The sequence below is a fragment of the Mytilus trossulus genome, chromosome 1 (genome assembly GCF_036588685.1).
Source record: "Mytilus trossulus isolate FHL-02 chromosome 1, PNRI_Mtr1.1.1.hap1, whole genome shotgun sequence".
Lineage (NCBI taxonomy): Eukaryota > Metazoa > Mollusca > Bivalvia > Mytilida > Mytilidae > Mytilus > Mytilus trossulus.
The window spans coordinates 99,345,257-99,633,614 of NC_086373.1; the positions used below are offsets into that span (position 1 = coordinate 99,345,257).

Below are 288,358 nucleotides of genomic sequence, written 5' to 3' on the forward strand. Positions count from 1 at the left end.
TCCTGTAGACCGCCTAGGGGATCCTGTTGAACGCCCTATAGTATATACACTTGAGAAACAATTAACAGGGGATCCTATATAACGTCTTATAGTAGATAAATAATGTTGAGAAAACCGGGGATCCTGCAGACCGCCCAGGGGATACTGTAGAACGCCCTAGAGTATAAACCTGAACAACACACAACAGGGGATCATATAGAACGTCTTATAGTAGATATATAATGTTGAGAAAACAAGGGAACCTGCAGACCGCCCAGGGGGTACTGTAGAACGCCCTTTAGTATAAACATGAACAACAAACACCAGGGGGCCCTATAGAACGTCATATAGTAGATATATAATGTTGAGAAAACAGGGGATCCTGTGGAACGCCCTATAGTATACACTTGAAAAACAATTAACAGGGGATCCTATATAACGTCTTACAGTAGATAAATAATGTTGAGAAAACAGGGGATCCTGCAGACCGCCCAGGGGATACTGTAGAACGCCCTATAGTATAAACCTAAACAACAAACAACAGCGGATCATATATAACGTCTTATAGTAGATAAATAATGTTGAGAAAACAGGGGATCCTGCAGACCGCCCAGGGGATCCTGTGGAACGCCCTATAGTATACACTTGAAAAACAATTAACAGGGGATCCTATATAACGTCTTACAGTAGATAAATAATGTTGAGAAAACAGGGGATCCTGCAGACCGCCCAGGGGATACTGTAGAACGCCCTATAGGATAAACCTAAACAACAAACAACAGAGGATCATATAGCACGTCTAATAGTAGATATATAAAATTGAGAAAAAAGGGGATCCTGCAGACCGCCCAAGGGATACTGTAGAACGCCCTTTAGTATAAACATGAACAACAAACACCAGGGGGCCTATAGAACGTCATATAGTAGATATATAATGTTGAGAAAACAGGGGATCCTGTAGACCGCCTAGGGGATCCTGTTGAACGCCCTATAGTATATACACTTGAGAAACAATTAACAGGGGATCCTATATAACGTCTTATAGTAGATAAATAATGTTGAGAAAACCGGGGATCCTGCAGACCGCCCAGGGGATACTGTAGAACGCCCTAGAGTATAAACCTGAACACCACACAACAGGGGATCATATAGAACGTCTTATAGTAGATATATAATGTTGAGACAACAGGGTATCCTGTAGACCGCCCAAGGGACCCTGTAGAACGCCCTATAGTATACACTTGAAAAACACACAACAGGGGATCCTAAAGAACGTCTTATAGCAGATAAATAATTTTGAGAAAACAAGGACCCTGTAGACCGTCCAGGGGATCGTGTAGAACGCCCTATAGTATAGACTTGAAAAACAATCAACTGGGGGTCTTATGAACGTCCTATAATAGATATATGATGTTAAGACAACAGAGAATCCTGTAGAACGCCCCATAGTATATACTTGAAAAATAAACAACAGGGGATCCTATAGAACGTCATATAGTAGATATATAATGTTGAGACAACAGGGTATCCTGTAGACCGCCCAAGGGACCCTGTAGAACGCCCTATAGTATACACTTGAAAAACACACAACAGGGGATCCTAAAGAACGTCTTATAGCAGATAAATAATTTTGAGAAAACAAGGACCCTGTAGACCGTCCAGGGGATCGTGTAGAACGCCCTATAGTATAGACTTGAAAAACAATCAACTGGGGGTCTTATGAACGTCCTATAATAGATATATGATGTTAAGACAACAGGGGATCCTGTAGAACGCCCCATAGTATATACTTGAAAAATAAACAACAGGGGATCCTATAGAACGTCATATAGTAGTAAAATAATGTTGAGAAAACAGGGGATCATGTAGACCGCCCAGGGGATACTGTAGAACGCCCTATAGTATAAACCTAAACAACAAACAACAGAGGATCATATAGAACGTCTAATAGTAGATATATAAAGTTGAGAAAACAGGGGATCCTGCAGACCGCCCAAGGGATACTGTAGAACGCCCTTTAGTATAAACATGAACAACAAACACCAGGGGGCCTATAGAACGTCATATAGTAGATATATAATGTTGAGAAAACAGGGGATCCTGTAGACCGCCTAGGGGATCCTGTTGAACGCCCTATAGTATATACACTTGAGAAACAATTAACAGGGGATCCTATATAACGTCTTATAGTAGATAAATAATGTTGAGAAAACCGGGGATCCTGCAGACCGCCCAGGGGATACTGTAGAACGCCCTAGAGTATAAACCTGAACAACACACAACAGGGGATCATATAGAACGTCTTATAGTAGATATATAATGTTGAGAAAACAGGGGATCCTGTAGACCGCCTAGGGGATCCTGTTGAACGCCCTATAGTATATGCACTTGAAAAACAATTAACAGGGGATCCTATATAACGTCTTACAGTAGATAAATAATGTTGAGAAAACAGGGGATCCTGCAGACCGCCCAGGGGATACTGTAGAACGCCCTATAGTATAAACCTGAACAACAAACAACAGGGGATCATATAGAACGTCCTATAGTAGATATAAAATGTTGAGAAAACAGGGGATCCTGCAGGCCAACCAAGTGATCCTATAGAAAGCCTTATAGTATATACATGATAAATAAACAACACGGGAACCTTTAAAAGGTTCTATCTTTAATGCATAATTTTTATAAACATGAGACCCTGTAGACCGTCCAAGGGATAGTGTAGAATGCCCTTTAGTATAGACTTGAAAAACAATCAACTTTGGGTCTCATGAACGTCCTATATAGATAAATGATGTAAAGACGACAGGGGATCCTGCAGACCGCCCAGGGGATACTGTAGAACGCCCTTTAGTATAAACATGAACAACAAACACCAGGGGGCCCTATAGAACGTCATATAGTAGATATATAATGTTGAGAAAACAGGGGATCCTGTAGACCGCCTAGGGGATCCTGTGGAACGCCCTATAGTATACACTTGAAAAACAATTAACAGGGGATCCTATATAACGTCTTATAGTAGATAAATAATGTTGAGAAAACAGGGGATCCTGCAGACCGCCCAGGGGATACTGTAGAACGCCCTAGAGTATAAACCTGAACAACAAACAACAGGGGATCATATAGAACGTTTTATAGTAGATATATAATGTTGAGACAACAGGGTATCCTGTAGACCGCCTATGGGACCCTGTAGAACGCCCTATAGTATACACTTGAAAAACAAACAACATGGGATCCTGTAGAACGTTCTCTTAGACTAGTAGATACATCAAAAACAAACAATAGGGTATCCTATAGAACGTTCTATCGTTTATATATAAAACAGGTGATCCCACAGACCAAGCAAGGGATGCAGTAGAGAGTCCTCTAGTATAAACATGATAAAAAAAACAGCAGGGGATTCTACAGAACGTTCTCTTAGCCTAGTATATACATAAAAAAACAAACAATAGGGTATCCTATAGAACGTTCTATAGTTTATATATTATGTTCAGACAACAGGGGATCTGAAGAACACGTCCTTTAGTATATACATGATAAACAAACAATATTAGATCCTATATATATGTTTCCCCAAAATTACAGGTCCCATAAAGGGCATAGAATCAGATACAATTGATTTACACAATTGGTAACAACAACAATAATAGAGGCATATACATATATATTTGGAATATAATCATTTTTTTGGTCAGAATCAAGCCAAAAACCACATATATATTGTGAATAAAATAATAATGAAATTACATTATATATCTATTTATTCTCAAATTGTTTACTTGACTTAGTGTCAGTGTTCATACCTGATCTCCTTAATTCAAAACAGTCACCAATATAACAGCCCAGTTTTTCCATAAGAGTAACATTTTCTTGGGTCAAGAGCCATAAAAATTTAGAAGATTTATTTAAATTTATAAAATTATAACAATTGTTAGAAATGTCTTGGAAAAAATCGTCCCTTTGAATATCATAAAGAGGGCATTCTTATAAAAAATGAAGCTCATCTTCAACTTTACCGAGTGAGCAATTAGAACAAAGACGCTCAGATCTTTCTGCATGTTTTTTTGAATATCTGTTTGTCTCAATTTTTAAAGAGTGATCGCGTATTCTTAATTTACAAATTGACTGTCTTTTTTTTTTTAAGTCCTGTAATTCTAAATAATTTCCTTTTTAAAACAATTTTTTCCCTTTTTCGGAGTTAATTGTTTGATACTTCCGTTTATTCCAAAATGGGAAATAACTTTTACATAGTTATTTTTAACATAAAGAACCAATTGATTGGTCAAAATTTGGTAATTCAATCTCTCTCTGAATATAATCTATATACTAGAATACCATGTATTTACATTAGAACTACGAGAATGTAACTGTACGTTTACAACATATACATGCATCAAATAATAATCCTTCTTTCAAACGTTCCAGTCTATGACAATATTTTAACATTGATAAAATTATAGTAAAATACATATAGGAAATGTACCAATCTCTGACATTACAGCTATATTACTTGACTTTCTGTTTACACCAAGAATATATTTCATAAATTTGGTATGAGCTTTTTCAGAAGAATCCTGACAAAAAACTTGTTCCTATAGAACGTTCTATACTATAGTTGATATATATATATAGTATTCAGACAACAAGAGATCCTGTAGAATGCCCAGGGGGATCCTATAGAACGTCCTTTAGTGTATACATGATAAACAAACAATATAGGAGATCATATAGAACGTTTTGTAGTAGATATATAAGGTTCAGACAACAGGGGGTCATGTAGAACGACCAGGGGATCCTGTAGAACGCCCTAACAATAGCTTTATTGTAAACAAGTAACAATGGTTCTTATAGAACGTCCAGCTATAGTAGAATGTTCAGACAACAGGGGGTCAGATTACAGATTCGTTTCTTTAAACGCAGACAATACTTTTAACAATATAACTATGTTGTAAAGACCTGCAAATGTCACATGCTCGAGGTCCCATGGCTTTGTTTATACTATGGAGTTAATAATATTTTTATTATCCGTTTAAAAGAGTATCTTTATGTAGGCAAATTGAAAAAAGATGTAGCTTACACATTTTAAACATGTTACACGTACTAACAGACCAAATAACACAGAAATCATCAGATAAAAGTAACCGTGCGTCCTTCAACAATGAGCGTTACTCATACACTATAATCAGATATAAAAGCACTGAAATGACAAATAAAAAAAATTTAAACGAGAAAACTAACGGCATAATTTTGGAACAAAATAATGAAGGAAAAAGAAAAATGTTACATAACAACAAAAGACAACCACTGAGTTTCAGGCTCCTGAATGTGGCGGGATTGAACAAGATGGCTTTACAGGAGTGTGAGAGGGTGTTTAAACTAAAAGTATTGTCTGCGTTTAAAGAAACGAATCTGTAATCTGACCCCCTGTTGTCTGAACATTCTACTATAGCTGGACGTTCTATAAGAACCATTGTTACTTGTTTACAATAAAGCTATTGTTAGGGCGTTCTACAGGATCCCCTGGTCGTTCTACATGACCCCCTGTTGTCTGAACCTTATATATCTACTACAAAACGTTCTATATGATCTCCTATATTGTTTGTTTATCATGTATACACTAAAGGACGTTCTATAGGATCCCCCTGGGCATTCTACAGGATCTCTTGTTGTCTGAATACTATATATATATATCAACTATAGTATAGAACGTTCTATAGGAACAAGTTTTTTGTCAGGATTCTTCTGAAAAAGCTCATACCAAATTTATGAAATATATTCTTGGTGTAAACAGAAAGTCAAGTAATATAGCTGTAATGTCAGAGATTGGTACATTTCCTATATGTATTTTACTATAATTTTATCAATGTTAAAATATTGTCATAGACTGGAACGTTTGAAAGAAGGATTATTATTTGATGCATGTATATGTTGTAAACGTACAGTTACATTCTCGTAGTTCTAATGTAAATACATGGTATTCTAGTATATAGATTATATTCAGAGAGAGATTGAATTACCAAATTTTGACCAATCAATTGGTTCTTTATGTTAAAAATAACTATGTAAAAGTTATTTCCCATTTTGGAATAAACGGAAGTATCAAACAATTAACTCCGAAAAAGGGAAAAAATTGTTTTAAAAAGGAAATTATTTAGAATTACAGGACTTAAAAAAAAAAAGACAGTCAATTTGTAAATTAAGAATACGCGATCACTCTTTAAAAATTGAGACAAACAGATATTCAAAAAAACATGCAGAAAGATCTGAGCGTCTTTGTTCTAATTGCTCACTCGGTAAAGTTGAAGATGAGCTTCATTTTTTATAAGAATGCCCTCTTTATGATATTCAAAGGGACGATTTTTTCCAAGACATTTCTAACAATTGTTATAATTTTATAAATTTAAATAAATCTTCTAAATTTTTATGGCTCTTGACCCAAGAAAATGTTACTCTTATGGAAAAACTGGGCTGTTATATTGGTGACTGTTTTGAATTAAGGAGATCAGGTATGAACACTGACACTAAGTCAAGTAAACAATTTGAGAATAAATAGATATATAATGTAATTTCATTATTATTTTATTCACAATATATATGTGGTTTTTGGCTTGATTCTGACCAAAAAAATGATTATATTCCAAATATATATGTATATGCCTCTATTATTGTTGTTGTTACCAATTGTGTAAATCAATTGTATCTGATTCTATGCCCTTTATGGGACCTGTAATTTTGGGGAAACATATATATAGGATCTAATATTGTTTGTTTATCATGTATATACTAAAGGACGTGTTCTTCAGATCCCCTGTTGTCTGAACATAATATATAAACTATAGAACGTTCTATAGGATACCCTATTGTTTGTTTTTTTATGTATATACTAGGCTAAGAGAACGTTCTGTAGAATCCCCTGCTGTTTTTTTTATCATGTTTATACTAGAGGACTCTCTACTGCATCCCTTGCTTGGTCTGTGGGATCACCTGTTTTATATATAAACGATAGAACGTTCTATAGGATACCCTATTGTTTGTTTTTGATGTATCTACTAGTCTAAGAGAACGTTCTACAGGATCCCATGTTGTTTGTTTTTCAAGTGTATACTATAGGGCGTTCTACAGGGTCCCATAGGCGGTCTACAGGATACCCTGTTGTCTCAACATTATATATCTACTATAAAACGTTCTATATGATCCCCTGTTGTTTGTTGTTCAGGTTTATACTCTAGGGCGTTCTACAGTATCCCCTGGGCGGTCTGCAGGATCCCCTGTTTTCTCAACATTATTTATCTACTATAAGACGTTATATAGGATCCCCTGTTAATTGTTTTTCAAGTGTATACTATAGGGCGTTCCACAGGATCCCCTAGGCGGTCTACAGGATCCCCTGTTTTCTCAACATTATATATCTACTATATGACGTTCTATAGGGCCCCCTGGTGTTTGTTGTTCATGTTTATACTAAAGGGCGTTCTACAGTATCCCCTGGGCGGTCTGCAGGATCCCCTGTCGTCTTTACATCATTTATCTATATAGGACGTTCATGAGACCCAAAGTTGATTGTTTTTCAAGTCTATACTAAAGGGCATTCTACACTATCCCTTGGACGGTCTACAGGGTCTCATGTTTATAAAAATTATGCATTAAAGATAGAACCTTTTAAAGGTTCCCGTGTTGTTTATTTATCATGTATATACTATAAGGCTTTCTATAGGATCACTTGGTTGGCCTGCAGGATCCCCTGTTTTCTCAACATTTTATATCTACTATAGGACGTTCTATATGATCCCCTGTTGTTTGTTGTTCAGGTTTATACTATAGGGCGTTCTACAGTATCCCCTGGGCGGTCTGCAGGATCCCCTGTTTTCTCAACATTATTTATCTACTGTAAGACGTTATATAGGATCCCCTGTTAATTGTTTTTCAAGTGCATATACTATAGGGCGTTCAACAGGATCCCCTAGGCGGTCTACAGGATCCCCTGTTTTCTCAACATTATATATCTACTATAAGACGTTCTATATGATCCCCTGTTGTGTGTTGTTCAGGTTTATACTCTAGGGCGTTCTACAGTATCCCCTGGGCGGTCTGCAGGATCCCCGGTTTTCTCAACATTATTTATCTACTATAAGACGTTATATAGGATCCCCTGTTAATTGTTTCTCAAGTGTATATACTATAGGGCGTTCAACAGGATCCCCTAGGCGGTCTACAGGATCCCCTGTTTTCTCAACATTATATATCTACTATATGACGTTCTATAGGCCCCCTGGTGTTTGTTGTTCATGTTTATACTAAAGGGCGTTCTACAGTATCCCTTGGGCGGTCTGCAGGATCCCCTGTTTTCTCAACTTTATATATCTACTATTAGACGTTCTATATGATCCTCTGTTGTTTGTTGTTTAGGTTTATACTATAGGGCGTTCTACAGTATCCCCTGGGCGGTCTACATGATCCCCTGTTTTCTCAACATTATTTTACTACTATATGACGTTCTATAGGATCCCCTGTTGTTTATTTTTCAAGTATATACTATGGGGCGTTCTACAGGATCCCCTGTTGTCTTAACATCATATATCTATTATAGGACGTTCATAAGACCCCCAGTTGATTGTTTTTCAAGTCTATACTATAGGGCGTTCTACACGATCCCCTGGACGGTCTACAGGGTCCTTGTTTTCTCAAAATTATTTATCTGCTATAAGACGTTCTTTAGGATCCCCTGTTGTGTGTTTTTCAAGTGTATACTATAGGGCGTTCTACAGGGTCCCTTGGGCGGTCTACAGGATACCCTGTTGTCTCAACATTATATATCTACTATATGACGTTCTATAGGATCCCCTGTTGTTTATTTTTCAAGTATATACTATGGGGCGTTCTACAGGATTCTCTGTTGTCTTAACATCATATATCTATTATAGGACGTTCATAAGACCCCCAGTTGATTGTTTTTCAAGTCTATACTATAGGGCGTTCTACACGATCCCCTGGACGGTCTACAGGGTCCTTGTTTTCTCAAAATTATTTATCTGCTATAAGACGTTCTTTAGGATCCCCTGTTGTGTGTTTTTCAAGTGTATACTATAGGGCGTTCTACAGGGTCCCTTGGGCGGTCTACAGGATACCCTGTTGTCTCAACATTATATATCTACTATAAGACGTTCTATATGATCCCCTGTTGTGTGGTGTTCAGGTTTATACTCTAGGGCGTTCTACAGTATCCCCTGGGCGGTCTGCAGGATCCCCGGTTTTCTCAACATTATTTATCTACTATAAGACGTTATATAGGATCCCCTGTTAATTGTTTCTCAAGTGTATATACTATAGGGCGTTCAACAGGATCCCCTAGGCGGTCTACAGGATCCCCTGTTTTCTCAACATTATATATCTACTATATGACGTTCTATAGGCCCCCTGGTGTTTGTTGTTCATGTTTATACTAAAGGGCGTTCTACAGTATCCCTTGGGCGGTCTGCAGGATCCCCTTTTTTCTCAATTTTATATATCTACTATTAGACGTGCTATATGATCCTCTGTTGTTTGTTGTTTAGGTTTATCCTATAGGGCGTTCTACAGTATCCCCTGGGCGGTCTGCAGGATCCCCTGTTTTCTCAACATTATTTATCTACTGTAAGACGTTATATAGGATCCCCTGTTAATTGTTTTTCAAGTGTATACTATAGGGCGTTCCACAGGATCCCCTGGGCGGTCTGCAGGATCCCCTGTTTTCTCAACATTATTTATCTACTATAAGACGTTATATATGATCCGCTGTTGTTTGTTGTTTAGGTTTATACTATAGGGCGTTCTACAGTATCCCCTGGGCGGTCTGCAGGATCCCCTGTTTTCTCAACATTATTTATCTACTGTAAGACGTTATATAGGATCCCCTGTTAATTGTTTTTCAAGTGTATACTATAGGGCGTTCCACAGGATCCCCTGTTTTCTCAACATTATATATCTACTATATGACGTTCTATAGGGCCCCCTGGTGTTTGTTGTTCATGTTTATACTAAAGGGCGTTCTACAGTACCCCCTGGGCGGTCTGCAGGTTCCCTTGTTTTCTCAACATTATATATCTACTATAAGACGTTCTATATGATCCCCTGTTGTGTGTTGTTCAGGTTTATACTCTAGGGCGTTCTACAGTATCCCCTGGGCGGTCTGCAGGATCCCCGGTTTTCTCAACATTATTTATCTACTATAAGACGTTATATAGGATCCCCTGTTAATTGTTTCTCAAGTGTATATACTATAGGGCGTTCAACAGGATCCCCTAGGCGGTCTACAGGATCCCCTGTTTTCTCAACATTATATATCTACTATATGACGTTCTATAGGCCCCCTGGTGTTTGTTGTTCATGTTTATACTAAAGGGCGTTCTACAGTATCCCTTGGGCGGTCTGCAGGATCCCCTGTTTTCTCAACTTTATATATCTACTATTAGACATTCTATATGATCCTCTGTTGTTTGTTGTTTAGGTTTATACTATAGGGCGTTCTACAGTATCCCCTGGGTGGCCTACATGATCCCCTGTTTTCTCAACATTATTTTACTACTATATGACGTTCTATAGGATCCCCTGTTGTTTATTTTTCAAGTATATACTATAGGGCGTTCTACAGGATCCCCTGTTTTCTCAACATTATATATCTACTATATGAGGTTCTATAGGCCCCCCTGGTGTTTGTTGTTCATGTTTATACTAAAGGGCGTTCTACAGTATCCCCTGGGCGGTCTGCAGGATCCCCTGTTTTCTCAACTTTATATATCTACTATTAGACGTTCTATATGATCCTCTTTTGTTTGTTGTTTAGGTTTATACTATAGGGCGTTCTACAGTATTCCCTGGGCGGTCTACAGGATCCCCTGTTTTCTCAACATTATGTATCTACTATATGACGTTCTATAGGATCCCCTGTTGTTTATTTTTCAAGTATATACTATGGGGCGTTCTACAGGATTCTCTGTTGTCTTAACATCATATATCTATTATAGGACGTTCATAAGACCCCCAGTTGATTGTTTTTCAAGTCTATACTATAGGGCGTTCTACACATCCCCTGGACGGTCTACAGGGTCCTTGTTTTCTCAAAATTATTTATCTGCTATAAGACGTTCTTTAGGATCCCCTGTTGTGTGTTTTTCAAGTGTATACTATAGGGCGTTCTACAGGGTCCCTTGGGCGGTCTACAGGATACCCTGTTGTCTCAACATTATATATCTACTATAAGACGTTCTATATGATCCCATGTTGTGTGTTGTTCAGGTTTATACTCTAGGGCGTTCTACAGTATCCCCTGGGCGGTCTGCAGGATCCCCGGTTTTCTCAACATTATTTATCTACTATAAGACGTTATATAGGATCCCCTGTTAATTGTTTCTCAAGTGTATATACTATAGGGCGTTCAACAGGATCCCCTAGGCGGTCTACAGGATCCCCTGTTTTCTCAACATTATATATCTACTATATGACGTTCTATAGGCCCCCTGGTGTTTGTTGTTCATGTTTATACTAAAGGGCGTTCTACAGTATCCCTTGGGCGGTCTGCAGGATCCCCTGTTTTCTCAACTTTATATATCTACTATTAGACGTTCTATATGATCCTCTGTTGTTTGTTGTTTAGGTTTATACTATAGGGCGTTCTACAGTATCCCCTGGGTTGTCTACATGATCCCCTGTTTTCTCAACATTATTTATCTTCTATAAGATGTTCTATAGGATCCCCTGTTGTTTATTTTGCAAGTATATACTAAAGGGCGTTCTACAGGATCCCCTCTTGTCTTAACATCATTTATCTATATAGGACGTTCATGAGACCCAAAGTTGATTGTTTTTCAAGTCTATACTAAAGGGCATTCTACACGATCCCTTGGACGGTCTACAGGGTCTCATGTTTATTAAAATTATGCATTAAAGATAGAACCTTTTAAAGGTTCCCGTGTTGTTTATTTATCATGTATATACTATAAGGCTTTCTATAGGATCACTTGGTTGGTCTGCAGGATCCCCTATTTTCTCAACATTATATATCTACTATCGGACGTTCTATATGATCCCCTGTTGTTTGTTGTTCAGGTTTATACTATAGGGCGTTCTACAGTATCCCCTGTTTTCTCAACATTATTTATCTACTGTAAGACGTTATATAGGATCCCCTGTTAATTGTTTTTCAAGTGTATATACTATAGGGCGTTCAACAGGATCCCCTACGCGGTCTACAGGATCTCCTGTTTTCTCAACATTATATATCTACTATGTAACGTTCTTTAGGGCCCCCTGGTGTTTGTTGTTCATGTTTACACTAAAGGGCGTTCTACAGTATCCCCTGGGCGGTCTGCAGGATCCCTTGTTTTCTCAACATTATATATCTACTATTAGACGTTCTATATGATCCTCTGTTGTTTGTTGTTTAGGTTTATACTATAGGGCGTTCTACAGTATCCCCTGGGCGGTCTGCAGGATCCCCTGTTTTCTCAACATTATTTATCTTCTATAAGATGTTCTATAGGATCCCCTGTTGTTTATTTTGCAAGTATATACTAAAGGGCGTTCTACAGGATCCCCTGTTGTCTTAACATCATTTATCTATATAGGACGTTCATGAGACCCAAAGCTGATTGTTTTTCAAGTCTATACTAAAGGGCATTCTACACGATCCCTTGGACGGTCTACAGGGTCTCATGTTTATAAAAATTATGCATTAAAGATAGAACTTTTTAAAGGTTCCCGTGTTGTTTATTTATCATGTATATACTATAAGGCTTTCTATAGGATCACTTGGTTGGTCTGCAGGATCCCCTGTTTTCTCAACATTATATATCTACTATAAGACGTTCTATATGATCCCCTGTTGTTTGTTGTTCAGGTTTATACTATAAGGCGTTCTACAGTATCCCCTGGGCGGTCTGCAGGATCCCCTGTTTTCTCAACATTATTTATCTACTATAAGGCGTTCTATGTGCTCCCCTGTTGTTTGTTTTTGAAGTGTAAACTATAGGGCGTTTTACAGGATCCCCTAGGCGGTCTACATGATCCCCTGTTTTCTCAACATTATATATCTCCTTTACGACGTTCTATAGGGCCCCTTGTTGTTTGTTGTTCATGTTTATACTATAGGGCGTTCTACAGGATCCCCTAGGCGGTCTGCAGGATCCCCTGTTTTCTCAACATTATTTATTTACTATAAGACGTTCTACAGGATCCCCTGTTGTTTGTTTTTCAAGTGTATACTATAGGGCGTTCTACAGTATCCCCTAGGCGGTCTACAGGATCCCCTGTTTCTCAACATTATATATCTACTTTATGACGTTCTATAGGGCCCCCCTTATTGTTTGTTGTTCATGTTTATACTAAAGGTTGTTCTACAGTATCCCCTGGACGGTCTGCAGGATCCCAAGTTTTCTCAACATTTTTTATTTACTATAAGACGTTCTACAGGATCCCCTGCTGTTTGTTTTTCAAGTGTATACTATAAGGCGTTCTACAGGATCCCCTGTTGATTGTTTTTCAAGTGTATACTGTAGGGCGTTCTGCAGGATCCCCTAGGCGGTCTACAGGATCCCTGTTTTCTCAACATTATTTATCTATAACTATAAAACGTTCTATAGGATCCACTGTTGTTTATTTTTCAAGTATATACTATAGGGCGCTCTACATGATCCCCTGTTGTCTTAACATTAATATCTATTATAAGACGTTAATAAGACCCCCCTGTTGATTGTTTTGCAAGTGTATAGTATAGGGCGTTCTGCAGGATCCCCTAGGTGGTCTACAGGATCCCCTGTTTTCTCAACATTATATATCTGCTATAAGACGTTCTACAGGATCCCATATATTGTTTATATATTATGTATACACTAAAGGGCGTTCTAAAGGATCCACTGTTGTCGGAACATTATATATCTACTATAGAACATTCTTTATGATCCCCTATTGTTTGTTTATCGTGTATATACTAAGGGGCGTTCTACAGGATCCCCTGTTGTCTGACCATTATATGTCTACTAAAGGACACTGTACAGGATCCCCTGTTGTTTAAATATTATCTACTATCGAACGTTCTATAGGTTAGACTGTTGTTTGTTTTTCATGTATATATAAGAGGGCGTTATATATTTGCCACCCATGGGCGGTCGATATGATCCCCTGTGGTTTAATAGTTGTGTATCTGTAAAGGGCGTTCTATAGGATCCCCGAGGCGTTCTATAGGATCCCATTGCTTGGTTATCATGTATTCACTAGATTAATATACCAAAGAGCGTTCTATGGGATCCCCTGTTGGGTCTATAGGATCACCTGTTGTGTAATAATCGTGTATCTGCTATAGTGCGTTCTATAGGACCCCCACAGGTGTCTTTATGATCCTCGATTGTTTAATAACCGTGCATCTGCTATAGGGTGTTCTATGTTATCCTTTCAAAGGTCGAGGGGGCATTTTGATATTGGTTGGGTTTTTTTCTTTTTCTTTTCTTTTTCCCCATAATTTAATTGTCCCGACAAGTTCTCGGAAAAGGATAGCCACATTCATCTTTATAGAATTATGGCATAATGTAAACCATTATATAAAGTTGTGCTTTTAATAAGGGGATGGTCCAAGATGGTCTCGATTAATATAAACACTGGTCGACAGTAATTTTTTTTATGTTTTTTGTATATAATTCTTGTATTCCAGAGCATAGAACCATGATATTCAATATACAAAGTAGGTGTCAGCAATTTGTATGATCCTCAGAACTACCTAGCAGTAGTTAGTTGTGTTTTTTTTAGTATAAATTTTATTTCAAAATTGCTGACGGTAACCTAGCAATGGCATGGTCGTCTGGAAACTTGACAACAGTATGACATCCGCCTTTGCTCGCAATGCCAATTATATTTGTTTTCGTATTCTTATGAATTTGTACAGACAGGAGAAAAGAAATTGACCAGTCTTTTAATATCCCTTTCCGATATATTGATAATGTACTGTCTATTAATGATAATAGATTCAATGAGTATATATCGCAAGCCGTTTTACAATTTATTCTAACTTCAAGATAGCTCATATAATATATCAGATATTTCAAATGATATATAAAATCTCTCTCTCTCATATATAATTGAGATATCTAATATTATATACAAATAAGATATCTCATATAATATATAATATACAAGATATTTTATATAATTTACTCTTTATAAAATATCTTATCAACTTAAAAAGATAGCTTATATACTTTATAAGATATCTTATTAATTCAATAAGATATATTATGCACTTAAGAAGATATATTATAAACGAAATGAAAAAAAAACCCGAACATTAACAATGTGTCCCCTTTGAAAGGGATAACAAAGAACGTCCTTTAGCAGATGCACGATTATCAAACAAGAGGGGATCCTAAGACCGACCCGGGGATCCTTTAAACCGCCCAGGGTATCGTATAGAACACCCTATTATAGATACATGAACCACGAACAGGGGATCCTATAGACCGCCCTATAGCAGATACACGAATATTGCACAAAAGGTGATCCTATAGACCCAACAGGGGATCCCATAGAACGCTCCCTAGTAGATACGTGATTACCAAACAACGGGATCCTATAGAACACCCTATAGCAGATACACAAATTTTAAACCACAGGGAATCCTATATAGACCGCCCAGGGGATCCTGTAGAACGCCCTCTAATAGATACATTATGAACAAACAACAGGGCTTCTATAGACCGACCTAGAGATTTTATGGACCGACCCGGGGATCTTAAAGAACGGCCTATAGCAGATGTACGATTATTAAACAATACGGGATCATTTAGACCGCCCAGGGAATCCTATAGAACGCCCTATAGCAGATACACGATTATTCAACAATAGGGGATCCTAAATAGAACACCTTCAAGTGGATACATCTAGCAGATACACAAATATTAAACAATAGGGGATCCTATAGACCACTTAGGGGATCATAAAACACTCCCTGTTATGGCTACATGATGCACAACGAACAGGGGAACTTATAAACGGTCAAGAGAATCTTATAGAACGCATTATACTGGAAACATAATGAAAAAAATAACCAGGGGTCCTAAAGACCGCCCCGGGATCCTATATAAAACCGTATAGCAGCTACACGATTATTAAACAAGAAGTGATACTATAGACCCAACAGGGGATCATATAGAACGTTTTGTAGTAGATACATGATTAACAAACAACGGGATCCTATAGACAGTCCCGGGGATCCTATAGAATGCCCTCTAATAGATAAATGATGAACAAACAAAAGGGGCTCCCTTAGATCGACCTTTGGACTATATCGAACACCCTCTAGAACATACATGGTGAACAAACAACAGGGGGTCCTTTAAAACGACCCAAGGATCCTATAGAACGCGGTATAGCAGATTAACGATTATAAAACAATAGGGGATCTTATAGGCCGATCGGGGATCCTATAGAAAGCCCTATAGCAGATGTACAATTATCAAACAACAAGGGATCTTATAGAACGCCCTGTTATTGATGCATGATGAACAACCAACAGGGGAACATATAGACGGCCCAGAGGATCTTAAAGAACGTCTTATACTAAAAAAAAATAATGAACAAACAGCAGCTGATTCTATAGACCGCCCCGAAGATCCTATAGCACGCCCTAGAGCATGCAGATACACGACTTCTAAACAACAGGGGATCATATAAAACGCCCTCTAGTATATACGTAAAGTAGATACATGTTTAAAAAAACAGGGGAACCTATAGCAGGTCCTATCCTAGATGCATACAAATCAAACAGGGGATCCTGAAGAATATATAATGCTCAGACAACAGGAGATCCTGTAGAACGCCCTATAGTATGAACATGAAAAACAATCAACAGGGGATCCTATATGTAGAACGCCCAATAGAATAAATATGAAAAACAAAGAACAGGGGAACCCAAAGAATTTCCTATCTAAGATGCATATTTTTTTTAACAAAAGTGGATTATGTAGACCGCCCAGGGTATCATGTAGAACGCCCGACAGTATAAACATAAAAAACAATCAACAGAACGTCCTATATTTCATATATTATGTTGAAAAACAAAGATTCCTGTAGACCACCCAAATTTCCTGCAGACAGCCCAAGGGATCATATAGAAAGCCCTATAGTATAAACATGAAAAACAATCAACAGGGGGTCTTATAGAACTCCATTTAGTACATATATAATGTAAAGACAACAGGGTATCCTGTAGACCGCCCAAGGGATCCTGTAGAACGCCCGACATTATAAACATAAAAAACAATCAACAGAACGTCCTACAGTACATATATTATGTTGAAAAATAGAGATTCCTGCAGACCACTCAAAGATTCACGCAGACCGCCCAAAGGATCATATAGAAAGTCCTATAGTATAAACATGAAAAACAATCAACAGGGGGTCTTATGAACGTCCTATAGTAGATATATAATGTAAAGACAACAGGGCATCCTGTAGACCGCCCAAGGGATCCTGTAGAACGCCGTTTAGTATATACATGATTAACAAACAATAGGGGATCCTATAGAACGTCTTATAGTAGATATATATTTTTAAACAAACGGGGATCCTGTAGACCGCCTAGTGGATCCTGTAGAACGCCCTATAGTATGAACATAAAAACAATCAACAGAGCATCCTGTTGTAGACCGCCCAGGGGATCCGGTAGAACGCCCTTCAGTATATAAATAATAAACAAACAATATAGGGGATCCTATAGAACGTCCTATAAGATATAAGATATATAATGTAAAGACAACAGGGGATCCTGTAGACCGCCCAGGGGATCCTATAGAACGCCCAATAGAATAAACATGAACAATAATCAACAGGGGGTCTTATAGAACGTCCTTTAGTAGATATATAATGTTCAGACAACATGGTATCCTGGAGACCGCCCAGGGGATCATGTAGAACGCCCTTTAGTGTATAAATAATAAACAAACAATAGAGGGGATTCTATAAAACATCCTATAATAGATATATAATGTTCAGACAACAAGGGATCCTGAAGACCGCCCAGGGCATCCTGTAGAACGCCCTTTAGTATATAGATAATAAACAAACAATATACGGGATCGTATAGAACGTTCTATAGTAGATATATAATGTTCAGACAACAAGGGATCCTGAAGACCGCTCAGGGGATCCTGTAGAACGCTCTTTAGTATATAGATAATAAACAAACAATATACGGGATCGTATAGAACGTTCTATAGTAGATATATAATGTTCAGACAACAAGGGATCATGAAGACCGCCCAGGGGATCCTGTAGAACGCCCTTTAGTATATAAATATCAAACAAACAATATAGGGGATCATATAGAACGTCTTATAGTAGATATATAATGTTCACACAAGGGATCTTAAAGACCGCCCAGGGGATCCGGTAGAACGCCCTATAGTATAAACATAAAAAACAATCAACAGGGCATCCTGTAATCCGCCCAGGGGATCCGGTAGAACGCCCTTTAGTATATAAATAATAAACAAACAATATAGGGGATCCTATAGAACGTCCTATAGTAGATATATAATGTAAAGACAACAGGGGATCCTGTAGACAGCCCAGGGGATCCTGTAAAACGCCCTTTAGTATAAACATTAAAAACAATCAACAGGGGGTCTTATAGAACGCCATTTAGTACATATATAATGTAAAGACAACATGATATCCAGAAGACCGCACAAGGGATCATGTAGAACACCATTTAGTATATAAATGAAAAACAAACAACAGGGATACTTTAGAACGTCTTATAGAAGATATATTATGTTGAAAAAAAAGGGGATCCTGTAGACCGCCCAGGGGATCCTGTAGTACGCCCTTCAGTATATAAATGAAAAACAAACAACAGGGGATACTTTAGAATGTCTTATAGTAGATATATAGTTTTAAACAATGGGAATCTTGTAGACTGCCAAGTGAATCCTGTAGAACGCCCTATAGTATAAACATAAAAAAACAATCAACAGGACATCCGGTAGACCGCACAGGGGATGCGGTAGAACGCCCTTTAGTATATAAATAATAAACAAACAATATAGGGGATCCTATAGAACGTCCTTTAGTAGATATATAATAAAACGACAACAGGGGATCCTGTAGACCGCCCAGGGGATCCTGTAAAACGCCCTATAGCATAAACATGAAAAACAATCAACAGGGGGTCTTATAGAACGCCATTTAGTACATATATAATGTAAAGACAACAAGGGATCATGAAGACCGCCCAGGGGATCCTGTAGTATATTTACATGATTAACAAACAATAAGGGATCCTATAGAACGTCTTATAGTAGATATATTATGTTGAGAAAATAGGGGATCCTGTAGACCGCCCAGGGGATCCTGTAGTACGCCCTTTAGTATATAAATGAAAAACTAACAAGATGGGATACTTTAAAACGTCTTATAGTAGATATATATTTTTAAGCAAACGGAGATCATGTAGACCGCCCAGTGGATCCTGTAGAACGCCCTATAGTATAAACATAAAAACAATCAACAGGGCATCCTGAAGATTGTCCAGGGGATCCAGTATAACGCCCTTTAGTATATAAATAATAAACAGACAATAGAACGTCCTATAGTTGAAATATAAGATTCAGACAACAGGGGATCATGTAGACCGCCCAGAAGATCATGTAGAACGCCCTAATAGAACATGTAGCTTCATTATAAACAATTAACAGGGGAAACGAAGACCAGAACAACCACACCTCCCTCACTACCACCACCTCCTCACACCCCGTAAAGGAAATGTATCGTGTCTAAGAACGTGTAAGCTACATGTTTTTTTTTCTCAATTTGCCTACATCAAAGTATCTATATCATATATATCTTCAAAAGGAATATGTATTTGCTTAATGAGGGCATTATGATATATGCTACTGTAATGCGGAACATTTTCCTATTTAAGACACCGTTTCACGTTGAACGTGAAATAATTTCTGTCATGAACGTTGCACGAAAAAAAAGACTTTAAGGTGAACCTTTTTTTACTGAGTCACTGTCCTCTTGTATATGTGAACTCTCTGTTTTACTTAATATTCCCTATTTAGTGTGTACACATTTATGATATAAATAATTTACAGCTTTTAAAAAAGTATATAAAGATATTATTAACTTTTAAAATGTAAATAAAGGAGCAACATCATTGGCCTTACCGCCTTTTCATTTCTTATCACGGAAACAAAATTAAATCAATTTAGTTCTTGACCATGTTGACGATCCCTGTCTAGTGTTATTTTTATTTTTTTTGAAAAATACTGAGAACGCAAAATAAGCATTTTAAGCCTTTAAAATTTGCAACTGATTTTTATAGTTCGTTCTTATGTTGTACTGTTATACCACTGTCCCAGGTTAGGGGGAGGGTTGGGATACCGCTAACATGTTTAACCCCGCCACATTATTTATGTAGATTCAGATTCAATATTTTATTATAGTCTCACCACATACAAACATAAAATGAGATTCACATACATAGATTTAAAACATTAAAACATTTGCATTGCATGTACCAATCTTAAAAAGATTTATGAGAGACTTTTAAGATATACTATATACATATAAACTTATTTTTACACATTTAGAATTAAAAATTCTGACACAATATACATATGTATGTGCCTGTCCCAAAACAGGAGCCTGTAATTCAGTGGTTGTCGTTTGTTTATGTGTTTCATATTTGTTTTTCGTTCATTTTTTTACATAAATAAGGCCGTTAGTTTTCTCGTTTGAATTGTTTTACATTGTCTTATCGGGGCCTTTTGTAGCTGACTATGCGGTATGGGCTTTGCTCATTGTTGAAGGCCGTGTGGTGACCTATAATTGTTAATTTTAGTGTCATTTTGGTCTTTTGTGGATAGTTGTCTCATTGGCAATCATACCGCATCTTCTTTTTTTATATTTGAACCACAAAGCACGTATAAAAATTACATAAGCAGAACATGTTGAACACCTAGCTGTTTTGCACGACTGAACGTAAAATAAAAAAGTAAAAACACGTTGAACGTGAAATAAAAAAACGCAATCACGTTCCACGAAAATAACCCTTTATCACTCTCCATGAAACATTATTATTTTGCATCGTTTGTTTTAAGATAGTTTTACATGTTAAGAAAATTCTAATTTTAGCATTAGTATTTTCCGAATCGTTTAAAAATAGCCTATAAATAGAATATGCATAATTCATGATTCGTGACGTAGGGCGGTCTACGGGATCCCTTCTTCCGCTTACCTCGAATAACTTCCTGGTTTTTCAATGTTAGAATATTATTATCAATATTCAGTTTTCCAAAAAGATTTTTAATTTTACTAAAGAAGTCATCGAAAAAATGACATTTCAGAAACATATGATCATAATCTTCAGTGGTATTGCAAAAATTACAATTTGAAGTATTGCAGATATTTCACTGTTTTAATAAAGTTTTACAAGGTAGAATAAAGTGTAACAATTTCCAACGAAACACTTTATACTTATTTTCTTTCAAATAATGGTGAACAAATTTCAATATATTACATGCTGAACTCTTAATATACTCAATATTTAACACTGTTTTCCATCGGTAGAAACCAACAGGAATTTGAATCTCATTCTGAATGATAGATAGATAGTTTATTCTCATAAAACCATGCAAGTACAAAGGTTACAGAGAAGTTGAAAAATAATATACATAAAAAAAACAAATTATGCATTTAAAATGCATAAAATTAAAAAATTTTCGGATGAGATAACATATTAAAGAATATATATATAGATTTTGATAGTCAAGTGTAATAGTTAAAATTGTATAAAGAAATACTTCCTATAAGTATAGGTATGGTATATAAATTATGGTTGTTAAGAAGGAGTGAGCTTACTAATAATACATCTTATAAAATTGCTGAGATTTCTAAGTGTCTTTGGTTTTTTTGAATTAAACAGTTTGTTGAATGCAATAGTGTTATGTCTTGGTATTAGTTCATTTGGGATAAATCTTCTTCTTTCATCTTGTAAAGCCGGGCAAACAAAAATATAGTGGTATTCGTCTCCGATTTCACTTTTCGTACATATTGAACATTTTCTATCGCTTCTATCAATGTTATACCATCTCCCCTTTTCTATTGGCAGTGAATGATTCGATGTTCGGAATTTACAAAGTGTATATATATCTCGGTCATTTATGATGTTGAAATAATTCTCAAATTCAAAATGTTCCTTAAAGAGCCTATAAGTAATGCATTTTGATGTGCTCTGGATAGCTGAATTCCAACTTTGTTTAAACTGGTCAATTAATCTAAGTTTGATACTTTTTGGTAACCATTTGGTGAGGTCTGTATTTTGCACATAAAATATGAATGAATATGTTATAATTTTTTTTTGTTTCCAAGTTTTGTAATGTTTCTGTATAATTACAATTTCTCTTCATAAATAAAACATAATCTGTTTTAACTTGAGTTTTCTTTGAATTTTCTTGTCTTAAAATGTTTAGCCATTCCTTTGGCAAAGCTTTCTTCAATTGAGAAAATTCTGACAACCAATTACATTTAATATTGAGTTTTTGTAGAATATATTTCTCTGATATGTTACCATTTTCATCTATGATGTCATTTACATATATGATTTTGCTATTTATCCAATTTTGAAATATAAGGCTTTTTTTTTTAATCTTGATAAATTGATTTCCCCAGATTACTTGTTGCCGAATAGTTCTAAAGTTTTCTGGTTGCTCTATTTTTTTGTTTTTTACCCATGCTTTTAATACATTCAAATAAAATTCTGGCAGCTTATTTAAACCAGGAATTGAGTTAATACCATCAATGTTCATATGAAAGATAAGGAAATTCTTGCCAAATTTATAAAAATAGAATAATGGTATTACTTTCCAGTTGGCAAATTCTCCATATATTAATCTTTTAATCCACCCAATTTTTAAAGATTCTATGTATTTATCTATGTCAATCATTTCTAAACCACCATCTAGCAATTCATAGCTTAATACATTACGTTTAATCTTTTCAGTTTTGCTTTTCCATAAGAATTGAAATATAAGTTTTTTAAATTTATCAATATATTCTTTTTCTATGTGGGAAACAGATGCTAAAAAAGTAATATTGGGTAGAATCAGTGATTTAATAACTGTTATTTTTCCCAATAAGGTTAGATTTCTTTTCTCCCAGTTTTTAATTATCTTTTCAGATTTTTCTAATTGTTTTTCAGCATTGAGCTTTTGACAATCATTTTTATTACAACCAAAAAAAACTCATAAACATTTTACTGGTTTGTTTGTAAAGTTGATATTTTCATATTTTTCTTTACAATGTTTGTGTTTTCCTAACCATATGCCTTCTGTTTTTGATCTGTTTAATTTAAGTCCTGATAATGTGCCAAAGATTTCAATCATATTTAAAACTTTTGAAATGTCTTTTTGTGATTTTAGAAAAAGTGTTGTATCGTCTGCAAGTTGGCTGATTTTTAATGAATGTGTTTTCCCATCTATCTTAATTTCAAAGCTTTAATGTTATGGTCTTGCCTTATGTTACAGGCTAATATCTCTACTGCAATAACAAAAATTAATGCGCTGCACGGACATCCTTGTCGTATTCCGCATTGAATGTTTATGGGTTCAGATATCCATCCATTATTTATTACTGAGCTTTTTATATCTGTATATAAAGTTTTAATCCATTTAAGCATAGAGTTTTGGAATCCCATTTTTTTTAAAGCTGAAAACATAAAATCCCATTCTAAAGAGTCGAATGCTTTAGAGAAATCTAAAAATAGTAGTGCCCCTTCTATGTTAAATCTTTCTGATATCAATTATATCTTGGATTTGTCTAATATTATAACCTATATATCTATTTTTAACATAACCATTTTGATTCTTATGTATAATATTTGGTAGTATATTTTTAATGCGTTGAGCCAATGAATATGCAATAAATTTTGTATCAATATTTAATAAAGTTATGGGTCTATAATTATTTAAGCAAAGTGGATCATTCTTTTTATGTATAAGAGAAATAACCCCTAGTTTTTGAGAACTTGTTAACTCCCCTTTTTTATAAGAATAATTAAATGTAGATACAGCAATTTTTTTTAAATCGTCCCAAAAAGTCCTATAGAACTCAACACTAAGTCCATCAATTCCAGGTGATTTGTTAAGTTTCATCTTGAATAATGAAGTAGTACATTCTTCAATGGTTAAAGTACCTTCCATTATCTCACTCTCTTGTTTATTTAATTTATGATCAATATTTATATCATTAATATATTTATCTATGGATTTTACATTTGGACGTGTACTATTATAAATATTTTGATAGAATTCTTTTTCTATTTGTAAAATTTTAGAAGATTCTGTATGTATAACTCCTTTTTCATCTTTTAAAGCAGTTATAGTTTTTCTAGTCTGTCTAGCTTTTTCTTATCCCAAAAAATTTTAGTATTTTTCTCTCCTTCTTCTACCCATTTAATCCTTGACCTTATTTGAGCTCCTTTACTTTTTATTTCATAAATTTTTCTTAGTTTACATTCATTATAAATTAATTCTTCTTGCAAATGTTTAATAACATCATCTTTACAGTTTCTGTTTATATTTTCATTTAATTTTTTAATCTTATTTTCCAATATGTGTATTTCACTTTTATTTTTATTTGCATTTCTTTTACTGTATGCAACAGTATGTTCTCGAACTTCAATTTTGAACAGATCCCATTGATGGCCTATTTTATCAGTAAGTTTTGTTTTATTTTTATATTTCATGATAAGACCTTTTATTATATTTTTATACTCTGTATTATCTAAGATACTATTATCAATTTTAAAATAACCTTTCCCTTTTGTTTGTGATCTCCCTTTTACCTTTAAAGATATAGCTTGGTGATCTGTATGTGAAATAAGTGCAGGTATTATATCTGTTGAATAAATATGTGACATTATTTCTGGACAAACAAGAAAGTAGTCTATGCGTGAAGCTTCATTTATCTTATTTTTCCGTCTCCATGTAAATTGTATATTGTTTCTATGTATATCTCTCCAAATATCTATCAGTTTATGTGTTTTGATTAACCCTTTTAAACGGTTGACTGGTTTTTGTTTTCTTTTATTATTTCTGTTGGTTTTTTTGTTGTCAATATTAGATAATGTATCATTCATATCTCCCCCAACTATGACCATACCTAAACTGTTTTTCTGTATCATGTCATTTACTTTTTTGAAGAAAACATTCCTATTTTTAGGCAGATTTGGTGCATAAATATTAACTAGAGTATATATACTTTCTGAAATTTCTATGTTAATCAAAATTATTCGCCCCTCCTCATCTTGAAATTTATCAATTAATTGATAATCAGTGCGATCACTAATAAAAATTGATACCCCTCTAGATTGTGAATTTACATAACTGTGGTATGTATCACCTTTGAATTCATTTTTAATTTTTTCCTCTAAAGTAGAGGTAAAATGACTCTCTTGTACAAATAAAATATTACAATCCTGATACTTCATCCACATATGAAGCCTTTGTCTTTTATCTTTTGAACCAAGACCTTGACAGTTTAATGAACATATATGTATTGTTTCACTCATTGTTTACCATAGATTTCTAGTTAAAAAAAGTAAAGTTTTCTTATATATAATATTACCATAATTTGTTTACAACATGGTATATACAGTTAGTATTAATATTAATATACACATTGTACATAACATTGTCAATAGTGTTTACAACAGTTTTGTAAATAATCATTTTAACATTTATAGTATGATAACTACATTGTTTACTTTTTATTTCATTGTCTATTTTCAGACCGCATATGGCCTTCACATTACTCAGACACTGACCCAGATTCTGATTAGCAAATTGAAGTGGTATGTCTGAGGTCCGTGTAACACTTATCAATTCAAAGTTTTAAAAAGTTTTGAAATTTTAGATTTTTGGAATATTGATCAAAGTTTTAAAATATCAAAATTTCAAATTGTGTTAAAGTTTTGAAATTTTGAAATTTTAACCAAATTATTAAAATATGAAAGTTCTAAATATCGTTTATAAATTTGATAGTTTAGAAATTTGATCAAACTTTTCAAATACTAAACCTAACGCGCAATTTTGATTATTTCACTTTTTGAAAGTTTGATTTTTTAAATGTTTGCTTAAAATATCAAAATAGAAAAGGGGCAATAAGAGGGATATTCTGGTATCCATCTATGATGAGTTTTTGTAGATACCTTGTAACAGTATCTTGGTTCCAATTTGCTGATATTGGATCTTAGTACCGTCTTAATTTCAGCGTAAATAAGATTAAATTAAAAACCTCCCACACTGTGGACTAGCACAACCTTAATTAGGACACCATGCATTCAGTATCATAAAACCAGCAGGTAAAATGGTCAATATCAGAGCCGTACGCGAAACGAAACGAAACAATATGAATTAAAAACATACTGATACTTAAAAGTTTATGTATGAAATAAAACGGACATTTGTAAGCGGTGAAAAATTGGATGACAAAATTAATATTTCTTAAAAGAAGATAATCTATTTAAAAACCAGACGTCCAAGGTTGGTATTGATTTTGGTCCCAACATTTTAGGAATTAGGGGCCAAAAAGGGCCCAAATTAGCATTTTCTTGGTTTTCGCACTATAACTGTAGTTAAAGTTAATAGAAATCTATAAAATTTTGACACAAGGTTTATGACGACAAAAGAAAGGTTGGGATTGATTTTGGGAGTTTTGGTTTCAACATTTTAGGAATACGGGGCCAAAAAAGGGCCCAAATAAGCATTATTCTTGGTTTTCGCACAATAACTTTAGTTTAAGTAAATAGAAATCAATGAAATTTAAACACAATGTTTATGACCACAAAAGGAAGGTTGGTATTGATTTTGGGAGTAAAGGTCCCAACAGTTTAGGAATTCGGGGCCAAAAAGGGACCCAAAAAAGCATTTTTCTTGGTTTTCGAACCATAACGTTAGTATAAGTAAATAGAAATCTATGAAATTTAAACACAAGGTTTATGACCATAAAAGGAAGGTTGGTATTGATTTTTTGGAGTTTTGGTCCAAACAATTTAGGAATAAGGGGCCCAAAGGGTCCAAAATTAAACTTTGTTTGATTTCATCAAAATTGAATAATTGGGGTTCTTTGATATGCCGAATCTAACTGTGTATGTAGATTCTTAACTTTTGGTCCCGTTTTCAAATTGGTCTACATTAAGGTCCAAAGGGTCCAAAATTAAACTTAGTTTGATTTTGACAAAAAATGAATCGGTTGGGTTCTTTGATATGCTGAATCTAACAATGTACTTAGATTCTTGATTATTGGCCCAGTTTTCAAGTTGGTCCAAATCGGGGTCCAAAATTAAACTTTGTTTGATTTCATCAAAAATTGAATAAATGGGGTTCTTTTATATGCCAGATCTAACTGTGTATGTAGATTCTTCATTTTTGGTCTTGTTTTCAAATTGGTTTACATTAAAGTCCAAAGGGTCCAAAATTAAACTTAGTTTGATTTTAACAAAAATTGAAATCTTGGGGTTCTTTGATATGCTGAATCCAAACATGTACTTAGATTTTTGATTATGGGCCCAGTTTTCAAGTTGGTCCAAATCAGGATCTAAAATTATTATATTAAGTATTGTGCAATAGCAAGTCTTTTCAATTGCACAGTATTGCGCAATGGCAAGAAATATCTAATTACACAATATTGTGAAATAGCATTTTTTTTTAATTAGAGTTATCTTTCTTTGTCCAGAATAGTAAGCAAGAAATATCTAATTGCAAGCATTTTTTTAATTGGAGTTATCTTTCTTTGTCCAGAATCAACTTAAATCTTTGTTATGTACAATATACAATGTATATTCACTTTTTACTACCAACTGATAAATTAAAATAATCTTTACCATTCAGTGATAACAAGCAGTTTTTTACATCTTAATATTTTATGATGTATTTAAATGAGTAGTTATTATTGCAAACTCCATTAGAAATTTTAATTGAGATTAGTTTTGGAATAAGGGAAAGGGGGATGTGATTAAAAAAATTGGGTTCAATTTTCTCATTTGAAATTTCACACTAAATAAAAAGAAAATTTCTTCAAACATTTTTTTGAGAGGATTAATATTCAACAGCATAGTGAATTGCTGTAAGAGAAAACCAAAATTTTAAGTTCATTAGAACACATTCATTCTGTGTCAGAAACCTATGCTGTGTCAACTATTTAATCACAATCCAAATTTAGAGCTGAATCCAGCTTGAATGTTGTGTCCATACTTGCCCCAACCATTCAGGGTTCAACCTCTGCGGTCGTATAAAGCTACGCCCTGTGGAGCATCTGGTTTACACGTACTCTCAGGTAAGTTGGTCTTTCATTAACTATTATCCTTGGGTGTCTACTGTAAACCTGGATATATTTATTCCGAATTGTTATGCCAGATGTAATGAGGGATTCTCTATCGATCTCAGAATCAAAATAGATTCTCCATAACCCTCGAACACGCTGCAACCCTTTGAGATGACTGGCTGGGCATATTGTAGCGTCAATGGTTTTGTACAGTTCTATGTGTGTTAGAAACTGGTCTCTGCTTGGTTTAGTGTTGCCAAACAAGTCAGTTTCTAATATGAAAACTGGTTTTACATCTTCAACATCATAATTGTTTTTGGTGTTTTGTTTTTGCAATATTGAAGAGTAAGTCTCGATGGTGTCCGCCATATTGTTTTTGTCATTGGTTTGGTTTACCTCTGAATTTTCAATTGTATTATTTGTATTATTTGCTGAATTTGACATCTTACGACTGTAAAAGTTTCCAACTTCGTCTGATCAAAAATTAATTATCAAATCACATCTGATACACATTAAATCATACTTTTTGTGGGAGCCGTGACATAAAACCGCCTTAGCAATCAAGCCCCAGATGTCCAGATATCTTAGAAGAAAGTCTTACTGATTAAAATACTACAATAGGGAACAATTTGACAATGATTGAATTAAGTAGTGTCAACCCTGTGATTATGACCCGTGTATATAGCAAAATACTGAATACACCGTTAAACTGTTGTGGTGCGCCTGTCAGATGCGGAACGTAAAGAGAAGCGAAGCTCCTGCTAGAGGAGGAAGATAAAGACTAGGTAACAGGTAACAGATAAGAAAATATACTATTGATATCGGTATCGGATTCGACCCGGAACTTGTTAATTATTGGCAATATTAATTATGTGGAAAACAAAAGGGTCTGGAGTGGTGTAATTTTTAATCTACACCATTGTCATATATTAGCTATATATAAAGTTGAATTCTTTGATTTGTCGTTTTTACCCGATGACGGCTGACAAATTGGACCTCGTTATTTTAGTATTATAGATAAAATAGCCTAAAATTATTTCACTTACATTTATCCTATCAAACATTTGTGTATAATTAAGAACGACGTGTGATTCTTCTTGATTTATGCTAATCTCTTCCACCGGAATTCCAAAAACTTGTCGTAAAGATGGGGGATCCACGATACCAATTGCACTCACATCACCTAGGCAGTCTGGCACTGGTGGACTCGGTTCATCGAAATGACAATTAGGAAAACATTCCTGATTACAAAGTTTACAAAAGGAATTCTTGTACGGAAATATGATGTCTGACTGTGACATCGGCAAATCATAGCACACGCTTGCAAGTGATGTGTTACCATAAGCGGCACTGCATGTTTGAATTGTGTCATTTAAAGATTTCCTTCTGTCATAGTTATCGCAAATATAACAAATCTCATTCTTATACTGTGCATATGGATACAGATTTTCATCCGACAATGTATGACAGACTTCAAATAATTCTATGGGTACATCAGGCGATAAATCACAACGTTGGCGATGATACTGTACACATCCTCTTGGAGTATCGTCTTTTGTATCGAATGTAAATTTACACCTCGAATTTCGTGCATGTGTTAATATATCATCGAATGTGACGCTATACGACAAAGGAATAGTTTTGGCACATGTGATAATCGTATCTCTGATGTAATAGCCGGAAGGAACAACAAGTGTATCATTCACAACTTTATAATCGCTGTTACAAATATAACAGAAAATATTCTTGTAGTCTATCCCATCAAAGACTACTGGAAGAGATCCGTAAACGGTATTTGATTCACAGAGAAACTTAATAGTAGAAAAATACGGTTTGCCAATGTGTTTATCACCATAACATCCATTTGTTACTACAAATAATGACGTCAAGCACTCTAATGGGTATGATATTGAAACATCCACACAGCAGGTGCACTTATTGGTAAAAAGACATTTCGGATCACAGTCACAGTTCTGTGTGGTTAAGTTACGAATATTACGAGGAAGAAGATTTTTATTGCAAATATTTGTTAGAGATGATAACACTTTTGTCAGTAGCAGAGAAGACAGATTGTAATGAACACCATTCAAAACCAACGAAGTTTTGTCATAGAAAACAGGCAACTCTAAAGAAACATCAGCGCGTTTTTTTACAACATGATCCAAATTGTTCAGCCGAATATTTTTATAAGTGTAAACGACGGACTTTCCCAACAGAAACTCGTTGTCTGTCGCAGAAAAAGGTTTGTGAAGTAGGTCATCTTTCATTACCAAGTGACAGAGGTAGCAAAATACATTTTTGTAAGGAAAAGTTATAGATGACAATTCTTGTTTGTTACACAAAGTGATCAGATCACTCCCATACATTGTATTCAATATGTTTGAATTGCAAGAAGATATGAGCGGAATGTGTTGTCTACTAGGTGGATTACACATAAAACAAAATATATTACTGTATAATCGAAAAGATGGACCATAGCCTGAGCGGCAAGCATGATATATGTCAACGTTAAAAGCTGTCCAAGTTCCTGTTATATTGCAATCGTTATATATGATTTTATCTTTACTAGAACATTGGGGAACTACATTGTAAGATTTAGGTATATACCATGTATCACAAAACGTATGAAGTCTATGATCGGCTAACTCGGAAAAGGAGAACGAAGATTCAATGTTATACACTTCTGGTTCACAGCTGCTATTGCTGATGTATATATCCCATTTGTCTAAATCTGCTGGATCTTCTGCATGACATAAGGCACAGAAAATGTTCTTATAAGACAGTTGTGTTCGATTGGAATTCACCGGTATATGCCTGTATTGATATGTGGACGCAGTGATACGATTATCTGGGTCATAACATGACAGCGTATCCTCATGTAAAGCATTTACAGGGCATTTGCCTATCAAAGGATACTTGACTAGATAAGTTTCATATAGACTATTAATTGAGGTAGATTCACATGCTGTCCATGGTCGAGTAAACAGTTTATCAGGACAACACTCATTTCTAGAAAAGCAGTCATTATCACATGAACAAGATGGACAAGGTCCTAGATTCCTGGGAACATTCAAACCAGTCGAATTTTCCAAACCATTGTTGCAAAGATATCCAAATCCACAGGCCGTCACATATTGCCCAAAGAAATTATCGGGATTGGTCACTTCTCCACTGCATTGATTAAAACGATAGGATTCATCATGTATTCCAAATAAGTAAGTAAAAGCGAAAAGCATTTTGTAGTTCATCTAACAAAAATAAAAATAAAGCATTGTTAACTTATATGGATAAAAATAAAATGGTATCAATTTTTTCTATAGTTTTTGCATTGATAGATAAGTTTGTATTCTGTCACAATTTCATTTTTTCCATTGCTCTGTAGGTGTAACACCACTAATTCCGAACTCTTAAGAATGTATATTAAACAAAATAGTTCCTGCAGATGGGTTTAACTATCAAAATATGTAGAAAATTTGATTAATTGGGGTATCAAATAAAAGTTAAAAGGCTGGTGTTCATTCCAGAACATATAAACTAGCAATCTGGAATAATAATACAAATGCATGAATTTAAAAAAAGTAAGGTACATTTTGCCAGTTTTAGATCTTTGGACTTCTGAAAAAAAGAGCTATGAACGTTTGAAATTTAATATTTTAAAATTGAAAACAAAGGGACCAAGAATAGATACTGACCATCCTTGTAAAAGTACTGGTATCAGCAAACAACAATGTTGCAACAGGTCGTAAGATAAGAATATCATAAAACTGGGTGTTTGATTCAATTCAGAGATCGTATATTAAAACTTGTTTATATTCAATTAAAAATGAAAAAGATACATTTTGAATTTCGATTTTCCAATTAACAATAGTGAGTTATGTTACTTGCTAAATATTGAAATGGATTTATGCCATCAATAGTAAAACTGTACAATGCCTTAAAAAAATCTAAAATAAATGCTTAATTAAGAAATGCCGCACAAAATTTATAAATGAAACTCCTTCGTCCGTATAATTTTAAACCTTTCATTAATCAGTATAAATCATCCAGGACCAAACTCAACTTGATCTTCTTACAATTTACCTAAAGTTATAAGAATTTCTTCATCTTTTACTCACAATAAGAAAGATAAAAGAGTTATGTATATACAACAGTCTGAGACAACAGTACATGACACCACCTCTATACACTACAAAAGGGTGGTAATCTAACCGATGGTACATATATTATATATACCAAATTACAATTCAAGGCCAATGATAAGGAACATATGAGTAAAACGGTTCGCCTATTTTTTTAAGTTCAAAGAAATTAGTCTGTAAAAAATTATCAACTACGATGAAACCTTCGTAAATAAAAGTTCGAAATATATCTATTTACATCACACACAATTGATATAATCAAACCAAGACTTCTGAGGTCCGTAGCAAGTGTCTTGAAATATTCATTTGTAAAATCATTTTTTGAATCGATCTCTGTTGACAGGAAGCTTTTCAGATGTGCAGAAACTAGCAAATATTATACCAGTCTATAAAATAAAGATGGCAAAGACATTTTACTGAATTATAGACAAATATCTTTGCTATTAAATACTGTGAAGACAATGGTGAGGCTAATTTTCAAATACTACCTTTTTATCTTCATTATCCCAAATTCTCTATTACTATTAGCAAAATCACTCAATTCCAGTCTTGTTTTATCCATGGTGATTCGACAATAAACCGATAATTTTGGAAAATCATCGGATGCAGGAAAAGAGGTAGGATAATCTTATTCGACATAAGTCGAGCATTTGACCGAGTTTGGCACAAAGGCTTACATTGTAAGCTAAATGAATGGGAATTAATGGAGCATTGATACTTTGGTTTTAGATTTATTTGAACTCAAGATGGCAACAAATTGACATTGGTCGAAAATCGCCCAACAGCTAGGGTATCTCAAGGGTCCATCTTGATTACCATTCTATTTCTTATATATCATAATCATAAATGAGTCAGACAGTTAATGACATATAATGTGTAATTACATTATGTGCTGACTTCTCGTCAATTTATATAGTTGTTGGTAACTAATATGAAGCAACAGAAAGATTTACTAAATATATTAAGAAGATACATAGTTAGTCTAATCAATGGATTGTTAATTTCAAACCATAACGAAATATAAATAATGACAATCTAAAATATTAGCACCACAAACATTAACACCCACTATTTTTTATAATAATATTATCACAGAAGTAGAGTCACTTGAACACTGTACAGAATATAAATATTTGGGTATACTGTTTAAACCATCTGGTAGTTTTACAGAGGCAGTGAGACTTCTTTGTAAAAAAGCCTCAAAAGCTATATTTTGTATTAGAAAACTGTTATTTTCTGAAAATATCAATGTATTACCTCACTTAAAGCTTTTTGATGCTTGTGTTAAACCTATACTTCTTTATTGTAGCGAAGTTTGGTCTCTGTATATGATAAAAGATATTACAAATCTAGAGTCAAAATATTGGTCATTGGATACCATCAAAGTCCAAATTAAATTTGCAAAAACTTTAATTGGAGTAAATAAATCAGCTGTCAATTTAGCAGTACTAGCTGAACTTGGTATGTATCCAGTTTTTATAGAAGCTTTAAAACTGTCAATTGGATTCTGGTTGCATGTCATAAAATCTGATAACAATTGTTTACTAAAAGATGTATATTGTTCCAACCTGCAATTAACCAATGGATTTGCTAAAAAGATTGAACAGTTACTTGCTACATTAAATTTTTCACATGTTTGGAAAAATCATGATACTATTTCAAAAAAGCGTTTATTATATGCAATTCATACCAAACTTAATAATAGATATCTTAATTATTGGAAAGAAAATATATTTTGATATAATAAATCAGTACATGGTAATAAGCTGAGAACATATAGACAGCTTAAAGAAAATTATAAATTGGAAACCTATTTATTGTTAAATATAGACAGAAAAGTAATAGGGCATTTTGCTAAAATTCGTATTAGTAATAGTGTTCTTAGAATTGAACAAGGGCGTCACACTAAAACCCCTGTAGAAGAAATAATTTGTCCTTTGTGTCTCTTAGAAGTAGAAGATGAATTTCATTTCACTTTAAAATGTTCAAAATTAAATATAATTAGAGACCAACTGTTTTCCAGAATTAGTGAAATAGTTCCCTCTTTTTTCAATATGACTAATGAAGCAAGATTTAAATTTTTGTATACGTGTGTTGAGACTGATATAATTAGAATTATTGTTAAATTTATAAGCGACATGTACATTTCTAGAAATGCTCTATTAAGCACTAAATAACTTTGTGGTACCACCTCCTCATATAATGTTTATAAATTTGGTATGATATATATATATGTTTGTATGTTTGTGTATAACAAATTTGTATTGTCTTGGTATCAATCCTGTAATTTTGGATTTTAAACCAATAAAAATTACTTACTTACTTACTTACTTACTTGAACATTAAGGTTTTATTATAAATAAGGACGAAATTTGGAATAATCATGTAAAAATGATTATTGGTAAGGCTCTTCAACGAGTAGCCTTCTCGGAAAGCTGAAGTTCAATTTAAAAGGAAAAGGAGAATTTAAAACCATTTACCCTTTTTTTACACCATTTTGGAATACAGTGATATTGTCTGGGACAATATCCTTGATTTTATAAGTACACTTTGCAATAAGGAGCAATAAGAATCGTCACATATGGAACCAAGATAATATAACTGGGAGTTTTCCGTGTTGTAGTAGGTCAAAGACGGAATACCAATACTTTAAACTTTATTAGCAAGGTCCGGACAGTACCAGACCTAAGACCTAAACTGACCACAAAATAACATACCAAATAAAATTGAGAATGGAAATGGGGAATGTCTCAAAGAGACAACAACCCGACCAAATAAAAAAACAACAGTAGAAGGTCACTAACAAGTCTTCAATGTAGCGAGAAATTCCCGCACCCGGAGGCGTCCTTCAGCTGGCCCCTAAACAAATATATACTAGTTCAGTGATAATGAACGCCATAGTAATTTCCAAATTGTACACAAGAAACTAAAATTAAAATAATACAAGACTAACAAAGGCCAGAGGCTCCTGACTTGGGACAGGCGCAAAAATGCGGCGGGGTTAAACATGTTTGTGAGATCTCAACCCTCCCCCTATACCTCTAACCAATGTAGAAAAGTAAACGCATAACATTACGCACATTAAAATTCAGTTCAAGACAAGTCCGAGTCTGATGTCAGAAGATGTAACCAAAGAAAATAAACAAAATGACAATAATACATAAATAACAACAGACTACTAGCAGTTAACTGACATGCCAGCTCCAGACTTCAATTAAACTGACTGAAAGATTATGATATCAGCATATGAACATCAGGCACAATCCTTCCCGTTAGGGGTTTAGTATCATACCATCATAACATATATGAGAAGAACATAACCCGTGTCATGCCAACAACTGTTTTTTAGAATAAATGTGTTTAGTTCCGACGCAAAGACCTTATCAGTGACTCAATATTAACGCCAAAATATGCAATCTTTAATGACTTGACAACAGTATCGTAATTATATCCCTTCTTAATAAGTCTATTCAAAGGTTTTGTAAGTTTCTGAGGTGAATACTGACACCTTTGTGCTTTATAAAGAATATTTCCATAAAAAATTGGATGTGAAATACCTGAACGTATAATAAGTCTGCATGTTGAGCTATATTTACGAATGATGTCTTTATACCGATGATAAAATTTAGTAAATGTTTTGACTAGTTTGTGATATCGAAAACCCTGGTGTAATAATTTTTCAGTAATACATAAATTTCTCTCGTTAAATTCTTAAACATTGTTACATACACGAGCGAATCGTACAAGTTGAGATATATAAACACCGTAAGATGGTGACAAGGGAACGTCACCATCTAAAAACGGATAATTAACGATAGGAAATGAAAAATCATCCCTTTTATCATAAATGTTAGTATTCAGCTTTCCGTTAGTGATATAGATATCAAGATCGAGGAAAGGGCAGTGGTCATTGTTAGTATTAGCTTTATTTAAAGTAAGTTCAGCAGGATAAATTTCATTAATATACATACTGAAGTCGTCATTATTGAGAGCCAAAATATCATCCAAATATCTAAAAGTAGTATTAAATTTGTTTATCAGATGTTGTTTTGATGGGTCTTTGCTTATTTTTGTCATAAATTGTAACTCATAACAATACAAAAAGAGGTCCGCAATAAGTGGTGCACAGTTAGTCCCCATTGGAATTCCGATAATCTGACGATATACGGAATCCCCAAAGCGAACACAAATGTTATCTAGTAAAAATTCAAGAGCATATATAGTATCAAAGCATGTCCAATTAACATAGTTTTTTTGTTTATTGCTACTTAAAAATGACCTAAAAGAGTTTGAACATATATATTCACATTCTGATTTTTTGAATGCCCATTTAATTAGGTTTGTGAATTTTTTCTTAATGAGAATGTGAGGCAATGTGGTATACAGGGTAGAAAAATCAAAACTTTGAACAGATTCAAAATCACCAATATAAGCATGCAATTTATCAAGTACTTCCAACGAGTTCTTGACACTCCAAAAGTAATTTATTCCACTATTTTCGAAGGCCTTATTTGAACAATTTATTATAAGGTTTTTAATTGTACCAAGTGTGCTGGTAAGAAGAATAGACAATTTAGGAGTTGAACAATGGCTTGAAGACGAAATAAATCTATATTTGTAAGGGGTTTTGTGTAGCTTCGGAAGCCAATACATAGTTGGGACTTTCATTGTATTTGGCTCTGCTTGTAAAGCGGTGGCTAAAAGTTTATGTTTGTTACAGATTTCGTTTTCTGAAAATGGAGTCAGTTGGAATGTTGGTGAATTGGTGATTTCCTTTTTCAGAACCTCAATGTAAAATTTACGTCAAACAATAATAATATTATTAGCAGCTTTATCGGCCGGGACAAAAACAAATTCCTTGGCTAGTTCTTTTAGTTTATGTTTGATACGAGAAATAGGTTTATTGTGGTTATTGTTAATAGTAAAATGTTCTTTAAAATGTTGAATACGTATATCAACTATCTTCATTACTGAATTAAAAAAAGAGTCCAAAGATTTTTTGTCAGCTTTTTCCCGTTTTATCCATTTCATACAGTAAGTATGGAGTGAGTCGTGGATGATATTACGACACTCATTCCAATTAATAATTGACGGGGGACGATATTTAGGTCCTTTACTGAGGAATGATTTTAACTCTCGGTCTTGAACGATGTTAAGATCTCCTGTTATAACATGGAAAATGGGTCCATAAATATATTCGGAATTACTGCAATTACATGAAGTAGGTGTATTTTCACTGATATTAACATCTTTACACAATTGACTATAATTAAACACAAATTTCCGGGTAGATTTCTTGTAAATATAACAAATAAGAGGTAGCTCAGTATTGTCAAAATATCCAGGAATTTGTTCTTTAACAGAATGGTCGTTAAATATACCGGCAATATTTACAAAATCAAAGCCTTTATTGACATACTTAATTTTAATAAAATGTTTTTTATGATCTTCAGGGCGATCAATTTTGGGAAATAATTTAGAATAACAATATGCCATAATAATTTGAACAATTTCATACTTAGGACTGCTATATGAAATTGTGTTGCAATCCTCCAAAATTTTATTTAACTTATTAACCGGTAACGAACAGAGTTTTGTTAACAGATAATGTCTGCCGTTGTTTTTTGAAATAGAAATAAGTTCCGAAATATTGGTATGATTGGCCCGAAATTTTCTTTGATTGCGATTTGTTCTACGACCGTGAGAACGGTTTTTACGAACAGTTTTAGAAACTATATCCAAAATGTTAACGGAATTGGTTCTAGATATATTACCAATTCCCATGATATCATCATTTAGACCGAGAGGGTAAACTGTCTGTAATTTTTTAATCCAATTTAATTCAATTATTTTCCGTGATCGTACAAACTTTGAATGCGATTCACCAGGCTGCTTATTTACTACTTCTAAAGGTTGAACTGCTAAATATTTAAAAGAATGGTTGTGCTTCTTAAGGTGTTGGTAAATGATACTTTTGAATTTATTTGGTCTTTTAAAACGATACAGATGTTCTTGAGTGTGTTTAGATAAATATCGTCCAGTTTCTCCTACGTACTGAATACCACACCCCGGTTTGTTTCATGTGAGTAAATAAATAATACTGTTTGTTTTTCAAGTTATATCAGTTTCAAAATTTAAAGAAAATGTGCGACCATTAAACGTGGACCTTATCGTATTGTTGGTGGAAAGACGGGGACATGTAAGTCATTTTTTGGCATGACACTTATCGATAGAAGGGTAACCACGATTTTTATTGTTAAAAATGTTAGCGATGGTAGTATTTTTAGATAACCGATTTTGAAGATTTAGACGTGTAGATACCCTTTGAACAAGTTTAGTATTTAGTATTTTTCCATTTCTAAGCTTCATAATTGTTTTGTTAGTGAATTACATAATAAAGGAGCAAAGATTGGCGTCCAGAATATGAACCAGCATACAATAATTTAAGTTATGTAAAATTGATAAATTTGTTCGGCTGAAAATGTCAAACGCTATCAGTATAAATTACCCGAAAAAGATAGTGTATATCAGGGTAGGACTGATGGCTGACTAAATAGTAGAATGGGGCTGAATATTGAAATACTACTTTTTGATAAATATTCCTAAAGTAATGAACAAGAGCAGTTCTCGCTCGGACACACACTCCATAATCTAGTATATTATAAGCATATATAAAAACAGTTTCTATAGGTAAGGATTAGTGTCCAACGGATTAACTTGTCATCGTCAGAGTTATCTCCATTACGACAAACATATATATAACAATAGAATTAATTAAACACAAAGAAATATAAAATGTTAGATAGACGGATAAACAAATTGTCACTTTAGCACTTAAATTATATTGTCTCAATTTGATTTATTTGTAAGTCCCAATTTTCCAAATCTTCCTGGTTATAATAACACAACGCCAAATAAAGAGAATGGTAAACTTTGTGAAGTTCAATTTCTCACCCTATCTGAAGCCTAAGCCTAAGCCTTAACTAGGCTGTGGTACAGAAGTAAATCCTATTTAAAGTTGAATACAGGAATAACATAGTTGCAATAATTTATATGAAACAACTTTTTGAAATATGCCAGGATACAACGAGGCATTATCTAAGAAGTATATTCAATGATAATACTCAGACACACCAAGCATTATAATTCTTTAATCGCATATGTTATCTGTTTTCATATCTTATTTGTTTTTGAGGAATGTCTGAGGTTTGAATCCCAATTCGATGATTTATTTAATCAGATATCAGTCTACACATTAAATTGTTTACCTCTAATGTCAACATTTCCGTGCTTAGCTGTAAAATGTAAATGCATTATACATTAACAATTCAATTTACATGCAGTCTTACGGGATTATTTTGTTCACCTTTTTTATATACTTTTCCGACTTGATGTTACTGCAATATTCCGAAAGTGATTTTATGTAATTAAAAGCTGCATAATATGACAGGCTTTATTTTTCCCAAAACACTTCATTGTCAACATAGAATATTCTGCGATTTATTAATCTAAATGTCTTCATTGAGTCACGTATTACAAATTTTCTGTTGTAAAAAAAAGAAGTTGAAAATTCGAAGAAAAAGTTAAATTGTTTTTTGACACAATACAAAGGCATGCCAAAACAGAGAGTTATTACTAGAATATTTGTTCATCGCTGGAACATTTGAAAGTGTTGATATCATTAGTCAAAATGCAGCAATGCAATCAGAAGGAATTACCGACTTTTTATTGATCTTAGGTCAGCAGCATGTAATATTTCCATAAAAAAAGTGGAAAATATTTATACTAGATAAACACCAAACTCAAAGAATACAAAGGAGCATGGAAAATGAATCTATTACAAGTTTTGAAAATGAAGAGTAGTTACAAACTGGATATAACCTGCTTATAAACATCAATACTTAGGCTAAAATCAACTTATCATTATGAATGTAAATCTGTACCATAATGTTCAGTGGGTTTTCTCCGGGCACTCCGGCTTCCTCCACCAATAAAAACTGGCCGCCACGAAATAGCCTAAATGCGGTGCTATAAAGTGGCGTTAAAACACCAAAATCAAAATCAAATCAAATCAGGTTTAGTGTTCTTATTATAGCAAACGAAAGTGCCGTAAATCCAAACCCAGAACCAACACAATGATGGCACCAAATACCCCTGCGGAATATTTGATTTGCATGTGAGCTGGGATGACAGAGCCATTTACTGCGGTACTTCAGATTAATGAGTTCATATCAACTGACAACTGTTCGCTTCCCTTCTAGATGATGGAAACATCTGTATGATTTGTGAAAACTCTTTTAAGTTAAAACTACAATTCCTCGTGGTAAGGGTCGACAGACAACTATTCCAATCAATAGTTTTACATAACTACAAGAAGGCACACCTGAAATCAGTAAAGCACCAAAAGAAGAAAATGTAAGACGAAGACCACACAATTCTTACTTCAAGGGTATATCAATAAGGATCTTAAATGTTTTAAACTCCAGTTGTTATCTGTTAGTCCATAAATAATTTAAAAAAAAAACAAGTCAAAATCTTTAATGTATATAACAAATCCAGTTGTAATGTTATAAAAGAAACACTGCTAGAATAATTACTTACAGACAACCAAAAATTGCTACCAGATAATTGCATTGATCGAAAGGATAGAAAGGGAAATAAAACGTGGAGTGGGGTAGTCAAAGCCAAAAATTGACTAAGCTCTGAAAAATCATTACCCCACACGAACTGTGAAATAATATTATCACGATTCCAACAGTTACAGATCTCCAAGTAATCTATTATACCGGTACTATATATAATCCTAAAAATCTAAAACTATGCCTCTCCGATTCCGACTCACGACAGAAATACGAAAACAATGTTTAGACAGCCGAAATATTATCATATTTAATAATGGAGTGGTAAACAACTTAAAAAGCCCATCCCTTACATGAATGTTGTGCTAGACAAAATCAAATTAATGATACTTAAGGAGATATATATATATAGTTATCAAAATTACTCTGATCATAACCATCATTCACAATGGATAATAAGACCGGATAAATAACCGATGACTGGAGAACTGCAAATGTCAAACCGGCATACACGAAAGGTGAGAAATACATACCATATGCTATTATCCGTTACATCTTTCGTAAAATGATAGAAGATATAATAACCAGTAACATCAAGAAATATGCAGAAGTAAAAAAAACCCTCATTCAACCTCTTCAGCATGGTACAAGGATAAAAAAAATAATCAAGAAATACACAACCACTTGAATGAATTGACGATATCACAAACAATCTTGAAGCCAGCGGATCACAAAAATTCATACGACTTGTATTTAACCCCAAAACGATCTGCACAAAATTGAAAAACGAAGTCACATAAAAGAAAACATAATCAAGTGGAATTAAAAGCATAACAATCATACTCTGGAGCATGAAAGCATAAAATATAAATACATGAGCTGCACCATCGCAAATGATCTAATCCAATATCATCACAAGTCAATTCGTAGCCTTGGTTTCTTACGCCAAAACCTCCACATCAGCATAAAATTCAAAAAAGAAAATCATAAAAAGCTTATAAGACATTACTTAGACCACAAGATACGGGATAATAACGCTCCTATGTAGTCCAAAGAGAGATTGATGCCCACGATTTCATTCGTAGCACTATATAAAAACAAAAAAAGTAATCGTTAAAAGTTAAAATCACAAAATACTGAACTCCAAGAAAAATTCGAAACGGAAAATCCCTAATCAAATGGCACAAACTTAAGTCTCACGGACACCTACTCAGAACTTTGATAAACTGTCAGCTTGTTCGATGATATATTTATCAAATAGGTTTCCTTAACACACAGTGACAACGATGTTTTATGATTAAAAGGCGTATACATTTAATAGATGCAGACTTAACCAAAATGTGTATGTATCTGGGAAGGGTGGGATGTCAAAAAAAGTTATCAAAAGTAAAAAGGAAAATCAAAAAAGGAAAATAAGCATGACATGTAAGTAAAAATGGTGAAACACTTAATTCGAAAGGTAAAGACAAATTCCTTCAATTCGTTTACACATGTAGCAGTTGTTAAGTTACTTGTAGTAAAATCACAACCAGGGAGGAACAAACGAATAAAATCATTGATGCATGGTTTAAATTCAGTAAAATTGGAAACACATTAAGAGGCTGGAAGATGATATCAGTTGCTTAAGTTAAATTTCTCTAAATTATTCTAATACACGAGACCATCAACATAATCATGAAAAAATAAAAAAATCATAAAGTAAATAATAAAATGAAAACTTACATTACAGAACCTCAAACGCACAAGACTGTCAATCTTTCTTGCACTTATATTGTATTAATTCTATGAAATGATATTTGAGTTCCACCAATGAATTATTCAATGATGATAGTCAATGAGCCGTCATGTAGGTATCCAATTGGTTCTTCTGTCCGGATGATATTAATTATAATTAATATGTTATAAGTATTCATTTTACCAAAGTAGACTCATCTTTTACGCGTTATGATACTTTATAAATCGATGATGATCTGTTAACATGCAATATAAGATTTAATTTTAATGTGAATAACTTAAATAGATAATATTTTGTAAATTCAAACTGAGACTAGTAGTCTCAGATTCAAACGTAGACAAACCTGATTTCTCTTTCAGTTATGGGAAACTACTTACCTGTTGAGTTTTTCAGACTATTTGTAAGAAATGCAATTCTTTTTGATTCCTAGCTTAAAGTTACAATACTATGTATACTTAGTTAAATATAAGGGATGCTGTAAATTATAAAGTCGAAGGTATGTTATCGATGTTCAAATCTCACCAATCATTGAGAAAAGACAAATAAAGGCCATTATAAATTAAGAGTAAAAAGACATAAAATGAAGGATAGTGCTTTTTTGCAACAATTTTTATTTGTATGTATGGTCTTTTAATATATTTCATTGCGATGTTTTCATGACCAAAGATTTTAAGCTTCATAAGAGGGAAAGAAGAACTCTTAATATGTCATCAATAAAGTAAAAATCTGACGACACGAAAAGTAACGTCACTTGGTGTGTCGTCAGTGTTGAAAAGAAGTGTTCATTGTACAACAAAAATAACCAATATACAAAAAAATAAACTGTTCTAGGTGTGTTCAGATTTGACACGCACGTTATATTAAGTAATATATATGGGAAAAAACCCCATAAAAGACATTTATGAGAGCCGCAGTCGCTCACTTTAATTTTTGCCTAAAGATCTTTCATCAATGATTTTTTGGGGTATCGAGTGGCTTTTGTTTAAAGGACAATAACTCTTTAAGGGGTCAATTGCCATTTTTGGTCATTAAAATCATTTGTAGAGATTACTTTACTTAACTGTTTTGCTGTTTACATTTTTTTTCTATTCTAATATTTAAGAAAATAAGATTTCCTTAAAATATAATTTCAGAGGACTAAAATTCAGATACCTGATTGAACATTATAATTTCAGGTCATATAAAACTGGACCTATTGCATGCTTTTACTTCTTGTATGATTTGCTATAAATGCTTTAGTTTTTGAGATATAAGTCAAAACTGTATTTTCCCTATGTTCTATTTTAGCCATGGCGGCAATGTTTTCCGAGAAAACAGAAAAAAGAAACAAATTTTATAAAAAGAAACAAATTTTATTCTGGATAACTTAACTATTATTCAGCATAAGTTTGGTTTAATATGGTACAGTAGTTTCAGCGCTTGGCCTAATGAACAGTTTTACCTCCGTCAGATTTGCTTTAAATGCTTCAGTTTTTGAAATATAAGTCAAACACTGCATTTTATTCAATGTTCTATTCTTAGACATGGAGGCCCATTTTTTTTACAAACAGAAAAGAAAACACAAGCTTTATTTTAGATGCCATCAGGATCATTCAGTGTTAGTTTAGTTGGAATTGGTTCATTACTTTCAGAGAAGATCTTTGAAATAGTTGACATCGGACGGATGCCGGACGACAAGGGACGCCAAGTAAAAGCTCATATTCTATTTCATTAAGAAAGGTGAGCCAAAAAGCACTAATGTTGAGAAATAAATACCCTGCTTTATCAAATTCAATTAAATGGATTTATAGATTCACAATTCATTTATATATGAATTATGGTTAGATATAACACGGTTATGGAACTTTGACAGTCAGGTTGATTATAGACCAAGTATTCTTGCGTCATTTTACTGCAATCTTTACATTTAATGTTGGTTGTGGTGAATCAAGACTTTATTTGAATTTTGAAACTTTACGGTTTGTTGTGAGACTTATGGGACTTTTAACATTCATTGTTTACACAATATTCCTTTGCATATGAATATCCTCATTCATGCCTTCCTGTACAGACATTTAATACTAACTTGTTATAAGATGATTCTTTTGGATATCCGTGACAGTTCTAACAACAATTGTAATGCAGGGTAGTATGTGATGTGCCCTTGGCATGGCTGTTTTTTGTATATTCTTTGGATTTAGGATCATTAGCAGTAATATGTATTTCAAGTATGTGCATACATAGTCAGATGAAGTCTCAGAAACTTGTTCATATTTGTCCCTGCACTTATCAATATGAATGTGACCAGACATCATATATAATATGGTAAATCAATAAAAGCAAAATTATTCAAAATCGCGAATCGAGTCTTGAATATTCATACTTTTTTCGTATATTCAATATCTCCTCTGTCAAGGAGATGTTATAAATTCTATAACTCATTCTATTCAAAAGGATCTTTATCACATCCAAAAATGACATTTGTAATGTAATAATGGCGTGAATATTGTATGAAACTAATAGCTTCGCAACACGATACTTTTAAGACGTGGCAAGATTATTGGTGTCGAATTTTTCACTTTTCATTTTTCCATCACTGAGACTCAATGTGAACGAATGTTCTTTGATTTCCGTTCACAACGTGTTTTTTTTTATCATAGCAAGATTTTGCTAAGCTTTTACCTTTTAAGCTTGAGTTACAAGAACCTGATGTAGTCATATAACCAGTGGACTTGTGCAGCAAATGATAATACCAACACCAAAGGTGTATGGTCATGGAAAAGTCGGATCACCATATAATAATAGTGGATTATTCAGATATTGCATTTTAAATGATAAATTGCAATATGTATGTGCAGGTGAAAGATACCGAGGATCACCATACAAATCAGTCGAACAAAAACTGTTTTTATATAATCATTGTTTTTCTTTGTTTGAATTGTTTCTCATTTGTAATGCCAAGGCCTATTGTAGCTTCCAATGCAGTATTTGTTTTGTTCATTGTTGAGGGCTGTATTTCTACGTCATTTGGTCTCTGATGCAAAGTTGTCTCATTGGCAAGCATACCATATCTTCACATTTAATACAAATTGTTCGTAGTTCTGAAGTTTTTTTGTTTCTGTTTTGTTTTTGTTTGTTTTATTTGCCTGGAAGAGAACGGCAAATAAGTATAAAGATTCTGAAAGTTAATTAGAAATAGAAGTTATATAAATATTAGGGCAAACGCAATTATGTCAGTTATAAGTCAAGTTATAAATCACAAGACTCACACTGTAATAACTCGTTGCTTGAATTTATTTATTTTTTGGAACAACTGTCTTTTTTAATTATCGTTCAGTTAGTTTAATACTCTTCTCCTTCTTCCTCTCCTTCACCTTCTACTGAATCTACACCGACTTCTTCGTAATCCTTCTCCAGAGCAGCCAAATCTTCACGGGCTTCTGAGAATTCTCCTTCTTCCATACCTTCTCCGACGTACCAATGGACGAAAGCACGTTTGGCGTACATCAAGTCGAATTTGTGGTCAAGACGGGCCCATGCCTCAGCAATGGCGGTTGTGTTGCTCAACATGCAGACGGCTCTCTGTACTTTAGCCAAATCACCTCCTGGTACAACAGTTGGTGGTTGGTAGTTGATTCCGACCTTGAAACCAGTTGGACACCAGTCGACGAACTGGATGGTTCTCTTTGTCTTGATGGTAGCAATGGCGGCGTTGACATCCTTAGGGACAACATCTCCTCTGTACAACATACAGCAAGCCATATATTTACCGTGACGTGGGTCGCATTTTACCAATTGATTTGCTGGCTCAAATGTTGCGTTGGTGATCTCAGCAACAGAGAGCTGTTCGTGGTAGGCTTTCTCGGCAGAGATGACTGGTGCATATGTAGCCAATGGGAAATGGATACGTGGGTAAGGAACCAAGTTGGTCTGGAACTCAGTCAAATCGACGTTCAAAGCACCATCGAATCTCAGGGAGGCAGTAATTGAACTGACGATCTGTGCAATCAAACGGTTAAGATTTGTGTATGTTGGTCTCTCAATGTCTAAGTTACGTCTGCAGATATCGTAGATGGCTTCGTTGTCTACCATGAATGCGCAATCGGAGTGCTCAAGAGTTGTGTGAGTGGTCAAGATGGAGTTGTATGGTTCTACGACGGCAGTGGAGACTTGTGGGGCTGGGTAGATGGCGAATTCCAGTTTTGATTTCTTTCCGTAATCAACACTGAGACGTTCCATGAGGAGTGATGTGAATCCTGATCCGGTACCACCACCAAAGCTGTGGAAGATGAGGAATCCCTGGAGACCGGTACATTGATCAGCTAATTTACGGATTCTGTCCAAAACCAGATCAACAATTTCTTTTCCAATGGTGTAGTGACCTCTTGCGTAATTATTGGCAGCATCCTCCTTTCCGGTGATAAGTTGTTCTGGATGGAAGAGTTGACGGTATGTACCAGTTCTGACCTCATCTGAAATGCAAATTTAACTGTCGATTAATTAAATGTGTTAAAAAGTTTTATAGGAAAAACCAACATATTAATCAAAATTCTATAAAAACGAGGGCTCGAGATAATGAATTAAAAATGTGTTGGTATAAACAAAAGATTTCTTCTCGACTTAAACTTATTTCGAAGTGGTACGATAAATATGTACAATAAAAAAAAAATGAATAATTTAGATATAAGTTATAACAACATTCTCGGGTCACAGCATATGTCATTAACGTATATATACAAAAGAAAATTATTTATCAATCTTAAACAAATTGTCCTTAGTTAAATGCATTTCTTTGTGAATAAACATGTAAAAATTGCAAAGTAAACATTTTATTTCGATAGCTCACAATGCAAAACTCAATACAGTTTTTGAGGACAGACATGTGTAAATAAACGCAAACCTATGTCAATAGGACTAAAGTTTGTCTATTCAAAAGTATTTCAAAAACGGAAAAGTAGGTCGAAACATTTAAGTATGTAAATGTTCTATTGATTTACATTATGCAATCGTGTATCCAATAAAAAGATATAAATGGTAATCGTTTATAACAGAAGGGTTTTCAATCCAAGATTTATGATTTCGTACAGAGAACTATTATCCATATTTATTAAATTTCTTTCTTGTCATAAACGAGGGTTTAGGTAGGGGCCAGGGGGTCTTCATTTCTGTAATTTTCTTGAATTTTAAAGACCACTTTTATCGTTTCTTTATGTGAATGTATTCTGCTAAACAAAAAGGAAGGGACAAGGTGCATTACTTTTCGACTATAACGATGAGTATCCTACATGCACTTCGTCTCGACAAAAACTAAAAAGAATCCAAAAAGCAAAGGAACAGCGTTTTTTCACTGCTGCCCGTCATCTCTTTGTTATTGCGAGTCGAGGCTTCCGGCTCAAAATCTTAACACTTCACTGCAGTTCAGAATACCTATTCTATCAGATATGAACAGTTTACACTTACCAATTTCATGAACAAACATATTTCACATTACTTAAAATCATTAGTTTTTGTTTTATTTTTTGTAATAAACCAAACCAATGTATACTCTTTTTTTAACTTACCGACTACAGTTGGTTCCAGATCAACAAAGACAGCCCTTGGTACGTGTTTGCCAGCTCCAGTCTCACTGAAGAAGGTGTTGAAAGAGTCATCACCGCCTCCAATGGTCTTGTCTGAGGGCATCTGACCATCAGGTTGGATACCGTGCTCCAAACAGTACAGTTCCCAGCAGGCATTACCGCACTGTACTCCGGCCTGTCCGACGTGGATAGAAATACATTCCCTCTGAAAAATACAAATGCAATATAAGATGATGAATCTCTTCAATGACGATCGAAATTCAAATGTGTATTGAAGGTCATTAAAGGACAGAGCAGTTCGTTTTTATTTCCGAAAAAAAAATGCAGTCTTCCAGCAGTTGTTAGTATGATATTTACGTGTGCAAGATATAAGAGAAGAAAATAAACAAAATATCAGTTCAGTTATTATTTTATACATCAAATCGATCAGCAAACAAAAAATAAGAAGACAAATATCATTTAAAGACTTCACAGTAATCTTTATATTTGACTGTGGTATTTGAATAAACTGGCATAATTTATAATCTATAAAAAATAATAAAATCGATTAAAGACTGAAGTGTACAAAAGTTACTTACCATGTTTAAAATTAAATAGACTAGTATCCAAGATCAACCAAGAAAACTCACTTTAGACAGCAATGCGTCACTTGTGAGAGGTACCTTGTGAAATGCCAAAATCGGTCCGCCAGTCGGTTTTATATTCCGGAAAACTCTTGTTCATTCGTGTTTGACATCTCCATAGTACCAAAAGAACCAAAACTCGTCTCTGTATTAATCATACTCTTATCAAACATATCGTAATGGACGGGTGACAAATTCTGCATTGGTTTTAAATCGTTTTGACCCTTCTATTGATCAAAGTCTACTGAAGTTAAATTAATCATTGTTAATAAGATAAATTAAAAGATTTTGGACGTCGCAGAGAAGTCTATCGTAAGCCAACATCTAACTAACCATTGTAACTGTTTTAAAGTTGTTCTAGCAACAAATAGGTCAAATGGAGCTGAAAGATTAATACATTGATTATGAGGGACAAAACTTATAGGAAACTACTGGAAATAATTACTGCCGATAACAGGTGTCTTATGTGTCATTTTTACAATTTTTAAAATGTAGAAATAAAAAAAAAATGATAAAAAATAAAGAAATAATTTTGTCTTGAATTGAGGTTTTAGTCTGCACTCGTCATTAGAATGAACATCAAGTAATCTCTATTTAGAAATTGCATATGCAATTCAGTAGGAGTCATATAGGTGACATCGGGAACTCATAGAAATAAAACAATAAGTATAAGCATCGTATAAAGGTAATATATATTTTTGTATTGTATTTCGAAAATGACGTTAAATTATTTTTACCAGCCGCGGATCCGGGATCCAAGGAAATGGTGCACGTAATCGCCTAAGATAGGGGGAACATTTGCGAGAGTAGCGAGGCGTTTTTTAAACGATTCTTTGAAAAATATAAAGAATATTATTTAGTCGAACAAAGAGGAGGGGTGCCCCCTCTGAATCCACCACTGAGCACATTTGCGATTAATTATTCTATTTCATTTGAAAGCATCATAATCACATCTCTAAAGGTATCACATTTATTTTCAAGTTAAAAGGGTGAAAAATAATTCCTTTTCTGTGTATCCATGGCAACATTCTGCATTTATTGACCATAAAATATTGCAAAAAGGGGGGTAATCACAAATTCGATTCAAAATCTCATAATTGATTTATCATATATACGGTACTAAAACTTCTACCCAAATTACAAAATTTCCCAAATAAAATATTTAAAAAGCATGAACTTGTTATAATGTATCAATATTTCGTGCATATTTTAGACTAACCACTCTCTACATTTTTAATTTAACACGGAGAAGAATTCCGAAGGTCATATAAACATGAATATAAATATAAATTGGATTTTTTGAGAAACAATTTTAGTGCAGTAATTGTTTCTTACATTTTTGTCTTTCGCAATGAAAGAAGAAACGAAAGGCTATCTTCGAATTCACTGATGATAGGGCAAAACATTACATGGTGTAAGATTTTGAGGTTGATTTATTCAAGTTTAACAGATTATGATCACATATTTTGTCATAAGTTTACGAAATTCAAAGTTACTTATAAAGTTCTTTATTAAACGAAGGAATACAAAGTTCACCAAACACCAAATATTATATATAATTCCAGATCCGTGTACAAGGGAGATGGATAAATAAAACTATCCGAACTTTGTAAATTATTATGATATCCGTGCTCTGATGCGATTCGGTTTTTGGAAGTTTAGTCAGGACTGAATTATTTATGAATTTTTCAGTCATATTAGTATGACATTTACTCCATAACACAAAACCATAAAAAAACAAACATTAAGAGGTCTTGGGCCATTTTTCTTTTTTAAAAGTCATCACTCCATCAACCTACTGAATCAAAATTTTCTGTAGATATGCACATCTTCATAGTATGTCCTTCTTATCGACAAAGTTTATCAAATCATGAAGTGAGGTTTCAGAAGAATTGCATGGACATACCGTCACCGTCACAGTAGTATATGTAGGCAAAAAAATATAAGGTCAAAGGGACATAACTCCTATAGAAGAAAAATATATCCGAAGTTCCAGTAGATATGCAAATCGACAAATAGTTTGTCTTTATTACTTACAAAGTTTCACTAAATTCTGTTGTGTGGTTTAACAAAATATACGATAACAAAAACATCACCGACAGACGGACGGATAGACTGGTTAAAACATTAAACCGTAATTTGTCTTCCCTTCAGAATCCTTTGACATGAAATTGTGAGAATTTGTCTGGAATCTTTGAATGAAATATTATTCTTGAAAATTATGTGCATTATTATGCAATACTGGATCAAATCATTCTTATATGCAGTACAAAATTATGAAGCATGCACATTTTTATATTTATAACTGAAAATACTTTATCAGGCAAATATTATTCCAAACAAACATATTTTAAATTTTATGTTAATTAGACCAAGTCATAATGTTTGAATATAATTAAAGTATTAGTAACCACTGACAAAATATCTACTCGATTTTATCGATAAGATAAACAAAAATTAAATCAAATCATTGTCCAATATTTTAACACTCCTTTTTATGAAACATCTTTCCATGAATACATAAATATAACTTTGGATAGCCTCCCTTTAACAAGACATTATCTAACTATATCCCCATTTATGAAATGTTGTCCAATATCTCTGAGTTCAATATAGACAAAAATCCTTCTCTAGATATTTTGCGTAGATGGGAACAAATTGAAATGAAAACAATGCACTTGCACAACAATATTTATTACTAATATACACAACAATATTTATTACTAATATGTAAAATAGCCTTTTTTATAACAATGTGAGTATAGAGTGTAGAACCCGATATTGGCCATTTTATTCATAAATAAAATCATCGATTTCAGAGTATTGTAACGATACCAGTTAGTCCTTTGCTGTTGGGGTGTTGTCTTCAGTCTTATTTTTGAGCCAATCTATCAGAAATAACCAACCGAACATAACGCTCAGAGAAAAACCTAACATTGTGTCTAACATTTTCTCATGAAGATTACACACATAATTAAAAATACGGTCACTTTAAATATATTATTTTATCATTTCTATTGACATATTGAAAAGGTATTTTAAAATGCATTTTGAAAAAATTGGGACTCGAAAGTTTTTTATGATAAATTTATAAAGGGGGTGGTTATAAATCTAAAAGAGAACTACACATTTTCATATTCCTAAAATTTCTATTTCTGTTGACTTTGTGAATTATATATAGCTTGCAAATAAAATTATGTTTACAAATACAGATTGTTAACGTGATTTCTTGACATAAAGTATCATTATAATAGCTTTATTGGAAATTTTATGAAAATTTTATTATCCTAAAGGACTTTCGAATATCAAAACGAGTTTTGCTTTTACAGAATATATATACGTTTCACGTAGTGTCAACACTTATATACCTATATATAAATAACGAGAGATGTTTTATTTCAATCTGTTGGTCCATGTGGAAGGGGGAATGTAAGGGTTTGCATCCTTTATGTTTGATAATTTTGATCAATCTAAAAAAATCTACGAAAATTCGGCTGGAACACACACATTTTTTTCAGGAATAAACACCACCCTTTTTAACTAGCGGCTAAACTATAATAACACAATGTTTCAAACCGGCCATTCGCATTGACTAAAATAGATACAACTTTCCCTAATGTGAAACAATTGAAGCAATTTTCCTTTATCCTCTTTAGTACAGAACAAACAAAATTTAACCTTTATTATTTCGACTTGACAAACAACTGGATAACTTCATGTTTCTGAAGAAAGCGATCTCTACGACATCATAGGGTAGTAAAAAAAGTTGAATTAAAAACCAGATTCTGATTGCTTGTTTGGTTTAGTTTAAACATATGTATTTATAGTTGATTGGAAAACAAGTTATTGCAACTTATATTGATCTCTTTCCACTTTGCGGGTAGGAGTGCTGCCTTGTAGCAGCATTAGCCTGCTCTTTTTCGAAATCTACAAGGGTGTCTTTTACGTGCAAGATATTTGGCTCTCTCTTAATAGGTGTCAGCCGATTATCGTCCCCTTCCGACGGACTATCATCGTTTCCTCAAGACCATACTCGCAAATGGTGTCAAGGAAGAACTAAAAATTCAGTCCCTGAAATTTTCTCCCTGGAGCGGGGATCGAACCAGGAACCTTTGTGCTTGTTTGGTATAAAGTGGAAATATTTCAATCGCACAAAGGATAAGGACATTTCAAATAAAATTAAAGTATATGCTCTGCAAAGCTGAGCAATAAAAACGAGGATATGAAAGTTTGGACTGCAGCTAAAGAAATAAAGATTGATTTTGCCAAGCCTTAAGTAACCGACGATTTCTGATTAGAGTAATTGCAAGGAATATATGGAAACAATCTCATGTAAATTGCGAATGATGACTTTTGTGCTGATACGAGAAACAACTTCTTTAACATGCGTTGTATTCCCTCCCCCATACGACATTCAACAATAAGCAAAACTGAGAATTAGAACAACAGTCTGATTTAAGCTTATAATATCAACTGAACTACGAGTTTAAAATGTTCAGCCCTTTTTCTAAACTTGGGCAGTAGAGTAACAGTGTAACATTGAAACAAACTCGATTCGAGTAAGTTAAAAATCACTGGACTTCTTATATTGGATTATAGAGCAAATATTAACCAACAAAATGAAAAAAAGACACAAAAGCTATATATAAGAGAATTTTTTTTTTTTTTAAAAGCCAATCCAAAATCTAATTTCCCCTTATAAAATAGTCTATATTCTCTAAGACTTAAATAGCGAGCAGTACATTTCGTACGAACTTAAGAGTTCAGAGGTTATAAGTATAGCCAGACTATTTGCTGGGTAATAAAATGAAGATTCAAGTCGGTATAAAATTTAACAATTTACAGCGGATTCCATTGAGTGTGTAGGGAAAGGTAATACCTTTGGTTAGCTTGCTTGTTAGCTGAACCGTGAAGTCATTATCAAGTCAGGTATACTACCCTCCTTTCAAGGTAGCATAGTCCAACAGACAGATCGAATGGGTTTCTGTTTATCTAGTTTTTCTTAAAGTAGGGTAGTTTACCTAACCTAACAATGACTTCACGGTTCAGCTAACAAGCAAGCTAACCAAAAATAGTTACATGTGGCTACACACTCAATTAAATCTGCTGTAATAAACGACCCAAACAAGAATATAAACGATGTTACAATATTGAGTCTGGTGTTTACGGTTTAAGAACCTATCCAAAACTGAATATAAGTTATTTTAAGAAATATATAACAGAATAATATAGAAAAACATGTAACAACGGATTAGGCAATTATTGTCCATTGTTCAGATAATCTGCTAAAACTATCTTTGACACGTAGATACGAAGTCAAATATCGGATTAGTAGAACCATACATTTTTAACCATAAGATAATTGTGTGTGAATATTTGAACTCATAATGACAATTAAAAGATATAATAATTAAAGTCAGAACTATCATAGTCCCAATAATTAACATGCTTTTTGTCCAGTCATATAAGCATTCTTGAAATATCTTGACCTTTTTCAAAATAAGCCCGGGATATATCAAACAATTTAATAAAAACTCAACTCTAGCTTTTCTTTGTATTTTTTAGTATACAACTTGAAAGAAAACAATGTTCTTAGATTTGTACATGTATTACCGTACCTAGAATAGTATGGCTTTGTTATCCATAGGAACACATACATGGATACTGGTATTCAAATAAGTAAACATAAATTTGGAACAATGTACAATAAATAATTGAGTCAAGAGCCCATGGTATGCCTTTTTTTGCATATTGAAATTGTTGCAAGAATAGAATGGGATATTTTTCGAAAGCATTTATTCATATGTTCACCAATTTCAACAATTATGTTCCACTAAATCAATCAAGACAAACTCAAGTTGTTATATATATTTATATATATGAAAATTTATATATTTATTAAAGGCCCACAAAACTGGAGCGACACATATGGAAAAAAGGAGCTTTATCTCATCGATCCAAACTATAAAGTAAAGTTAGGGGGAATTAGTTCAGGAATAATAAAGTTAGTGCGCAATTTGTGAAAGATTGCCTAAAGTTTCTTTACTCCAAAGTTAAAAAAAATCGAAAGGAGGCTTTCTTCCGCCAATACTATTGCTGTGTTTAAGTGTTGTGAGAATTGGAATAAAGCAAATTTATCTTGTTATCGTACGAAGATTCGCGGAAGGATAGACAGAGACAGACGGACATTGGTATACCATGATAAAATATTTCTTTGCCACCCGTTTTCAATTAATACTGAAGACTATTTTGTTTGAATTATTTGCCACATCTTTTGGCCAAAATGGTTTTAGTAAAAAATATGTATCTATTAATCTTGATGCAAGTCGGAAAAGAACTTACAATTAGATGGCATAAAAAAAGAAAAATAACGATGAAGCTCCAGAAGAATAAAAAGATCCTATTTCAAATCAGGCATCTAACGTGTTGTTCATGTAAGTACAAACTCAGCATTGATAAATCTAATTCATTCAACAAAAACAGAGGACGGTGTTATGGTTACGACAATTAGAACATATACATTGTCTTCTGTGAAACAGATATTCCATAACGACAAACACTCGTGATAGCGTCCTTAAAATTTAGAAGGGATCACTTAACTATTACCACTTAACTTGGAACTTATGGTTTGATAGCTTCTTATTAAGAAGCATTGCAACACTCTATAGAGTAAATCCTGATAGGAAAGCAATTAATGGGCTGTTGACACGCAGGTGCCGGTGAACATGCACTCAGTGTTTTCCAAAAGGATATAGTTTTTAAATTGTGTCCTTTTTCAGTAACAAGTCTGACACATGCTCCATTTAATACTCCCTCTTTCATTTTACTATATGTTACTTAAACAGTGGACCATTGCATCATCTTTTATCACCATCAGTCGAAATAGCTTAGAATATAGAACTTTTGAATGTTAAATTCTGAAAGTGAAAATAGTCGTAACATTTTCTATAATGTACTGCATGTAGTCTATATCATAAGGATTCTTCAAAATATTTGAACGACATGTCAACTTCTAAAGATTTGTCGGCTTAAACTTTTTGACATGTATGGGTCGTAATTATATTTGTAGTGTATATCGCATTTGAAGCATGGACACTAGACATTCAAGTTTTGCATAGTTTAATAACGCTAGCAAGAAAACGTATTTGTTCTATCACGAATTGGTTGCCATATATACAAAATGTATGATTTCGCGGTATTTACACACCAAAATAGTCTTCAGGTAATAATTTTCATATGGAGTCTAACTCCTTTTCTTGATATTCTTTGACGGGTTTGGTTTAGCATGGCGGGAGTTTCATGCATGTCAAGAGATGCTCGTAAATTAAGGAGATGTGGTATGAGTGGAATATCCACCGAAGTTCAAAAGAAATGAATGTCATAGAAAAACAAAGGTTATGAAGGTAATGGAGTATCTATCCATGACACAAAATCAATACATGCACAGCAACAACAACAACAAACTCACAAAAAGAAAAGGAACAGTGCTTTTATTGCTGATCTTCATTTCAAAATCATAGTGAGGCGATCAACATAGAGCTACAAAAATGTCCATCTTACTGCAAGTTTAAGACGTCCCCAAGCACCGGCTTGTGTAGTATTCTTTTAAAAAATACCATCTAAACGGGCCCAGTAAAAAAAGAACATACTGGAAAGTAGAACATATTTAAAACAAAATTGTTCCTACGCATAGTTGTAAATCGTAAACTATGTAGCATAAATTCTAGTAATTAAGGTATCAAATGAAATGTGAAAGCTGGTGATCATTATAGTATGACGATTTTGTATAATACGAAAAGAATGAATGAATGCTAAAACAAGCAAATATAGGCAACCGTACGGCTTTCGACAATGAGGAAAACCGGCCATACCGTATAATCGGCTTTAAAATGTCCCGACACGTAAATATGAAACACGTTCCTAAACGTTTCCAGTTTATTCGTGTTTTTTTTTGTTGGTTGGTATAGGCACTGAGTCTATCCCTAATGGATTTGCGATTTTGAATATAGATGAAATAGATTAATTACTTTTTATTTACTTTCTTCGTAGGGAAGACAAACATTACAAACAAAGTTGAGTACAAACATGTGACAAACTAGTATCCTTGGATAAAATCGTTGCGTAATATGTAAAAATCGAAATTAAAAAAAGGTTCACTTGTTAGTTGTCAATGCACAAGGTTTATTTAAACTACTTGAATTTATTTGTTTGTAAGAAAGTATAGGGTGCACAGTCATGTATAGATATTATTTAATCAATACTGGTGAGATTATCAATCAATATAAAATACTACAGATAATGGTGTGAGGGAAGAAAAGGCAAAGCATATTACATCTGATGAATATGGCTTAGTTACGCCGCCTGGATTTACAAGGATAGTTCATAGTTAAGGGCGTTGCTGAATCCTATGTTATATACATTCAGTTAAATAACTGTAAAGAATGTGTATCTCAATTTGAAGTTTTACTGTCATCGTCTTTTATATATTTACAAGGCAGTTCAGTATTTGATGTCCTAAACTATGCAAATATACATCGATAGTATGTATGATCATGTATTTGTGACCATTTAAATTTTACGATAGAATTTGATAAAACGCCATAAATTTTATTTTTGTATTACAGATGAAGAACAGATATTCATTTCTTTTAATTGAACAAAAACACATGCATGATTTGACATATTATTCGTAATCAATATATTTTTTAAAAACCAAAGTAATCAAAATATAAGTCAAATTGGTCACTCCTTTTTCAGTTGACTTCTTATCCACAAATCTGTTTAACGAATGTGGTGTTACAGTTGTCCTTATATTTATCTTAAATACCTTGGGACCAATTTAGGTTTTTAAACTTGTCAGAAAATAATTTATGCTATCTAAATGTAAAGGTCTTGGTTGAGGCACTAGGGAAGGCCAAAGAACAACACTGTTTTATTTGATAATATGATTTAATTTTTCATTAAAAAGTGATTAATAGCATTTCAAAAACATAGAATTTAAAAATGTGATAAAATATCTGAAACATTCAAAAGCGTTTATGCTAGCTGTAGAAAATGGAAAATTTCTTCAGCTGCACGTATCTTTGATCTTTAGAAATTATGTCAAAGGAACAAAGTAAGATTAAATTTTGTAAGGAATTTTCTCTTTTATCACAATCTTGCCATATATGTATGTTTATATTATTTTACTCAATAAGGTAGTGTAAGACATATCTGTCTTGACCTGGTACCTCACCAGTGCGCGCCGCAGGACCACAATTGAACATAAGTCTCTAGCTTAAATAAATTTCATACATGAAATTATAACAGTAATACATTACTATAGATACTAGTTTCCCTGTGCATGTCCAGTGTTTCTGAAAATAAATATATCGTTACTCTCGAGACAAAACTTTGAAAGGCCAAAAAAAAAGTATGTGAAAGGAATATTATAAGTGAGAAAACTCTATATAGTTGAGCTAGAACAGGAATCTACTAAATAAATAGTAAAGGGAAAGTTCGTGCAATGTCAATTTCTTCAATTTCTTAATAAATTTTGGTTCGTTTAGGGAAGAAAAACAAGTATATCCTTTATAAGTCAATCCCCAGTTTCTAATCCCCATACGAAAAAGTTAACATTTTTCTAAAATTGACCTAATGTATTGTACCAGAGACATATGTATTATATGTCTCTGATTGTACATATTGCCCGTTAATAAGAATCAGATTTTTTTTTAATATGACTGTACTTAATCTGTTAATATAATACCAAAAATATATGTACTTGAAATATGCTAAAGTTATATTTTTTTCTTTGTTATTCGTTGTTTCTTTAATGTTAAATAACCTTCAATTAAAATACTGAATTACATTTTAGTAATGAACAACCAAGACTGATTCGCGAAGAGAATACCAACGAAGAGGACCGTTATTATTTCTTGGTTGCTAGTTAGCGGAGTTTGACAATTTGTCAATAAAATTTCAAATGAAACAATATAAGCCAGTCAGGCTGAGGAATTCACACGCGAATACATAGTTACACGACAAAAATGTTTTTGTTTATTGTTGGTAAATATAAAGTATAGATTTTGCACAGATATTTAAAGTTTTACAATGTAAAATATGGGATTGTCTTATTTTAAAGTTTGGAAGGATATAATCAACTACACGTTTAAATGTAAAGCTTTGGGAGGATATAATCAAACTACGCATTTAAATGTAAAGCTTTGAATAGTATCAATGCTACATTTAAAATGTAAACCTCCAGCTTTGAATCGCATTAATATAAAATTGTATGTAATCTGACAATTTAACTTCAACAAGTCAATAAACCTTCAATAGATCTTATGGATTTTTACAAATATTGTTTGCATTGTTATACGTGAGACAAATATTTTGCAAGAACAAAGGTGGACACATTTTGAATATATCTTGTAATTTAGGGGAAAAAATCCAATAGGCCAAGTTGTAGAAAATGTATATTTGCTTACATTTTTCTCGAATAAATTGTATATGCTTCAGGTTGTATGGTTAATTCGAGTCATGTCGATTGGATAAGATTTTTAAAGAACTTGTTCAAAACTTTTGTGATATGTAATGCATTTTTGTCTGTCCTTCTGTGGTATTTGGGTTTAATGTAAGATCTATGATATGCTCTCCGTTCTAATCTAAAGTTGTGGTGACAAAGAACTTGACATATTTTAGTCACATATATCTACTTATGAACTCTCATGTCTTTTGATTATTTTATTGGGTTGTTATCTCATTGACGTATACACCACACCTCGTTTTATTAACATACATTTAATAAAATGTATCTACATGTATATTTGTTGTTTTTATTTGACTTTAAATCTTACTTTGTTAAAATAATAATGAATCGATAATATGAAAACGTGTCAAAACAAATAGTTTTCACAACTGTTTAAAAAGCTGAAAAAATATACAGCAAATTGAACAAACAGCCGTTGTACCTAATCATAACTATATTAACTTCGTTTGGCCTTCCCGAAAGGAAAAAATAACTGATCGATAGACCTTTAAATCTATGCTACCATAACGACCCCCTGATACATATATGACATATATAAACAACTGTATCCGACATTCAGTCAGATGTCAGTTATTGCTCAACGTGACGCATCATACTCACCCTGAGCTGTATCTTTGTTTTTATTTACTTGGTAACATATATACTCTAGAAAAATGGTAAGTTCTCATTTTATATTTAAATTCAAATATTTCAAAGTGTTAAAGATACATTTTGAATACATTGTTTATCGAATTGATCAATTTTAAAGACCGAAGAAGAAAAAGAGAATAATCATGCGGCTTCAGTTACTGAAATCAATTGTATAAATTGTTGCCGACATTTTCCGTACTTTGACTGGAATTAACAACATATGTTTTAACTTTCAGAGGGAATGTATTTCTATCCATGTCGGACAGGCCGGAGTCCAGATTGGTAATGCCTGTTGGGAATTGTACTGTTTGGAGCACGGTATCCAACCTGATGGTCAGATGCCCTCAGACAAGACCATTGGAGGCGGTGATGACTCTTTCAACACCTTCTTCAGTGAGACTGGAGCTGGCAAACACGTACCCAGGGCTGTCTTTGTTGATCTGGAACCAACTGTTGTCGGTATGTATTCTTATCAATGGAGTATTATGTTCAGTCTACTTTTTTATAAAGTTATTTGTGTATTTTTCAAGACATTTAAGCGATTTTATGTATTCTATACGCGATAATACTCAGGCAATAGGGACAATTTACGTGAATATAGTGTTTCGTTGATCTTGTAGGTTTAGATACGTATCACCCGTTCACGTTTTTCTATTCTATCGACTTCTGAGTCGGATATTATAACACATTTAAGATATAACACATTTAAGATTTATCGCCCATCTGTAGGCCTGTGTTTAACCAAATAAAGTGAGAAAATAATAATGAATAAAAGAGACTTGCTATTTTGTGCATGTACCAAAAGAAAACGTCGTTCCCAGTAATTTTATTGTTTGGATTTCATCTTATAGAAAATAGGAATTTTGTGCTTTTAATAAAGGCAATATTTTTATGGGCCTGAAGTTTACCGGACTTTTGATATTTAAGTGATTTCCGCTATAACATTATACCTTGTATTACTCATTTGTTTGTCATGCTTTGCTAGCGTTTTTAAATGTTTAGAAAAAGTCAGAAAACTACCTTTACAATCACAAAACCTCGTGCTGACCTACTAAGTTGAGCGAAACCTAAAAGTTGTACTTGAATAGGTAAAAACTTGTTTTCGGAAAAACATTGCTAACATAACATGTAGATATATTAAATAAGAATTTAAAGATATATACGAGGGGGAAAGGGCTTTTCTATAATTATTCTCACATGTATCCCATAACAGCAAACGGGTACATAATCCTTTAAGTGGTTGTAAAACTATTTCAAATTTATATCCCTATATAGAATAATGTGGCTTATGATCTTTAGATTATGTTTATTATAATCATATTTAATTATGATAGTCAAAAATATTTGTGTCTCTCTATTAAAAAAAACCATTCTAATATATTGCATTGCTCTTCATCATGGCCCAATTAAACTATCTGATGTGTTCTTGTCTTGAGTTGCCATAAAATAATAAAAGTTAAAAAGTTTAATAACAAGCCCAAACGCATATACAGTCGATTCATTTTATAATTAACAATTGAATACTAGTATAATCAAGTTCACAAGATTACAAGTTCAAATATTCAACTTAATTCTAAACGTTTCCAAGGATTTTTCTAAACGGGATGTGGCAAGTTAACCTGAACCGAATTGTTCCTCCGATTATAATCCGGGGATTAATAATTAACATTTATATAGAAAGATAAAAGAATTTAAGTCTGCTTAGGACGGAAATTATAATTAAAAACAAATTAAACATATCAAGTGGGCTATAGTTAAATTACCATTCCAGTATGTGCTTTCATGGTTAAATCTTCTTTCGCTCTGCCCTGTTCAAAACACAGAAAACGGAAACATAAAGAAAAAATATATTTGACTGAATAAGTAACAGAACAAAATCGTACAGGATGAATAAAAAATCAGATTAAACCACAAATTGATGAACAAGTGGTATCCATTTGTTTGTCGGGGACTACAAACAAATGGATATAGGAATGACAATGTCTGTAGGTCTTGTCATAAAAGTTTTATACCTTTCGTGGTATTATTGTAAGGCATGATCACAACAGCTCATAAATTATACCCCTCAAGATAAAGCACAGCGACATATAGCTGTACCTATAATATATTATTACATTCAAGTGTTCATTTATATCGATGTCCGATGTACATCACTTTACAGTTTTATCCACTAAACTGTTAATCAAATTGTATTTTGGTCAAATGTAGTTTTAAATTAGTTACTCAGTTATTCAATTCAGTTGTGTTTACATTCAAATAAATCATGAAAACCTATTTCGTGTCTTTTGATTTCATACTAATGGGTTTAGATTTCATTTCTTGATCACATGTATTTATTCATTGCAGATGAGGTAAGAACTGGTACATACCGTCAACTGTTCCACCCAGAGCAACTGGTTACAGGAAAGGAGGATGCTGCCAACAATTACGCAAGAGGTCACTACACAATTGGAAAGGAAATCGTCGATCTGGTTTTGGACAGAATCCGTAAATTAGCTGATCAATGTACTGGTCTCCAGGGATTCCTCATCTTCCACAGCTTTGGTGGTGGTACCGGATCAGGATTCACATCACTCCTCATGGAACGTCTCAGTGTTGATTACGGAAAGAAATCAAAACTGGAATTCGCCATCTACCCAGCACCTCAAATCTCAACTGCCGTCGTAGAACCATACAACTCCATCTTGACCACTCACACAACTCTTGAGCACTCCGACTGCGCATTTATGGTAGACAACGAAGCCATCTACGATATCTGCAGACGTAATTTGGACATTGAAAGACCAACATACACAAATCTTAATCGTTTGATTGCACAAATCGTCAGTTCAATTACTGCCTCCCTGAGATTCGATGGTGCTTTGAACGTCGATTTGACTGAGTTCCAGACCAACTTGGTACCATACCCACGTATCCATTTCCCTCTTGCAACTTACGCACCAGTCATCTCTGCTGAAAAAGCTTATCACGAACAATTATCTGTAGCTGAAATTACAAACGCAGTGTTCGAACCAGCAAACCAGATGGTCAAATGTGACCCACGTCACGGCAAATATATGGCTTGCTGTATGTTGTACAGAGGAGATGTTGTCCCTAAGGATGTCAACGCCGCCATTGCTACCATCAAGACAAAGAGAACCATCCAGTTCGTCGACTGGTGTCCAACTGGTTTCAAAGTCGGAATCAATTACCAACCACCAACTGTTGTACCAGGAGGTGACTTGGCTAAAGTACAAAGAGCATTATGTATGTTGAGCAACACAACTGCCATTGCTGAGGCATGGGCCCGTCTTGACCACAAATTCGACTTGATGTACGCCAAACGTGCTTTCGTCCATTGGTACGTCGGAGAAGGTATGGAGGAAGGAGAATTCTCAGAAGCCCGAGAAGATTTGGCTGCTCTGGAGAAGGATTACGAAGAAGTCGGTGTAGATTCAGTAGAAGGTGAAGGAGAGGAAGAAGGAGAAGAGTATTAAACAATGAACAGTTTTAATAACAGCAATGAACAGTTTTAATAACAGCAATGAACAGTTTTAATAACAGCAACGAACAGTTTTAATAACAACAATGAACAGTTTTAATAACAGCAATGAACAGTTTAAATAACAGCAATGAACAGTTTTAATAACAGCAATGAACATTTGTTACCAAATAGTAACTATTAAAAACATTAAACAAATTACTGCTTGTTATTGAGTTGAGAATACCAATCTAAACTTTACAACTAACTCTGACAATTGCATTTTTAACACTATTATTTAAATTTTCAACTAAAACATTGCCCAATTTAAATTTGAGATTTACTTAGGATTTAAATTACTCCTCAACTCCGCATACACACTTGTTAGTCAAAGACTCCGTGTGGTTTTTGATTTTAAGAGTCTATAAATTGTTATGAAACTACTTCTGAATTTGTTTGTGTGCTTTTGTTCGCTATGAAGGACGAGGGGTGTGAGCTGATTCTTCTAAAAAGAAATAAAGGGAAACCACAGTCTCCCAGCCAGTTGATATAAGTTAAACCCGATAAAATTGTCAAAACCAGGAACAAGTTTCTTCATCTGGTAATCTATAAAATTCAGAATAGAAATGGGGAATGTGTCAAAGTGACAACAATCTGACCAGAGAACAGCCGAATGCCACCAATGGACGTCTTGCTAAACTCCGAAATTATATAAAAGAAACTTGAATCAAAAAGCATACAAGTCTAACAAAACGCTCCTGACTTGCGGGGTCCCCCCCCCCTATACCTCTAGCCAATGTAGAAAAAATAAACAAACAGCAAACCGCACTGTAAAAATCAGTTTAAAAGAGATCCGAATCCAATGTCAGAAAAGGTAACAAAAGAAACTTAATAAAATGACAATGATACATCAATTAACAAAGGACTACTAAAGCAGTTATTGACATGCCAGCTCCAGACCTCAATTAAACTGATTGAAACATTATGTCTTCAATGTACGAATAGTAAGCACACTCCCTCCCGCTAGGAGTTTGGTATCATACCATCATAACATATATGATAAGAACATACCCATATCGTGCCAACAACTGGTTTTAAAATAAATGTATTATTTCTGATGCAAAGACCGTATACGTGAATCAATATTAAACAGTTATAGCTTTAATGACCTGACAAGAGTATCTTGACTATATCTCTTCTTTATAAGTCTGTTTAAAGGTTTTGTTAGCTTTTAAGGTGAATGCCAACATTTTGTCCTTTGTAGAAAATATTACCATAACATGCATTGGATATGAAATACTTGAACGTATAAGATGTCTGCATGTTGATTTATATTTATGAGTGATGTCCTTCTACTGTTGATAAAATTTAGTAAATGGTTTGACTAGTTTGTGATATTGAAATAACTTTTCAAAAATACATAGATTTCTTTCATTAAAATCTAATATGTTGTTACATACACGAGCGAAATTTAAAAGTTGAGACATAAAAATTTAAGATGGTTACAAGTGAACATGTTAAAACTCATAACAGTACAGAAACAGGTCCGCAATAAATGGTGCACAGTTAGACCCCATTGGAAATCCGATAATTTGACGATATATAGAATCTCCAAAGCGAACAAAATGTTGTCTAGTATTAAAATGCAAGGGCAGTTATAGTATCAAAGCATGTTCAATTGACATAGTTCTTTTGTTTGGTGTTACTTAAAAAGTGACATAAAAGAGTTTGAACATATATATTCGCATTTTAAATGTCCATTTAATTAGATGTGGTATTTTTCCTAATAAGAATATAAGGCAAAGTGATATAAAGTGTAGAAAAAATCAAAACTTGAAACCTTTTCAAAATCACAAACATAAGCATGCAATTTATCAAGTACTTCCAACAAATTTTTGACACTCCATACGTAATTAATTCTCCTTTACTCAAAGTGAGGTGGATATCTTTCTTGCATATAAATCAACTGTCTATTAATGTTGATAGCTCTGAATTTAAAAACATAAAATATCTTTTATCTTATCGAACGGTCATCCCATCATTCACCGGATTTCAACTTTGTAGTCATGTGAAAAAATATTAAATTATAGATATCATTCAAATTTAACAGGTATTAAACGAAACTGAACGACTACCTTATTGTCATTTGTTATTGCAAAAACCTTTCTCTTAAACCCCTAACCGTTTCAAGGAGTGATCTTATAATTGATGTTGTGTTGAATGATATTTTTTCATTTATAGTATGATTTCATGTTACAGTATGATATGCCCATGTAAACCCAATTTTAACGGACAGATACCCTTGAAGATCTTGATTAGAGTCTGTTATATATATGTTTTAAAAATTTTCTGTGACTGAGAGCAATCAGAGCTTGTCTTAATGTACAACTACTTTGTATTTGTTGACCTCTATAGATTTCGTTTGATTTTGTTGTTGTTTCATTGCCGCAATAACCAACTGTTTTTATTCCAACTTTCTACGTATAACGATCTCCTATTGTAACTATGTAATCAAACGCATTTATTGGTTAAGAGGGAGGTTAAGAGCCAGATGAAAGCCACCTCTGGGTGCGGGATTTTCTCGCTGTGTTGAAGATCGATTGGAGCACTTTGGCTGTTTTCTGATCTTTGATCTGGTTGTTGTCTCTGACATATTCCCCGTCTACATTATTAATTGTATTATTCAGTACACTTGCCTTTTTTTTAGTGGTTGTAAATAGTTTATATGTGGAAAGATATATTGGCATATGAACAGAGACACATCGCTATAAACCATTTTAAAGAGAGAATTAGACATCTGAAATATTTAGATTGCAACCAAGTTATAGTTGGTATCATAGCTACATGGGACAAATCATTCGAATATTTAACAAGTACCTGCCAATTAAAAGAACGATCTTTTAATATTCTGTACATGATCATTTGCATACATAGCATTGTTGTTGCTATGAAAAAAATCAAGAAACAATAAATAAATTATATAAACATATGCATGCTCACAATTAACTTGTTTTTTTTCAAATTGATTTAGGACATGCTTAAATATGTATCATATAGAATGTAATCATCACGGTCAACTTCCCATAGCAAGAATATTAATGTAAGCTCAAAGTGGTTTTTTTCAATTTTAACCCATTAAACTAACTACTTATATGTACAGCAGATGTGAATTGTGCTTATTTATAAACAACTAGAACACACCCGTGATATCGCGGGTCCGTGACTGAATTAAGGTATATAACTATGCGCAAGCCTTATTTTAGTATTAGTATTGTCATCTGATAAAGTCATGCCGATTATAAGATACACAGTTTTTCTCTGCTTTCAAATCTTTCTGTTTGAACCCGTCGAACTGGAACTTATCAATTATCGGTAATATTAATTATTTGGAAAACAAAAGGTCCTGGAATGGAGTATTTTTTAATCAACAACATTGTCCTATATTAGTTATAAATAAAGATGAATTCTTCGATTCGCTGTTTTACGTCATGTATGCCCACTAACAATTTGAAAAGTGTTCCTCATTTTTAGTCTTGTTATCTTAGAAAGTCTTACTGATTAAAATACTACAATAGGTAGCTATTTGACAATTTAGTAGTGTCAACCCTGTGATTATGACCCGTGTATATAGCATATTAACCCTGAATACACCGTTTGGTGGTGCGCCTGTCAAATGCGGAACGTACAGATTAGGTAATAGGTAACAGGTGAATATACTATTGGTATCGGTATCGGACTCCACCCGGAACTTCTTAATTATTGGCAATATTAATTACGTGGAAAATAAAAGGGCCTAGAGTGGTGTAATTTTTCAATCTACACCTTTGTACTATATTAGTGATATATAAAGTTGAATTCTTTGATTCGTCGTTTTTACGTGATGACGGCTGAAAAATTAGACTTCGTAATTTTAGTATTATAGATTATTTGCAAGAAATAGATATAATTCAAAAGTAAACACAACCGATACAAATAAACTGCATATGTTCTATTATTTCATTGAATGAACCTCGTTTGAATTATACTGTTTACATGCTATTTTATCATCCGTACAAGGGCATCATTCGTAGATTTAACTCAACATGCCGACATCTTATACGTCCAAGTATTTCACATCCAATCTTTTATGGTAATATTTTTTACAAACCACAAAAATGTCAGTATTCATTTCAAAAGCTAACAAAATCTTTGAACAGACTATTTAAGAAGGGATATAGTTAAGATACTGTTGTCAGGTCAATAAAGATTGCATATTTTGGCTTTAATATTGATACACTTATAGGGTCTTTGCATCGGAATTAAACACATTTAATTTAAAACCAGTTGTTGGCATGACACGGATTATGTTCTTCTCATGTATTTCATGATGGTGTTATTTATATCTTATTGTCATTTTTTTTATTTTTTGTTGTTACCTCTATGACATCGGACTCGGACTACTCTTAAGTTTTACTGTGCGTGTTGTCGTGCGTTTGTTTTTCTACATTGGCTATAGGGGAGAAATATCAAAAACATGTTTAACCCTGCCGCATTTTTTCGCCTGTTCCAAGTCAGGAGCCTCTGGCCTTTGTTAGTCTTGTATGATTTTTAATTTTAGTTTCTTGTGTATAATTCGGAGTTCAGTTTAGGGGTAGCTGAAGGACGCCTCAGGGTGCGGAAGTTTCTCGCTGCATTGAAGACCCATTGGTGACCTTCGGCTGTTGTCTGCTATATGGTCGGGTTGTTGTCTCTTTGACACATTCCCTATTTCCATTCTCAATTTCATTTACTATATAAAGTAAAGGCTTTTGATATATTTTGATTGTTTTTTTGAAAGAATGGACATTGCAATCTAAGAACAAAATTTTCTATGCAGAAGCGATGTTGTTCTGTTCAATAATTCAACGAAAAGACCATTTCAATATGATCGTGTATCCTTGTCTGAAAAATGCAACATTACGTTTAAAGTAATACTTATACGTGTGATAACACTGGGATTAGTTCAATTTCAAGTATCACTTTAAACTCTTTTTTATATTCTTATATGAGTAGGAGTTATGTGAAAGCCTTAGTAAATCAAGTGTTTGCAACATTAATTTAATATATTAATAAACAAATACCAATTTAAAAATAAACAAAAACTAAAATAAAATTAATTAGGTTCTGGTGAGTGCAATAATGCAGACGGCAAATGAGTAACAACAACATTTCAAAATCCTCCGGGGAAAAAGTCCGTTCTGTGTGATTTTTAATATTTCTCATGAAGTCCGCCAAATTGTTTGTTGTAAAGAGTCCATGGTTTAAAACGGAATGAGGTATGCCATTGGAAAACAGATTGACAGTGGGGATAAACAGATGTGGTAGAAATCCTGTCTCTATATGTTTTCGTAGACGTTCCAATGACAACTTGAATCTTAGAGCAAGGTTCTAGTTTTCCCAGGCTTCTTTGTTCGGGTTGTCTATTGCCTCGTGCAATAATAAGATTTTCAGATGATATGATTTGAATATTACTGTACAATGTCTGCTTTGTGGTGAAAAATAAAGCTTTCTTAACGTTTTCCAAATAACCAAGAGCTTTCCAAATATTGGGAATACAGAAGTTGCATTTGAAACTAGCTCTGTTTCAGCATGGAAAAACGACAAACGCCAATTATTCCCACCATCTCTAGATGACTTTGAAACTAGCTCGGTACCCCTTTCAATTATAGCAGCGCGTATGTTTCTTGGAGGCCACTGCCTAGTCTCGTCTTCTATCCAATGTGGAATTGTTCTCAATGGTTTGCATCTAACTGCAGGAACTAAATCAACAGAAAAATCGAACTTTTCATGACAACAGTTTAGAGTTGCTGCAACTGTGCCCTTTCCTTCTAATTCAATCTTACCGTCTGGTTAAATCTTTTCTAAACAATAGTTTACCAAATCATAAAATTTATCATAAAATTTACTTGAGCTTAAGTATTCATTATCACTGAGAATTTTCACACAGCGGTTCAGTAATTTAAATTTCACATATTCCGGATCTTTAGTCGCTTCAATTATTCCTTCAATATAGATAGGAAATAATACGTCACTTTCGTCATCAAACATTGCTGATACATTAGAAGCTGAACTTCCAACTTTTACCACTTCGCCTTTAAACATTTCACTTGTTTCTTGTATTTTTTGTAAAACAGCAAAAGCCGTTTTTACCACTTCAGGCAAAACTTTTGATTTGGTGAGATGTCCGTATGAAGTATAAAACACATTCAAACTTTTCTGTAATTCTATCTCTGGAACATAAGTAAAACCTCAGCCATTCTGAAAGTATACAAAAGAAATACATTATTCATAGTGAAAGGGGTACACCGAGAATATATTATACTTCTATGTTTATGAGTACGGATATTACTAACATCCAGGGGTGGTGTTCTCGAAGCTATCTTAGGGTTAGGACGTGTCCTAAGTCTATCTTATGACAAGTCTTTGTCCTAAGTCGTGTTCTCGAAGCTCTCTTAATTTATGATATATCTCATTTTTCGTCCTAACTTTAGGACACCCAACAAGGTGTCTTAAGAGCATCCTATCTTCATCCTAGTGTAATAAAGTTTGGATTTCGCTTTTTGCTCATTATTTTACGTGAAAATGAACATGAAATGAAACGCACCATCGGTTATTAACTCGTATATAAAGAAAAGGTGAATGATTTTAAACTCTGAACTTCGTGTTTCACGATACGATTATACTTAAAATTTAATTCTCTTTTCAAAACAAATTGTTTTCCAGTTTAAATAACAATCTTTTTTATATAATTACATTGGTAATTATGCAATTTATTCTGTACATGTTATTATAAAATTCGTAAATAATTGTATTCAATATTTTCGTCATTTAAAAATGTTTTATCAACAAATATCTGTATTTCGATTTAGGATATGTTTAGGACGTCCTAACATAAGATTCGTCTGAGATAGCTTCGAGACACAACTTAAGAGTGTCCTAAGTTGATCTTAAGTCCGTCCTAAAATTGGTCTTATCTATGACTTAGGACGAATCTTAGGAGACTTTCGAGAACACCACCCCTGCATTCAATTGTGAACTTTGACAGGAATCCCTCTTATATTCAACATATCTTATTGTCAATTAAATAACATTATTTTTTTCTCAGCCTATCCCTTTGAAAGACATTGACATTGCATGTGATAAAATCAACAGATAACTCAATCGTATACACCTATACTAAATAGGAACAATTTAAATGCAACTAATTTTATAGTATAGCAGGTTTTAACACGAAAGACAAACATAACAAAGTAATAACCGAAGTTTTTTTTCAATGAAAACTTTTGTTTCAGTATCCGCTTTTTGTCTAATCAACTATACATTAGAAGAATATACATACCTTTACGTCACAATCAAACGATGACTAGCACTCTTTATACAAAACTTTAAAAAGTCATACTCAGTGGACCAAGTTTGTTTAAAAACCAACCTTACAATTATATTTTACAAATAAGTGTTTTTGTGTATGAAATCTTTAAAAGCTTGGTGTATCTCGTTAACTGTAAAACTTCTATTTTTTTTTGGAAACAACATTGAGATTGTAAGACATTTTTAAATGCACAACTAATGCTAAAAATACTGACCGACTTTAAAAACAAAACATTCATTTTGTTGATTATTTTTTTGTACCAAATCTTGTTTGATCCTTGTACAGCATCTATTCGTGCTTACCATATGTCTGTTCCCATCTGACTTATCTGTGCTTTTTGAACATACCGGTTGGTTAACATGTTAGGGGGATCCCAACCCTCCCACTAACCTGGGACAGGGGTTGGGGGGGGGGGGGTTAACATGTTAGGGGGATCCCAACCCTCCCACTAACCTGGGACAGGGGTATAACAGTACAACATAAGAACGAACTATAAAAATCAGTAGAAAAAGGCTTAACTCATCAGACAGACAAAAAATACAAGTGGACGTGGCAGGGTGTTTATACATCCCGACACAAACAGACACAATGTACAGATCTGAGAGTACTCTAGTTCAAAGCCATTAACAACTAATAAAAAAAAATCATGCCTCTAAGACTAAGCAATCAATCCGTACACATCCAACCGCATACAGTGGATTTAGTGTAAAGATGTCATAAACATGACCTTGTGCAATTGCCAATGCCAAGTTACAGGTATCATAAGAATATTACAAGCAGGAAAAGGTGAACGTGCTGCAACCAAACAATTTGTCGTCAGAAACTCGTCTTACTGTGATTCCGACTGAGATACAAGCATGCAGACGGGATGTGTTGAATACCATCAGTGACCAAATCAACATGTAGTGACAATGCAACGTCAATATAATTGATACTGTTAATCAAATTGCCAAATGATATGACACACAGATTAGTGCCATACATACTTCATATAAACTAAAATGAAAAAAAAATCGACTGCAGAAAAACATTTACATGTAAAGCCCTAAAGTGTCACCGCTATAATTGCCAAAACACAATGCTATGGGTTGAACAAAGAAAACATAAAAGGTGCAAAACATAAAAAAAAATAATGCTGTACAGAATTGGTGGACCTTTCTGGCAATCATTTGGTGTTTGTTAAAGGCAGTCGTTGCTTTCGACGGTGACACATCCATCGGTGTGAAGCAAATCAGGGTTTCAGTGTATATATACCAAATGATTTGAACATTAAAAATGACGTTTATCAATTCAAATTTCGAACTGCAATTTTTTTTAAACAATAAAGTAATAAAAGAAATGTCTGTTCACACATTTGTTTGACCAAAATTTCATATTTGAAATGGGAATTAAAAAGAAAAATCTAGTGTTGCGTTTCAATAGTCGGTCGGCATAGAAAGTTGGGTTGAAAGTCTAAAGATTGTGGAAACTCGGGTGACTTCAGTTGTGAACTTTCCAAGTTTATTCATTAAGTCTTTCGTGTTTGCTCTCCTATCATTACAACAAACTACCACTTTGATAAAACAATAGCAAAGTTGTAGTGTTTCCTTAAAAAAATACGGACACCATATTCAAGATTGGCCGTTATCGGAATATCTGTTTACTGAATAACCTTGAATATATTTCTACTTGTCTGTGACACATTCCGGTTTTCATTTATTCCTTGAAAAAAAATCCCCATATGTAAAATTATCCCGGGTTGTTTACATCAATGATAGTTATAAACACGAAGGTGTCAATAGTGTGATAGGAACTGCTTACCCGCTCGAGGTATTTGCTGTTGATCTCAACTTTGGCTTAATCGTATTTTTTATGCCCCACCTACGGCAGTAGAGGGGCATTATTTGTTTGGTCTGTGCGTCCGTCCGTCTGTCCCACTTCAGATAAGTTTTTGTTCAAGGAAGTTTTTGATGAAGTTGAACTCCAATCCACTTGAAACTTAGTACACATGTTTTTTTTATGGTGATCTTTCTAATTTTAATGCAAAATTAAAGTTTTGACCCAAATTTCACAGTACACTGATCATATAAAATGAAAGTGAGAGTAGGGTATCTGTGACACATTCTTAATGTTTTAAGTGTCTATCTATCTATCATAATTTTCCACATGTGTAACTAAACATGAAAAAAATCATATAATTTGATGTAAGAACTCCAATTAAAAGTCGTCTGATGTCAAAATATATTGTGTTGATCTCATGATTATGAACATGTTTGTCCCATCAAACGATGCATGAAAAGTGATCACAAAAACTCACCTTGGTAAAGGGAGCTCTATCTAAATTATATTAGAGATGTTTTACAATTCCATATATGAAAGGGGTGAGGCTTTATCTCCATGGCATTTCTATTCGGTGCACTAAGAAGATCTTGCCATTTCAAACATGAAAATATGTTTATAGTTTTGGGTGTTGATATACAAGATGTCTCCTTTGAGTGAAATTAGCAAATGGAAGGGAGATAATTTAACTATGAAATTAATAATATAAAACCATTATGTTAAACCACAACAAGGTTATCTCCCTTTCAAATCATGTATTCATCATTTTGCATAGTTTTTACTTGTCTGACAATTTGTTTTTTCAGCTGTCTTTTAGAACATATAACAATGATTTAATAGCCAAAATTAGTTTTAAACTCCTTATGAAACAGATAAACAACAACTGGATATGGATGTTATGAGTATCATCATTACATTGCATTTGTTTCATATTAACAACCTTCCTTTAGCAATAAAGCAAAGACTCTTTGCTAAAGCACAGTAGCTATGTCAAAATGATAAACACCTTCTGTCTTGCATATGAATGCATTCATTACAGTATTCTGAAGTCTCACCAAACACTGAGGCTAAACATGTTATAAACTGAAACAATACACTAAATAAAATATCAGTTAATCTTCACTTTTAATATGAAATTACAAAACAAATTATCACAGTCTGAAAACATTGCACAAAATATCAATCTAGTTTGACATTTTAAATTATTAACATTAAATTTGTGATAATGTTTGATTTTATCAAAGATACAGAGTTTTTGAGAGGAGCTCATACATTATTCATATATAATACCTATACATTGAATTGAAAAATAAAATCAATTTGTACAATACTTAAAAACAGGTAGATTGTTAGGCATTGACAAGCATTTTAATCCTGTTTTGAGTACAAAAATCTATACTTTGAGACAATGTTTGATGACTCTATTTATACACATATCCTTACTTCTGTAAAAACTGAAATATATTTGGTTAAAACAATCAATTTTAAAATTGAAGTAGTGGATGAGAAAAAATTCTATGAAATTGTATTCTTTATTGACATCATGAATAAAACTCTAAAGAAACTCACGGTCAACCTCATAATCCAGTGGCGGATCCAGAGGGGGGGTTCCGGGTGTGCGCACCCCCCCTTTATTTTTGCCGATCAATGCATTTGTATCGGGACATATGTTTTGCACCCCCCCTTTGCCCTGGGTTAGCACCCCCCCTTTCGAAAATTCCTGCATCCGCCCCTGTAATCAAGGCAATATACAGGCAGAGACTATAGCAAAAAAATCAATGTAATTTGACTGTGCACAGTAGCTAGATAATCAAAACAGGATAAAGATGAAAAAATATTATTTTGACAATAATCTCTTATGGGTTTGAACAATCATCTAATGTGATACAGAAATGTATGTAGAGCAGATAAAATTTTCAGCTATAAACTCAAATTAAAGATCTGACATAAAAATTATTTACCACTACAGCAAAAATCAAAATATAATTCACTTTAAGTAAAAAAAAGGAAAGCTGTTATAATTATCCGTTATAATGCAACTATCTCACAACTTTGAAAACAAGAATGTGTCCAAAGTACACGGATGCCCCACTCGCACTATAATTTTCCATGTTCAATGGACCGTAAAATTGGGGTCAAAAGTCTAATTTGGCTTTTAAATTAGAAAGATCATATCAAAAGGAACATGTGTTCTCAGTTTCAGATGATTGGACTTCAGCTTCATCAAAAACTACCTTGACCAAAAACTTTAACCTGAAGCGGGACAGACAAACGAAAGGACGGACGGACGGACGAAAGAATGGACGGACGAATGGACACACAGACCAGAAAACATAATGCCCCTCTACTATCGTAGGTGGGGCATAAAAATACCATGGTTGGGGAGTGCTTGAATTAATTATTTTCAGAACATTATATGCATTATATGGATTGTCCAAAAGTTCTTGTTACACATTTGAAAGAAAACACATGATACAGATAGAAAACACATGATACAGATAGAAAACACATGATACAGATAGAAAACACATGATACAGATAGAAAACACATGATACAGATATTAGTTTTTATATCAACTATAAACTAGCCAAACCCAAGTGCTACTTTTGAATCTGAAACAAAAAATAAAATCACTGTAAACAATTCAGTGCTAGTCTTCTGTCTTTTTTAATTGATATACTTATGTGCCAACTCTTTCATACAGAACTAGAGGCTCTCAAGAGCCTGTGTCGCTCACCTGTTACTGTATTTACTGATGTCGATCATCTTGGTTAGTAGGTGGGGTCATTAGACACTTTTTTTAAATAGATACCATAGTAATGATTGTGGCCACATTTAGTTTAATATGGCCCATAGTTTTAGAAAAGAAGATTTCAAGTTACAAAAATGACAAAAAGTTGTTCAAAATTTACTATAAAGGGCAATAACTCCTTAAGGGGTACTCTTACAATTTTTATCATGTCGACTTATTTGTAGATCTTACTTTGCTGAACAAAATTGCTGTTTACAGTTTATCTCTATCTATAATAGTATTCAAGATAATAACCAAAAACTGCAAAATTTCCTTACCATTACCAATTTTAGGGCAGCAACCCAACAACGAGTTGTCAGATTCATCTGAAAATTTGCGAGGGGGTAGATCTTATTCTGATTGACATTTAAATCTTGAAAGATTTGCCCTAAATGTCTTAGTTTTAACCCTTTCCTCCATAATGACGCCTTTTGACGCCACCCCCTTTACTCCATAATGACACCTTTTGACGCCTGTGTAGTACCTCAGTTGAAACACTTCGACTACAAAGTGTCTGCAGTTGACTTTTATAAAATAAAGATTGTATCCAATATGAAAAGGAATATCATAGGAATATCTGACTTAAATTTATTTGATGAAATGGTTGTTTTTCACAATGCTTTAATACTTCAAATCATAAGTTCAGCATTTTATCAAAAAAATCCTATGCGAATCAAGTATTCAAAAAAAAAAAATCAATGGAGGAAAGGGTTAAAGATATAAATCAAAAACTGCATTTTACCACTATGTTCTAATTTTAGCCATGTCGGCCATTTTGTTTGGAAGGCGGTGTCATCGGACACATTTTTAAAACTATATACCACAATGATAATTATGGCCAAGTTTGGTTTAATTTGGCCATGTAGTTTCAGAGAAGAAGATTTTTGTACAAGTTTCAAAAACTGATGAAAATTTGTTAAAAATTGACTATAAAGGGCAATAACTCCTTAAGGGGTTAACTGACAATTTTGGTCATGTTGACTTATTTGTAGGTTTTACTTTGCTGAACATTATTGCTGTTTACAGTTTATCTCTATCTATAATAGTATTCAAGATAATAACCAAAAACTGCAAAATTTCCTTAAAATAACCAATTCAGTGGCAGCAACCTAACAACGGGTAGTCAGATTCATCTGAAAATTTCAGGGCAGATAGATCTTGACCTGATTAACAATTCAACCCCAGTCAGATTTGCTCTAAATGCTTTGGTTTTTGAGTTATAAGCCAAAAACTGCATTTTACCCCTATGTTCTATTTTTAGCCATGGCAGCCATCTTGGTTGGTTGGCCGGTTCACCGGACACATTTTTAAAACTAGATACCCCAATGATGATTGTGGCCAAGTTTGGTTAAATTTGGCCCAGTAGTTTCAGAGGAGAAGATTTTTGTAAAAGTTTACGGACGACGGACACCAAGTGATGAGAAAAGCTCACTTGACCTTTCAGGTCAGGTGAGCTAAAAACAAACTATTTTTGCATAAAGAGACTTATCATAAATTTTGTCATTTGTATTTATTACGTTCTTGTAAAAAGTGAACAATTATCTTCTAATCAATAACTTCCATGGCTATGAACTGTACATACTGTTAACAGATTTAAATTTTAAGTTATAACCAATATTTAAAATCAATAATGAAATTGTATTTAGTCTGTATACATGTCACTTTGAAGTTGTGACACATACAACTGTGTCACCAAAATTTTATTTTAATATTTTTCACATATAAAATAAATGATACCACTGATAATATAATCATATAAATAACAATAATAACAACACTATAAAATGGTGGTACCAGAATTGTTTTTATACTCAGGTTGATTAACCCTGTCAATAAATTGGCTATCAGGAAGTATAACAAGCCATTGTAGTTCACAGCATCTATCAAACTGTACAAAACTTTATCTTCTTTTTTACCTGCAATAAATAAAACTTCAAGTGTCTTAAGGTGGTACCTATCACTTTCACTAAAAATCAATTTGGCTCGTTTAATTTTGATAAAATTTTAACAAAGTATTAACTTTGACCCTTAAACAGAAATATAAAAATTTCAAAAAATTTGAACCAACCGTTTTGTCAGAAAAATTACACTGGTTATATAGCATTTTGACAAACACCAATTTTGATCTTGGAAAAGCTTATTATTCCCTTTAGTGTTAGGTACACCTTAAACTGTATAAAGGAAACAATTAGTTTAAACATATTTATGTGTAGTGGATGGGGAAACAAGTTATTACAAATTTGACATGTCATCTAATTTTGAACACAATATAAAGAAGAAGTATGAATATTTTGACCATTTTTATATCTTTCTTTACCTCAGACTTTTCTTGCATTTTAAACTTTGACACATGTGTTCACCCATATTCATTCTACTTGAGTTAAATAAGATTTAAAACCACTGAGTTGTTTATCAATATTAAGAATGCAGTGAACAAACAAGAATGCAAGAGGAACAAACCACCTTGACTAATAAATCATTTCTACTGTATTACAAAACAGATCAAAATTGACAAAATTTGATGTCCTTATAATTTTATATATATTTTTCCAATGTTAAGCACAAAATCAACTCACCTTTTTCTTTTTTCTTTTGTAAACTTTTGATAAAGAGGAAAATTAAATCTATTAACAAATATGAAGCCATCAGCTGTAAACATATTCCAATCTGAAACAAAATAAAATTTATTTTATAACTTGCTAGTGCAGACAGAAACACAATGAGTGAAATACATCAGAAAGTTAACTGGCAAATGGTCCTTGTGTCTTGTAATGTTTCAAAACAAAGAACATTGAAAAAAAAAAAGCTGTTATCAACTATTTTTATGAACGTTTTCAAATTAACTATTAAAATTATGTCTAACTGTTCACTTTGCACATGTTTGAGCTATATAAACGAATTGTTCTACCCATTTTTATCTTTCCTTTTCTTACTCTGTCATCAAACCTTTTTCCCACATGTTTGCTAGTGTGTAAAGGGTGGAGAAATCATGTCTTCAACATTACTTTCAAAAGTTTTTTCTTCAAAATGTAAAAACACAACAGTGTGCACACTAGACCTGGTAAATAGTTTATGATTTCTACACGTTTTCTCTTAACCATTTATATTGTTCATCAGTCATTGTTGTCTTCCATATTTTTACAACTGAAATTGTCTGCATGTTAAAACAAACCATATTCCCGTTTGAATTGATTAACACTAGTAATTTTGGGGCCCTTCATAGCTTGTTGTTTCCGATGTGAGCCAAGGCTCCATGTTGAAGGCCGTACATTGACCTATAATGGTTTCCTTTTTAGCTCACCTGGCCCGAAGGGCCAAGTGAGCTTTTCCCATCACTTTGCGTCCGGCGTCCGGCGTCCGGCGTCGTTGTTAACTTTTACAAAAATCTTCTCCTCTGAAACTACTGGGCCAAATTGAACCAAACTTGGCCACAATCATCATTGGGGTATCTAGTTTAAAAAATGTGTGGCGTGACCCGGTCAACCAACCAAGATGGCCGCCACGGCTAAAAATAGAACATAGGGGTAAAATGCAGTTTTTGGCTTATAACTCAAAAACCAAAGCATTTAGAGGAAATCTGACATGGAGTAAAAATGTTTATGAGGTCAAGATCTATCTGCCCTGAAATTTTCAGATGAATCGGTCAACCCGTTGTTGGGTTGCTGCCCCTGAATTGGTAATTTTGTGGAAATTTTGCAGTTTTTGGTTATTATCTTGAATATTATTATAGATAGAGATAAACTGTAAACTGCAATAATGTTAAGCAAAGTAGGATTTACAAATAAGTCAACATGACCGAAATGGTCAGTTGACCCGTTTAGGAGTTATTGCCCTTTACAGTCAATTTTTAACCATTTTTCGTAAATCTTAGTTATCTTTTACAAAAATCTTCTCCTCTGAAACTACTGGGCCAAATTAATCCAGACTTGGCAATACTCATCTTTGGGGTATCTAGTTTTAAAAATGTGTCCGGTGACCCGACTATCAAATCAAGATGGCCGCCACAGCTAAAAATAGAACATAGGGGTAAAATGCAGTTTTTGGCTTATAACTAAAAAACCAAAGCATTTAGAGGAAATCTGACATGGAGTAAAAATGTTTATGAGGTCAAGATCTATCTGCCCTGAAATTTTCAGATGAATCGGTCAACCCGTTGTTGGGTTGCTGCCCCTGAATTGGTAATTTTGTGGAAATTTTGCAGTTTTTGGTTATTATCTTGAATATTATTATAGATAGAGATAAACTGTAAACTGCAATAATGTTAAGCAAAGTAGGATTTACAAATAAGTCAACATGACCGAAATGGTCAGTTGACCCGTTTAGGAGTTATTGCCCTTTACAGTCAATTTTTAACCATTTTTCGTAAATCTTAGTTATCTTTTACAAAAATCTTCTCCTCTGAAACTACTGGGCCAAATTAATCCAGACTTGGCAATAATCATCTTTGGGGTATCTAGTTTTAAAAATGTGTCCGGTGACCCGACTATCAAATCAAGATGGCCGCCACAGCTAAAAATAGAACATAGGGGTAAAATGCAGTTTTTGGCTTATAACTAAAAAACCAAAGCATTTAGAGCAAATCCAACACGAGGTAAAATTATTAATCAGATCAAGATCTATCTGCCCTCTAATTTTCAGATGAATCTGACAACCCATTGTTGGGATGCTGCCCCTGAATCGGTAATCTTAAGGAAATTTTGCTGTTTTTGGTTATTATCTTAAATTTTATTATAGATAGAGATTAACTGTAAACAGCAATTATGTTCAGCAAAGTAAGATTTACAAATAAGTCAACATGACCGAAATGGTCAATTGACCCCCTAAGGAGTAATTGTCCTTTATAGTCAATTTTTAACAATTTTCATAAAATTTGTAAATTTTTATTAACATTTTCCACTGAAACTACTGGGCCAAGTTCATTATAGATAGAGATAAAAAAATGTAAGCAGCAAGACTAGTAAAGTAAGATTTACAAACACATCACCATCACCAAAACACAATTTTGTCATGAATCCATCTGCTTCCTTTGTTTAATATTCACATAGACCAAGGTGAGCGACACAGGCTCTTTGGAGCCTCTAGTTTAAAATTGTTATTTGGATGGAGAGTTGTCTCATTGGCACTCACACCACATCTTCCTATATCTACATATTGCATAACTTATCCCTAAGAATTGCTTTTACAATTTTGTTTTCTGAAAGTTGAAATACTTTAATTGAAGATGCAAATTGAAAGTTGCTGTTATAATTGGGAAATAAAGAATCCATTATATCTAATGAGTAACAGTTAACACAAACATAAGAATAAAGAACTGTTTTTGTACAAAATACAAACATACCATCCATATTACATATGGTACATTAGTAAATCTTCTTGATATAGGTTCTATCTGTGTGAGGTATGGTAATATGGTAAATAAAGCTGCTGCTGATACAATCAGTACTGCTAACAGATTCATATAATCTGATACTGTTTTCCTGTAATAATAATTAAACATATTGAAGGCTAATAAAGAGTATTGTCACTAATAACATATTATTTATATGAATGAAAATGAAATGTTATGTATTCTCTCATGCTAGTTATGTTCAGGTATTATGCTACTTTCTATACAGTTGGTCCTTATCCTAAGGTGGTTGTGAAGTGAGCATACACATTTGAAACTTGATTGTCAGTCTATAGTGTCCTACGCTGGTTCATCACATAAATCTATCTGTATTGACATTAAAAAAAACTAAAATACGTAATTTAACTATTATTCTATTCTTTGTACTACTGTAAATTGTGTGTATATCAATATTCAGAAATAAATTTATGTGTTTATTTGGAATTTTTTTGTAGTATAGTTCTCATTTTACTCAAGACTTATCAGAAGTTTAAGCTTCAAAATTAATTTGGTTTGTTTAATTTTTATAACATTTTCACAAAATGTTGTATGGTGGTACCAAACATCTTGACTAAAACTAATTTGGCTCATTTAATTTACAAAACATTTTCACAAAGTATTTACAATAGAAAGTGATTAAAACTTCCAGCTAATTTTTATAGAGTTATCTCCCTGTAGTATGTACCACCTTATACAAACCTTTCCTTGTTAAAAACTAATCTTCCAATCTCCACCCCAAACAAGTACATGATGAAATAACCCACATTTGATATAATGCCTTCTCTGTTACTATCTATTATACCATGTCTTCCACCTTGGCCATCAATGCCCTAGAAACAGTCAATGGTAGCAATATATAAAATTATTTTCTTTAACTCATAGATAATGAATAGAAGTGATAATTTCAAGGAGCCTGTATTGCTTTTCTGGTATTTATAGATAAAACTGATAACGTTTATTTTTTATTGACTCAGTTCTCAATTCTCATGTTCACTCATCTCTCTTAAGTTATCTAAAATTTGGATTACCTCAGAAACTTATAAACAGATACATGTAGTAGGCAAATGGATATAATTTTGTCAGTGTATTTTCGTGGTCCTTTCCGTATGAGTTTTTGTATTAATTATACATGAACATGTAAAGCTATTATTTTTCCTTTTTTAGTTTAAAAGCCTCTTTGGTCTAAAATGACAATTTAGACAATTATTTCAACCAAATAAAGTAACATATCATTAAAATATCATGAAAATAAATCTAAAGAAAATTTTACTTATTCCATGAAACTTTGAGCTGACACACTTTCAACTGATTGATTGTTGTTTGCTTAACAGTCAGTGGCAAATATAAATATCATGGACAGTGGTAAAAACAACTACCTGTATAATGTACTGGCTCAGGCCTCTGTATGTCAGCAGATACTGATGCAAAATACACAATAAAATCACAACAAATTTCCAATACATTACTGGTAGTAGAAAACTTAAAATACTGGCTAGTATCTGGAAGAAAAAAATAATACAAATAAAGTGTCAATCAAAAACTACCTGGGTATATGTTAATTAGAAAAGTATATATGATTATGTAATGAATGACACTTTTGAGAAAAGGTAAACAATCCAAGTGCACATTTCATTGCAACTCAAACATTGTAAACTATACCAATCTGAATATTAATCAATGTGTATAAAGTTTAAAACTAAAAAAAATATTTAATTCAGTCATATTTCCCTTTAATTTTGAAAAGACGACTCTATGTAAAAAAAAATTACAAACACATGGTCTTTAATTAAGTATCTTTTTAAATATAAACTACAAAAACAGTAATTGCTTAAAGAATTATCTTTGACTTCCAGAATTGTTGTTGTAAGAATGACAAAAAACGAGACTTCCTACTGGTATAAGGGAAACAACTCTAGTTAATATACTAAATTGACATAAACCATTAAATTACAAGTATCATATTTTAATTTCCATTAAAAAAAACCATGGACTCTGGTACATTTTTGGTAGCCATTTCCTTTGAGAAAAATCTTACCTAAGATGGGTTTGGCTATTGTTCAGCCCATCTTGGTTTTTATGTCAACAACGTGTATTTTAAGCTTCCAAAATAAGTGACAAGTGTGTACTGATTTTGTTATATGTTTACTAAAAGATTTTTTTTCAAATCTGTAGACAAAGAGTGGATAAATTTTTTTAATGCACTCCTTAAGTCTTCAAAAGGCATTTTCAAACTACCTATTCAAAGTTTATTTACAACACACATTAAAAAACATCTTGCGAAAGTACTTGTGAAGCAGATCACAGGGGTTTCAACAATCATTGACCTGGGGTAAATGAAACAATGAATTTCAAGCAATATTTCACATACAACAGACACAATTTGACAGATAGCCAACAGTCAAAACAAAGAATAACAGTTTAATTCTTGAAAAAAAACTTTTCTTTTATACTTTTAAAAAAAATTACCTTGACAGCTGCTAAAGTAAAGAAGAAGTTCCAATGTGTTCCATATTCTGTAGCATGTTCCTGGTAGTTCACTCCTTTGGTTGTTATAACTCTAGCTAATCCTAATACCAGTAATGGAAGGCTAGATAGGATAGACTTATAAACCTGGTAAAACCTTAAAAAAAATATAATATAACTTTTAAAATTTTTCATATGTTTTTTTTCTTTTTCTTTATATAATAAAATCATGATTATCGATTATTGCACTAATACTGGTGAAGTTGGTCACAGTAAAATATAATATGGCAAGACTTAGTGATAACATTAAATATATATACTATGGGAAACATAAAGTTTACCAATATTAATATAATAACTGTTTCAGTGGATGGCTCTACTTTTGAAGAAAAAAACACAATAAGAACACTGCCCTTTTTATAATTTCATTGCAATGTTTGATACTTTTTTGTTTGTTTTTACTAGTACATTAATGGTACAATTAAACATGAATATCAAAACGACTTTTGTTTTGCAGATGTCCAGTGTTAGCTTAAAAAATATTCTACATGTACCTATTCTGACCTTGTGTCAATTTGTTTTGTGCCTCAGGGGAGACAACTGCATTGGAAACAACAAACAATCCCACACCAGCATCCATTAATCCTGTACCGTAAGTCTCTGTCTTACAGAATCTCCTAGGGAAAACTGTAAAATCTACTGCTAATATTGATATCACTGTCCCAATCAATGTGTAGGCTTTAAAATTAGATATGAACTGAAATCTGTCATCTAATTCAATTGCTGGGAAGTCTTTCACTATTGTCTTTGCATATTTCCATGTTAAACTAGGAATTCTATAACACTTCCAAACAATGGAACCAACTGCTACCATCAATACAGAGGAAAATAGGAAATAAAGACTTTCTGAATGAGTGGTTGCTGACAAGAGTGTTGGAAGCACCAAACATGGGAAATCAATCATAAAAATCTTCCTGCAATAAATGGAGTTTTCATACAAAATGGAAACAAAAATTATTACATTTATAATATAAATCATATTTTGGGTTAAACATGTTAAATGTCTAAAAGTTGGAAAGAAATTGCAAAGAAAATGCATTTTACCTAATTTGAAAAAAGGAAAACTTAAACAAACTTTAATTTGAATCATCTTTTGGTTATATTTCATATTTACTCAAGAAAAATATAAACAATCAATCACAGTTATCATTAGCTGCAGAACCGTAGCTCTTAGGTCCTTATGTTATTTTTTACTATTTGCGGAGCCTAACATAACATAAGGACCTAAGAGCTACGGTTCTGCAGCTAAGTTAACATGGTTATAGATGTAAAATTATGCTTTACTAAAATATGCATATCTTTTTAAGGGACCTTTATAGCTTGCTGTTCCGTGTGAGCCAAGGCTCTGTGTTTAAGACCATACATTGACCTATAATGGTTTTTCTTTTACCATTTTACAAATTGTGTCTTGGATGGAGAGTTGTATCATTGGCACTCATACCAAATCTTCTTAAATCTATCTTTTATTTCATTGTCTTAGCTACATACATGACATATTATATAAGTTCTCCTTCAGTTTCAGTGAAGTAAGTTTTAAAGTAAATTATGTTTTGTAATTTTTTTCTTAAGTTCTTGTTATTTGATAAATTCTTAAGATTCTGCTACATGTATGCATGTAAAAAGGTGCTGTTATTTCCATTTCATTCTTGTATAAAAATGTTGTTAAATCATATGGATTAAATAACAGAAAAATACTATACCAAACATTTGACTGGCCTAATGAAGTCTGTGCATGAATATGAAAGGCTAACAGTAAAGCTCTTCTAAGAAATACAGACACAACTGGTACTGATAAAACAACTGAAATTTCTAATACACTGGTTCCTGTGTGGTTGGTTACAAACTGTTCCTGAAGGTCTCTATATTCCTCAAAAGTTGTCATAATTCTCTACAAAATTAAACACAGCATTATTTGATAGCACACTGTTCAATGAAAGCAGCAAGTTTGCAAGGTCTAATTTGATTTCTGATACATTGTCTCATTCAAAAAGATTCATAATTGCCATCTTAAACTTTGATATATATCTGAACAAATTATCTCATTCAACTCTTGTCCTGTTTATATGTTTAAATTATTATGATTTTTAATCAAAATATACTTTAAAACAAGAGAAAGATAAAATGCTGGTGATAGCCTTTCTTTGTTAACATTAAAAATGACATCATACAGAAACTTCCTATCCACCGGGCAGCGGCTACTGACTGGATAAACAATGATAAACATTGATTACATTTTACCAGAAATTATGCTGGAATTTTTACAATATTTTTTACAATATATAAATCTACAGTCAACATGATACTGTAGATTAATAATATTCCTTGGATATCAACTTTTCATGGATTTCATGGGTACCACAAGGGTTCGACGACTTACAGAAAAGAGCGATGATTTATAGAAAAGAACCGAAAAGGACCAAAAAGAACCGAAAAGGACCAAAATATCGTTTAAAACTTGACGGAAAACTTTACATGAGTTATTGGATAAATACGAATATTTTGTTTTTTTTGTGTGTGTGTATGTGTGCTACATATTAAATGAAAACACATTAATTGTGACTTTGGCACGTTAAACCTGTCAAGGATTTGAATTCTTCAAGGCAAAGTCCCGTTATCTCGATGCACAAGTTTCTCTATAGATACATGTAGCACAGGCCAACATTTATGACCATCTGACATCATTTCACTAATCTACATATCTGTTTTAAGTGGTTTATTAGATAATATTAAGAAATCAACAGGCCATTAATTTTTTCAAACCCTTGAATCTATACGCTATTATGGCGACTATATAAAGAATAAACAATTATCAATTATACCGGAAGCGGCTGGGTGCGCTTTTCATTTATTTATATTTCTTGAAAGATGAAATAAAATGACCCTGTTTTGCACAAAATTTATAATACATGTACTGTATATAGATAATAATGTATTTTTTTTATTGATTAATCTCCTTTTATTCCCATGTAGCCCATCGTTTTAGGGTATCAAAAGCCCAGTAGTCAGCACTTTTTGTGCTGACATGAATTATCATTGATATTGATATATGATTTATAAATCGTTGCTCTTTTTTGTAAATTGTTTGAAATTAAATGTTCAACAAATCACAAATTTCCTATAGGCTTGAATGCAGACTTCAGCAAAACCCTGAATCAAATATCCACGAACATATAAGTAGTCCTTAAACCAAGGAAATTGGTACCCACGAAAATAATTGAATCCACAGTATTGTTAAGTATTCTGAATGTTTACTTTGTCCCCTTTCATTTTGCACAAATTATTAAGAAATATTGCCCCCCCTAATTGAACAATGCTAGGTTGGGAGGAGGTTTTAAATTTGTAGTGATTCCGTTCTATATTTTTAGGATGATCATAACCCTAACGCATGAATAACAGACAGAGTTGTGTAATTGATCTGTAAAAGCCTGTATTCTGTAGCCTATTTTCGGGAAATGAATTTACCAGAAAATCTAATCCCCAAAATAATTTGATGTCAAACTAAGTCTTTATCAAAGACAGCGAAAGTTCTTAAAGTTAAGCATACTTTTGACTATGAGCATTATTTTTAACTAGTTCCCTGTTTTAATACTTATTTATTCCCTTAATTTTTTAATACCAGTAGAAATATTAAAAATAAATCCGCTTTGGGATAAACATGTATGAATTCCGATATTGAACCCCGTCTCTTACAAGATTTTGGTATCCCGTTTTGCAAATTATTATTGAGATACTAATTCAATATTAATTAGCATACTTAAAAAAAAAAAAGAAAAAAAAAGTACCAAACTCCGAAGAATATTCAGAACCAGAAATTCTTTAATATTACTGAATGCAAGGATTAAACATTTGTATATTTAGACATACAATTAACTTGAATTCTTGCTGAATGTCAAAATCAAAAGCTTAATCAGTGAACAACGGCAACAAACGATTGGATGACAACGTCTTCACTTGGTACAGACAAGGACGTATAAAGAATATACGTCCTTGGTACAGGCAATGCCGCATTTTCATGTGTTCAAATTTTGGATTATTGACCGATCTTGACCCAGGGACTTTCTATACTAGAATAGAACTAGTATAGAAAGTCCCTGGTTGACCTGATTTTAAGGCTAACCGCTATATGCATAAACCTCTCAATTTTAGATAGAGTCAGTCTAATGCGGGCACAGCTGTTCCACTTTATACTTGAAAACAAAGAATTCAACTAGAATCAAGTCGAGTAGACCCAACACAATGATATACTCTATATAATACATGCCATCAGTTTCCGCTGTGGATAGTTTATAACAAATACAAAGTAATTTAAAATATATATTTTTTCTAATAATATACAGAAAAAGCTCGAAAATTATTGGAATTAACAGAAAACAAAAAAATAACGGATTTTGGAAAAAAGGGGGAGAGCAAAAATAAAATGGTCACTCATGTCTCCAAATACCTATGGTATTCTTTGCCGTTGATGTGTGTAAATGTAACTCATCTCACAAGTATAACTTGCTAGATAACCTTTGCCGTATAGTGTGTTTGTTTTTTTTTGCACGTTGGCAGAAATACCATTCAGACCGCATCAACGCTTTAATTTGCCTAGTAACAAGAGAAGGATAAAGGACAGCCATTCCTCTGTAAAATATTGTTCCTTAACAAAAGAACAATTATGACTAATGGAGGTGGTCCTGGTACCTATTTAGGACGAATCTTCTATAGGACAAGACAAGACGATGGCCAGATCCACTAGATTATGGAAATTAATGAAGAAGAAAATAGAAAAAATGTTATTACAATTTTCAAAAATGCCGGGCGAAACAAGAAATTCCTTAAACGAACAACCTAAGCAAAGACTGAAAGAAGAAAACAATATTTTTTGTTGTATAAAAGCAGTAAAAATGTGGAATAAAGAGTCAATAGTCCGCACTGCATGAACGGCGTGCAGTAAATAGTATAAGAAAGTCAGCTGCATTATCCTCGGCTTGGAAATCATTAAAAGAAGGACGAAAGACACCAAAGGGACAGTCAAACTCATAAATCTAAAATAAACTGGCAAAGCCATACATTATTTAGTCCTCATTAAATTAAAGACACATATTTCTTTGTCTTCACTAAGTAAGATACATTATGTGTTGATAGAATTAGACAGCTATTTGTATTTCAAAGTACAAATTGGTACATGTACATTATATTCTAAGATATTTTCCACAATTAAACTGAAGCCTAAAATATATCATATTTTCACATATAACCAGTCTCACGAATTTGAAAGAGTCATTTCCGGATACTCCAGTACGTTAATGAAGGAACATAAAAAAACACAATAACTTCTAACCACGTTGTAATTAAGAATTTTGCAAACAAATCAACCAAATATATTTCAGTTTTATTGTATGATATCACTTATCTATTTATTGTGTGCCTTGCTTGTACATGTATAAGTATATATGTTATTGTTAATGTATAATTGTTACTCCTCTTGTAGCAACATACGTGTGCCTAAGTTGTAATACATTGTCTTGTCTTGTCTTGACTTTTCTTGTCAAATCAAGCAAGGAATTGAATGGCTAACATAAAATAATTATGATATTTAAACATTTTTGACATAATACCACGATGATGAATACTTTATAATTGAAAATAATAAACCAAAAAATATTAAGAGTTTGATTTGATTAATTTAAAAGCCACGCAGTGTTTAACTTTTAATCCAGTGTAATTTGCATGTTTACTGTACACTAGGTAAAGTTTATAACAATGCAAGTTATGTCGCAACCAATAACAATAAATAAATCATTAATAAATCTCTTACGGGACTTTTAATATTAAAACCATTCAGATACATGTATACATAACAAAAGGCATTGAACTTATAATCTGTTAAACTGTAATAAACCATATACATAATTAAAAGTACTGCCGTCATTAATTTGTTGATCATTATGTTTAATCTTGAATTGTTGTGTTGTAACCTAGGGGATTATATGGGTGTATATATTCAAGTTCTTACAAACTGTCTCACAAACACATACAGACTCACAACGGCACTTTAACGTCTTCGTGAGTTCACTGGGAGATTTTATTACAAATTTACTTTGACATTTATCTTCGCTAATCAATATGGTAAGTCTTACGTTGTTTTCTATAAAAAAAAAAAACCAACATATATCACTTTATAATTATTAATCTATTTAATAATTGGTATGCTGATATTTCGAATTATTTTTGACTTTTTTTTCCTGATTATTCCTTCAGATTTCAACAGTTAAATCAAGCTTTTTTTTTGTATCTGCGTAGGAACTTGAAATCGCAATTTGCGTTAGCATTCACATTTGTAAAAATCATCAATCAGTTACTTTATAATGTACTTAATTATTTGAAAAATGATTGTTTAAATATATGCATAACATTCTACTTTTTTATCTTTGAACATATTGTATGTTACTTTTACAGAGGGAATGCATTTCTATCCACGTCGGACAGGCCGGAGTTCAGGTCGGTAATGCCTGCTGGGAACTGTACTGTTTGGAGCACGGTATCCAACCTGATGGTCAGATGCCCTCAGACAAGACCATTGGAGGCGGTGATGACTCTTTCAACACCTTCTTCAGTGAGACCGGAGCTGGCAAACACGTACCCAGGGCTGTCTTTATTGATTTGGAACCTACTGTAGTCGGTAAGTTGATAGTAAATCTTTGCGTATAAGGATTTCGTAAATATTTATACGATAATTTCATTACTTGTAGATGGTAAATAACATATTTTTTATATAAACGTAATAGAAAATCGTAAAGAAATACTGGTCGTTGGATTTCCAATGTAGTTGCGGCAGTGTAGACATAATGTTCACCTATTCATTTAAATAAGTGCAACATTCAAACTACTGATATTAGGAGCAATAATTTAATTTGCGCGAGATTAGGATGGTCGAATTGCAATCTGCCACTTGATTTTGAAGAAAAAGACGATAGGTCGAACAGAGTCTTCTGACTGAAACTTCCCAATAAAAGAACCATTTAACTATTTAAAAAAAAACGAAAGCATTCGAAATAGAAGATGTAAAAAAAAACCATAAAAAACATTGTTCTGAATAATATACATACCCCTCAAGTTAAACATTTGGTAGCGTTAGGTTTTGGATAAAAGAAAATCTGCAACTGATATGTTAACCGAAGAACATACTTTTGATTTGCTGAAGTATCAACCACGGTTTAAGTCATGATCAAATGCTGGTTTATTTACTTTTTGGCCATGCAAGAATTCCATTATTTGTTTAAGTTCCAGAATCCCAATATGGCTATATGGCAGGCTTGTTATATAATTTAACAAGAATATATACATGATATATCTTTGTCTTTTAGATGAGGTCAGAACTGGTACCTACCGTCAACTGTTCCATCCAGAACAACTTATCACAGGAAAAGAGGATGCTGCCAACAATTACGCTAGAGGTCATTACACAATTGGAAAAGAGATTGTTGATCTGGTTTTGGACAGAACCCGTAAACTGGCTGATCAATGTACCGGTCTCCAGGGATTCCTCATCTTCCACAGCTTTGGTGGTGGTACCGGATCAGGATTCACATCACTCCTCATGGAACGTCTCAGTGTTGATTACGGAAAGAAATCAAAACTGGAATTCGCCATCTACCCAGCACCTCAAATCTCCACTGCCGTCGTAGAACCATACAACTCCATCTTGACCACTCACACAACTCTTGAGCACTCCGACTGCGCATTTATGGTAGACAACGAAGCCATCTACGATATCTGCAGACGTAACTTGGACATTGAGAGACCAACCTATACAAACCTTAACCGTCTTATTAGCCAGATCGTCAGTTCAATTACTGCCTCCCTGAGATTCGATGGTGCTTTGAACGTTGACTTGACAGAGTTCCAGACCAATTTGGTACCATACCCACGTATCCATTTCCCATTGGCTACATACGCACCAGTCATCTCTGCTGAAAAAGCTTATCACGAACAATTATCTGTAGCTGAAATTACAAACGCAGTGTTTGAACCAGCAAACCAGATGGTAAAATGCGACCCACGTCACGGAAAATACATGGCTTGCTGCATGTTGTACAGAGGAGATGTTGTGCCGAAAGATGTCAACGCCGCCATTGCTACCATTAAGACAAAGAGAACCATCCAGTTCGTCGATTGGTGTCCAACTGGTTTCAAAGTCGGAATCAACTACCAACCACCAACTGTTGTACCAGGAGGTGACTTGGCTAAAGTACAAAGAGCTTTATGTATGTTGAGCAACACAACTGCCATTGCTGAGGCTTGGGCCCGTCTTGACCACAAATTCGACTTGATGTACGCCAAACGTGCATTCGTCCATTGGTACGTCGGAGAAGGTATGGAGGAAGGAGAATTCTCAGAGGCTCGTGAAGATTTGGCTGCTCTGGAGAAGGACTACGAAGAAGTCGGTGTAGATTCAGTTGAAGGCGAGGGAGAAGAAGAAGGAGAAGAGTATTAAGTGCTTTAACCAGATCATAAGCAATAAATTAATAGAACAATCTTTCAATGTATACTAAGTATACGAAATAAAGCAATTAAATATGTTATAACAATGAATTTCGTTTATCATTTATCAAAACACGATCAACTTAATTTAATCAAAAATGCAATACACATATTGTGTTCCCCATTTGTATTTGATTAATCATGAATCTTATCACAATAGCATAAATCGATTAATGGAGATAAATTTTCGTTCATTTTGTTAAACCCTTATCGTAGCAGGAATCTTCTATGTAAGTGGTATTTTGTCAGGATATTCAGTATCTATGTTTCGATATGGTTTGTGTTTTAAGTGTTTTGTGTAAATGAAAGTTTTGATTGTATTCAGTTTTTGTTGTTGACCTGGTATAGTCTGAATAAGTGAGAAAAATTAATGATGCAAGTACTTTATAAACATAAAAGGATGAGGTATATGTTATGAATGGTATTGAGACTTAAGCTTATAGTTATTCACTTAATCCAAGGTATGTGGGTGTAAATAACTTACCATAAGAGGCAGATTTAACCCCCTTCCCTTGCAGCTACATGGTTGTTTGATATAAAATACGGAGATATGGTATCTTTTACAATGACAGAGTCCAAATGGAGTAGATTCCCGTAACTATATTTCACTGTACTTTCTTAAGCAATAGGCAAAATCCATAACGTATAAACAGCGAAAAAAATCTCAGACTTGACAAAATGTGAAACAATTCAAACATAAAATTCAACTGCCTGATTTATGTTTAAACAATAAACGAAAAGCAAATGTAATACATGTAGCAACAAAAGAAAAACGCTCAATTATATGATAATAACTCGGAACAGGCACTCATAGAATACGGTAGTGTCAACTATCACCCTTACTCAAGGCAGTGTTACATTAAGCACAGCAAAAGCACACATTATAAAAGTTCAGTTCGAAAAGGCTCAACTCGTCAGATCGACAAGAAGCACTAAAACAAACAAGAACACAAAAAAAATCATTGACATGAATCAAAAAAAAAAAAAGCAAAAATAGAAATTAAAACAAACACACAAACAAACAACAACTTACATAAATACAAAAGTGCAATGCAATTGTAATGCAAAAGTCTTCATAATTGTGAAAATAAGATTGGGGTATTCTGTTTTTGATAACTACAATACAGGTACATTTAAACTTAGTGATCAAATCTTTGTATCTATGAAACATCTTAGGGAAACTTTCACTGAATGCTAATCAATGGTTAGAAGATGTATACGTAAACCTTAAAGTTAAACAAGTAATCCATATATGACGCCCATTAAAGTATAAAACGTACCTTCATAAAACGAGCATAGCGATAAACAAGAAAGAACCAAAGGAACAACGTGGTCTAAAAATGGTAAAATTATCAATAGGGAACTAAAATATCGCCTCTTTTGTCGTAAACTTTTGTTTCGATTTCTGGTGTGAAACTGAAATATCCAAATCAATTAAAGAACAATAAGTACTGTGATATTAGATTTATCTAACGTGAGTTCCCTTTGCTACGTTTCTGTAGTAAATAAGGGAATTTATGAATGTGATTCGTAACAATACAGGAACAAGTTTGTAATGAAAGGGGCATAATTGAAGCCCATGGGAATACCTACAACCTGCCGATAAACTGGTTTGACTAAACTTACACAAATATAGTGTAGTGGATGATTACAATTCATAAATGTTTAAGTACTATCCATTAAGTTGCCTTGGTGTTCCTCTCCTGTTACAGGATGGTTTTTGATAAAACTATAAACGAAAAACAAATACGGCTTACAGTATAAGACACTTGTCTCAGAATTGTTTATCCTATATATACCTTAAACTTACACTATATTAAGGTATATAGGAATTGTTTTATATCGGAGACAAGTGCATGTGCAATACAACAACCATTCACAACCACCGAGTTGAAGGTTCATGAATTTGGACAGCTACATACAGAATGTATTTTAATCAATTTCCTTTAACTTTGGAATTTATTTAAAAAAAAAAGGAATTATCTTATTAACAGAAAAGAAAAATGTCGAAATATATTTAAATGTAAAACTTCGGACTTGAATGGTAAAAAGACCTGGATGGATCTGAATAGGCCTGAACATTTACATCGCCTCAACATGGTAAATAGAGCGAGAAAAGGTTTCAATGATGGACCATTTATGAAAATACTTGACCTTACTATGACCGGTGATAAGAACATCAGACATTATATACGCATTATGGAAACTTGACCATGACTTGTAAGCACTTTGTTGAATACTTAGTTCTTCACTAAAATACGATACCACGATAACGGTTATTTGTTTGGATGGAATTCTGACCAACTGGTAATTACGACAAGGTGACTTATAACTCTTAAACACAATTCATTATACTTTTTTTAAAAGGAAAATGAAAATTAACGAAATAGAGTTTGCTGGCACCAACTACCCTTATGGGTGATGCCGCGGTGACATGCAGATTGCCTTACTATTTTTAAAGATTTTTTCAACATATATATTTTTTTTCGTATTACAGAACAAGTTTGTGTGAGTTTCTGTTTTCTTCTACTTCTTTTTTTTGCCCCACCTACGATAGTAGAGGGGCATTATGTTTTCTGGTCTGTGGCTCCGTTCGTTCGTCCGTCCGTTCGTTCGTTCGTCCGCAGGTTAAAGTTTTTGGTCAAGGTAGTTTTTGATGAAGATGAAGTCCAATCAACTTGAAACTTAGTACACTTGTTGCTTATAATATGATCTTTCAAATTTTAAAGGCAAATTAGACTTTTGACCCCAATTTTAGGGTCAACTGAACATATAAAATGAAAGTGGGATTTTCAGGTTAAAGTTTTTGGTCAAGGTAGTTTTTGATGAAGCTGAAGTCCAATCAACTTGAAACTAAGTACACTTGATGCTTATGATAATTTTATGATATTTCTAATTTTAAAGCCAAATTAGACTTTTGACCCCAATTTCACGGTCTATAGAACATGGAAAATGATAGTGCCAGTGGGGCATCCGTGTACTTTGGACACATTCTTGTTTTCTTATTATATCTAAACAATTTATGTAAATATATTATAACGGAGACATGAATGTATATGTCTTTGGTTAAAAAAGGTATTTTAAAATCACATGTTTATATATATAAACAGAGACATAATACATGTATAATATGTCAATAATCGGATATATAAGTAATCAATTTGTATGGCTTGTATTTTTTATTTCATATTTCATTTATAGTGTATATAGACATAAGAAGATGTGGTAAGAGTGCCAACGAGACAACTCTCCATGTTACCGTTTTTCTGATTCTAATTGATAGAAATGTGCTCTACATAGCTTATAATTTGGAATAAAAGATAGTAATTCACCATCTATGGATAAAGATGCAAAGATTCTTCAAGCATTTATATATGAATTATTAAAATCTTTGGTTTCTTTGTAATATAATATTTTACATCTATAAGCCAAGGGGTCCACGGAACCCAGTTTCTCAACTTCTTTATGAAGCTAATAAATGTTTCAGGAACTTGAACTGTAGATTGCATGTAATGTTAACGTGTTGGAAGAAAACTACACACACAATTAAGTAACGCACAGAAAAACAGGAAATATATTTTTACAAAATTTCCTTCTAGATACCAGCTCAGTTTGATCATAAACAAGCCTCTGTCCAAGCTTGGTATAAATTCAGGATAGTTTAAGAAAGGTATTCAAAATTGAAATACTTTAACCACAGAGTGAATGTTATCTTAACTCGCAGAAAAAGTTCATTTAAAACGTATAATTAAAAAAAGAAAAAAAAAGATTTTGTTTTCCAAAATTAACTTCTGGATGCCATCTTCTGATCATAAACAAGCTTTTGTCCTTGTTTGCCGGGTAGAAACCCAGGATAGTGATAGTCAGTCAGTTAAACATAAACTGCAAGATATCAAATCTAAACTATGTGAAAAAGATAAAAATGAGTGGGTTGAAAAATTGTTTAATGACAGAAATCAATGTAATGGTAATAAATTACGTATTTATAGAGAGTCTAAACATGTTTTAGAATTTAGTTCTTATGTAAAATTAGTTCGTAACAGGCAGCATAGACGTGTTTTGTCAAATTTTAGAAGTGGCTGTTTACCACTTGCAGTTGAAACGGGTAGATACACCAACCAAAAATTCCTTTAAATGAGCGCACTTGTATATATTGTACAGATAATTGTGTAGAAGATGAAAAACATTTTTTATTAGGGTGCGATTTTTATGCAGATTTAAGATAGATTTAATGAAAAAATCTGGTGATATTTGTGATTCTTTTAACGATCTTGATTTACAGGGGGAAAAAATTAATGTCAAATGATGCTATTCAACCATTTTTAGCTAAAACTTTATATCAAATGTTTTATCGATTTTTAATTACATATTATGTAATTATATGTATTCATTGTGTTTTATATTGGTATGTGACACTATAATAAATTATTCTGATTCTGATTCTGATATTCTGTTAAGAAAGTTATTAAAATTAAAAAAAAATCAACTACCGTGAGAGGAAATGTATCGTAACTGGCAGACGAAAACTAAGTCCATGTATAATGAATGATGATTTCTCATTTTCTATCGTTAATTGTCCATTTTAGATGGTGACGTTCCCTTGACACCATCTTACGGTGTTTATATATCTCAACTTGTACGATTCGCTCGTGTTTGTAACAATGTTTTAGATTTTAACGAGAGAAATTTATGAATTACTGAAAAATTTTACGCTAGGGTTTTCGATATCACAAACTAGTCAAAACATTTACTAAATTTTATCATCGGTATAAGGAAATCATTCGTAAATATAGCTCAACATGCAGATTTCTTATAACGGTTCGGGTATTTCACATCCGATATTTTATGGAAATATTATTTATAAAGCACAAAAATGTCAGTATTCACCTAAGAAGCTAACAAAACCTTTAAATAGACTTATTAAGAAGGAATATAGTAACGATACTGTTGTCAGATCATTAAAGATTGCTTATTTTGGAGTTAATATTGATTCACTTATAGGGTCTTTGCATCGGAACTAAACACATTTATTTAAAAACCAGTTGTTGGCATGACACGGGTTATGTTCTTCTCATATATGTTATGATGGTATGCTACTAAACCCCTCACGGGGAGGATTGTGCCTGATATTCATATGATGAAGACATACTTTTTCAATCAGTTTAACTGAAGAATGGAGCTAGCATGTCAGTTAACTGTTAGTACTCGGATGTTATTTATGTATTATTGTCATTTTGTTTATTTTCTTTGGTTGCATCTTCTGACATCAGACTCGCATTTTTCTTGAATTGAATTTCAATGTGCGTATTAATATTGTTATGCGTTTACTTTTCTGCATTGGCTAGAGGTATTAGGGGGGGGTTTGAGATCTCACAAACATGTTTAACCCCGCCGCATTTTTGCGCCTGTCCTTAGTCAGGAGCCTATGGCTTTTGTTAGTCTTGTATTTTTTTTTAACTTTTAGTTTCTTGTGTACTATTTGGAGTTTAGTATGGAGTTCATTATCACTGAATTAGTATATATTTGTTTAGGGGCCTCCGGGTGCGAGCATTTCTCGTTACATTGAAGACCTGTGACCTACTGCTGTTGTCTGCTCTATGGTGGGGCTGTTGTCTCTTTGGCACATTCCCCATTTCCATTCTCAATTTTATAGGCAATTAAATGACGTATAAACAGAATTTTTTTTACAAAATTTATTTCTGGCTGAATACTTTCTTATGATCCTAAACAAGCTTCTGTCCAAGTTTGATAGAAACTCCGTCAAGAATTGTTAAAGAAAATTTCAAAAACTTTAAATCAGAGTGAATATTTGTGGACGTCACCACCGCAGAAGACGACAACGCCGACGACGGAAGGTAGGATCGTTAAGTCTCGCTTTTTCCGCAGGTTAGCTGATTAAAATTTTGTTAATAAATGGTGTTTTTTTTTGTATTTCCTATCTATTTGTATTACTTTATTCACGTAATTGACGAATTAAATAAGGCACTGGCTACGGTTACATGGAAATGTAACAATAATAAACATATTATTGTTACATCGGAGTCTAATTGCCGGAATGCAAAGTTGGGTAAGGAACCGATGAATTACGAATGTAACAATAATTATTGAGGCTACGTTTACATTGAGTTATTGTGTTCAACAAATGGTGTGTAAATAGTTTTATGTATTCATGGTTTTGATGTTCTTAAAGATACTACTCCAGATTAGGAGTGCCCCAAAGACGAAAACTATAGTTCAATGGTTTCACTTTTTAAGTATTTAACTGCACACATACTCTTATTACTGTCATTATACTTAAGCTTTTAGCAATGGATGAAGAGATTCCTAGTACCAATTTTGTTTAGGGTGAACAATTCTAAACTTGGGATACGTTTCACTTTGCAACGAAACTGAAACAATGCCAAGACACAAACTTCACACAGCCAAGCCTTCTTACTATACAAATCTTTGACACAGCTACACAAACGCAGTTCTAAACAAAAATATACATCAAAAGCAAAGTTTGCTAACTGTGAACTTAAATACTGGGAACTTCTGTATACATGTATCCATGGAGGACGTAAGTTAGTTCATCAAAGATCATCACAATGTGTAGGACTTAAACATGCTTTAAAAACCGCTTCGTAGTACTGGATATATTTGTAGAAACTGTCATTGTAAATAAAAAAGGAAGAAAATGTATTTATAATTGTATGTATTGTAAATATAAAATAAATGCCTTAAACTTTTATTATTTAGTACATATTTATACTAGTCCCATCGTACATTGCTGTTTTTCGTGTAACAATAACGCAATGTAACCTTAGCCTCAATAGTTATTGTTACATTCGTAATTAGTCAGGTCCTTACCCAACCATGCATTCCGACTATTAGTCTCCAATGTAACAATAATATTTTTTTATCGTTGTTACATTTCCAAGTAACCGTAGCCAGTGCCTACTGCCACAAGAGTATTCGAGTCGATTTCAGGTCTACGTCGAGGGTTTTAGTGTAACCCAATTTAAACTGGTTTTCGTTCTTTTTGTTTGGTTTTGATAGTTTACTGATTCGTTTACTGAGTAGTATAAGTACCAGTAGACACTGAAATAAATTTTTGTGATGACAGTGACTGTGATGTCTAGCTATTGTAAAAGCAGTCTCGTCTGGTAGAATGTAAAACGAATGCTAGTAAAATGAAAATAATGTAGGTTTATAGAGCATTTACATCTTCTGTATTAAATAGTCTGTTACATAGACACATACTAACATTGTTTACAATCAAAACGACAAAAGACAAAAAAATATATCCTAGGCCAGTGCTAGGTTTAACTTTATAAAATATCACTGGCACTGACTAGTAAATAAAAGTCACTCATGCCTGAATAAAACAGTTCAATTTCGATTTTAAGATAGCACAAATTATGGTCTTATCTATTCAGCTGTGTTGGGGTTTTTTTTGTAACAGAAGGGCATGAAGGGCCAGGTGTCAAATTAGGTGTCACCTTTCATAAAATTTCTTCAATACCATCAATGGCAAACAAAATCAAAAATCCGATCTTGCTAGTTGGTGATTGCGATACTGGTATACCAGTATTGGTATAAAAATTTTGAACCAGTATTGTAACTTTTTTGTTAAAAACAACAATACTGGTACATTACTGATATACCAGTACTGTTGTTGTATTGTTGACTATACTTTCAGGTGTAAAATGAAAATTGAATTTTAAGTAAAATTAGGTATTGATGATCAAAGGGAGATTAAATGAACTCAAAAAGATTATCATGATTATAAAGGATAATTGTCATGATTGTGAAATCAATTAACCATCAGTTAAAAATAATAACTTAATAAACAAATTATTACTGTAATTAACTCATATTATTTAAACAATTGTTAATAATATAAATAATTGCTAATAATTTTATCATATTTCTATATTTTATTTAATTCAATTCAGATATAATAAAAGGTGATTATTATCTCAGTTAATTTATAATAAATGCAAACAAATTATAACACTATGTAATGGTGGTCACTTTGTTAACTTGTTTATGGGGAAATTGGTTAACTTTAGTATTACTTATAGTTCCATAACTCTTTCTTCTGAGACTGGCCATGAAATTATTCTTGTCTGGACTTCCTGCTTCTTGCACGTGCCTGACATCCGGCCCCGCCAGGCTGGTTGTCCCTCGTAACTACAAGAATGATGTCACCAGCCGGGTTCAAGGCAATCTACACTTAGGATTTGAAATGAGCAGATGCTCATACGTTGGCTTGCAAATATGGAACCTTTATTTATACAGAAGTAGACTAGCCACCACCGAGTATTCTTATATGTAATTGTATGTTCAACCATAATGTATGTCTTCAAAAAAACATCTTGTTTATATTTACGTGTTTTATGTAGTTTGTCCAATATCCCAGAACTTGGGTAGACAACAAGAAAACGAAGCCAGTGGAAACTTCCACTCCCGTTACAACTATAACACTGTAAATTCAGCATTTACATACAACTGTACATGTATGCAATCATATATTTTTTACAGATATTTTAATACATGACATTATATATGACCATATGTATTTGTTGGTCTTTATCTTCACAATAAACAAGATAAAAGGTACAAAAAATGTATCAATATCCATAATATTAAACATAAAAAGTTGCTTAATAGGGGAACCTAATTATAATCAAATAACTAGCTATAGTTTGTCTACCTGTACATGAATTTTAAGGGTAGTTAAAGCAGTTGATTGAGAACCATACTGGCAATACAACATTTTGTACAATTTGTAGCAGATATATCTACTGGTACAAATACTCAAATACTAATACTTGACAAGCACTTCTACAGTAAGAGAGCCATATAGGTGCTATCTAAACAAGCTCGAAATCCAATATTTAAGCGTAAGAGAAAGTCGACAGACTGAATACCTCAATATCAATATAGGAATTGGGGGTTGCAGAAATGCCATCTGAAGAAGAAATAAACAATACCAATGCTGATGATACAGAAGCTATAACAGCATTAATGTCAATATGAAATTCTCTAAAATATACTGTTGAGGAACTGGAACAAAAGTAAAGAGTTTGTTAAAATGCTGAGACAGTAGGGTTCCCTTAAGAAAAAAACATCAGAAGATTTAAAACTTTCTGTGATTACAATCACAGTGTACCATCTATGGCATCATCAGTTAATAGATATAGGAAGATGTGGTGTGAGTGCCAATGAGACAACTCTCCATCCAAATAACAATTTAAAAAGTAAACCATTATAGGCTAAAGTACGGCCTTCAACACGGAGAGCCTTGGCTCACACCGAACAACAACAAGCTATAAAGGGCCCCAAAATTACTAGTGTAAAACCATTCAAACGGGATAACCAACGGTCTAATCTATATAAAAAAAAGCACACATGTACAATCATTCCATATAAAATTGTCAGATCACATGTTTTAATCATTTTATACTTTTTTTTATAAACCTTCCAAACTTATTTTTTTCATGTTTTATGCATAAAATATGTAAGTAGTGGATGCAATCTCACTGTTAAAAAATTTGAGATATGAATTTTAAGGCAAAGTAGTGATTCTGTCAATATGAAATAGGTAAAAATAAAAATGAGTATGTCCAAAGCTGTCAAACCTAATTCAAGACTCTGACATAAAGTTGTCCATATTTCTATTTGGAGCTTTCGTTTTTCTAAAATTACAGGTTTGATATGTCTAATGAATTGTTTTGATTGGGGAACTGAAGTATCATTTTAAAATTAGAAATGGAGACACATTTATTTTTTTATAGACTGATTGAGCTTAATTGAACCCTTGACAGTCTCATTTATTTTGTATACCCTGAAAGATCTTTTCACATATTCACTAGTATAAACATTTGATTTTTTTTACATTTATATATTTGATAAATACATGTACGCAGTTTTCAATGATCAATTTCCTCCCTTTTTTTGAGTACAAAAAATGTAAATGTTCATAATGTAGGCCTACATTGTAAATGCACACTACAACTTCTACATAAAAGCAAGAATTAAGAGGATATTTTAAAGATTGTGGAGAACATCTTCATGTTTGTTTTCTTCTGTAAATTAATCTACACAAATAAACAGGTACAAAATGTAACTGAACAAAGAAACGAATTCGGACATACATCTTATTAATGTTTTATTTCAGTTGACAAGTGTGACTTCAGTGGTAAAGACCAAAGTATTGACTCTACCAATTTGAAGTTAATTTGGTTGTGGCTAGTACAATGTCTCGTAACAGGAAGATTCCGTATACCAGACGAATAGAGTATGAGGAAGAAAATCAGCAGGATGAACTGGATGCCAATGATATAACTATTTCGGTACCAGATAGGGCAAAACCACCATGCACAAAACCAAATAGTTTTGATCTCATAAAAGATGGAAATGATGATGCATCACTATCATTGACAAGTAAACTGTTGAAATGTTGCTGTGGAGATAGATGCTGGAAAAATACAGAATCTTATGACAAATCTAAATTTCCACATCCTTTCAGATCCTTTGATCTTATTGCCACAATTGGTTCTATTTTATTTTTCTTCTACGATGTTGTCACAGACGTTTTCTTAGCTCATAATTATTACAGTTTGAAGAGATGGACGGAATTTGGATTTACAACAGCATTTATTGTTTTCCCTATGCTGGTTATAAACCTGAAAAGTCTTAGATGGTATCACCTAGATTATAACAGAGAAAAAGGAAGGGGATATACTAGTTGTATAGTATGGTTCCTTAGAGCTATTTTCACTTTTCCATTAATGATTGGACCAGTTGTCAGGTAAAGCATTTGGATATTTATCATTCTGTGTACTGGGACTAACTCAGGAATATATTGTCCTAGTCGTAGAGGATTTATAACATTTTCTGCAAACTTAATTTATAAGTATCTAAGTAAAGACCTTTGATCATTACATGTATATATGGTTTTTTTTAATGAATTTTAAGGTGTTAAAATAAAACAATTTACAAATGTATGTAATCTGTACAATGTCTCAGAATTTTCAGATAACACAATAGAAGTACATGTAGATATGTTTCTCTCTCAATATAATTGATATTTTAGATCACTGTACAGCTGAGGTCTATTATTTTTACTGGAATCTATTGATTTCTGTGTAAAATTGAAATTATTTGTCAGTGTACAGGAGGTATATTTATATATAAATCAATATAATTGGGTATTTCAATGATTTATAGATAAGAGTATTTTTTCCAGACATATAGAGTACTTATACCATGGTTGTAAGAGTAGATCTGCTTCCCTGTCAGAAGAAGAGAGGAAAAATCATTATAAACAAATGTTACATGAGGATACAGATGCTGGAATGATGAGGATGTTAGAGGCATTCCTAGAATCAGCGCCACAGTTAGTTCTACAGATGTATATCATACTTACAGAAACTCCAGATGATGGATTACTTATGAGTAAGAATAAAATAGATTGCTATTTGTTTCTTCATTTATCAAACCTTAAAGAGGCATTAGCTGTCAAATTCTTGTTCACTGATTTGACTCAAATTCTCATATTTGATTAATAAATTACTCAAGGGTGTATTCAAGTTTTAAACAATCTGAAATAAACCATAAACATTGCATAAACTTGATAATATGTATCAGCATTTCATGTGTATTTTAGTCTCTCTGACACTATCTACTTAACTGTAGAAGTGACCTTCAAAGACTGCTGATGGTCATATAAACCAATATAGTTACATTTAAATAGATAATAAACAAGTGCAATTGAATTTTTCTTTGTTTGATTTCACATTATTGTTTAAAATATGTGTTAATCATCCTGTTTATTAAATGGTAAAAGAATGATCTTGTGTATATTGAATTAGTCAACCAAATGGTTTATCCTTCTGTTGACATTCTTTTCCTTTTAGACTAAAAGTAGTGATTTTGGTGAATGTTGACAAAAGTTCCTTATTATATATACACATTAAGGCTTTCAAAAAACAGAGGACTGGTTTCAAAAAACCTAACATTCAGAAACAAGGCTATTTTCCTAAAGTTTTTTTTTAAGATTTTCTTGTCACAGATTCTAAATTTAAAACTTAATTCTGAATTGTTTGCAATGTTTGAACTAAAGTAATGAATGGGAGGTTAGTATTGAGTTAAAGTTGCATTTGACATTCTGATTTAATTTTTTGTGAAACTGTGAAAATCAAAAAATATTCATTTAATCTCCATTGATCACCAATGTCAATAATAATGCACACAATAGTTTATTATGATAACAGAAAACAAATGTACTATTTTACAGGTATAATTCGTCCTGTTTCTATGGTTGGATCTTGGATTGGTGTCTCCTGGTCATTGGTGTCATACCACAAGGCCCTAAGGGCATCACATAATGAAGAAGAAACGGGACTATCACTATTTGGAACAATTTTCTACTATATATGGAGAGCATGTGAAGTAGGCCCTAGAGTTGTTGTTTTAGCTTTGTTTGCATCACAATTTCAGTACTACATGTTAATAGCAGTTGCTGTTCATTGGGCAGCCATGTCTATATGGGTAGCATTACAAAAACCAGAATTTTATAGAAGGACTATTGATAAAATTGTATTTGACATAGTTATAGGATACCTTCTTATATTCTGTTTTCAGAATGTACAAAGTGGCCATACACGTTACAGAGCTATGTTGTATTACTTTGTAATATATGCTGAAAACTTAGCCATGTTAGTAGCATGGCAATATATTACAACACAAAAAAGTGCCTGGTATTATTTTGCTGCGTTGGGAATAATACCAGGAGGTATTGTCATTCATATAGTTGTACAATTGTTATATTATAAATGCTGCCACCCTAAAAGTATGGACATTGTATGTTGTATAAATCCTATACAGAATTATAACTGTTACCAATCCGTTTGTCATGAAATACAGTCAAATGAGGAGTCTAAAGCTGACACTGGTGTTAAAAATGGACACACATTTGATGTTTGATGAAGGCAGTATACTGTAAATTCATAAATAACTGCGATGTTTTTAGTTTTTATTATTGCGAAAAATTGCGGCAGGGTTATAATCGTAATAGTAATTTTGAAATGAGTTAAACAGGACTTTTCTCAATATTGTAAAAATTAAAATCATATTTTAGTCGACAAACTTGCAATAAAAAACATTCCAATAATTTCTAAATTAACAGTATATTAGAAATCATTAGTGTTTTTAAACATGATGTTCATGCAGAGATATTAAATATGTATGGTGATAATGGTAGCACTAGTAGATATTAGATGATAATTAGAACATTATAAAACTACGTGGAAATCTCAATAGGTCATAAAAGGGTAATTTTTATCCCCCTGCCCTTAACAGAGTGTTATAGTTATACAGTATGTATTTGTCAGTGCTAACATTGTCTGGTTTATATTTTACTTGCACTTAATGTCATATGAAATGTGTTTATCATAATTTCAATGTTTATGACGTTATTGAACCAATGCATGTATATATACTGCACTTAGTCTTGTATGCAAATTAAAGTAATTGTTGATATTAAGCTAGTCAACTTAATAAGAGTTTCGGATCATGTCATTGATAAACAGAGCAGGTGGAGTATGTGACAAATAAATTAATTTAAAGAGCCATGATGGTTTTCTTTTGATATATTTTTCATGTGTTACCACTTGTTAGTTAAACTTTTCCTTAATAGTTGTTAAATGGTTTTTTGTTTTAAATTTGTTCTTAAGAATCAATTATTACTATTTACCTTCCAGTGCACGTTTGTTTATTTCTTTCACCACTGTTTTTCTTTGCATTTGTGCTGTTGTTTGGCAAATAGTAAAACTTTGCCATTCAGCATGTTCAAGTAATTAAAACATAATATGTTTTTGGTTTAAAATTTGTAGTTCTATATGATTTTAAAAGTAAGAGCAGTTATATAACTGATTAACGAGTTCTTGGACTATCAATGATTATCATTCAATAATAAAATGTGTAGTGTTGCATGAATGATAAAAAGGGCAATCTCCTGTGTCATACTTGAATCGGTGCTGGGTTATGTTTCAGTTAATCATTCAATCATGGAAATTTTACTATGTTTTTGTTAAGATAGGCTAATAAATTGGGTCCAACTTTCAATATTTTTTTGTTATTTCATCCTATTCATTTTAAATCTAATGTATTTTACTTTCACCAAATAGTTTTTGTTTGAGTTCAATATTTTATAGTTATCATTTTATTTAGGATACGGGTAACCTTTTAATATGTTTTTGTTTTTATGTTACATTTGATAAGATTTTATCTATGTTTGAACAGGTATTGTAGTTTATGTCAATAAGACAATAAACGAAGGACCCAAAATACAATAGAAATCTAGACCAATGGAGTATATTTTGTTATGGGTTTGTTGTTCAAATGTTGAACACAAAACCCATATCTTTTTTAAGCTAATGTGAACTGATGAGAACATGTTAACAGAAATGTCATATAATGGAATCACTCTTGAAGAACAAGACTGAGAGATTAAAAAAAATTGAACAAAATTCTTTTTGATCGAGTTTAGCCATTTCAATTGATATTTTGTTTTTATGTTGTAATGTTATACTACTGTTTCAGGTTAGAGTAAAGGTTGCAGCTGGTTAAAACGTATAAACCAGCTGCATTTGTTTGCACCTGTCGTAAGGTAGGAACTTGCTGTTCAGTGGTTGTCATTTGTTGATGTGGTTCATAAGTGTTTTTCGTTTTTTTTTTGTTTTTTTTTTTTTTATTAATATATAAGACTGTTTGAATTATTTTACACTTGTTATTTTGGAGCCCTTTATAGCTTATCTTTGATGTGAGTCAAAGCTCCATGTTGAAGGCCTTACTTTGACCTAAGATGGTTTACTTTTTACAAACTGACTTGGATGGAGAGTTGTCTCATTGCATTGGTACACATACCACATCTTCTTATATCTATAGGTAGAAATTATTGTATGCCAAAGAACTCTGGTTAAATCTTTCCATGTCTTTCACTTACAATAAGATATGAGGTTTTCATATGATTATGAAAATCTTCCATGAGCTACAGCTGCCAGAATTATTATATAATTACTGTATATTTTGCATATTATCTTATAAGACACTTACGTATTCACTGTAGTCAAGGGAAATTATGTTAGAGTTGTATCAATATCTGTATTATTAGTTGACATATTTTATTACATTTTAAAAACCGCAATTGTTGGACATCACTAAAGCACTGGGGTTTGTCAAGGTGCTAAGCTGTTATTTTTGTATGATTATGCCAGTCATTTTACATTGTAAATATAATGTATATGTGTTGTGGAAAGCACACTAATATTTGAAATGTTTTTGTTATTGTTATATGATAATAATTTTGAATTGAAACTATTGCTGTTAATTCATCTTTAGAAATTATGATATTAATGGTGCCAAAATTACTTTTATTCTTTATATTGATTTTGATTTGCTAACAATTATTGTCAATAATCTCAGAGAGATGTTGTCATTTTTAGTTTATAAAAATAATCAAATATACTATTTTAAAATGGAGTATATGATTATGCTTCAGGTCATAAAACACCTGTACACAATAAATGTTATTTTAGGGTGAGAAGTCTTGATCAACAAGTTTGAATATACTGTTTATTACACATGCCTTGCATTACAATATTGGATGCAGGTGAATAAAACAATGTGTAAATTAACTCATTATAGATACCAGGATAAAATTTTGTATTTTAGCCAGACACACAATTGTCTACAAAAGACTCAGATAAGAAAAAGTTCAAAGACCAAATAAAGTATGAAGATGAGAAGCATAGAGGACAAAAAAAATCCTTAAAGTTTTGCCAAATACACATAAGGTAATCTATTCCTGAAGTAGAAAAGTATATAAGAAATTCTAAGTTTTGTAAACAGTTTGTTTATATTTCATATAATTATGACCATATCCATGATAATTCATGTCAACACTTCTTCTAGCCTTTTGATGAGCTCAGGGGAATTTTAAAACCACCAGCAATGGCATCAACTCTAAAATATCTATCAAATACAAATTTAAAAAGCTCCGATGTATCTTTTTTTATTTCAAAATAATGTAAAGATGTCATTATTGAGAATTCTTACAATAAAAATCATGATTTTGATTAATGTTTGGAACATTGCACACTTGCATCAACCATAAGTCATAATATTTAGGACGTCTATCTCATTTATCTTTTTATATCAAATTTATTTTGGTTAAATGGTGTGATTGACGTTTTTCAGTAGGAAATAGACCTATAAATTACTGGAAAACCTTAAAACAGCTAAAAACTGGTGATATATTATAGTTCTTATAGAAGTTGCCAAGATTTTCAAAAAGACTAAAAAGTCTATATTTGAGTTCATACATATTAGATTTAGGTAGGCTATTACAAAGTTATCTATTTTTGTCTTAATTTCTGACCCTGTTGCCTCCTCTTAAAATGAGAGCTTCTTCATGTAAAAAGTGTTTTCTTTACAATCTTCTATCATTGTTAAAAATGCTATCATTTTTAGGGTTTTATGTAAATTTATTTTTTTGTGAAGTTTTACTAGATGAACAAAAGTGTGACTTCATAATATTTATTAGAAAAATAAAAAATGACAATGGGGTGATGATAATTTTCTTAAAGATACTTAATGTTAATTAGGAAAAAAATAACAATTTGGTATGTTAGAACTTTTTTTTTATCAATCATGAAAAACATTTTTCAAAGAGTATAGTATATAGTTTTTATATTAAAGAATGTTGCCTTTGGAACTGCTATTTTATTTTTAGTGTAGTCACTGTAGTCCCATGTAAAAATATATGGTTTGAGCTTTGATGTCAGAAAATGAACATTGCTTGTACATGTATTATATTTTTTATAATTTTTACAATTTATTAATTTTTTTAAGTCTTCAATTATCCTACTGATATTATATTGTTGTGCTCTTTGTAAAAAAAAAGTCAAATACAAAGGAGAGATCTTAAAGTTTTAATGTTTAAACTGTATGCAAATTAAGTAACAGATACATTATATCTTGGGTTGGTATGCTACTGAAAAAATGGCACAATTATTTAAGCAATTTACATTGAATCTTAGAACGAATTATTTTATAACTTTCATACCTTCAGTAATAAAGTATTCTATTCATTTATTAATATTCTATTAAATGCAACAGGTCTTAAGACTAAAGCTAATTTTTTGAGAAAATTTTATATTGTTATCTGATAGACTGATGTCTTGTAGACATTAACCAATATCATAATACATTTGAACTTAGAATTCAAGAGACTAAAATGTTGGATCAGGTTATTAGTTAAGCATATAAAAAAAATAGCCAGATTGGTTATTAAATTAGAAAAAGAAGCAATGAAAACTGAAAAAGAGTATATATTTTGTATTATACTATTCTTGCATATTGTAGAATTGTGTATAGTCATATGAAGTGTGTTCTTTTATGTTTTGAGTGATACCAAAGCTCTTTAGAGCTTTTATTATTTGTTAATAAATATCGATGTCTACTTTAGAATAAAGTTTGTAAAACTAGACTTTTGCAAGAAGTTAAAATTTGAAGTTACCTGAACAAGAATATATGTTCATATGACATTTTGCCCTTCTCGTATTATCATATTTAAATGTATAAAGGAGAACTGTAGAAACGATGTCATCCCCCGAATTTGACATACATGTATGTCTTAAACCGTTCTCAGCATAATATATAGATACAGGAAGATGTGATGTAAGTGCCAATGAGATAGCTCTCCATCCAAAACTCTCCATCCGCATAATGAACATTTTTTACTTAGTTTCACGTTGATGTGTCCATAAGTGTATGGTTAACTTCTGCGACTAGCAAATTAAATTAATATTTGATGGAAAGACACACAGACTCCTAAACATGATTATCATCTATTGTTATAGGCAGGGTATAAGCAGTATATTTGGGATAAATGAAAAACATTGAATTGCAGTTCATGAATGACTGTTGTTTGTCATGAAATGCTTTGGCCGATTTTTATGCGAATTCTCCCATGTTGAAAACGCAAATGAGTAACATTCTGGTATCAAGTTATTCCTATAGAGATTTCAAAAAATATTATTTTATCTTCATTTAAAAAAAAGAATATCTAGAATTCTATAGATTATTCCCAATAACATGTATAAGAATATTTTTCTGATGAAATACTGCACAGAAACATACTTCCCCTTTTAACAAAATATACTGATTTATTTCTAATATATGTATTGGCTATCTTATGATGGCTTTATTCTTATTATGTTTTGGATAATACATACACTTTTAGGATAAGAACTCTCAGACTATCATACATAACTTCTATTTCAGTACATGTGTTATTGAGCTACCAATCATAAAATATCGTTCATGGGTTTCGTACCAGTCTCTGCTTCTATATTCTGCTTGTGGTTCACCATCTCCGTTTTTCAACCGATAGTTTTGTGTCTTTCCTTCAATTTTTCTCTGTCAATCGCCAGCACCATAGCTCGCCACTGTATCTTTTTTAGCTCACCTGGCCCGAAGGGCCAAGTTAGCTTTTCCCATCACTTTGCGTCCGTCGTCGTTAATTTTTAAAAAATATTCTCCTCTGAAACTACTTTAGATGTTATTGCCCTTTATAGTCCATTTTTAACCATTTTTCGTAAATCGCAGTCATCTTTTACAAAAATCTTCTCCTCTGAAACTACTGGGCTAAATTTCAACCAAATTTGGCCACAATCATCATTGGAGTATCTTGATTAAAAAACGTGTCTGGTAACCTTGTAAACCAACCAAGAAGGCCGCCATAGCTAACGATAGAACATAGGACCAAAATGCAGTTTTTGGTTTATAACTCAAAAACTGACGCATTTAGAGCAAATATGACGGATAAAAATTTTCATCCGGTTAAGATCTATCTGCCCTGAAATTTTCAGATGAATCGGACAAGCCGATGTTGGGTTGCTGCCCCTGAATTGGCAATTTAAAGGAAATTTTACTGTTTTTGGTCATTATCTTGAATATTATTATGGATAGAGATAAACTGTAAACAGCAATAATGTTCAGAAAAAGTAAGATTTACAAATAAGTCAACATGACTGAAATGGTCAGTTGATCCCTTTAGCAGTTATTGGCCTTTATAGTAAATTTTTAACCCTTTTTCGTTAAACTTGTAAATGTTTACTAACATTTTCCACTGAAACTACTGGGTTAAGCTCATTATAGATGGTGATAATTGTAAGCAGCAAGAATATTTAGTAAAGTAAGATGTACAAACACATCACCATCATCAAAACACAATTTTGTCATGAATCCATCTGCTTCATTTGTTTAATATTCAAATAGACCAAGGTAAGTTTTCATTCTCCGCACGTTCTTTAATTAATTATTTTTCGTATTGTTTTTTTGTGTGTGCAGCAATGGCAATTCTGCAATCTATGAAAGAATACACATTTTATTTGACATCATAAAAAATATTGTTCGTCATCAAGCTTCATACCACCGGCTGTCTTGATAGTTCTCAAAGGAACCAGGATTATAATTTAGTACGCCATAAGCGCGTTTCTTCTACATAAGACTCATCAGTGACGCTCAAATCAAAATATTTATATAGCCAAACAAGAAAAAAGTTGAAGAGCATTGAGGTTCCGAAATTCCTAAAGGTTGTGCCAAATACGTCTAAGGTAATCTATGCCTGGGCTAAGAAAATCCTTAGTTTTTCGAAATACTAAGTTTTGTAAACAGGAAATTTATAAAATGACCACATTTATTGATATTCATGTCAACACCGAAGTGGTGACTACTGAGCTGGCGATACCCCCAGAGACGAAACGTCCACCAGCAGTGGCATCGACCATCGTCACAACAGCAAAATCACACTCTGACGTGTTATTACTATTGACACAGTTCGTTTTAAACCGGTGGAATAACATCAAAACTATGAAAAATGTTGTTTCAACGTGGTGTTTCAGTGTAAAACCACCACAATGGCATGAGGCCAGAGTGAGACCTAACACTGACACACGAAGTTCGAATGGGATAACTATTTTACATCAAAGCTGTTACAGATAAGGTAAAAAAAACCATTTACACTTCATAAATAATTTTTAGTTCTATACTGGATTCGTCTCCCCCCCCCCCCCCCCCCCCCCCAAATGGTACAGAACAAAGGGAAGCATGCAGTACAAGGAAACTCAAGCCAGATCACCCCTGTTGAACAAATGATCTGGGATGTTTTTCTATAAGACATATACACCAACTTTCTAGAGCGTTTTGTTTGAATAAACTCGGGGTTTCAATTAAAATTTCAAGACCTTGACGTTTTTGGAGACCATCTTATGACTAAGGCAATATATTCATGAAGTATATAAATGAATTAAAACAATATCCTTCGTTATGTTTATTTTTCTATATATTTTCTATTTCAGTGTTTCATAAGTAAACATATACATATACAAGAATAAACCCTGAAATAAAATAGTGTTCACGCTTAAAAAAGATATAAATATATAATATATCACAATCACAAACAGAAGTTACTACCAGTATTTGATCTACATCAAAGCTCTTATTACACAAACTCATAAAAAAGTTACTATGTTATCTACATAAAAGCTACTTTTAGCATAAAAAAGTTACTATGTTATCTACATAAAAGCTACTTTTAGCATGAAAAAGTTGCTAAACATTTTATAACAGCTAAGTCTAACTACTTTAGACACCACACAAGAATCCACTGGTAAACCAAAATTCCCCAGTCCTTAGCCTTAGACCACAACCCAGACACCCTCCTAAACATCAATGACCTCAAATCTGAAGGATGGAGACAGATCACGAGCAGAGTGTTGACAGATCAGATCTTCAACCTGTTCCTGGGATATGTCTTAATGCGATTGTACCTACTGAAACCCCTCTCACAATCAACTGAAGATAAAGCAGAAACAAGACAGATGGAAAATCATTCAAGACAATTTTCATCCTGTGCAGATTTTTAAAAAATAAAGTCTAGTACAGTATCTTTTTTTTTATATCTTTTCCATAAAACAAACAGTGTTAAAATCTTTATGTTGTAAATGGTAAACAAATAGAAAGTAGGTAAGTTATTTAATTTCCTTACCTTTTTTTTTACTATTTGCAAAGGGTCTCAACAACTAAACATTAAAAGAAGAAAGGAGAGATAAAATTGTACTTAGTATTATAAGAATCCTATATCTAAAAAATCATCTCAAGGAAAGATGTTAGACAAAGCTCTTGAAAAGAAAGGCGAAAGATATCAAAGCGATATTTCAACTCATAAATAGAGAAAAGAAAACTGACAATGCATAGGCAATAAAAGGAAAAACATATTAAAAAATAAATATAAAGCAACACAAACCCGACCAGAAGTTGCAAGAAACTATTAGTATTTATGTTTAAAAGTTGTTGAAAAAATACAATTGATGCATAAATTAACTGTTGACAAAACTTTGAATTCTTGAAAAACTTCGGCTTTTATACATCAGGAATAGATTATATTAGCTGCATTTGTCAAAACTTTTAGTAATTTGGTCCTCAATGCTCTTCAAATTCGTACTTTATTTGACTTTTTTGTTTAACGTTTTTGAATTCGAGCATAACTGATGAGTCTTTTGTTGACGGAAAACGCGTCTTTCGTAAATACAAAATTTAAATCCTGATATCGACGATGACTTTATTTATACATATAATCCCTGATTACTAATAATCTCTGATTAAGCTTATTTCTATTAACATACATCATTACATGATTTTTTCTATTTCAATCATTTTTAATGTTTAAAAAATTCATAATTTATTCGTTTCAGACGAATACACATTGTAAATAACGTATGAAATAATAATGAAAGGATTTTTTAATGCATGGATTTCAAAAGAGGCAATTAATATTTGTCATTAGAAAAAAATGTCATTCTTGCGTGGATTTTATATCAGAAATATTTACATAAAACAACAAATATACAAAATAGTTGCTATTAGCACGGATTTTTAAAATAAATTGTCAAAAGAAATGGAGTGGTTTGTCAATGACGAAGACGACGAAGCAGCTAAGTCTTTGCTCGCACAACAAACATGTAGAGAAAAAGAACATGACGAAGATCTTACTGATTTACACGAATGGGACATACAACTTAATGCCGACACAGAAACATTGATTGCATCTTCACGTTCCTGTGCTTCAAATAACGACTCACCTGGTAGCGATACCTTAGACGGGAGAGATATTGCGGAGGATTCATTGTCAAATAAATTGTTAGATTGCTGTTGTGGTGGTAGACGCTGGAAGTATGCTAATGCATTTGATAAAACAGAATATCCATTACTTTTCCGTGGCAAACATCTTATAGGAACCATCATAGGTATCATTCTTTATTATTACGATATAATATCGGATATTTATCTTGCTGAAGAATACTTTCGCTTAAAAAGATGGGAAGCATTTGGCTTTACAGCGTCATTTATTTTGTTCCCACTTTTGATAATGAATTCGATAAACATTAGTTGGTACATTCGCGACTTCATTGCAGAAAGGAGAAAAAAATTTGAAGTCACGAATTTTCCAGTTTGGTTTTTGCGAATTTTCTGTTCGATGCCTTTGCTTTCCGGACCTGTTGCAAGGTAAGCAAACTATAGATAGTATGCATGCACTGCATGAGTCCAAATAATTATGACGTCTTCTAGAAAAAATTAAAATAGCCTTTCCAGTGGAAGGCGTCCCAGAATAGAAATTAAAATAGCCTTGCAAGACGTCATTATTATTTGTACTAGCACTCTATCAAATTGTTTGATCTTTCTGTACGGCGAGTAATGACAATTTTTATAAAGTATGATAAAATTTTGAATTACTGTAAATAAAGTGCTACGTCTGTAGCACGAAGAATATTACATTTGCTTTATCAATTCAATAAAACAACTTGTGAACACAATATATATTAGCAAATAACTATACCAACACCTTTCTTGGTGTTTCTTATATATGGGTACATATATTGCACGAAAGAGTGGCAATAGCGACAATCGAACAGACATTGACATATCGCTTGTTAATTAACATACAAACTTAATGCATATGGAAAAAAGAACATTATTTTCTTCTAAAGTGTTTGTACACAGATTATTTCAATGTACCAAATAGCATTTAAAATGCAAATGGTAAATATTGATTGATTGTTGGTTGCTTAACGTCCAGTGGAAAATATGTCATGCATGTTCAGGACGAAAATGGTAAAGAATAAAGTACATGTAAAGCAAATTTTACAAAGTTTTTTTATTTAGTCGCCTGGGTTGTATTGATTCGTATAGTTACCACGCCAATTACGACATTAACGATGAGGTTTAATATTTTTTCTTTATGATAAAATCCGACACTGGCTGATATACAAGTAATTGAAATTCTTCCAAAGAATATTTTTCGTTTATCTGATAAAACATTAATTCTAAATCTGTTTATTTTATGTGTTATTCTATAGAAACATCGAGTACATGTATCATGGAATTAAAAGCAGATCTGCGAAAGCCAGCCAACTTGACACCAGATACCATTACAGACAAATGATTTATGAAGATACAGATGCTGCCATGTTAACAATGTTTGAAGCTTTTCTAGAATCTGCTCCACAACTCATACTACAGATGTATATAATACTGACGGATACACATGATGACTCAATACTCTTGCGTAAATTAATTTTAAACTTTCTGTTTTATTTGAAGATAGTTAAGTAGTTTATGGTATTTTTCTTTGCTGCTTACTTTTTTCTTTGTGCTACATTTTTTTAATATTGAAATATTCTTGATAGAAATTGGGCAATTTATCATTCGAAAACAGCGAAAAAGAAAATTAATGTGTTAATAGCAGAAGCACATACTGAAGAGTTGAAAACGCTGATAAATTTGACAGATCTCTACAAATTGGCAAACTTAATTATGTAAAACTAGTATCAGGTCATGTTTTTATTTTCAAGATGTTTTACAAAACAAATGATATGACAATCTTGCTTAAGTGTTGAATAAAAAATTGCTTGAATTTTATAAAACATTCTGTTTTTATTGTCCTGTATTGTAGGTATTGTTCAAGGAATTGCTATTTTTGGATCCTGGATTAGTGTGTCAGGTTCATTAGTATCATACCAGAATGCTCTACGAGCCTCCCATAGTAGTAGAGACAGTGATGTTTCAGCACGTGGCACCATTTTATATTACCTTTGGCGAACATGTGAAGTTGGACCAAGAATGATAGTCTTCGCAGTATTTGCAGCACAGTTCAAGTATTATACGTTATTGGCTGTTATCATACCGCACTGGATAATAATGTCTGTATGGGTTGCATATCAGAAGCCTGACGTTTACACAAAAAGATTCGAAAAAATTATATTTAATATTGTCTTGGGATATATTTTGATACTTTCATATCAGAGTGTTCAACAAGGCCGTACACGTTATAAGTTATTATTATATTATTTCATTACATATATGGAAAACTTAGTAATGATAGCCGCTTGGGCTCATTTTACAGATCACAGAGAAGACTGGTATTACTATCCTATAATAGGGTTTGTTATATGTAATATGATGGTACACAGTATAGCTCTTCTATTATATTACAAGAGGTACCGTCCCAGAAACCATTATATTATTTCTTGTCTTAACCATAGAAAAGACGATTAAAACATACAACTCTTCTTAGTTACCAATACTCAATAAAACAATTGTACACAAAAAAAAACCATTATATCCCTGTTGTAATATTACAAGGTGTACCATCCCCGAAACCATTATATTATTTGTTAACAATATCCAGTTGTACTTGGAACGCAAAATGTTTGTCGATATTCCAAATGTTATCGGTTGAAAGTGTCAATAAATAAGCAGTTTATATTGGTGAAAAATAAATTTGTCATCCCTTTATTTTTGTCATTTATTTCATTGTTGTTTTTATCCAAGTACTTTCATATGGTAAAAGTTTCAGATAATGTATGAACCATTATATTTTAAAAGTTGAATAGTTCATCATGTTCATCATGTTGAATCCCCATTGTTACTCATAATGTTCAGAATCTTCAATAATCTAAGAGCTGCACTCGTTTTAATTCTGAACATTCCAGGACCAGTAAACATTTTTTTTAATCTTTATTTAAATATTCAGCATTTATATAGATAGATATATTACATATTACATAAAAACTGGTTTAAAGTATAGTGACATATCACCAGTTACAATAAATAGATCAAAACAATTTTGTCTTTAAAACCAAGATCATAGTATCTTTAGTCTTTAATCGAACAGTTTAATCGTATTTACTCTATTATATTCCTGTATGCTGGTGCATATTCTGAACGCAATTCTTTGTTCCTTTCAATTGGTAAAACGGTAACAAAAACGAATCACGAATCTTCAAAATGGTAAAAAATAGTTATCAAAGGTACGAGGACTATAATTTTATACGCAAGACGCGCTTTTCGCCTACACAAGACTCATCAATGACGCTTAAATCAAAATAGCCAAACAAGTACAAAGCTGAAAAGCATTGAGGAGCCAAAATTTCCAAATGTTTTGCGAAAAATTCAAAGTTTTGTAACCGGAAATTTAAAAAGACCATATGTAAACCCCGAAGTGCTGACTACTGGGCTGGTGATACCCTCGGGGACGAAACGTCCACCAACAGTGACATCGACCCAGTGGTGTAAATAGTTATCAAAGGTACCAGGATTATAATTTTATACACAAGACGCGTGTTTCGTCTACACAAGACTCATCAGTAACACTCAAATCAAAATAGCTGTAAAGCCAAACAAGTACAAAGTTGAAGAGCATTGAGGACCCAAAATTCCAAAAAGTTGTGCCAAATACGGATAAGGTAATCTATTCTTGGATAACGAAAATCCTTAGTTTTTCGAAAAATGAAAGTTTTGTAACAAGAAATTTATAAAAATGACCATATAATTGATATTCATGTCAACACCGAAGTGCTGACTACTGGGCTGGTGATACCTTCGGGGACGAAACTTCCACCAGTTTATTATATTTGATACAATTAATTATTTATTTAATGTATGTAGGATCTACTCTTAACAATATTTTATATGCAATTAATCTTAATTGATCTTAATTGTTCTATACTTAAAACTTGTCTCCTTCAATTTAAAAAGCAGTATATTTAAAATTAACCTCCGGTTATATGTCTAGCAAAGTTAAAAAAAAATGTCATAAAGTTTAGACAGCTGTCAACCTATGTTATAGCAGCTTTACTTATATCAAGCTTTTTTGGCACAAACTAGTACCATAGTTACTTTTAATTAAGATCTAAATTAATATATATATAATGTTATTTAAATACATCGTTATATGTATTTTAAGTTGTATATCGTTTTATATTTTACAAAAAGTTTGGAAAATGTAAATAAACATATTTGAAACATGATTTGGCAATTTCAAAATAAGAACTTAAAGAAGATTTTTGTTTATGTAACTTGTAGTTTTGGCCTGGTTTGGACCATAATTATATTTGGACATTCTAATTTCTGTTAATAATTCATAAATTGTTTCGTTATCCTGTTGGATTTTTTTACGTTATCCTGGTTCACTTTTTTGTCCTGATTATTTTTTGGTAATCCTGTTTACTGCAGTCAATTAAGGGTTACTAGGACATTCAGGTATTAGTGTATTAACTGATCAAGCCGCTATGAAATTAATAGCGAGTTTCTTGATATTTTAGGCGCATCTTTGATTTAGATTTAAAATAATTTGTTCTTTTAATTTTATTTTGATAAAAAAAAATTTAGATAAAGTAAATTTTACGGACGCCATCACGAGTTGGATGACCGTTATGGAATAACCGTTTCACAAATGATATCGGATATGTTCCTTACGTCGTAACTACAATCTCCTTCCCTTTCATGAATTTGACCTACCGAATTAGACTATTTACCGGATTTGTAATCACATAAGCAACACGACGGGTGCCGCATGTGGAGCAGGATCTGCTTACCCTTCCGGAGCACCTGAGATCACCCCTAGTTTTTGGTGGGGTTCGTGTTGTTTATTCTTTAGTTTTCTATGTTGTGTCATGTGTACTATTGTTTTTCTGTTTGGCTTTTTCATTTTTAGCCATGGCGTTGTCAATTTGTTTTTGATTTACGAGTTTGAATGTCCCTTTGATATCTTTCGTCCCTCTCTTCTTTTACTAATGTTTTAATTCAAAGGTTTAATTTAACAGCTATTATTAATTTATTGTAATTATTATATGATATTTAATCAGAATTTTATGAAGTATTTTCTTGTTGTTTTCAGTTTATTTTGACTTTAAAATTGTTCATTCAAGTTATATTGTAATTACTTTAATTTATTGTTTATTAAAATGAATATCGAGTTTTTTTTTATATTCTAGTATGGTTTTCTTTCCTTTTGTTGTTTCCGGCTCCAACCGTAAGCCTCCACCTGGATTGTGCCACAGACCCTTACAACTGTAAGGTTGCATAACATCGAAAATACCAACACAATATATCTACACATCCCAATCTTCAAAATCAATTATTATTTTTTGTAACAAATATCGTGGTTTCCCTTCTATTTATACGTGCACCTACATGTCACTGTCTTTCCACCTACAATATGGTGAGGTTAATGGTCGCACATTCTTAAATTTTGAAACTGATATTACTTAAAAAACGCACAGTATTGTATATTTACTTACATGAAACAAACTGAGATGCGGTGTTCAGTATGAAGGTGAGACTGGACGATATTTATCTGAACACCTTTATCGTTTTAATAGACCCCATTCATCCAAAATATCATTTATCAACAATTTAAGAAACACAATCATCCTTTTATATATTTAACAGTTCAACCTTAAGATGTAGTTAATAAGCAACCTGTGATATCTCATTCAAAATTTGTACGACCTCTCGGTCTTAAGGACAATATCATGGGAATTAGTAATATATCTAGAACAGATTCTGTTACAATTATGGATATAGTTTCAAAAACAGTTCGTAAAAAGCGTTCTCATGGGAATAGAATAAATCGCATAAAAAAGGTCGTAATAACAATACAAATATTTCGGACCTAATTTCTATTTCAAAAAACAACGGTAGACATTATGTATTAACTCAGGTCAGTTCTTTGCCTGTTAATGAATTACATTAAATTTTAGAGGAATGCAACATGCATATTATTATTCTAAATTGTTCCCTTGTCACCACCTTATGGTGTTTATACATCTCAACTTGTTCGATTCGCTCGTGTATGAAACAACGTATTTGATTTCAACAACAAAAATCTCAGTACGTATTACTGTAAAATAATTACACCAGGGTTTTCCATATCACAAACTAGTCAAAACATTAACTTAATTTTATCATCGGTACAAGGACATCTTTCGTAAATATAAATCAAAATGCAGACATCTTTAAAATATGTTCATGTATTTCACATCCAATATTTTATGGAAATATTATTTACAAAGCACAAACATGTCGGCATTCAAACCTATACTGTGTTAAATCTTTCTTGAAAAAATATCAATTACCAAACAAAGTGTACACTTACAAAATTAAAACAACTTTAAAAGAGGGACGAAAGATACCAAAGGGACAGTCAAACTCATAAATCTAAAACAAAATAACAACGCCATGGCTAAAAATGAAAAAGACAAACAGACAAGCAATAGTACACATGACACACCATAGAAAACTAAAGAATAAAAACACGAACCCCACCAAAAAATAGGGATGATCTCGTACCAATACCTTACAAAATTAACTTTTTTTCTTTTTCGTCTGAAATTATTCTCAACTGGATAATGCCTATACTATTGCTGTTTAAAAAAAAAATTGCATTATATGCATGTAAAGTCAGACAAGATAGTTTTGTCTGTATTACATGGGTTAGTGTCTACCAATTACGTATCGGTATTGCTAAAGATATTTACATAAAGAGGGAACATATGTTTATTTTACTTGTGTTAGAAAGATATGAAGACTTGTTCTCCAAAGAAAATTCTTCATTGCCTATGAAAATTCATTTTCACCTCTTTAATGTGTGTATTTGACCCTTTTTAATTCTCATTTACCTCTACAGATGACCTGAAGGTTATACTGATGTTATACTTGTTATTCCTGTGGGATTTTGTCTGATGTTTGGTCCGTTTCTGTGTGTGTTACATTTTAGTGTTGTGTCGTTGTTCTCCTCTTATATTTAATGCGTTTCACTCGGTTTTAGTTTGTTACCCCGATTTTGTTTTTTGTCCATGGATTTATGTGTTTTGAACAGCGGTATACTACTGTTGTCTTTATTTATACAATTCTTTGTAGTCTCTAAAAAATCGATAATTAAAACGCTTTACATAACATATAATTTTAAAAATTAATTTAAAAAACCAACGACTATAATTATATTTACAATTTGATTTTAACAGGATGTTTAATCATACATGTATAACTAGCCAAACATGACCTAGATAGATATCCCACCAATTTGCGGTGTGGAGTACATTTAATTTCTTGTAGTATGACGAACACTGCTTTAATTTCTCGGAATGATTTAAAAGAATAACTTCACTGGATTAATATCATAAAAATAGGCTTGCATGGCTATATTTCTAAGAAATAAGACGGTTTTCTAAAAAGAAAAGTTAAGAAAAGGTGTAGAGCATATAATAAGAATGGCAAAGGCATATCCAAAAATTGGAACCAAAAAGTTTCCTTACACCAGAAGAGTGCAATATGAGAAAGATGAGACATTTGACGAAGTTGACGGTAAAGACCTTAAACTTACAAGTGTTGATAAGACGATAACCTCTAATCAGACGAAAGACAAATACCATGCAGAAGGTTGTCAGGATGAAGGTGATGCTCGCCATATTAATAAGAATACAAATTTTAAAGTTGCCCCTTCTAGACGTACTGGGGATGAATTTCTTGACATTAGCAGATCTCACGATGACGATGAACTTGATGGACGATATTCAATTTTAGATGACGATACAAATGTAGACACTAAGAAAAATGTGTCAGGATTTGATAAAGCAACAAGTGTTGCGTTGACATGCTGCTGTGGAAATAATTGTTGGAAAACTAATGTATATTTTAACACTGAAGAATATCCTTTTTTGTTCCGTGGACTAGATTTAATTGCAACAGTTTTATCAACGGTCTTCTTCCTATATGATGTGATATCAGATGTAGTTCTGGCTGAAGAATATTACCGTCTACAAAGATGGATTTCATTCGCATTCACAGCATCACTCATCTTCTTTCCTCATCTTGTCATGAATATGATCAATATATCCTGGTATTATCGCGACTATATGGCAGAAAAGAAGAAGGAAAAGACAACACATGGTTGGAAATGGTTTTTACGAGTAGTACTTTCCTTACCATTCATGCTTGGTCCTATTGTAAGGTAAGCATTCATAATGTAAACGCTTCTGTGTTTTTGTTTTATAAGCACCACACTCTCTGCACGTTAAGAATATATCAAGATCCATGGATGGTATGTTGGAAGTAAAAAGGGTTTCTCCTATTTAAAATATCTCTTTTTCATTAGCAATCTAAATTTCCCGTCCTCATTTTAAATAAATAAAAAAAACATTGAATAAACTAGTAATTTTATTCTTATTGTTTTTTCTTTGAATAAGTGTGTGACATTGGTAAAGCTTTTTGCTCGAAATATCTATATTCTTCTATTGCCTTACGCAACTGAACTTTATATATTGACACATCGCATTCTTTATTTTGTTCTATTATTTTTCAGTTAGAATACATTTCTATACCCAATAACTTCTTTGAGCTATTTGACGTTTTCTTTTGATACTTTTCAAATCTTCGTTATGCTTGCATAATGAAATGTAAATAGAAGTAAATAACGTTTTGTATTCATTGTAGAAATGTTGAATACATCTATTATGGCTGTAAAAGTAGATCTGCATCATTGTCGGACGGTAGAAGAAGTTATTTCTATCAAAATGTTTTATACGAAGATGCAGATGCTGCGATGTTAAGGATGTTTGAAGCTTTCCTAGAATCTGCTCCACAACTTGTTCTGCAATTATACATAATTATGACAGAAACACAGAACGACAACCTACTGATGCGTAAGAACATATTAATTTTATGTTTTAGTTCAGTAAGGTTTTAAGCAATTTTTTAGTTAAACATATTTTATTGTTCAAAATGACAAAAGGATCAGATACAAGTTTTACAAACAATTTGTTTATTGCACTGATTTTTTTTTCATTGAATATATCGTGCATTTGACAAATTGTATCTGTATAGGAAATTGACATATGATGTGAAAAATATTGGCAGATGTGTTTCACAATTAATTGAACAAAATTATGTTCAAACTTAAATGTCAAACAAGTAGATAACTTATATTTTAAAAACACTTTCTAAAAAAAAAGATGTGATATTATTGCCAATGAGATAACTGTCCACAAGAGACCAAAATGACACAGTCATTAACAACTATAGGTCACCGTACGGCCTTCATCAATGAGCAAAGCCCATCCCGTATAATCAGCTATAAAAGGTTCAGATAAGGCAATGCTAAACCCTTTTAACGAGAAAACAAACGCCCTTATTCATATAAAAAATGAAATCGTTTTCATACGAAACCTTTAGTGTGTGTGTGGTTAATACAGGATGTGAAAAACTTTTCTGATAACCGACAAAAAAAATTTCAATGATAAGATGTAATGTAGTTCTATATGAAATAATATGTCTTTACTGTTATTTCATGATTTCATAATATTTTGTAGAAATTGTTCGAGTAGCAGCCATGTTTGGATCTTGGGTCGGAGTCTCCTGGACGTTGGTGTCCTATCATAAGGCCCTCAGAGCCTCACATAATATAAAGGAACAGGGAATATCTGCCTGTGGTGTGATTTTCTACTATATATGGAGAGCTTGTGAAGTTGCACCTAGAACGATAGTGTTAGCATTATTTGCAGCTCAGTTCGGTTTTCAAATACTAGTAGTACCTATAGGTCTTCATTGGGTTGCTATGTCAATTTGGCTAGGATGTCAAAAGCAGGAAATGATGAATAAAACTTCTAGAGAGAAATGGATATTTAATATTGTTTTCGGATATGTTTTGATATTTTGTTTCCAAAATGTGCAAAAGGGTAAAACTCGATACAGAGCCATGTTTTATTACTTTGTAACATTTTCAGAAAACATTATCATGTTGATACTGTGGGCATATTTTACACAACATAAAAGTGAATGGTTTTATCTTGCTGCTATTGGTACTGTCCCTTTGTTCATGGTTATTCAGATTATTGTCCAGTTATTGTATTATAAATTAATTCATCCAAGTCATAAAGAAATTGTATTATGTCAAACCAATAGACCATCTAAACGATCATTAAATGAATGATTAAAACATATTTATTGGTTATGCAATTATTGTATTCCTGCTAAGAATATGATATAAGAATTAAATAAATAAAACAATAATCCCCAACATAATTAGTTTCCTAATTAGCATTGTCATTGTTAGGCTAGATATTTCAATGAATACACTTTGTATTTTTCTAATCACAGCATAAATGAATGAATTTGTAAAGTCTGTTCTATATTTACTTCAGTTAGTTACTCTCCAAAATCACCTGAGATCACCCCTGTTTTGGTTCGGTGGGTATTTGTCATTCTATTGTCTTCTTAGTAATGATTTGTAAAATGTTTCAAATTCGTTTTTCTTTTTCTGCTTTTCTATCACTTGTGATTTATATAGTTGTCCTTTCGTTTTTGTCTTCTTCTTACCTACATTGGTAACTAATCATTGTATAAATGATCAAATCGTAATCGTATCTTTATAAATTATGTACCCATCTTTTGAGCTTAGGTCTATTTAAGAATATGTTTTAGTGATACATTGGAATATCTTTTAATGATGCCTTTATCAAATAATCTGTCAGATAGAAGACAAGTGTGTTGTATGACATTAATAAAAGGACCGCTATTGAATTACGGGGCAGTGACGCTGCGATGATCGACCAATGCATAATAAAAGCTGAAGAACTGGTGATAGTATAATTTTAAAAGTAAAATCACAAAAATACTGAACTCTGAGGGAAATTAAAAACGGAAAGTCCCTAATCAAATTGCAAAATCAAAAGCTTTAACACATCAAACGATTGTAATATCAGTCTTCCTCTCATTGAAACTGATCTAAAGATAAGTTAAATTTTAAAGTCATAGGGTGGAAAGAAAATTTAAATTAAAGAACAATTCGTTTCCTATCAATTGATATTAAAAAAACTAGTTTTAGATTATAATTAATCTTATTCAATACAAACCATGTTTCTTGACTTTGCAGGATGATCACGGATTTCGTTATCTGTTTATTTTTCATAAACTGTTGAAGATGAAAAATAAAGTTTGAAATGAAAAATAAAAACACATGCATCGTACGAATAGAATAGAATATCTGTTATTTCCAAAAGAGGTACCCTCAAGGGGCATAGTACATATACATTTATATATACATTTATGACAATATATAGTTACAAACAAATACAAATACAATAAAGCAGAACAACAAAACAGTATGCTTTAAAAAGTTAGACATTATAAATATTGCTTACAGTATCCCAGTGTACGTATTCACAGTGGGTGAATTTCTAATTTTTTTAAATGCATTTTTACCTTATTTCAGTTTTATTTAGGGCTATAAATGTATATTATTAGTTAGACAATATGATCAAATGCAAACGTAAGAACATAGGGGATCAATGAACTCAACTATTACGTATGCGTATACTGCAATACAGATAGCTAAGCACTTAATGACTGTTGCCCTATTTAATAAAACTGATAAAAAGGATAATATAATTTTCATGACGGGAATTACAGGTCTGATATCAATTTTGAAATTTTTACTATTGATAGTATATAGACTTTTCACAATAGACAACAACATCACTTAAGGTATGTTCATTTACTGGTTAATTTTTTGTCATATAAATGCTCATACGTGGCTTTCAAATGCGCTTTTTGAGCATTTCGGATGAAAGTAAACACAGAAAGGCGCTTCAAAAGCAGGACATTTTAAAAGTATTCATAACATTTCATTAATTTTGTGAAGTGAAAATTTAAGAAAGAACAGATTAGTATTCACGGACTGTTTCAATTTAGATTGCTCTGTTAATAATAAGCACAGAAGGGAGAAAAACACCAAGATGTCAATAAAAAAACATTAGTCGATTAAAACAGACAATTCCATGACAAAAGACAAAGGCTTGAATTGCATTTTTACAAATACAAATATTTTATTGGTACAACCACAATTACAATATAAGTAATTGGCTTCGGCCCATATTTCAGTACATTATAACAATGAATACAACATAATGAAATTAATTAGGAAGATTAAATCTCATTTCTGTAATCGAGATATTTACGTATATAAAAACTAATCACTCTCTGAACTTTTAAAAAATTGCCATTCATGCAACATTTATATATAGAAGAACGTGTGCACATGGTAGACATAAAGATGACTTACAATTAGGATTCCCCTTATTATCTTGTATAAATTGTGTGTAAAGAAAGCCATGATGTCATTTTGAACGAGTACTTTTCTTTGAATTTATCTCGGTAACATATATTTGGTGGGGTAAAATTGGCACTGTTCGTGTTATTTAATTTTCATGATAAGATAAATAAAAAGGGTCAGAATAAGAATATATATTAAATCCCAATAAAGGGCCCGTTTTCGAGCATATACATATACGTATATATATATATGTAGTATTATTATGTAGTAATTTTAATAGGGAGAGGACGTCACAAAATGTAAGTTTTTATATATTGTGTCTAATCCCTTTTTGCAAATTAAATATGTTTACTAGACTAAGTAATTTTTAAGATATGATATGACTGACCCGACAGAAAATCCACAATTGGGCCATACTTATCTAGCGAAATTGTTTCCGGTAATCAAATCACACAAACATCACTGCTTTTAATTTGTCTTTGAACTATAAATGATACTTGATTTCTTAATATTATGATTACGCAGCATTACTCGCAATTAAGACAAAAAAACTGTTTACTTTTAATTAAAACTGTTTTAAATACTAGTACCAAGAACCGAGCCAAGAACAGTACACCAGTCTATTGGTATGTTTAGCAGGATGTTTAAATGATCAGCTATCATAGTACACATCTTGTTATTTTTAGATATGAATGAAACAAAAGAAGGCGATGACTCCATGCAAGTCGACATTCATTTTGTGACCTTCATTGTGCCAATCAGGATTCCATAAATATTTCTGATTTTTGGACGATAAGATGCTGGTCAATTTGGTGATAATCTGAGATAAAAGAGTTGAAAAATATTTGTGATGACAAAATGGTAAGCATAAAGTTTCCATACGATAGAAGGGTGAAATATGAAGTCGGTAATGAAAGTGGAGATCATACAGAGGGACAAGACGATGTTGATGGACCACATTGTAGGCAGTCTAAACCAAATATCATTGATACAAACAGTCCACTTATTGTTGACGGCATAGATGGAAGTGATCCAACGATAGATAACAATATCAATGAAGTCAATCCAAAAAGCTGCTGTAGGAATGATTGCACGCCTGATTACTCCAGTTCCGAGAAATATCCCTTTCCGTTCCGTGGCATAGACCTACTTGCATCAGTTTTGTCAATAGTCTTTTTCCTATTTGATGTAATTTCAGACGTGGTTCTTGCTGAAGAATATTATCGGTTTCAAAGATGGATTCCGTTTGTATTTACTATATCATTGATCATCCTTCCTCATCTAGTATTGAATGCCATCAATATCTCCTGGTACTATAATGACTATATCAAAGAAAAGAACAGTCAAAGGCCAACAAAGAAACTAGTATGGATTTTAAGAATTTTGTTTTCTTTACCTTTTTTGCTTGGACCTGTTGTCAGGTAAGCTATTTGTATGATTTTTTCATATTTTGCTCGTTTCGCTTTCTTTGTGTTGACTGGTGGCAAAAGTTAAGTCTAAACTTTAAAGCCCTCATAATATTTATGAATCATAATTGTAATATGTCAATTTACTTATGTGTTTCCTTCTGATCGTTCTTACTGCTCTTTTTTGTTATTGCTTTTACCTTAATTATAATTTACCACAAAAATATTGTTTTCACGTGTGTTCAAGACATTATGAAGCATTCTTTATATTATAGAAATGTGGAATATATTCACTATGGATTTAAAAGCAAGTCGGGATCATTAACTGAAAGTAAAAGACGTTATTTCTATAAAATGGTATTATGTGAAAATGCAGATGCTGCAATGCTAAGGATGATTGAAGCTTTCCTAGAATCTGCCCCACAGCTAGTTTTACAGATATACATAATAATGACAGAAGTTAACAACGATGGACCAATGATGCGTAAGTCATATTTGTGGTTTATAATAGATTTGAAGTTCCTTATTACTGTATTCGTAAATATGAACGACAAAAACACTTCTTGATGAAAAATATCACAGGCACGCCTTTGAATTTTTTTTTATTATACCTTGAAGGTCCTTCATGCCTTAGTATAATATCGACCAGCACATGAGGTAAAAAGTTAAGTACATATTTTTTCATGTATATATTAAATTATAAATATGTATGAAAAAAATGGGCCTGTAACAAGAAGGAATGTGTGGGGAAAAAAATAAATGGGTTGTTCTGTTATATTTACCATATGATTTGCGATAAACGCAAAATGAACGAAGTTAAAATAACATTTTCTTTTTGGAATAGGGGTACTTGACAATCCATTGCAGACAGATCAAATGTGTTACGTTTTAAGAATGGACGATTTCAAACATTGAAAAAGCAGGTATGATTGACAATGAGACAATTTACTACCAAAGTTTTAATGATATGGCTTACACAATAACAGGTCACCGGACGGTCTTCAACAATGGTGAAATCCCAATAAAAAAACCCACATCTGACAGACAGCAAACATCGCAATAGTTGAACTACAGGATCCTGATATAGGAGAGTTTCATATATATGTTTGTCTTCTTTCATTTTTAGCCAGGCGTTGTCAGTTTATTTTCCATTTATGAGTTTGACTTTCCCTCCGGTATCTTTCGTCCCTCTTTCATACAGAATGTAAAGTGGTAAAAATGTTTTGGTATCTATACTTATACCCCCTAGTTTGGACAGCACAAATATAACTGCAAACTGTAGAAATCCTTTGGAAATTGCTTGACTCGTCATATTTGCATGAAACGAATAAAGGACTAACACAAAGATGCAAGATACAAATGACCGATCTAAGAATACTCATAGTACATAGAATCGACAGGATGTAAACCATAAGTTTTCACTACTGTTTATCAAAACTTATGAGGTATGCGTTAATTCATAAACAAAAACAAATCAATTTTAGTAGTAACCAATAACATCATGTGCAGAGTTTTAACATGACACATTTAACAGTAAGTTTATTTAAAGGACAAATGCGTTGAGAATTATCGTTTCTAAATTAAACGGAGTCTTTAAACAACATCAGGATGCAAATACGAATGGAATGGCCCGTTTAAAATAATAATGATAAAAGTACAGCCAATTTTGTAAACCAATTGTTTGTATATGAAAAAAGAATTAAGTAAACGTTCAATGTAATTCATTACGAATTCAAGGTTGAATGATTGAACTGGATAAAAATTTCGTTCATGTTAAACGTCTGACTAAATACATGGCCATATTGATCTAGTTGGGAAACATACACACCAAAAGAAAATGGGCAAACAGAAGAGATCCGTCAAAAAAGGAAAATTAACAATAACGTAAGGGAACATCTCTCTTTCGTCGTATATATATATATGAATTTACATTCCTGTGTGATGACTGAACTTTTAAATTCTAGAAAAAAGTTTATTTAGCATTAATTTGTTTTTATCTTGTAGAAATCGTTCGACCTGCATCAATGATTGGATCTGGTATTGGAGTATCCTGGTCGTTGGTATCTTATCAAAAGGCACTCAGGTTATCATATAATAGAAAGGAAAGGAAACTATCCCTCTTAGCAGTGATTTTCTACTATATCTGGAAATCCTGTGAAGTTGCACCAAGAATAATCCTATTATCACTTTCTGCAGCTCAGTTTGGCTATCACATGCTTGTAGCAACAGGTATTCATTGGATCTTAATGTCACTTTGGGTTGGGCGTCAGAATCAAGAAATGTATGATAAAATGAGAGATAAAATTGTTCATTATATTGTAATTGGATATGTATTGATATTTTGTTTCCAGAATGTACAAAAGGGTAAAACTCGATACAGAGCTATGTTTTATTATTTTGTAACATTTGTAGAAAACATCATTATGTTAATACTATGGGCATACTTTACACATCATAGAAGAGAATGGGTTTACCTCGCTGTAATCGTTACAGTACCTACATGCATGTTAGTTCAGATTATTGTTCAAATATTGTATTATAAATGTGTCCATCCTGAACATACACACATTTGGCTTTGTTAAAACATTTATAGATTTCAATGTCAAATACCATTCCATCTCTATCAATTTATTATAACAATGAATTGATCTTCATTCTTTGTTTTTATGTATATGTATTATCCGAGGATTTAAGTCCTGCTTGTTAATGTGGTCTGTATTACTTTGTATTATTTTGGCCATGCATGTTATTCTGTTTAGGTAATATTCTCATTTGGAAAAAAAGGTAAACAAACTAGAAATTCAATTTGTGGACTTGTGCTTGTGTCTTTGACAAATTCCCTTTTATCGTTTTCAATTTCATTCCAGTATTTGCATTTCAATTTATTATATTAATATCTAAAATAAATATTCGTAAAACAGATATTCCATATTTTTCTTTTAAGTGCATCAATCCAAATTATGTAGCATCAAGTTGACGCGTTATGTTGATTTTCTCAATAGTTACATCAAACTTTACTCTTAAACAATGGTCTTTAATATGAGAAGGTAAGTGGTTTAAGGACTCTTGCATTTATCTAATTGTGGGAATCATTTTAAACAGGACTCTTGCATTTATCTAATTGTGGAAATCGTTTTAAACTAAGGAAATTATTCCCATCATATTTTTATTTTCTTATGTTTTTTTTATTCACATTTGGTACTTTTTGGTTTTATCAGCTATTTAGTGTTTTATTTAGCGTTTTAAGTATATTATAGTATACTTGTCTCGAGCATCACGGACATTTAATAAATTGTCCAAATTTGCAAATATTGTAGTAAAATTTATACTGTTTATGTTATTATAACTCAAAACATTAAATAACGGTGATGTATAAGAACGAAGAAACATTAGAATCGTTATGACCAAAAGGGTCATAAAAAGAAAAGTAAAATTCAGCTACGGTCAAATTTCGATAAGCGTAGTAGTATTTTAGTTTATTTATTTTTCGCATTTCTTTCACATCTTTCAATAAGTAGATATTTTTAAGAAGAAAAAAACCCAGCCCAACAACGTAGTTTCGACCAAGTGCTATTAATGAAAACAACATTTTATAAATTTAGTGCATCAGAAGCGTTTTTCTGGATTTAATTTCATCATGAGCCCTAAGTGCAAATATCTATCATGAGCTTATTTGAAACTCTGATCCTTAAAAGTGAGATAACAACCACAACTCTGAGGAAAGTTCAAAACGGGTCCACAATTGAGTGGCTAAATCGAAAATAACGCATTGATGGGATGTATAAGTACCGAGCCACGTCAAATGGATATAACCAAGAATAAATTAAAGAGTAAAAGTAATGATTTATTAAAAAAGAAAATTAGAGGAACACTATAACACGTACTTAAGATAATAAATAACGTCTGTACCTAGAATCTATACTTCAAGACCATCGTTTATAACTGGTATTTGTGAAGTTGATATGGAATATTTATCAACAAGGTTTGGTATCTTCAAATGCACTTTTTTTAAAGACGAGACGTTCTTTGACGATGACCTGGTTAATCAACTATTTACTCAGACACTGGTGACATTTTTTAAGACAAGTCTAAGTGGTAGCTGCAAGCTCTTGAATATCTTCTGAGCTGCGAAATGTAAAACCCATCTGCAGGTGAAAAAAGGTGTGGGTTATTGCTGATTGTAAAATTAAGATCGTCTCCGCCGTTTGTCATAGATTCTGGTATTAAGATGACCGCTTATGACAATCTCGATGTATAAGTAGTAGAGATTGGAGAAGTTTTGAAAAATTTGTCGAGAGTAAAATTCTTTTCCAAAGGATTAGCAGTTATATTTCTATCATCAAAGGTTGTTTCCAAAATTTTAGGAGTGGGAGAGTGACAACACAGAATGTTGTAGTGAAAGTTTGCTGATCAGGTCATAGAGCTGTCATGTGTTTCTATACCATTAGGTTTAGAAACAATTTCATAAAGGTTGGGAATGAGTTCCATATTCAAGTTTAAGAGAAGCTGTCAGGCATTCTTTGTCATGTGCGTTTTGATATACAGACAGAGTATCAGTGTTAAGTAAGTTATCCCAAACATCAAGTTGTACATTTGAGGCAATTGTAACTTACTATATCAGAAAACAACAATCGAATGAATTAATTTTAGATTATACAGATCAAAACTAAGGGTTTTGAATGTACTTATCAAGAATATAGATTGTGTGGATTAACAGGGTATGCATAAAACAGAATATTTAGAAGTCAAAGAGAGGCAAAAGATAAAAAAAAAATATTGGATCAACTGGGAGATATATATTTCGTATGCACGCGTTGTTGGAATATTGCTACATAGAAATGGAAAGTAAACAATTGGCCAAAACTGAAATTATCTCTTTCGTTGTGAATTCATGTTTTCAACCGATCCTCATGGTCAATTTCTAAGTGAAAGTCAAATTGTGTATCTGTTTCATCAATTATTTATTGTTTAATATGATAGAGCATGATTCAACAGCCACCTTTAATTCATTTAGTGAGAGGACATCACCTGTATAGTGGACCAGAAAATTAAAGGATGATGTTAGCTACTTCTCATTATTTCTTTGAATATTAGGACAAAACTTGACGGGATATCTTGCCTTGGACAGACGCATTATAATGTAGCTGGGATTTTGAGTTCATAAATAATAACCAACGCAAATCATTCGTAAAACCATAACTTCTCGTCCACAAGCAAATAAACTCATCATAGATACCAGGACTAAATTTAGTATACGCCAGACGCGCGTTTCGTCTACAAAAGACTCATCAGTGACGCTCGAATCAAAAAAATTAAAAAGGCCAAATAAAGTACGAAGTTGACGATCATTGAGGACCAAAATTCCTAAAAGTTTTGCCAAATACAGCTAAGGTAATCTATGCCTGAGGTAGAAAAGCTTTAGTATTTCAAAAAATTGAAAAATTTGTAAACAGTAAATTTATAACCATAACAATATCAATGAGAATTCATGTCAGCACAAAAAGTGCAAATCACACCACAGACAAGACTTAACCACATACTTTGGAAATACTTACTCCAACAAAAAGGGAAAGCATTCTCTTTTCCATAATTTCCACCTATAGTATAGTCTGTAAGGAACGGAAATAATTTGCGATTGTCTCAATAACTAGTCAAATTTTTTTCATATCCTCATCAAAAGAGGGACAAAAGATACCAAAGGGACAGTCAAACTCATAAATCTAAAACAAACTGACAACGCCATGGCTAAAAATGAAAATACAAACAGAAAAACAATAGTATACATGACACAACATAGAAAACTAAAGAATAAACAACACGAACCCCACCAAAAATTAGGGGTGATCTCAGGTGCTCTGGAAGGGTAAGCAGATCCTGCTCCACATGTGGCTTCCGTAGTGTTGCTTATGTGATTACAAATTCGGTAAATAGTCTAATTCGGTAGGTCACATTCATGAAAGGGAAGGGGATTGTAGTTACGACGTAAGGAACATATCCGATATAACTTGTGAAACGGTTATTCCATAACGGTCAACCAACTCGTGATGGCGTCCGTAAAATTTACGAAGGGATGATTTCAACTTTGGAACACTTGGTTTAATAGTTTCCTCGTGAGCAGTAAACCTCTATCAAGAAAATCATAATAGGGAATGCTAGCACGGGAATATCGTATCAACTGGGAGATCTGCACCCCGTATGCAGGTGCTGCTGGAATGTTGCTACTTAGAAATGGAAAGTTCACAATTGGAAAGCTGAAATCATCTCTTTTGTCGTAAAGTTTTGTTTTCAACCAACCTTCATTGTCAATTTCTAGATTTCTAAAAGTCAAGATATGAAGCCGACTTAACTGTATCTGTAGTATGATTATCCTTTATCTCTAGTTCGATGGGATAGATGCGTTCCACATAGTCACCAAATTTTGAATTATTAGTGAAAGAACATCATCTATATAGCGGAAAGTAGAGTTAAAGGATATTGCTAACTTCTTATCTTTCTTCCTAAGAAGTTCCTGCATGAAGTCAGCCTCATAATAATAAAGAAACAAGTCGGCAAGTAGAGGGGCACAGTTTGTTCCCAAAGGTTTCAATTTTGACTGACCTATAACGGTTAAAACTGTGTTTCAAACCATCAATGAATAATTTTTTTCTGTTTTAAATTTTAATGTTAAGAGCAATATAAAACTGTAACAATGTACATGTTTATATTTTTGTAATGACATGAAATACGGAAGATAAAACTACATAAATAAATAACAACTTATATAACATCAAAAGTCTTTTAGACGGACAAGTAATCTTCTTAAGTAAAAATATTTAAACACATGTAAAACGTACATGTACTGTAAAATGTTTCCAATATTTATATTAAAATTAGACATTCATACAAAAAATCATTCATATACTAGTACTATTGGGTTTATAATATGTTAGTTAATCATTGATTTAAATAGGATCAGATACAAAGTTTACCAACTTATGAAGTGTTCGCCCGTTTACAATCTGTTTACAATATCACATGAACATACACAACTTATGCAATAGTATAATTTACTAGTACTTGTTCTCGAAACATACATTATATACGATTGTGGACTAAAATCACAACCAAAATCTGGACCGTTTACGTTTGATCTCACATTTTATAATAAATAACAAATCCTTAAATATACAAATAACAATCAATAATGTACAGAAATGTAATGCATTTTAGCAGTAAAATTTATGTTTATGGTAGAACGACCATTTCTCATGTTCATGAGTTCTAGGTCCATTTACCGGTAAATTGCACATTTCACAGTCTAAAATGTAGCTGAATGTTTCCGACATTATGCTGCTGTAAGCTTTTGTTTTCCGTCTTTATTACTAGCGTCCAGATGGCTGTCCGTGCCGTAGACTGGTCGTAATTTTTCAAACATTATATCACAGAGACCTTTGATATCATAGTCATGCTTCCATCCCCAGTCAGCACGTGCATTTGAGTCGTCAAACACTTCTGGCCATGTATCGGCTGAAAATATAAATATTCAGCCATTTTCATTTTGGGGAAAAGTGATGAGATGATTGTTCACAAAAGTAAGTTGCATTAACTGTTGCGAATCTATTGCTGCTTTATGCATAATTGTTCTCGTGCTAGATATTTTATAAGGAGAACGTAAAAACATTGATAATGAATTAATATTTTAAACGCAGTTATAATTTCATTTATTCTTTTATTTCCCTATTCTGGCACCAAAACACTCATAAAGGCGAAGAGGAGAGTCCGTTTCAACGGTCTGCGTGATAAACCCTTACTTTCCAGTCCAGCAAAATTTTCCCGACATTATTGTGTCGAACCCACCCACAGGCATCAATTAATCAATCAATCGATATATTTTACTAACGACGGTGTAGTAAATTAGATCAAAGATGGGTAACTCACCTATTTTTTGTCTGCTATCTGCTTCATATTTAGCCTTGAGGTGAGGAACATGTTTTCTAACCTCGGCTACCAATTCTTCTGGGGTAAAGCTCATGGCTGTTACGTTGTAAGTTCGTTGTTTGAGTTGATTACCAGGTAATTCCATAAACTGAACGACTGAACGAAGGCAATCGTCAATATACATCATAGGAAGACGGGTGTCACGTCTCAAGAAACTGGTGAAATCTCCAGTTTGTAAAGCATCATGGAATATATGTACTGCATAATCTGAAAGGAATTAATAATTTGTATTATTATACAGGGGAAACGATGATGAACATATATTATAAACCAATAATATGAAATCAAACAAACCTAGAAAAATCACTGAAGAGACATGTTTTGTCGAAATGCGCATCTGGTGCAAGAAAATTGGTACCGTTAATTTTATTATTAAATGTCAAGAATTCAATCTGCCATCGCTCCCTAAATATTTCTTGATTCTGTATTCGACTTTCTTCTTTTTGTATGAAAAAATAAATATGCTCATATACAATAAAATGTAGTAGGTACATAGTAGAGCTTTAAAGGAATATTTACCTGTAGTTCCGCCACCTGGGTTGGTATCTGCAGATATAACACCGGGAAATCGAAGACTTCTGAAGTCCATACCAAATCGGTGGTAATAGTACTATAAATAAAATTAATTTCGATGTAATATTTAAATGGCCAACCTGTATTGATAAATATTTTTGTCTTTATTGTTTAAATTAAAACGAAAACCATTTCATTTGTGTAAAGATTTTGCTAATAAAAAAGTTGTTTCTGAAATGAAAATTGATGAACTGCTCAATTCTTGTAACGAAGGTGAACTGTTTGCCGGAAAGTTTTGCAAAAAAAAAACCCAAGACATGAAGTTGAGAAAAGTAACCATCAATATGCTAGGAAAAGGGGTGTAAACGACATACCTCTCCCATCAATATGCTAGGAAAAGGGGTGTAAACGACATACCTCTCCCATCAATATGCTAGGAAAAGGGGTGTAAACGACATACCTCTCCCATCAATATGCTAGGAAAAGGGGTGTAAACGACATACCTCTCCCATCAATATGATAAGAACAGGGGTATAAACGACATACCTTTCCCATCAATATGCTAGGAAAAGGGGTGTAAACGACATACCTCTCCCATCAATATGCTAGGAAAAGGGGTGTAAACGACATACCTCTCCCATCAATATGCTAGGAAAAGGGGTGTAAACGACATACCTCTCCCATCAATATGCTAGGAAAAGGGGTGTAAACGACATACCTCTCCCATCAATATGCTAGGAAAAGGGGTGTAAACGACATACCTCTCCCATCAATATGATAAGAACAGGGGTATAAACGACATACCTTTCCCATCAATATGCTAAGACAAGGGGTGTAAACGACATACCTCTCCCATCAATATGCTAGGAAAAGGAGTGTAAACGACATACCTCTCCCATCAATATACTAAGAACAGGGGTGTAAACGACATACCTCTCCCATCAATATGCTAGGAAAAGGGGTGTAAACGACATACCTCTCCCATCAATATGCTAGGAAAAGGGGTGTAAACGACATACCTCTCCCATCAATATGCTAAGAAAAGGGGTGTAAACGACATACCTCTCCCATCAATATGCTAGGAAAAGGGGTGTAAACGACATACCTCTCCCATCAATATGCTAGGAAAAGGGGTGTAAACGACATACCTCTCCCATCAATATGCTAGGAAAAGGGGTGTAAACGACATACCTCTCCCATCAATATGCTAGGAAAAGGGGTGTAAACGACATACCTCTCCCATCAATATGATAAGAACAGGGGTATAAACGACATACCTTTCCCATCAATATGCTAAGACAAGGGGTGTAAACGACATACCTCTCCCATCAATATGCTAGGAAAAGGAGTGTAAACGACATACCTCTCCCATCAATATACTAAGAACAGGGGTGTAAACGACATACCTCTCCCATCAATATGCTAGGAAAAGGGGTGTAAACGACATACCTCTCCCATCAATATGCTAGGAAAAGGGGTGTAAACGACATACCTCTCCCATCAATATGCTAAGAAAAGGGGTGTAAACGACATACCTCTCCCATCAATATGCTAGGAAAAGGGGTGTAAACGACATACCTCTCCCATCAATATGCTAGTAAAAGGGGTGTAAACGACATACCTCTCCCATCAATATACTAAGAACAGGGGTGTAAACGACATACCTCTCCCATCAATATGATAAGAACAGGGGTGTAAACTACATACCTCTCCCATCAATATGCTAGGAAAAGGGGTGTAAACGACATACCTCTCCCATCAATATGCTAGGAAAAGGGGTGTAAACGACATACCTCTCCCATCAATATACTAAGAACAGGGGTGTAAACTACATACCTCTCCCATCAATATGCTAGGAAAAGGGGTGTAAACGACATACCTCTCCCATCAATATACTAAGAACAGGGGTGTAAACGACATACCTCTCCCATCAATATGCTAGGAAAAGGGGTGTAAACGACATACCTCTCCCATCAATATGCTAGGAAAAGGGGTGTAAACGACACACCTCTCCCATCAATATGATAAGAACAGGGGTATAAACGACATACTTTTCCCATCAATATGCTAGGAAAAGGGGTGTAAACGACATACCTCTCCCATCAATATGCTAGGAAAAGGGGTGTAAACGACATACCTCTCCCATCAATATGCTAGGAAAAGGGGTGTAAACGACATACCTCTCCCATCAATATGCTAGGAAAAGGGGTGTAAACGACATACCTCTCCCATCAATATGCTAGGAAAAGGGGTGTAAACGACATACCTCTCCAATCAATATGATAAGAACAGGGGTATAAACGACATACCTTTCCCATCAAAATGCTAAGACAAGGGGTGTAAACGACATACCTCTCCCATCAATATGCTAGGAAAAGGGGTGTAAACGACATACCTCTCCCATCAATATGCTAGGAAAAGGGGTGTAAACGACATACCTCTCCCATCAATATGATAAGAACAGGGGTATAAACGACATACCTTTCCCATCAATATGCTAAGACAAGGGGTGTAAACGACATACCTCTCCCATCAATATGCTAGGAAAAGGGGTGTAAACGACATACCTCTCCCATCAATATACTAAGAACAGGGGTGTAAACGACATACCTCTCCCATCATTATGCTAGGAAAAGGGGTGTAAACGACATACCTCTCCCATCAATATGCTAGGAAAAGGGGTGTAAACGACATACCTCTCCCATCAATATGCTAAGAAAAGGGGTGTAAACGACATACCTCTCCCATCAATATGCTAGGAAAAGGGGTGTAAACGACATACCTCTCCCATCAATATGCTAGGAAAAGGGGTGTAAACGACATACCTCTCCCATCAATATACTAAGAACAGGGGTGTAAACGACATACCTCTCCCATCAATATACTAAGAACAGGGGTGTAAACTACATACCTCTCCCATCAATATGCTAGGAAAAGGGGTGTAAACGACATACCTCTCCCATCAATATACTAAGAACAGGGATGTAAACGACATACCTCTCCCATCAATATGCTAGGAAAAGGGGTGTAAACGACATACCTCTCCCATCAATATGCTAGGAAAAGGGGTGTAAACGACACACCTCTCCAATCAATATGATAAGAACAGGGGTATAAACGACATACCTTTCCCATCAATATGCTAGGAAAAGGGGTGTAAACGACATACCTCTCCCATCAATATGCTAGGAAAAGGGGTGTAAACGACATACCTCTCCCATCAATATGCTAGGAAAAGGGGTGTAAACGACATACCTCTCCCATCAATATGCTAGGAAAAGGGGTGTAAACGACATACCTCTCCCATCAATATGCTAGGAAAAGGGGTGTAAACGACATACCTCTCCCATCAATATGATAAGAACAGGGGTATAAACGACATACCTTTCCCATCAATATGCTAAGACAAGGGGTGTAAACGACATACCTCTCCCATCAATATGCTAGGAAAAGGGGTGTAAACGACATACCTCTCCCATCAATATACTAAGAACAGGGGTGTAAACGACATACCTCTCCCATCAATATGCTAGGAAAAGGGGTGTAAACGACATACCTCTCCCATCAATATGCTAGGAAAAGGGGTGTAAACGACATACCTCTCCCATCAATATACTAAGAACAGGGGTGTAAACTACATACCTCTCCCATCAATATGCTAAGAAAAGGGGTGTAAACGACATACCTCTCCCATCAATATGCTAGGAAAAGGGGTGTAAACGACATACCTCTCCCATCAATATGCTAGGAAAAGGGGTGTAAACGACATACCTCTCCCATCAATACGCTAAGAACAGGGGTGTAAACGACATACCTCTCCCATCAGTATGTTAAGAACAGGGGTGTAAACGACATACCTCTCCCATCAATACGCTAAGAACAGGGGTGTAAACGACATACCTCTCCCATCAGTATGTTAAGAACAGGGGTGTAAACGACATACCTCTCCCATCAATACGCTAAGAACAGGGGTGTAAACGACATACCTCTCCCATCAGTATGTTAAGAACAAGGGTGTAAACGACATACCTCTCCCATCAATACGCTAAGAACAGGGGTGTAAACGACATACCTCTCCCATCAGTATGTTAAGAACAGGGGTGTAAACGACATACCTCTCCCATCAATACGCTAAGAACAGGGGTGTAAACGACATACCTCTCCCACCAATATGCTAAGAACAAGGGTGTAAACGACATACCTCTCCCACCAATATGCTAAGAAAAGGGGTGTAAACGACATACCTCTCCCACCAATATGCTAAGAACAAGGGTGTAAACGACATACCTCTCCCATCAATACGCTAAGAACAGGGGTGTAAACGACATACCTCTCCCATCAGTATGTTAAGAACAGGGGTGTAAACGACATACCCCTCCCATCAATATGCTAGGAAAAGGGGTGTGAACTACATACCTCTCCCATCAATATGCTAGGAAAAGGGGTGTAAACGACATACCTCTCCCATCAATATACTAGGAAAAGGGGTGTAAACGACATACCTCTCCCATCAATATACTAGGAACAGGGGTGTGAACTACATACCCCTCCCATCAATATGCTAGGAAAAGGGGTGTAAACTACATACCTCTCCCATCAATATGCTAGGAAAAGGGGTGTTAACTACATACCTCTCCCATCAATATGCTAGGAAAAGGGGTGTAAACGACATACGTCTCCCATCAATATGCTAGGAAAAGGGGTGTAAACTACATACCTCTCCCATCAATATGCTAGGAACAGGGGTGTAAACGACATACCTCTCCCATCAATATGCTAGGAACAGGGGTGTAAACGACATACCTCTCCCATCAATATGCTAGGAAAAGGGGTGTAAACTACATACCTCTCCCATCAATATGCTAGGAAAAGGGGTGTAAACGACATACCTCTCCCATCAATATACTAAGAACAGGGGTGTAAACGACATACCTCTCCCATCAATATGCTAGGAAAAGGGGTGTAAACTACATACCTCTCCCATCAATATACTAAGAAAAGGGGTGTAAACTACATACCTCTCCCATCAATATGCTAGGAAAAGGGGTGTAAACTACATACCTCTCCCATCAATATACTAAGAACAGGGGTGTAAACGACATACCTCTCCCATCAATATGCTAGGAAAAGGGGTGTAAACTACATACCTCTCCCATCAATATACTAAGAACAGGGGTGTAAACGACATACCTCTCCCATCAATATGCTAGGAAAAGGGGTGTAAACGACATACCTCTCCCATCAATACGCTAAGAACAGGGGTGTAAACGACATACCTCTCCCATCAATATGCTAGGAAAAGGGGTGTAAACTACATACCTCTCCCATCAATATACTAAGAACAGGGGTGTAAACGACATACCTCTCCCATCAATATGCTAAGAACAGGGGTGTAAACGACATACCTCTCCCATCAATATGCTAGGAAAAGGGGTGTAAACGACATACCTCTCCCATCAATATGCTAAGAAAAGGGGTGTAAACGACATACCTCTCCCATCAATACGCTAAGAACAGGGGTGTAAACGACATACCTCTCCCATCAATATGCTAAGAACAGGGGTGTTGTAAATTACTTTACTTTCTTTTATTATAGACATTATCGTATAATTGGTAAACGTCTTCACGTCGTTTACCGCGGTAATTACGTAACTGTATATTCGACGTCGCTACTTAGCGACGTTATTGTATTCATACATGTAGTTTAGATAAAGATTTCGTTCAATGAAGACGTTCTTCATCATTTCTTTAGAATATATGTCAAATTGGTGCCGTGACAAAAAGAACGATGAGTTCTAAACTCAAAGCTATGCGAGCTGGACATCGTGGTGCAGTCATGAAATTACTGAAGCGAGTGAGCGGAAATGTCGAGGAGTTATTGAAGGAATACGATGTCAATGAAATTATTTCAATCAGGGAAATGATACGGAAGAAGGAAACAGTTATCTCGGAACTCAACGATAAAATTGTGGAAGAAATTTCGGAAGAGGATATTCAAGAAGAGATAGAAGAAGCCGACAGGTATGAATTTGATATTCAAATTACTCTAACAAAATTAGCAAAAGTAATCCGGGAAGCAGAAAGCACAACATCTTCGAAACAGCAACAATTAAACCCGCACGCCACAGAATTTACACTTTCAAACAACCTAATAAACCCTACTCCAGTAAGTTTCACGCCAGCAAATAATTCTTCATCTACATTTTCAAACTCCAGTATGTACCATAAATTACCAAAGCTTACCCTACCCACGTTTGGAGGAAATATACTGGAATGGCAGCCATTTTGGGATTCCTTTTGTGCAGCAGTTCATGAAAATTTGTCCTTAAACGACGTTCAGAAGTTTAACTATTTAAGGTCTCAATTGTACAGAGAAGCAAGCCAGTGCATCTCAGGATTACAAATTACGAACACAAATTACGCTCAAGCCATACATGTATTGAAACAGAGATTTGGTCAACCCCACAAAATTGTGAATGCCTATATGCAAAGCCTTATTAGTCTACCTAGTCCATCCGCGAATATTAGAGACATAAAGAACTTTTACGACAGTATGGAGAATTACATTCGAGGTCTTGAGGGAATGGGACAAACACATGAATCGTACGGGAGCCTTCTAGTACCAATTATCTTAAATAAAATTCCCGGAAACATCCGACAAAATATGGTACGCGTTAATGGAAATGATAGATGGAATTTACAGTTGCTACGTGACGCAATTCAGCATGAAATTACTATCCAAGAAGCAGGTCAGTCCGTAAGTTGTTATGAATCAGAATCAGAATATACATCTACGTCAGCATTAATAGTAAGTACAAAACGAAACTACGAATCAAATAACAGAAATTTAACCAGCAAACCCTGTATATATTGTAACGACATTCACGCTCCAACTACATGCATGACGGTAATAAATATTGATGACAGAAAGCGCACAGTTAAGGAGAAACAGTTATGTTTTAATTGTTTGGGAAGACACAGAATCGCAAACTGCAAATCAATAAATACATGTAAAATTTGCGGTAAACGACATCACACAAGTATTTGCAATAAGGCGGAGCAATATACGCAAAACAAAACAAAAACAGAAACGGCAAATTATAATTCAGAAAAAATAGACAGCAATCTCTCAGTAGCAAGCATGCACTCATTAACGACATCCGTAAGACCTCAAGTACTTTTGAAAACCGCGATAGTTACAGTCTCGTCCGACAAAACCCATTTTAGTCAAGCAAACACCTTAATCGACGAAGGTGCACAGCGCAGTTTTATTACAAAGGATATGGCAGAAAAACTAAACTTGAAACCCGTAAGAAATGAAGTAATAACTGTCTCGGGATTCGGTGAAACAAATACGAAGGTAAGACATCTGCAAGTGGCTTCTGTTTATTTACGAGCCGAGACTAAAGAATTAATACCAATTAATGTACTTATCGTTCCAAAGATTGCTCACCCTATACAAACATACACAAGAAACCAGTCATTTTTTCCGTACTTGAATGGATTAAATTTAGCACACCCTGTATCACATGACGAGGACTTCGAAGTCTCAATATTAATCGGCGCCGATTACTTTTGGGATATTGTAGAGGACAAAGTTATTCGAGGACCGGGACCAACCGCAGTGAAATCGAAAGTAGGCTACTTATTATCTGGCCCTATGCATCGAAATTCATCAGAACATTTCATTTCGTCATTTTCACCAATCATGAATATCATAACCCCGCACAGACACGAAGAACGTGAGAAAATCAAGACAACGGAGAACTTTACGACAAGCCGTATTCACTACATACCACCGACTGTTAATTCAGATATATTACGAACAGATTTTACGAAGATTGAAAGCGCTTTCAACTATCGCCCAGTATCGTACATTTCGCCGAATCCGAGATCCAGAGCAATTTCAAGGAAGGAGGATATCACCTGAGAACTTTATGCACAAAGAGGACAATATGAACGCATCAACAGAACCAAATGGACTTTTTACTACACGGCCAATTGTTAAACTAGTTCCTCTTGAAATATGAACAGTAAACTCATTTTGAGGCCCCCAGAATGTTGTAAATTACTTTACTTTCTTTTATTATAGACATTATCGTATAATTGGTAAACGTCTTCACGTCGTTTACCGCGGTAATTACGTAACTGTATATTCGACGTCGCTACTTAGCGACGTTATTGTATTCATACATGTAGTTTAGATAAAGATTTCGTTCAATGAAGACGTTCTTCATCATTTCTTTAGAATATATGTCAAAGGGGTGTAAACGACATACCTCTCCCATCAATACGCTAAGAACAGGGGTGTAAACGACATACCTCTCCCATCAATATGCTAGGAAAAGGGGTGTAAACTACATACCTCTCCCATCAATATGCTAAGAAAAGGGGTGTAAACGACATACCTCTCCCATCAATATACTAAGAACAGGGGTGTAAACGACATACCTCTCCCATCAATATGCTAGGCAAAGGGGTGTAAACTACATACCTCTCCCATCAATATACTAAGAACAGGGGTGTAAACGACATACCTCTCCCATCAATATGCTAGGAAAAGGGGTGTAAACTACATACCTCTCCCATCAATATACTAAGAACAGGGGTGTAAACGACATACCTCTCCCATCAATATGCTAAGAACAGGGGTGTAAACGACATACCTCTCCCATCAATACGCTAAGAACAGGGGTGTAAACGACATACCTCTCCCATCAATATGCTAAGAACAGGGGTGTAAACGACATACCTCTCCCATCAATATGCTAGGAAAAGGGGTGTAAACGACATACCTCTCCCATCAATATGCTAAGAAAAGGGGTGTAAACGACATACCTCTCCCATCAGTTCAGCGTGTACCTTCGATACACCGTAGATTGTTCTTGGTCTTTGTATAGTCAAATCGGGGGTAGGGTTCCTTGGAGAATCTGGTCCAAATGCACCTTTAATTATAACAATTAAATAATGTGTATGTACCTTTGAAAGATAATTGTTGGCATTACAGGGACAAACGTGATTTATTTAGCAGCAATAATTGGTAGGTTGTTTTAACTATTCATTTAACACATAATTAACTATAAAAATTCATTATAAAAATAAGTTTTTAGTTAACAACCGGTTGTCTTTTGATTTAATTCTGTAAATGTAATTTTCGTTTTCGTATTCAACAAAATTATAGTTGATATTTCTTACACTGTTACCTTATCATATCTAGCATAAAATATCTACCAATTGTTATGAAGGGAAGATACAATACAATATTTTGTCGACATGACACTTGTGATTTACTGTTTGTGACGGAATGATAGATACCTACCGATCGTACTAGGAACAAACAACTTTAACTTGTATTGTTTTGATAATTCCAATACATTGTGTAGACCCTCAATATTAACTCGCATTGCCAGAGGTACATTGTTTTCTCCTACAGCACTCAGTAAAGCACTGAAATGTACTATCCAATCTATATTGTGAGTAACTATGAGTTCCTGGAGACGCTTAAAATCTAAGATGTCAGCGAACACGTATGGACCTGGAAATAAATAAATGAAAATTCACTTCAGATATTTGTACATTAAACTCGCATAAATATACGTTACCAGGCTGTTCAGCCATTCTCCCGGTAAACCGAGAAGTAATTTGAGCAGGAACCACCAAGTCCAGTGTTCTGATTGGTTGGCTTCTGAATATGAGTACGATAATTATATTTAACCAAAAGTTTTATGACTACGCGTTGGAACTTGTTGTAAGTATTCGAACATTGCTAAAGATACGTGTACACCTTTAGAAAGGTATCATGGGGTCTTTGGAATTGGATAAATAATTCCATACTGTATTGCAAGAAACAGGTCACAAGGGATTCCTGTATACCTGAACTATTTCACTTCTGTTTTATATCGACTTTATTTGACTTTTTTGTGTGTAAACGGTATACAGTGAAGATAGATTATACATTTGATTAGAATTTTACGTGTACAGATGTCATAATAATTTTTCTGTCTGTCAACATTTAATGTATTAGTGAGAACTATTAAAGTGTACATTTATTACGTGTCTTTATTTATGTTACTAACACAATAGTAGTGTTTCTTTTTATATGATTGAAAGTCTATTATGAAAGTATAAGAATGAAAGTACAGATAACATATATTAGTCAAATAGCTAGTGCTGCAATCAGTTATATGTTTTAAAATTAACTTGTAAGAAAAATTTGTATAACTTTTTTTTAAATATTAAGGTGGTAAGGGTGTCTTCCGCCATATTGAATTGTAAAAAACAGAGGACCTAATGTCCAGATTTTCAACCAATTAGCAAAATTTGATGCAGGATTGCAGATATGCAATGTGAATTTTCATGTATAGAACCAATTTATAATAATATAAGTTATAAATATTTAATATTTTTAAAAGTACAGATGATTTTGGTTGTTTTTAAATGTTTTTATATTGACATTTTAAGGGGAGGTAACTCTAAAACAGTGCATTTTCTGAAGGAATCTACATGGATTTTTTTTTAGTGGGAAAAAAAGTACGGTGACCCTATCTTTTCCTTTGATATTCTCAAACTTCAAAGCATTGTTTGAAAGCTATCGTTTCCTACTTTATTTTACGATTCTATCATTTTGTTTAGTTTCTAATCACAAAATGGTGTTTTTCCTGTACATTCCATACAAAATGTATCATTTTGTCACAACCTGTAGCTTGAAAAAAATGCACGATGACCTATCGTTTGCATAATATTTTTGAACATATATCAATAGATACTACGTTTTGGCAAAGTATGAAGAAATTTCACCATTTTCATTTTAGACTCCCATACCAGTGCATAATAGTGCCTATGTTATATTTCAGTTTTCAAAATGTACTTACCACTTGCTGCAACATTTGGTGGTGCTTTTATGATATCTGACATAAAAACATTCTGAACTCCATAGCGCTTTCTGGAAAAGAAACCAGTTTAGTTTAAAATAATTCTAATGACTCACAACTTAAAAAAAGATAGAATAAACATAATATTTCATTAGATTTTTATGATTTAAAGTAGTAATTTCAAACGCAGAATGTTTACCTAAAACTGTAACCACAGTCAAATAAAAACCAACAATTATTCGAACTGCTCTTTTAGCATTTATTTTACATGAAGTTAAATTGTTTCTAAATGTGTACGAATGACAGCTGTTGTCCTGTATAATAACATACCTCATCACACTTGCTAACCCTGTTCCAAGTTGACCCAGACTTCCTAAAATAAAACAATTAAAGAATTACAAACATGTATATGTTCATTTGTATGTTATCATGTAGTTTGGAATTTTTAAACACATATATCATTGTTTAAGTGTAACTATTGTATTATTCCTTTCTCTATGCTTACCGGATGTATTAACTTTCTAGCTTAGAAGTATAGCGGTTTATTGCTCATGATGAATTTGTAGAAATTATTTATTTATTTGGTATTACAAGTAGTTTAAAATGCTTGTGTTCTGCTCTTTTTGTCAGGTTTTTGTCTCTTTGAAACATTTCCTATTTCAATTCTCATTTCAATGCAAATATATCATATCATGACAGATCGTTCCCGTGTCGGACACATCAATATCATATAGTTGAATTTTGATTTTACAAGTATATATAATACCAATATTCAAGATTCTTTATTTCTAAAATACCAGATACAGTAGTAGCAATGGTCCAAAAAAGTTCATCAAAAGTTGTAACATAACATAGCATAAACACATATGACAAGATGGGATGAAAAATAATAAAAATAAACAGTAGTTAAGAAGAGTTGTTATTAACCAGGAGGGATCATTTTAAAAGTTAGAACCTTGATAAAAGATGGGGGAAAGATACCAGAGGGACATTCAAACTAAAAAAACGAAAATAAATTGACAATGCCATGGCTAACAAAAGGACAAAAAGACAAACAATAGTACTCAGAACACTACATAGAAAAAAACTAAGATAAGTCATACCTGTAATCAGTACTCTTGGTTTGTTGCCTTCGTACTTGCTGTGATCATCATTATACTGTCTAGTAGAAACGACGACAGAACAACTTTGGTATCTCCCGAGCAATGATGACAATGATTTCTGGACGGTTTTCTGGATGACCGTCTTCATAATACGATATATTACAAAAACCTGTATTTAAAAAAAAAAACTAAAAATGAAAAAAATTCTTCACGCTTTGGACCGAATCATAGTCATTGATCAAATTAGGAAACACAACTATTAAATCAAAAATGTATGTCTCCAGAAGAATCCTTTTACAGAACCAGCAATATTCGTTGATTTCTTTTCTTTTATAGGCAAAAGTTGTTCAGAGGGTATTGTACGTATTTTAATTGGTCTCCCGTAAAGATCATAACATTGAACAAACTATTCAGGATTAACATGTAATTATTCCTCATTTATTTAGAGTAACAATATTACATAACCTTTGCATTCCAGTTTTGAGAGTGTTTTTAAAACATGAAATAAACCAAACAGTGCGATAATATTTTTCCATTCCTTATGTCAATAGACATTTAAAAATAATTATATAAGAGTATAATTGTCGTTATTATGTCTCAACCGATATCCTCATATGTTTACATTTAAATAAAAACTTTTATCTTTTATTTTAGTTCTATAACTTTTCTATTACGTGTAAATACAAAACGTGAAGGTCATACCATTATATCATCTATGGAATTTCTTACAATGATGAAATGTGAAAAGAAGAAAAAAACCCGATAGTATCTACAGGCTAAGAAAGGCGAGATGGGGAATAACCTGCCTAGTCCATACAGTGTACTAAAGACAAAGAAAGGCGAATGTCTGAAAAAAGCTTAGCTTGTTATTAACCACGTTGTTAACAAAATATTACAAACCTAATCGGATAAGTTTCATTGATTCCTTGATTCCTACGAGACAGGTGTTACACTTACAAAAACTGCATTATAATCATTTATATATATGAAAGTACATCCTGAATACTTTAAATTTATGAACTAAGAAAAAGGTGGCTATACTTTGGCGTTGGCGTTCGTCTGATTCAACCACACTGTAAATCTACCGGACGGCTGACGCGTCCGGACGCGTTCAAAATTTGTACACCGAATGTTCAATATTTTAACGGCATATGTTCATGCTAAGAGACGTGTTCAAAGTTTTAACGTTTGTGTTAAAAATATTCACATGTGTGTTCAGACACAGTGTACACCGGTGTTCAAATTCTGATCTAAAAAAGAGGATAGTTGTTTGTCCGATTTTCTATCCTTCTAATTGGCAAATTTACAAAGAAATTCATTAAAAAATATGAATGTGCACGCAGGATGATGATCTTGTAAATTTTTGACAAATAATTTAGTAATTGTGAAATATTAAACTTCCAAGCTGGCATATATGTATAGTTTATGAACTTATTTTATTATTATTACTAGTTTTACTTAAGTGACATAATTATGCATATCAATAAGGCCTGTTATGATAATATCATAATAAAAATATGTCGATGTTTATCTTATTTCATGATCCGTTCAGTTTATTAACATAACATGTTCAATCAGTGTTCCAATCGCTCGAAATTTTGAACACCTCGCGTTAAAAAAAATATACCAGGGTACCAAATACCGGAAACAGATATCGGCTGGTGATTTAGGCGGTTAAACGAAGAAAGGATACACATAAGGAAGAGAACTGGAGAAGGGACTTCTATCCCACATGAACACGAAAGAAGTGAGTAACAAGTTAGGATAATCTCCATAGTTAGTTCGATGGCTGGCTTCCTTGTTATATTCTTATGTCAGATATATATCGTCAAATATTCATAAATGTTATATCCAAATTTATAATATTCAACATAAAAGACGAATTAAAGATTAGTATTAACGTAAATAACTGTCAGCTTTGTTATTATGATTTTCTAAACTGCTGAATAACCAGTCTGTGATCGTCTGTCTGTTATATAGAATAAATGATGATTTTGACATCCACGTATTCAGTTTAGCTGAACACTAAGTGTTAAGAACTCTAACATCAAGTGTTCAAAAATGGCACACAAAGGCATTAAAAACTGAACACCACACATTCAATTGATGAACACATAGTGTTAAGAACTCTAACATCAAGCGTTCAAAAATGGCACACAAAGGCATTAAAAACTGAACACCACATATTCAATTGATGAACACTAGTGTAAACATATAGAACACCATTTTGACTTAGAAAATGTTTTTTTTTTATTTGCAGGAATAGTTAGATTGGAATGTTTGAATTAGAAACCGGTAGCCCACGAAGGTCATTTCTGCATGCTAAAAAGTGTTGGAAAAAGAAAGCTGTCAAAAGGGTATGACAATATATGTATATAAATAGCTTATGTAGGTGTATCATTTCTATATCTGTATACCTTAGGTCAAGAAATCGACTTATGTAACTTATAATGTCAATATTTGCATTTCACTGCCATAGAATATCAATTTATACTCTAGTTTATATCGAAATTAAAGCATAACAACTATTGCATAATTTGATGCTTTATGAAAAACTCTCTTCTATCAATTTTAAATTTTATTTTTCAGGATATATAGGCTCATAGGGATTACTTGTTGTGGATGATTTGACATTGGAAGTTGATGATAACACATAAAATGCCACCCAGTTGACAGCTTTAAGTGAAGATGCATGCACTGAAAATTTGAGCGTACACCTTATGTGATCGTACAAGAACTGTTGGAATTTGCAAACTTTTAAACTTTCATTGTGACAAATATCTTTATCATAAACTATCTACTTATCACATTGACATGCTTTTTTGGTTAGGATATACATGATGTAGCAATTATATCTTGTCATGCAGAAGAAAATAATTATTTGTGATATATTTAAGTCGGTTTAAAAACATTATGTATGTGATTTCACTAACTGTTACTTGTGGTATCATAAGGTATTCTTGTGCACTTTTCTTACATATATGCTCATTTGATTATATAAAGAATTACTTGTTAAAATATAGTTTTATTGTTGTATTTTGCCTGATTCAATATAGTTTTTATAACAGTTTAATTAAGTTTAGTACTTATGGAAAATTATTTCACATTTGAACACCATCAATTTGAACACCTATGTCAACTGTTCTGAATGTTAACGTCTGGTGTTCTGCATCTTAACATTTTGCTTTTTGAACATGTTCGCTGTGTTCAAAAAGTGTTACATGGCTGTTGAACGCGTCGACGTATTAAGATTTTGAACATTCGGACACGTTCAATCGTTGAACACTAATGTTAAGGTCTTTAACATCAAGTGTTCAAAAATGAAACACAAAGGCATTAAAAACTGAACACCACACATTCAATTAATGAACACTAGTGTAAACATTTGGAACGCCATTACACGTTCAAAAAGTGTTACAAAAAAGCGTTCAAGCAGTGTTCTATTTCTTAACACTTAGATTTACAGTGCACTTATAATATTTAGAAGTAATTATGCAGATATAAACGCGAGTTTCTGCTGTTTCTCTTCGTTTGTTCGAGATATTTGAAACATCTTGTCCCTTGTTTGTTAATCTAACAGTTCTTAATGATTTTTATTTTTTAGAAAACTTCAACCAAATTTCAATCTACAGTGATTTCAATCTTCACTCGGAATCTCGTCGCGACAAAGAGAATTCGACTCCGATTCAATTTGACTAGGATAATCCGATTGCCAGTTTTGACTAGGATTGTCAGTTTTGACTATGATTGCCAGTTTTGACTAGGATTTCCAGTTTTGACTAGGATTGACAGTTTTACTTATGAAAGTCGATGATTCTCTTTGATTTCTCCTGCTTCCATAAGCATATAAAATTACCGCTGGATAGTCACAAGAGATCTAAATATGGCGTTAAACACCAACAATCAATCACAGATGCTTCAAAGACTTTCATTTAAAACAAAAGCGTTGGTCTAGGGTATGATTTGTGTTCATTGATGAGGGTTGTACAGTGCTCATATGGTTGTTAACATCTTTGTCAGTTGGTCTGAGATGAATAGTTGTCTCAATGGCATTCACATCACATTCCTTTATTTAGGTATTCTAGAATGAAAATGCTAAGAACGCATATTTTGGCTTCTCGGTGTTTCAGTCGAAATTACTATGAAACCTTGATTCAGTGTCGTATATTTTTTTATCAAACATTTAACTGTTCTATACTTGCACTAATATGCTTGATTTAAATTTGATTTTATATGAATCAGCAGCGATATTGCATCAGAAAGTTGTCAATGAAAACCACAAAATAATGTCCGCTCTGAATGATTTATTGTAAAAAAGTATAAAAAGGTAACTCTTTTAAAGAACATGTTCCACTACAATGACTTTAATTGCAGCCATGTATAGTTAATAGGTCCGTTCAAGTGAATAGTTATAATGTATTCGTGTTGAACACTTCAGAAGAGAAATGGTTCGTGTCAGGCCTTAAATGAAACCTGCTTTTAAGATTTAGTATAAGATAAATTCAATTCCTAGAAAACCAGCATTACGCTGGTATTATGATAAGTTTAAAAAACAGGACCTGCTTTGACATAAAGCAAAAGTTAAGTCCCCTTATCTAGTCAAGAAAAAAATGCGCTAAAATGAGTAAATAAACTGAGAAACAATGAAAAACAATTAATAACTATTTGGCCCTGATCTGAGACAAAACAGGATGTAGGTCTACATGTCACGGAATATAATTTCCTTTATAATATAAGTTCATAAAAGGAACATTATTATGGAATATCATTTCCACTGGAATAAATATGACAGTAAATGTTCCTAACGGAATAAATGGTATAGAATATTTGTCTCTAAACTAATATGAAAGAGCATTATTCTTAAAACCAGCGCGGAATAGATTGTCTATAACCTCTATGTGTCGATTTTTTTTCTGTGGTTGGTTTGCTGTCTTATTAAATTTTAAACAAGAATTTGTATAGTTCCTATTGATTCCAGCAACTCCTTTTATTCATAAATATAGAATTACACGGTACTGTAATGGGAATTTTGAGCAGAAACCAACTGTTCTATTCTAAATTATTTAATTTCAATTGTAAGTATTGTTCTCTGTTACATTAATGAGAAATAAGTTGAGAATTAACTTACCTGATGTTACAACTTTATAATTACCATACATGTATCCAAAATAAACTGGTCCTGTCAGATTGAAATTACGAGGACAAACAATTTATTTACTTACCGTAAGAAGTTATAAAAATATTACTTTTCAATAATACGAAAACAATCAACCATTGAATGATTAATCCTTGTACTTTTTATATATTGAACAATGTTAAATAAGCTAAATCTGGATTTAGAAAAATCCCTTTAGTGAAGCATGTGTTCTGAGGGCTCGGCTCTGTTAACCAATAGAAGTTGTACTAAAGTGGTGTGTGTCACTTTCAGAAGTTTCAATTGGTTATTATAATTTCCATATAGAGTTCCTATTAAAGTTGAACATAAACCAAATGTAGAGAAAGTCGTTCAACTGAAACAAATATATACATTTGCAATAAAACATATGTCACACGTAAACCTATATGACCTAGTGAAACTTACCACGGCTGAACGACTTCTATGAAAGGGGAAAGTAGGGCCAAATTAACTTCTTTTTAAATGTCTTTCATGTAAAAAATATTTCAATTTTGATTTAAGTAATTATATCATTTAAATATTGAAAATTTTCAATGATATTTTAAAACCTTTTTGAACGTGAAATGTACTGAAATGAATTTGAATATACTATTCTTTGTATATATACGCATTTGCTTTCTATTTCAATAGTCGTATTAACATGGATAAATACCAGAATATATATAAATGGGTTTCTTGAGAAGAACATACTGTATAAACTGAATCCTTTAAAAAAACATCGGAAAGCCAACAACAAGGGCTACAGGCGACAACTAATTCAGTTTTGAATAGAAACTGTTCTTTGTTCGGATAGTATTGCTAAAAAACCCTTACAAACACTACCGATTTCTTTTTGTAGAGAAACCAGAAAACCTGTTGGGAGTGCTATATCTGATATTCAATATTTTACCAACAGCTGTCAAGACATTTTCACGTCTGTGCGCCATTTAGTTTCCTGTAGTATGGAACATATTTTGACGCTGCTATCCAAATCACTTGCCGACGTTTTCAAGTCAATTGTTTTACTGTTGGTAAAATGTAGCTGAAATGTGATGGTTTTAAATGCGTGTTAATTTTATATGGTAAAGATATGCAAAAAAGGTGGAGGGTTATACCTGTACCAAGTCAAGCTATCTGGACCATGTGTTGTTCATTGATGTTTATATTTGTTTGTACCTGTACCGTGGTTTGTTTTTTATGTGTTCATGTACCAAGTCGAGCTATCTGGACCATGTGTTGTTCATTGATATATTTGTTTGTACCTGTACCATGGTTTGTTCTTTATTTGTTACTGTACCAAGTCAATCGATCTTGTGTTTTTCATTGTGTGTTCCTGTTTTATGTCAAGCCATCTGAAAAATGTTTCACTTTTGTTTTTTGTCTTTTATTTCGGAGGAGTCGGATAGCAATGGTTTGTTATACTTTCCAATAGTTTGGTGAATCATGTTTTCGACCTTTTCATTTATTCAACAAAGTATGTTCAACGACATGGAAGCATTCTAACCACCAATAATCAGAAATTACATAATATTTGGCCGTGTAGGTGAGTTTTAGGGATGTTGTCCAATATACAAAAAAAAGAGGGGGAAACCACAAATGCCAATACAACTGCAAACCAAATATCATTTATTTGCCATTGGTGGTTCTTAAATTGTCCCAATTACAAACTTCAAAACATTGCTGATGCAGACATCTCAACCAGCACATCTAAGTCTGGCCTCAGAAAATTCCCTGCGGCCCACAAAAATGGGAATGAAAATGTTAAGATCAATACTCCATGAGTTGCTGAAGAAAAAAGTGAACAGATAAGCCTAAACATAATCCCCAAACCCTAATGTGGTTTTATAAGAAACAGGGTTTCTGTAATGAACCACTCCTTAATAATTTAGACAGTTCAATGAATGACAACAAGTGTACACATTTCTCGCCTTCTTTACTAACCATTGATTTTATGTTAATAATCCTTTATATAAAGCTTTACTACAACAATCACATAAAGTTAATATGATCCAAGAAAATGAGGTACAGGTCATATAATCAAAACTGGAAAAACATGAACACCTTACAACTATTTCATACACCAAATATGCTATAAATATAGTTATAAGGCATATACAGCTTTAGTAAGACCAACCTTTGAATATGAGAGTTCATTTGCAACATGTATAAATGTAAATATGAACAGCATAACATTTTCCATAAGTATATGCATATACATGTATAAGCTTTGAATAATTTATGAATAATTGTGAGTACTGTACAATGAGGTCCATCTAAAGTAAAGCTTACACTTTTTCCTTATAAAATACAGTACAAGTCTGAAATAATGACAAGTCTGATAATAAAATATAATTTATTTTTTTATCTAGCCAGTAGTACACTGCATCAGATGTGTAAACCAAAACAAACGTTCATATCTTAGCTTTCAATGGTTTTGACATTTATACAATACACCAATTACAACATTTTATCACCACTACTTGAAACAATATAAGCATTTAAAGGTTTGAGAAGAACCATTTCTGAAAATTAGTGTTGACAAAAGTTTAAAGCACGTTTTAAATAACCTGTTGTTTCAGGGGTAAAAGTTGGAATCTGATCACTTTTTTTCACTTCGAAGTCCTCCCTTGTGATTTTGACTTAGAAGTATGTTGATCTGCTAATGCAAGATATCAAAGATATAATCAAGCAATCAGAAAAAATATTTGGTAAATTATGAAAGTTATAAAGTATCTGAAGCATAACAAATGTTGTAGAAATTGTATATTATCCAATAGCAAGCTGATATGTAAGCAACAGAATACCATATAATAATGGTATGTCATAAAAATTTGTAAACATATGTAGTAATAAGATTGAGAAGGGAAATAGGGAATGTATCAAAGAGACAACAATCCGACCAAAGAGCAGAAAACAGACGAGGGCCACCAATTGGTCTTCAATACAGCAAGAAAATCCTGCACCACTGCAAGTGACATGAGCTAAGATCAAGGGTTTTTATCCCTGTACATTATTAAGATACCTTGAAGCTAATGCATCTGTTCATAAAATAGTCAGTAAATAACATAAGTATTCTTCAAAAAAGAATTAATCAAAAAACTTAATTGAGGTGTTATTGTATTGCTGAAAAAGTTATTGCTAGAACTTATTTTGTGCATTTATTATTATGATTTTGTAATTTTAGATTAAAAAGTAATTATTTTTTTGCAATATTAAGAAAAATACTGTTTTATTCATATAATTTTTTTTGAAAATCTGAGTTTAAATTATTGCTTTAATTACCGTCACATTTTTTGCAATAACTTCTGAATTAACAGTAATGAAGTCCTGGTTTGACAACATTTATCACAGATTGAAACAAAGAAAAAGTGTATACACCCTTGGTTCACAACAAACTAAAGGATTTTTACAATTTATTAATATTAAAATGAATTAGTTGAAATCCATAGATTGAATCAACTTTGCTTAAAATAAATAAACAATCACAGGTCATTAGTCTATTGCCACCTTGTAGACTATATTGATATGTTAAATTTAATTCAGAAGTTTCCACTCATAAATACATATATTTATCTTTTGTAAATATCCACCTCATAATATTTTATGTTTATGATACATTGCATTTATTCAAAAATAATATTATTCATTTTCTAAGTACAAAAATAAAGATATAATATGCTTCCACATATATTTAGATAAGTATACAACAAATAATGTATTGACAGCTTAATGTTTAAAAGGAGGTAACTAATAAGCTTAGTGTTTAAAGGGAGGTAACTAATAGCACTATCACAGATTAACAAACAGACATTAAAGGTATAGGCCACAAAAACATATGTTTTACCAAAACCACAAACTATCGTTTAGCAATAAAAAAAATCCTGTTTATCTATACTCATAGACATCAATGACTTCTTTCACAGGATAAATTATGAATTTAGAAAAAAACTAATATTACTTTTCATTTATTGCGAATTCTGATATTAATCTACACTTCTGTATTGCAATTCACTTGATTATTGGTATAAAACTGGGATAGCAAACATTGTGTGAAAGAAGATCACAACAACAACAAAACGTTTTCATTATTGGGACCCTGCTAGCTGTCAGATTTTTTACAATAATATAAAAAAAGAAGACGTGGTATGATTGCCAATGAGACAACTATCCACAAAAAGACCAAAATGACACAAACATTAATAATTATAGGTCACCGTACGGCCTTCAACAATGAGCAAAGCCCATATAGTCAGCTAAAAAAACAACTTTCCCAATCAATTTTGAATTTATTGTACTTCAATGAAAACATTTTTAAAAGGTTCAATGTCAGCCTTGTTTTTAGACTCACCAGTCAAAGGTTAAACCTTCTTTAAATAGTAAACCATAGATGGGGATATATAACATATGTGGAAGAAAATGGAATATCAGTGATAATTATAGATTATTTTTTCATAATTTCACCATACAAAGATACTTTTTCTTCATAAAACAATTTTATCTACACAACAAATGTGTCATCAAATAAACCAATCAACCAATTTGATTTTCTGGATATTTCTTACAACTTGTTGAATACCAGTCAAGCATACTACCACAGCACAACTTTATCTTCATACAAATGTCATACTTTTTTTTCAAATTAGATAATGTTAGAAAATTTGAACTTGCCATATACATTTCTTAAAAAGTGTGTAAAGAAGACTTTTAAGGTGGTACCTAACACTACAGGGAGATAACTCTGTAAAGAAGACTTTTAAGGGCTACTAGCATTGAGCATTATCTGTACAAATCAACAATAACATAATTTTTTTTGTCACTAATTAGAAATTGACAACATTTTTGTACAAATTTACAAATGAACTTAAAAAATATCTGTCTTGAATAAATATGTCATGAACTTCAATATATACAACTTAAGAAAAACAATACTTGAATCAAAGAAAGCCAAAACATATGTTTATATGTATATGGTCAAATTATACAATTATTGCCATGATAAATTATTTATAAAAATAATCTTTTAATATGTTTCTGCACTAAAAAAATGTAAATGAAATGAAATAAATATAAAAGTCTATACCTTAACATCTAAAAATATAATTTTTCATTATCTAAAAAAATATAAGCATTTATTGCAAGTGATAAAAAATATATTTTACAAGGGACCATGAATGATTGCATTATGTCATTTTTACAAAATCACAGAAAAGTAGTAAACAGAAAATAATGCTGAAAAGTCCTAATTTGGACAATATTATATTTTATAGAATATAATAGCAGAACCTGCCATAGAATCATCAGTCTTAATAATTCTCACAATATGATGTTACAAACAGAAGTGGTTTAAATAAACATTCTAGTTTGATATGTTTAGTAAATTTTAAACAGTTTGCTTTGAATGTCATTAGACTTAAAGGGTATATACCATTAATTATCTCCCCTTATTTGTTGATGTACACTGAATTATATTTGATTTCTGCTTGTAGCTAACTGATTTACATTACAAAAAGAGGAGAACAGCCTTTTAAGTAATTATCTAATCAGAATGTCAGCATCATATGAAATTTACATATAATATCTACCTTGATCACATGATCAAATTAAAGGAATCTTAGAAAGCCATCACAATAATATGAAGACAGTAAGGAATGTTTGGTTAAATAACTATCAAAACCCTGTCATAAAAAATAATTGTGGCAATATAAATATATACAAAAAACAACTTTATAATCACTAACAATACAAACTTAATTTTTGAATAATACAAAATTGGGTAAACTTAATAACAAAATAATACTTAACTCTGGAATATGACAAAATATAAATAACTGTTTACAATAAATAGCAGAGAAATACAGATGAATTATTATTTACAATCAATAGCTGAGAAATAGGAATGAATAACTATTTACAATCTAAACCTGGGAAATAAAGATAAATTACTATTCATGATGAAATATACTATAGTGTTACTGTTAATGGCTTGTTGATTCTATATTGGTCAATGTTTTGATACAAGGTATGCTGTATTGATCCATAGGGATGTAGGGCTTAGAACCAATAAAGCTGACAGAGAAGTTTATATCACTTTATCAAATAACCAAAACAGTTCAAGATAAAATATACTACAGTGTTAATAGCTTGTTGATTCTATATTGGTCAATGTTTTGATACAAGGTATGCTGTATTGATCCATAGGGATGTAGGGCTTAGGACCAATAAAGCTGACGGAGAAGTTTATATCACTTTATCAAATAACCAAAACAGTTCAAGATGAAATATACTTCAGTGTTAATAGCTTGTTGATTCTATATTGGCCTATGTTTTGATACAAGGTATGCTGTATTGATCCCTGGGGATGTAGGGCCTAGGACCAATAAAGCTGACGGAGAATCAATAACAGGACAATACAGAATCAGCAAGTTTATATCACTTTTATCAAATAATCAAAACAAATCATATGACTAGTCTGTATGGCAAGTCCCTATGACAAGAATTAGCTACAGCTGATTCATATGGGCAGTATGTATGACAGGAAATATATACAGCTGGTCCTGTATGGCAAGTCCCGTATGATTGGAAGTACAGCTTGTCTGTATGGGAAAGTTTATAATTCTGGTCAAACAGCCATATCAAACGTATTGGTAATTTTATACTAGTCATGCTGATTTTACGTATCTTTTAATAAAGATGTCTATACTGATGTTGATCTCATAGTGTAATCTTCATCCACAACCTCTACTACTTCCACTACATCAATCTATAAAAACAGAATAACATGATTATAACTCCATGTGGTGAACTAACAACTTTCATCTACTGTGGATTCATTTATTTTCGTGGGTATCAATTTTCATGGATTGATGAAAACTTGCATATTTGTGGATATTTAATTAGTGGTTTTGACCTTCTCTGTATACAAAGCTTATAAAAAAATATGTGTTTTTTAAACATTTGATTTTGTGGTTCATCTGAACTATATGAAACCCACAAAAGTTGTATGTATCCAACGAAAAATAATCAATCCACAGTACAGCATCAATCATAAATAAAGAAAAACACAAATATTACTCTATGTGGTGAATTAATGCAATTCTGTTAAATAATGCAATGAATGTCTGTTCTATGGTCGAGTTGTTGTCTCTTTAACACATTCCCCATTTCCATTTTCAATTTTAATCGTGAAGAATTCAAAAGAGCCTCTTGAATTGACAGTCAGATTGAAACCAGCCCACACTTGTGTTTGTTTAGACTCCCCAATTGATACCTCTGTATGTAGGATTGTCAATTTTTATAAACTATTTCAAAACTTTAAATACTTATATGTGACAACAACACTTCAAAGAGTTTGCAATTTTATTAAACTTATTTCAACCAAGTTAAAACTACTTTAACTTACAGGCAGAACATGTCCACCAAGTTGATTAATAAGTGTAATTTTTGTTCTAGTTCTGATAAATAATTGATTAGAACATCGTTACTTGTAACTTAAATTGTTGTCTGAATCTTAAAACAAGAATGTGTCCAAAGTACACGAATGCCCCACTCGCACTATCATTTTCCATGTTCAATTGACCATGACTGAATTGGATAAAAAATATAATAAGGCATTAAAATTAGAAAGATAATATCATAAGGAACATGTGTACTAAGTTTCAAGTTGATTGGACTTCAACTTCATCAAAGACTACCTTGACCAAAAACTTTAACCTGAAAAATGCACTTTCATTTTCTATGTTCAGTGGACTGTGAAATTGGGGTCAAAAGTTTAATTTGGTTTAAAAATTAGAAAGATCATATCATAAGGAACATGTGTACTAAGTTTCAAGTTGATTGGACTTCAACTTCATCAAAAACTACCTTGACCAAAAACTTTAACCTGAAGCGGGACAGACGGACGAATGGACAGACAGACGGATGGACAAACAGACAGACTGACGAACGGACGCACAGACCAGAAAACATAATGCCCCTCTACTATCGTAGGTGGAGCATAAATATGGAGTGTACCTGATCAGGAGATTCTTCTGTATTGTCTATTGCATCTGATATCTGTTGATAAATATAATCTAAAGTTGGTCTGTTAGTCGGGACCTCATCCCAACACCTCATCATCAACCGATATCTGAAAAAATATAAATATAATCTAAAGTTGGTCTGTTAGTCGGGGCCTCATCCCAACACCTCATCATCAACCGATATCTGTAAAATATAAATATAATCTAAAGTTGGTCTGTTAGTCTGGGCCTCATCCCAACACCTCATCATCAACCGATATCTGTAAAATATAAATATAATCTAAAGTTGGTCTGTTAGTCGGGGCCTCATCCCAACACCTCATCATCAACCGATATCTGTAAAATATAAATATAATCTAAAGTTGGTCTGTTAGTCGGGGCCTCATCCCAACACCTCATCATCAACCGATATCTGTAAAATATAAATATAATCTAAAGTTGGTCTGTTAGTCGGGGCCTCATCCCAACACCTCATCATCAACCGATATCTGTAAAATATAAATATAATCTAAAGTTGGTCTGTTAGTCGGGGCCTCATCCCAACACCTCATCATCAACCGATATCTGTAAAACAATACATATGATCTCTTGGAGAAAGCTGGGTACTCTAAAGTTAAAACAATAGAATTCAGATTGCATTTTTTTCCTTCTTCCTAAAATGATTGTTTATTTTGCTCTTTATAGTTTAACCTTATCTATTATAGTTTAATTGTCAATGTTAATAGGAGATAATGGATGATGTGGGCCAAGTGAGCTTAAAACAATGAGGTCTCATATTACACTAATTCTTGTCTAGTAAATGGAATTCAACTAAAACAGTCATTTTTTAATGTCAACAGATAATATCATTTCAGTACTTACAAAGACCTTTCACAGCAGTCAGGTTTTGGTAACAGCTCCCCTTCAGATAACTTGGATTTTACAATCCCTGCATCTTCTCCTAAACTCATCACTTCCCACAGGAACACACCAAAAGAATAACTATAACACAACATTATTATTCATCATTTGGATTATATAAATAATACATGGCTCATGGCTAAGAAATTCTGAGACAATAGACCACTTTCGAGTTTATCCGTCACCGGAAAAAACTCGTCAATTATACGCGCCTTTATGACGTCATTTACCAGATAGAGGGGTCGCCTGTATCCCTGCACTATTAACGTTCATCAAGCGTCTTAGTGATCGTCATTGTGCAGGATAAACTAGAAATAATGGTTGTTCTGTAGGTACTTAATGACAGCAGTGCTGATTGTCAATTTTGAGAATTCAATTTGCCGAATAATTCGTACAATATAGAATTATAGTTTTCCAACCACTTGCTCAACATTTAAATGGAAGTGACGACGCCCCTAAACACACAAATGACGTTCACTAAAACCAGAGTTTTTGACAGAAATGCATCAAACTCGAAAGTTGTCTATTGATCTCCTTTCATTTAGGTTGATAAATCATTAATTCATCAATGCAAAAAAGGTTTACCTCAATGTTGTTTAGATTCAAACCTAGAAGATATACATTAGTATACATGGATGGGATAACTCAGTATTTTAAAATCTATAAAATGACTAGTAAGCATACTTAATAAGGTACTACATAAATAATAAAATAGTCTCCTTAAGGTGGTACCTAACACTACAGGGAGATAACTCTGTAAAATCAGCTAAACGTTTTAATTACATTGTGTTGTAAGGAAAATATTAAGCTTCTCAATGATCAAAATGAGTGTTTGTCAAACTTCTATATAACCAGTGTTATTTTTCTTGGTTGGTTCAAATATTATGAAATTTTTATATTTTTGTCAAAGGGTTAAAGCAAATACTTTGCCAATATTTTATGAAAATTAAACGAGCCAAATTGATATTAGTGAAAGTGTTGGGTACCACCTTTAGATCAAAGAGTTCTTAAGAGTTTGCCTCATAAAAATATTTCCTACCCTTAGGTATTAAAATGAAGTATTGCATAACCAAGTGTATTTTTTTAAAGATTGTATTAATCTTACTTTGTTTGTCTGTGAACAAAGCAAAACACTTTATGACCTATAACAAGGGTCCTTCTTAAAATGAACATTTTGTTAACAGTGTAGTACAAATGTAATACTACTTTTGATTGATATGTTGCACCATGTGAAACACCCTACCGTAGAAAATGAAATAGGCCTGTTTGTTATTTTGTTTCAAGTGCATCCTTAACTGTCCCTTTGGTATCTTTCGTCCCTCTTTTATGATTTGATTTTTTTTCTTCATATTAAGACAGGAAGCAAAGAGCACTTGAATAAATTTACTGCAAAGTGTAGATTGTATTTTACAGCCAAAAAATCATAGAAACTATAACAAACATGTAATATTTAAAGGCTTTGCAATTAAATTTTGTTGGTCTTAAGTTATTCCAGTATCGTAATTTAGTCAGTATCAATCCTTTAATCTGGAGTTACCTACATTTCTGATTTTGATGAGAATATACCATCCTGGATTGATTCTGTCGCCATCCATGGTAAACATTCATCTGGTAACTAGAAAAGAAAATATTGTTGTAACAGTACTCAGAAAGAAATACAAATGTATAAGCTTTCCTTATTTTCTTGTTTACATAAAAAAAGGTTAATTCATTGTCATAAATATCTATTATAATATATGTACTAAGGGGTGTCGGAGGAGTCCTGATCCCAAAATTACAGGCTTAAAAACATGAAATCCAGAGGTCCCCAATTTAATGAAATTCAAATCCTGTCATCCCAAAATTCAAAAAAAGAATTCTTAGATCCCTGAAAGGATCAATCCTGAAATCCTGAGCTTAAACACACCTGATTCTGATCATGACTTCCTGTAAAAGGTAAATATTTTGTAATTTTTTTGGGAAAACTAGATGAGCGAAAATAATCCTAGTCAATGTGTTTGGTACCACTTTAATGAGATGGATAGAAAATGGTATATACCTTAAACTATCTGAATAGACAGGAAAATTTAATTTTTCAAAAACGACTTCAAGGCAATCCGCTAACTCTAAGCAGAAATGAGCGAATCTGTGATTTTATTTCAAGTTTCATGTAACATAACACTAAAAAACCTGTACAGTATTTCTATACAAACCTTGGTTGACTGTAATTCCTCAGTCTCAGATTCTATATTAACAGCATAAAACAAGTTTCCTATTTTACTTCTCTTATTCTCATCTAGGAATATGTTGTTAGCAGATATATGTCTGTGTAGGATCTAAATGGAAATTAACATTAACATGAATTAAAAACTTTCTAAATCCCTCTATTCATGACTGTTTTAAACTTTGATGCTAACTTAAACTTTAACCTTACTTCAGCTGAAACTTTTACCATACATACTGTGGATTCATTAATTTTCATGGGTACAAATTTTCATGGATTAACGAAAATTAACATGTTCATCGATATTTTATTTCATGGTTTTGCCGAAATCTGAATACAAGTCAAATGGGAAATTTGCCATTCTTTGAACATTTAAATTTGTTGGTTACCTATACCTAGGAAATCCACTAAAATTGGTATCCAACGAATAACAATGAATCCACAGTAGAACAGAAAGACATGTGGACTAATGGAAGAATGGATGGAAGATGAATAGACTGGAAATGTAATGAAAGGCATGACAAACAAATAATATGTTATGTGTTGTTCATATGTGATCACATATTTCTGATTGGATACTAATCTTTGTCTATAATTTTTTAGGGAGGTTTCTTTTGTTGCTTTTTTTTAAATTTTTGTGAAAGGAATTACAATTTTCTCTAATATAGAACCAATTACACATACCTTTTTATATAATAAATACTCCATACCACTAACTACACCTATACAACATTTCAGTATATCTAATTGATTTCTCTTCAGTATTGTAGATGTGTGATCTCTACACGATTCTGTCAGGTTTCTTAGATATGATAACATTACACCTCTACTACACAGCTCAAATACACTAAATGAATAACCTGTAGAAATAAATAGGACAACATTACACCTCTACTACACAGCTCAAATACACTAAATGAATAACCTGTACAAATAAATAGGACAACATTACACCTCTACTACACAGCTCAAATACACTAAATGAATAACCTGTAGAAATAAATAGGACAACATTACACCTCTACTACACAGCTCAAATACACTAAATGAATAACCTGTACAAATAAATAGGACAACATTACACCTCTACTACACAGCTCAAATACACTAAATGAATAACCTGTACAAATAAATAGGACAACATTACACCTCTACTACACAGCTCAAATACACTAAATGAATAACCTGTACAAATAAATAGGACAACATTACACCTCTACTACACAGCTCAAATACACTAAATGAATAACCTGTAGAAATAAATAGGACAACATTACACCTCTACTACACAGCTCAAATACACTAAATGAATAACCTGTAGAAATAAATAGGACAACATTACACCTCTACTACACAGCTCAAATACACTGAATGAATAACATGTACAAATAAATAGGACAACATTACACCTCTACTACACAGCTCAAATACACTGAATGAATAACCTGTACAAATAAATAGGATAACATTACACCTCTACTACACAGCTCAAATACACTAAATGAATAACCTGTAGAAATAAATAGGACAACATTACACCTCTACTACACAGCTCAAATACACTAAATGAATAACCTGTACAAATAAATAGGACAACATTACACCTCTACTACACAGCTCAAATACACTAAATGAATAACCTGTAGAAATAAATAGGACAACATGACACCTCTACTACACAGCTCAAATACACTAAATGAATAACCTGTAGAAATAAATAGGACAACATTACACCTCTACTACACAGCTCAAATGCACTAAATGAATAACCTGTACAAATAAATAGGACAACATTACACCTCTACTACACAGCTCAAATGCACTAAATGAATAACCTGTACAAATAAATAGGACAACATTACACCTCTACTACACAGCTCAAATACACTAAATGAATAACCTGTACAAATAAATAGGACAACATTACACCTCTACTACACAGCTCAAATACACTAAATGAATAACCTGTACAAATAAATAGGATAACATTACACCTCTACTACACAGCTCAAATACACTGAATGAATAACCTGTACAATTAAATATGACAACATTACACCTCTACTACACAGCTCAAATACACTAAATGAATAACCTGTACAAATAAATAGGATAACATTACACCTCTACTACACAGCTCAAATACACTAAATGAATAACCTGTACAAATAAATAGGACAACATTACACCTCTACTACACAGCTCAAATACACTAAATGAATAACCTGTACAAATAAATAGGACAACATTACACCTCTACTACACAGCTCAAATACACTAAATGAATAACCTGTAGAAATAAATAGGACAACATTACACCTCTACTACACAGCTCAAATACACTAAATGAATAACCTGTACAAATAAATAGGACAACATTACACCTCTACTACACAGCTCAAATGCACTAAATGAATAACCTGTAGAAATAAATAGGACAACATTACACCTCTACTACACAGCTCAAATACACTAAATGAATAACCTGTACAAATAAATAGGACAACATTACACCTCTACTACACAGCTCAAATACACTAAATGAATAACCTGTAGAAATAAATAGGACAACATTACACCTCTACTACACAGCTCAAATACACTAAATGAATAACCTGTACAAATAAATAGGACAACATTACACCTCTACTACACAGCTCAAATGCACTAAATGAATAACCTGTACAAATAAATAGGACAACATTACACCTCTACTACACAGCTCAAATACACTAAATGAATAACCTGTACAAATAAATAGGACAACATTACACCTCTACTACACAGCTCAAATACACTAAATGAATAACCTGTACAAATAAATAGGATAACATTACACCTCTACTACACAGCTCAAATACACTGAATGAATAACCTGTACAAATAAATATGACAACATTACACCTCTACTACACAGCTCAAATACACTAAATGAATAACCTGTACAAATAAATAGGATAACATTACACCTCTACTACACAGCTCAAATACACTAAATGAATAACCTGTACAAATAAATAGGACAACATTACACCTCTACTACACAGCTCAAATACACTAAATGAATAACCTGTACAAATAAATAGGACAACATTACACCTCTACTACACAGCTCAAATACACTAAATGAATAACCTGTAGAAATAAATAGGACAACATTACACCTCTACTACACAGCTCAAATACACTAAATGAATAACCTGTACAAATAAATAGGACAACATTACACCTCTACTACACAGCTCAAATGCACTAAATGAATAACCTGTAGAAATAAATAGGACAACATTACACCTCTACTACACAGCTCAAATACACTAAATGAATAACCTGTACAAATAAATAGGACAACATTACACCTCTACTACACAGCTCAAATACACTAAATGAATAACCTGTAGAAATAAATAGGACAACATTACACCTCTACTACACAGCTCAAATACACTAAATGAATAACCTGTACAAATAAATAGGACAACATTACACCTCTACTACACAGCTCAAATACACTAAATGAATAACCTGTAGAAATAAATAGGACAACATTACACCTCTACTACACAGCTCAAATGCACTAAATGAATAACCTGTACAAATAAATCTTTCAATTAGCATAGGTTCAGATAAACTCAATGAATAACCTGTACAAATAAATCTATCAATTAGCATAGGTTCAGATAAACTGAATGAATAACTTGAACAAATAAATCTTTCAATTAGCATAGGTTCAGATAAACTCAATGAATAACCTGTACAAATAAATCTTTCAATTAGCATAGGTTCAGATAAACTCAATGAATAACTTGAACAAATAAATCTTTCAATTAGCATAGGTTCAGATAAACTCAATGAATAACCTGTACAAATAAATCTTTCAATTAGCATAGGTTCAGATAAACTCAATGAATAACCTGTACAAATAAATCTTTCAATAAGCATAGGTTCAGATAAACTCAATGAATAACCTGTACAAATAAATCTTTCAATTAGCATAGGTTCAGATAAACTCAATGAATAACTTTTATAAACTAATTTATTTTCATAAGCTGTTGAAATATTACAGTTATCATGCAATTCTTTGAGAGGAAACCTGAGCTATTATCATAACTTGAAATCAAGTATGTTTAACTTGGGCAAATTCTTGATGTGCCTTGTCAGGGACCAGCAGTTTTAATTTGTGTTTGATATCTTCTATAATAGTTTTTTCAAATGTTTTTAGCTAATAGTCACCAGTGTTTTCTGTTGCCTTGGTTGAACTGTTGTGTTCACATTTTTTTCATTAAAGGCCTATTTTAGGTTACCATTAGATATTGTTTTTGCTCATTATTGAAGGACATAAGGCAACCTGTTGTTATTAAAATCCTTGTCTTGGCTTTTCGTTAATAGGGGCCTCATTTGTAATCAAACTAAAAAAAAAATCATATTGTGTATGATTTTAGTAAGGATTCAATAAAACATACTTTAGATATTGTGAGACCTGACAGGAGGAATGGATGATTGAACAAAACTATTACAGTATACATATATATGTCCCTATATGACAGACACATAAAAATTACTAATTACTAGTATTCTAAGTTAAATTTCAAATATAATAGTGTCCAATAGCAAATGATCAGACAGGAAAATGGCTTATTTGTATAGCAAGTTAATATCTTTGTTGATATCATACATGTAGATCAATAAAAATAATCTTTACTACCTAAATTAGTTCCAATGCCAAAAAAGAAGACAACGTTTTTCTGTTTGGGTAATTCTTTTAGCATTGCAGCATCTCTATAGAAATCTTCACAGTCAGTGCTGTTACTCCCTGAAAAACAAGTATAATTTTTATAATTTGTCTTGTAGCTTAAAAGATTTATATTGACTAAATATATTTTGTAATAACAACAGTTTCATTTGTCAGTAACAGCAGAGAATAATTTTCTTTTCAATTTACCCCTGTACTGCAGGTATTGTCCTGATAAATCAGGCACATTTAACTTCCTAATGTAAGTCATTATTTAATTGTGTCAAATGGGACTAAATTATACATCATTAGAGTTTACATTTTAATTCCAAAACCTTAATATTCAAATGATAAATTTCCAGAAATTGTAGATCAGCAAGAACATTGAGAAATAAAAGTATTACTTGAATTTACAGAGCTCTAAAACTCGTTAATTTTGTACTATTTCTTAAGCCCCAGTCAAACTAGACCATGTTCGCACCACAGTCTTAAATTAATTCAGATCGTGGTGAGATCTCTGTATAAACAGCATAAGCATGTTAATTTTCTTTGTTTTCACAATGATACTATGTCCTCATTACGTTTCTACATTGATCCCGCTATGATAATACCACGTTCTCACCACACTTTTTCTACGATTATCATGATCTTACGTTTCATAACGTTTTCACAACGACTACCGTAAATCTGGAAATTTTGGCATCATGATATTTTGACAGTTTTCTCTCGAAAGGCATGAGTTCTATTTTGGTGTGTGTAATTTTGGTGTTTTGTCAAATTGATATGTTTAATTTTGGAACAACAGAAACAAGCAGGCTCATTCGTATTTGCCTTTAATTACCCGTTTATTGACAAAATATCATTGAATTTCTCAAACTAGAAACACAACAAAGTAAACTTAGTGAATAAATTGGATACACGGATGTAATTACAAATAATTCCGTATATCCTAGTTCAAAGCTTAAAGAAAATATGAAATATAATCCTAAACATTAAATCACTTTGTTTTAATTTTTTTACAAATATCATATAAAAATAATTTTTAATCATGTTAATCGATTGACAATCAAGGAATTTAATTTTAATCCATTAGCTCTAGCAATACACATGATAATTGATTGAAGATAAAGGATAAATTAAAACGGAATTTTGATATTCTAATTACCAATAACGGCATCTAATCAGCAATAGCCTTGCATAAGTCAAAATTATATAGTGTTGTCAAATTATACCAGGTATTTATTTCCAGATAAACCTAGGAATAGAACTGTAGGAAATACACGGAAGATCTAATAACATTAATTATTCCATATTGGTATTATTTTAGTAGGTTTCTCTATATGAATTTGATTTTGAATAAAAAAGCATATTCACCTGAGAAAGTGTTATTCACTACACTAAACATCACACGCTTTTACATGCAACGTTATGGTAAAATGTTTCATGTAAAATTTGTTTTGGTATATGTTTGTCATTAAAGACATTTTCTTCTGTCGGAATATGGAATAAAACAATTGCTGTCTTTTGTTTCCGTAAATATGAGGTTTAAATGACTTTTGGAAAACAGATAATTTTATTCACTTCGGCCTCAGTGAATATCAGTTTTTTCAAAAGTCAATAAAACCGCATATTTACCTCATCAAAAGACAATAATTATATAATATTTTCCACAACAGTTAACAATATTACTGGTTCGCGATTTTGGGGTTTCAAGTTTTAGTGTTTGCTTTATTTTCATGTGTTTAATTTTGGCTCTTTTATTGGAGGCACCAAACAAACCAAAAAATCCTAATTTACAGTATACCATGAGTGATCCAATTGCAGCAAGATCTTACCACACTTCTACTATGATTATAGCATGTTCTTACTACGATTATACTACTTTCATACCGCGATCTTACAACATTCTCAGCAATAACCTAAACATGGTGTTCCATATCAATTCTGTTCCATCGCTTTTATTTCTGATTATTACGTAGATTTCACAGAAACAACTCAATCAAGCCACCAAAATCTACTAGAACATGTAGGGGCGGTGAAAGGGGTAGATGTACAGGCAGAGTGAGCCTGATAGTAATAAATCCTGATAGAGATGTCGAACCAACCAATCCAACGTAAATCACAACCTATTGCTGGTCTATCTAGCTCAAATGACAATGCTTTAGTATACATGTACAATAGCAAAGATGACACAGATGTGTCAAGCAGGGTTGAGCAGTTAGAGAAATAGGACAAGAGGTCTAAATTACATACAAACTAACAAAACCTGGAGAGCTTTTGTATATTTTATGTGAAAATGTCATAGTGGTAGTGTAGTTGGGTTGCTGTGAGAACATGAAGGTCGTAGTGAGGTCGTTACAAGGTCGATGTGATATCATATTGCAGTCTCTCCAAATAGAATCCCACTCTAACTACAATAGTACAGCGACCATGACCAAGCTCATCATGATCTTGAATAAATCACCACAACCCTGATGCAACCTTACTACGATCTAGACAATCGCACTTCAATCATCAAAATTTGCATTTTTTTCACAGATCATAGTGCGATTGTGGCCTAGTGTGACTGCTGTATTAAATACTTACCATTTGGTAATATCCTGACCATGACAGGTGATGATCTAAACCTACTACAATATTTTCCAAATTTAATTTCAAATCTCTGTCCTGTCACTATAACTGGATACAACTGTAAATCTGCTGGATCTATGGTTTCTTCCTGACTGTGTGTCTGGATTGTCTGAAAAAATGTATGTACACAATGTAGCTCACAAATGCTCAAAATTTTAGAACACCACATATTTTTGACAATATAAGTTTATGCTTTAGAATAGAACCTTCCACTTTTATAAATTGTCTGGATCTGCCCCTGTATTCACTAATGATAAATAATTAGAGCAATAAAATCATAATAATTATGTGAGAGAAAATAAACAGCTGCTCCATGAGCATATCATATGCCTGTTGTCTTGTTTGTGAAGTTTTATGCAATAATCATAAATAGTTTCTGAGTTATGGCGCTACAAAAAACTCAATAACTGTAAAATAAAATTTTAAATCATCACAAAAAAATATACAGATCCTTAGATTAATATAATTTAGAAGTTTTATGCAATAAGCATTTATGGTTTTTGAGATATGGTGTGACATGTGAAAAAAAAAACCCTTATTTAAAAATGACGTTGTCAGTTTATTATCGACTTTTGGGTTTGAATGTCGCTCTCGTAATTTCGCCTATCTCTCAATTGTAAATTAAACAATTATAGTTCAATTTCAAATATAGAGTAATTAAATTAATCTAAATGTATGTTTCTTACCAATCATGTTTACTAAAATGTCTTGATTAACAAACAAAGGAAAGTTTTTATGGCTTGTAATGAGTTAATTATTAATGCATGAAAGTGTTGATCCGTGTACAAACACCGTTAAAAATGTCTCTAATCAGTTGCATAGGGTTCACCGCAGGTCACTTTGATTTTGATCTGGGCAAAGATTTCAGACGAAAGACTGTTTTATTTTTCTATTTTTTGTTACAAGTAGTGCACATGAAAACATTCCCACGGAATAACAGGATGTTGATGATACTACTACATGTATAACCAATAGTGTTGTCCGGATAACAAATTTATGTTGTTAATTAATTTTATTTACTAGTTCTACGAATTGAATATTTCAATGGATATAGTGAGTTGAAATGTGAAGAGAATATCTCAAGATGTTTAACAGACAATCGAGAATTCAAGTACTAAAACTGTACTTGAGTACTCGGCCTTCAGGGAGAGTACCAGAGTACTTGAGTACTCGGCCTTCAGGGAGAGTACCCGAGTACTTGAGTACTTGTTGCCATCCCTATTAAGAACATATATGTTTGTTTCTTCCAGTGTTGTTTTTGTGCTTTTATACATTTTTAGCAAATTACGATAATTTACCTGCATTTCTTCCGCAGGACTATCATCATGTTTTCTCTTTTTTATCTTTGAACACAAACTAAGATTTTTCTTTTTACGCACAATAATACATGCTACGACAATAACTGCCACAGTTAAAACTACAGAAACTGATGCACTGGTGGCAACTGCAATATTATCCTTCTGGTTTGCCATTATACCACCGGTATATAAAGGAACTTCATCTTGTTAAAATATAGAAATTAATATTTATATATGTACATAAAGTAGTACATGTACATGTATTTGAAATAAACGCGATATATAGCTGACTATATGCGGTATGGGCTTTGCTCATTGTTGAAGGTCGTACGGTGACCTATAATTGTTAATGTTTGTGTCATTTTGATCTTTTGTGGATAGTTGTCTCATTGGCAATCATACCACATCTTCTTTTTTATATGTGATATATACATTTGTATGTGTATCATGTAAAAAAAAGTGTGCTAGATGAAATCATCACTTCCTGATACAGAGTTTAAGAAGGATTCTGAGAGCTGTAGTCCCTTTTGTGTTATATGAATCTGTGAATCTGTACATTAAAAGTTTCTAAAACATTTGTTTGAAGTTATAGAAAAGAAACAAAAAATTCTGCACTTTTGCCATTAGTAAAGGGACATAAATCTAGACCAGCAAAGGTGACACAACCAAAATTCAATCATGGTCTGGTTTTATATAAGCATTGTGTATAAGTTTCATTGTATTTGGTTGAGGCAAACTAAAGTTTAAGAATGGAAACCAATTTTTGTGACGTACATGTATGAACAAACATACAGATGGACATGGGTAAAACATTAAAATGCCCCCTCTGCTACAACAGGGGAATAAAAATGCACAATTGTTTTACTATATTTCCCCCTAAATTCTACTGTAGGAAAAAGCCTAAAGAAAATTTAAGTGAATAATTGAGAGAGGACAAACCTTGACATAAAGGTCCAGTAAAACCTACAGCACAACCAAACTGACATTCTCCTGTCTTGGCATCACATGATTGGTCTCGACATGATGTACATCTTAACTTACATCCTACTCCATAAGTACCAGAGGAACAAACTGGCGAATAAAACAAGGATAACATTTAAAAATAAATGTAGTGGAAAACAATAATAGCCTTTAAATGCAGAGTATGCTTATGGAAAATTGCATTCACTGTAAATTCACTATTGTTATTTATTATTTTAATTGTTCAACAATGGAAAAATGTGAAATAAATTATTACAATTTTAGGAAATACTACATATGTTAAAGTAATATGATACATGTTATAAAATTTAAAGGTGACTTTTAATTTTGCAAAATATTTCGTGCTACATGTACATTTTTCACAATAATAAATTCACAACATTGTCATATGAAAACATTGCACATACATGTACATCATATTTCTGAATCTAAAATGTATACAGCCAATAGTCCCAGTTCATCCCTTATAAACATTCACACTCTAGTTTCATAAAACATATTTTTTTCCATACACAAATTTCTATAAAACTCACCTTGATTACAACTTTGTCCATCCATTCCTTCCAGACATCCATATACACACGTCCCATCTTCTTGTGTACATGTGGCATTCTGGCAACCTTTACATTGATACCCACAATACTGTCCATAGAATCCTTCGATACAGCCTTTGGAACATTTTCCATCAAAGCGTTCACAAATTCCCTGCAGACAGTTTGCACTACAATTTACATCACATTTGTTTCCATAGTAACCATCATTGCAATCGAGGTCAGAACATCCTCCATGAACTTTGTAGCATTTGTTACCCTTACATCCATCACTACATGGCATTTGACAATAATCACCATAGAAACCAGAATTACATTCTCCTGAACAAAGTCCACTGATACGATGACAGCCTGGATGATCACAGTTCTTTGGACAACTCTTATTACAATAATCGCCATAAAATTTGAATTCACAACCATTTGAACAAGTACCTGTTGTCTGATGACAGTTACGATAATTGCAATTTTCATTACATTTATTGTTACAAGTATCGCCATAGTAACCTGGTAAACAACCAGAATCACATTTCCCATTATTTTTATTACAGTAAACATATCCATTATAGTCACTAGGTCTACAGTTAGCATTACATTTGATGTCACATGTTGTTCCATACCAGTATGCTTGGCAGAACCCACATGTGCCATTCTTTAGAAACTGGTTACCATCACTACAGTGTTCAGGGAACCTTTGAGTGCAGTAGTCATTAAACCAACCACTTTTACAACCAGATGGACATGTTCCATTCACAAAACATGACTGTCCTGTACAGTTTCCACAAATATACTGACATTTCTCCCCATGATAACCAGGATTACATCCATTTGGACATTTTCCTGTGTCTTTATCACAGGCTAACGTACCCCCTATACAATGATCACTACAATTTAAACAGGACCCACTGGAATAATCAAAGTACATCCCAGTGCTGCAAACTGCACAATAAGTTTTTCCAAACTGGTCATCAGCGCATTTGTCACAGTTTGAAATCTGACATTCCTTATTACAAAGTGCCCCAAAATAACCATGCTTACAACCGTCTAGACAATGTCCTGTACTTCTGTTACAATTACTAAATTCCCCATTACAATGCTGGCTACACTCTGTACAGATCAAGTTAGTTGGGTACCAGCCTTGGGAGCAACGTCCACATTTTGCTGTATCCCCATGTGTTTTAGCTAAAACACACTGATCACAATGATCGATATTACAAACCCTGTCACAGTTAGTTCCATAAAATCCCTTTTCACAACCATTATAACATATCCCAGTGGTCTGGTTACATTGAGAATCACCTCCTATACATTTGTCACTACAATTAACACATCTATTAGCCTGATAACTATAAAACTTTCCCTCAATACACTTTGAACAAATAGGCATGAAATATGTAGATGAAAATCCACACTGTAAACAAAACTCAAAGTTACAATATTGCTCGTTACATCTCTTCCCTGTCCAATGTGATTTACAACCAAACACACAATCACCTACAGCATTACAGCGACCCAACAAACAATTACCATTACACGTCTTCTCACAACGGTCACCATACCATCCTAACTTACAACGATCACATATTTCTGTATTGTTTTCATTGTGATAACAGTCTAAACAGTCTGGAATGGAACAACTATTTTGGCAGTTGTCACCACTCCAGCCTGGTTTGCATCCATACCAACAGGAACCAGTAGATGAGTCACAGTGTGATTTTCCTATTAGGCAATTTTCACTACAGGAATCTGAAAAAAATATTAATATAATAATATTATTGATTACTCTGTAAAATGTTTTTAGTGTCGCTTTTCTAGGTATTCACAAAATTTCAGTATACTTCGTGTCAGCGGTGTCACTCTGTCTAGCAGTTTGATGAGGCTTGGCATGGTCTTCTATAGTTCAGTTCTGGTGTTTTCTCTACGAATTGTAGATTTTAGTTTGCCATGATCTTTTGTCATACATTAAATTAAGGCTTTCTTGAATTCTTGTTGCCTTTTTATATAAGTGAAACATGCATGTACAAAAAAAGTATCATGTGTTCTAAAATTTACTTTAATTTTAAATTTTCTGTTTGTAAGATTTGATTTGTTTGGCAAGTTTATGAAATCTTTTTTACACCAATTTTTTTTGTATAGATGGAAGCTATATATTCTATTTTGAATATCTTTTTGATACTTTGATACTTTATAACATCAATTTTTTTACCAATTTATTTTTGATTTAGAAAGGTCTATGCATAGATGGGAGGATGATCTGAGGTACTGTACATGTATCTATTGGTTACATAACTAGTAAGTTATTCTGTTTATATAGGCTGGGGTCAACAGCATTGCTCTTGAAGATGTTATCATTGTTCTTTCTTCAGAATTTTATTCTGGGGTGGAGCTTCTGCTGCTAAGTGGTCAAAGTAGTCAAAGTGGTCAAAGCAGTAGAACTACTGTATCACTAGCTATAGCATGTCAACACTGAGGCTACAAGTTTGAATCCTACCTGTTGCATATTAGCTTGAATCCAATCTTAAAAGACCACTTTCGGGTATGTTGCATTTCTGTCAAAAACTTTGGTTTTAGTGATCATCATTCCTGCATTTTACTTTAGGGGCATTGTCACTTCCTTCCCATGTTGAGCGAGTGTTTGAAAAAATATGATGCTATATTGCACAAATAATTCAGCAAAACAAATTTATATATTTAATAATCAGCACAGCTGTCATGAGGGTTGTACTGAACAAAAATTATTTCTAGATTATCCTGCATTATCCCAATCATGAAGATGCTTGATGAATCTTTTGTGTGCAGGCTTAGGATGAGTAGGAATCCTCCCAGTACACCTCCAGGAAATAGCACTATGAGAGTGCTCACGGTGGTGGTTTCAACACCAATCAATCAATACAGTAACAACTCCTAATGTTTGCAAATGTGGAACCTTCTTGATCTAATCAAATGTATAAAGGTATGTTTGCAAAATACATGTACATGCAGTAATGACTAATACCTGATTACAGGTAATGTCTAATGAACCTTACCTGTAATTTGTTTCAGAATGCTTATAATTAGGATCTGCAAGTATACACGACAAAATAATAACTTCATTTTTTCATTGCTCTTTGTGATTCATCTCATTATTCTTTCGGCATTAATTACGTAAGAGAAGAATTAGTAAACAAAGTGTCATTTGTTGCAAAATGTCAAAAATACAGGAAATGGTGTGTATAATATCCGGATCGGAACTGGGAAATTTTGTATCCGATTTTGTATTCAACTATAAAAATCTATGTTTTCACAAAATGTGAGCCATGAATCAAATGCTTGATGCGAAGCTTGTGTATGTTGTTAAAAATTATTTGAAAAATTTCAATTTATAAATAAGAACTTAGTAATCGAAAATTTTGTTTCTATGAAAATGAAGACCTCTATATAAATGAGAAAATATAATAATAGATTTATATACATGTGTATTTATGTATCTTATATATATAATAACTTAATAAGTGTATATAAAAATCTTTGAAATAGTTGTCTCAGATAAAAAGCATTCTGATAACAAAAGAGGATGATTGAGTTCTCAGATTTCTCAAATGAATTTTCATATTTACATGCAAAACATAAATTATTTGAGTTATCTCCCCTCATTTAATATTTGATCTCTTTATATTTTACATTTTTTTTGGTATATATATAGATAATGAAAAAAATAGCTGCAAAAAGAGACTTGTGTTTGCATGTCTCTTGACTTTTACAAAGGTTCAGGGATTTTTTTTGTGGAAGAAAGATTCTAGCTTTCCCAAACTAATGTACAACAGAAGGTAAAAAATAAAAGAAAGTTGGGTATGATAAGTGTAATTTAAACTACATGTACTAGGGACAAATATAATAATAAATGTTACATTTATTTCCTCAAGCCAGATTGTGTTGTAATTTTATTGTTAAATGAAGAAGCTTTTTTCAATGTTAAAGCTGGCCTCCTTGGCTGAATGTTCTTTATGCAGTGGTTTATCTGCTATATAGCATTAGTCTGTCACCACTGATGTTGTGAGTTCAAACCCAGCATGGTGCAGGTGTATTTGACTCTTATCTTAACATAATAGAATAATCAATGTTAATTTTCTTGCAAAAGGTCATACATGATGTAGTTCTCTCAAAGTACTCTACCAATTCAAAGACTGACTGACAAGAGAAACCCAACAGTGCTCCAGGAAATGGCATTGAACACTAATAAACATGTCCGTTTGGAGATGCTTTGCTCTATAAAGGCACTAAACAAAGAATTATTTGAAAATAAAATAGTTTTGAAATCTGAAATATTCAGTCACAAATTTCTTCTCGAACTAACTAAGACTATGAAGGATTGGTCATATATAGATATAGGAAGATGTGGTGTGAGTGCCAATGAGACAACTCTCCATCCAAATCCAAATAACAATTTAAAAATTAAACCATTATAGGTTAAAGTACGGCCTTCAACACGGAGCCTTGGCTCACACCGAACAACAAGCTATAAAGGGCCCCAAAATTACTAGTGTAAAACCATTCAAACGGGAAAACCAACGGTCTAATCTATATAAACAAAACGAGAAACGAGAAACACGAATATATTACATAAACAAACGACAACTACTGTACATCAGATTCCTGACTTAGGACAGGTGCAAACATTTGCAGCGGGATTAAACGTTTTAATGGGCCCAAACCTTCTCCCTTTTTCTGAAACAATAGCATAACATCACAACATGCATGCATGTCTTAGGGTTAGTAAGTATTATGTGTATCAGTGGCAGATTCAGGGGGAGGGTTCAGTGGGTTAATTTTTTTTGGACTATCAATGCATTTTGATAGATATCAATCTAACACCATGACATTTATTCATCAGTTAAAAGAGATCCTTGAAATAAATTAAACCATGTTAAGTGCAAATTATCTCTTTTTGTATTTTTGTGTGTTTTTTTATGCATTGGCTTTTCAATTTCTATTGTACTTGAATGCCCATTGATATGCAATATAAGATATGCATTAGCAACAGTGGCAGACATCATTATCACTGTAAAAACTCTTCACTAGGGTGAAATTGTGATGTTTGGATCCAGATCCAAATGGCATTTTGATTTCTTAAAGGACTATTACCTCAAGTAGGAGGAATAATTGATTTATATTGTCTTATTTTCATGTGAAGATCTTGGTTTGCTCACTGTTCTTTTTGCTGCTGACAGTTTTTCCTCTATCTGTAATATTTTTCGAGATACATGTAACTGCAATAAATCTAAAATTGGTAAAAAATGGTCAGTAACTCCCATAAAGGCAATCTTCTAATTTAGGTACTTTAAATGTATCTTTTCATCCTGAAAAAAAACCCACAGTTTTCTAAGCATAAGTGCTAAAAAAATGACAATGTTAAAAAAAATAACATTTCAGGGATACATGTAATAAATTGAAAATGGGTTGTCCATTTTTTTTTAACAAGAGTGCACATGCTGGAATGTCTTGCCATCTTTACTGACCATTAACTTTTCTGTCAATACTCCTAAATATACTTTACTACAACTATCACATAGACTTCTTATGAGCCAAAAAAATGAGAACATGGTCAGATAAACCAAACAGGAAATATATGTATACCTATCTTAGAAACAAACTAAACAAGGAAAGATTGACTAACAAACCATGGAAATGAGGTCATGGTCAGAAAATGAAAACTGGCAGACAGGCTTGTACACCTTACAATCATACCAAACACCAAATATAGTTGACTTATTGCTCATACTACTAGAAAATCAGACCAAAACACAAAATCTTAACATTGAGCAACAAAGCCTATTAGGTCATGGTCAAATAAAACATGCCAGACTGACATGGACATAAAAAAACTATTTAAATACACCAATAAAGCTGACCTAGAAGAAACAGACCAAAACACAAAAACACTAACCATGAAAATTAGATTATTGTCACATCATGTGACATGACAAATGCCAGTTGGACATGTACACCTTGCAATCATTGAAATCATTCCAAACACTAAATACAGTAGACCTATCGCTTATAGTATCTGAGATATGGAATTGACCAGGGAAACTAAACCATGTTCATAGATATAGAAATGGGGTCTTGGTCATGTGAAAACAGTCTGACAGGCATGAGGAACTAGCAAGGTACTCACATACCAAAAATAAAAGAGCACCAACGCTAAAATCATCTCAAAATGACCTAAATTGTAGGAAAAAATATCAAGATTCTTGATTTTTATACAAAGTATGAAGGATCCAGGTCTTTAACCTTCTGAAATATTAAACTTTAAAGAATTTGTTTACGGCTCTGATGCTCTTCCATTAGATTTCTATCCCTATGTCGAGCTTACTGCAACAGTAGTTGCAGGCTTAACAAAAATTGAAGGTAGATAACTTTGATTTGTTGATCATATGTTAAGCTCTAATTTTTTTTGAAATTGTGGTCCTCTTTGTTGACAAATCAGAATCCATCATATAATGATGCACCACACAAAGTTTGGAAAAAATCCATTTTGTGTTTTAGAGAGAATTTGAAAAAAAAATTTTGCCAACTTTGGCAACAATGCACACTAGGTGATGGCAATACCTCGCATGCACCTTTTGATGAGCTAAAAGGCAATAAGGGGCCTATGTGAATAAAATAAATTCTCAACAGCATATCCGTAAACTTAAAGACATCAAAAGGTCAACACAGGCAATGGTCATCAACTGGTTATACAACGTCAAGCTCATGACTTCTGTGGGCCAAGGCTCCATGTTGAAGACGGTACTTTGACCTATAATTGTTTTCTTTTACAGATTGTGACTTGAATGGACAGTTGTCTCATTGGTAATAATACCAAATCTTCTTATTAAATGTACTACCCAATTATTATTTTTCAAGAAATATTCAAACAGAAAGTGTAGTTTAGGTTGATAGAACTACACATTTACGCATAGAATTAACAACAAATCTTAGTAGTAAGCTTTCCCTTTATTAGAAAAAAAAGAAAATAATGATATTACAATGTTATCTATATATATATACTTTGAAAATAATAACAATATATGGTTATAATAATTTATAATTAATTTCAATGATGTATAAAAAATATTTGTTTACATACAAATGCAACGTAATACATATATTGAAAATAAAAAAAAATAAAAAAATTCAGTAACAAAAGAAATAATACAATCTTTTTCAGAAATATATTGCAACTGATGCTATTAAAATAATTGAAAAGACACCTTTATTCAGATACAATTTGTAAAATAATGTTATCCAAAAAATCAAAATACATGTAATTCAAAACTTTGTAAGGTAGAAAAAGTTCCTTTAAAAAGTTGATTGAAACTTTGCTACCAAAGTGAAAATTGAGAATCGAAATGACAAAAATGCTGTTGATACTTAAGGATGTGAATGTATGTTATAATTCATTATAATTCTCTATGCATCAATTCTGAATTCAACCTATTAATGACATGATGCCTAATCATGACCATTGGAGCTTTGTATCTGATTGCATCATCCAGCTTGTATCCCAGGGGGGTTACTGACTATCATTTAGGGTATAAATGTGCTGACAGAAAAATAAATAAACTAGGTTGTCATATACTTTATGTGATTAAAAAAATATTAAAAATTTATCATTTTCTCATTTTACATATTAAATGCTATGTAATAAATAAACCAGCATAACTTTAACTTTAGTATCTGACCCACCTCTAATACATATAATACATTTGTAAGATAATTTTTTTAAATCATTTTTTTCTCTGGTTAACGAGAGACATATTCCAATTAATGTATCATCCCATAACAAATGCATTACGTATAGGTAGGATACTTATGTCTACCTGACGAGTATGTGTAATTGCAAGTCCATACCACTCCAATACATTTTAAAATTGTATAGAAATCATTAGAATTTGTGAAATAAAAAAAAATGCTACAATGTGTTTTATCTTCAAAAAGGTGAAGCAACTTTATTACTTACATGAGAATAAGAAAATTTATAAATTACTTTTTTATTAAACTAATTTTTACCCTGGAAAAGTTTATAAAAGATAGGTATCAATCATGACAAATTTCACTTTTCAAAAATTTAATACTCCTCAATTTATTTAAATTATATCTATATCACATATGAAAAGTAAATTTTAATAATAGTCTCGTCAAGTCAAATAAAATAAAAAAACAACAATGAATTAATTCATTACTCTTTCATAAATAAAGGGGAGTTTTTCTATGCACATCTTTTAGCAATAAATAGTAGCCAAAAATATTCAAGCTGGTATAAAAAAAGGCACTACTGATGGACAACATTGCTGGAGAGATCTATTAGAATCATGTTGGAAGGGCAGATCTACGGTAGCTAAGAAAAGCTGATAGACATTAAAATTATTTTAAAAACATTTAAGCGAGGTCAGTTCAGCTTTCCTCTCAATGGATCAGATGTCATGTGCTTGTTCTAAAATAATAGAGAAAAAATCAAATCTTACTGCCTTATTTTTAAATGCCTTTCCTGAATGCATATTTTTTTTATTTTTTTTTAAATCAAACAACCTTCAGCCTATGGATACCAAGAAGGAGATCTTAAATCCCACTATAAAACAAACCATAACAACCTATGAATTAAAAAAAAAATGTTTATATTTCATTTATTGCATCTATCTTACACAGAATTCTTCTACAAGGAGAAGATTTATTCACTTTGTTCATTTATATAGTACCCTGTAAATTGAATATAGAACAAATAATTGTTAGAAACAAGTGCATGCATCAATAGCCATAACATGATAAAATTCAAAGTAACAAAGCAATATTAACTAATTCTATGCAGAATTTAGTACTATGCACCAAAATATTCATTATAATCCACATATTTATAATATGTACATTTACATTGTATACAACTGAAACAAGACATGAATCAATTTTAAAGAAAAAAATTCAAAAAAATAAACAACCTTATTAAATAATATAAACTGGTTTTGACCAATGAAAAATATCAGAACTACATATACTTACAGTCATTATGACCTTTATTTACATGTACATTAGGGTCACATAGATTTAACCAATCATTGTGTATGTACAAAAGTCAAGTAATATGTTCTTGAGATACAAATATATTTTATGTTATCTCTACCTTAATAGTGTAATAAATTTTATTTTTTTAAATGTTGCTAGGCAACCAACATTTCTCATGTCTCATTTCTGTCAAAAATTGCAGCTGATAAAGATTATTTCCATTCTCTTCAAACAGTTTTAAAACATTTATTAAACAAATGTGTACCCTCTTATATTGTATCCATCTTTCCTAATCAATATAAATATTCATGTCAAAGTCTTCCAGACCATAATCTTAAAGTAGGTACTGGTATATCTAACTAACATTATTATTGATTCATGATAATGATTTCAATGTCAGAAACACCCTGCCAGACAGGCATGTGACCTGGGGGATAACTGACTAACCTTTCCGGTAAAAACTATGCTGACAGCACTTGTCAAATCACACCCTGTTCCAACCAGGTAACACTGAAAACATACCCAATTCTAACAGAAATATCGAAAAACATACCTTGTTCTAGACACCCTCAGAAAATGTATACCCTGTTCCAGACCATATAAAATAAATGCTATTTTAGTCCTGGGTTATAGACTGTATCTTAAACAGTTAAATAAGTGATCTTGTTCTAGACAAATACTTTGTTTAAAAGGACCCTGTTCTCACCAGTATGGCTTGAAAAAGGTGACCCTGTTCTAACCATCAGACATGAAAAAGCAACCTTGTTCTAAGCGGCAGACATGAAAAAGCAACCCTGTTTTGCGGCACACTCATACCAATAAAATATAGGAAGTTACCCCCTGGGCATGTGACCAACAACTTATTCTATATGCCAATCATGGTATGACATCGTATCTTTGAAACAGATCTCATCACTAAAAGTTACTGTAGACCCAAGAAATATGAAATAAGGTCAGATGAGTCATGCCAGACTAACATGTTAAAGAGTTGAAAGAGTCAGATCTAAATGGTATTGAATCATGATTTTGACAACTTGTCTGAGAATATTAATCTTGGTCTTGGCTGATTTTCATTTTAGAGATCTTTAGTATAAGATTCTGTTTTTTACATCATAACATGTTTAAATGCAATAAATTTTCTTTTAGAAATATATCCTATATACAAATTACATGTACAAATTACATGTACATATATACATACAGAAGCATTTCAAACTACTGTCAACATCTACCAATGTTATAAAGTGCCTGAGTTTATTTCGCAAACCTTTCTTTAGCTTAAACTTCTATATTTGTTTCCGTCATTTCTTATACAGTAATATTTTATACCAAATAAACACATTTCAAAATATTATTGACAAAGTCTAAAAGGTAATCTCTCACAATATTGTTATTCAATGTCCGAGTTACTAAATTTGAGCGGGTTCAGTCTCTTCTGTTTTATCTTTTCTAGTCAGGAGATTCAACTCAGTACTGGTCTCTTCTATGTATTTCTGTAAGTAAATAGAATATAAAGTTACATCTATAACTTATATAAGTGTTTACAAATTTTCTTTCAAGTGTATTTTATCTTTTTTATGAAAGACTGTGTCAAATTTAAATGAGGAAACTAATCTATCTGTATCAGTTTAGCTTGGCATTTGTTGTTCTTTTTTCAATTGTTTCCCTTTTTGAAATGATGGAGCCTTTTATAGCCTAACTATATGATATAGGTTTTGCTCAATGTTGCAGGCCCTAGTGTGGCCTATAGTTGTTTACATCCCTGGTGGATAGCTGTTTTATTGGCAATCATACAATTTCTCTCTATTTTTATATATTCTGATGGAACACAGATGATCAAAATTTAAGGTAAAGTTGTCCTAAAGCTAGTGTTCTCCCAGATATTAATAAGAACCAACAAGTATTTCAAAATGGAAGCTGAAATCAAAATTAATTGTGTAAATATACCAGTGAAGACTTGTTTATAAAATTAAGAAAGACATATTAATATTTTAACATGATAAATGGAGTAGAAGTTAACTATAGGTAAGTGAATTTCTTATAAAAATAATATTGAAAGGTCAGAGGGTCAAACAGTTATTTGAAAAAAAACTTTTCTTTTTGCAACCCATGACATTGATATAAATGTAACTGTTAACTAGCTGTTATTTCTATTGGTTAGTGTTGTTTGTCTTGGAGAGATGTTGAAGTTCAAGTAAAAATTAATTTGCCACAAAATTAAGTTTGATAATGCTAAATTTAAATTTCAGTAGTTGTTTTTGAAAGGACTTGATTTCTCAGTCTCTTTTATATGTCTTGCACTTAAATTTATTGCCTTTCCTAATGATAAAATGTTACAATCATTTTCAACACAGATGCTTCTAGGTATGTACTATATAGTTTTGATAAAGCTTATAAATATTTGTTTCTGCAGAATACTCTCCTTCACTTTTTTGTATAATAAATGTAAAGCACATCATTAAACTTTAAATATGAATACCATTCTTAATATGATTCTTAGTTTAAACAAAATTATTTCATGCACAAAATTCAAAAGAAAAACAAACAAAAAAGATTTTAATACACTTCTATATTCATTCTTCAAAATTCTGTAACTGCTTTTGTATGAAATATTGCTTCAAAACTTCTATAGAACTGAATATCTGTTCATGATTCATTTTGTTAAGATGATAGATAAAGTCCAAAAATTACCAAATGCTATTGCTTAGGTAAATCATGAGTTTCATCTAAGCAATTAAAGTTTTAAAATTTATTATGTTATTCTATTAAGAAGCAAGAAGAATTTAACATGTTTCTATAGTTTGGATTAACATACAAGAAACTTATTTTAAGAAAGAATTGCAGCTGACACATTACTTGTTTATATCTGCTCAAAATAACAATATAAGAAAGAAAAGAAGACACACATTCAAATATATCAAAGCTGCAGTTGACAATGTAGCATCTCTCAGCAAGAAAGTTTAAATAAAATCATATTTTATTTAATGCTCAAAATACAAAGTTGGATAAGACACAAGCCAAACAGACTCATGGAGTGAAGTAAATAAGCAAGAAATTATATTGTGGCAAGCCATTTTATTTCGTTTTGCTTGTATAGAATGCTACTGAGTGACAGATTTAGCATATTGAATAAGATTTTAATGCTTTGCTTTTGGATTCATTTGCATGCTGCTGTAAAACAAATGTATCTGCAAATTGCCTAGCTGCTATTTTTAAGTTTGATAACATGCTGTTGTATGATAGAATTATTGTAATTTAGACCATGTTACCTTATTGTATGAATTGATGAAAGACTAAATATTAAAATAGTATAAATAATACATCTTAGTTAAGATACAAAATATATTAAGTTAAAACAGTAATACATATTTTACTATACTTTTATGTCTAATTAGCATATCATGTTATATTGTTGCCATGCATATCTATATGTTGATTCAGTTATTTTTCATATTTTTTTTCCATTTCATATTGAACCAAATTATCTCCCTTTTTTTTTGGCCAAAATGTCATAAAAAGGTAAAATATTTATTACCTCATTTGTTAACTCAATGTTTGGTTATTCTTCTAAGCTGTAGGTTATCTTGTTGATTTAGAAGTTTGAGCCTTACTAAGAATTGATGTTATTTACTTGATATAAATCTGTCAATACCTCTTTTTAATATTATTCTTAATCCAAATAAATGGAGAATGTGTCTGCTGATGCCTCCATTTGCATAAAATGTTATAATGAAATATAAATCAACAAGAACAGTAAAAGTAACTAATAAAATTTGTTCCTGATTTTTAGTTTTGTGGTAAAATGCATTTTGCATAAGTTTCACAGCATTTGGTTGAGCCAAACTTACTTTAAAGAATGGAAACAATAGCATTTTTTCAATTTGTAAAGGGACATAACTCTATCACTACTATATTTTACAGCTGATTTTGAGTTAAATGAACAGTGACCCTAATTGCCGGTTCGCCGAATATCGGTTAGCCACGCCTACTGCTTAACAACGGTAGTCAAGAAGCGTATGCCCGTCAACTTTGTAAACAAGTATGGCCGACATCTTGCAACTACAGGATGTCCCAGACGACTTTTCAGCATCATATCTTGTTTATTTGCCAACCCTTCGACAAAAACAAAGGGCAACTGCTTTTGTAAAGGACAGTTATGTTAAATCGGTGTCAATATTTAGAGCAGGAAATGAACGTATTGCGATAAAATCCAATGTTTACCGCAGCCAGAGGAAGAGTGAAGATCCACATACTATTAACCTGGACGTGAATGAAACAACACGTAAACTAGAAGATGCACACTGTAGCTGCAAGGCAGGGTTAGGATTATTTCTCTTATGTTTATAAAATTTCCTCTTTGTAAATTATTTGCACGTATTTTCTTTTATAATGTTATTGCCCAAATGATGCAGAGGGGTTTGCTACTATTTGCCTTCTTTTACTTTAAGGGTCCCTATACTTTAGAGATATGGAGCATTCATGGTTATGGTTAGGTTAGGGAATGTTTTAGGTTAGGGTAAGTGTTAGGTTTAGGTGTGAATAGGGTAAGGTTTGAGGTTAAGAATAGTTTAGTAGAGCTCTTTATGGGTTTGGACCCCTAAAGTAAAAGAAATTTGCCAAGTTTACTATCCATGGGAACCCCTGTGAATGAACGTCACGGAACGACTTATTAAGTGAGTTATTTTAATACACGAAAAACTTTAAATAACGAACATTACCCAGGGTAGTGAACATGTATAGAACAATTGAAAGACCTTAACTTTCACCCTCAATATTTTATGAACCTTCTTTTATTCTGAGTCTACCCCCTCCCTATAAAAAAGCTACTGGTTAACACACAAACATATACATATATTCCCTTGTACATGTGAATATTCTGATAACCATACATTGTACACATCAATATAAGATTTGTTTATATATATAAATGGAATATAAAGCCATTTTTAAAAAAGCAGAACTTTATATATATATATCTAGTACTGTATCAAATTGATATTGGTCAGGGTACGAAGGTTCGATTCCTTCCCTAGGCTTCAATAGATATCAGCTGGTTGCAAAGAGGGCAGATTGCCTAGTGGCCCCACCCTGACCAAGTCTGTTTTTAAAAAGATGCATGAAATGTTTAATTTTATTATGTTTTTTTGTATTTTGTTGCAGAGTTTTGTAAATTTTGTTTCTTGGAATCCATTGTGGAATACGATTTTTCCTTGGTATGTTGAAATATTTACATTAACAAAAGTGATGATTTTAAAATCAAACATGTATACATGTTGCTGTTCTTATGTCAAATATAAATTTAAAAGCTGTTAACTTAAACAGAGCTACATATCAAAGGCAACAACAAATAAAACCAAGGAGTAAACAAAGACTTCAAAAATCCAACTACACTAATGTGGATTGATCAAATAGATTTACTTTTGTCTGTCCATCCCAATACTTTTAAGTTCTGCATTAAGGCCAATTTCTCAAAGACCTATATGGTAATATATCAATGATATTAATTTACTTCAAATTTCTTGCATTCAGTACATTGTTTAACAGCACTTGGATCACTGTAACCTTCATTTAAGGACTGTGCAACATCCATCTGATGCACTTATTAGTTATTTCGATCCATGTACATGTAGATCACATGCTTAACATAAAAGTATTATTGTGTTTACTTATTATAAGACAAGTTTAGTATATTATACATGAGAAACTTGAAAATAATGTTACATAAATTATACTTTTAGAATATCAGGAAAATGTGCACATGTTCTGACAGTGATCATGATGATAGAGCAATGGAAAATCCTTGGGTATAAAGCTGTTCCATCTCAGCCATCATCTACAAGTCTACCACAGCAGTGGGACAAGCCAAGAGGACCAAAAATTAAGGCAGAGCCTGTGTCCCAAATGGTTATTTCAAGGCCAATGAATTTAACTAGAAAAAGAAAACCTGTAATTGCCACATTTATTGACAATAGGTGATTAAAATGTTATGTCAGCCTGTGAGATAAATTGATTATCCCCTATTATTAGATATAGAATGAACAAGATTAAAAGAATGAATTATACAAAAATAAGAGAAAAATCAAAAGAGCTGACTATAAGATATTTAAAAATGAAAAAAAAAAGAAATATTGAGTAAATTTGCATGAGACAATATCGCACACAATGCATAAAATATAAAATTATCAATGAACAGGGCCTTTATTCCTGTTCTTCATCTTGACAGTAGCTGGAGGGCCTTCAAACATGCTGAATCATTCATACATAACAACTCTATATAATATAAAGAATATTAAAAACTACTAGAAGTAATGAAGTATTTGTTCCCTTAAAAACCATGTATTTTATTATTTCAGTCCTATTATGTTACAGGTTCTTATGTAGTTAATTTTCGTCCTATTTTTTTCTCAAGAACTACATATCTGGAGTTGGTTTCACAAAAAACTTGGTTGTAAATATACTAAATTGTTCAGGACTTATGATCAACTTTAGTAGTCCTTTAAAGATTTTTTTTTAAATGGACTTCAGCGCTTTCTGAAATTTGAAATCATGGTTCATATGACCAAGCTATACCATGTTTACCATGCTATATCATTGTTTATGTGTTCAGATACATCATGCAACAAATTTTTGTTTACTGAACACTTGCATATTTTTTTACTGTAGCCAGTATTTTATCTTGTTTTATAGAAAAATTGAAGTCTGTGCTGAGGATATCATCCACCTGAAGCAGCTTAAACTGAGCCCAATATCGTACCTGGTTGAGGAACTGGGATCCAGCAGAACCTTAGACACACCAGTAGGACCCCAATTACTTGGATCACCTCTCAGTTATCATGTAAGAATTGTTGTGTTTCTGATAGGTTTAACTTTTATGTTTTAAAAACAGACTATTACTCATGAAAGAATATGAACATTGCATGGTACAAAGTGACTGCAGTAAATAAAATGAAAGAAAAAATGATATGAAAAAGTGTTCAAGCTTTCATGCTCTTGGCAATAACTTATTATGATTGTCATGCCTGTGACTTCTGTTTTAGAAAGACAGGGATTGTACATCAGATGCATAATGTTGTAAAACTTTACACCTGTCAAATGTCCTCAACCTTCTTTTCATGTTTCACCTAACAGCAAGCAATAAAGGGCTCCAAAATGACCAGTGAAACACAATTTCATTTTCAATATAATGGGGCAACTGTATGCATATTTTGAAAATGGAATGGTTGTGCATGTCCAAATGTGAGGTGTCATCACTTTTTCAAAGTTCATTGTGCCAAATTATTATTTTGTGTATTTGGTGTATTTTTCAAACATTGTGACCATTGTTTCAGTTATAATTTATATATGAAATGCTTGAAATGTGTGAATGACCGTCAGGCATTATTCATCCTACACTGACCTCATTTTCATGGTTCATTGGTAAATGAAAAAAAAATCTTGTTTGGTCTGTTTTTCAGATATCTTTTAAGGAATAGGTGACTTTCTGCAGTCTATATATGAATTGATTGTTAGTGTAAATATCTGTCTTGTCAGTGTCATTTTCATGGTTCATTAATGTTCAAATTTTAAATTTATCTGGTATGTCTGTTTTCATGCTCTATAGTCATTGATAGTATTTACATTGAATAAAGAATTAAATAAAATGAATAAAAATGTTCAGGAATTTCTTTTTAATTACTTTAATCATTGTTTATCTTGGATCAAGAATGGCATGAAATTTGTTAATAAGCAACATGTAAGCCAAATTTGATTCACTGAACTGAATAAAGATAGATTTATCCTTCCAGATAAAATTTTAAATTGTTTCACACGTGCAATGGCCCTCTCAACATGAACACGGTGTTTAGCTATTTTGATTGTCTCGTTTACATCTGCAGATTTCATCTGCGATCCACTTGAAGCAAAAGGTGGTATATTAAGTTGCAGACCAATTTCTTTCAATTCTTTTTCAATCGTAAAACCTTTGTCTGCCATTACTCCATCCCCTACATTCACTTTTCCACTACTGGTTAAATCCTTCAGTAAGCGATAAAATCCACTCTCCTTGGTGATTTCCTTGTCAGATATTGAACCAGCAAATAACATTGATGAAAAGATTATTGATCCTCTTGGGTCAACACCCACAAGACCTTTTAATGTTGTGCATGATTTGTAATCAGAATAACACTGACTTTGACGATGTAATGAACTGGGTTTCTGAATTTTAACTTCTGTGCCATCAATAATGACCAAACTATTTGGGAAGTCCTGTTTAAAAGTTGGTGGCATATGTTCAATGATTTGATCTCTATGTGGCCAAATGACAAGTGAACCTAGTCTGTGAAACATATAATTTATCCAGTTCAAAAATATGACACTGCAATCCTGTGTTGATAAATTGAATAAATTTGCAATGTGTGAAAAGTCAAAGTTTTGTCTCAATTTGATCATCACCAAAAGCAGTTGGTCTTTGGTACTTAACTGCTTAGATCCACTTATAGCTTTTGTCCATTTTATAATGTCCTCTCCCTCTCTAGGCACCAGAAATTTTAATATATCTTCAAACCGATCTTTGGAAAATCCTGTGTAGTACTGGTACTCTTTACTATTTAACTTTTCACAACCAAAGGATTTTTCTATTATAATACTTTTTTCTTTTTTCTTTTTTATACAACTTGAAAGTTGTTGCTGCAAATTTACATTTTCTAGCACAAGCTTGGCATAGTTTTCAGTCAGTGCTTTGTTTTCTGCAGCCATAGCTAACATGTCCAGAGGGTCTACACCTGTAAAAAAAAAACACCAAAAAAACACATATATTTTCAATTTAAATATTGTAAAAATATGTTTGCAGTAAAATGTATTTCAGATATTTACCATAATATTAAACTTTTTGACAGGGTATACTCTAATGGATCAATCAGATTTAAGTACTTGTAAATCATATAAGAATTATTCATATGTATTGTAATGATTTAAAATGTGCTATGTATTATAAACAATATTGAATTATCCTTATTAATATTACATTGCAGAAACCATTAATGACACCGATATTCCAACCAAGAGAGGAAAATTCCGACATATGTGGGGATATTGTGTTTCCAAAACCACTACCGCAATGCATAGATATGTCAGCAATGGACCAAATGAAGACTGAATGGATTGCTTCAAATATCACCAAAACAGAAGCCATTACTATAGAAAAGGAAACAAGAAAACAGTCAGATTCAACAGCATGGTTTCAACATAGAGAAAACCGCATTACAGCTTCAAACTTTGGTGCTGTAATGTTAAGAAAGAGAGACATTAATGATAAATTTTTGAAAAATACTTTTCAAAGAAAACAATTCACATCACTAGCAACCTCATATGGAACATCAAATGAAACTATTGCTAAGCAAATGTATATTAAACAATCAGGAAATCATATTCATGATATAGGACTTGTTGTTCAACCAGATCTTCCTTTTATTGGTTCAACCCCAGATGCAGTCGTATGTGACAAAACTGAAACTGGAATTGTCGAAATTAAATGCCCATATTCAGTAAGGAATATGACATTGAAGGAAGCGTGTGATGAAAGAGCTGATTTCTTTTTGAAGCCAAATGCCAGTGGTGATTCTTTCACATTAATTCAGGATCATAAACACTGGTTTCAAGTGCAAGGACAACTTTTAACCACAGGTGCACCTTTTTGTGACTTTGTTACATATACAAAACAGGACATTGGCATAGAAAGAATCTACCCTCATGAAATCACCATGAAAGCCTTAGTTGATAAACTGTCAAAATTTTATATACAACATTTCAAGCCATACATGAAAAAGTGATTTAATAAATAAATTTACACCAGAATGTTGTCAAATGTAATTGGATACCCTGCATTTATCCATGCTTTCCCATAAAATAAGTGTAAATTGCTGAATGAACCCCTCCTCAATTATAATTCCATTACATTTCATTTTACATAATCAATTATCTCCCTTGTAAGTTGTAACATTAATGAGAAGTTGCTCTTATATCAACTGTTGTCACAAATTGCAATTTTAAACTACATATTTGTAAGTTCAATTATCTCCCTTTAAATATAAGGGGAGGGTTGGGATCCCGCCACATTTACATTATGTATGTATGTGCCTGTCCCATGTCAGAAGCATGTAATTACGTGGTTGTCTTTGTTGCTGTGTTACAATTTTTTTTCGTTCATGGATTTGTACATTTATTAGGCCGTTAGTTTTTCTTGAATTGTTTTACATTTGTCATTTCAGGGTCTTTTTGAGCTGACTATGTCACTATGTGGTACAGGCTTTGCTCATTGTTGAAGACTGTATGATGACTTATAGTTGTTCATTTTTGTGTCATTTGGTCTCTTGTGAAGAGTTGTCTCATTGGCAATTACACCATTTCATCTTTTGTATATGTATATGTCATACATATATTATTATTAAATTCCTACCATAGAAACTTTTATCTTCAATTGGATCTATGTTTTCTACATCTGACACATCAATATTCTTTTCTGCCAATGAATCTAAAGGTCCTTGTACCAATTCACCTTGAGTTCTTAAAAAAATGAAGAGAACTATAAAATCTGCATAACACCCAACATCAAACTTGGCAAAGTCTGTATATAAGCCTTAAGTTAATTTGTTCTTCCTTGAATATTTAAATTCATGTTAATTGTACCCAAGAAAATTAGTATCCCAGGAACAATAATGAATCCACAGTAATAAGCATTGTGCATAAGTTTCATAACATTTGGTTGAGGCAAACTTTTTAGAAAATCAAAACAATTTTGGGATGTATATTATATATGGACAGAACGACAAGATTATCACTTTATGACCCCTTTGCCTTTTATTATGATCATAAATGTACTTTCACTATGAATATAAATCTTTCATAGCAGACTATGATTAGGGGTGTACCAATATTATATTCCAAGATCTAGAGGTTCTTTCTTCCCCACCCCTTTTCACATATGATTTGATGAGATTATTGTCAATTTCAATTGAATTTTAAACCCTCAAAATTGATGTGCATTAAATAAAGTGTGGGGTAATGAATATAACCAATGTTTAATGAGTCAATATGGTGTAAATATACAAAATATGCAGAAATATATATTTATAGAAGTGAATTTTGACTATCAGATATTGTTTTTAAGAGATATTGTTACCTTTTTTCTACTTACAATGCACATGACATATCTGTGTCGATCAGCCTTTTCTTACAGGTTGGTGCACTAAATGTATGTGTAGTATAAGCTCTCTGAGTTGGACGTTTTCTACAAGGTGTTATTTTGTCATGTGACAGGGCAGGCATGGGGTCTGGATAGCGCTCTGATGGCACTCCATCTACAAAATGCTGAAAATAAAATGAAACAATTGAGCATTAAGTTTTGATTTAATTTGAGGTGCACTTTGTTAAAATAGAAAATATGTCATATATGTAGACATGGTTGAGCAGGTCACAATCATTCAAAACACTTTAAAAATTGGTATTTATGACTTTAAGCATGGCATGAAATTGATAAATTACTAATAACAAGAATGTGAAAATAGTTCATGGATGCACCATTCGCACTATAATTTCTCTGTTCAGTGGACCGTGAAATTGGGGTCAAAACTCTAAATTGTGATTTAAAATTAAAACCAGTTGCTTCACAGGGCGCATCATTATATGACCGCAGATGTAGAACCCTGAACAGATTGGACAAGTAAGGACACAACTTTTAATTTTGATACAGCTATAAATGTGGATTGTGATTAAATAGTTGACACAACATAGGTTTATGTCACATTATGAATTTGGTTTAAGAAATGAAAATTAGAATTTTAAATTTTTAAATTGGATATTAAACTATTATGGTTCAATATCCAAAATGTAGATACATGATTATATTCAGGATATTATAGAATTCTAAAAATTCATTTTACCAAAGAACCCCATTTATTCATTTTTTGATGAAATCAAACAAAGTTTAATTTTGGACCAACTTGAATACTGGGCCAATAATTAAAAATCTAAGTACATTTTTAGATTCAGCATATCAAAGGACCCCAAGGATTCAATTTTTGTCAAAATCAAACAAAGTTTAAGTTTGGACCCTTTGGACCTTAATGTAAACCAATTTGAAAAGGGACCAAAAATTAAGAGATAACTGTATTGTATTTGAAGCTTTAAGGACATTCATCGGTAGTTTTACTGTCGCAAATTTAGTTTACCTGGCGACGCGGAGCGGAGACAGGTAAACGGGTATTTGCGACAGTAAAACTACCGATGGACGTCCGCAAAGCTTCAAATACAATACAGTTATCTCTATTCTAATGCAAAACAAGTTTAAGAAAATGAAAAGGCAGTACAGAGATTTCAACATAAAAAAGGCAGGACACATTTTTTCATCATAGCCCCCCCCCCCCCCATAAAAATCAAATGGTAGCTCCCCAAATGGACAGCCCTTTGCTGATTCAGAGCTTGTTATAACTCAGAGTCCCACTGACTGCCATAAGCTCCCTAGTAATGTTTCAGTGACAAACAGCCAGTTTGTTTCCCACATAAACATGATAAAGGGGAGCCTACCCCTTCTTGATCCCACTGACAGCTAGGAACTGTCTCTACTTAGAATAGAGTAACCCATTTAAGATTTTGTTTACAATCATTTCATGAAAAATGCATTTGAGTGTAAAAAACATTTTCACTGTGGCATGGTCACCCTTAGTCTAAATAATTATGACGCCTAGGAAGGCGTCCCAGAATAAAAATAAAATAGCCTTGCCAGACGTCATAATTATTTGAACAAGTTCACCTTCTACCTATAGCGACTTGTATAAGGATTTGTGGATACAAAAAGTCATTCATTGAATACACATTTGTTTACACTTTCACGCACCTGCTTTTATCAACGAGTAATTTGTGTGGCTATTTTATCATTTGACACTGGTTCTCACCTTTCTTATTCAAATTCCATATGATATGGTTTCACTGTTCTATTCATTCAGGTTTCACAGTGTCATCCTTATTTATTTATGTATAATAGGACATAATTAACATGCTGTAGATTTTTCGTACATCAGCCGCCATTTGCACATTGCGATTTGTTTATTGATTATGCAAATTAGTGTGTAACCTTGTAACCTCAGGTGAACCTTGTAAACAGTAAAATAGTGTATCGATTTTTGCATGTTTGTTTCATGAAAACACAATTTATTATGCATGTGACTTGTAGCAAGATGATTTTAATGTTCCGTACATAAGTTTCCTACATTTAATTACACGTATTTATAGCAAATGGGGATTTATTTGGGGCACCCTTTTATTTGTACTTTTCATGCCGTTTCTGATATCAACGTGTGTAATGTAATGCCTTCAAAAGCCAGATAATGATTAAAATATAATACCTTTGAACAAACAAATAAATGTTTGGCTTTAGCTCTCTCCTTAATTATCTCCTCATTTAACTGTTCAAGGGGTCTCCCACACAAACGAATCCATCGTCTGCCCTTTTCAAGGCTTCTTCCTGGCTTTGGGAATGGTATGAACACGATACCACCTTCCAATCTATCTGGATATCGGCTATCAGTGTTACAAGTTCCCCAGCAACACCGCTTTACCATTGCGAATGATAAACGCGGTACGATCAGCAAATATGTATTTCGTTGTTAATGTCAACAGTTGACGGGCAAAATGGCGGACGATGACGCTTCAGAAGGCGGAAGAAAAACAAAGGTTTTGATTGGTCAAAAATTCTTTAAGGGAGTGGCTAACCGATATTCGGCGAACCGGCAATTCTTTTTTACCCTTACTTTAAACCTAAAATATGAAATTCTGACATCCAATACAATAGTTTTTCAATTCAGTAAAATGTTTATTTTATGGTTAATGTTAGTACCATGCTACATCTTTTTACAATTGGCATTTTTTTAATCATTAATGTTGAACAAACTTTTTAACATCTTGTCAACATTTTTCAAATGGTTAATTTGAATACTATTTATGTCAAATGAAAATACATTTTGCAATTTAAATAAGTACCACACTATGTGAAGCATTCTAATAGATATGTTTTAGTAAGTTCTATAGTCTTTTGTTTTACAACATTTATGTACTATTTTGTGTATACATCACAGACAGCAAACTTTTTTTGTATTAGACTTACTCGTAATTTATCGCTGGCATAATATGGTCGGCCATCTGTGCCATCATTATCATCAACATCAGCAACAAAACAGAGAAGTAAGGCATCAATTACCATCTGAAATGTCACCAGAGGATTATAATGTCATACATGAAGGTACATTAAACATTTGTATGTGTTTCTAAAAGCAAATGTATGGCCAAATTTTAAAATAAGAACTTAAAGGTAAATTCAGAAATTATTGCGAAAATGCATTAGGGTTATAATAGCAATAATTTAAACTCACATTGAATTTTTTTATTATGAATAAGAAAACAATTCTCTCAATTTCATAAAAAATAAAATTGCATTTTAGTCCAAAATGACAATAGTCCAAAATGACAAAATCACAATAATAAATGCACCAAATCATTTCTGAATTTAAAGTCATTTACTTTTTTATTTTTTTTAAAGCAGAATACATGCTTTTGATCTTAATTGACAAGTTTTAAAGTCTGTCAAAATATATCATCTATCTCAGAAAAATTCTAAGTCAATTAATCTTTGCTCTTTATTACACACAAAATATCTATCTGTATATTGGTCCTTCCAGGATTGAATCTATGACCTTTGTGCAATAGGGAAAGTAAATATATATAACATTTGACACAATCACAATATAATCAAAACTTAGGAGTCTCAAAAATAAATAAATTCAGTTATTCAATAAGATTTTATAGAAATAAATTACTTCCTTACCTCATATACAGATAAAAAGCAATGTGCAACAAAATAGGCAAATACACACACTAACAGCACTGGAACAGCATAAAAATGTAGTTCTGATTTAGTCTGAAAATAAAAAATACATTTCAGTAAATCTTATATAAACACATTGAAAAATTAAATGTTAAAATCATTTGATAATCAGACAAAGAAGAATAACACGGGAAATAAAGAAATGATAAAACATCAAATAAGCAAATAATTATCATTTGTTTACAAAATATATCTTCAAATGTTCTATGTTGGATCTTATTTTTTCTGAATGCATCACCATCTTGTAGTAGTGTTCAGTGGGCAGTACTAAAAAATGTCAAAGATACCAACCTTAAACCAGACTATTCCAACTGCACCAGTAGCTGCTGTAACACCTATCTTCCCCAGAAATAAAATGAAATCGCCCACACTATTTATAGCTGCAACTCTCAAAGCATTAGATATTATTGTGAAAAATGCCTGCAATGAAAATAAAGATTTATGACTAAAATATTTTACATCTTTCCTCTTTTTTCTCTTCATTTTCAATGTAAACTAATCTTCTTTTAAATGAATCCATTGGATGTGCACTGGTTGAAATTCTATTATTAGAAAACATTGGTGATTTATGGAATTGGCACTGAACTAGATTCCAGTAACTATATTATTAAAGTACTGTTTGAGTTTTTTGTCTCTTTGTAAAAAGTAAAAACACAAAAATACTGAAAACCCGAGGGAAATTCAAAAAGGAAAGTCCAAAATCAAATGGCAAAATCAAAAGTCCAAACACATTAAACAAATGGACAACAACTGTCATATTCCTGACTTGGTACAGGCATAAAGTGATTTTTTTGTGCTAAGTGCAAATCGGATGAGTTAAGGTTATTTCAACTGAAATGTTATAGTATGTTCTTAAGAATTTGTGCACTAGTACCACTGTCCCAAGTTATAGGGAGGCTATACATGTTTAATCATCATACTTTGGTCTTAGATGGATAGTTGTCTCAATAGCAATCATACTACATTTCCTTATTTTCATTAACTAAAAATCTGGTTATGAAACAATTACTTTTAAAAATAGTGTACTACAATTTACAATTATTTTTCTCAAATAATTGAACATTTTAAAAATTACCTTCCTTGCAGATGTACAGAAACTTGTTCCATTAATGGCTGAAATTATATACAAAGAGTTATTTTTTTAAAATCAAAACAACCATTTGGCAAATACATGTACAGCGTAATGTAGACACAAAAATAATAATTCAGAAACATTGCCAATTATCTCACATACCCCAAATAAATGAATGAGTTGTTACATTATGTCCATTTATGCTCAGGTGCCTGAAAAAATACCTCAACCTGAAATCTTTTTCATTTTTCATTTAAATAAACAACCAAAGCTACTGTAAATTCAGTAATTATTGCATGCATTTAGTTTTACAATTTTTTTCATTCTAAACTAAAATGCTATTTAAATTTTGCGATATTGAGAAAAATCCTTTTAATTCCTATAAAAAATTTCAAGATGTAAGTTTAAATTATTGGGTTTATAATCCTGTTGCATTTTTCTCAATAATGAAGACATCGCAATAAATTCTGAATTCACAGTACGGTATAAAAAAAAATCTTGTTTAAAAGTAGATAAAAACTTCTTTCAATAGAAAAGAACTGATCTATATAAATCTGATATAGTTTATACTTACCAACAACTGTATAGGCATTTTGATTTAGAAATTTAAGACACTTCTCCAAACAACATAGACAACAAATACAACATTTCAAACAATATTCAGCACATTTGTTACTCCCCGCTGACGACTTTAATCTGGAAAATGAAAATATCAATACTTAAAATCAACATGAAAATAAAACTATGCAGATACATAATTTAATGAAAAGAGTCAAAATTGTCTATAAATGTATTGGTGTGGATATTCCACATTTATATAAATATCACTATCAGCAGAAAACTATAATTTTTGTTGATTTGAAAATAATGATGATATTGAAGGGAGTGTGGGTTGCAGACATTCTTGCTACCTAAGTTCTTATTCTAAAATTGGCCTCAGCTTTTATGTTTGATTGCAATCTAGATTTTTTTTTTAATTTTTGAGTGAGTTTGAACATATGTAAAACTTTATTCCTAACCATGAATAAAAAACTTGCCACAGGTCATAAAGCAAACAACTATCATTTCCAGCAAGAAGCAAGTAACTTAGCTGTGCTGGAGTTGCAGTTTTGAGAGTCAGTGACAACTTGATGTGGATCTAAGGATTGTTCCACTATTTCTTTAATGTTGATAGAAATACATTTTAAAGTGCTCAAATTTGAAATAGAAATAGTTTTTGAAAGAAAAGAATTAAACTGTTTTATTAAATTCTACTCACTTTTTGTGTATATACATAAGTATCATTCTAGGAAGTTTGACCAATGTTATGACAAAGGCTCCAAAAGCTACTGATCCCAGATGATAAAATATCATCATCTTCATAGATTTACATATGGTGCAGCTTAAATCATTTCTATTTCTACAAAATAAATCGAAATAAATGCATTCAATCATTTCACAGGTGTATTTTTTTCTTATTGTGACCTTAGCCTATTTCAACAGAATGTAAAATTCAACCATAAAGTATAATTTGTTTGTAGTGACACCAAGCTTCTAATATTCAGCTAGATAGGTTTGTTTCCCTTGTTATGCAGTCAACAGATCATTTTATATCTTACGAAGCAAAATCTTGCAATCCTTTCGGAAAATTACTTATAATAATAATTTGATGCAAGCTATACTTTATTGTAGTTTTAACATAGATAGGCATTATATTCGTTATTATTTTTGCCAGAGTGATAGCTGACAGTCAGCAGGAAATTAGAAATCCTAGTAAAAAAAAATAAGATAAAAAACAAACACACCTTGCAACATATGTGGTACAACCCAACCCTTTGGTGTTACCAGGCTTGTAATCACTGTAGACCAACTACATGGACCTCTAGGTCAGTTTGGACCTTAGAACTATAAGAAATACACATGTGACAACAGTTGAAACCCACCTGCTAAAATACCATGTGGCCACAGTTCCAGACACTACAAGTTGTTGACATGCAATGATAAATTCACTGGTCCATATCAGACCAATCAGATGATACCACCAGAAATACGAGACAGTCTCGTGTTCTGTATAATCAATATGTCCAGTTACATTATTGTATTCTCTTATCTCTGAAATAATAAAATTATATATATTGTCTCACACTAATCACATCATTGTAACAACATATAATATAAACAAGAATGTGTTCCCAGTACACGGATGCCCCACTCCCACTATCATTTTCTATGTTCAGTAGACCGTGAAATTGGGGTCAAAACTCTAATTTGGCATTGAAATTAGAAAGATCATATCATAAGAAACATGTATACTAAGTTTCAGGTTGATTGGACCTCACCTTCATCAAAAACTACCTCGACCAAAATCTTTAACCTGAAGCTGGACAGGCGAACGAACGAACAGATGGACGGTACGACAGACGGACGGACGAACGGACACAAAGACCAGAAAACATAATGCCCCTCTACTATCTTAGATGAGGCATAAATGTTCAAAATCAAATCAGCATTTAATCAGTAATATGTCGGACAGTATATTATATAGTAAATTCACAAATTCTTGTGAGGTTTAAATAAATGCAAATAATGCCACTAGTTGTGTATGTCAATAATAAGAACTTGCCTTATGATATCTTATACATATATCTGCAAGCAGATTTTTGTAAAATATCAGATCTCACATTTTGCACGTTCTTCAAATAAAGCAATAATAAAGGCATGAAATAATTTACCGCAGTTGTTATTTTACTCTCTCAAAAAAATTTGCAAAGACAATGAGTGGTTTTTAATTTCTAAGAAACTAACAAATAACTCATAAATGATACCAACTGGCAGATAATGGGATGATGATAGTGTGAATTAAAAGTTGACTTAGATCTATAATGGCTAAACTTGAAAACTCAATGAGTATATTCTAAATTTATTTAAAAATATGCATATTTTAATATGATCCACTCTTAATCATACTTATTATACAAATTTAACTATCAGAATATAAGTAATACTATTTTGAATAGCCTGCTAACCTGATGTTGATAAATATGCCAGTATAATAACCCAGTAGAAAAAGAATGCCATTAGAAGTAAGAATGTCCAAAGTGGTTGTACTAGCAGTAGTGGTACAGCAGACAAACAATCTCCTGCTTCATAGAACAATGCTACAACCAAGCCAACTCTCTTCCTCATAACTAAGATTATCAAGAGAAGGATGACCTGAAAAATAAGATTATATAAGTAACTTTATAACTCAGGGAGCAAATGATTGGAACAATAAAGTTCTTTTTGTTATAAAATCAATTAATAAAATATCAGAGTTGATTTTGCTTATCATTGACGTTTTCCATTTGAGCCGATCTGCATTTTACTTGCATCTTTTTTTGTGTCTTTCATTTGTGCCAGTTTTGTACAGGGTATTTACAGGTGAATGTCCTTTTTTTAATTATCATTATAAACCTCTTCTGTTCGTTTCAGTGTACAATATGTCCATCATGTCACACGACAACATTGAAGATGTCAAACTGGTATGCATATATTCAGGACAAGAACATGTGTAAGTAAAATCAATATTAACCCTGCTTTTCACCAGACCTACACATTGAGCTGGATTATTTATGTGCTATGTCACAAGGTTAGAGTCCACAGGCAGGCATGTCACCTTAACTGAACACACAATAATGACTCCTAGCTGACCAGTCTTTGCTCTTCCTCCTTAATGATGCGTGCTTAGCAGAGAAGCACCAAATACCAATTTGAAAGTCTTTTCATCAGCTGGGGTTCCTACCTTCAACCTCCTGTACCGGAAGGGGAACATGCTACCATGTGACCAATGAGACTGTTAGTGTCACAACAAATTTCCCAAACAATATGAAACAAAATTGACTTAAACATAAGTGAACAATTCATGTTCAATTTTACCGATTTACTTTCTAGGTATAGTACATGTTCATGTATTTACTTACTTGTGTCATCAAATAGAAACACAAATAGGACCATACATAGAATCTGCTTATTTGAAAGAATCAAATGGGTGCAAATGAAAGATCGAAAAAAAAATTAAATCTGCACAAAAGTCATACACCCCTTATCAAAATTATTTAAAACTTTCCCTGATAAACTCACTATCTACATCAAAGTGATGACAAATTTCAATCTGAAGTGTGGTTTATTAATGATATAGATACTAAACAGTGATTGTAGTACTCATTTTATAGCAAAAATCATGTTTAGATTTGAATACAAAATGTTAGCATTAATCCACAGTTTTTGTATCAATGTTGGTCTGCTGTTTGAGCATTAACCTTCATATCTTACAACTGATTATTGTATAAGCACATGCTATTTAGATTAAGGCTATAATGGAGTAATGAGTGTTATATAAGTACATACTGTTAAGACCGAGGCTATAATAGAGTAAACAAGAAAAGCTGTTTTAGCCCTGACTTCAATGTCCAGAAGAGGAATCTTGTGTATTATATCATCATTCAGGTCACTAACTATATCTGCATAGGTCCACCATAAAAACCCAGTAGCAGCTGTTAAAAAAATAATATTCATAATATTTATCTGTTCAAAATACAACATTATAAAGGGCCATAACTCAAGAACGATAAAAGTGATGCTACACAAATTTGTATTGATCAGAGTTTTTGTGGTAATAAGTAAAGTGTATAGGTTTCATAATGTTTTGTTAGAGTAAACTTAAGATGTAGAAGGGAAACTAAAAATTTAGCAATTTTTGATTTATAAAAGGGCATAACTCGATAATGGTTAAAGTGAAGCTACTAAAATTCAAATATGATCTGTGTTTAGTGGTAATAAGCATTGTGTATAAGTTTTATCACATTAAATTGAATCCAACATAGTTAGAGAACTGAAACTAAAAATTTTGCGATTTTTCCATTTATAAAGGAGCATAACTTTAGAATGGTTTCAGTGAAGCCACTCAAGTTAGAGAACAGAAACCAATTTTAGGACATACAAACATATGAACTTACAAACGGACAAGGAAAAACTGTATGCCCCTCCACTTCAGCAGGGGCATAAAAAAAAAACATATGCTCTTACTATCCAACAACGTAGGAGCACATGTTTTTTTTTAAATACACATAGACATTCAAGACACAAAAAATCAAATTTAAAAAATCAATTTGGAAGGTGTATTAAAAAAATTTGCAAGTTATACACTGTCCAAACTAGGGACTCCACTTGTAGACAAAGACAATCAAAGGAAGATAACTGTGTCCGAGAACCAAATTGGTTTTACCTAACTGCATACTACCCCCTCCTCCCAATTCATGTCGTAACAACATATACTTACCTAAACTGGCTACTATAGCTACACCTAAGATGACATATACAATGATGGAAGCCATGAATCTGATCAGTAAAACCATTATTATAGCAAAAACTGTAAAATTAAACAAGATTTGTTACAATAAATGTCACAAACTGCAATTATGTGATCACAGTTTTGTTTACAATGAACTTGATGAACACAATAATTATTGCTGGAATATATATTTTTTCTAAGGCTTGATATGCTTGAAATTTGTAACTGCTACATGTATTCTCTTTATATTTACAAAAAATATGAAAATTGGACATATGGTCTAAAATCAACAATTGTTTTAAAGAATATTATTCCTCATACTATTTAACTAAAATAGTGAAATATATAAATAAGTATTATTGATGTTATAAAAAATGTAAAATATAGAAAACTGAAAACAAAACCACATGAACAAAAACCATGAACAAAGGTGACAAAAGATGTGTTTGGTTAGTAACGATATTGTTGCCATAGATGTTAATAATAAACAAGAGAAAAAAATTATCCTTTAAAGAGTCATGGCAATCCTTCATTTATTAACTAAATATCTTATTGTGCTCAATATGTCTTCTCATAAAAAAAATCCCTGTACTCTTTCACATAAAAAACCAAAGGGTATTGTTGAATTAAAGATTCCACCACTGCAACAAGTGTGTTACAATATTTCAGTTTAAACAATCAAACTTTAACTATTGAGAGTGAAGAAATATTTAAATACATCAGTTATAGTGGTCGAATCTGTTTCTCTATTGACTTTTATCCTTCCCTTTCAAAGGTTTGTAGAAAGTTGTGTTCTTTTCATGTGATGTCACCAGTCATGGTTGCCTTTTTTCATGACATCACAATAGGAAATTCAGAAGAAATCAAGAAAATTTTATTTCATAATATCATGATGTGTTGTGAAGTTATTTCAGTAGTGAGGAGAACAATGTTATTTACAATCTCTCGGGAAATGGGAAATGAAAAAATTAGAGAAGTACAGATAACAGAACAATTTACAAGTCTCTTCATAACTAATAGCTTCAAGGTTATAAAGCATACCTATTTAATCTAACATAGCTTGATTTTTAAATGGATGAAAATATTTATTGTTATAAAGAAAAGTGAGAAAGCATGAAGAACTGCCGAATGACTGCACAAATTGAAGTTTATATTTATTGGACAAACATGGAATTGGGATGTGACAAAAATAATGGAATACATGTTTGAATGACACATTGATCTCACAATGAAAAATATATTCCTACCTAAAGCCAGAAGACAAAGAAGAATCATTTCTTTCCATGAAGCATAAAGATCACTCAGAGCTTTCTGGAACGTATCACTATTATTCAGAAATTCAAAAAGAACTGCCAGTTTGTCCCCCAAAACAGTAAGTTTACTGGGGACACACCTAAACAACAAATCGTCACTGCAAAAAGGAAAAAAAGAAATTTGCTACAAATTTAATTACATTCCAACTTAATTTTATGTATATAACAATTAATTATATTATCATCTGATTTTGTTTTATCACTAAATAAATAAATTTCTATTTATCTATTTAGTTAGATTTTTGTTAGTTTTTGTTCATGAAAGTTTGCTATTTCAAAAATACAATTCAATTACTTAGCACAAGTGCGGTAACAAAAAAATCAGCTGATAATATATCTAAAAACCAAACTGAACCAAAGGAAAAAAAGCTAGGAAAGAAACAAAACTCAGACACATAAACATTGAGTGCTAAAAAATCAAACATGATGTAGGTCACACCATAATTCACAATTCATAAAGAGATCTAAAATAAATCCAAAAGTTATCCTTTTATGCATGTGACTGAATAAACATCAACTACATTACAGATTTAGGAAAATTTACTCTGAAAATAGCATTCAAATATTACTTAAAATAATATTGAAATCTAGTTTTTAATTTGGTTCAGTTGGTTAGTAATTTTGTTAATTGTGTGTAAAATTATCAAGGACTACAACTGTCCTTGAAAATATTAATATGGTCTGACCTAATACCACTTGCTTAAAAAGAAAAGCTATTACAGTTGAACATTAACACAAGAGATTTATAATAATTCAATGAACCTTAACACAAGAGATTTATAATTATTCAATGAATAATAATTCTTAATTTGATTTCTCCAGTAAAGGAAATCACTAAACTAAGCATTAAATGATATTAAAACACTACTAAGTTTTGATAAGATCATTTGTTAGATTAAGTGACTTTTTCTAAAATGCTTAACTGATAAAAACCGTTAACTTAAAAATAAGCTGATACCAGTGGCCCAAAATTATCTTTAAAATATTTAGGTTTTCCAAAAATAATGATAAGTCCACAGCAGGAACACACTCAATTAATTTTTCATCCAGAAATGTAATGAATCAAAGAAATTTGTTCATAAATCTTTCTGTACTGATTTTCAGTAAAGAAATACTGAAATTATAAAATTCAACATAAAACTGAAACAAATTCAGTCGGGAGTCATAAAATGAGAATTAAAAAAAATATTTTCTAAAGCCTTTGAACTTTACAATCATTCTTCTTAAATACTTAGAAGTTTGTCAACTGTAATAGCTTTTTCTCCCATTGTAAAATATAACACATATATAAATATAACAGCGAATTATACCTAGTGCTAGAACACAAAGCTGGAGAATTTCTCTCCATGCTCTAGCTAAGTCACTTGTAAGTTTGTTGAAAAGATCGAAACTGTTAAAATATGCTATGATAGAGTTTCCGTTATCAATTAATTTAGCAAGGCTTCCTGGTACACAATAACTCATCAAAGGTTTGCTGAAAAATTCAAATGAGGTACGTCACAAAGTTACCAAGATATAGTATATCTGCATCCTTTATAATGTAACTTTACGGACAAGATGGCAGATTGGAATTTTCAAGGTGAAGTTGATAAAAGAGTCCATAAATTTTTATATGTGTTAACGAATTAAGATATTTTTCTATTTATAAAATTATACATAATGAAACATGCACTGCTTATAAAACTGTGCACATTTTTGGAAATTTTGGTTCTACATCCTGTCAACATTTGTATTTGGCATCACACAAGGTCATTCTTTTCTGAGAATGTTTATAATGTCTGTTCACTAAATCTATTGGATGTGTACTGATTGATATTTTAGCTCACTTCATTAAGGAATGGCTTTTGTTTTTAAAAGTTGACCTATAGTTGCTTACATGCATGTTTGTATTTTACAATCTTTTGATTCTCTCTGTTAGTGACATCATTAGAACTAGTGCTTTTTCTGTGTTTATCGTTTAGTGAGTTTCATTGACTTATTCTGATAATGAAAAGGGTACAAGGATTGAATTTACTACTCATCAGTTTAACCTCATAAATATATATGTAGTTCCGATTGGTCTTAAATTAACAGTTAGCTTCTACAAACTATTACTAATCCCATTAACTAACAATCTCTATTAGATGGACATTACATTATTTCCCAATAAAACAAGAATGTGTCTACAGTACACGGATGCCCCACTCGCACTATCATTTTCTATGTTTAGTGGACCGTGAAATTGGAATAAATTCTCTAATTTGGCATTAAAATTAGAATGATCTTATCAAAGGTAACATGTATACTAAGTTTCAAGTTGATTGGACTTATACTTTATCAAAAACTACCTTGACCAAAAACTTTAACCTGAAATTTGCACTATCATTTTCTATGTTCAGTGAACCGTAAAATTGGGGTCAAAACTCTAATTTGGCATTTAAATTAGAAAGATCATATCATAGGGAACATGTATACTAAGTTTCAAGTTGATTGGACTTCAACTTCATCAAAAACTACCTTGACCAAAAACTTTAACCTGAACCGGGACAGACGGACGGGCGAACGAAAGGTACGACGGACGGACAAACAGACGAATGGAACACAGACCAGAAAACATAATGCCCCTCTACTATCGTAGGTAGGGCATAAAAATAGTGTAAAATAATATGATTATTCCTCTGTGGATGTATTTACCTTTTCCATACAGGGAACACTTGTGGACATTTATCTTTATTTGCATCATCTGTGATTTTGTCTATTGGTACATCGTAACGACATAAGTTTGAACCTTCTTTGATGGCAAACTCCTGTACTCCATTAATATTATCAATCTCTATATCTGGACATTTAGTTACACATAACATCGTTGTCTCAAGTGGTTTTCTAATATCAAGGAAGAAAACATAACTGAAAAAAACAAAAAACAAATGCATTAATGATTACTGTTTTATAAGAAGCTAAATTGACACTGAGACATTTGAATTTGGTGAAACTTATGGTTTTCCATACTTGATGTCATAGGATTTTTCAATAAAATGCTAAAATATGCTTCAAAGTATTAAAGCATTGTGAAAAAGAAAATCAAATAAATATAAGTCAGATACTCTTATGAATATCCTTTATTTATTGGATATAAATTTTAGGTACTTATGGTTTTCCTTTATGGTTGAGTCCAGTCAATGAGACAATAGGATTTGATGGTACTTACGGTTTTCCTTTATGGTTGAGCCCAGTTAATGAGACATTTTCCATTTTCTTGTCTGCATTATCTTCATCACATGTGTTTCCAAAACTATCGTAACCATACACCAATCTAAAGGCATCTCCATGTGACACAGAAAATACAGCTATGTATATCTGAAAATATATATTTCAACTTTAACATTACACAAAAATTTGAAATAACTCCTCTCTTTCAAATTATATTCATGTTGTACAAAGTATCTTTTCAATGTATTTATATTTTACACTGGAAAAAAAATCAAATAATAGAATGATTGTTGGTTGCTTAATGTCAAGATGCAAATATTTAATACATTCAAAATGCCAACATATTAGCAATTCAAATACATGTATTAACTCATATTAATGAAAAAGTTGGTACATCTTGTGAAGAAGTAAACGTTTTGGCTGCCACTTACATCAAGAATGTGTCACCTGTGAACTTAATTAAGAGCTATGCATTGGATTTTTTTTTCAATGCTGCTTTGCAAAGTGTGGAACTGTCAACATTCACACTACTGATTCTTGTCCTCCGAATAAAAAAGGCCTTATTAATTTTGTACAGGACTTTGCATTTATTCATACTTCATTGCCAAACAGACACCATTCAACAAAAATCTAACTGATGGATAGAAAAAAACTGTCATGATAACCACTCTTCTTATTATTGGAGTTTAAAAAACATACTAGACAAACTAAGGCCAGACAAACCGGGTGCAAACAAGAAATTTAATACTGTATGCAATAAACCTTTCTAAGTGCCTCTTTTTATCTATTTGAACTTACCATTCCTGCCCAGAACAGGATAAATATAAGTAATACAGGTATGTCTGTGCATCCTCTGTTCTCTGAGGAATTTGTCAGCCGAGCTTTCTCTGAGGAATCTGGCTGTAAACAAACAAATTGCAATCTAGCTAGTATTCATTTAAGCAATGTTGTAAAGTAAAAAGGCTTAGTATAATAAATTATGTATGAGTACCAGATAGCCTTATAAGACAACTACAATTTGCTGTTTCAGAATCTAATGCGTCCTGGGTAATATTTCAAAAGGGTACCCCAAAACGTTGTGATTGGTTTAAAACATTCTAAACAATGGAAATTGAACCATTTTTGTGTATGTACTATAAAATTACTCACAGTCCTTTAGATTCTGAAAAGGTGAATTACTGATTTGATCCAGTTATATATGTCAGTAGTCTGTTTCCCATCCGTTATTGAATTCTTGACAATATTTGTATATTCCAAAGGCATACTAAATGTTTTACGGAGGGGACCAACCTAATATGTCAGCAAACAGGTTGCAAAAATGATCAATGATTTATTATTGACAGTATCAGATTAAAATACAAACTTTTTCTGTTTTCTTTGCACCTTAACTTCATCATCACTTAATCTTACTCTTTCTTGTCCTGTATATGAATGAAGTATTTGCCACTGGACATGTGTCAATTAAAGTCCAATCAACTTACTTAGGCTCAAGAACTGCTACTGATTTTTATCTGGTTTGTTTATTCTTTAAGAAATAATTGTTTGAATACCACTGGGGATCTATGGAAAATGTATTACACACAATTGTGCTCTTGTAAACTATGCAGGAACCGACATTTTTGTAATAAAATACTGTCAGAATAATTTTTCTTTAACTATCTTAAAATTCCATTCCAAAACTGAACATTCTAAAGTCTATATAACTAAAAAAAAAATTAAAAAAAAATGTCTTTAAACTGTTGCCTATGAGGAAATCAATTGTTTGTTTGCAATATGTGGGCAGGATGAATAAAATGGCATCAAAGTAAGTGATATTTTTTTAAACATTCCATTGAACATGGTAAAAAAGGTGAATGCTTTTCATATAGCTTTTTGATTAAACATTGAAAAACCTTTTTTTTTATCAAACAGCAAGGTAGTGAGTTCAAGTCTTATTCAATTCAAAAGAATATAGGGCTGTTATAGTTTTCAAATAAATCATTTTCATGAAACATAAGAACCACCAATATTAATCAGGATATACAATGTACCTGCCTTGTACAAACAAAAGTTGAGAGAAAGACAAATGTTTAACTTGTAATGGGACTGTTTCCGTACTTCTTTATGAGAATGACAACCTCAAACAGAGACATAATGAAAACTTTTTATTCCTGGCATGCTATTATTGACAGTAATTCTATAATCAATAAAATGCATTAATATTTCAGTTAATTCCAGAATTTAAATGCTTGTTTTCCTGTAATTATTCAATTGTTTCTTCTTGCTATAATCGCCTACAGTTTACCCAAGCAAATATTAAAGAAAAAAGTTGTACTGAAATCACAATGTCAATATGTAACCAATCAAAATCTTCAATCAGGAAAATTTATTCTTTGAAATAATTGCATAAAGCATGTTTCTTCTAAGATCCAATTGATTTTACCACTGACTTAATATCAATCATAATTATTTAGTTATCTAAACTCGTTTAATAAAGAAATCGAAGAAATACATCTAGAACACTGCATTATGGGATTTCATGCTGACAGCAATTTATGATGAAATCTGAAGCATTTAAACCTTGTTGAATTGAATCATTTATCTAGCTTATGCTCATGCTCACAGAAAATAGCTTTTTGATCTTCAATGTGTTTTCTTCTGATACAATCTCAGTAATTTGTTTCTTCTAAATCAATAGGAGATAACATTAAGACATAATTTACTATAGACAAAACTTAAATTTAGAATTTAAGTATAGCATATAAAATAAAATTGAGAATTTAAATGGGGAATGTGTCAATGAGACAACAACACAACCAAAAGGCAAAAAATAGCTGAAGACCACCAATGGGACTCTTCAAAAAATCCCCAACATTATAAATGTATATATCATAGTTGATATCTGCTTAGTTTTGGTGAAAATATTGTAGCTGTGCACATGTTAAAACAAACACAACTAATTATTGATTTTTTTTTCTTAAATGTAGTCCTAGGCAATAATGTGACAATATATTTTGTGACCTAGCTAGCTCTCTTAAGGGATTTGATATCTTGTGAGAAGACACATGCATGCAATCTTTTCTTATTTGAGAATTCTTTAAACCATAAAAATTTTGCAAAGGAAAAATGTATCATACACTTGATTTCTAGATAATTTAAATAAATTCTGTTTAAAAAGGTTTTATGAAATTCATTGGCACCAGTTTAGACTAAGCCTATTAAAGGCAATTTATAAATGACTTTTTTTATTAGTAATTTGCCAAGTGAAATTTCAGGGTAACAGACAGAAAAACAATTTTGATTGAACAAATGTAATACTATCCATTGATTTTTATATTTACCTGATCACAACAACAGCAGTCACCAGCACACATGATTAATTCTTATAATCTGAAAATAAAATAAAAAAGTTGAGATTGAAATATATTCCAACCAAAGCAATTCAGCTATTTTAAGGTATGTGCTCATACCTCATCTTCTTATATCTATGTAACCGATTATTTACCTCCTGAAACTCCAATGCCAATGGAAAACAATATCTAAATGACCTATCTCATTGTCTTGTTGTAGTGTGTGCTCTTTGTTGAGTGTGGGAAGCTGTGTCTTTGAAAGGCGTCCTACTCTTATGAGATTGTCTAGATTTTACTAGTTAACATATCTGGAAGACTTTGCAAATATCTGCATTTTATAAAGCAATTGAAAAACAGTTGCTGAGGGTATAGACATTATTTATTATTTTCTGTGTTATAGTAGTTTTCAATATTTTTCTAATAATTTCAGTTTATTTTCTTTAACATGTATTTAATATATATGCTCTCCCTCATACAAACTGAAACACAACTATATAGTGGCAACATTTTACAGTGCCACCAATCTTCATACTTGGCAGCAATAACATGTAGTTAAGGGTTTTGCATCAAAATTCTTCTTCATTCCACAGGTGAAAAACAGGGCATTCCAACCAGTGCCAGAGTAATTCTGTTTGATTTTAAAATTCAATGAATGAAAAAAAATCTTAAAAAGATATATAAAAAAAAAAAAAAAAAAAAAAAAAAAAGGTGGTATAAGTGTTCATAATATTCATGTACTTCTTACAACACTTCAATAAAAAGCTGTACCCCAAAAATAGCAGTAGAAACAGACAAGCCTATATATTTATATGAGTAACTAAATAACAGTGTGAAACTATATATGTCAGTCTGGAAAGTCACTGATGTAATCGTACAACAATTCAATAAAAGCTGTACTCTAAAGGAAAGAATATACAAAACACCGCTAAATCTGGTCTAACAAAAGATACAAAAATAAATTTCCATCGATTTGATTTGTCTGAGAGTAAGTGATTTACATCACCTATCCTCAGCTTTGCTTTCAATTGATTTTTAACTTGTCTCAAAGACTTAAACATCTGATAAACATGCAAACTAGTTCTGGACTGTCAGTGAAGCAAGGAAGAAATTTCAATCAACATCAGACCTGGATTCCATCTGAAGGAAGTTGGATGTATTACTACCATAAAAAGAAGAATGGTTTCATGCAAAAGTCTTATCCATCAGATTACTTTTATAGAATGGTTCTGGGCTGCCAATGAAGCAAACATCAAAAGTTCAATGAACAGTATAAAATGAGGCTCCAGAAAGGTTGTTATATAAGCAATGAACAGTATGAAATGAGGCTCCAGACAGGTTGCTAAATAAGCAACGAACAGTATAAAATGAGGCTCCAGACAGGTTGCTAAACAAGCAATGAACAGTATTAAATGAGGCTCCAGACATATTGATAAATAAGCAATGAACAGTATTAAATGAGGCTCCAGACATATTGATAAATAAGCAATGAACAGTATTAAATGAGGCTCAAGACAGGTTGTTATCTAAGCAATGAACAGTGTAAAATGAGGCTCCAAACAGGTTACTAAATAAGCAATGGACAGTATTGGTATAAGCACAGATCCCAAATTGATTGTGACAGAAATTTACATAAAGCTTGGTAAACATGATAATTAAAGGCCCTAGCTGATTTGTAAATGCTTCATATTAGCAAGAACATCAACAAAGTTTATTTCCTTTTACAGTTTGATACAATAAGCTTTTGTAAATGTATGAAAGGGGGTCCAGTTAGACTAAGTTTACTATATGTCATAATAGGATCCCAGATTTTATGGGAGTTCATCATATAAAACCAGTTCTTTTAAAAAACTGTACAGCAAAAAACCATCAATTCAAAATTCATTGGGAAAGAGGGATTATATAAAAGCAAATATAAAGTTTTAAATGTTGAGAAAAAGAATTCCTCTGGATGAACTACCAGCACTAAACCTCAACATTTGTTTATAAACAAAGATTCAAACCAAACTATCAGTGCAACAAATATCAAAATGTAGTAGACTTAGTATTATACAAAACTGTCATTGAACTGAAGATCTCAAATAAACAAGCGATAACTTTACAAAGGTCATTCTCATTTGGACAAAAATATATTTTATTCTCATTTGGACAAAAATATGTTTCATTCTCATTTGGACAAAAATATATTCATAATGAGAAACACCATATTGTATCTGAAAATAAAGCATGATTTAAAATTAAAGCACATCTAAATATGCAAATCAGTAAAATAACACCCCCCCCCCCCCACCCAATAATGATTGCTTAATGAAAACAACCATCCCACATGAAATACAAATAAATCATTGCTCTATGACCATCAATCATTTTTTTCTAATAATAATTCAAAATTTTCAGTAAAACAAAATCAAGGAATTTTTCTATAAATTAGAATTTTCCTCATTTTTTGGATAACTGTTTGCATACCATAATTTTTCATTTTATTTTGTTAAAGCAGATCTGAATTATTAATATATATACAGCTTTAATTATTTTCTACCCTTGACAGAAGCTTCTAAAACTAATCTGTCGTGTAAATTACAAGGTTTACTGCTTCAAACTTGGTAAATTTAATCTTTCACAACCTTCAAGATTTATGTAAATTTTGTGAACTTTGAAAACATCAGTTAATTAACAAGCCTTCAAATTTGTAAATGAAAGTAGAATTTCTTTGGAGGACAATAGAATCTTACAACGCCATTCAAGCGTAATGGCAGAAAGAATTTATTTGGAGGATAATGTAATGTTGCAATGCTATTGAAAGCATTCAACCGTAATGTTATAAAGAAATTCACTCTCAACAACAATGTTTTGTTCTGAAGCCTTTTGCCGTTTTTAAGTGAATAAGGAATTGTTGCGGACAAGTATATTTGGTGCTGATCTAGACTTCTAATCAGTCACTATAGACATCATGTCAAGTAGCTATTGTACATCCACAAAGCCAAAACCATTTCCTATTTATTGCTTTGATTGAGATACATGACTTATTCCATCTATCAATTCATAAATCGTAGAACTCCTTGCCAAATTCAATCTCTACTGCAGAGTAAGAATTGAATTTTCTCTTGATGATAGCTATACTGATTATCTGATTGCATTGCAGCATAATTCCATTACCGATTCAGTATTCTTAGGGGCATGTAATCCATTGTAAAAACCATCATTTTTCTCACCAAATGAAGTAATTAGGAATTGTCAGAATTTTTTACACTGATCAAGTCAAACAAATCAAATCTGAATAGCAAGAAAATATAAAACATAAATTATTGTCTTGAAGAGGAACATAGAAGAAAATTATATCGTTTTACACAAGACTTCAGTATTGATTTTCAACTATAATTTCTCATGAAATCTAATGCTGAGGGCAAAATTGCATCAATTATTGTGTTCTATATGATATATTAAATCATTCTATGTTGGAGACAAATGGCAGATCTAGAATGTCAAAGTCTGACAGATTCTGTATTGATGATAAGCCAAACAGAGTATCATACCAGTACTGATGGTCTCAGTGATGGATGTGTAGACTGACCATACATTCTATTTAAGGACATAGTCCAACATGACCACATAATCCTTATTTTGTTGCTTTTGAAAGTTAGTATTTGTCAGAAATGCCTAAAATGGTGTGCCTTGACCTATAGTGGTTTACTTTCATAAATTGTGACTTGGATGAAGGCCATTGAAGGGTTGTCTCATTGGCACTCGTACCACATCTTCCTATATCTATCTATCTGCATATATAGTTAAAAGCAGTCAGTTATTTTTTTCCAAAACCAGTAGAAAAGAAAGAATATGATGTATACATGCATGACACAAAATCTGTACATGGAAAGCGAAAACACAAACAAGTTTGTTTTTTTCATAACTTTTTTTAGGTTTTCTACTACTTTAATTTTACAACAGAAAACACAAACAAATGTAGCATTTAACTTTTTCCTACCATTAGCTTATTATGAAGATAAAATAAAAAAAATGCAAGTACATAATCCTACTGTTCAATACTAATCAAAATTGTCAAGCAATAAAAAGTTGCAACTATGATCTAAACTACAAAGAACAAATAAATTTCCTGAAACCAAGCAATTAGCCTCTGTAATGTCTCCATATTTTTGTCCATAAAGGTTATAAACATTTTAAATTTGTCACCATAATTGCTCAGTATTTCTCATTTTGAATATCAATTAGGTAATTGATTCTGGCAGAGAATTCTTCTACAGAATATAAAACTCTAATCATTGGGGATATCTTCACAACTTTTACTTAATTAAACAGAAGGTGCCACTTTACTTTTCCATTTCCTTAGTTTCAAATTCTTAGCATTTAACAATTATAGTGCAGTTAAAATTTACTCAATGTTCATGCAGTATTTTAATCTTATTTTCAATTTTAGAAGAACAAAACTGCACACAAATGAAACATTCTAACAACTGCTAATGGTTAGTAGCACTGGAAAACTAAGATTTCTGCATATTCAACCATAGCAATATTATCTATTTGTACAATCCAAGACTGTTATTTGAATATGAATGTCCATGCTTTTAGCCTTGCCAAAACCCTTTGAGAAGGTTTTTAGGTAGCTTGTTGAACCATAGTTTTAATTTATTTGTTTTATTCACTATTCAATACGAATTTCTTCAGTGGAATTTAAAATTTTATCCATTTATCCTTTTGATCACATTTTTTGTAATAGCTATATAATGCTACTAACCAATTTATAATTTTGTTTTGTTCAGTGTAACCAAGACTAAACACATTTATTAATCACCTATTGGCATGAATCAAAACTGAACACATCAATCTTTTTACTGCTGACAAGTACCAAAACTGAACACATCAATTATTTTACTGCAGGAAAGAACCAAAACTGAACACATCAATTATTTAACTGCAGGAAAGTACCAAAACTGAACACATCAATTATTTTACTGCAGGAAAGAACCAAAACTGAACACATCAATTATTTTACTGCTGACAAGTACCAAAACTGAACACATCAATTATTTTACTGCAGGAAAGAACCAAAACTGAACACATCAATTATTTTACTGCAGGAAAGAACCAAAACTGAACACATCAATTATTTTACTGCTGACAAGTACCAGAACTGAACACATCAATTATTTTACTGCAGGAAAGTACCAAAAACTAAACACATCAATTATTTTACTGCTGGCAAGTACCAAAACTGAACACATCAATTATTTTACTGCAGGAAAGTACCAAAAACTGAACACATCAATTATTTTACTGCTGGCAAGTACCAAAACTGAACACATCAATTATTTTACTGCAGGAAAGTACCAAAACTGAACACATCAATTATTTAACTGCTGGCAAGTACCAAAACTAAACACATCAATTATTTTACTGCAGGAAAATACCATGAAAAACACATTGACTGTAAGTACCACATTCAAACATTTCAAATACTACACTGCTGGCATGTACCAAAAAATACATTTACTAATTCAAATTGCTCAAAGGTATCAAGAATGAACACATGAACTGGTACACTGCTAACCAGTACCAAAACTCAGTACACATCAAATGGTATACTGCTCTCAGGTACCAAGACTGCTCACATCAAGTTTTACACAACTGTCAAGAACCAAGGTTGGACACATCAACATTAAACTATAAGAAAGTACCAAGGTTGAACACATCAATTATTACACTGATGACAAGTACAAAGTTTGAACACAACAACTATTACAATGCTGACAAGTACCAAGTTTGAACACTTCAATTATTACACTGCTGACAAGTACCAAGGTTGAACACTTAATCATTACACTGCTAACAAGAACCAAGACTGAACATATCAATTACTACACTGCTGACAAGTACCAAGACTGAACACATCAATTATTACACTGCTGACAAGTACCAAGGTTGAACACATCAATTATTACACTGCTGACAAGTACCAAGACTGAACACTTCAATTATTACACTGCTGACAAGTACCAAGACTGAACACATCAATTATTACACTGCTGACAAGTACCAAGACTGAACACTTCAATTATTACACTGCTGACAAGTACCAAGACTGAACACATCAAGTATTACACTGCTGACAAGTACCAAGACTGAACACTTCAATTATTACACTGCTGACAAGTACCAAGACTGAACACATCAAGTATTACACTGCTGACAAGTACCAAGACTGAACACATCAATTATTACACTGCTGACAAGTACCAAGACTGAACACATCAATTATTACACTGCTGACAAGTACCAAGACTGAACACATCAATTATTACACTGCTGACAAGTTCCACTGTTGAACACTTCAATTATTAAACTGATGACAAGTACCAAGACTGAAAACTTCAATTATTACACTGCTAACAAGAACCAATACTGAACACATCAATTAGTACACTGCTGACAAGTACAAAGTCTGAACACAACAACTATTACAATGCTGACAAGTACCAAGACTCAACACATCAATTATTACACTGCTGACAAGTTCCACTGTTGAACACTTCAATTATTAAACTGATGACAAGTACCAAGACTGAAAACTTCAATTATTACACTGCTAACAAGAACCAATACTGAACACATCAATTAGTACACTGCTGACAAGTACAAAGTCTGAACACAACAACTATTACAATGCTGACAAGTACCAAGACTCAACACATCAACTATAACACTGATGGCAAGTACCAAATGTAAGTTCTATCAAGTACCTTTCATTAAATATTATTGAACATAAAAATAGATTTATTCCTTTAGTCATGAGCTTATTTTCATTTGATCTTAATTTTCTGGACAAGGCTGTTTATAAATCCTCGAAATTGATAAAAAAAAAAATCAGTGAATTTACAAAAGCTTTTACTGTTGAACTCATTCTAAGCTTATTCGCATGAAATAATGAGATTCTATAAGTTTAAAAAAAAGTTCCCTAACCACAAACTGAATACTGTAAATTCAGAAATTATTTTGAGGTTTTTATCAATGCAAGTATTTAGAAATTATTGTGTACATTTTTTATTGCTATATTTGAAGAATGGACGAAAGTGCATGATTAAATGTTGTGATTTCAGAAAAAATCTGCTTATTGTATTACATATCAGAAGGTAAGATGTTATTATTGTGATATTTACACAATCCGAGAATCCCATTACATGTATTTACATTAATAAAAACTTGCCAGAATCTTTGAATCTACAGTATCTATAGTTGTACTGATGGATTTGGAAAAAAACCATCTATTTATATTTCTGATAAACTATTGGGATCTCTAAGAATATAAAAAAGCTAACTCACCTGTGAAAGTTCAGTTTCTTTCTACATAGATATACAAATCTCATTCAATTATTGATATTTCATTAGAATTATCTGGCTTTTAAAATCTTCAAAGAATGGCACATACTGCAAAGCACAACTTAAACTCGATATTTCTTTTCACATTCTAATGGCAATAAAATAGTGAAGTGCTCTCCAAACCAGAAACTGCAATTTACTTTTCTACTCAAGTCGGCAGAGGACAAATTAACAAGCATACGATTCCAATGCTAAATGAACTCCTCCGGGAGCAATTTGTGTTTTCCGTGAGTGGAAGACATTTTGTATTGCTATGCAGAAATATAAATAGTTACACAATTTAATGTTTTTACCAAATATTCATAACACTATGCAATATCATTGTAAGCACACTGCTTGTGACAATTAGATGTAATGAATCATAAAATAACTGTAAAATAAACCTCGGTACATATACATAGTGAATGATAATCTTGCCAATCAATATGTATAATCAATAGGAAAGACAATTCCACTATTGTCACTTCAAATACAGTCATTAAATTCCTATACCACTGAAGGAAAAAATCAAACCTATTCCAATATTATTTCAATAAAAAAGAAAAGTATCCTCAGCTTTTTTTAATTCCTAATATTTTTCCTATTTCATAACAAACAATGACATAATTATCAAAATTACAGTTGGAGAAGATGTTATTTCAATAATCTATTTACTGGAAACACTTAATGGAATATCTTGTTTCTTTTAATATCTATTATAAAGGAGATCTTCAAAGCACACCAATACAATAGTTAACAACATAGCTACAGTATGAAAATATAAATCATATTTTACTTTGAATCATTCATAATCCATGATTACTAACATAAAGTTCATCCAGATTCCAGAATAAATGGTATTGACCAGAAGGTTAAACACTCTCATGTATCAAATGTTATGTTTTCTTTTCTATTTATATATAGTAACTACGACCAACAAAAGCAGTGAGGATAAATCCAGTTCATCAGACTACTTATCTTATACATGTAGTGTAAAGAACATCTCAAACTGAAAGAAACTTGGCAACATGTATTTAATGTTTCACCATTTCAAATTTCACCAAAGAAGGAGACATGACTAGAGCCGGGTCCCCCCTTTCCTGAAATTGCAAAAATAAGCAAATGATTCAAATCTTTTTAAAATATTGTACCTTAGTATTGATATATAAACGGGTTAATATCATATAGACACTATGGTACTTTAAGGTAAGGATACTTGTGTTGTCACAATGTTGTCATAAAAATTGTTGAAATCAACATAATATAAACTATGGGCAGAGGATTACCCTAATAGTTATATTTTATGCACATATCTTATTCTGCTACAATAAAGTTTTTAAAGTACATATTGTAGCAAAATATCTTGTCTGGGAAAATTCTATGCTCATATGCAAGTATTTTAAATGAGGCTATTTTTGAAGTTTTTAACTAAATTCAAGAAGTTTTTCTCTGATGCATACATATCTGACATGCAAGACAAAAAAGGCAGCAGAAAAAAGTCTAAAGAGGATGTGCTGAAATGTAACATACAGTGCAACTAACCAGGAAGCCAGAATGAATACGCTGAGTAGAATGTGACCACCAGGTTTGTCCAATATTGATGCAGATCTAAACAGAAACATTGGCCTCCTACTTATTCTTCTTCCAAGTTGCAGGGCCCTAATTACTTCCTGTACTTTTATTATCTAAAGCAAAATATCTGTTATATAAATTTTGCACAGTTCTGAACAGAAAAACATATATATTACAGTGCAAGATGTGATAGAACAACAAACCTAAGTTAGTCAGCTGACTTCAAAGACCATTGAGAATGAACTAAGCACTTAACAGTTGCCATGTACATGATGTATGTCAAAGGAGGTAATTATCTATAGGCATCAAGAGAGATACCAGCAAACAGAAAATAAATTACACATTTTATTATCCAATATTGTGCATGTTGTGGGCTCCAGGTTCTATAAAAATCAATGTCTACATATAGTTCTATTTAGTAAATGCTTTATACAGACTCAATGAAGTTCTGCCTGGTAATTCTATACAGAAAGTTCTATTTAGTAAATGCTTTATACTGACTCAATGAAGTTCTGCCTGGTAATTCTATACAGAAATCTAAATAGATAAATACAGAGGAAGAACCAAACTCATCAAAGAAATTAAGTCTTCTCATTTTTCTGTATAGGAATAGTACACATCTATTTTGTTCATCAGTTTTGTTCAAATGACATTATACACATGTAATGTGCTATGTTCCTACGATGCATGCCTTTATACTTTACAGTTATAGGGAGTTTTTCTTGCGTTAGAGCCATCTTCATTTACATTTCATTATTGTTCTGCTTACATCTATGTCATTCGGTCTCTGGTGGGTAGTTGTTTCATCAGCAATCATACAACATATATTTATTATTATAAATCTAGTACAAAATTCACAAATAACATACAGTTAAAAGATCAAAAAGTTAAATGAATCAGAAACTACCTATCAGACAATTATATAACAATACAAGTTCCATAGCTGCAAGGACAGCTGAAGGACACTGGAAGTGGAAACATTCATTTTCATGGCATTTTCTACTGGTACATGAAAGTTGACAACTCTATAGTGATCTCTATAAAGAAGATAATTAAATTTTCAGCCAAAAAATCAAATGCCAAAAATTTACCAAACTTAAGGTATGCAGTCCCAAAACTTAGCTCCATCTGCTTTTAAAAGATCATAAAACATCATACTGTACATAAAGTCTTCTAAATATTTATACACTCAGATGGAAGAAAACCTAAAACCTGTGCTTTTTATTTCTATATCTATTTTAAGTAACAGAGGCCATGGAAAGTATTTTTACAAAAAAATGACAAATGGTGAAAAAATAGAATTAGAAATTCACAATTATCTGGGTTTCATGATTGCTAATAATCATAAGTGCTATTTAAATAACACATGCTTAAAAAATTAAGCATAAAATAAACGTCAGAGTGGCCTTTTAATAAAGGTCAACTCATTTGACTTAAAACAAAAAGATTCAACAAAATAAAATTTCTTTACACATGCATAATTCATTACTTTTCTTATTTTTGAACTAACAAAAGAGTTCAACAAGTTGAAGTTGACATAACAATTTCTTCATTAATACATTTTATACTGCAGAACAAATGATCAATTCCACATCAAAGAGAAGCTATCAGATTCAAGTTGTAATGAGAATGTTTCTTCCTTCTAATTAACCCTGTCACTGAAGCCAGATTGATTGTATAACATCATCATACCTGACTAGACATCATTTATATCATTTAACAGCATTAGAAAACTTTTATTTGCTGTGTTGATTTTACCAGTTATCTTTGAAAGGGATTATTGATGTTATGAAACTGTTGAAAACTGGAAAACCATAAATGATATAATGTCCCAGGTCTTGAGGCATGAATATAATAACTGGAGATGTGTCTATAAAAGCATTAAATGACTGTATAATACTGAATTAAGTTACAATGGCAGATACATAGAGGAAAGCTTTGGAATGGGTAGAAAATAAAGGCAACACACAAATAGAAATACACTAGCAAATATCAAAGCAGGTCTTGTAATAGCAGGTCAATGTCACATGTTGGAAATACTTCCTGATTTTGAACTTTAAAAAATGTTTATCAGAACTATAAGGAAGTAATGAATGTCATATCAAAAACACTGATTATAAATGTGGGGCTCTCATACTCACAAAATTGGAGAACCAGTATAAGTAATAAAGTTTGTTTCGTTATAGTCATGACCACTGGTCACCAGGGGCGGATCCAGCCATTTTTATTGCATTGCATTGATCAACAAAAATAGGAGTGTTTCAACCCTGTAACCCTCAGTAATTGATTCATATAAAGAAATTTTACTAATCAGACGACCTGACTGTACACATGGTTTATGAGCTGGTATAACTATTATACATGTATCTTAAGACCATGCCATTTCACTTTAAACTTGACAAATTAGTATTTGACATATTTGAAAACAAATCAACATATTTTTAAAAGTTTTAAGTTTAAGTCCTTATTTTTAAGTAAGGAGGAATACATATTTTTTTAAGTACAAAATAAAGTGTAGAAACAAGTCATATATATATATGCAACAAAACTGATACCTTATCTTCATATTGTATTATGTGACAAGAACTACTAGTTTGGACAATTCTGACATTTATAACAAGGCTTTTAGTACCTTTGTGACATTCAAATATCACCAAAAAATATGATATTGTATAATTTTTTCAGAAACTGTATCTGGGTTACAAACATTACTTGATACTTTGTATGATTATACCTCTAAATGGTCACTTAGTGTGAATATAGCAAAAACGAAAATTATTGTTTTTAGAAAGGGTGGTAAAATACATGACAATGAAAAATGGTATTATAATAACCAGGAAATAGAAGTTGTAGATAAGTTTAGTTATCTTGGTATTTTGTTAAATTTTAATGGTAAATATAATGTGTTACAGCAGAAACTCTCAGAACAGGGTAGAAAAGCTGTGTTTGCCTTAAGGAGAAATGTAAAAGATATATATTTGAATTTTGTAACTTTACTTTCACTTTTTGATACTTATATAAACAGTGTACTTTGTTATGGTTGTGAAATTTGGGGTGCTCACAAGGCACCAGCTATAGAAAGGATACATCTGGGCGATTGTAAAAATATTATGAAAGTTAAAAGCTCTACTAGTAATGTCATGGTGTACTATGAGCTAGGTAGATTACCATTATTGCACACCAGAAAATGTCGAATGTTTAAATACTGGTTTAAGTTGTTATTTACTACAAACTGTATTTTGAAAAACTGATACTTTTTTTTATATGACGATTTACAAAAATGTCCAAATAATAAGACAAATTGGTTGTATTTTATTAAAATTGAGTTGCTCAGCATAGGTTTAGGTGATATTTGGTATAATCAAGGTTTATTTTTAGATAGTAAGCTCTCCAGTAGTTTTTACTTGATAATTAAACAACGCCTGTTTGATTGTCTGAAGCAAGATTTTGACAGCCAAATGAATAATTTCACTAAATGTACAAGTTATAGATATATGGTTCAAAATTTTTGTTTACAAAATTATTTATGTAAACCAATACCAGTTATTTATAAGACATGTATTACCAAAATAAGACTTAGTAGTCATGATTTAGCTATAGAATGTGGTCGCTATTCTGCAATTCCAAGAAGTAATAGAATATGTAGTTTTTGTAAAAACGACTTTGAAGATGAGATGCATTTTATTTTAAAATGTCCTACTTATCAAGGTCTTAGATCTTATTTCATAAAACCATATTATTGGAGAAAACCTTCTATGTATAAATATATACAATTAATGAGTTCTAATAATCTTAAAGAATTATGTAATTTGGGTAAATTTATATTTCGTGCACAAAAATTAAGATCTAACATGATGTAATATGTTTAACACATTACCTTCTGCTATCTATGTATACTTGTGTAGTTTATATGTTGTATGCCTATAGTTGTTATGACTTTGGTTAATAAAGATATAAGTCCCTAAAGGCATCATTGATTGCAATAAGTCTAGATATAATTTTGCTACCCTTTACAATAGCAATAATATCAGATTATTACATGACATTTTTCCATTCAGATATATAATCAGCCCAATAGCTGAAGTTTCAAGGGCTGGTATTGTCCAAAGGCTGAAAATACATCTATGAAAAATGCCCTGCTAAATACCATTTCAGAAAAATATTGAATGCACGTAAATTTTATACTCATATATCATAATATAAAAATTATAAGTCATTTACTCTAAGTATGTGATAAGTCTAGATATCATTTTGTAAAAAATATAAATTGGTACAGAATGCAACTATTCAGTCCTTGATTATGACATATGAGGGGGGATAGGACCTTTATCGGGTCTCCGGGATCAGGTGTTTTTAAGCTTGAGATTTCGGGATTTACCCTTACAGGATCCGGGACATTAGGATTTCATGTTTTTGAGCCCGGGATTTCGTGTTTTTAAGCCAGAGATTTCGGGATCAGGACGCCTCCTACCCTCCCTCACATATCAAATGAACTTCTTACCAAATTTTTACTTTCTATGGTGCCAATAGAGAAGCAGGAACTGCTTACATTTCAAATTGCCTAAGATACTTGTCGAATGAAACAAGGACCTGGGCCACATTTATTTTCAGAAAGATAAAATTATATTTATCATGTTTGGTCAATAACTTTAAAATTAGAAATGGTAAAAATGTTGCAATGGTACACTTAACTCACATGCAAAGAAAACACAAAAGAATATATTAAAGTAAGTTTCCAAAAGATCTTTATTCTTTTTTCCAACAGATTATTTTATATAAACATGCATAACATTATTTTGTAAAACCAAACATCATAATTTTTAAAGAGACATTTTGCATAGAAAATGAAATATGATTATATCTAAAATCACTTTCCATAGCCAAATATTCTATTAATTGATAAATCTAACATGGTTTGTCAGAGGTGTTTCAGAACCGTGACACTGCCCTAAGCACAATATAAAACTTTGTTTACTTCAGTCAAAGTATACCTTTTGTTATTTCACATAGAGCTGCTGTTTTTTTACTTGAAAGTTAGTTTTGTTAAAGTTGATATTCATCACATAAAGTTATGAAGTTTTCTTGTAATAACTTTGTGTACTGATTTATAGTAAAAAACCCAGTTAATAAAACTGTGCAATAATGCAATTTAATGTAAACGTGTTTTGAATGCACAGCAATATGCATTAATTAATAAAAAATATGTTCAATTTGATCTCAATTAGCAAAAATGCACAGACTTACCTGTTAACAATATCAAGGTCTCTCCGAAAAAACTTATCTACTCCTACATATATTATGACAGATCATCAAATCTTTGTCCTAAATTACACTACAAACTTCAAAGTGGGTGATGCATGAATCATTACATATTAACTATGAATATTTACAATTTCTCTCCTAGATGTTGTTATATTGTTATGGTTGAACTGGTACACACAGGCGTAGTCAATATGGATATAACTTCACACTTAACTTTACCTTTATGTCAACCAAGAAAATCCATCCAAATCAGTCAATATCTTCTGTAAGGAGAAAATGTATGACAAATTATGCATGAAGGAATGTCACCAGGAATCTTACTACAGTTACAACAATATGCATAATAACATTGTAATTATTGTATTGTATGGAAGAAGACTTTGTGACTGATGTCTTCACAGATTTATTGTAATAATATAGCTCAATAAATTTCTATGGGGAAAACCCAATCATTGAAGCTAGGTTTCATATTATTGTATTTTTTCTATTTCATATTTGTATTTATAAACAACAAAAACAGAGGACTAAAAAAAATGTCTAGAAATTTATATATTTGCTGTGTGTAAAGCATGATTTTATTCTTATTTTCATAATACTTACACTTCCATCTATATATAGTATTAATGTAGCAAAAAAGATTCCATTAAATTTAATAGAGTGAGGACATTAAAAAGTTTCATCAATTAAAATCTGTACAGATAAGCCTGCAGCACGAAAGAATTGCTTTGGATTCATTGTTACTATATAAACAACTTATTTGAGCAGATTTCTTGGGACGGAAAAGTTTTATTTAGACTGTACCAAAATGTTCAACAAAATAGATGTATCCTAGAGGCTTAAAGTCATAAGAAACCTCAAATAAAAAAAAATAATGCATATGTTTTTTATAACTCAATGGATAGTTTTCATTATAAAACTTATGTACATATACTTTTTTCTGAAGAAAATTCTTTAATTTATTCATATTTAAAAGAAGTTTACTTATTTGAATTGCTTCCTTCCAACAAGCAATTCCACTGACATATTTTCCATATGCAAGGTGACCTCAGTGTGACCCATCTCGTAAAAATCCGGTGACCACAATGCGCATGGATGTCCTTAAAATAAACTATTATCTGAATTTAAATGTTAAACACGTGCTCAATTTCCATGCTTTTTTGTTTATTTTTCGTCAATTGTTGACAAACAGGTGACAATCGTTAAACCTGCCATATTTTCACAACAACACTGACCAATTGAAAAAAAAATGACGATTATACAAAATTTACACGAAAAAAATGATAAATTCGAGCACAGAAGACTAACTTTATGATGTTTGTATGCATTGGTACAACAATTTGAAGAACATTATTTTTCATCGGTCACTCGTTTCTTATGACTTTAAGTTTGCATAATTTGTCAGACTAAGTTTTTACCAAAATTTAATTGCTCCTAAATTCACAAAATAAATGACTTTCTTTATAGTAAATTTTATGTACATAATAAATAATTGGATCTAAAAATAAGATTTTTCAGGTAATTACCATGTCATGTGACAGGTACATTTTTTGTCACAGTCATTAACCTTTATGGCCGTATATGAAAAAAACGTTCCCAAAAAATAATAAAATGATGCCCTTATGATTGAACAATATTTTAATGGCATATTTTTAAAAGAGAGAGCATGGCATGCATTCACGTATGGACTTCTAATTATAAAACAGAATAAAAGTCCCAAGTTAGGATCCTGCAATTCAGTGGTTGTTGTTTGTTGATGTGTAACATATTTGTGTTTTGTTCATAAATTAGGCCGTTAGTTTTCTTGTTTCAATTGTGTTACATTAGTCATTTTGGGGCCCTTTACAGCTGACTATGCATATGGGCTGCGCTCATTGTTAAAGGCTGTACGGTGACCAATAGTTGTTAATTTCTGTGTTATTTGGTTTCTTTTAGAGAGTTGTCTCATTGTCAATCATACCACATCTTCTCTTTACAATAATAGTGCCAAGAACATTTTGGTCCTTGGTTAGGTAAGAGTAACTAAAAGAAGAAAAATCAAGCATACAATCAGTTCTATTTTGGGCAAACATAAACTGTCTTATGCACAAATTAATCATAGGAAACAGTTAATTTCCCCAAAATTTTGCCAATTGCAAGTTAATTTTACTTCTTTTAGTTGCTCTCACTTGACACTAGATTGACATAACCAGATGCTACGCAGGGCACAGCTTTATACCACTGCAGAGGTTGAACCCTGAACAGTTGGGGCAAGTATGGACACAACATTCAAGCTGGATTCAGCTCTAAATTTGGAATTTGATTAAATAGTTGACACAGCATAGGTTTCTGTCACAGAATGAATGTGGTCTAATGAACTTAAAATTTTTGTTTTGCCTTTGAGCAATTCACTATGCTGTTGAATATTAATCCTCTCAAAAAATGTTTGAAGAAATTTTCTTTTTATTTATGAAATCTGCATGAAAAGAGAAAAATTGACCCTCCCCCAATTTTTTTTCTTCACATCCCCCATCTCAATTCAAATTTCTAATGGAGTTTGCAACAATAACTACTCATTTAAATACATTTAAATTCAAAATTCTAAGCACATGTTTAGATTCAGCATATCAAAGAAGCCTAAGAATTCTATTTTTGTTAAAATCTACCCCGATTTGGTTCAACTTGAAAACTGGGCCAATAATCCAACCTTTGGACCTTAATGTAGACCAATTTGAAAACGAACTAAAAATTAAGAATCTACATACACACTTAGCTTGCGGTCGTATGAAAATATACACTTCAATTGTCTATAATAGAAGATGTCTATATATATATATATATTGATGTATTGAGCTCATGCAAGTACCAAGTAGATGTTTGCACGAGATGTTGTAGTCACTCAATTACTCTAATTATTGGTAATTATATTCCATATAAATTTGCAAGTTCAAAAACCCATATGAAAATTGACAATAATTTGATGTATTTTTATGAAGAAACAATTGGAAGTGGCTTTTCTAATATGGTAAAATTACTTTTAATGTTATATATCAGTCTGAAACAATCTACATTTAGACATGAAAGAACTACATTTGCGTAACTGTCAAAGTAATTGTGCATACACAATAAATACCTCTCTTACAAATAACTTCTTGGTAATTGCATGGGCTGAAAATTTTCCCTCACAAATTAGTCAAATCAATGAATTTTGTTAGTTTTTTAAGAAGAATTTAATTGCTTATTAATTAGTTACAGTTTTCTATTGACTTGTATACAAAATTGGTTGAAACATAGAAATGAAGTATTTGAAAAAAAAGAAATTCCCACAAGCAAAAGTGCATCACTTTCTTTGTCCTGCTTTGGGAATATTTACTGCACAAATATTCTGTTCTATCTTTAAAAAACCAGCTTTTCTGTACAAATCTAATTGATACTATGAGCAGAAGTGTTTTCCCAGTGATTGTGTTATTACAAACACTTCTGTTAGCAGGTGTTTTCTATGTAATCAGATCATTATGTTTCCCACTAAATCCCTGTAGCACAACATGATAGACTGGAAGTGCTGTTGAGGAGGACTCTCCAACGATAAAAGCCAACATATTGCTTCTCAACACTGCTCAAACAAATTACTATTTTTGTCCATTTTTTTCTTTCAAGATGATAATGAAACCCAAATGGAAAGCAATAAAATTTTAGTTAATTGGATTATAATACAACAACTAATGAAAATGGACAAGTTTCAGAAAAGAATTAATTACAGCTTTAGAATCAATTTCATCAATTCAACATTCCAATTTAGTTGCTTCCCTTTATCCTAATTGAGATACAAAAATCAATTTCTCAGGGAAAAGAGATTTTTGTAGAATCTGTCAAACAAAGTTAAAGCTAAATAGAAGCCCTTCAAATAACTCAAGATCATCAATCACAGAGGTTCTCTATGTTCCTTGTAATGAATACTAATGGAGTCTGGCGTTTCCTGTTTCCTTTTAACAGCTCTATTGCCAGCTTCCTGCTATTTCAGCCATTTTATTTGTCAATCGTGGGTAACATTTTAGCTTTTAAGTCCTAACTATATGTAATGTTATCCTACCACTCACACTTAATAACTGTCCTCTGACAAGCTGTTGTAATTCAACAGACCATTTTGTGACAATTATAAGAAATAAAACTGTCATTGAATTCATAAAATTATACCATAATTATTATTTTAATTCATTTTAATGTGCAATTAATAATGTAATAAGACAAAAGCAATCAAAATATTCCATAAGGAACTTTCAGTGAGGCATTATTTTAAATAAAAAAGAAGATAAAAATAAATGTGACAACAATTATAGAAACCTAAATTATTATAATATGACCACTTTGTATATAAAATATAAAAAGCCTTATTTTCTTGAAAATGTCTGTAAGTTTCTGTAAGATTGATAGCTTTACTTATAACTCAAATGGAAACATCAAAATGACTTGTAAATAATTCATATATACAGGCCCACTATTTTAGTAGCTTCAGGTCAAATCAAATAATATACCAAAATAATTTCAGCACATCACATATGAAAGAAATCAGCTAAACATTTTTAAATATAAAAAAAAATAGATGGAAAAATGACCTGTGATTGGTGTGTTGCTGATTAAAATCCTCCTAAATATGTGTTTTACAAATTCCGTCTAAAGAGTTATAGCCAGGAATTTATTCTTAGTATCACCAGAAAACTCATTAAAATCAAGATCTGTGTCATAGTTTCACTGGTTTACTTTTTGTTCTGGTTATTTTGACATCAGCCAATGAATTTTCAGCATAAAAACCAGAGAACACAGAATGGTCTTGAAACAGAAAGAAGAATAAAGTGTTTTTAGCAAAAGCTTGGAATCAGGATCTGTATCTTAATAATAGATTGCACAAATGTGAGGTTAAGTGGCTTGTAACATATCACAATTTGAGAATAGCAGATTTTTACATGGGATGACCGATAGGGCAATCCAATGTATTGCTATCGCCTAAATTTCCATCACATGATATTCATTTTGGGTTTTTAACCGATCTATAAACATGATGAATACGTAGACATCATCATGCAAACTCACATTCCTTATTGTTTATTATAAATTCATTTCTTCAATGAATACTCATCAAATACTTTTTAAAGAAGATAAATTAATAATATTAAAATGTTTTGTATATACATTTAGGTAAAAAATCATTAATATTTATGCACAAGCATGCGGAAGAATATCTCCAGAACATTTGCAATCTCAAGGAATGATAACTCTGCATGGACAATTGAACATTTTTTTCGAGAAAATATAAATGGCTTCTCAAATCCCTTCTTATTAGAAAAATCGAATTATTACAGAAGAGTGTCCCCCATGCACTTGCACTGCACTATTATTAATATAGTAGAATAGAATGATATACAAATGCAGGAAAATTATATATATACATTCAACTGTAGTAAACAAGTATTAATATAATATATATAACAATAAACCAGAGAATACTGATTTGTATCACTACAATATAGAAGTCATTACAGTGAAGTTGAATCCCTGTCATTTATTTATCCTCCACACACAAATTGTCCCAGAAAGAAATTATATCTGTACATTAACCTCACTTTCAGGTATAGAGATGTGATTGTTTTCTGAGAAAAGTGCTTGTCCATCCACAAGAACATGCGGTCATCCCATGTTCAATACTTCAGTACTTTGATTATACATGATGTCATCCTTCCATGGATAATTTGGTTGTTAAATTATTCTACATATATGCAAAAAACCTCAATAACACCAGTATTCATTCTTACTAAAACAAACCTTAACAGTACTCCTAACAACATGAACAAGACATAAAGGTAACTGTCTGCTTTAAATGTCTCCAAAACACTATATTCCCCTTAAAGATATACAATACTCTTTTGGTTTGATTGATTGATTGGTGTTGACACAGCTTTCAACACAGTTGTGCTGTTTCATGCAGTCAGTTTGTAATGGTGGATGAAGCTGGAATACTATAGAGAGAGCCATTTAACTTCAGTAGGAAAACTGATAGTCCTGGTCAAATAAGTCTAGAGTTGAGCAAACCAGCTACATGCTGGATTCAAATTCACCTCACTATTGGCTAGTCATAAAGTTACAACAATTTAGACCACTCAGACACTTAGGCTCTGTACTCCTTTGCAATATGGCAGGGTGATTTTAAAGGTGTATATTTCGCCTCTGCCATGACTTTTGTATAGATCACTAATTTCAAATTCATTGTCACATTATAAAGGTTAATTTATCATTGTTTGTTTTTCATCAAGTGTCAATCATTTAATTAATGCATGTTTAAGACCAGAACAAAATTAGGGTAGGGGTCCATAGGAATAGTAGTGGGAAATTTGGAATAGGGACAGAAATTTTGCATTTCAAGAGGCAACCTACTGTCCAGACTCAAAGAGCTGCTGCAAGGGTTGTTAAATCAAATTAATATGGATAAAAGAAGAGTTCCAGTCTTCATGGTCTTATCCCCTGATTTGCAATCTTTTTAATTGTTCAAGGGCAATAACTCAAAATATTTTTAAATTGTACTTTTAATCTTTAAAATACCTTTGAAAAAACAGAGTGTAGAAATTGATAGCTTTCAATGTAAAATTATGTAAATAAACTCATCATAGATACCAGGACTAAATTTAGTATATACGCCAGACACCTGTTTCGTCTACAAAAGACTCATTTCCCATATCAATTGTATTTTGACCCCCATGAAGTTTGGGCATTGCACCAGCAACTTATTTTCAGCTACAAAATTAACCACCATGGCGTGTAAGAGATATAAACATTCTGCTAGATATTTAGGAAGAAACTACACTGAATCTTTAGTTTTTTGTTTTATCCCTTTTATTTTCTCGATTTCACAATTTTGTTGCCTGATTTTTTTAAAACTCTCAAATATGAGTGGCACTCCTTGCAGACATAAAGAGATTCAAGAGAAAGTTCAATATGCCTGGTAGTTCCAGGTTACAAACAGGTTAGGGGGTCAATGACTTTTAAAAAAATATCATTGTTTATCATGGAGAAAATGGTTCTTTTTTGTTGTTACATTTCTGGACAGGAACAGTGTTTACAAATTAACATGTTTTCTCTGTGGTTAGGACAAGGTATAAATACTGTCACCGTGTTGTTTGAATACATATAAAAAAAATCAGTCAATGAACTGATGAATCACAACCCATACTTTCACTTTCTGTTTGAGATGTATAAATGTCACTCCGTTTCCAGTTGAAGTATATTACACTATTATTCTGAAGCACTGTAAAATGGATGATGTTTGATGCAGTATCATAAACTTACCTCTGTTTCAGTTCCTTTTCAGATCAGTGCTGCTGCTGGTAACTGAGTTTGTATTTGATAGTCTCCCCTTTGATTTCTACTTTTTCTGCTGTGTTGTCTCCCTTTGAATGTAATAAATTATTCTTCTTCTTCTTCCATATAAGAGTTGGGTTCCTTTAATGAAACGTTTAAACTCTGCGGGACTACGCATGGTGACATCACATATCTAGTCCCCTAAGGCTATATACAGTATTTACAATAAAATCAGGTTGTTACGGTTAAAATTATGTACAATCGTCCAGTCTGGTACTAATGTGTTGCCATTATTAAAATGGAATCGAAGTTTAATTTATAAACAGGGATTTTAGGTCTTACAGTGTAACATTATAATTATTAAAAATCATTGTTGAAAACTATCACAAGATTGTTTATTACTTAGATTATATTCAGTTTCTGGCTCATAACAATCGTTATTTTAGAGATGTAAATTTTACACCCAAATCAAAACTAATGGAATGTGTCTTTGAGAATAGTTTTAAAACACTGTCATTTTGATTTTTTCAATTATATTTCCCGTTCATATCAAGTAGTTCGTTTAGGGTTTTTTGCAAATTATAACGGAAGTGTAAAGTAAAAAAAACATTTAAAAAATGAAAATATATATCAATCTCAGATGACTGAAAAATTACGCCCATAAGGGTCAAGCATTACAAAAGAGCAGTGCTACAACTAAATGCAATACAATTCCATATAATACAATAAAACTAATTCTAACCAAGAGTTCAATAGTTTATAAATTTATGTAAAAAAAAAACACAATCATTAACTTGTCTGACATAGGCCGGACTGACCACTGGGACTGACCCTTTGGATCTAAAGACTGCTTAACGAAGATAAGAATATGACAAACAAGTTGAGGGGTGGCGGGTTTACTGGAATATATTTTATCAAGAAATAAAGTCTTTCAGATAAGCAAACATATTTATTCGTCATCCAGGACTCCACATTCTTAACATAAACTTTGTGCTCTGTTTTTGCATCTACCATTCAATGCCTTGGGAATGATGATTTTAAGTCTAAGTTTTGAGAGTAACTGCCTATGCATTGTACCATTATTGCAATTTATATATTCCTCCGAATGATAATTTGATTTTTAATTTCCAATAAAAACAGTTGCGGTTTGCGGGAAAATTGGAATACTGTTTACTAAAATTATACATATCCTGTATATAATATAAACAAGTGTGGACATAGATGAGTGTGGATAGTATGTTTGGATGTTTGACAGTGTCGTATGACATTATGAGTTCTATATTTTTCCTATATGATATTATTACCTGTGTTGCACGATAACAACCAATCTGAGCATTAGGAGTGTTATTTATTTTTATATTTTTTTTTATGTTCAAGACGGACCATGGAGGAGACAGTAATTCAATAGTTACCAAATGGTAATGAAAGAATATGTTCTACATCTTATAAGTTATATGGTTCGCTACTGACCCCATACGGATCCATAGAGGGTTAGTAAAATCCATAGGGGGTGAGGCCGGAGGCCGAGTCCCCTATGAATTTTATTCACCCTCCATGGATCCGTAGGGGGTCAGTAGTTAACCGTATAACGAATTTATCGGACGCTGGACTTTTTCTGCATCGTTTTGTTGAAAAATCAACAACAAAACGCAACAACATTAATAGATGACGTCGCCATTAACGCGTCATGAACCCCCTATGAAACCTACTAACCCCCTACGGTCTCATAGGGGGTCACCACGTGACGGCGTTTAACCAATCACAACGTGATATTTCATCTATGGTCCGATAATTGATTTTAGATACAATTTGTAGCTAGGAGAGCAACACATAATAGGTTATTTTTTTCATGTGTTTTTTTCCCTAAATGTGAGATGATATCTAGATTTGAGAACATGATATAAGGTGCCTGTAATTCAGTGGTTGTCGTTTGTTTATGTGTTACATATCATTTAAAAAAAAAAAATTAACATAAATCAGGCTTTTAGTTTTCTCGTCTGAATTGTTTAACATTGTCATTTCGGGGTCTTTTGTAGCTGATTATGCGGTATTGGCTCATTATTTATGGCCGTACAGTGACCTGTAGTTGTTAATTTCTGTGTCGATTTGGTCTCTTGTGGATAATTGTCTCATTGGCAATCATACCACATCTTTTTTTTTTATATGTATTTGCTTACTATTGGTATGGTTCTATTTATATTACTTTATGGTTGATCGTCAGTATCATTAGTATTTTTTTGGGTTAAAATGTCGAATTGTTCCTCAGATTAGAATACATTTATTGGTTTTTAGTAATGACAATGCCAGACATGATGCTTGGGGCTAGATGAACTAGGAAGTAAACTTCCGTGCTGATTTACATCATTTTTTTTTTATTATATCTCCTCCTGAGCTGGTCGAAGCAAATAATTTATTTCACCAAACTGATTTCACCAAACTGAGAGCCTTTGTGATCATGCTTCAAAGACTCTTAACTGCTGCAAAAGTTAACTGATAGAATTTCAAGCATGTCAAGCGGATATAACCAACATCTACTTAATTAGTCTTAATATGTCTAAATATCTTAAAAGGTATTGCAAAATTATTCCTTTTCACATTTTTTTTTGTTATATGGAAACAAAAATAAGTGATACAATATTTGTTGTGGTATGAAAGTGTAGTAATTTACATTTACTGTAAAACTGTTAATTCACACAAATTCAGAAATAAACTAATGAGTGGACCAGATGCTCCGCAGGGTACAGCTTTATACGACCGCAGAGGTCGAACCCTGAACGGTTGGGGCTAGTATGGACACCACATTCAAGCTGGATACAATTCTGAATTTGGATTGTGATTAAATAGTTGGCACAGCTTAGGTTTCTGACACAGAATGAATGTGGTCTTATGAACTTCAAATTTTTTTTTTGCTTTCGAGCAATTCGCTATGCTGTTGAATATTAATCCTTTCATCCCCTCCCCCAATTTTTTTTCAAATACACCATAAAATATTGAAATATCAAATGTCATACACATACAGTCATGGTTTAAACAAATATTAATTAATAATTACTGCTAAATAAATAACTGGGGAACGCGTCCAAGGGGACAAAGATGATGCACCCCTTCTAGCATATAATGTTATATATCTAGGGACTTAATCAAGAACTGTAAAAGTGAAGCTGCCAAAAATTGAACTCAAACTGAGTTTAGATGTAATAAGCATTATATACACATTTCATTAAATTCATTTGAGTTAAGAGAACAGAAACTAAAATATTCTTCAATTTTTCCATTTGTAAAAGGGCATAACCCTAGAATGGTAATCAAAGTGCTTGTAATCACTGAATGGTTATTAAAGACTGCGTTAATTTATCAGTTGGTAGTATAAAAGTGAATATTGCATTGTATATTGAATACAGCATTGATTTAAGTTGATTCAACTACTATTCTGGACAAAGAAAGATAACTCCAATTTTCAAAGAAGATTTCATAAAGCATTGGTTTTAGGTAATTCAACGTCCATTATGGACAAAGAAAGATAACTCAATTTATTGTCTTGAATCTACAAATATGCTTGTGGCCCTTTATTCCTAGACTGTTTGCTCCATAAACCACAAAACTTACCCCCACCTTCTACTTATGGTATTAAACATTGTGGTACAATTTCAGAACAATTGAAATACTTGTACCCAACTTTTTGTACTGACACTAGATAATTGCCTGTTTTGGGCACCTATGGACCCCTTATTCCTAAACCTTAGGGACCATAACCCCCAAAATCAATCCCAAGCTGCCTTTTGTAATATATCCCACTGGATGATCGAAAAACTTGAGTAAGACGACGGTGTTTTTTAAGCTGAATACTTGTCTTATATAAATTCCTGAAGACATTTTTCAAGTTTTGGCGTGCATTTTTATTCGTCTGCAAAAATTGAATATATCACATTTCATGTCTTCATGTGACCCTTTAGTTACATAACATGTCTTTGAATGTATCTTAATTTTAGAAAACATTTTAAAATTCAAAATATTTATAGCAACGGTTCAGCCGAATCGAAATTAACAAAATTTCAAGGGTCGACATACAGATTTGAAGTATGTCACGGTTTATATCTGACACACTGCACATCCAGAAAACGTTTCTTAAAACCATTGAAACAATTACAATTACTATTTACTTTATATATATAATGCTTATCGAATTAAATACACATTGGGTATATGTCGACTTCTCTATAGCTTATCTGAAATTTGATATGTTCACTCTTTATTTTGGCGAGATATGGAAACCAAACAATATTGTAACCCTGCACGTTAGTAAGGATCGAAACGTTGATATACACATTGAAGGGCAAACTTGGAGCTAAACTGAAAGTAAGTATGAAAGTGCATGTTTATATAATTGCAGACACTGCGCGTGTTCTTGGGTTTTAGTTTTCAAATATTTCAATATTCACTAATATAGGTTAATTAAAATACTTACTGCATGAAAAGGGGAAACAAAGTCTTGTAACTATCTGGTCGAATAAAGTTGTATACAGTAGAGAAACATATAGTAGTACTGATGATAATGATGTGGGGGATCTGGATTAATAATTATTTTTGTTTTTGAATTAAGGAGGAGGGGAGTAGAATGGGAAGGAGTTGCTATTGTCATTCTCTGTTCTATAGATTTAAGAAATTTCAGATTGTTTACGAGAAATGAAGGACATAGGTACACATCGTAATTGGTTTTAACTACAAACATTTAAAATCTTAAAATATATAAAAAGAAAAAGAAAAAAAAAAGACAAATGATCTATATAGATTCGATGGAATCTATTTGGTATAGACTATTATGATTATATACATGTATATGAATATTTGTTGAAATCCTAGCACAAATGATGTTTCTCAAACTGATGGGCGATTTAAATTAATAAAAGTTTTTTTTTTACCATAACAGTTTGTCCTAATTTCACAAAAATCGAAAGAAATTCTATTGTAGGTATAAACAATACATGCAAACATAATGTATAAACATTCGTTTGAGCAATCTTGATTTATAGACATATAACTGCAGACCCAATGCTCACAATAAGGCTCCGACTAACTTGACCAGGTTAACTGCATTATGGTACTTAACTGAAGACTCAGACAATATCGTAAAGCAGCATACTTTTGTCTTATTTCTTGTTATAATTTGTTTGTTTGTAGGCAATGACATCTTGTGAACCCTGCCACAGAAAAGGTCTTGGCGTTCCTGCAGTGAAGTGGTGTACTGAGTGTGACGAAGCATTATGTTCCTCCTGTTATGATTCCCATAGGTCAATGAAAGCTTTGTTGTCACATCGTATTGTTGACATCGGTTTAGCAAAGACGACACCTGTACCAGGTAAGTGCCTTGCATACCTCACATAAAATACAACAGATGCAGTTGAGACTGCCTCACATCTTGGCTTACATCTTTGAGGGTTGGTTGAAATCAAAACTTTACGACAAACGAGATAATTTCAACATCCCAATTGTGAACTTTTCATTTCTATGTAGCAACATTCCAGTAGCGCCTGTATACGGAGTATATATATATATCTCAATTGATATAATATCCCCGCGCTTGTGTGTCATATCATGATTACCGTGATAGAAGGTTGCTACTCACAAGGAAGCTATTAAACCAAGAGTTCTAATTGTGAATTTGAAATCATCCCTTCGTACATTTTACGGACGCCATCACGAGTTGGTTGACCGATATGGAATATCCATTCCGCAGATGATATCGGATATGTTTCTTACGACGTAACTACAATCCCCTTCCCTTTTCATGAATTTGACCTAGCGATTGAGACTTTTTACCGGGTTTGTAATAACATGAGCAACATAACGGATTCCACATGTGGAGCAGGATCCACTTACCCTTCCGGAGCACCTGAGATCACCCCCAGTTTTTAGTGGTTGCTCAGTCTTTAGTTTTCTATGTTGTTTCTGTGCACTTTTACTTGTCTGTTTGTCTTTTTCATTTTTAGCCATGATGTTGTCAGTTTATTTTCGATTTATGAGTTTGACTGTTCCTCTGGTATCTTCCGCCCCTCTTTTATTGTTATGCATGCACCGTGAAATGTTCATATGGTCCACTTAAATATACCAAAAAGCATATTATTTGTGTTTTCCTTTCTTCATCTCATTGTTTGACATAGATATGGGCTTCTATTTGTTCTTGTATTCAATATTTGTTTTGTTTTTAAATGTCGTTGTCTTTATAAATAAGAAGATGTGGTATGCGTTTTATCTTGTTCTTTGTTTCAAAAATCTGACTGTCCCTTTCAACTGGTTTCAAAATGTTACCATTGTCACACTATATATGTTACATAAATGTACTAGATCTAAATAATCAATTCACAATACCAAAGAAATTTTTCACATTTCTGTTTTATTTCATTATTTAGGAGGTTTTAACTTTGATTTACATTTTTCTAAAAAAAAGTCCTACTCCTACGTGTAAGATGAGATGAAATTTTCAAACCGAGAAGTAGATAATAGAAAAGAACTAAATTAAAAGATTATACCATACGAGCAAAGTAATACAAAAATGTCAATTGCAAACAAAAGTATTCCATTGTATGAACTTTAAAAGTATTTAAAACATAATTTTTAATTCTGGCAGAGCTCCAATTAACACAACACCAAATCCTCTTAAATTCCATTGTATACAACTTCAAAAATTAAAAATGTCGCATTAACTTAAAATCCAGTCATTAAAAAATTACACACATCATACAAAACAATATTGATAGAAATATTTCACAAGGTAGACGGGGAAGACTCGGCTCCAATATAAAAATGGCTTGATACAGTAAGTTTAGTAAAAATAATTATTATTCCTTTCTTTTTAATGTTTGCGTTAATAAGAAATATGTGAAATATGCTAATGCCTATCATGTTTTATCATGACTTTATTTCTTTACACTTATGGTAAGATTGTTTTGTTATATACAAATGTGTACATCTTATTTTCTAATGCATTCTTTTTTTCAGCTTTGATGAAATTATCCAGCCAGTTCTGCAAGACGCATACTAATCAGAGACTTGAGTATCACTGCTTATTCCACGACGCTATCTGTTGTCAAAATTGTATGACCCATAACCATCGTGCATGCGCAAATATTATACCAATAGACATCGCCGCTAAAGGTGCCAAAGAATCCCGAAGTATCAGCGAGCTTCTGTCACAGCTGGAGAATATACAACAGTCACTTGATGGAATACGACAGAGGAAGCTACACAATATAAAACAAATAGATGATCAGGATATTGCTATTCGGAATACAGTATCTAGACTCAGGCAAAAAGTTACAGAACGTTTGAACGTTATTGAAAAAGACTTATATGACGAACTGAAAAACCTTAAACTATCCGGAAAATCCAAACTAGAAAGGGAGTCAAGAAAGCTCCAACAAACCTCAGACTTAGTGAAATCTCACAAAGAGCAAATAGAATTCGAAAAACAGAATGGTACAGACAAGCAAACCTTTCTAGCGGCCCATATTATCAAGGAACACATTATTGGCATTGAAGAACGAATTCTGCATATGAAATCTCGAACTGGCACACTATCATTAGTATTTCAAGAAAACGGAAACATCTTAGATAGTCTTGGTTTATTTGGGTCTTTATCATTATCTTCAAATACCAAAACATCATTTAACATGGATGAAAAACAGAGCAAAGAAGAAGAACAGAGGGAGACTTTTATACAGGGATTTGATTTTAGTTATAAATTTGACGTAAACGTCAAGCAAGATGTCATGATAACTGGTATAGCAGCCACAGACGACAACCGTCTGCTGATGTGTGGTGGCGGGAAATGCAATATAATCATCACCACTCTGGAGGGAAAATACTTGCAAGATTGTAAACTGACTGGTGAACCATGGGACGTAGCAATCACCCGCGAAAGAGAAGGCAAAGCTGTTGCAACTTTGCCAATCTTATATGCAATTCAGTTTATCAACACGAACAGTATGGTAGCAGGTAAAATGGTCAAATTTAATTGGAGAGTTTACGGAATCGCAACAATTGACAAGAGAATTATTGTTGGTGGGAAGAACAGCTTGCAAATATTGGATACTGATGGTATTAAATTAAGTGAAATAACTGTACCTAGCATAAGTGTATTTTATATACATCCACGAGAAAATGGGGATTTTTATTATTCGGATTGTACTTATGTTTACTGCATGAAACCCGATGGTCGCCACGTGTTTTGTCAAGATGTTTCAAACTTAGATAGTCCTAGAAATATTGTTACAGACACTCGTGGCAACCTTTATGTCGCTGGTCATCGGTCCAATAATGTTCATCGTTTATCATCAGATGGCATCAGTTTGGATGTACCTTTGTCTAAAGAGGATGCTATAAATGGACCGTTTGCTATATGTTTCTCAATAGACCAGAGTAAACTATGTGTATCAAACCGCAATGGAAAGACAATCACAGTCTATGACACGATGTATGCACCTCAATCGAGGGAAAAGGACATCAAAAACCTTCTTAAATATTTATGAGATGTGATTTATGTTTGTGTTTCGTATAAAAAAAATCCACAATAATAGAGATCGATAGCCTCTTACTAGGTATTACCTGTACTGAAATAAAGGAATTCTGCTTCGTTGTTTTTGTTTTCTGTTATCTCCTACCTAATAGTCTCTTCAGGAGTTAGGGAAATTGGTATAGAGATAGTAAAATGGAAAATATATTGCAAGGATTATTTGATACCATGCATCAATTATAGTTTGATTCAAATAAAATATATTTCTATTTTGTATTGTCTTTTTCTACTTTATTTTAGGTTTAATATTTCCAGAAGGGCATAGCTAACTAGTAAACTAGTATAATCAACAAATTTTAGCTCGGAAACAAATATCAGGCGATTTTTGGAAAACACGAGCCCCTCTCGCTTGGTATCTAGCAAACGTAATATATGTACCATGAAACTGACGAACACCAAATCTTTGTCTAAACGATTACCACTCGATCAGCACAAAAAGAGGAATCTTTGTCTGTGGTGTTTCTAAAACACCAAATTTTGATTGGATTCAAAACCGACCCTTTGAGCGTAACTCCTTATACGTATAATGAAACAATAATAAAATTACCTTTTTTAGAATAAAAAGGTGGTTCTTAGAAAAATGGTACAAATTAAGTGTTTTGTTTTGAAAGAACAAACTATGTATGGAAAAGAATATAACAGGAAGATTATAGAACAACAGACGCGGATGTTATGATATATGAAGTATAGAAACAACTTAATACAATCAAATAAAAAATAGATATCTCCCAAACTATAAATATTTGTTTTGCTTCAACCGTTTGTTTCCTGTTTTAAAGGTGTACATTGCTGATCTGCATTACCATGCAAATGGTGGGTTTTTTTCCACAAATAAGCTGTGGTAATACCGGAAATTTTAATATGTTAGTTATTTGATAGTGTGGGTGTTGTATGTGAGTAAGAATCAAGACTATCATATTGATATAAGAAATAGAAACCACAGAAAAGTTATCCCTTGTCGTCAATCTGACGCACGATATAATATTTATCAATATACATTTCATATTTTGAAAATACAAGTAAATGAAAGTAAGTGCTTGAGAAGACTTATGTAATGAGATATGCAAAACATTTAACATTTATTCAATAAAAGACGGTTTAAAGTAAATAATATATCCACCACAATTAACATGGAGCTACTATATCAGGAATTTATAATTTCCAGGAACATAACAATGACGTATCACGAACTTCATACATGTATATGGTAAAGAATTAATCCATGATGCAAAAGCATTACAAATGTGGTGTGAGTGCCATTGAGACAACTCTCCAACCAAATAATAGTTTATAAAAGTAAACCATTATAGCTCAAGTAAACCATTATAGATGCATGTTAACACATTTTAAATCCTTTTCAAAAGTCACGTTTTGATTTAATTTTAACTTTCATTACAGTCAGTACAGCTAAACGAATTTAGGTTTATCCCTCCATCAAATATACAGATAAGTAATGGTAACACCGAACCTCGCGCTATCCAGAGCACTTGTTGGGTCGTCATTTTCATCATCTTCTGGTACGGTGGAATGTTTCTGTCCAATTTTATGGACAAATTTAAACTTGTACTTCATGTCTTTTGCATATAGTTTATTTTTAGCCTCGCACAATTTCAATGCATTTTTGACCACAGGATGCTGGTTCATTTCCTGATTGTTTAATGCTAAATGGAACGACAGCGGTGAAGATACGGGCAGTTCAAACATGGTAAATCCTGATGGGTTTAAAACACATCCAATCACAGTAGATTCTTCAAACGAGTCTATGAGAGTGAATAATCCAGAAAAAGATTTCAGCCTAGGCTTTTGTTTACTACTTATAAAACGCACAACCATAGGAAACTTTTGATTTGCAATCAGATATTCACTGTTGACTGACATTCTGTTATTGTTTGTCAACACCTCGGAGAATTCCCCAGGATGATGGAAGGGTATTAGAATCAGAACATCCTTCTCGTCCTTACATTTAAGATAACTGTGTTGAACAACATCCTTTCTTGTCCTGGAAGTTCCGGTACAAACACTATCGACGATGAACACGCTACCAGGAGTGTAATCTACTTTGGTATAATCGTTCGTGGTAACGTTTTCACCAATGCGAAAGGCTGTAAATTTTGTCATGTTTAGGAAAGCTCGCACATTATTTTTAGCCATTGCTTCAATACTCCTGTAGCATGTATTATCTTTGCATGTTCTTGACTGCAATCTTAGAAATAAACCTGCAAAATAAATTTGAAGATATGTGAAAAAGATAGCATAGCATATTTTGGTTTTATTTTTAAACAAGAAAAAGTTGGTATCAATCTTGAACTAGGTAGAATCGCCACGCTGTAAACATTTATATCAAGCTAGGAGTGGATAATTAAATAAACATTAAAATCAAATGTAATAGATTTTTTTTTGATTTTCCAGGTTTCTTTCATTTACATAACGAGTACATACATACTGCCTTTTCAGATTATAATTTATTTTACTTCAATACAGCCAGCTGAAGGACGCCTCCGGGTGCGGGAATTTCTCGTTACATTGAAGACCTGTTGGTGACCTTCTGCTGATGTTTTTTCTATGGTCGGGTTGTTGTCTCTTTGATACATTCCCCATTTCCATTCTCAATTTTATAAATTGCATATGAATATTTTACTTCAATACATCAATTGCATATAAATATTTTCTACAATATCAGACAAAAATATGAAACAATATACCTCATACAAGAGAAGAACATACCTTCATAATCGGCAGGTATAACAATAGTATCATTAATCTCGTGGTATTTGTTTGTCACTGCATCAATACCAATATTTTTGGCCAGCAGTTTCCGAACGGTTCTTTTGTCATAAAAGACCAGTGGGTTGCCAAAGTTGATAGGCAGTGGAGTGTCAGAACGAATCCTAACAGAGTCCTGGTTACATTTCACAATCTGCGGTAAACTGAACTGTTTTAATATCTCTTCTGTTGTATATTCCTGGTTGCTCCATTGAGCTTTCTTAGGCTCCTCTCGAATACTTTCTTGTCTGGCCACAGCTTGGCGTAAGCGAGTCTTCTTCCTTACAGATCCCGACATTTTACAAAAAATCTTTCATAACATAGAATATTTATGTATTGTCATAGAAAACATGTGATCACTTTCTGTTTTAAACAAAATGTTTCCGGGCAGTGGACAAATCTCTTCACATATGCTAGCGAAGTGTAAATTATTTGTTTTCTGTGTATTGAAACGCACTGATTCAGTCTTGTGTGTACTATACTATCCCATTGTGACAGTTATTTTGGTTCAGTAATTATTTTTAAATCCCATTCATTAACACACAAACGAACAAGAACTTGTCCATCAGATTTTTCATTGACATAACACTTCGTAGGTACACTCGTTTCTCACCCTTACTTGGGGAAATCCTAAAATGATTCAAAATTGCACAGAATTTAAACTACCTTTTAATTAGTACATTTGACGAATTAGAATTTTATCAATCATAAATCATCAGACTTCATTAAAATTTGTAAAAAAAGGAAAGTTCATTTCTGATTGTACTTGATCATTGGACCTGATAATCCTTGTTATATTACTAATTACAATCTTGCAAGGAATTTGATTTAAAAAGCACTCGTATGTCCTTCATGCGTTAAAATATTTACACTTGATAAATATTGGACAGTATTAATTTGAAAGACTTTCTCCAGTTTAACCTTTCTGTAACTTTTGAAAAAAACTATGGTCCACAAATGTGAGAGTATTGCAGCTGGCTTTGCCTATACTAATTTGATATAGTAGAACAAACTAATACCATTATATGATGAAAATGTGCAAGGAAATGCATATATATACTTTGTAAACAAGTTTCATATTTTTTGTACTGACTTTGGTACTGGCACAAATCTAATAACATGCTACTAAATTCAATTGATAGACAATATTTTGCCATCATAGGTACTGGAAACTCTAAATTTGAAGATCATTAAACTCCATTTGAAACAAGCTAGTACTACTGATGAGACTACTGAACGATCGTGCAAGACGCCCATAAGTAGTCAATGTCGTTAAAAAGTACCCTCATCGATACATCGGGAGATTTAACATCTATAGGACTAATTGTCTTAGTTAACACTATACATTTACAGTATAACTGTAGATTCTAACAAAATTAACACCTTTTATTTAATAGATTGTCCCCCTCAAAAATCAAATTCACGCTGTGCAACTATAATAGCATTTATGTCCGTCAGAATTCGCACTAATTGTACCTACAGGAACGTGAAGTCCACCAGCAGCTCTGTTAGTTTGTTTGGCGACTATTATTTTCCCTCGGCTAGATTACCTATATCAGTTTTTACAAAAAAGAGGGACGAAAGATACCAGAGGGAGAGTCAAACTCATAGATAGAAAATTAACTGACAACACCATGACTAAAGATAAAAAGACAAACAGACAAATAATAATACAGAAGACACAACATAGAAAACTAAAGAATAAGCAACACAAACCCCACCAAAAACTGGGGATAATCTGAGGTGCTCCGGAGGGCAGGTAGGTCCTGCTCCACATGTGGGCACCCGTCGTGTTGCTTATGTTATTACAAATCCGGTAAATAGTCTTATTCGGTAGGTCACATTCGTGAAAAGGGAAGGGTATTATAGTTACTACATAAGGAACATATCCGATATCATCTGTGAAACAGTTATTCCATAACGGTCAACCACTGAACTCGTGATGGCGTCCGTAAAATTTACGAAGGGATATAACAGGACGTCGATTGGCTTCAAAGATTTTTTCTGCATTTCGTTCAACTTTGTTTTATTTGTATCAGTGTAGTATAAATAACTGCATTCTGGTCGTGAAACTTTCTTTTTCAATTGAATGACCCAACTAACAGGGTATATATGCGGGTTGCAAATATCAATATTGTCCATATATGTGACATTTGATTACAATTTACGATGATAAATAGCCTCATTTGACATAAACCGTTTCGTATGATAGAATTTAAACCATATCACATCAACATCTAGCCATTATAGTCATACATTAGGAAATTCAAGTAGCGTACGAATCCTTTCTCGTTGTTTCAAGTCATTAAACACGAAAAGAAACATCTCGTCAGGTGCTACAATTTGTACAGTACTGACGTGTTCTGTCCGAATGACAGGGCTGTCAAAGCTAGCTTAGACACCTATGTTGACATGTATGACGATTTAATTATAAACAAACTTTTTTTTATCTGCAACACACAATTGTTAGGACTTAAGAAATATTTCAATAAAATACCGTCTCAACACACACATCGTACAGGTTGAATTCTTTATTGAGACCTTAAAAGAAAAGGTGAAGTCCTATGGTTTATTACTAAGAAAATATGAAGTTTCTTATATAACTTTTCATTAATGTAGCTTTATGAAAACAGCTGCAGGATATCTTACCAAAAAACTAATTCAATAGAATGTTTTTTTGGTATTCATGAAGAGATAGGTAAAAATGTTGATATTATCGTTATTCTAATTCGTTTTTATTGAAATTTACTCATCCGTCATATTTAAAAACAATTTTCTTTAGAAAACATTTAAATATGGCGACATTAAAGATGTGAAGGTTTATAAGTGTGTATATCTACTGTGTGACCGGAATTTATAACTAGATAAAAACATTGTCAATCAATTCAGTGAAAAATGGAGGAAAATGAACATTACGGTACAGAAAGAGTGATAAAAATCAGAAAATTCAAAGGAGGCAAGAGAAGAGTACAAACATCCAACAAAGCAATAGACTTCAAATGGAGTTCACATTCTTATACTTTGAATCATATTACAAATAACTTTCGACTTCCTTGTGCCGTCAAGTGCAGTGTCGAGTCCTGTAGTCTAGATTGGAATCTTTTACATTTTGACCTATCCCAGCCTTTGTTGCTTCACAGTCACAGAGCAGCAAAGAAGGTGAAAGCGGCTGTGATGAAACTAGACTCCGAGAAAGGAGAACTGCAGGAGACTGGCAGACATGTTGTTATACCACAGGACTATAATGGTAAGCACATCGTATAAATCATAATAGATTAATGTATTATTGCGATGTTATTTTAGTGTTTGCTTTTTTTTGGGGGGTTGAAAGGTGTAACATAGAAAAAAGAGGGGGTGCTACCCACCTTTGGAATCATATTTATAAAATGTCTATGGCTAAATCAAATTGATCATCTCGTCTTCAGGCTAATGGTCAGAACAGTGATTTACATGTATATAGTGCATTAAAAGGTAATATATGTAAATATAAAAATATAGACAACACCAAGCCAATATGATGGAGAAGGAAGAAAAGAAGAACATTACAAAACTTATAACAACTGCAAGCAAGATAACAAAATAAACGAAAACGTCATAAAATTTAAAAAGAAGATGTGGTATGATTGTTAATGAGACAAACCTCCAAAAGAGACCAAAAGGACACAGAGATTGTCAACTATAGGTAATCGCAAGGCCTTCAACAATGGACAAAATCCATATCGCATGGTCAGTTATAAAAGGCCCCGACATATCATTTCAAACGAGAATACTAACGGCCTTCTTTATGGAACACTACATTATATCACATATTCTTATTCATATGATATCAGATATTATGCTTTATTTGTAAAATTAATGCTCATTTGTTGCAATTCAGGTTGGTTTACTTTATTGAATGATCCTAAAGAGAAGTACCTACCAGATACCACGCTAGAATCAGTGGCTCAAAAGGACACAGACCAAGTTTTGGTAGCAAACAGTATCAGTTGTTTGTGTTTAACAGACAGTGAACAAGGAGAAAAACAGTCAGTAAGAAAACAAATATCTTCTGGTGAAATTCTACAAATAAAACGAACGGATGTTGCGGGATCTTTAACGAGGAGATCCCCGCCTTCCAAATATTTAGTTTGCACAGACGAAAAAGACAAGGACATTTATTTACCGATATCACAAAATGGAAAATTTTACAAAGTGAACAAATTGGTAACAAATGATGGATTATTTCAAATTAAAGACGTCTTAGACGATCGATCTCATTTACCAATGAACATTCGACATGTGATAGGAGAAGTCCCATTATTTTCTTCTGAATATTCCAGTTACCTAAAATGCGATGACATTATTGAGGAAGAAACAGCACTTGCCTCATCAATGGATGACGATTTATTACTTCTTGAATTACAAATCAAAACTCCTATGAAATTCTACATTGCTTTAAACGAAGCTGTTATGAAGCAGAGTGACTTTTATTCAGATGCATTTCAAAACTGTGAAACGGAAGGTGAAGACTATATTCGGGGAATAAAATTTTCATTCACGCTATCCCCGGAGTCGTACTCTGTGTGTAATTCCCTCCGTTCGCTGCACGACGATGATTCTATGACGGAATCTTACTATGGCACTGACAGTGACTTGGAAGAAGAAGATGCACAATCTGAATTTTCGATAAAATGGGATCCAACAAACACGGGACATTCTGAAAAAGCAGAAATAAAGCACGTGCCTAAAATATTTAACAGCAGTATTAACTGTCCAAAGACTGAAGACAATGTGCGGCAATGGAACGAAGAACCTGAAACGGTGTAAACATGATTTGAATAAACTTCTGTTTACTCTTCTGATTTATAGATAAAGCTATACTTTTGGTCTCTAGCATACTTGATGAAATTTCTTTAAGAAACACGTACGCTTATATAACACACAAAAACACATACACATTCAAAGGAAAATCCCCTCTTGATTTTTATACTGACTAAGAATTTATTTTAAAGATGTAATCTTTTTAAACAGAACAGTACTTGTATTTATAATGCATTTTGATTTCTTTTAATTCATCAAGGATTTGATCATCCTGCAATATGTATATATTATTTATAATAAAATGTACCATGTCACGGGGGGAAAATCCATTTGAATTAGATCTTTGGCATGAGAATTATCGATGTACGAATAATAATTAAAACTACAAGACAGAATTAAAATGCATTAACCATGATCTCTGTCTATGCTTTTTTATTTATTCATCATTTGAAGGAATTAAACTGAGGCCCTTGTTCTTACTAAGTAAATCTCTAGATCTGTTTAAACATGCAAATGAACCAAAAAAAAAAACACCACAAAAAACTTTTTAACAAAGGCTAAAGGTTCTTGACTTGGTTCCTTAATGCGGCGGGGTTATACGCGACATGTTTTGTGAGATCTCAACTCTTCTCATATACCTCTAGCCAATGTGGAATAAACAAACACATATACCTCTAGCCAATGTGGAATAAACAAACACATAGAAATACACACAGTAAACACACAGTTTAAGTCCGAGTACGATGTGACAGAAGAAACCATGCACAATGACAATGATCAACTTAGATTAACACATTACTTTTAATTGTTACTGATTTGCCACCTCTGTATCTCAATTAAACCTGAGACTACTTAAACACATGTAGTAGTCTCAGATTAATTAAACTCGCTAATCAAAAGAGAATGACGTTACGCACGGTATTGGTGCCACTCAGCGTTCCAAATCAAACGACGATTTTGACGTTGTTCCGAAAGATTCAAACGTTATCCTTAGAACCCGCTCATGTGAAAATGCAACTTGAAGTAACAGTAGAATTTACATTCTTCTACATTTGCATTTCGAAGCCTTTTATAGCTAACTATGAAGTAAGGGTTTTGTTGAATGTCATACAGTGACCTACAGAAATTATTATCTGGTCTTTGATGGAAGTTTCAAGTTGTCTCGTTGGCAATCATACCACATCTTCTCACTTTTATAAATAACATTAAATTGGTCTAGCTTCTAATTTATTATGAATAGGGAGAACGGTGGTTCTGTATTCTTTTGTTTTTGCTTTGGGGAAACATATTTTACGCGCTATTCTTTCATCTGATAATTTTTCACTCAAACTAAAGCTTCAAAAAGTGTCCGCGATCCATACTTTTTATAATAAAATTGAGAATGGAAATGGGGAATGTGTTAAAGCGACAACAACCCGACTGACAACAGCCGAACGCCAACAATGGGTCTTAAATATAGCTAGAAACTCCCGTACCCAGAGGCGTCATTCAGCTGCCCCTCAACAAATATGTATACTAGCTCACTGATAGTGATAATGTTTGAAATTTTAGAATTTGGCAAAGTATGGAAACTCTTATATAGACCAACAAATTACCAGCAGGTCGAAATCCTATTTTGAATAAAACAACTATTTTTATATGACCAGACATGGATCAATGTTTTCTGAAACGAACAACTATAGAGTATGGACCCGGAATGTCTTTATCATATGAAAATCAACGACAACTACTCCTGTTTTGGGTTAGTACCATGTCATTATGAATTATACGAAAAAATTACAACCTGTATCGTGCCAACAACTGGTTTTAGGGTTTCAGATGAAAAGATTCAAAGATTCAAAAGAGGAAACAATATCAATTCAAAAGAAAGAAATGTTATTTTTAATGACTTCATAAAAGTATCGTATTTTTATCTCAAGCATACAGTTTAGAAAATGCTGCGAAATAATGATTCTGATTTGAGATTGGGGTCGTATGAAAGTGTTTAAACTTGCTCTACAAAGATTGCACAATTTAAAATTCAACTTACATGTATAAGATTTATTTTGGCTTATGACACCTGTTTTTAGAGTTAACATCGTCAGATGAGCTCGGGTCCAAACGTTTGTGAAACAAATCTAAACTAATGTAATATTTAAGCGAATCAAAAACTAAAGTATCTCAGTAGAAAAGCCAAAATTTCTAATATGAATCAAACACAGGGGCGAACTTGTGATGACAAGCAACAAATAAAAAAGAAGACCAAGAAAGCGGTTGAAAAGAAGTGTTTTAAATAACAAACTGTGACAAGAAGAAGCATTCCAAAATATTTAGGAAGATACAATTGTCTCCAGCGCCAACAATAGTAACCTGAGTTTGACATTGAACTGCATGTAATCTGCTTTATCGAGAAACAGAAATAACAAAAAAATCATTCAGAAAAAAACTACCGATTGTACTAAACAGGAGCTTCGACCATTTACTTTAGGCTACAGTGACTCTTTTATTAAAAATCTTAAGATACAAAAATACCACATTTCAATATCACTTACGAACAATTTAAATCGTAAGATGATCTAAGATCTATTGTAAAAAGAGTCCCAGAACTTACTAGAATGATCAGAAAAAGGTACAAAAAGTATACATGCAATAACATTTTGCCATGTGATTATGGACTCTCCGAATTGATTTTCATCTAAGTTCAGTATTTTTGCGATTTTACTTTTTTATAAGACTTAGTGAGGTGAACTTTGGAAGTACAAGAGATTTCCCAAACAAATTACCCAGACATATAGATATATTTTTGTGTACGTAAAATCCAACCTTATTATGGCAGTATACATCACAAGTTCAAAAACAACACGATAAAAAAGTTATTCAATTGAAGCTGCACACAGTGGTACCTTGTTGATTGACACAATAAGCATTCCCTATAATTATACACAATGATACAGAATTTCCAGATTATAAAACTTTTACTTTATCGTCTACACCAAAGTAGGTTGACTTACTATGGATTAAACTATGTTCAATGAAACAAATGCTTGACACAGTTGTGTATTTTTATCTTCAAACATTGGTTAACATCTGGGACAATCTGCTTCAACAACCACAAGCTGTGTTTACAAATATCAATTAAACTTATTAAACGCAAAATATTTTTCTGAATGAGGCATTAAGAATAAAAAATAACTCCAAACAGTTTAAGTGGAAGTAATAGTTTAACATTTTTTCTTTATTTTGTTTTTATCAAAACATTGAACTAAGAAACTAAAATCAAACCAATCTTACCCTATAGTGTGGGTTCTAGAAAAGTTAGAGTTATAAACCTCAAAAGTCACAAAATATCAACTTCAACATGGGAAAACAGAATAAAACCTGTTAAGTTCAAAACAGACATTCTTTAAACGATCAAAGGGGCATAACTTTGATTATCTTCCTTTAAGCTCAAATAAAGAAAAAAAGAGTAGCAGCTTGACACGGCAAATCATTTTTCACCTTACAAAACACGACTATTCAAATCTCTGCATTTCTCAGAGTTGAATTTTAAAATGTTGGTGTGGTAATCAGTATTCTGCTTAAAAATAGTATTAATATAAGATTGGAAACAATTTAAGGTTTATGTACCCTTCTGAAGTCATTTTTGTACGAATTTTTCAAACCTCAATTGTATCAAAACTACAGATATAATGAATAATAGAGATAGGCCATTTAGTACATATTCCAAGGGGAAACTTGATGCAAAGCAAAGATTTTTATAGGAAATCCACAGCCTTTATCCTTGTACTCTCATATTTGGCAATTTGATGACTAGTAGAAATAGGATTATTGCATGCAGTGCTAGCATTGATTTCCTTAAGGTCAAATTAAATCTGCGTAACAGACATTAAGATCATAAAATATTTCCATACACCAAATATAGTTGACTAAGGCATAAAGTATTAGAAAAATAGAACAAAACTCAAAAACATAACTTTGACCACTGAACCATGAAAATGAGGTCAAGGTCAGATGACACCTGTCAGCTAGACATGTACGCCTTACAATCATTCCATACACCAAATATAGTAGACATATTGCATATAGTATAAGAAAAACAGACCAAAACACAAAAACTGAACTATAACCACTGAACCATATGAAAATGAGGTCAAGGTCAGATGACACCTGCCAGTTGGACATGTACACCTGACAGTCCTTCCATACACCGAATATACTAGACCTATTGCTTATAGTATCTGAGATATGGACTTGACCACCAAAACTTAACCTTGTTCACTGAACCATGAAATGAGGTCAAGGTCAAGTGAAAACTGTCTGACGGGTATGATAACCTTGCAAGGTACGCACATACCAAATATAGTTATCCAATTACTTATAATAAGAGAGAATTTAACATTACAAAAAATCTTAACTTTTTTTTCAAGTAGTCACTGAACCATGAAAATGAGGTCAAGGACATTAGACATGTGACTGACAGAATGTTCGTAACATGAGACATCTATATACAAAGTATGAAGCATCCAGTTCTTCTACCTTCTAAAATATAAAGCTTTTAAGAAGTTAGCTTTCGCCGCCTCCGCTGGATCACCATCCCTACGTTGAGCTCTCTGCAACAAAAGATGCAGGCTCCACAAAACTGAACCATGAAAATATGGTCAAGGTCAGGTGACATCTGCCAGTGGGACATGTACACCTGACAGTCCTTCCATACACCGAATATACTAGACCTATTGCTTATAGTATCTGAGATATGGACTTGACCACCAAAACTTAACCTTGTTCACTGATCCATGAAATGAGGTCGAGGTCAAGTGAAAAATGGCTGACAGGCATGAAGACCTTGCAAGGTACACACATCCCAAATATAATTATGTTAGTTACTTATAATAAGAGAGAATTTAACATTACAATTAATTTTTTTTTCTTTCAAGTAGTCACTGAACCATGAAAATGAGGTCAAGGACATTGGACATGTGACTGACGGAAACTTCATAACATAAGGCATCCATATACAAAGTATGAAACATCCAGTTCTTCTACCTTCTAAAATATAAAGCTTTTAAGAAGTTAGCTTACTCCGCCAGATCACTATCCCTATGTCAAGCTTTCTGTGACAAAAGTCGCAGGCTTGACAAAAATCAATGCTGAGTTTGATGATCTCCTGAAGAGGTTGATTTATATGTTTGGACATACTTACTTCTGAGCCACAGATGACTGTCATAATTAATCATTGACATTTGTAAAAGTCATAAACCAACCAACTGAAACCAACCCTTATTTATGAATTCAATTCAATCAATGTTCAGAGTACAAGAAATTTATCACTAATACAATCAAAAACATTTGTCATAAATTTTGGCCACTAAAATTCATGTAAATTGAACAAATGCTTAATGTATGTGTTAATAAATTTTGGTTCCATTGCACGTTTCAAGTCAATTGTGGCATCCTTTGCACTGAACTAGTAAACACTGAACTGTCAATGGACCAGCTGAAGACCACTTCCGACTCCACCTCTAGCAGAAGGTCAGTGGCCTTTAATTGTTTTCTGCTCATTAGTCAGTATGTTGACACATTCACTTTTTCCATTTCAAACAAAGAGGCCACTGTAATAATCATAATAATTATATATTCCAAGGCTTTTTATTATATATATTGATATTCATTAAAATGACAATAATAACATAAATTAACAATAGTCCATCTATACACATACTCTCTGTCTTACATCATACTTCTAAATAATGTAACAGGAAAACATTAACTATGCTGACAAATACATAACAAACAAAATTATCATACTGTGGTACAAATAAACTTCACAATACAATTCAATACCTTTTGAAAACAGATGTAAAGAATACCTTTTGGTGGTCAACATTCATAGTTTGAGGACATTTTGATGGTCCATTTATTTTTACAGTGTGAATACATTAGATAACTGTATGAACTCATTGACTAATTTATAGTAAAATATTATATTTATACTAACTTTTTCATACCTTTCACTACTACCAATTTTGCTACCTTTCCTCCTGTTGGCTAATTAATTTATTGCTAAGGTTATCTGATATGCATCATGTACATATAAGAATATTACACAATGTCTACCAAGTTAATCTGATATACATATAAGAATAATACACAATGTCTATGAGATCTGAAACACTAAATATGAATGACCAATACAACACTTGTATATCAAATCCAAGATAACAATTGTTGAACATAAAATTATAAAAAAAATTCTACCGAAGTTAGGTCTGTACTGAAATAATTGTACCCAGCTGACCATAATACAGGATACTACAGAGGATTAACATGAATAGTTCCCTTCTTTTTGTTTTGTTTTAATTGCTTCTGAATTCAGTAATTTCAAATACAGATGAAATAGAAATGACACCAGTCAAACATTTATTCAATATGGGATTTCTATGGCTTTGTATGTTTGTTTTTTAACTTTAGGGTTTTTAAATATAAAAATGGCCTTTTGGTATCTTTCGCTTCTCGTATGATAAATGAAATATTCAGTAGTCTGTAAAAAAAAATTTGCAAATTAACCTTTATACATAAAATCACTTTAAATAATCAAAAAAGGAAATATTATAATCACAGATTGTAGTCTAATATAAATACATTAATGGGTCCCAATAATCTGTTTAGGAAATATTTATTTAATAGAAATAGGATTAAATATGTTTAAACTTTGTATGTAATATACTACAAAATTCACGAATTGGATGCTTCTTTTTGTAATTGTATTTGGGTGTAAAAGCATTGACCATAGGCCATTTTTTAAATGTTGGCACAATTAACACTCTCAACCCTGTAAAATTCCATTATTTTTTAAGCATTGTAGTTACGATGTTATGGGAAGTAAATGCAGTCATGTACATTGAATTTTATTGAGAAATACAATTTGATATTGCAATGCTCTGAGTTTACTTTCAGCCAATGAAAAGTACACACTTTTGTAGTAATTATTGTAATGTAAATGCAGTTATATGTTTTCTTGAAATGTTTAGGGTCTTTTGTAATGTTTTCCTGAAACTCTCAACTAATGAGGTGTACATCTATAGTGTCTATATCAGGTTACAATCACAGAAAAACAGAAACGACTACAAGTTTGTTCTATTTATAAGCAACATATTTTTTCTGTATTCAAGGTCTTAAAATTAGTTAATATGATCACTGTACATCTAAAATAACAGAAACTACTACTAGTTTGTTCTTTAGGCAACACATTTTTTTTTGTGAATTCAAGGACTTAAAATAAGTTAATATGATCACTGTACATCTGTGCATCTACTACTTTAGTCCTATTGTTATCAATAAAAAGATTACTAAATTATTGTTTGTTAAGGTAAGGAATCAAATGCAATCAATATTTCTTAACATGATAAATAAAATTTGCCAATTTATGGGAAAAATCTGATGTGATTTGTTTAAACAATCAAACAAAGCCCTCAACAAAACTGATTTGCTGGATAATGTATGCCAATAGAAATAAGCTTGTATCAGTGTAAGAAAAGGACTATTTTATAAGTACATTTGAATCATAAAAACATTATAGATATCAGTGGCAGATCAAGGGCGTGTGGTGGGGGATGGTGTATACCCAACACCCTTGTTTGCCCCCTATATTTATTTAATGTTTTTCACGTTTTGCATGAAATCATCTCAAATTTTTTTTAAGCCTAGTATCTCTAGGCAGTATAATATCCGCTTATGGAATTACATGCCCTTTTAAAAATCCTGGATTCGCCCCTGGAGATCACATTTGAGAACAGGATTCTAACAACTTTACTTTGTTCATATATAATGTAAAATGTTTCATGACATTTACTGTTTAAAATACACTGTATACATTAATGTTTTATACAAACAGATGTTAACTAACAGTTGTACATAAAGAATGGATGAAAAATTGATGAAAAACTTCTCTTGTTCTTTGTGAAATGATAATATTTACAGGGAATATATGGTATGAAAAAAAATCAAAAATAAATCAGATATTACAATTATCATTGAACAATAGTTTGGAAGTCTATATACATATCTTTGTATTTGGCATGTTAAAGGGTTAAAACAATAAAGGATAATTTAAAACATTCAATTATACACAACACCTGATACTAAGACATGTTAACTTATCCCCCACTTTAAAATATATATTAAAAAAGTCTTTAGTAAGTTAATTCAAGGTTTAGTATACTATACAAATCCTTGGTTAATTGTAGAATAATTTGAAGCTAACATAATGACATATTAATTTATTAAACAAATAGAACTCAATATTAACTGTACAGTTACTTCACCCTGAAAATTAAAAGTGACTATCAATTTAAACAGATGTTTTTCATTCGATGGAGAAGCAGGAAAAAGTGACTTAAATATCGGCAGAGAGCCTCAGATTAACAAAAAATTAGCACCAGAAGAAAATTCTGACTGAGGTCTATATCATAATGTAATTTATGATAGTACCAAGATATTAACAATAACTTATGTCCTTATACATGTATGACAAAATACTTACATATATATATTTATTATACACATTGTAATGAAATTTATTAATTGTATGCTGATTATTTTTTCCTAAAACCTAATTTTCCTCAGGTCATGTTCAATATTTTGACCTTCTATTCTTATTTCTTAAGTCAACATGTGTTCAATGATGCTACATATTAAGTAAGACCAAATTTTAACATAACTGGAAAAGTTGCCACAACTATTTGTACAGATGTCACTGAAATTTTTCTCTAAAGATTTGTCATAATGCAAGTGGAAATATTTCCTAGATTTTTTTTGAATCCTATCCACCAATACACCTATTTCTCAAGGGAACATGGTTTAACAGAAAATGTAAAGGTCACATAGCAAACAAATAAGCAAAACCTTCCCTCGAGCTCTATTGTTTAATTTACTGTATCAAATACCTGTTCAAATTCTTTTTTGACATCAGATTTGATTCAATTTCATAATGAATGACTGCATAATTTCTTTTGTATGGATATGTATGTGACAGCTTGTTTTATTCTTGATTTTCTTTTTGTAATATTTTAACTGTTCAATACAAAATGCTATTGAAAAAATCGTGAAGCAAAAAAACAATATATAATCGGATTTTAAACTTGATTTGTATTTTCATATTATTACATAACAGTAGATAAAACAAATGAGCTAAAATACAAATGGTATAATGCCTCAAAATGTAATTGCTGAAAAGCAAAGTACAAAAAATAAATAAATATGAAAGCACGTTTTAATAATTCAAATTGTTAAAAGGACAAGATGTCAATATGACATTTTTCTAATTATTGTAAAGGTACAACACCATGAAAAATTCTGTGTTCTCATAAGAGAGTTACAGTGAGTCCCATTGGTCCTGAAATATCTAACTAAAGCATTATTTTAATTGAAATATAATGGAATGCATAATGGATAATCAATATATCTTTGGTACCACGAGTTGGAAGACAAACACAATTATAAAAACACATTAATTACATTCTTCTACTAAATAGAAGTAGAAATAGGGGACTAAATAAGACAAGAATAAAGATATATTTTATAACACATGTCTACAATGGTCTTAACTGATATAACTGTACATGACTTATATATTTCTAGTGGGACTTTACAGACATATAAGAATGCATGCCTTTTATATTTAAAACCTATACATAGTATAGTAATCTGAAGAAGGAATGACCTGTCCAATAGGTCAAGGACCATAACTCCTGACATGGCAAAAGATCAAACCAAAATATCCATTTTTTTTCTTTTGGAACCCAGTTTCACAAAAGTATCTGGACAATACAGAATAAGGAGATGCCAGAGAGACAACTACCCACCAGAGACCAAATGACAAACATGTTAGCATCTAATGGTCATCATAAAATTTGGATATCATTAAAGTTTTGAACAAAGATAATTTCCATACTTGTGATATGAAATTAGCCTGCTGGTTAAATGTATTTACAAGGTAAATGTAACAGATGGATTATAATTCAATGAAATTCATTTCTCCACTTGCTTTCTTAAAACTTTCATTTTTTTATGCCGTCAATATACATAACTAAAATAAAACATTTCCACTATATAGCATGGCATAACTATTCATCAGTAACATGTGAAATATTTACAAAAGATTGTTAAAAGTAATATGTACTTTATCATGCGTATTGCGCATTAATGCCTTTTAGTTCAGAATCTTTTTTGAACCTTCTCCTTTATATAAAATATTTATGAATGTAGCTCAACACAAATCAGTAACACAGGTTTAAATACAGACATTGAAGATATGTTTGAATACATTTAATGCAAATTAAAGTAACCTAAAATATAATCAATATAACTATAAAAACTAAAATGACTAGCTAAGGAAAAGTTTAACAACAATAGTTTGATCATAACAGAAAGAATATAAAGACTAGAATATTTTACTCTGTACACCCTAATAATATAACATGTATTTTGGCAAAATTGACCTTCTAGAAGATCCATTATCTAATAGTATGATGGTTTCTAATATCTTACTCATGCTTGTTATAATCTACTGAGTGTTCCAGGAAATGTGAATTAAAAAAATTGACACTACATGGTTTGACTATTCTGAGGGTGGTCTGCAGTGTCCTGATTCCGAAATCAAGAGTTTACCAGATGCTCCGCAGGGCGTAGCTTTATACGACTGCAGAGGTTGAACCCTGAACGGTTGGGGCAAGTATGGACACAACATTCAAGCTAGATTCCGCTCTAAATTTGGATTGTGATTAAATAGTTGACACAGCATAGGTTTCTGACACAGAATGAATGTATTCAAATGAACTTAAAATTTTTGTTTTCTCTTAGAGCAATTCACTATGCTGTTGAATATTAATCCTCTCAAAAAAATGTTTGAAGAAATTTTCTTTTTATTTATGAAATTTCAAATGAGAAAAATTGAACCCAATTTTTTAATCACATCCCCCTTTCCCTTATTCCAAAACTAATTTCAATTAAAATATTCTAATGGAATTTGCAACAATTACTACTCATTAAAATACATCATAAAATATTAAGATGTAAAAAACTGCTTGTTATCACTGAATGGTAAAGATTATTTAAATTTATCAGTTGGTAGTAAAAAGTGAATATACATTGTATATTGTATATAACAAAGATTTAAGTTGATTCTGGACAAAGAAAGATAACTCCAATTAAAAAAATTCTTGCAGATATTTCTTGCTTACTATACTGGACAAAGAAAGATAACTCTTAATTAAAAAAAAAATTTGCCATTTCACAATATTGTGAAATTAGATATTTCTTGCCATTGCACAATACTGTGCAATTGAAAAGACTTGCTATTGCACAATACTTAATATAATAATTTTAGATCCTGATTTGGACCAACTTGAAAACTGGGCCCATAATCAAAAATCTAAGTACATGTTTAGATTCAGCATATCAAAGAGGCTCAAGAATTTAATTTTTGTTAAAAATCAAACTTAGTTTAATTTTGGACCCTTTGCACTTTAATTTAGACCAATTTTAAAACTGGACCAAAAATTAAGAATCTACATACACACAGTTAGATTTGGCATATCAAAGAACCCCAATTATTGAATTTTTGATGAAATCAAACAATGTTTAATTTTGGACCTCGATTTGGGCAAACTTGAAAACTGGGCCAATAATCAAAAATCTAAGTTCATTTTTAGATTCAGCATATCAAAGAACCCCAAGGTTTCAATTTTTGTTAAAATCAAACTAAGTTTAATTTTGGACCCTTTGGACCTTAATGTAGACCAATTTGAAAACGGGACCAAAAATTAAGAATCTACATACACAGTTAGATTCGGCATATTAAAGAACCCCAATTATTCAATTTTGATGAAATCAAACAAAGTTTAATTTTGGACCCTTTGGGCCCCTTTTTCCTTAACTGTTGGGACCAAAACTCCCAAAATCAATACCAACCTTCCTTTTATAGTCATAAACCTTGTGTTTAAATTTCATAGATTTCTATTTACTTATACTAACACTATGGTGCGAAAACCAAGAAAAATGCTTATTTGGGCCCCTTTTTGGCCCCTAATTCCTTAACTGTTGGGACCGAAACTCCCAAAATCTATACCAAGCTTTCTTTTGTGGTCATAAACATTGTGTTTAAATTTCATTGATTTCTATTTACTTTAACTAAAGTTATTGTGCGAAAACCAAGAATAATGCTTATTTGGGCCTTTTTTTGGCCCCTAATTCCTAAACTGTTGAAACCAAAACTCCCAAAATCAATCCCAACCTTTCTTTTGTGGTCATAAACCTTGTGTCAAAATTTCATAGATTTCTATTAACTTCAACTAAAGTTATAGTGCGAAAACCAAGAAAATGCTTATTTGGGCCCTTTTTGGCCCCTAATTCCTAAAATGTTGGGACCAAAACTCCCAAAATCAATACCAGCCTTCCTTTTATGGTCATAAACCTTGTGTTAAAATTTCATAGATTTCTATTCACTTTTACTTAAGTTAGAGTGCGAAAACTAAAAGTATTCGGACGACGACGACGACGACGACGCAGACGACGACGCCAACGTGATAGCAATATACGACGAAAATTTTTTCAAAATTTGCGGTCGTATAAAAACTTAAAAGCATGAAATTCTTAGGTCCTGAATTTAAATAAATTAAAATCCTGACATTCCGAAATTTGAAATAAGAATTCCCGGATTCCAAAAGGATCAATCTCGAAACTAGCTTAAAAAACAACGAATCCTGACGTCCCGAAAAAAAAGTCCTGCCCCCCTCTATTCTGTTTAGGACCCTTGTGCATATGATGAAATGCAGAATCAGCACAAGCTATTAAAATGATCTCTCACTTTATATCAGGATCATTACTGTTACTTATACTTTAGACTTGGACTAAAGAATTTAGCAATAATAAAATCATACAAACCAATTATTAGACACACAGTAGATTAATAAATATCATTTTAATAATACTGTTCATAATGAATTTGATATATCTCAACATATCCACCTAAAAACCTCTACACATTTTAACCCACACTGCTCCAGAAATAAATAATTATGACTACACATACAATATTACAAGAGAGACATTTCAGTAATTATCCCATTTAAACATGAAGACTAACAAATGTTTGAATGACTAGATAACCAAATAATCTGAAGGCTTAACCAGAAAACTCTAAATTTTGAAATGAAATTAAACTATCAAGTTATCTTAAATCATCATTTATAACAATTTGAGAAGGGTCACACCTACTAAGACTGAAATTTGTTCATTCCCTCCTAAAATATCTTTAAATACTGAGTCTCAATATTTATAATTCAAAACAGCAATCATGACTTGTATTGTCATTTTTAAAGTGGATCACTCTATATCCACTTTCTCTTTCTATGTATCAAAACTGTTATAAGTCTTGCAAGTACAGATGAACTTCGTATTCAAGTATACCTATAAAACACCTTTTCCTTTTTCATATTACTCCATAAGATAACTCCTTGGTTATGAATCTTAGAAAACATGTGAGATTTATAGTTTTAAAGTGTTGAGAATAGCTAATTTGCATTTTTAACAATAACAATCATGAACAAAGATCCCTATACATTGTATAATTGTACTAAAAGAATTACTATACTCTATGCATCAGATTTTTTCATAGCACCTGCTAGTTTTTTCAAGTAATCAAAATGATTTGACAAAGTCACTAATAGACCATCTGAAACCACTTTATCTGTAGTAGATGAATAGTCAATAAAATCTCCTTGTAAAGTTGTCATTTTACCATCCATAGAACTTATTATTGCATTAGCTGCACATAAATCCCACTTCTTTATTTTTGTTGTGTGAAGATATGCATCTGCATTACCTTTAATTACTTCTAAAGTTTTATAGCCTGCAAGAAAAACAACAGAAAATATGAAAAAAATCAAAATATCATTAGGTCATCTAGATTATAAGTTTTTAATCTTACTTTAAACAATCATACAGAGTGGCTGTCATGGATAATAAACAACTGCACCAAGAGTACATGATACAATATAATTGTGCATTTCTAAATTATTGCCAGAATAAAAAGGGATATTTCAAAGGTATTTAATCATAAGCAAATGAATTAGTTCTGCAAATAACCTCCATTTTTTTATGTTCACCAATTCTAGCAGTTCTGTGAAATGTCCACTCCATCCATGCCAGCAAAATTAAGTTATGGTACACTATGTGAAAAATTTACTTAAATCTTACAATTATATACTCTGGAGCAACCAACACGAGAAAAAATAATTAAAGAGGGTGCTTCCCTCACAAAAATGTAAAGTTTGGAGGAAATCAATCCAGGAATTCTAGACTTAGTGAATGATTTGTGAATTATTGCCTTAAAAGTAATAGTTTCAGTTCCATAACCCTTAAACTATAAACTGGAAAATTACACTTAAACACAAAGGGTGCTTCCTTTCATCATTCCCCTGGCCCACAATATTGTAAAGTTTAGAGGAAACCAATGATAAAAAAGGGGGGGCTGTAGTAAGTATCTGTTGATTCATTTATATTATAACTTTACCTGCACCAGCTCCTGTGATAACTTGAGTTTTCTCCCCTAGTGCAGTTTTAGCCACTGATTCTACATCCCCTTTGTGAGAGATTGATACTATAATTCTATCAGGATCACCTTCCTTCTTCTCAGTCTTAACTGCTTCTAAGGTAGTGGATTTTCCATAACCAACCCAAGCCCAAACTGAAATAATTTAGAAACCAGATGCTCCGCAGGGCGTAGCTTTATACGACCGCAGAGGTTGAACCCTGAACAGTTGGGGCAAGTATGGACACAACATTCAAGCTGGATTCCGCTCTAAATATGGATTGTGATTAAATAGTTGACACAGCATTTCTGACACAGAATGAATGTATTCAAATGAACTTAAAATTTTTGTTTTCTCTTAGAGCAATTCACTATGCTGTTGAATATTAATCCTCTCAAAAAAATGTTTGAAGAAATTTTCTTTTTATTTATGAAATTTCAAATGAGAAAAATTGAACCCAATTTTTTAATCACATCCCCCTTTCCCTTATTCCAAAACTAATTTCAATTAAAATATTCTAATGGAGTTTGCAACAATTACTACTCATTTAAATACATCATAAAATATTAAAATGTAAAAAAACTGCTTGTTATCACTGAATGGTAAAGATTATTCAAATTTATCAGTTGGTAGTAAAAAGTGAATATACATTGTATATTGTATATAACAAAGATTTAAGTTGATTCTGGACAAAGAAAGATAACTCCAATTAAAAAAAAATCTTGCAGATATTTCTTGCTTACTTTACTGGACAAAGAAAGATAACTCTTAATTAAAAAAAAATTTGCTATTTCACAATATTTTGAAATTAGATATTTCTTGCCATTGCACAATACTGTGCAATTGAAAAGACTTGATATTGCACAATACTTAATATAATAATTTTAGATCCTGATTTAGACCAACTTGAAAACTGCGCCCATAATCAAAAATCTAAGTACATGTTTAGATTCAGCATATCAAAGAGGCCCAAGAATTTGATTTTTGTTAAAATCAAACTTAGTTTAATTTTGGACCCTTTGCACTTTAATTTAGGCCAATTTTAAAACTGGACCAAAAATTAAGAATCTACATACACAGTTAGATTTGGCATATCAAAGAACCCCAATTATTGAATTTTTGATGAAATCAAACAATGTTTTATTTTGGACCTCGATTTGGGCCAACTTGAAAACTGGGCCAATAATAAAAAATCTAAGTACATTTTTAGATTCAGCATATCAAAGAACCCCAAGGTTTCAATTTTTGTTAAAATCAAACTAAGTTTAATTTTGGACCCTTTGGACCTTAATGTGGACCAATTTGAAAACGGGACCAAAAATTAAGAATCTACATACACAGTTAGATTCGACATATTAAAGAACCCCAATTATTCAATTTTGATGAAATCAAACAAAGTTTAATTTTGGACCCTTTTGGCCCTTTTTCCTTAACTGTTGGGACCAAAACTCCCAAAATCAATACCAACCTTCCTTTTATAGTCATAAACCTTGTGTTTAAATTTCATAAATTTCTATTCACTTATATAAATACTAACGCTATGGTGGGAAAACCAAGAAAAATGCTTATTTGGGTCCCTTTTTGGCCCCTAATTCCTAAACTGTTGGGACCAAAACTCCCAAAATCAATACCAACCTTCCTTTTGTGGTCATAAACATTGTGTTTAAATTTCATTGATTTCTATTTACTTTAACTAAAGTTATTGTGCGAAAACCAAGAATAATGCTTATTTGGGCCCTTTTTTGGCCCCTAATTCCTAAACTGGTGAAACCAAAACTCCCAAAATCAATCCCAACCTTTCTTTTGTGGTCATAAACCTTGTGTCAAAATTTCATAAATTTCTATTAACTTAAACTAAAGTTATAGTGCGAAAACCAAGAAAATGCTTATTTGGGCCCTTTTTGGCCCCTAATTCCTAAAATATTGGGACCAAAACTCCCAAAATCAATACCAGCCTTCCTTTTATGGTCATAAACCTTGTGTTAAAATTTCATAGATTTCTATTCACTTTTACTAAAGTTAGAGTGCGAAAACTAAAAGTATTCGGACGACGACGACGACGCCAACGTGATAGCAATATACGACGAAAATTTTTTCAAAATTTGCGGTCGTATAAAAACTTAAATTAGGGATAAAATCTATGTAGTTACAAACACTTGTACTTACATTAAAATACACTTATACATTGTATTAGTAATAATGCTTGACATGAAATTAAATTTTTCCTACAGTCTGAAATGAGACCTTTTTTTAGACATAATAAATAATTTTTAATGTACTTGAACAATATTGACATAAGGAATTCATAACTACTCATCATTAAACAAACAACTAACAATGGTTGAAAATATTTTCATTACTACTTTGACATTCTATTAAATATGTTATGTAATCACATAATGACATTATGATTTTTTTGAATATTTTGTTTGATTCAATCTTATGATTTTTTCAATAACTCAGTAGGCTACGGATTAAAAACTGTATTCATAACTTTAGAAAATAAGAGGATATAATTTAATTTTACTGATTTTACTTTGAAAAAAGCTAGCTCTGGATACTTGATAAAACATCAACAATTTTGAAAACTAGATACTACCATTTGGCAAAAATTAGTGCCATGGTTAAAAAAGAAAAAGACAAACATTATGACCAACAGTACAACCAACAACATAAAAACCAAAACACACAAAAAAGTTTTGGTGATCTGAGGGGTTCCTGAAGGGTAATTAGATCCTGCTCTATATATGGCACTTGTTGTGTTGCTCATGCAAGTACAAACCTGGTGATATGTCTAATTTGGTTTGTCACATTCGGGTGAATGGTACAAGATTGCAGTTGCAACAATTGGAATATATCTGTCGTCATCTTTGAAACAGATATTCCATAATAGTTAACCAATTGTTGATGCTGTTGGTAAAATTTACAAAGGGATGATTTCAACTTCACTGCTCTCTTCATAACTACTAGCTATAGAGTTTTTTTTAAACAACAATGATATCTTTGGAATAACACATTATGGACCTCAAATCAGCACATTTTTTATATGATGTCAAAGGCAATGATTTTGTATTTTTTTTAAAGCTAAAAGACAAAAGAATTTTTCTGGATTATGGGTCGCGTCCAAAGTAAATAATGCTAAAAAACAACTATTAAGAATTATTTACTAGAACTACAAAAATTATCCAGAATTCCATCTCTCCCTTTTGTTTCACTAACAAAGCTGACTCTCCTCAGATTTCTACCAGTCATTGTCATAGATAAATCTGACTTACTTATCCACAGACTATCACATTGATAAATCTGACGTACCTGTCTCCCCTTTATTATCATTGACGAAGGGTTTATGTATGACACCAATAGTGGGATGGCCATCTACTGCAACACATACCATGGTGGCCACATACTGTAACTTCTTTTCTGTAATTATATCAATGTCACTCAGTACATTTAAATGAATTTCAGTTTTCCTTTATACAAGTTATAGGACAGATGTGTTGCTTCATCAGATTAATTTCACAAGATCAATGCATGCTGAATTAAAAGTACCACTAAGAGTGTTAGAAATATATATCATCAAAATTAAATATTCAAATAATAAAATCATTGAGATTTGATTGGTAAAATTATGTAGTACTTAGTGTAGTTTACAGAGCACTGACTGAGAGCAGAGAAGTTGTAACTGTCAGAGAAGACCTGGAATTTTGAGTCAGTTTTTTGTACTTGTACTAAAAACTCAACCAATCAAAATGTTGGATTTCATGTTTGGAACATGATTTTTGACCTCTGAGCACTGAGCAAAGTTTTATGAATTAAACCCCTGACTTAATAGTTCTGCTATCCAAACATATTTGATTACCGGTATACATGCTGATTGCTTGCATTTGTAAAGTATATATCAAACACTGTACCAAGTTGTTGTTCCTTTATAGACTGTTAATGTACATTTATCTTGCTATTCAGATTTTGAATCCTAAAGAATAACTATTTCGGATAAACAAATAAAAGCTGTATATTTTAACAAACTTTTTATTTTTATTTTATATATATATATATATATATATATAAACTAAAATACATGTATTCAGGTGAAATAGATTATAATTGTGGATGCACATCAGCATACATATGGAAACATCTATATAAATTAAAATTGGAGTTAGCGTAATGAAAAATTGATTGATAGTTATTGGCCTTATACATGTCATAAACACTTATAATGCAACAACTCACAAAATGGCTACAAAAAAAAGTATTTGTTTATTGTTTAAAAATCAAATTTGCAAACTTTCAAACATTTGCTGTATTTACCCCAAAAGAACACAAGTATACATAGCTATATATATATATTCTGTCCTGGCCTTTAATATAGCACTAAGAATTTTTTAAAGTTTTTAAAGGTGTTGTTTTCTTATATTTCTCTTATCTTATGTATTTGTATGTAATGTGATTAAAGCTCTTTACAGGTCCCTTTAATTGGACAAAATATTCTTATACCTGTGTATTCCTTTGTAGCATCTAGAGGGTCGACCCATACTGTAATTTTTGAGTTTGATATTGATTGATCACTTGATATTGTTTCTCCAACTTCAGTTAAATGCTTATTTGTGTCTTTTATTTCCAGTAAATTCACAGGTTTAAGATCCTTTTCTTCAGATATTACCTAAAATGAAATGCACCAAGTTCATGAAGTTGGGCATTTAACACTTCAGCTAAGCTGCATGAACACAATTTGGACTGACCATGTACAAAAAAATGTACATCAAACAAGGCTACATGTACATTTGTATTTTATAAAATGTTGAGAGTTCTTAAAAAAAATTATGTTGTTGTAATATAATATAAAAACTGTTTGATGTCAATGGATGTATCCCTATTATCATGATTATTATTATTATCATTTATCAGCTTACACTTTTATCATGTAATTATAGAACCAAAGACATGGGACCTCATACAGATATTAAGACAGTGTTTTAAGGGTCTGTCAAGAACGCTACTAAACATTTATGTACATCAGTTTAGGAATCATGTTTTTCACAGGAAAGATATAAGGTGCACCTGTATCTGATTCAGGGTCCGTTCGCGCCCAATCACGTTTGCACCTATTCATATTTGCCCCCTTTCACTTTCACATCCTACACTTTCGCTCCCAAAGTCTGTTTGCACCCTACATGTTCGCACCCAATTTTTATTGGTTTCGTTCTTAATAATTTGTTATCGTGTTTTTAAATAAAGTCAAGTTCTGACAACTAGTGTTTTATTTTTGTGTTAAATAATTCTTAATGTTTTGGTTAGTGTATTTCATTTTTTTTTTCATTGTTTCTAGCTAAAATATATTGATTATGGCAATGTTTTTTGTTGTTGTGTTGAATAAATGGTAAGCATGGTGAGTGTCCACATGTATTGCTTTAAATATATTTTTTCATTTTTTCTATAAAAAAAGTTAGATTCTGACAACGTTTATAATGTGTATGTCTCTGGTTGTCCAAAGCGAAACACACATGAGATCAAAGGAGCCAATGCAAGCTCATGAAACTGTTAACAATTTTAATTTCACATGTTTTTTTTATTTAAAATATTCAAAGTTTTACTCACACCAACCTAAATACATGCAGTATTTATATTTACATCAAAGCAAGTTAAAACAGCAATCATGATTTTTAAAAAGTCGGGGGTGAACATGTGAGGTGGGAACGTGTAGGGTGCGAAAGTATAATGGGCGCGAATGGACCTGATACCCCTGTACATGTATCTCTGCTCTATTAAAAGTTCCAGCATTATCATCATTTTGTAGGGTATTATATAGAAATCATTTATGTTCCGTTAGTGCGTAATCTTCATTCTTGATTCCTGTATAACTGAGGGAGGGTGACCATATTATTAGATTTTAATTTCCCAAATATTTTGTGTACTGTATATAAAATCAAACTTTTTCATCCGTTTGCTCAACATGTGCTGGAAGTTAAGATGTCACATGGAGATAGAAGTCACACGGCAGATTAGTCTAAAAACTGTATCCCTGAAATTGCTGTATTGTAGGCTCGAAACAAACCAGAACTAACAGACTAGCATTTAAGAAAACTATCATTAGATCTTACAAGTTACATAATAACTACCTTTAGACCAGGGAAAGCTTTTGCCAATCCATATACAATCGCCCTGTGCGACTGTGTATCTCCTTCCGTCTTCACATCTTTGACACCTTCGTCAGTCTTTCCTTTCAAATTTTCCTGAAGTACATTACTAGCTAGTCTTACATCTTTTACTCTTTTGCCCCCTTCTTGTGCAAGCTGTATACACACTGATAACAGTTCTTTCATGCTAACTCTGGGCTCTCTATGGAACCAGTCGGGAAGACCAAACATGTACAAAGCTGCACATACACCAAGAGCTATAAATACAGCTCCACCAACAGGGTTGATTCTTACATTTGCAGGTCCCATTGTGGATCATAGATGTCGAGCTGGAAAAAAAAGTAGAAGCTTGATGTTAAGACTCAGTTTCGAATAATATTTAAACCTATGGAAAGAAATGCATGATCAACAAAATTAATTAATCTTATTTGTATTTCTAACACTATATTCTTTTTATATTAGAAACACGATAAAACAATAAATTTTTAGTTTATTTTTATTCGAAACTAAAGGTAAACAGACAGACGATCATGGCTTCTATGGAGGTATTCCAGTTTATTTCAGTCTTTTATTCGATAAATTAATAATGTGATGTGCATTATGAAACTTGTGGTTTGACTCACATGTTTAAGTATGAAATTACGTCTACAACAAACATGACACAATGTTTGTCGAAGTCGTGAATAGTAACAAAATTATTACTTCCGAAAATGCAATATGGAAATGTTAAACAGATAAATATTCATACTCATTGACATTTTTATTTAGTGTCCTTCTAAAATACTAAGAAAAGTTACATTAGAGACTGTCATTAATATTTGTTTCACAGATCGAATAGATAGTGACAGGAATATTGAATATGTTATTATATTTCTGGTGAAAACAAATTTCCTTCCTGGAAATTATAGAGAAGGAAATTAGAGAAGAACACCTTATCCCTATTTGGAAATCTGGCCTGCTTGATAAAAGAATATGTCCCGCTTGAACATTTGTCGATCATAGATGATGTATATGACAAAAATACCTTAAATAAATAGCCGAATGCATTGATAATACAACATGTACATATATACAGGGGTAGATCGAAACCGGGTCCGTTCAACCTGATTCTGGTGTACCCCAGGTCCTGTGCTCGAATGCATGTTCGCCGTGAGACTGTTCGCCCTATTACCTGTTTGCCCCGAGTCCATTCACCCAGATTTTTATATGAAACTACAAAAGTTACTTTGGGATGGTGCTGCCTTGGAAGGTTAGTGTCATAGTGATAGTCTGGTAGACAGTGGCTCAAGATATACATGTATGTACATGTGGATGGACAAATTTAAGATTAGTAATTTGGCAAGTCATCAATTTTATAGGACTACAAAAGTTTTGAGGTTGTATTTATAATGCTATGCGTTGTCGCCTATTTTTTTAACATGTTTAAGGGGTTCATATTTTTTTTTCATTTATATATATACATGTATATATATTTGTGTATATAGCTTGCACAAGAAGGGGACACAAGAGTAAAAGATGTTCATTGTAAGACTAGCTAGTAATGCACTTCAGAAAAAGAAAGAAAAAATTGTAAAGATTTAAGAAATATTGTGTAATATATGTATACATGTAAGATCTTTGACAACATTTATTTTGTGTCAGAAACCTTTTTTATGTCAAAAATTTGATCACAGTCCAAACTAAGAAGTATCAAGCTTGAATTTTGTGTCCAATTTTGCCCGAACTGTTTATGATTCAACCTAATTAGCAGTCAGGCTGTGCTCAGCGTACTAGCATTTTCTTGTATAAGAGGAGTTAATACATATTGCAAGGTGGCTTAATTTGTAAACATTTTCTTTTCAGAAAAGACTGCAAAAAGAACTAACAGCATTAATGAAAGATCCTCCTACAGGTGTTAAAGTAGATGCTGAAAGTATTTATAAGAATTTATCTGAGTAAGTCTTCACACCACTACAGAAAGTTTTTTTAAAACAATTAAAAGTTCTTCTTGTTTTACATGTTTATAGTCATGTTAGATAATTGAAGTAAAAACATCCACATGAAAAAACTGTATACTGTTTGACTAACAGTGAAATTATACCAAAAAAAATCACATTTTCAATCTTAGATAGGTACATGTATGAGTTTAAAGACCTCAAAATTAAATGTAGCTTTCATTAGGTTTCGGTACATAGTACATTTTTTATTGGGTAAAAATGAAATAAAAATATATAGACATTTTTTTATACAAAAATTCTGTTTTCATGCACATCAATACCTTGGATTGATTCACGATATAGTTTAATCATTACCCCATTCTAAAAACTAGGAAGCAAAATACATGGACCTGAATCCTTGAATATATAAACCTTGAAATTTCACAGTGCCATACTTCATTTTTTGTTTTTTTCAGGGATAAAGTAAACATTTTAGCACATACACATGTATACATTTTGTTGAGAATATTTTATTTCTAAACCTGGACTATACATTTTATTGTTGATGGAATTTGCTTTTAGATGGATAGTTGACCTTGATGGAGCCCCTGGAACATTGTATGCTGGGGAGAGTTTGCAGTTATTATTTAAGTTTGGTTCGAGATATCCATTTGATTCACCACAAGTAAGTACTATTTGTACCTGGACACCTTGCTTGAGGAAGAAAATTCAGTACAAGTTGAATATAAATATCAAAGTTAATTTCCAACACTTTCTGATTACTTAAATGAAATGTGTATAATTTATAATTATAAACAACTGATTCACTTATTTTATGTCCAACAGCTTTCAGTACAGGTTGAAAGAATCTTAAAAATAAACGAAAAAGGGGACTGGTGTGTCTTTTAATAAACATTAAATTTCCCTTCTTAGTTTGTAGATTGATTCTACAAAGGGATTTTTATTAGGCACTGAAACATATCCATCTAGTTAAATTACTTTAGCAATCTCTTCTGAATTGTTGTTAAAGCTGCTTTCACAAAGTACAAAAATGTAACTTAGAGTTGTCATTTGGAGATAGAATGTTGCATTACTTCTGCAATAAAATTTCTCTGAAAGAAAAATCTTGTTGTTTATGAAGAAAGTTTGCTGAAAAAATTAACTTCCTATGTCAGGTTACATGAATTAATTTTAAAAAAAATGCTTACATGTGCCTGAAGGGTATTTTAAAAACTACAATGTATCTGTATAAATGATTGAAATTTGTTTTATAATCACCTCTATCCTGTTTTTACTAGTACACTATTAAGTCCAGAGAATATTTTCACCTTTTGAATAAGTAGATGTATGATATGATCTTGTTGTTTTCTTCTTCTAAAAACTAGATTTAAAAATGTTTGATTATACTTTGATACTACAAAAGTAAACATACAGTCCCAGTGAGTGCCTATTGGCCTGGATATTTCTACATGTCCAACAAGGTGACATGTTTATACATTTACATGTTTTGATTGATTTTTTTCCTTAAGCAATTCCTGATATGCAAATTTGAAAGACTGGACAATTAAATACATTATTGAAGAGGAAGTTAGAATATGATATTAGAATCATGTTGAATTTCAGAAAATAATTGTTATTTGAAGATTAGAAGGAAATCACAAAGTGTGAGTAAATCCACACAAATGTGCAATTAATTTAATATGAAGGAACATTCATTAAGTTCTTGATCATTTTTGAAAGTGGCATGTTCCCTATGTTTTTTTCCACAATCGTAAAGCTGTCTTCTTGTTTTCTGTCTTTATCTTGTAAGTGAAGGATGTATTCTTGAATTCTTTTGCATCACATTCCTTTGCAAGATGAGTAATAAGTTTCTTTAACATCAATACATAGTTATAATACATGTACTGACATCAATGAATAAAATCAAAAAATTATTTGAACTGTAAAATCAAAAGATTTTTCTTTTAAATGAACTTCACAACCTTTCCTATACTATATTCTCAAATGATACAAATTCTAATTAGTTTCTTTAACTTTAACTGAATATGTTAATTGCAACTGACGTTTTTCAGTAATATTCTGTGAGTTGTCTACGCACACAACCAAGCTGAAAACTTTGTCATCCAGCATTTGTAGCATACGCATTGAACTTTCTTATTTTCTTCTGAATAATTGGTTCATGTATATTTTCAAATTAATTTAAATGTTTGTTTCAGGTTATGTTTGTAGGACCTAATATCCCTGTACATCCACACATATACAGTAATGGACATATATGTTTGTCAATTGTTTATATGTTTGTTTCAGGTTATGTTTGTAGGACCAAATATACCTGTTCATCCACACGTATACAGTAATGGACATATATGTTTGTCAATTCTCACAGAAGACTGGTCTCCTGCTCTATCTGTTCAAGCTGTTTGTCTTAGTATTGTCAGTATGTTATCTAGTTGTACAGAAAAGGTAACAGTCAATCAAGATTTTTTGTAACAAACCAAATTTACTGTGGATTCATTTATATTCGTTCAATCCTAATTTTTGTGGGTTTCGTGGGTAAAGATGAACCACAAATTCAAATGTTCAAGGAATAACATACTTTCAATAGGTTTTGTATATTCAGAGATTGGCAAAACCACGAACTGAAATAACCACAAATATGCAAGTTTTAAGTAATCCACGAAAGTAAATACTCACGAAAATAAATGAATCCACAGTATATGAATGTAATGCCACTTTAAGAGTGGGGTTACATTGCATTCACCTTGTCAATCCAATTGTATGTGCCTGCTTTTCCAACAAATATTTTGGTCAAACTTTTCTCAGGAACAACTGACCAGTATGACTTCATGTTTGACCAGCAGCTTGACCATGATGATTTCTAACATTTGAGGATTTATTTTTATCTGTCAGACATCTACTTCCTGTTTTCCAAACTTTGAATAATGAGTAGGAATATGTTCAGTATGCATACTTGTTAATAAAAAAAAATCACACATTAAACAGAGAACTAATATAAAATTCTGTTATTCTAAGATGACGTCCTTCAAACGCTTTGTGTACACACCCGTGGTAAAATATGAATATATTTCATGGGCTGTTCCCATTGAACCCCCACGTCATATGTTTTTTAAATGAATGAGGAACCCGACGTCATAGAACGATGACGTAAGAATATAAGCATTTTATGGGAAAATTCATAAAAATAAAATATTTGTCATAAAGGACCAATCCGTGGTAAAATCAAGATATATTCAAGCCCCCATGAATTATTTCTTAATTAATGTATTGAGGGTCATGCTTATTCATAGTCTGTTGTAATTACTAGTAGCTATATATATAGATAATTTAAATTAGGTTGTATATAATTCTGTCGACACTCACCCCAGTTTGTAACTTTATTTTATTGCATCTATAGCAATAAGTTTTAGTTTGTAATGCTCACCCCTAAATTTCCTCACAGGTCCTGACTTAATTTAAAGTGAAAGTTTTCTATTCAGCTTGTGAGTTGTCCAACATGTGGCACCCTTAATTGACTATGGCTTTCAGTTTTCTAACCAAAGAGTAGTTTGTTGTCTCTGGGCACTCTATATTCTTACACCAGTAAAAACTGGACGCCATGAAATGGCCAATTGTACTGAAACTGGAAGTGGCTTTAAACACCAAATCAGTCAATGGATCAATCTTATTTCTTGATATGCTTTACTAGCTTATCTATATGTATATTTTATATAAAAAGGATAATATGTGTTCTTTCAGCTTTGTTGCATTCTTGTAGTGTTTTTATACCCCACCAACGATAGTAGAGGGGCATTATGTTTGCTGGTTTGTACGTCCATTTGTCCATCTGTCTGTGTGTCCATTCGCCAGGATTCAGGTTTAAGTTTTTGGTCAAGGAAGTTTTTGATAAAGTTGAAATGTTCACCATGATATGGTCTTTCTAATTTTAATGCCAAATTAAAGTTTTGACCCCAATTTCACGGTCCACTGAACATAGAAAATGATCGTGTGAAGTTCAGGTCAAAGTTTTTGGTCAAGATAGTTTTTGATGAAGTTGAAGTCCAATCAACTTGCAACTAAGTACACATGTTCCCTATGATATGGTCTTTCTAATTTAAATGTCAAATTAGAATTTTGACCCCCATTTTATGGTCCACTGAACATGGAAAATGTTTAATCCACCATTTACTACATAAGAAAATGCTGATATTGCGAGTGGGGTATCCGTGTACTATGGACACATTCTTGTTTATTTATGTAAATTGACAGATATGTTGTTACAGATACTGTATATAAACATAATATAGATGGTACAGTATATAAAAAGTAAAATAAAAAAGTTACTAAACTCTGAGGAAAATTAACAAATGAAAGTCCCTCATCAAATGGCAATATCAAAAGCTCAAACATTTCAAACAAATGGATAACAACTGTCATATTCCTGACTTGGAATCAGCATTTTCTTATGTAGTAGATGGTGGATTAAACATGGTTTTATAGCTAGCTAAACCTCTCACTCACTGACAAATTATGCATGATGAAAATATTGTTAAATTTTAATTAGAAAAATGTTAAGAAAAAGGAAGAAGACTTCAGTCATTTATTTTGCATCATCACCCAAGAGTATATTGATGGATTTTCTGCTTGGATTGTTTTTTTTTTTTTTTATGTTATTCATTTACATATGACATACTATATTTTAATTTGTGTTTTAATAAATGTTTAATTTATTATTGCAGAAGAGACCACCTGATAATGCTTTTTATATAAAAACCTGTAGTAAAAATCCTAAGAAAACAAGATGGTGGTATCATGGTAAGTTAACATTGTGAGGTCAAGGTCAAGTATAATTTTTTTTTTACAATTTTTGTCTTGCCTAGGCAAAATCACTATGACGACCTAGTTTTGTTCTTATTTGTTTAATTTTGTGATTAGGCCAGTTGAAGAGATACTGATAATGTTGGGTAAATGATATTTGCTATGTAGTTGTATAATTATTAGCACACATCATATTCATGAGGATTTTAGGCCTTTTCCCCTCATTCATATTGACTTTGAAACTTTTGCATAAGATTACGATCATGTAAGTTTAAGGGAACCTACTAATGAGTAATGATAAGTGGATGATGTTTTGTATACAATTGTTAAGTACGTCTTAATTTCATAAAAATTATTTATCTCTGCACCATCAGTTATGGTTTATTGACTTAATTACATGTATTCCAAAATCAATGCATCAAGAGAAATAAAATAAAGGATACATGTTAAATTCCGATTTTTGACAAAAACAATAATTTTGTGAATGAAAAGAAGAGAGGCATTATGTATTATTGTGTATGCATCCATTTTTCTGTTCATCTTTAAGCCAGTCTATGGCCATTATTAGCTAAACTTTTGATCAATTTAGTTTACAATTAAGTTGTAGTCATATTAACTTAAAACTTAGAACACTTGTTCATTATTTTGTAAACTTTATAAAATTGAGATTATGACCCTCATTTCATGGTTCACTGGAAATAGAAATGTGTTAGTGTGAAAAAAAGTAAAATAAAAAAATACTGAATTCCAAGGAAAATTCAAAATGGAAAGTCCCTAATCAAATGGCAAACTCAAAAGTTATTCTAAGGTTAAAGTTTTCCCTTTGATGTGTTTCTCTAGGTTTTGGTTTACACTTGGTCCATTGATAAATACTGAACAGCAGTATACTACTGATGTCTTTATTTAGGTTAAAGTAGTTATTAGTGACTTTCTTTACACTTGGTCCATTGCTGAATATTGAACAGCAGTATACTACTGTTGTATTTATTAAGGTTAAAGTAGTTACTATGAAGTTGTGATTAAGTTTTTTGTTTAGATAGTTTACCATGAATATGTGGTCTGATTTACTTTAAACTAAGTTCACATGTAGCTGTTCAGTAAGCATGAACTTTTTTCATACATGAAATAGTTTTGGGCAGATTTTTTTCTTAAACAATCAAAGACCATTAACTCCTTCTAAATCTTATCCTAAGCTACACATGTCATTGGATTAATAACAAATTATTTTGGTTGATTGACTGCTGTTTGCTATGGTCCAATGGTATATATATGCTTTTAGAAAAGCAAAGGTGAAACCTTAAAAAATCAGCACCAAGTTTTTGATGAAATAATATGTTACAATTTGTGATGAATTACTAATATCTTTGTACAATCTATTTCAGATGATAATGTATGAGTTACTAATATCTTTGTACAATCTATTTCAGATGATAATGTATGAATTACTAATATCTTTGTACAATCTATTTCAGATGATAATGTATGAGTTACTAATATCTTTGTACAATCTATTTCAGATGATAATGTATGAATTACTAATATCTTTGTACAATCTATTCCAGATGATAAATGTATGAGGATTTTGTGATAAATTACTAATATCTTTGTACAATCTATTTCAGATGATAATGTATGAATTACTAATATCTTTGTACAATCTATTTCAGATGATAATGTATGAATTACTAATATCTTTGTACAATCTATTTCAGATGATAATGTATGAATTACTAATATCTTTGTACAATCTATTTCAGATGATAATGTATGAATTACTAATATCTTTGTACAATCTATTTCAGATGATAATGTATGAATTACTTATATCTTTGTACAATCTATTTCAGATGATAATGTATGAATTACTTATATCTTTGTACAATCTATTTCAGATGATAATGTATGAATTACTAATATCTTTGTACAATCTATTTCAGATGATAATGTATGAATTACTAATATCTTTGTACAATCTATTTCAGATGATAATGTATGAATTACTTATATCTTTGTACAATCTATTTCAGATGATAATGTATGAATTACTAATATCTTTGTACAATCTATTTCAGATGATAATGTATGAATTACTAATATCTTTGTACAATCTATTTCAGATGATAATGTATGAATTACTAATATCTTTGTACAATCTATTTCAGATGATAATGTATGAATTACTAATATCTTTGTACAATCTATTTCAGATGATAATGTATGAATTACTAATATCTTTGTACAATCTATTTCAGATGATAATGTATGAGTTACTAATATCTTTGTACAATCTATTTCAGATGATAATGTATGAGGATGAAGCTTTGTAGGTGGCAAACTTTTTAATTTAAACAGACAACTTGAACATTTAGATTCTGAAGGATGTTAAACCAAGTTAGACCTGCATGGAAATATTTGTTTACAGTTGTAGATAATGCGAAAAATCTGATAAACATCTGTTGTAAAGGTTCAACACTGATTTCTTTGAAGATTTATTCTGTACTTCTTTTACATATCTTGTTTCAAGGAGTGGAAAATGTATTGTTGTATATACATCATATATGTTTATAAGGGTAGTGACTGAGCCCACACATAAGAATTTGTTATTTTTGTATGTTTGTGTTTTTTTCTTCAAAGTATGTTTTAATTTGTGCATAATAAATCTTCCATTTTTTTCCCAATATGTCAACCATTAAGTCAGTGATATATTCAGTAATTGTTTGCTCCAAAACAAATAGAGACATTTAGAGCCTATTTTTGTTAAGTTTTAAATATCATTTATAAAAAAAAGATATATTTTAAGCAACACTTAAACCACTGATTTATTTAAAGCGTCAAAACATACTTGTATTTCTTGTTTTCTATGAGAAGATAAAATCATACTTGATTCATTATTATTTGTGTTGTAATTTATGAGGATTTGTAGTTAAAAGTGAAACATAATGTGTTCAGCTAAATCTGTAGACTTTTTTGCGTAATTTTGGTGAACACATGAAATCATCTATCCCTGAAAAAACTTTTTTCACAAGTCCACTAAACTGGTACTAACATAAATGAATCCACAGTCCCTATAATCATTACTTGTTGTTCTAATTTATTTGTTGGACTTAACTTTTGAATAAAAGAGAAAAATAAAATATTTGGTCAGATTTTGCTTACTAATAATAAGCCGTACTGGAATGAAACTCTGACTGAACTTTTCAAAAAACTAAGGATTTTCTTATCCCAGGAGTAGATTACCTTAGCAGTATTTGGCACAACTTTTTGGAATTTTGGGTCCTCAATGCTCTTCAACTTTGTACTTGTTTGGCTTTTTAACTGTTTTGATATGAGCATCACTTATGATTCGTATGTAAATGAAACACGCTTCTGGGGTATTAAATTATAACCCTGGTACCTTTGATAACTATTTTGCACCAAGTAAAAAATTTATTTACTATTATTATTTGAAATGTCATAACAATATATTTAAAGGATAGTAAGGAATAACAATAAATATTGAACAGTATAAAAGACTCCAGGAACCACAAACACCCTTCTTTTTCTATAAAAAAAATGATGGTGTTCAATCAGCAACAAATAGCAAGTATCTAGATAGCATGACTTTAAAACAAGCATAATTAAGGTTTAAGCAGAAAAGATATATTTTTTTTAGACATTTTGTTGTTCCTCATATGCACCCAATGTATAAACAGACTAGGGTGGGAATGTCATATGTAAAGTATTTTGTAGTTTCTCTTGTGCAGTAGCAATTTCTATGCTGTTTCAGGATGGTAACATCACACATTGAATATTATTTTGTTACCATCTGAAGTTAAGGTGTTAAAACTGTGATATTATCTGTTATATGTATAACCTCTTTTTTTCACTTGCTTATGGGAATGAAATAAGTTCCTTTAATATTTTTTTTTCAGTTTCAATGTTTGTGTAGCTTTAATAATAGGTGTTAAGAAAAGCAGATATTGAATCAATTGATCCTAAAATAGAAAACTTAGCATTTCATCAGTGTGACAGTAACCAAAACTCTAAAACCAAAAGAAATGTAAAGGAATGTTATCACAGAAAAGCCTATTGCAAATAAAACAATCCCTTTTTTTAATCTTCAATTGAACAGAAAATGGTTTAAGTTTGGGTTTCTAGAAGGGTAACAGTTTTAGTCAGCCTAAGGTATATACTTTTTAATCAAGTATGAAAATGTATTAAATTTTACTCAAGTATGTAGCATTGTATATCTTTTTTGTTATTGAATATATTTTGATGTTAAGTTGCCCTTGCCAATCATCTGTACATATGGCTTTTTTTGTGCAATATAGTTTATATAAAGAACACTATTACACGATACTGTCACTTGGTATTCATCTTGCGTTGGTAAATGATAAAAGGGGCAAGTATGCTATCAAACATTATGTGGCATCTACAATTTTAAATCTTAAAGCGCTTCAAGACCTTTCAAATTGAAGATGAATTTTAAGTGCAAAATTGATATTTTAATTCCATTATGCTAAAGTATGCCCGCTTAGTTTAAATATTCAATTGATAATTTCATTATTACATTACAAACGATTCATTAGAAGTATATTTCAAAACCTTTCTAACAACATTTCCATTTATCCTTGCATTCTCAATAAAAAGGAAACACTGTGATTTTGGACCTATAAATATTCAAAGAGTAGTCATATAGTTGTGACTCTTAAGATACATAGTTTTGGCTTATTTATTTTTATTTTTGTTATTGTTTATTACTTTAATTGTTATTTTTTTAAAGTATCATTTAATTTACTGCTTAGTGAATGTGAAAATCTTATTGTTAATATATATTGTTGTTTGTTTATAGAAGTATGCTATAAGTGTGTTGATATTCTATCTGCGATGGAATATTTCATTATGTTTGCAAGCAAGTTTATTCCTTTGTGAAAAAATAGAGCAAATTAAACATCTCAGTATAATTTTAATGATAAAATGTGTAATAACAAATTCATCAAGCTTTCAAAAATTATTCCTGCATATTGACAGCACTCCCTTAATTGAGAAAGTACAGTTAATTTGTTTTATAATTACACTTTAGTCATTTTCCTATAACATAAACAAAACTATAAATTTTAGTGAAAAAAAACCCAAATATACTTGTACATGTACAAAAAAATTAAGTTGCCAAACTATTTTAAATTCAATATTACATCAAGAACGATATATAAATGACCTATAAATGTCTGGAATGTGTTAGAAAAGATTTGAATTGATTAGAGAAAACAATTTTAGCCTAATGCTAGATATTTCCTCTGACCTCCCCAATGTTTCTCTTGGGGATTTCCAAATGAAAATAAATCCATAAAGGTAGGCTTTTCTTTAATCTATGAAAGTATGAGAGTCAAGAGAGAGAAGGACAAAAAGTCAGTATTTACCGATTGATAATGTATCTTGTAACCAATGTTTGTTCAATTCTGACCACTAACTGCAATACCAAAAAAAAGATGTGGTTTGATTGCCAATGAGACAACTATCCACAAAAGACAAAAATGACACAAACATTAACAACTATAGGTCACCGTACGGCCTTCAACAATGAGCAAAGCCCATACGGCATAGTCAGCTATAAAAGGCCTCGATAAGACAATGTAAAACAATTCAAACGAGAAAACTAATAATTGATAGTGAAAAAAAGTAGCATTTTAGGCGTTTAAATCAAAATTTATCCAGACATAATACTGTGCTGTCTTTTGAAATTTTCTAAAAAAATGGCCTGATACATTTTTATTTTAAATATATTTTTGGCAAGCATTTATATTATATGAACAATTGAAAACCTAGATGGGAACATTTAACCATTGTTCATGATTACATCTATTTTCCTATTTAATTCCTAAATTATTATGTTTTCCCTTTATTGTTATAGGGCACAAAATGATACATATATAAATGACTTGTATGTTATTAGGTGTGATATTTATATTACTGACTTCCTTTTTAGTCTGTGATAACTTCAATGTGTTTCTTCAGTACACAATGTCAATTGTTAAATAGTCAGAAATATACTGCTTCCTTTTTTATATGCCAAGTTACAACAATGATGTTTATCCAACCAACGGCTTTTCAGTGAGGGCCATTCAAGATCCTTTTTATCTCCATAGGCCTGAGATGATGTAAGCAACTTCTCTCATGATAACCACTCTGAAAGTGTGTTCAGATTTTTTTTTTTTCGTCAGTTATTTTATGATTCCATATGGTAGATAACATACATCATGATGCAGCAAAGTATCAATCCAATCGATTTTATCCAATTGTTGAAAAAGTTCCCTGTTGCATTGTCCTCTCCATTTCTGATTGTATTTAAACTCATCATAGATACCAGGATTTAAATTTGTGTTCACCAGAAGTATGTTTGGTCTACAAAAGACTCATCAGAAAATAGTTTGACAACATTAAACCAACTTACCCATAAATGAAGTTGTAAGTTGGTGACCGAATGGTCAACTTAAACTTCAGAATGAAACCACATTTAACATACTTCTTTATGGAAAAGTATTTAAGACTGAAATGGATGTGCCAATGTCGTCAAAATATGGTTTGAATCATTAAAACCTCAGAATATATGAGTTTTCCTTGATGATCAGATGACATTCATTGTGTAGTCAAAGTATAAATTTATTTGACATGGCTGTCAAGTCTATACTGCCCATGCTTTGCTGGGTTGATATCTTGTCTGCATAGAACTACATCCAAATAAACTCATCAGAGATATTCAGCTTAAATTTTTGTACGTCAGATGCACGTTTTTACTGCAAGAGAAGTTGATAGAAAATCCATTATTTTTTTTTAATTCAATGTTCTGTAAAGAGTTAATTTATATTAATAGCGATATCAATGAAAATTCTTGAATACACGGAAGGAAACACCAGCAAATGTCATTGAGAGATGAAATTTCATTGAAATCCTTTGGTACGTATAGCAATTAGTCATTATGGGATTTAACCGATATTTTTTTTATTTCAAAGTTAAGCAAGAAAAGTAAAAGTTTCAAGATGAGGCATACAAAACATCATGTTATAGGACTAGCAAATGAAAAGATAAGAAGAGGTAATTATGCAAAAGATCGTTAGACTTTCGTTTTTGACAGAATATTAGAGGTATATTTTGAGCATATACCATGTCTCAACCGGAATATTATTGATTTGTTTAGAGGATTTCACAATGTGATGCCTCTTTCTGCTTATTAGTAGTTTGTAAGAGCAGTTTACAAGGTCATGTCTGTCCTGTTTATTATTAATTATTAATAGTTTTGATCATTGCACTTGTTCATGTCTCTTCCTGTGTATAAGTTGTATTTTTTTAGAACTGTACAAGGTCATGTCTCTTCTTGTTACCGACCGTGCAAGGGCTGTATAGCCAGTCACGGTCGTTAAAAACTTCCATTTGTTGTCTCTTCTTGTATATAAATAGTTTGTTTTGAGCTTTTTGCAAGCCTAACTATTCCTGTATATTAGTAGTTTGTTTTGAGCTTCTCGCAAGGTCGTGTCTTTTCATGTATATTAGTATTTCGTTTTGAGCATGTGCAAGGTCATGTGTATTCCCGTGGTGAGGTTGAAATCACCCCTTTGTAGGTTTTACGGACGCCTTCACGAGTTGGTTGACCATTATTGAATATCCATTTCACAGATTATAACGGATTTGTTTTTAATGTTGCACTACAACTCTGTTCCTTTCCCAAATCTGAACTACCAAATTAGACTTACTTTCGGGGTTTGTACTATAATGAGCAACATGTTGAACAGGATCTGCATACCCTTCTGGAGCATCTGAGGTTATTACCAGTTTTTGTTGGTGTTGATCAGTCTATATTTTTTTATGTTCTGTTTTGTGTACAATTGTTTGTCTTTTTCTTTTTTAACCACGGCGTTGTCAGATTATTTTCGGCTGATAATAGATATAGGAAGATGGGATAAGTTTGTTTTATCCTCTGGTATCTTTTGCCTCTCATTATTCTGTATATTAGAAGTTATTTTGAATATTGCATAAGGTCATGTCTCTTTCTATACTGTTTATGACATTGCTTCATGAAATTTATTAAATGAACTAAGTGAAGGATTGCTTGATTTCATGTCAACAGGTAGAGTAATTTTAGATTACTTTCTAGAACTTTGAACTGTGTGGCAGTAAGTTCGACATTGAGATAGTGATCCAGTGGAGGCGGTGGAGGCGTTATAATTAACTTCTTACAAGATTTATATTTTATAAGGCGGAAGACATGGTTGCTTCATACTTTGTATACAGATGCCTTATAGTACGAAAAAAGTAAAATAACAAAAATACTCAACTCCGAGAAAAATTCAAAACGAAAAGTCCCTAATCAAATGACAAAATCAAATAATAAAACACATCAAACGAATCACTGTCATATTTCTGACTTGGTACATGCATTTTCAAATGTTGAAAATGGTGGATTGAACGAAGTTTTACTACGTCTGTCATGTTTGGTTTGTATCATTTATCCTTTGACCTTTTATCATTGACTGCTCTCTTTGTTCTGTTCATTTGCTTGGTATTTAAAAATAATAAATATATAATAGAGTTATCACCCTTTGCATATAAGTAACACTATATAATCTTTATGACTTCATATCTATTTGTTTTTAGGCAGTTAAGCTGCCTTATGCGAGCACCCTGGATTTGTGTGCTACCCAATAAATGCTGAAATACGTGCCATTTTTATCATCTAGCTGGCTACTATATTATTTATAACTTATTGGACAGTTTTTTCATACTTTTCATTCTGGATTACAAAAAATATGACCAGAAAAACTTTAAATGAAAAACTTTAAATGATCGTCGATTTTCCCAAAAGTTTTGAGGTTGCACATAGGAAGTAGAGCACATTAGGAATCCTTATGTAGTTTATTATCCCCCGAGCTTTTGGCTAAGATGTCAAAGAACAAATGGATGAAATATTTAATCGCCGAAAATCTCTAAAGACAAGTAGTTAAGATTTCCCAAATTGCAAAAGTCGTAGGAATATTGTTTGTCATCAATACGTAGTCAACTACGTATATATACGTCAGTAGTTCAACTGATCACGCTGTTGGCGGCAATTTTGAATTAGAAGACGAAATATTCTTATCATTTCAATTTGGACGCAGGGGTTCAAATTAGCGGTGGTCCGAGTTCTGCGACCTTCCACTTTTGCAGTCGGAATTTCTACTTGGTTACTAGCTACGCCCGACAAGCCCGACGGACCTTGAAAGAAAATATAAAAAAATAACTTTGCAAACATTTTTACCAAAGTTTCCTATTAATAAACGATCTCAAACTTATTTTCATCATTACTATTCATTACAGCGATGTCCAATTTTTTCAACCGCTAGCTCTGTACAGAAAATCGCCGATAAATAATGTGTAAATCCGAGTTAAATCGTATCTCACTATCTATCAAATACAACATTGAAAACAAAATGGCTGCCGCGAGATTACAATATCGGATCCGATTTCTGAAGCGGATAAGAGTAATCCCAGGTTTTTGCTATTGACTAAAAAAACACAGACAGGTGAGAAAATACCAATTTTAATGTCAAAATCCAATACAATGTGACAGCTGTTTTTATCAATAAATGTTGGTAATGCATGTTAAATGCTTTTCAAGTTAAACATATTACTGCAATTTCAAGGGGTATTTTTTTCTTCTCAATTTTGATGGGTCAGTTAAAATAGCTGGAAGTTTCTTATATAAAAAAAAAGATGTGGTATGATTGAGACAACTATCCACAAGAGACCAACATGACCAAAACCTGGTAATGGTCAAGATCCGCACCCCAAACCATATATATTCATGTATGGGACAATATAACAAATCATATAAAATATAGGTGGAGTTCGTGGGGCCACTCTACCCCTTTCTATTTGAGATTTTATAACGGTCGAGATCCACAATCTTAAACAATATATATTTATGTATGGGACAATATTACAAATCAAATGAATTATAAGGGGTCCCTATGGTCACTGTACACCCTCCTGTTTGAGAACTTGGAAAAATTCAAGATCATCACCCCTTAACCATCTATACTCATGTATAAGACTATATAACAAATCAAATGAAATATAGGGGAAGTCCCTGTGGTCACCCTAGCCCTAATGTTTAAGAACTTGGAAACAGTTGGGATACCCAACTCTAGATTAAATGAAATATAGGGGGAGTCCCTGCAGTCACATGATTGAGAAATTGGAAACAGTCGAGATCCCCACCTTTAAATTAAACCATATATATTCATGTATGAGAACTAAT

The 288,358-nt window shown here is 32.3% G+C and overlaps 17 protein-coding genes across 28 annotated transcripts in view; 8 read left to right on the forward strand and 9 right to left on the reverse strand.

Moving 5' to 3' along the window:
• The window catches only part of LOC134705207 (uncharacterized), a 59,234-nt gene extending 27,666 nt beyond the window's left edge, over positions 1-31,568 (reverse strand). Inside the window, exon 1 of the mRNA XM_063563972.1 lies at positions 29,379-31,568. Within this exon, the coding sequence (XP_063420042.1) occupies positions 29,379-31,568 (2,190 nt within the window). The remainder of the gene's footprint in view (positions 1-29,378) is intronic.
• Positions 31,569-45,968: 14,400 nt separating this feature from the next.
• On the reverse strand, positions 45,969-49,079 carry LOC134693263 (tubulin alpha-1A chain-like). The gene is made up of 3 exons (XM_063554010.1): positions 48,922-49,079; positions 48,326-48,548; positions 45,969-47,236 (listed from the first exon to the last, which is right to left on the reverse strand). The coding sequence occupies exons 1-3, from the start codon at positions 48,922-48,924 to the stop codon at positions 46,107-46,109; spliced, it is 1,356 nt and encodes a 451-aa protein (XP_063410080.1). The 5' UTR covers positions 48,925-49,079; the 3' UTR covers positions 45,969-46,106.
• A 10,884-nt stretch (positions 49,080-59,963) lies between these two features.
• On the forward strand, positions 59,964-92,070 carry LOC134693357 (tubulin alpha-1A chain-like). 3 transcript variants are annotated; one of them, XM_063554138.1, is made up of 3 exons: positions 59,964-60,153; positions 60,364-60,586; positions 62,474-63,806. In XM_063554138.1, exons 1-3 carry the CDS (start codon positions 60,151-60,153, stop codon positions 63,601-63,603), a joined length of 1,356 nt encoding a protein of 451 aa, XP_063410208.1. In that variant the 5' UTR covers positions 59,964-60,150; the 3' UTR covers positions 63,604-63,806. The 3 variants fall into 3 exon arrangements, with proteins under 3 accessions (XP_063410208.1, XP_063410217.1, XP_063410201.1); XM_063554147.1 differs by lacking the exons at positions 60,364-60,586; positions 62,474-63,806 and adding exons at positions 89,935-90,157; positions 90,843-92,070 and having other exon boundaries at positions 60,018-60,153; XM_063554131.1 differs by lacking the exons at positions 59,964-60,153; positions 60,364-60,586; positions 62,474-63,806 and adding exons at positions 89,427-89,604; positions 89,935-90,157; positions 90,843-92,070.
• LOC134693272 (phosphatidylinositol-glycan biosynthesis class W protein-like) lies at positions 76,320-87,008 on the reverse strand. 2 transcript variants are annotated; one of them, XM_063554028.1, is made up of 9 exons: positions 86,956-87,008; positions 85,194-85,381; positions 83,988-84,407; positions 83,437-83,590; positions 82,347-82,469; positions 81,670-81,800; positions 80,923-81,061; positions 78,161-78,251; positions 76,320-77,500 (listed from the first exon to the last, which is right to left on the reverse strand). In XM_063554028.1, the coding sequence occupies exons 2-9, from the start codon at positions 85,373-85,375 to the stop codon at positions 77,274-77,276; spliced, it is 1,467 nt and encodes a 488-aa protein (XP_063410098.1). In that variant the 5' UTR covers positions 85,376-85,381; positions 86,956-87,008; the 3' UTR covers positions 76,320-77,273. The 2 variants fall into 2 exon arrangements, with proteins under 2 accessions (XP_063410098.1, XP_063410091.1); XM_063554021.1 differs by lacking the exon at positions 86,956-87,008 and adding an exon at positions 86,892-86,945.
• A 7,014-nt stretch (positions 92,071-99,084) lies between the features above and the next one.
• Positions 99,085-109,558, forward strand: LOC134693374 (XK-related protein 6-like). The gene is made up of 4 exons (XM_063554160.1): positions 99,085-99,202; positions 102,185-102,817; positions 103,256-103,464; positions 104,306-109,558. The coding sequence occupies exons 2-4, from the start codon at positions 102,264-102,266 to the stop codon at positions 104,992-104,994; spliced, it is 1,452 nt and encodes a 483-aa protein (XP_063410230.1). The 5' UTR covers positions 99,085-99,202; positions 102,185-102,263; the 3' UTR covers positions 104,995-109,558.
• Positions 109,559-113,835: 4,277 nt separating this feature from the next.
• On the forward strand, positions 113,836-124,749 carry LOC134705216 (uncharacterized). Its single transcript, XM_063563982.1, has 6 exons — positions 113,836-114,639; positions 115,491-115,699; positions 116,087-116,685; positions 121,656-122,425; positions 122,908-123,116; positions 123,783-124,749. Exons 1-6 carry the CDS (start codon positions 114,032-114,034, stop codon positions 124,400-124,402), a joined length of 3,015 nt encoding a protein of 1,004 aa, XP_063420052.1. The 5' UTR covers positions 113,836-114,031; the 3' UTR covers positions 124,403-124,749.
• Positions 124,750-125,849: 1,100 nt separating this feature from the next.
• On the forward strand, positions 125,850-130,821 carry LOC134693381 (XK-related protein 6-like). Its single transcript, XM_063554173.1, has 4 exons — positions 125,850-125,955; positions 127,210-127,944; positions 128,205-128,413; positions 129,934-130,821. Exons 2-4 carry the CDS (start codon positions 127,382-127,384, stop codon positions 130,509-130,511), a joined length of 1,350 nt encoding a protein of 449 aa, XP_063410243.1. The 5' UTR covers positions 125,850-125,955; positions 127,210-127,381; the 3' UTR covers positions 130,512-130,821.
• Positions 130,822-134,916: 4,095 nt separating this feature from the next.
• LOC134693388 (L-threonine 3-dehydrogenase, mitochondrial-like) lies at positions 134,917-153,774 on the reverse strand. Of its 2 annotated transcripts, none has more exons than XM_063554185.1 (9): positions 153,616-153,774; positions 148,394-148,562; positions 147,621-147,663; positions 147,291-147,361; positions 145,739-145,954; positions 145,258-145,364; positions 136,426-136,516; positions 135,847-136,113; positions 134,917-135,435 (listed from the first exon to the last, which is right to left on the reverse strand). In XM_063554185.1, exons 2-9 carry the CDS (start codon positions 148,539-148,541, stop codon positions 135,254-135,256), a joined length of 1,125 nt encoding a protein of 374 aa, XP_063410255.1. In that variant the 5' UTR covers positions 148,542-148,562; positions 153,616-153,774; the 3' UTR covers positions 134,917-135,253. The 2 variants fall into 2 exon arrangements, with proteins under 2 accessions (XP_063410255.1, XP_063410263.1); XM_063554193.1 differs by lacking the exon at positions 153,616-153,774 and adding an exon at positions 153,522-153,605.
• A 2,920-nt stretch (positions 153,775-156,694) lies between these two features.
• LOC134693399 (multiple epidermal growth factor-like domains protein 10) lies at positions 156,695-178,062 on the reverse strand. Of its 3 annotated transcripts, XM_063554217.1 has the most exons (13): positions 177,886-178,062; positions 174,845-176,605; positions 174,270-174,401; positions 173,331-173,533; positions 171,988-172,141; positions 169,375-169,482; positions 166,664-166,699; positions 165,354-165,493; positions 164,659-164,781; positions 164,008-164,081; positions 162,428-162,547; positions 161,559-161,673; positions 156,695-160,308 (listed from the first exon to the last, which is right to left on the reverse strand). In XM_063554217.1, the coding sequence occupies exons 1-13, from the start codon at positions 177,950-177,952 to the stop codon at positions 160,243-160,245; spliced, it is 3,099 nt and encodes a 1,032-aa protein (XP_063410287.1). In that variant the 5' UTR covers positions 177,953-178,062; the 3' UTR covers positions 156,695-160,242. The 3 variants fall into 3 exon arrangements, with proteins under 3 accessions (XP_063410287.1, XP_063410279.1, XP_063410295.1); XM_063554209.1 differs by lacking the exon at positions 166,664-166,699 and having other exon boundaries at positions 165,354-165,529; XM_063554225.1 differs by lacking the exons at positions 156,695-160,308; positions 161,559-161,673; positions 166,664-166,699 and adding an exon at positions 162,010-162,130 and having other exon boundaries at positions 165,354-165,529.
• A 4,966-nt stretch (positions 178,063-183,028) lies between these two features.
• On the reverse strand, positions 183,029-213,090 carry LOC134693435 (choline transporter-like protein 1). Of its 3 annotated transcripts, none has more exons than XM_063554263.1 (17): positions 212,991-213,090; positions 210,469-210,570; positions 209,669-209,817; positions 209,155-209,367; positions 206,416-206,579; positions 205,157-205,246; positions 204,226-204,371; positions 202,866-203,052; positions 201,783-201,951; positions 201,119-201,259; positions 200,435-200,556; positions 199,864-199,901; positions 199,080-199,208; positions 198,729-198,821; positions 198,012-198,107; positions 187,147-187,170; positions 183,029-185,370 (listed from the first exon to the last, which is right to left on the reverse strand). In XM_063554263.1, the coding sequence occupies exons 1-17, from the start codon at positions 213,021-213,023 to the stop codon at positions 185,287-185,289; spliced, it is 1,980 nt and encodes a 659-aa protein (XP_063410333.1). In that variant the 5' UTR covers positions 213,024-213,090; the 3' UTR covers positions 183,029-185,286. The 3 variants fall into 3 exon arrangements, with proteins under 3 accessions (XP_063410333.1, XP_063410340.1, XP_063410347.1); XM_063554270.1 differs by lacking the exon at positions 206,416-206,579 and adding an exon at positions 207,792-207,955; XM_063554277.1 differs by lacking the exon at positions 187,147-187,170.
• On the forward strand, positions 187,835-193,784 carry LOC134693427 (uncharacterized). The gene is made up of 5 exons (XM_063554251.1): positions 187,835-188,196; positions 189,038-189,090; positions 189,616-189,849; positions 190,565-190,712; positions 192,886-193,784. Exons 3-5 carry the CDS (start codon positions 189,653-189,655, stop codon positions 193,681-193,683), a joined length of 1,143 nt encoding a protein of 380 aa, XP_063410321.1. The 5' UTR covers positions 187,835-188,196; positions 189,038-189,090; positions 189,616-189,652; the 3' UTR covers positions 193,684-193,784.
• Positions 191,530-197,563, reverse strand: LOC134693415 (uncharacterized). 2 transcript variants are annotated; one of them, XM_063554231.1, is made up of 4 exons: positions 197,254-197,563; positions 195,048-195,220; positions 194,310-194,416; positions 191,530-192,636 (listed from the first exon to the last, which is right to left on the reverse strand). In XM_063554231.1, exons 1-4 carry the CDS (start codon positions 197,467-197,469, stop codon positions 191,558-191,560), a joined length of 1,575 nt encoding a protein of 524 aa, XP_063410301.1. In that variant the 5' UTR covers positions 197,470-197,563; the 3' UTR covers positions 191,530-191,557. The 2 variants fall into 2 exon arrangements, with proteins under 2 accessions (XP_063410301.1, XP_063410309.1); XM_063554239.1 differs by lacking the exon at positions 197,254-197,563 and adding an exon at positions 196,804-197,158.
• Positions 213,091-238,699: 25,609 nt separating the features above from the next.
• Positions 238,700-243,304, forward strand: LOC134693453 (uncharacterized). 2 transcript variants are annotated; one of them, XM_063554284.1, is made up of 3 exons: positions 238,700-238,877; positions 239,700-239,877; positions 241,518-243,304. In XM_063554284.1, the coding sequence occupies exons 2-3, from the start codon at positions 239,703-239,705 to the stop codon at positions 243,044-243,046; spliced, it is 1,704 nt and encodes a 567-aa protein (XP_063410354.1). In that variant the 5' UTR covers positions 238,700-238,877; positions 239,700-239,702; the 3' UTR covers positions 243,047-243,304. The 2 variants fall into 2 exon arrangements, with proteins under 2 accessions (XP_063410354.1, XP_063410362.1); XM_063554292.1 differs by lacking the exons at positions 238,700-238,877; positions 239,700-239,877 and adding an exon at positions 241,194-241,335.
• Positions 243,305-244,156: 852 nt separating this feature from the next.
• Positions 244,157-246,582, reverse strand: LOC134693468 (uncharacterized). The gene is made up of 2 exons (XM_063554304.1): positions 245,815-246,582; positions 244,157-245,306 (listed from the first exon to the last, which is right to left on the reverse strand). The coding sequence occupies exons 1-2, from the start codon at positions 246,149-246,151 to the stop codon at positions 244,525-244,527; spliced, it is 1,119 nt and encodes a 372-aa protein (XP_063410374.1). The 5' UTR covers positions 246,152-246,582; the 3' UTR covers positions 244,157-244,524.
• A 1,960-nt stretch (positions 246,583-248,542) lies between these two features.
• Positions 248,543-251,068, forward strand: LOC134693478 (uncharacterized). The gene is made up of 2 exons (XM_063554315.1): positions 248,543-249,100; positions 249,731-251,068. Exons 1-2 carry the CDS (start codon positions 248,749-248,751, stop codon positions 250,657-250,659), a joined length of 1,281 nt encoding a protein of 426 aa, XP_063410385.1. The 5' UTR covers positions 248,543-248,748; the 3' UTR covers positions 250,660-251,068.
• Positions 251,069-262,773: 11,705 nt separating this feature from the next.
• On the reverse strand, positions 262,774-274,681 carry LOC134693487 (putative inositol monophosphatase 3). 2 transcript variants are annotated; one of them, XM_063554324.1, is made up of 6 exons: positions 274,552-274,681; positions 271,340-271,686; positions 269,718-269,883; positions 268,533-268,640; positions 265,202-265,375; positions 262,774-264,538 (listed from the first exon to the last, which is right to left on the reverse strand). In XM_063554324.1, the coding sequence occupies exons 2-6, from the start codon at positions 271,664-271,666 to the stop codon at positions 264,282-264,284; spliced, it is 1,032 nt and encodes a 343-aa protein (XP_063410394.1). In that variant the 5' UTR covers positions 271,667-271,686; positions 274,552-274,681; the 3' UTR covers positions 262,774-264,281. The 2 variants fall into 2 exon arrangements, with proteins under 2 accessions (XP_063410394.1, XP_063410402.1); XM_063554332.1 differs by having other exon boundaries at positions 274,602-274,622.
• On the forward strand, positions 271,873-283,059 carry LOC134693502 (ubiquitin-conjugating enzyme E2 W-like). Its single transcript, XM_063554341.1, has 6 exons — positions 271,873-271,902; positions 273,200-273,291; positions 273,856-273,958; positions 275,581-275,736; positions 278,010-278,085; positions 280,386-283,059. Exons 1-6 carry the CDS (start codon positions 271,888-271,890, stop codon positions 280,397-280,399), a joined length of 456 nt encoding a protein of 151 aa, XP_063410411.1. The 5' UTR covers positions 271,873-271,887; the 3' UTR covers positions 280,400-283,059.
• Positions 283,060-288,358: the final 5,299 nt, after the last annotated feature.

Bases quoted from the DNA above. Each gene is read 5' to 3' on its own strand.
- LOC134693478 (XM_063554315.1), top strand. From the start codon at position 248,749: ATGGAGGAAAATGAACATTACGGTACAGAAAGAGTGATAAAAATCAGA. The intron at 249,101-249,730 runs GTAAGCACATCG...GTTGCAATTCAG, and splicing joins TATACCACAGGACTATAATG to GTTGGTTTACTTTATTGAAT.
- LOC134693435 (XM_063554263.1), bottom strand. From the start codon at position 213,023: ATGTGTGCTGGTGACTGCTGTTGTTGTGATCAG. The intron at 209,368-209,668 runs GTAAGTACCATC...TGTTTTTTTCAG, and splicing joins CTCAACCATAAAGGAAAACC to TTATGTTTTCTTCCTTGATA. The intron at 201,952-202,865 runs GTTAGCAGGCTA...TTATTATTTCAG, and splicing joins GGCATATTTATCAACATCAG to AGATAAGAGAATACAATAAT.
- LOC134693263 (XM_063554010.1), bottom strand. The intron at 47,237-48,325 runs GTAAGTTAAAAA...TTTGCATTTCAG, and splicing joins TCTGGAACCAACTGTAGTCG to ATGAGGTCAGAACTGGTACA.
- LOC134705216 (XM_063563982.1), top strand. From the start codon at position 114,032: ATGGAGTGGTTTGTCAATGACGAAGACGACGAAGCAGCTAAGTCTTTG. The intron at 114,640-115,490 runs GTAAGCAAACTA...GTTATTCTATAG, and splicing joins CTTTCCGGACCTGTTGCAAG to AAACATCGAGTACATGTATC. The intron at 116,686-121,655 runs TAAAACATACAA...TAAAAAGAAAAG, and splicing joins TTAACCATAGAAAAGACGAT to TTAAGAAAAGGTGTAGAGCA.
- LOC134693388 (XM_063554185.1), bottom strand. From the start codon at position 148,541: ATGAAGACGGTCATCCAGAAAACCGTCCAGAAATCATTGTCATCATTG. The intron at 145,365-145,738 runs GTAGGTATCTAT...TTATAATTAAAG, and splicing joins GTTTGTTCCTAGTACGATCG to GTGCATTTGGACCAGATTCT. The intron at 135,436-135,846 runs GTGAGTTACCCA...TTATATTTTCAG, and splicing joins AGATAGCAGACAAAAAATAG to CCGATACATGGCCAGAAGTG.
- LOC134693415 (XM_063554231.1), bottom strand. From the start codon at position 197,469: ATGGTAAAGCGGTGTTGCTGGGGAACTTGTAACACTGATAGCCGATAT. The intron at 195,221-197,253 runs GTATTATATTTT...TTTTATTTTCAG, and splicing joins ATTTATTTGTTTGTTCAAAG to CATTTTGTAGATGGAGTGCC. The intron at 192,637-194,309 runs GTAGGAATTTAA...TTTTTTTTACAG, and splicing joins TGAAGATAAAAGTTTCTATG to GTGTAGACCCTCTGGACATG.
- LOC134693468 (XM_063554304.1), bottom strand. From the start codon at position 246,151: ATGTCGGGATCTGTAAGGAAGAAGACTCGCTTACGCCAAGCTGTGGCC. The intron at 245,307-245,814 runs GTATGTTCTTCT...TTTATTTTGCAG, and splicing joins TATACCTGCCGATTATGAAG to GTTTATTTCTAAGATTGCAG.
- LOC134693502 (XM_063554341.1), top strand. The intron at 273,959-275,580 runs GTAAGTACTATT...TGTTTGTTTCAG, and splicing joins ATCCATTTGATTCACCACAA to GTTATGTTTGTAGGACCAAA. The intron at 275,737-278,009 runs GTAACAGTCAAT...TTATTATTGCAG, and splicing joins TATCTAGTTGTACAGAAAAG to AAGAGACCACCTGATAATGC.
- LOC134693357 (XM_063554138.1), top strand. The intron at 60,587-62,473 runs GTATGTATTCTT...TATTCATTGCAG, and splicing joins TCTGGAACCAACTGTTGTCG to ATGAGGTAAGAACTGGTACA.
- LOC134693453 (XM_063554284.1), top strand. From the start codon at position 239,703: ATGACATCTTGTGAACCCTGCCACAGAAAAGGTCTTGGCGTTCCTGCA. The intron at 239,878-241,517 runs GTAAGTGCCTTG...TCTTTTTTTCAG, and splicing joins AAAGACGACACCTGTACCAG to CTTTGATGAAATTATCCAGC.
- LOC134693427 (XM_063554251.1), top strand. From the start codon at position 189,653: ATGATGATAGAGCAATGGAAAATCCTTGGGTATAAAGCTGTTCCATCT. The intron at 189,850-190,564 runs GTGATTAAAATG...CTTGTTTTATAG, and splicing joins GCCACATTTATTGACAATAG to AAAAATTGAAGTCTGTGCTG. The intron at 190,713-192,885 runs GTAAGAATTGTT...ATTACATTGCAG, and splicing joins GATCACCTCTCAGTTATCAT to AAACCATTAATGACACCGAT.
- LOC134693399 (XM_063554209.1), bottom strand. From the start codon at position 177,952: ATGAAGTTATTATTTTGTCGTGTATACTTGCAGATCCTAATTATAAGC. The intron at 165,530-169,374 runs GTAGTAAAGATT...TTATTTCTACAG, and splicing joins TGGCATTGGAACTAATTTAG to GTTATTCATTTAGTGTATTT. The intron at 160,309-161,558 runs GTACACTCCATA...CTGTTTTTATAG, and splicing joins CAGAAGAATCTCCTGATCAG to ATTGATGTAGTGGAAGTAGT.
- LOC134693487 (XM_063554324.1), bottom strand. From the start codon at position 271,666: ATGGGACCTGCAAATGTAAGAATCAACCCTGTTGGTGGAGCTGTATTT. The intron at 265,376-268,532 runs GTACGTCAGATT...AAATTATTTCAG, and splicing joins TGATAATAAAGGGGAGACAG to TTTGGGCTTGGGTTGGTTAT. The intron at 264,539-265,201 runs GTAAAGTTATAA...TTTTTCTTGCAG, and splicing joins TATCACAGGAGCTGGTGCAG to GCTATAAAACTTTAGAAGTA.
- LOC134693381 (XM_063554173.1), top strand. From the start codon at position 127,382: ATGGTAAGCATAAAGTTTCCATACGATAGAAGGGTGAAATATGAAGTC. The intron at 127,945-128,204 runs GTAAGCTATTTG...TTTATATTATAG, and splicing joins TTGCTTGGACCTGTTGTCAG to AAATGTGGAATATATTCACT. The intron at 128,414-129,933 runs GTAAGTCATATT...TTTATCTTGTAG, and splicing joins CAACGATGGACCAATGATGC to AAATCGTTCGACCTGCATCA.
- LOC134693272 (XM_063554028.1), bottom strand. From the start codon at position 85,375: ATGACAACTTTTGAGGAATATAGAGACCTTCAGGAACAGTTTGTAACC. The intron at 81,062-81,669 runs GTTTGTATAAGG...TTATTATTACAG, and splicing joins TTAGTTTTTAACAAGGAAAG to GAAAACAGTATCAGATTATA. The intron at 78,252-80,922 runs GTATGTTTGTAT...ATTTTGTTTCAG, and splicing joins TACCATATGTAATATGGATG to ATTGGAATATGTTTACAGCT.
- LOC134693374 (XM_063554160.1), top strand. From the start codon at position 102,264: ATGTCTCGTAACAGGAAGATTCCGTATACCAGACGAATAGAGTATGAG. The intron at 102,818-103,255 runs GTAAAGCATTTG...TATTTTTTCCAG, and splicing joins ATGATTGGACCAGTTGTCAG to ACATATAGAGTACTTATACC. The intron at 103,465-104,305 runs GTAAGAATAAAA...ACTATTTTACAG, and splicing joins AGATGATGGATTACTTATGA to GTATAATTCGTCCTGTTTCT.